The following is a 248,110-nucleotide window of genomic DNA, read 5'->3' on the forward strand; positions in this document are numbered from 1 at the left end:
TTATTCCTAACATGTGAAATAACTTTTATTTCTGTGTTCATATATTGCAGGTGATTGCCAATTCTTCCTTGTATGGAAAGTTCACAAAATGTTCTGTGCAATGACATGACTAGGAGGTGGCAGACCTGTGGAAAAAACCGCAGGACGTTTTGAAAGCAACCCGTTCCAGTTCATGTCAGCATTCATGCTGTCCTCTCTCTACAGCAGAAAAGGAAATGAGGTAGGTGTGGAGCAGGGACAGCACCCTGGTCTGAGCTTGGGAGGCAGGAGTGGAATCTCCAATTAAATCACAGACTTTTTGTCACTGCAGTTCTCCTGGACTTAAGGGGTAGTGTCTTGCTAAATAGGGTGTAAGATAGGAGAAAATTCCATGAATGGCTGTGAAGCAGTTTGGTGCTGTGGTAATAATGGCCAGGCACTTGGTGACATAGTGTGCTAAGATGCAGCTGAGCAGACAGCAGGAGATGTGATCTAGCAGTAGATCATTTATTTATTCAAACAGAAGACCTTTTAGGCTGTGATACTATTTCTGCAGTTTATCCAGAGCTGCCTGCATTGCTAGGTTAGGTAGACTGTGTGTGCAGAAGGAAACACCCCGGGGAAGTTCTGTAGTTTCCTTTATGTTCTATCTAGCACTGAGCACACTCTGGCACATCATCAATGGTCTTCCTTCACTACAGGATCCTGGTGATTTAAACCTCTTCAATTACACAAGACCTCTTGAGAAATATTATCTAAAAATTTAGCAATGACCATCAGAAAATGTTACCTAGGCAGCTAAAAGATTTTTGGATTTGTTTTTAATCAATCTGAGTAATCAGTTAGAGACCAGTCACAAAGTGGAAATACTCTTTTGTCATACGTGAAACCTCTGAGATTTCCGATTACTGACTAATTATCACTAATTAAGATGTTAACAGAGCATCTGGATGCCTGTTTCTTTCCTGGACACTCCGAAAGATGCAGCTCATTTATTTTTTCTGTATTATTTTTCATTTTATTTCTGTAATCTGGCAATCAGCAGATCTAAAGTATACTGCTCCTGAGAGTAGGGGAAAGCCCAGAATAACGTTTTTTGCTTTTGGTTAGTCAATATGAAAAATATTGCGGTGTTGTGTTTCATTTTTCATCTCTTATTAGAGTCTTGGTTTTGGAACAACATCTGATTAGTTTCAGTTTAGATCCAGTGGAATTGGGTGCACAATTTCTAAAGATTATATTTGAATAACTATCCCTATACTTAAATGTCTGCAATTTGAGTAATCTAACCACATCTGTCATAAATATGAGCTGTTACTTCCAGTCTGCTGGTTGTCAGATATCTGGTAATTCCAAGGCCAGTCTCAGATGTGAGCCAGAATGGAAAAGGAATCTTCAGATATTTCAAGTCGCAATTTTAATTCATATTGGATCTAAAACTGGATGGATTTATAGTTTTTAATTAAACAAAAAGAATTCCAGTCTTTCACTATGACTGAATTTTAAGCTCTTTTTGGGCGAGAACAATCTTCCTTTCTGTCTTCATGACACTGTTTACTTCAGTGGGATTCTGCTTCACCCTAGAAGGCATAATTGTGATAAAAATATCTGTGGTGGTTTTGGTTAAGATTATTCATAATGCATGTGTTCTAGAACTGCTAAACATTTAAATAACTAAATTAATAATATTAGTCTTTTACCCTCCACAGGACACACCAAAAAATCCCAGGTATGAGTCTTTCCTGATTAAACAACGGTAGATAGTCCTGTGATTAATTCATATTCAAAAAATTTGAAAGCAGAGATGTACAAATACAGCTACTTTCTAAATACAGCTTCCTCATATTTGCTAAGCTACAAGCTTTTCTTTTTTCTTTTTTTTTTTTTTTATCTTTGAGGAGCACTCTGGCCCCATCAGTGACAAAACAGACATCAGGCAACTAGCAGCTATCCATTAGAGTCACATCTGGTAGATTTGACTGACACTCAGTAGAACTGATTAACCACAGAATAACATGCCAGAAATGTAACACGAGAAGTCACTTCTGCCTGATACCAATCAATCACTCACTCTCTGCAAGTACAAATGCACATTCACAGTGGAACGACTTTGACCCACGCTCTTATCACAATAATAGTGAGAAACTATTGCCAGACTTTTAGATGGGAAAAATAAAGTACAAGCCAAATGCCAGAAAGCAAATTCACAGATGGGGATACATGTTGTTAAATGGCACCATGGCATATGACCGCAAGAATCAGACGATTCTCCATATTGTAGAAGATGTGTTCAATATGATGATTGCCAGTACTTGAAATACAGAGCTGAAATATGTAAAATAATATAGCAAAATCCTGATGCAGTATTTTGACAGCTCAGTGCTTTAAAGATCACTTTTTCCATCAGTGCGACAGATAAAATAATCTAATGCTCAGAGCAAAAAGCAAGGGTCTTAGAAAGTGTGAACTGCTTTTTGGCTTAGATTAAGTGAGGCAGTTAAGTATATGCTAGAGTCTTCTAATGATGTTTTCGTTGACTCAATATATTTAGGTTCCATCACATGGAACATGTTTATGTGCTCTGCGTCAGTGTTTTAGCCTTCTAATTTCAGTATTTCAGTTCTCATACTATCTGAATATAATGCTGGTCAGATTCCATCTTGCTGGCCTGGCATACTCAAGGGAATAGAAAAATGACTTCCACTCCTGCAGCTTGAGGCGTCGCTGAATTTGGTTGCAGTTTCTTGGCATTCAGCATATTGATGGGTGCTAGACACCATGGTGTGATGTTGGGATAATGTGAGTATGTTATACACAGTTGGGAGTACAAAGACAATTTTACAAGCCTCTTACAAGATGCAACAGTGAATAGAAAACCATCCTCTGTCTCCAGTTCATGTAGTTTCTTCCATACCCCCTCCAGTGCAGGACCTGGCAGGACAGACTGCAAAATCTAACAAACGTCTGACTAAGATTTATCAGAGAAAATGTACAGAGAAAAACATTCCCTTGACCACATTCTAGATTCCACAGGTGACCTTCATACTTAGATCCTTTGAATCTTTACTGCCCTTGACTGTAATTTTTTTTTTTTATTTTTGTGTACCAGGAAGGAAAATTTTCTGTCTAGTAGTTTTTGAGACAGCCATATACCCTAGCTGTATTTTAACAGATACATTTTACAGTAACACAAACTTTTCTATAGCAACTTGCTAAAACTACTGCAGAAAAAATATACTACACTGCGGCCACCAGGTCTGCCTGTATATTTGGTAGATGGTTGTATATCAGGACTGACTCAAAGCAGGGGTGGTTTGAATGGGAATAGCTGAGAACAGAACAGGCTTTTACATTGGAAAGAATCAGTCTATCTACAAAAGAAAATACCCATTGCATATAATTATTTCCTGAAACAAAAAAATTGATTTGGTATCTTAAGTGTAGAGCTTGCATAGTATTTCATAAGAAATGACTGTGCAATAATCTTTTTTAAAGAAGATAGCTTTCTGAAAGCAAGCCATATGCATAATGCCCCCTAATAAGAGATGAATCTGATTGAAAATAACTGTGCAGATAATCTCATTCCATTTTTAAAAGCACTAAGCTCTGTGTGATTGGCACAATTGCATTAATAATTTATAGCCATTGGGAATTGTTGGTTTCTGCCTTTTTTGGGAGTGTGAATCACGAATGATTGCTCATTTTAACAATATTGAAAAAGATTGGAGAAGTAAAGCTGAAGGGAGGAAATGTGCTGACAGAATGTGCAATAATTGTGTTGGCCAGCCTGGCTGCTGGAGCTGGCTACCAAGTATGTTTTTTCTAGTCAACTAGCGAGAATCCTTACATGATGAAAACATCATTTCTGGAAAGAGTTCACAGTGGCTGCTACTGTCTGAGAACACTGAAAACTCCCTATTTTGTTTGTATTTTAGATGTGGTATAAAATAAATTCCAAACTAGGCTTTGTTTGGTTTGTTGCAATGTCAAAAAGCTTTAACGCTTAAGCTGTCACTGCAGCTCCTGACAGAGTAAAGTAGGACAATCAAAAGTGATGCATGAAAGGAGCTCTCTGTGCTTGACTCCACTGTTTCCAGTATGCAATGTTATATATTTATTGAACTTGTTTCTTTGGGTATCAATTGCAGCATGTTTTGCACAAGGATCAGACCTTTAATATAGTATCAACTATTTTTCTTACCATTTGAGAGATAGGTTCAATGCAATTCTGCAGTTTTGACAGTGTATCTGTTTTGTGTACTGTATTTGATACCATTAGATGTTTTCTTTAATGCTAAAATGAAATTATGTATTGAAAAATTCATCTTTCCATCCATACAAAGACAGAACAAAGATAGTCAGACTTTGAGAACAGTCAGTGGCTTCTGAACTATAAAACCAAGTTCAATTAATGTTTGTAAACCTTTACAAATGTATAGCATTGTCAGCACAAGAATCAATTTGAATTAGAGATTTCACACATCTCCATTTGTTTAACAAAATTGTGTTAGTAGCATTTACTGTGTCTCTTCCAAACTACAGTTTTTGAAAGGCTGACTCTGTATCCATTCACTAATGATACTGTTGTGTGTAAGCGAGAAATTCTGTTTAATGTACTTGTTTCAAATTTCTAAGGCAGAACCCAGAACATTTGCTTCTGAATTCTGGTGCAGTAGGAATGCTCTGGGGAAAGAACCACAGTCAGCTTATCGCTAGGAATAAGACTTGGACAGAAGACTCCCTCACAAACCATGGTTTATGATTTTTGTCATGTTTTTTCCCCTTGCAGGTGTCTGGGCTGCTGCCTTTTCTGTTTCCTGTCTTTCAGTGAATGTGAAACAACCAATTCTTGGGACAGGTTTTCCCCAGCAGTTCAAAACAACTGTGAAAGTCCCAACTTAAGCTCTTTTTTCTATTCATACAGCATTAACATTGAAAGGTACAGATTAAGGCTGTCTTATCTCCAGCTTCCTCAGCCCTGTTGCAATTCCTCCTAGCCCATCAAGTTTCAGCAGCTGCCACTCCCACAGTTCCCAGAGGCTCTGAGTGCCCTTCCCAGAAGGGATGCCCAGGCTGGCATGGGTTGAGAGGCAAGCCTGTACTTGGTGGTACCTGCCTTCAGGTCGCAGATGTACATGAGTAAGCTTCATAGTGAATCTTCTTGGCTTGGCCGAAATTTTCATTGTTTCTTTGTTTCCCTGAAGAGGAGACTGGTGAAGGAGTCCTCTGCTCCTCTATCCTGCCTTGGCTCGCCAGCTTGATTTCTGTGCACCTCTCAGATAACCTGCCTCCCCTGGGGAATATTCATCTCTTTATTTTCTCCTCTTTTTCAAGCTCAGAATGTGCTTTCCTCACTCTCAGCCTTTTAGGGCATTCTGGAGCACTCTCATGACTTTTGCAATAGAAGTCTTGCCTTCCTTACTTATAAGCTCCAGCAAATCAAGAGGGTGGTACAATTTACATGACTTCAGGGTTGCGAAATCCTGATGGGATCCTTTCAGCCAGCCTGTCTCCACTTGGCTGTAGGCACTTCTGAAGATAAATGCTACAATTTTCAAAGGAGCTTAAGGGGGTAGGTGCCTGATCTCCTTGGATTCCTTAGAAAATCCCATTTTTAAGCTTTTGTAGCATTAAAATATAACTTGTCCTTCCTTTCTTTTTTTCAGAAAAAGGGAAGTCTTTGTTTACTGAAAATAAACTTCAAAAGCACATAGTGTTTTAAGTTTTTTTTATTGTTCTTAATTGCTACACATTTTACAGTTCTTTGCTAAGCATAGCTATTGATTAGAAGAAGCATGCGTGGAGGCACTCAGTGAATAGATTGAACAGATAATCCTATTACATCCAATCTGGTTGCAGGAGTTAAGTGTAGTTTTATTTTTTGTAAGGGAAGGTGTAAGGCTTTTGTATGCCTGCTTGAATATCTGAGTATAGAGCAACATGCAGTAATTAGATAAAGCCAGGGATAATAAAAATTCCTATTAATCCTTTCTTGAGCTACTTCTGGTGTGATTATTTGTAAGCAAATAAGGAAGATCTGAAACATTAAAGCTTAGCAAAATACAGACCTATGCCCTATAAAAATTAAATAACAAAATAAAATATAAATACCAAGTATATGCTTCTGAACAAACTACTATGCAGAACTGTCATTCTTACCACAAGGTAACAGTTTATGATCTGCTAAAGCTTAATTCCTACTAGATCTTTTAGACTTACTCTATACTTCCTGGGATCAGGGAACACTTCCTTGCAGCAGTGGCTGTTTCTGGCCTTTACGTTTTTTTCCCCAAGAATGTCTCATCTACATTGTGCTGTCTGGAGTCACTTCACTGTCATATGTTTGTTAGTACATTTTACTAGCCATTTTTAAAACAAAAGCCAAAACTCACTGCAACAAACCCCAGATTTATCATGGAAAATAAACGAGCAGGTTTATAATTACTGATGTCGAATGCTACCTCATTTTCAGATTAGTTATGTTGCATAAAATCTCAGTGTGAAGGGATAAGACACTACCTAGTGTTCTGAAGTCAGAATCTGATTTGTACTGATGAGTTATAGACTATTAATGCTTTGTAAATTTATTTTTGTCCTGTGTAACGTGTCAGACAGAAAGAACCCTACAGTGTAAAGAGTGAGAAGTACCATATACTTATGAAAATCTGCCACAATTTTAGAAATCTTCAGCTATTCTTCTTTATTACCTTCCAGCATCTAGTGATTTCATCCAGGAGAGAACAATGGCTTTTGCTACCAAATTTGATGCAACGTAAATTATTTAAAGACAAATGTCAAATTTTCCTGTAGAACAAGATATTAAACAGCCTAGGTAAATGACAAGAATTTGTCCACACTGTAATCTGAATACAACATCTATAAACTCTAATATATTTTGTAATGCATTTTAATTTGTTTCGCTGTAATTTTCATTTCTTTGCCCAAGGTACGTATTTCAGAAATCACTAAATTACTTAGTGTAGTTAGTGATGTGCATTTTATTATTCAGAAGTGAAAACCTGAAAGACAAGAACAATCGAAGAACAGCAAAACATGTTTGTTTTAAGTGATAGACAAGGAGAACGATGATTCATAATAGGAACTTTAAGTGTTGATTTTCAAATGAAATGGGAACAATTGATTATACTACTGTGCTTTCGAAACAAAAAGATGTAATGAGCACAAGCAAGTGTCTAATTCTTCTTGATGCTGGCTTAGAATAATTTCTCTGCTTTAGACTGAAAAAGGGATCATATATCCCACACTGAGTTAACAAGCCTTTGCTGTATGTGTTTTCAATTTTACCATTACAGTATAGGCAGGCAATTATATTGAGTATAAAACGTTTTTACACTTCAATGATTTCATTTTTAGTAACAGGTCATGAACAAATTAGTCACCTCTTTAGAGAATATTCGTTAAGAATTTTCTTTTTTAGTCTTTCCCTAAGTCTTTCTAAGTTTGTGTAAACAATGATTACGGTTTACAACCCGATACTCTGCTCACATTGAGTAACACCTTCCCACAGAGATGCAGTGGGATTGTTTGTGCAGTACAGTGGGAGTTAGCATACACACTACGGGCTCCATACCAGCCTAAGCTGCTTCAATGATGTGACAAATCAGTAGAAAGTACTTAGGGTCTTTAAAGCAATTATCGCATCAACCCATCCTCTTCATTGCAAAAACATATTAACTTAATATCACCCTTGACTATAAGGTTGTATCCAGATGATGTTAAAGGTCTGCTAGCTCCGTTCCCTTCACTCATCTTTTTGGAACCTACTTATTCTTCTTGCTTCCACAATTTCTTGCAGTCATGAGAGCTGCAATTGAATCATCTATTGTTTGAAGAATGAATTAATTTTTCGTTGAATATTGTGCTTTGTAATTTCAATGGATGTATCTGAGTTCTCATAGTGCATGAAATGGAGAATTCTTGCTTTTCGCAGTGTTAAAAGGAACATTAGATCTGACAGATGAAGAGATACTTCAAGGGCTGTAATCTCTCTTCTATGCAAATGGGCTTCATGACTTCAAGGAAAACACTGATGTCTGGAGCTCCAAGTGTCTGAAATGTTCTGCCGCATCTTTGCAAGGTATTAGCTGAAGCTCATCAAAACTTTTTTAAAAAAAAAGTATATTACAAAATGATAACCAGATGAGATTATTTAGCATTACAAGTCCTTACGCAGCTTTTAGGAGAAGCACTTACTTGTTAAATAGAGTGCAACACCTCCTTGGGAGCCATTCCAGTCTATCAGGTAAATCTGTAATTAGTATCCAGTTGATCTGAAGCATGGTGCTGTCATTATACTGATATAGACATACACATTAGAAAATATTACTGCCTGCGCACAGCAGGCAATTCACAGACTTTAATAACTCAGCCATTTTATTTCTTTAAAGCCTAGTAATTTTTGCTTCGGAGTTAAAATATGAAATCATAATTGCAACAACATTTTTAATTTTCAGTTAAGTACAAAACAGATGAGACATCTATTTGTTTCTGTGATTTCTAAGTTTTGAAAATAATCTCAGTGAACAAAAGGAAGAGACAAAAAACTGGACATAGAATATTCAAAACATTCACAGCAAGTACAAATTGCATTTCATTTTGTAAACGTGCTGCTTAGTAATGTTGGGTTTAAGGCCTCAGCCAATAGTTTAGAAGCGTGTTTAAGGTGGGAACTTAATATTGTTTGAAATCCTCAACCTCTACTGATGGGCTGCCTGTAGAGCATCTCTTGTTTTAATTTTAGAATAGTGCAAATGATAACAAGTAACATTCCAAATCTAATAAGAACTTAAAAGCTGTATCAGTGATATTAACAATTTAGTAAACAATAATGGGCTGCAATAACATCCTTTAACAACTGCAGTCAGACTGATGATCTAAATCACAAAATCGTTTTGTTGCTATAAAAAGTAAAGTCCCACAACAACCAAAAAGTGCAATAAAAGGTGAGAACAGTTTAGTGAAAGGCAGATGTGTAATTACTGTGCCATCTCCACGGCGATTTCCAAACATTCTGTTGTTTTTATTAACCTCTGTCCTTCTGCCTGCCTCCAAATAGTGCCCCTCAACCTCTTGCACCAGAAGGCAAACTGGAGATGAATCTTATGAACCATCATAAGATTTTTTTCAGCAGCATAATAATAGAAGCAAGTTTTATCATATTATAAACTGTTACATACAACAGTGTATTTTGTAGCTCACCTCAGGCGTTCTAGTTTTCCAGCGAAGTAAAAGCCAAGAAAGCAGCAAAGTTGCAGAACAGCCAGGGAGATTAAATATCAAAACACCCAGTCAGGAAAGTTGGATCTTGTCTCAAGAAAACTCCAGCTGTCAGAAAAGGTTTTAAATATCACTCTTCATATATGTTTTATTTTCTCAAAGATTTCTCTAATCTTCTCATCTGAAAATCTTGTGCATTTGCCACCCTTCTTTTGTACATGATTTTATTGTTCAGAGGGTGAAAAATAAGTTTTGTACTTTTATCTCTTCCCATGAAGTAGGGATTTTTAAGACAACTGTCACTTTAGTGCATCAGCAATAAATAAAGCTTTAAGTCAGAATTGAAAGGAAGTATTGCTAACCATTTTCAGTAAATCTAGCTATCTAATATATTAAAAGGTTTTATGTATTCTTGAGTTTCACTTTTTTCCACTTCAGTATTTATGAGGACCAGGCAAGAGATCAAGGTGTAATACAAGGAATCTGTTTATTAGAAAGCAAATTTCCCCATCTTAAAATGTCTTCAAGATAGAAAGCATTTTTGAGAAAATACTATTTCATCCTAGGTAAATTTTTGCATCTCTGTTTTTGCTTTTTTTTTTTTTGTCTGCCTAGCTATTGGGTATTTTAGGGATTTTGGTCTATTTTCTGTTACAGAAGAAACAGATGACACGAACTCAGTGCATTTTCTTGGTTTAAACTCTTTCAGTTTTAGTGTGCACAAGCAGAAGTACTTACAAATAGCCTGCAGTCAATCTTGTTTTTAAATATACCAGCCTAGACATCAGCAATACTTTTCTAGAAGGTGCTGTGCTGTAAGAGCTTTCTGTAGTTACCGAGGGAGTCATTCTTTCCTATTGCAAGGGCATCACAAAACTATCAATACATCTTGCTCCAGAGTTAAGCTGCGGCTTCATCAAGTGGTCATTAATACTTTCTCTCAGTGCTATAGGTTCACCTAGATCAAGAATCATGGTTCAGATCAGATGTACAAATCAGCCGCAGTACATACTATGAACTATACACTTGCTTTATTTCACCTTCAGGACACATAGTTCTCTTCTGTTAGTTCTCCACAAGATAACACATTATTTGTGTTGAAGTGTTGGGCTTTGATTATACAAAAGGCTGATGCTGTGACTGTACCTACAAAAGCCCCAGCAACAGGGTAAAATATGCCCTGGATTATGTGGGTCACCTTGTCGTTATACACCTGTGTCTTGTGGAACAGGATCTGTATGTTCTGTCAGGAGAACTTTGGCAGCCTGCAATTCTGTCCCAGGAAACTGCTTTTCTTTTTCTCCTTCCTTGGAAAAAACAGCGGGCATATAGCATGTTTCCAGGAATCGATATTGAACGGTTGGACTCGATGATCCGGTGGGTCTCTTCCAACCTGGTTGTTCTATGATTCTATGATTCTATGATTCTATGATTCAGACTTAATTGTTTTCTGGAATGAAGATTATAGTGATTTGGACTCAGTCTCTTGGAAAAGGAGAGGGGAGGGGCTTGATTACATCAAGAGGATGGCAGTCTTCAGCAAAGACTGGCCATGTAGGAGTAATTGAGGTGAATCATAGAGCTAGATAGGAGAGAAGAAATGGATATCATTGGGGTAATTAGCAAGGACTTTCAGGCTCATGGGAATTGTTTGTGAATATATTCTGGAGAAAGAACATTGAACAATTGGTGCTTGAAGCTGAAGACATTGCAAAACACTGGATTAACTGATCTGGGCTATGCTCTTGTAACTGCTTTGCACATTAGCTTCTAAAGGTACAGATAATTCCATGTTACAAAGACTCCTGAGAATTTACAAGTGTGAAAAGCTACTTAGTAGGCTAATGAGAGAGGTTAGATTTTCAGTTCCCAAAGCTAGATATGGGAGTAGGCTTCTGAACAGGGACTTAGTTTTATTTATTTCAGAGAAGATCCTTTGAGGCCATTTGAACCTTGTTGTTATCACTTGCACTTGATCTTTATTGAATAATGATTCTTTCATGAAATCTTCTACTGAATTATTACTGAAATATCTGTTCAAGTTTGTATTCCGTGGATCTAATTCAAGATTACGTGTTCCACTAGAATTAAAACGGGGATATATTTGTCCCCGTGTGACCAGCATTTCTGTCTCTGTTTCTAGTTCTTATGCATTTCTGTACAGGGATCCTGAATCTATGATTAAATGTTATTTATTAGACCCTTTCCTTTGAGCACTGTTTCAGAGAACAAATATGTGAAGAGACTGGTAAAGGAATTTTCAACCTTTACTTTCAATTGATCAGACTTGAAATCATTACTACTTTTCATTTGGTCGTTTTCTCATTTCTTTAAAATCAATCTGTACTCAGAAAACAGTTTATAAACTGAATACAAACTAGAGATGTCCTCTCAGCTCTGAACCAGAGTTATATGTGGTGAGCCTCACAAGCACCTTTGTATGTGTAACACAGAAGTATTACAGAATGCCTGCTGTGGAAATACATAAGCTATCGTGCTGATAGGCCCCTTCAAAATATGGTAGAAACAGAAACAAAGGGAGAAGATAGATTGCCTGTATACCCCACCTCTAGAAAGAGAGTTATTTTCCTTCATTAAATTACTGTTATATACTGCTTTAAATATATTACTTTTGTTAGATTTGGACTAGGATTATATTTATGTACATCCCAGGATGCATGTATGTATCCCTAAGAGGAAGAGGGGATTGGTTTTTGAGATGGTTGTGCAACACTTCTTCTACTGTTACTCTGTACACATATGAAACTCATCTCATTTGAGGCCTTTCCCTAAAATACTGTCTAGCAAGAGAAGGCCAGGGCAGGGGGATCTAATTGCCAACTTCACTTACCTGAGGGGAGGTTCAAGAGAAGGCAGAGCCAGATTCTTCTGAGGTGCACAGCAAACAGACCAAAGCCAACAGACACAAGACGATTCTAACTAGATATAATGAAAAAGACTCTTCCTGGTGAGGGCAGCCCAATGCTGGCACAGTTACCCAGAGATAGTATGGAATATCTGTCTGGGGAGACTATCAAAATGGTCCTCAACAATTTGATCTAACTTTGAACTTGACCTTACTGGGAGCGGGGCTGGATTGGAAAACTTCCAGAGATTCCTTCCAATCTCAATTATTTTATTGCTTTCAGCTGAATGTTTCTTTGTGTGTACATAGTCAGAGCTTTGGAGGCTACCCAAGTGAGAAGGCTAAAGTATACTGAGAGAAAAAGTGAATGACAAAAGAAAAGAAAGAAATCTGTTTACCCTTTGGAAAAAAAGTGATACATAGTAATTTTGTCTTGAATTGTCAGTTATTGTTTGCAGAAAATAAAGGTTCTTTAAAAGCTTCATACAAAGCAAGACAGATGAAAGTATGTAATTTCTGCCTTGATATGGGACACCAACTGTTACAAAAGTTTTAATGTCCTTCATATATTGTAGCATGCCAGGAAAAAAAATTCAGTACAAGCTAACAAAAAGAATTTAAAATGTGTTTCTCAAAACAAATTAACATTTTCAAATGCCTTAGCTTAGTTATTCCTGTGGAGGCATGGACGATCACAAGATGTTGGACCTAATTTTGTCACTAGCTGTTTCTGTGACTGCCTAAGCTGTTCAGTGACGAGATCCTGGAGATCTGTAAAAATATTTAGAAAAAAGGACGGTATTATACAACTACACATGCTGCTAGGGCTGTGTTTGAGGAGGAAGAAAGAGCTCCCCACAGAGACAGGAGATCTAAGGCTCCATGAGGAGAGGGGAGTGTAAAGAGTAAGTACCAGGTATCAGAGATTGGCACATAGGCTGGAGGAAAAAGTACTTCTAGACAATGGAGTTCTTACGGAGTTGGATCCTAGTTTCCTCACAAAGCAGCATATAGGTACAAGACCACAAATAATATAGTAACAGTGTTTTTAATGTTATTTTTTAATTAGCCATTTTTAAAGAGCCATAGAAATTTAAAGATTTATAACCATATGTTATGTAGCTAGATTTAATGCACTAACACGTGAAGTTGAATCTTCTTTGCCCACCTTATTTCTGCTCTCTCATTTTCCATATCTGAAAGTTAGTATGTGACACACATAACCGAAGACCGATCACTCACCGCATCCCAACTTCTTTAACATAGTCTGTATTACTAACACGGTAAGTGCATTAGCTGAACAGTTATGTTTTAGCAATTCTGCCAGTAAAATAGTTGCTGCTTTTTTTAGCTCATTCCATGGCAGAGATTCTGTTGCAGGGTGCTGAATATTGCCATAGAAAGCTCCAATAATTTCCCAGGAAAAAAAGTGTTTTCATCTGCCTTGCATTCACCTGCTGGAAGCTTATGTAAATACTGGAAAGGAAGTTACAGATACGCCTTTGGAAGAGGTTTTGTGAGAATTTTTATTGAAATTCTGTAGCATATGGAACTGTAAGGTTACACTGCTTCATATGCTCAATGCCATTTAAATACAATGAGGAAAATATTATGTTGCTTTTGTTTTATATCTGGTGAATATACATTCTAAATATTGATTTGGAAAGGAGGGCTTCAAACTAGACTTGTATTAAAGGTAGTAAATAAAGAAGTCAGTTAGGCCAATAGGAAGATGTAGTAATTCTAAGAGAGCTGGAAAATAAAATAGTATGTATTAAAGACTTCTGTTAGAAATTGGGATGAAATATTGAAGTTTGTGGGTTTTTTATACCGACTAATAAAATCCAAGATATAACAGATGATCTCCCAGATTTGCTGGTTTTCTTCCTCAGTGCAGAGAAGGAAGGTAAAATAGTTTTTTCTTATGGTGCAAATGCAACATAAGAGGAAAAAAAATCAGATAAAAATATATCAAATTTTCTTCTCTAGGGTAAAAGTCTTTGAAGTATCCTTCAAATACTTGTCCAATTTCATTGCTCCTCTGGTTGCTGCCTATGGCTCTTTCAGTATATTCATACTTCTATGCAGATTGTGTTTCACTCTAAATCTATGACAGCTGGGTGACAGAGGTGGTAGGAATAATGGTGTAAGTTGCACATCACATGCTGTAGCTCTTTCATCTTGCACCTTCTTTCATCTTTCCTGAGTTTCAGGTCTCTTGTCACATAGGTTACATCATCCTGCACTAATAAGCTACACTTACCCAAGCTATAGAAATGTGTAAATTATTTAACTTATACCTACCTGACAAAATACGTTCTAGGAGAAGGTTCCCTAAAAAAGTGACCAGACTGTGCCCCTCTTTCTCTCCGTTTGCTAGAAAAGCTCATTTCTTATATCCTGTGAGAAAACTCTGCTGACAGAATGTACAGAACAATCCTGTTACCTGCTTCTTGGTTCTCTGATAATTTTCTGGAGTATTGAGATTCCCCCCCTTCCCCTTATTTTTAGCCCCACATATGTACTGATACAGTCTGTCTACCATTTACTAGCTTCTGATCTCAGTCTGTTGTGTAACAACTGTAGTAGCAAAAGGCAAAAAAAAATTGAACTACAGCTTTCTTGAATGACTTCATGCCTTGATGTCTATGTTTACCTTTGTTTCGTACTTGGTCCATGGGAACTAGAAGACATTTTGGGAGAGTATTTCTGTTATCTCTGTTACGTTCTTCAGAGGATGGAAACGGAAGATGAAGTGACAACAGTTTCACACACTTAAATATATGTGAGTAATGTCACAAGCACTTGTTCAATCAGATGTTTCTTTGAAACATTAAAAAATACTTAATTTTCATGGGAAGAGCTTAAAACACTGTGTATTAAAGCACAGTCACTGTGCTTCACATTTTTATCAGCAGCCTTTGACTTCCTTTTCTGGGACCATCATGGCAACATCACATGCTAATGAAGAATAATGCTTTGTTAAAAAGAGTCTACAAAAATGGAATTGTGGTTTAACCCTCTGACATTAGACATTGCATGGATGTCAAAACAGTGGGTAATTTTATACAAACTATTCTATGAGGCATAACTATTTGAATGACAGCCTTAACTTTTCACTGCCCTTAATGAAACTAAGGGCTTGGAAGTGCATTTTGAATAAATGGTCAGAACAGCATTCCTTCTGAACTGTGACTTTGGCTCCAGTAATCTGCCAAAATATGCTGAGCTTTCTCTGAGCTCCTTGTAGAAATCCTTGCTTGGGCTGTGTTCATTAACAAAGGCCAGAGCCAGCAGGTCTTACTAGTATAATCCATACAAATCAGTAACATGGATGCCAGGCCAAACATCACATTTTTTTCTAGATCAGACTGTGTTACTGTTTAATAACATCTCGTAGCATAATAATGTCACATGAGCACACATCAGTTCCGAAAACTAACCAGAAAACAGCAGCCATCAAACATTCTAAGTTTCTTGGATATAAATGTGTATCATCTCATAGCACTACGTTCAAATTGTATATGTTGGGCAGTAGAATTTATTTTTATTGTCTTGGTTATGCTTCATACCACCGTAGTTAGGTTTTTGTATGCATTTAAAAATACAGTTTTGAAAGTCTTAATTATTTAAGTTTGAAATATTATTAAATAAGTATCATTATTTCTAAAGATTTGATAATGTTGATTTATTGATGCATTTCCATTTATATAAAATAGCAGCTAGGACATGAAACAACAACAAAGAAAATTGAAGGGGTTAATTTCTGGCACCCTTGGGACCAATATTTCATAGTTCCCTTGTACAATTGTAATTGTGGATACACTCTCACAAAATCATGAAGTTCAGGTGCAAACAAAGATGATAAATGAACATTCATTTAGCCTCAGCCTTTCCGAATTTGGCAGCTAAAACCAAGCAGCTGGGCTCAAACCAGGACAATGTTATATTCCCCAAAACATTTTCATCATTACAAGAGCAGGAAGCAGCTCTGATCTCATGACTTCTGTTCAATGGACAGTGTGTAGACTGTTCCACTGGAGTCTAGTTATCAGAGAAGCTGCCATACACAGTCATAGCTTGACGCTGGAAACTGTTGTTAATACTCATAATAATACATTTGCACATGAAAAAACCCCACACAATTACAGCTCCCATAGTTCTTAAAAGCTTAATCAGTACTTACTGACTTACTGGCTTTTTTTTTAAGAAGCTGGGCGGAATACTTATTTGAACTATAAAATTCTAGGTTACTGCATAGGAGAAATAGGTTCTCTCTGTGCAGTTTCGTCCTCTCCTCAAGCTCTGCTAGAGAAGTTCAAGATATGTTGCAGTGGGAAGAAAAGGACTGCATCTCCTATGGCAGCTTCTCTGATTTCAGCACAGGTTCCTGTACTCTGGATATTAAGCAGAAGACAAGTTGGCTCCTAAAACATCTGTGTGAGATTGTAGCAAAGGCATCATTCATCTGTGAGAGATTAATGAGAGGCCTTCATTTGCCAGCCCTCCTACAAGCACCTTATGCTTGCTGACATCTGATATTTCCTGTGGTGGCTGAAGTTAACATATTGCCAAGGTGCTGCCACATTGGAACCTTTATCACCTCAGCAGCAGCTCCACTTGCATTGGCTCCATGCAAGGGACAGGTCCTGGAATACCCCTTATTTATCAGTGCCAGCCCAGTCCCCACACAGTGCAAATGAGGCTGCTGAGCTGCCAGCTTGCCCTTATTTTTTTATTTTTTATATGCTGTGCAAATTGTCATAGTGCCTGAAGGTAATTCTTGTTTGGTCAGTCTGTTAGACAGGTGCATTATTTTCCATTTTGTGACTTTAGAGGTCTGCAAAGCACACTGGACATATATAATGTCACGTAAGAATTCTTTTACTTCGTATAAAAATAAAACTTGAGAATATTGTTTAGAGAAGAAATGTCCTACTAAGGAAAAGAGAAGACATTTTATTTTGTAAAACTTATCAAAATCTTATTTATAGTGACGAGAGAAACAAATACTTTTTGCATGCATACAAGTCTCTTGCCTTTTCTTTATATTACTTAATACTGAAGTTAAAGAAAAAGTCATCAGAATAATCCATTAGCAAAATCATTGTTGTAGTCCAGGTTGGAGGTGGGACATTGTGGTTTAAGATATCCGCGGTGGATTTTGAGTGGTAGTTTGAATATGAAGCACCCTTACCAATTAAAGTTTTATGAAAGAAAAACCTATTTGTTGTTAAAATTACAAATTATAGCTCCTTTGATATTTGTTAGTCTGTGCTAGGGCAAAGAAATATGCCATGTATTCATGAGTGGCTTTATTAAAGTCTTTTCAGATCGAGTATATCTGAGAGATACATCTTCTCAGACAGACTGTATTTTCATCTGGGCTGATATTCTAACATTCTGATCAGGATTTGACGATTTCATTTTGTAGATGCTTGCAACCACTTGTTGCCTTAGATGCCGATATTTATAACTCTGTATTAACACCCTCAAATCTGTAGTGTAACAGCATGCTGAGTAGGGTATATGTCTGTTAATTGCTTTAATTTGTGTTGGTACATTAGAATGCATTATTTGCCTGTGATTAAAATATTGTACACTGACAGCACACACAAACAACCCCCACCATGCATGCAATGCCATTTGTTCTGAAGTACCTTTTTCCTAACCCCTCTTGATGGATGGTCAGATTAGTACCTTACATCCTGTTCTCCTAAATGTATCTGCATATATTTAGAAAGTTAGCATTGTATTAAAAAGACCTAAATTCACATTGCTGTAGGGAAGATCTACATTTTAAACACCAAACTTTCTAGTTCATATATTTAAGTTGCTGCAGTACTAGCAGTTCTGGTAGAGGAGAACCTTGGACCAGTGCTCATTGTGTTCACATGTACTTTTTGACTCACTCGTAAAGGAAATGTATAATATAGAAACTTCCTTTTTTTGTTTCATGTTTGGTATGGTATTATCATGGGGAACAAACAAATGGCCTGGGGCTAATTTTAAGGAAGCATAAGCATATGCTGTTGTTAATTTTCAAATATATCTTCTTTTCTTTGGAATTTTAATGATTCATATTATGCTTCATATTTTCAGCAGATAAACAGCTTGATTGTGCCAGTCCCTTAACTCCATCAATACCAATACTTTTATCTGCAGACAGGCAAAGTTCTGGTTTTGTTTTTTCTTCTAACAAGGGGATTTCCTCCTTTCTTCCTCTGAGTTTCATGTTAAGACAGAGGACAGCATCAGGAAGTTAGGAGAGGTGATCTCTTTTCACACTCCATGTGAAATTTCTTAGTCCTAATGGTCCTAGAGCTGAATACAAAAGAAACCTTTCTAAGCAAACTAAGCCCGGTGAAAAACAGCGAAGAACTAACCTGATTCGTGTTCTAATGCACTGACACCTCCAGGTACTATGTAAATGGGATGCAAGCATCCTACAAGTTAGTTCACAGTATGTATGAGTTGGCAAAAAATATTAGATGTTTTACTAAAATGCTTGCATATTTTGGAGGCAATTTTTTTAAAGCATGATCCACCATACAGTCATCTGCTTTTAAAATGCAGCCAAGTGGAGTGAAAACCAAAACGTTTATGCTGTGTTTGAAGCAGTTTCTGTCCTCCCCTCTCATCTCGGAGCACACTCTGCATTGGCAGGGCAGAGCTTCCCCCCCTTCTCAGGCCTCATAAATCTGTTACTTTCTGTAGAGCCACATGGCTTTGATAGGAGGACTAAAGAAAGGCCTAGATGACACGTGATAATAGTTTGCTCTCCAGAAAGGTGAAGAAAGGGAGTTTTTATTTTAATTTCTTCAGATAAACAGGAGTCTTGATGTTGGCTCCCTTATTGCGGATTCATGCTCTCCTGAGCACAGCAGGGCAGATATGGCAACTGCAGATCTTTTAAAGCAAAAATTCTTTCAAGTTCAGCCCTGCAAACTTCAAGTAAAAGCTGCCTTTCAGTAGCACATAAACTGTTGACTCTTACAAAGGTAAATTTTTCAGGAGTTTTTCCCGATTGTTTCTGTTCACGCTGCCTTTAGACTGATCCTTGATTATCACACCTCTCATGAGGCCTGTGACTCTCCACACTTTTCTGTGCCTCTCACTAAGGTTTCTAGACCCACTTCAGAGCTACTTATTTAAAAGCTCAGTGCTCAACTCCTAAATCCATTACTCTACCACCACCTTTTTTTTTTTTTTTTTTTTCCAAGAAGAAAATTCCAGAAGCCACAGCTGAGGGGGATGATGAGTAGCTGCTGCAGGTGAGGAAGGGAGGAGCTGGTTCCCGGGAGGGGCTGTGGTGGCAGCAGCTGTGGGCAATTGGACAGAAAGCTGCGTCTGGTAGCAGGTCTCTTAGTCCAGAGGAGTTGGAACCTGCTTCAGGAGGTGTGGAAAAGTTTTAAAACAAAGTGTCTAACTTGCTGTGGGCTCTGGAGGGGTTTGTCTGCTGCTGGGCTGTACCGTGCGTGGTGCTGAGGGGAGGGGGTGCTGCTGCTTTATCTGTGAGTGATTTTTGAAGCACATAAAGGGGCTGGGGTGAGCTACCGTTTAGACTAAATTAAACAGGGAGCTGAAACAGAAGGACTGCTTGATGGGTTTTTAGGGGGTGAGGGAAAAGCCCTTGCTTGGGAAAGCGGCTGGAGTGTGCCTGTGATGAGATGGCTGTGGAGGTGGTGTGAGGAGAGGGAACTAGGGCAGATGTGGGTTAATTTTGCGTATAAAAGAAAATAACTTCAACTGTAGGCCTTGTCTTACATTCATTTTGCTGAGACGTACTGCTTTTGTTTGTGGGGTGGATATTAGATTGTGTTTAAATTTGATTTTTAGATTATGCTTCGGAAGGCTTTTCTCACTCACTTCTAGCATTTTCTCTAGTAATGTGTGGTCCCTTTAGTTTAGCTGAAGGGCTAAATCATTCGTGTGTTGTAATTTTACTTCTTGAAAGCAGGGATGGAAAACTCCGTGGTGAGATTGAGGAAAATTTGAAGCTAATAGGGACTGAAATGGCGTAAGATGGTTTTCAGGTTGTGGTCTGTGAGGGGATGTACACACTTCATTTGAGAGTGTGACTGCAACAGTCAAAAGGCTTTTATGCATGGTTAAACTTCCAGATTTCAGGGCATGGATAAAGTAGAGCCTACTAAGTTGTTCAAAACAACAGTATTGGAAACAGGGCTCCAGTGATGAGGACAGAGCTGGCTCTTATAGGTAAATGGTGTAACATTTTAATGGGAGGAAAAAATGCTGTGTTAAGCTAGGCCCTTGATGGGGTAAGGATTTTGTCCAGGATAAAGGATTCCTTAACTAATGCTCAAACTGAGAATTATGTTACTCAATAGACAGTTATAGTATGAGATCATTGCTGCCTATATTAAAAGTTGAGTAAGTAAAGGAACTGATTTCTCGCAGTTATCTCTTTATGCTTTTTTGCCCCTGAGCCATGAGGGGAAGGTATTGGGAGGGACTGGAACATTGGCTCTTTGTCCCTAGCTGTTAAAATCACCTTCCTGATCCTGTATCCAGCCTGCTTCTGAGAGAACTGGGAACTCTGCAATGTGAAATTGCTGTCTTTTAAGTAGTAAACTAAAGGGATCAGGTGCAACTAACCTTTCCATCTGCCTTTTCCTGCTCAGTCTCAGTGATGTGTAGGTGTCAGAGGTGATTGTTGAGTGATCTTCAGGAAGCAGATACTCAGAGGTCTTTCTAGGGCAGGTATAGGGACTAATTCTGTATATAACAGTGATAAATGCTTGGTTTAATGATGGACGGAATGTGAGACTGTACCAGGACAGGAGAAGAAAAGCTTGAAAAAATCTCTGGTATGTTGACTTCTGTGGTAACCAGAACTCATACTGGCCTCATATGGGTAAACTACAGCTAAAGATGCAGTGACATGTTTTAAACCCCTCTGGAAGGGAGTGAAGAGCACAGCTCTTGGTCAAAACTCAATTGTGTTTTTTAACTCTTCACCACACCCCTACCCACTCCTAGTACATTTGGAAGAGAGAGGTGACGTGCAATGTAATTGCCCTGCCTAACTTACGGTGAGCTCAACAGAGGGGAGGAAAAAGAGGCTTTATCATAGGTCATGAGCATAGTAGAAGTGACCTCAGCAGTCTTCTGGAAAGCCAGCTTCTCCTTGTTGATTAGGAATGCAGTTTTCATCACATCAGCTACCTTTATGTGCTGAAGTTAATTTCTATGTATAAATGCTATAAAATGCTAAGCAGGCATGAAAAGACTGTATGACCCCTGCACTTGGCACAGACGCAGTTGCAATTGGAGTATCAACTACTGTTTGCAGTTCTAGAAAGAGGGCAAAAGCTGCAGGGTGTAGAGAAGTTCTTTTTTTCTGACTTAAAGCATAGAAAACATTTTCCAAGGTCAAGAAGGCAACTCTATTAGTGTAGCAAAGCAGCAGCTGAAGAACAATGTGATTGGTCTATAAATAGATGCAACCAATTTGGTAATTTGATAGAGAATTAATCAGTCAATTCTGCAGACAAAATACAACAACAAAAATCTTATAGTGGAAGAGGAACCAGCTTGCATGACATTAGGAATACAGACTTAATTTATGTAAATTAATTGCTCTTGGAAGAACTTACCTTGGGTGGTAATTATGTTATTAAAACACCTTTTAATACACTTGGGATGCTTTTCAGGATTATATGCTCTAGTGCAAGTAGTGATGTCATTTGTGAAGCAGTAGTATTAATGTAAGGCAGGCTCATGGCCTCTGATGTGTGGGCCATTTGGCTAAAAGGTTATAGAGGTTCCTCAGATCTGAGAAAAAGAAGGAATTATTGTAATAAAGTCCCTTTAATTGAGCTACAAATGTCACTGGATATTACATAAAGTAGGAAAAAACTGCCTTCTTAAAGGTAGAGTAAATCTATGTGGTCCAATGCTCTACTTAATTGATTAGCCAGCACCAAAACACTGCGTGAATGAGGGAGGAGAGGAAGTATACTTTTGAACTGACAGATCCCTACTTTTAAATCCCTTAGCTCAAAAATATATCTATAATTAGCAAAAAGACATCCATATGGTGACTTTTCTAATCCCAGATGGGTAGCTGTCATTTTGCACATGATCTTTGCTTCTCTTTAGAAGTAGAAATGAGTAATCTTGGAAATATTAAACTGACTTCAACTATATTTATCATTCTATCAACAGTGATGACACGCTTTGATTTCTTTCTTGGCGTACACAGTATGTGCTGCGGTGCAGAGATTCCAGTTGCCATAATTTTCAGTGGAAAGAATAATTATCACAGTGAACTGTAAGTAAGCTATTATGCAATATTTGTGTATTTAATTAGCAAAGCCAAAATCTTCAAGAGTAGTGATGCAAAGATATGTCAAACTTGAAACTCTGAGGGTGTGATGGAAGGTGTTTTGCAAGTGCTTAATATTGGCTCCCCTTCTCAGTGGTGTGTTACCTGGCACAGTAGCAGCTGTATGCATCCTCCTGCCTGGCAGCCTACTGCTGGGAATAAGCAAACATTAGAGCAAACAAAACCAGTAAAAATCATTTACCATGCCAGAAAAGATGTTTAGGTATCTGACTTATCTTTTTCTCTTAACTACTGGAGTACTAATCCTTAGTACAGACTGTTTTACCCATGTCAATTTAATTTTTTGGTGACGCAGCTGCAGGCATCTTGTGTGTTTATACTTCCATTTTCTTTTATGGGGGGCAGGGAAAGTATTTTATAGCAAGTGTTATATCTGCGCATGACTTTCTTCTTCTCATTTTACAAAAAGTAATTTTGCTTGCTTGTGCTTAAGTATGTGTGTAGAGAGGCTAGCAGTCTCTGTAAGTGGTGCAAAAACTTGGCATTCCTCTTAATAAACATTATCCTTAAAATGCAATCTTATTTTGGAGGGGAAAAAAATTTTACAGTACAGGTTTTTTTTAACCACAGGCAGTGTCAGAGGCAAGAGGCCAGACCCAATCAAATGAAGTAAATGGAATTACCCTGAATTTACTCCTGTATAAGTGAGAGCTTGTTTCAAGCCCCAAGCTACGTGAAAATGATTGCTGTTCTCTTTGCTAGCATTGCCCATATGAAAGCTGACATAAATATGACCTAGAGCAATCTTATTTAGCAAGTGATAGGGTACCTTTTTTGACCATGACTGAAAGGCCTTAACAATGCAAGTCTTGGGTGCATTTTTTTATTTTTTTAACAAACACCTTTGAATAACAGGTCAGGAGAAGGAATGACAGAAGTTTATTTTTGTATGTTAATATTTTACATAAACAATTCATATTTAAGTGTTGCTGGCCTAATGCCGGGAGAAATTTTAGTGTAGCTGTAAACTTTGCAAGTAACTGAAGGGTTAAAAGATCTGAAAATTAACTTTGGCACTACAAGAGTGGGGTAAACCTGCACTCCGTAGTGAGGAGAATTCCCACACAGACACTCATGGGAAATAAGAAGAATACAGTCTTGTGTGCGGTTGTGTTATGACTTCAGAAAGACTTTGCTTCATATCCTGTTTTTGAATCTGCCCCCCAGCTATAGCAGATGGCAGGAAAAAAAGAGATTCTGCCCCTTTATCAACCTTATTCTGAAAATTTTCTCTGAGATTTCAACCCACTGCTTGAAGTACCTTTACTGTTTTGCTTTGGTTACTCTCTTAATAACATTGCTGTACAGAAAGATGCGAATGCAGGTAAGAGACTGTCTTTGGGAATAAGCCCATGTGGATTAGATCAGTAAGAAAGCAGTAGGAAAACAATATTGCTGTGATCTACCTGCAGATTTTAAAAGAGAATGGGGAAAAATGTATGATTCTAATGATGAAGTACGTTGCTAATCAAACAAGTGGCATGTGGCTTACTTTGCTCATGCCTTTTTAAGGCCACGAGTAGATATCAAAAAGAAATGGCAGATAGGAGCTTAAATAATAATCTAGCGCTTAGTATTTGGTAAATCTTAGCTTAAGTTGTGCCTCCAAATACTTGACTAGGTATGTGAATTTAATAGAGCTTGTTTATATGCTTGAAATATGTGCTAGAGATTTAAATACTGTGGAAGAATCCAGCTCCAATGGGTGTAAGGAATATTTGTTGTGTACCTCTTATCCTAATGGCACTTCACAGATAAAGCAAACCACAACTGAACTGTAACTAAGGCCAACTTATGTGTGGTGACAGCAGTATCTAAATTGTCTCTTCTCAAGAGTGTGTGGAAAATGTAAATTCAACTGAACCAGTATGTTGTGGTTAGTTAGGGCTAGAGAAAATTGTTACTCGGATGGAATGGTTGGTACTTAATGAAAATGTTTGAATTGGAGTATTTCCAAAAAGGTGTACAAGTCGGGCAGGTTTCTGCCCGTGTGCATGGGGATGTTTGTACCTTAAAACAAGTGGAGCGTTCCTCAGCTGGTTAAGACCTGACCCTTGCCAAGTTTTCAGTTTTGGCTTTGGCATTTACGAGTAGCTGTGGGCTCTCTCAACTAACTTTTCTTCAGTCAGAGCCTAACGAGTAGCAGTGGGGAAAGGCTTCCTAGGTTACAGCTCTTTTTTCTATTTGCAATTTCTGCAGGAGGCTTTCTACCACGCTAAGTTGGCAGGAATCTTGCAGAAAAACACACAAGGTGACAAGGAACGCTTAATCACACACAACACACTGTGGAAACAATATTTTCTTCCTTAAAGAATAACGTGTCCAAATGTTTCTGTTGGTCAAAATGATTAAAGACGAGGAAATTCTGGTGCTGTGTTTTGGAACTTCTCCTAATAAGTGACTGATGCTTCATGAGGCTTAAAATTTGCATACACACTCCTATGGGTGGTTGTTTATTCCCCAGTTTTCTATGCACAGTCAGAAACCAAAATTTCATGTTTGATCATGTGGAATGACAGGTTAATGAGTCCCTAAAATTTACTTTGTGTCACCCAATTGTGTTCTTAGCTGAATTAATTACAGCTAAGAAAACAAAAGGCTGAATTCATAAGGGTGAGAATGCTTGGGGTGACCAAAATTGAATTTTACCAAGCTACCTGCAATAAAATATAACACACCTCTCTAGCTGCTAAAACTTCATCTTCTGCCATCTTTAATATTTGAAGCACTTTTGTCAGATGTACACCAAAAAATATTACTGTAATGTTAACTTTCAAAGAAACCCCAAAACACCAAACCAAAAGCCCAACAATAAAAAAAGAAACCAAACAGGTCAGATGAAACAGTTAGCAACCCTTTTTAGGAAAGGGAAAGTGTGTGCATAAAGAACTTGTAGGCTCTCACTGGGTGAAGCTCTATTCAAGTGTGGTTTTTATTAGTCTAGGGAAGAGTTATAAACAGTTTGCAGTATAATCACCAAAGTAAAGGGAATAGTCCTATCAACGTGTGTGCAGATATGGCACCCTCCAGAGAGGTTTAAAAATCTGATTCCTGTTCTGATCTTGTTCGTTTAATTGCATGCTGTTTGTCAGGATCTGGGGCAATTTTAAAGCTGTATGCTCAGAAAGGAGACTCATACTTCTATTTTTTGTTATTGTTAATGTGAGTATGCAGGGATATTTTTATGTGTAGCAAGAATTAGAATGTCTTCTCAAAGCTATGAATCCTAATTCTCTCCTGATGCTAGCTTTGATCTGTTGTATACAGAACGTAGACGACAAAAGCCTTTAGCAAGTGTGAATGCTCTACTTCTAATACAGATGTATAGAAAAGAAGGATGAGTCTGTGCAAAGAGGAGTCATTTAGAATGTAACAGCAGGGAGCTGTGGGAAACATGGCTCTGTGTTATTGCACATGCTGCTTCCTCACAAGGCTTCAGGCAAATTAGAAACTATGTGATTGAGAATAGCTTCACAGAAATCCAAGAGAAAAGGTACAATTAATGTCAGTTAGTAACAAATTAATTATATAAAGACTAATGTTCAATTATTTTATTGTCTAATTTTTTTCCAACACATTTATGTCATTAATCTCCATTCTGAGGCTGCATTTTTGTTGAAGTTATTATTGGCCCAAGGTCCATCCACCTATTTCTCTGTACTTCAGGATAGCGTAGACACGATGAAGATAAATGCTTAGAGACAGTTTTTAATAGCATTGAAGTGACATTTCACTCTGGGCTTTGGCCATACTCTTAGTAGCTAGATTTATGTGCCCTTAGGGGTGTTCTGAGGGACTTGTTTAGCAAAGCATGAGGGTGGGAGCCTGGTTATATTGAAAAATCTATTTGAGTCTTGTCTGATTTTGAGGGAGGAAGCAAGTTAAAATGGTCAAATAATTCTTGCAATCCTCTGCCAGGGCTTATATGCACCAGTAGATGACCATGGGAGACTTTTATAAAACCTGTATATCCTTTCTTTTAACCTGTGCATGATTGTTCTTTTGGTATTTTATATCCCCTCTTCCTATATAGATGAGGTGGAATGATCAGAAATTACCAGTGCAGAGTGAAACAGCAGAAGAGGAGTCTAGTAAGGACATCCTGCTCTGCAGGAATCTCTCCATATGGGAATTGTCCTATCCAAGCTGCATTGTAATTCCATTTCGAATGTCCATTTCTCAATTACTTGGAAACTGTCTGCTTTCCTAAGGGATGCATCTTATTTCAACACTTCAAAATTATGCATGAAATTTACTGCTCTATCAAAACAATGAGTTATTTGCTCCTGGAGTTCTGGGACTGTAGGTGATTAGAATGTTGCAAGGCTGCTTTATCAGCCGTGTTATTGCCTGAGTTATTGCCTTCAGCTGTTCTTTATCTGGTGTTTACAAATACTTGTTTGCATCGGTGTTTTCTGCTGCTTTTTTATCTCCTTTTTATCACTATGTCACAAAAAGCTGGTTCTGTCACTCTTCTCCAGTTACCCATTTTCTGCCTCTGTTGTCTGGCTAGTTGTAACATTATTATTTCTGTGTTATTGGAAAGCAAGTTTTTATTCTTTTTCAGCTCTCTGTATCTGAATGTTGTGATTGCAGAATCACACCAAGCAATTCTATTGGGTTTTTATTTATCTCCCTCTGCTGCTATTTCCATTTTACTGAACGTAATTTCGGATTTTTTTCTTTTTTTTTTTAAGTAAACTTAATTAGCTCCCATGAATGGGAAACTGATTTTCTGTATTGTTTTTTATTGAAATACTTTTTTTTTTCCCCCTCACCCTTCTCACTTGAGACAAAATTGTAAACAGGACTGTTTTGTAAGATACTCTTCCTTGCTGTTGGATTTGGAAACAAAGGAGACTAACATCTGTTGTTAAATAATGTTTTATTGAAGAGTTGAAACAGTTGTCCAGATCTGAAATCTGTAAATATGTACTTAATCTACACTAATTAAAAATCTTACCTACTATTTTTCAGAAGTATTGAAAGCTATGTGCCAGTTTTAATCATTAACTTATATTGACAGGAGTTCCTAAATGTCTTTCTTACTTAGTTAATTAGTTCATTCTGTAATATGAATTATTTGGAAAGTATCTCTTGGGCATAGTGTGATGAAACAGTATTGAAAGGTGCAGGAGCATGCAGTGATCTGATCATATCTAGATGTTAATCTGATGCTGATTGTCCATGTGTTCCTTATGTTCCTGATCATGAAAACACCAAAGATATTCTGTCATCTAAATTACATTTCCCAGTCTTGATTAACCTGTGAGTCTTTAATTCACTGTTCCTTCTAACTTAGGTCTCTTGTGGCAGCTTTTTTCCTTTGTAGGAATGTACACTTTTAGCTTGGAATCATTCTGCATTTAGAAAGCAGAAGGGTTGTTTTTGCATTTAGGCTTAATTTGATGTGACATATTTTGAGTATCCTCCAGGATACTTTTGTCTTGGTTTTTGTAAATTACACTCTCAGAGTATAACATTAACTCATTACCTTAAATAATAAATTTTGAATTTATTTACTTTTGGTATCGCCTTGTACTTCGTATGACTGGAAGGTTCTTACAAAAAGAAGGCTGTAGGAGGCAGTGGCGTTGGGAGCAGTTAGAGCAATAGAAAATGAATTCTCAGGTAAAAAAAAAATTAATTTCTGTTGAAGTGAGATAAGAGTCAAGGGATGAGATATAGATATATATATAAAATATATCTAATCATGTAACTAGAAGGATCTACCTGTTAAACTTTTTATTTTGCCAGAACTTTTGTTGTTGGTTAAATTTGAGAACCATTTGTGAATTTTTGTTTTTGTATACTGATCCAAAGACACCTTATGATGATTCATCTCCTAATAATTTTTATAAGTTAAAGATAGCATCATTTTTTGCATTGACTATTGAATATCTTCTGCAGAAAAAGGCCAAAGTTCATGTTAAATGAGCAGTCATGTTTCAGTTAGATGGTTGATATTCTTACTTGGAGTTGGTGTCTGCTGAAAGCTAAAGCAAGATCTTTCCTCACATGTTAGGAGACTAGGTGTATTAAGTGTTTCTTTAAAACGTGTAATTATATTCAGACATGCTAAGTTCCTTACCACCAGCTTGAGCCTTCTTAAATCATTGTACGTTAATAAACCTGACATGCTTATATGGCAAAGGTGTGACAACTTAAGTATCCCCAATGGAGTGCAGGTGTTGCATGTGTTTAACATGTTAAACTTAACCTGTACTGTGAAACCTCAGTGTGGTTACAAAATGTCTGTCAAGAACTCTTGAAGTATGACACTTATAAATAGCTTGTGTCCCGGTGGTATTGAATTATATTTTAATGAAGTGATATGTATTGGAGACCTCTCTCTGATAACTGCTGGTCCCAAATTACCTTTGCCATTACTGTTGCTACCTGCTGATAAGCGTTTACTTGCCCCCTGGTCTAGAAGTTAACAGTCTGTTGGGGTGCAGTCCTTCACATAATTTGCCAAGTGAGAGAGCTCCTTGGGGAATTTAATTTGCAATAAAAATGTAAAATATGTTGAGAAATGACACTGAAAAATACATTGGAAAGAATTTTTTTGTAGTTAAAGCTTGGCATTGTTGTAGCCTGGCTTAACCTCGGTAATGGCAATAGCTGGATACTAATGGGAGAGAGGAGGAATCAGCCACTTGCATATGTTTTGGCTCTGTAATGCGTTCCAATACTTTATAGTCATGGGTGCCATCAGAAAGGCTTTTTTTGTTTCAGTAAATACCTTTGGGGGCAAAGCAGGTTCAGATACTGGTGACTGGGAAATTTTAGCATGAAGTAAAATAAATGTAAAAATCAAGGCTACAGATTCTGTTTTCCTTTCTTGGCAGTGCTACGCTGGAAATATGGCAGCACTTGCAATTTAAATATCAGAGGGGAAAAGGTGGGGATAGAAGGCAATCAGAAATAAAGAATCGTGTTTTGATCTGAGATGTACCAAGAGGAAATTGTGTTTTAAGAGTTAATTTGAAAATAGAGGCTGTGTTCTAGGGAAACCTTTGGAAACAGACACCCATTTCCAAAACATTTTCTCTAAGAGATTATTACAGAGCATGACATTTTCTGATTTCCTTCATCTCTTGATATACAGCATTGATGGTCAATGCTGATGTTCTGCTTTTACCTTTAAGTCTATCTGCTTTTCTCAGCAGTCTCCTGGTCTTTGAATAAACTGCAGGCTCCCAGATCTTGTTTTCTACCTCTTTCTCTGCCCGCTCTTATGCTAGTCTGAAGCTTTCCTCCCTGAAAATGAGGCAGCTTGACGAGGAAGAACAGTTTTCCTCTTCTCATCTGAGGGTTCCACCTGAGCCACTCATGGTCTTAATGGTAACATAGAACAATTGTGATCTGTTGTACCTCTTCAGGTGCTGAATTGCTTACTGGTGATTGGGTCTCTGTGATCTGCATAGTCCAAAGTGTCTGTAGTATTTCATAGATGTTATCTGTTGCTTGTGCCAAGACTTGCCATATTTTTGTCCGTGCATTTGATATGTCAACTTTTACATGCATAATTTTGAATCTCAATTTTCCTAGTTTTGATATGAAATCCAGTAATGTCATTGGGTTTTGTTCTTTTTGAACATCATGACCATAAAACATGCGAATCCTCTGCAAGTTACTACCTTGCACATACCCTCCATTCAGATATAAATCCCAAGCTTTATGGACCATTCTGTGGAAAAATGCAGCTTTCAGAAGTGCTCTGGTTTGGCACAGGAAAGGTTAAAATCTAGTCAAATAAGTTTTATTGAATTGACCTTTCAAAACCTTTAAAAGAATTAGCTGTGATAATTTGCTGTATCTATTTCAGCTGCACTTTTAGAAACTTTGACTTCTGTTTCTTAAACAAAAAGCCCTTAGGAGTACAACTGTTCAGCTCAAAGGATGTCTCTGTCACCTTCAAGCCCCGTTTTCAACGAGTGGCATTTAATGTATTTTCTAAGCTAAGTGTCTTAATTGAAGCTAGAAACATTTCGGCCAGTATTTTTTTTAAGATAGTCTTATGCAACTGTAGTTATAGTTCCTAGGATGTGTTAGGGGCCAATGTGCTTAAAATGCATGGTTATTTAAAAAATTTCATTTTTTTTTCCTTATAGGAATTAGTGGAAGTGAATTATTCTGAATATGTTTATCTACTTTAATCATAGTGACTAGGCATATCTGCAGTGTTAAATAAATGGTTAAAAATATTGCAAGAGCCTTTTCCAGGAAATATATGAAAAGCAAGTTTGGTCTTAAAAACTTTGCTTAAATTTTACTCCTTGTCACTTCAAGTCTAAGCAATGGTAGTAGCAATATAGGTCTTGATTGTAAACTGTAAGTGTAATTTGTATAGGTACGATTTTCTTCATCTGATTTGTGCTGAAACTCTTTGAGGTGGGGTGGCTTAGAAAACATGATTGAACACAGTTATGTAAGTGTCCATGGCATGCTACTTTATAATACCTGTAACTGTTTGGAGCAAAGGATAGTGCAGTATTCAAGTCTCCTTGTTGTTTACAGGCCGTGATGTTTCATTGCTGTGATTGGTAAGAAGCTTAAATTTGTCACTACAGAAATTTATATCAACTGTTAAAAAAATTAGTGAATTACTGGGTATTTACTAAGTTCAGGTAAATTGAGATACAGTTCATTGATGTCTAGAATGTGTCACTGAATCCTTCTTTTGCTTTCTGCTAGTGGGGCAGAACAAATGCCTGCAGAGGTGGGCTTAATTTAGCACGTACTAGGGCATCAATATTTTTGTAGCAAAGCAAGAGATTTTCCAGTCTGTCAGTCTTGATTCTTTTTGTCACAGAGCACATGGAAGGGATACAGTTCTCCAATGAACATATTTCAAAGCAATTTTGATTCTGTCCCTCTGGAGTGTCTGCAGACTCTTTTAGATTAGTGAGATCCACAGCTTTATAAGCGCATCATGACTTGAAATATCCACACTGTTAAGATTAGATTAACTCTCTGTTAAGGACAGAGTTGTGCAAAACCTTGTTTGATGTGACCTCATACTCTGACAGCAAAATATTGATACGTTCTGAATGCTTTATAACCTTGGCACCTTAGTTTAAGTATGGTAGCTCTGCAGGTCTCTGATCTTATAGTCTGGTAGGTAAATCCAAGGCCAGTGTCTCATAGATGAGTATGTGATGTTCCACTCTTGTTTCATGACTTAACTAGTGTACAAATCTACCTGAAGAGCTGCTCTTTAGATTTCTGTCTTTGACAGTCAAAATGGTGCAATATATAGCACTATAGTTAGAAAGTACACGTGCAGTCTTGCTTGTACTTCATCTCTTCTGCGTGATTGTCAGATAGTGCATGACAGCTGACAAACCAGTTAAAGGTAACGTCTGTGAGTCAGCGAGTCTGGATAATTATGCCCAGCCTCCAGCACGTGTGCTTTGAGATAAACTCTTTTGAAATGGCACCTCAGATCTTAATAGGAAAAAAAGATAAGCTATGCCTTTTGTTCTTTCTGTTGCCCTCATCGTCCACTTACCTTCAGCAGTTTTTTATATTTACTAGTGGTGTCTAGGAAGACTCTCACAAAGTTTTATTTTTGTAACATTTTCCTGCTCCTCTTCCAAAATGAACTGTTGGTAAATAACTGTGGTGATGCAGGTAATTCTGCCGCACAATTAGGCCCTGTGATTGTTGTGGAACCGGAGCAGATTCCCCTCTGTGCTGGTGTGCTGTCAGTTCACTGTGGTCTTCACCATGGTCTGCAGGGGAATCTCTGGCACCTGGCACACCTCCTCATCCAGCTCCTTCTTCACTGTCCTTGGTGTCTAGGGAGTTGTTTCTCCCTAGATATTCTCTTTACTGCTGCAATTGCTGCTGTGCAGAGCTTTTTCATTTTTTTTTTTTTCCCCATGATTTTGTCCCAGAGGTTCTACCACCACTGCTGATTGACTCAACCTTGGCCAGCAATGGATCTGTCTTGGGGCTGGCTGGCAGTGGGCATCAGGGAAACTTCTAGCAGCTTCTCACGGAAGCCATCCTCTGCCAAAACTGACATGAAAACCCAATACACCCTGCTTTATTCAACCAGGTGCTACAAAGAGCTGAAGAGTTTAAGTCCCTTTGGTGCCCTTCATGAGCAGGTTTTGCTGTGTTTGTTTTGCAGAAGCATTCATGTTCCACTTGAATAACAAAGAAGCTCAAACAGACAAACTTGCTGGTTTAAGTATTGAAAAAATAACATGGTTTTGTATAAACTATGACACAGTCATATGAATCAGCTGGCACTTGTTTTACTCAGATGGAAAGGATCATTGGTGATGAGTTTTGGCCTGAAACCTTCTAAATGCTGCCCTGGAGAGTCAAGAAGTGTGTACTATTAGTGTTGGTGTAGGTTCTTTGGTCAGTGACAGGTTACATGTACCTCACCTTCTCCTCCTCGCTTTAACTCCATGTTGTCATGTGAATTTCTTATCTCTATTACAATGGTGACATGAATTTATCGATCACTATGATAAATTTATTGGCAGGCTATAAGTGGTTACTTATGACACTTATGTTTGGGTTATGGAAGAAAATAAATTTGTAGCATGGTTGAAATCAGTGGGCTTTCCCAGCTCTTTTTACACCGAGGCTTAAAGCAGTTTGCTCCAATGTTTTAAGTACCTTGGTATAAGGAAGTGCTAAGATTTCTGGAAAAATAACTCCTCCTAAGTCTATCTGCTTATTGTTTTATAAAGGTATTACACAGCTTTAGAAGAAAACCTGTTCAGTGTGCATCAACAGCCTTCCTTAGATAGAACTGCCAGGTGTAAAAGTAACTTTGAAAATCAGGAGTGTGTGTATTGTATTTGTATTCTTATCTCATCTTTTCTATTTTGACAAACATAAGAAAATGCAACTACTGGTCACTGAATTGGAGCCATAGAATGGTTTGGATTGGACGAGACCTTAAACATCACCCAGTTCCAATGCCCCCGCCATGGGCAGGGACATCCTCAGCTCAGTGAGGTTGTTCAAAGTCTCATCCAACCTGGCCTTGAGCACTTCCAGGGAGCTTCTTTGGGAAACCTGTTCCACTGCCTCACTACCTTCATGATCAAGAATTTCTTCCTTATATCTAACTGAAACCTACCCTCTTTCAGTTTGAAGCCATTAACCTTTGTCCTGTCACAACAGGCCCTTGTAAAAAGTCCCTCGCCAGCTTTCTTGTAGGCTCCTTTTATAGCTGTGTCTGTTGAGTGGTGAAATCATTAGTTTTCTTCTAGCTGGAAGGACTGCTCAAGAAGTTCTTTGTACAGTCCCAGGTGGGATATGAGGAATGGGAAAGTGGATGGAAATTGCTTCTTTTACACAGCTGTGCTTTCTTGGAGTTCTCTTTATACAGGGCTTTGTGCATTTCATTTATGTCTATTCTCTCTACATAAGGTGATCTGAAAGTGTACTGCATTGTCATTGGGAATCCACCTTTGTGGACTGTGAATTGGAATTCTTAACCTCAGCTTTTCCCCCAAAATTAAATGGGTCTATAATAAATCAATTCTCTGGGGTATAAAAATGTCAAATGTTGACATTTCTAATTAACAAGGTATGTCAGTTTCTTAAAATTTAATGTGTTCCATGTCTCTACCGAATACTGCTTTACGGCTGTAATACTGTTCACTTGACACCTCATAAATAATAATTTTCATGTGAAGACTTTTGTATGGAAGACACTTTAGATTATCTGGATGTATTAATACGTATGAATTTTATACATTGCAGAGAAATAGGTTAAATTAATACTGAGTACTGAAAGTCATCAACAGGAGCTATGTAACTTTCGATATAACTCTTAATGGTTTTGATGTTGTTACGTAATAACCTCCCTTCTATTGATATTTTATGTAATCGGGTCAGGAAAGAAAAACTATCCTGCATTATGGGAACTCCCTAGGTGAAAACCATTCACCAGTTCCTTTTATGGTAGAGAAAAGAAAGCAAAAGAGAGACTTTCTTGGGATTTTGTATGTGTATGCAAGTTTAAAACAAACAAACAAAAATAACCTCCAAAAAACTTGCAACCAGTGAATTCAAATTCTTGTTTCCAAGATGTGCTAACACATGTTATTTTGCCAGAAGTTGTATGCTATGAAGTTTTAGTGTGTTTCTGAACTTGGGAAGTGAAGTTCCTGTAGGGATGGATGAACCTGACGCAATTGCCAGAAAAAGAAAGATCCCCAAAACCAAAATGAACAAAACAAAAAGCCCCACCCTACTTCATCTGTGGTTGGGAAGACAAGGAGGAAGATGGAGCAGCGGTACTGGTTGTAGTTGTGCACTGGTTTTCTCCCTCATGTCTCGATACTACATTTTCTCGCTTTTTAGGTGATAGAGCTTAACTTCAATCCCTGAGTCAGGGCTGCTCCAAGTTTCCTTAGGGACATTTCACTTGCTCACACTCTGCATGTGATCAGAGGTGACGAGACATAGAATAGTACCAAATACCTTGCACTTTTTCTTCAGCAAGTGCGTCCCTTGTATGCATGCTTATCTAGCTCTGTTTCACATCGGTTTTGTTCTGTTTTAAATTAGGTTTAGCAGTCAGTAACCTTTGTTTGTCCCAGGAAATTGGCTGCTAGTTTAAGGCTGTCTATTGCAGTGCATACACCACCTAATTTTTCTTACTCTCAGAGCCCAAGCTTGACGTACCAGGACTTCTACTGTTTACTTGGCATATGTGATGTGGGTACATTTTTTGTGCTCACATTCCACCTCTTCATTACTCTCATCTCTGTTTTCATCTCTTTTAAAATGTCAGGATCTGCCACTTCTCTGCCAATTTCATGATGGCTGACACTGGCAAACACTCTGAATTGTGCTATAGTCATTTCTGCAGGTGGAAAGGGGAGTGTCTCTTGATGTTTCTTTAGGATGGTATCAGTTCAGGTGTTTGGACGCTGTATGTTGAAGCTGCATTTTCTAGCTGTTTTAATCCCCAAATCTGATTACTTGGGATGGAAGCAGAAACCTGTCACTGGAAAGGGTCTATTATTATTGTTAAGTTCACCCAGTAACATGCTGGTTTATTAGATAATCTTTCCTATAATACACAATTGTTTTGTATGTTCTTATTTCCTGATCAGGTAAAAAGTAAGGAGTTTTTTTTTGAGGTATAGCCTTGAGTGCCCAAACAAACTATATTCTGCATGGATCCATAAATTTCCCAGAAACTTCTAGTGAGCGAGGAAAGAGACGTCAGCATATCTAAGTGAGGATCTTGCTCAGCATGGTGTTAATGCTTGCCGTTTCTGCTTTCCAACAAGTAGACTTGTACAATACAATCTATATTGTGATTGGAAAGTATTTTTATTTAATTGAATATAAATACTTTAGCCTTTATGTTGAACAGTGGGAGATGAACTACCAGACCTTACTTTTCACTGCCTCTTATGTAACCATAAACTGTACCAAAGATCACACCTTCCTGATATTTGGTAACCCATTTGTACTGCAGTGCAATTATGTGAGATGTACAGTAGTGGTAACTGAAGCCTATTGCAACCACACAGAAATTCTCACACTTGTGGAGTGTCTCCTGACAAAAACCCGTTGCCCTTCAGGGGTTACAGTACAGGGAGGGCAGAAAGTCTTCTGTTATTTGCTGAATCTTGATGCAAATGAATTGTGTGCTCTTATAGAAGAGGAGGATGTTCAGGTTTGCAGTTAGCCAGCTCTCAGCCAAAATAAAAATTCATCCTGGTCTCCTGCGGCAGGCTTAGCAGCAGCGATCAGCTGTGGAACCTTGCTATCAACACTGCATGCTGAGATTCTTCTTTCATGCAAATTATGACTTTTTCTGTGTGCAAGTGATAAGCTTTTTCAAATGGTGTGGTAACCTAACAAATAAAGCGCTTCCATATTTGCAGGAAGGAGTGGCTTCTTTTGTATGCCTCTTAGTGACCTTAATTTCCATGTGATTAAATTTTGATCTTTTAATGATTTCACCGTGATGGGTGACAGAGAAACGAGGGACAAGCAGGAGAAACTGGCACATCATTGCTTGCAAATGAGCTCACTTGAAAAATACACAAAATATATTTCAAAATTCAACTGAACTGACTTCCTTGTCAAATTAAATTATGTTGTATTCTCCTTGGTTTTTTTATCATAAAGGTGGCTAGATCTCTGATTAGGAAACATCATCAAATGCACCTTGACTGCAGCATATAACAAAGATAATCAGAGAAACCCTAGAAAACTCAAGCCACTTAATGTTTCCAATGCTGCTTATTTCAAATTAAGTATTTAGAAAGCACTATTAGTGAATTTAGATGGATAATAATTAAATGTTCAGTTAGTAAGGTAGTGTTTATTGCAAAACATTTTTGATGCTTTCACTATTGGAATGCAGAAATCTCAAAGATTGTTCCAGGAGGAGCAATAGGGAAAGCAGACCACAAACTCAACCTGGTGTTCCCAACTCTGGATGTCCTTGCTTGAGTTGATGTAGAATTATTTCAACAGCTTCAAGTATTATCATTCTCTTCGGCTAAGTTACTTCTTAGTTAATAACATCAGGGTCTGATCCAGATATGACAAAAAAGGTATATGAGGGTACTTGTTGTGGAAGGGTAGTTAACAATACAAGGATAATATTAACCAGAATATTGATTCTTGTAAAAATGTCACAGTGATGATCTATTAAATGCATTGAATTTTGATTATTGCACCCTATCTTGAATAGTGCAAGCTCTTTGAATTTGACCCAATGTTTACAATAGTAAGCTTACCTTCAAGTTTTATATGAAATATATCTTTTCATTTTGGATGTGAAAGCAGCTCTAGGAATATATAAAATACAAGAAGACCTGAAGTTTATCCCACGTGGATGAGAAGTATGAGCCTGTTGAGTTACCTGTGTAATCTCACTGCAGTGGATCAGATTTCAAATATGAAAACACAATGAAGCAGACTGTAGAATCTTCCTGCATAACAGGATGTATTGTGAGATGATTCTGAAGAGGTTATTCTTCAGGTTCAGCAAGTTCCTGTACCTATTCCAACAGAAATCAAAGCTTAGCTTTTGTATTTCCCATCTGTATTTGAGCCAGTTGTTTTACTTCTAGTCAGATACCCTTAATCTGGCAAGCATGATGTCTCTTATGTATTTTGTTCTTTGAGAGAAGCTGTGAGTTAAATAGAACTTCAATGAAATTTGCATGTACTTTAGCAGGCACTGCAGTTCAAAGAAATGTGGGCTTGAACAGACCTTTGAAGCATCTTTTGGCAGTTATGTATTGTAATGTGGTGACTACTTTGTATATAAAATGGTCCTCGGCTATGTGCATTTGGAAGCACCAAAGAACTGTGATGCTAACAGCAACTACCAGTGATTTTGTTGAGACACTTTGATGTGTTTTTAAGATCATCATAATCTGGACTTTTTTTCGCAGTGTTCACATGCACTAAAAATCACTTAAATGGTTATCACAGAGGCTTGTGATATGGTTGTGGTTAACTAAGGATGAGCCCAACAGGACAGCGTTTACTGTGCGATCAAATGCATTGCATATGTGTATTGTGTGAGATGAGAAAGCTGTGTCAGTAGAGATATTATGATCAAATCCAAATCTGAGAAATCTCTTTAAAACTTGCGTTATTTTTACTGTTTTAAGTAATGTTAGTTGTAGAAGAATTAAGGAAAGTGCTGTGCAGCAATTAAAGCAAAGAAAATGCCAGCATACACAAAATGAGGAGGAGAGGGTTAAAATAAAACAACAAAAATCAGTCAGTACAGGGAAGGAAATGCAGTGAATGGTCAGCTTAGCTTTTTCTGGCTGCGTACTGTGCAACTGCCAAATCTGAGGTGGTGTCATATGTTGCTCTTGGCAGCAATTTTTCTTTGGAAAGTTATTTTCTGTTTGTATCATTTCAAAACTGTGTGTGTGACAAACTGCAGTGCAGGGGAGAAGTACAGCTGGCTTGGGCAAAAGATATCAGAGGGATGTGGACTTTTTTTACAGTGGTTTTGCTGCTGAGGAGGCTATAATATGTAAGCACATGCTGTGAGAATGTCTGTGTGGGGATTGAATTATTTTTAGCAGCTTAAACAATGCTAAATCTCCATATAGGCAACCTTATTCATAACTAAATCAATCTTAATTTGGTTTGGTTTAAATTACAGCGAAGGTGAATTAAGACATGAAACAAGCTATTTAAATTCTGAATTAAACCATCTACATATCTTTACGTAATATAATCAATGTCCTTCAAGTTCACAGACTTAGTTAAAGTAATTAGCTTTTCAGAGATCCTGCAATGTTACTTTGAGTCTGAAAACTCTTGTGGCATGCAATATTTTGGGGTGTACAAAGGCAATATTTTTGTAAAATCCCATTGGCTAAATGTACATTGCATACAAATGCTGTTCAATGTCATTAAGTCAAGGCAGTGTGAATGCTAATTGAATACTGCACCTTCTATGAAAAAACCTTGGGATGTTTTACAGACCTGTAGTGTCCTCTTAGTGTTCCCGTGAGTAATGAAACGTACATGGACATTGGCTTTCAGCAATGATTTGCTCAAACCAATGATCAATAACAGATAGAGATACTTCAAAAACTCAGTTATATCACAATGTTCCTACTCGGTTTTATTTTACAAAAATGTTTGTCCTTTTCCTAAGTGAGAAAGTCCTTTTGAGAACATGTTTTCTAAAACTCCTCATATAAATTTCTTGTTTTGAGCTCTAAGTATCACATGGAAATATGCTGCAGGTTTTTACACCTGCAGAAGAGTTACATTTCTACTGTACAGGTGTATAAATTAGATTTCAGTAGATACAGTTATTATAAAACCAAGAACAGAACAGGAGTGCTATGTTCTGTGTCATCTCTTCCTCTTGTTGGCTTATTTCACCTCTCTCATATTGGAAATAAATTCAAAGCTACCTTGAGTGCTCTATATTGTAGCTCATGTAACCATCGTTATACAGTCTTATCGGGGCACACAGTGTGTCTGTTTTATAAAAGCCGTTAGATCTCTTTTAAGGACACTTCCTATCATAAGATATTGCCCGTTAACTGTGGAGGCAGCATTTGCTTCTGGTTTCGTTACCTTAGCAAACTCTTTACAATGAGGGTGTTAGCCACTGTTTTGTGTAACTTTTCTAGATGCGTAAGTGGAAGGAAACGAGAGAAATTAAACTAGACAGAATGAAGATATGAGGCTGTTGGATTTGTTTGTTTGTTTTTTCCCTGGACAATAGAAATCATAGAAAAGAGTGATTTATTCCTCATTTTTTTACACAGTTCTGATTCCTACTAGTTCAGATAAGATTTCCCACTGTGTATCTTATCTCAAATTAATGACATTCATATGCTGGCCATGGTATTTGCTTTTGACATATGCAGTGTTCACAAATACACAGTGACTAAGATGTCCTGAGCACATGACAGATGTGTTTGAGTGAAATAAATATCAAACTCAAATGGGAAGGTTGTAGTTATGGTTCTTATACACCAGACAAATCTCCTAACCTGGCAATGCGTTATTGAGAGATAGGAGTTGAATTTCAGTCCTTTCTTTGATACTTCTGTTAAATAGTCTCCTTGCTAATACTGAGTATTTCATGTCTATATCAGCAAGCTTGTTTTTTAATCTGTCAAATATGAATATAGTTGGCTTGAACAATCTTAAAACATTTTAAAATGTTAATGACTTTTTGATAATTATATTAAAATACTTCAACTTGCTGATCAGTTTTCTCCTGGTAACTATTCTCTTCCTAAAGTAATGAAGCCCAGGACTTGTCTTACTCATTTCTTGTTACAACATCCTAACAATGAGAGAAAGGAATCTGTCACTAGGTGAGAGACTTCTGACAGACTTGACTGCCAGTTGAGTCCACAATGTGCTTTGATGCCTATTTTTTTCCTGTGTTTTTACCTAACATTTCATAAGCATCGTGTTGATGGAGTAAACTTTACTGTCTGTTGCTCTGTAGTTACAATGCAACGTTACATTTGGGTTCTTTGGGGCAGTACCTATTAAAGAAGTTACTTCGTCATCACACTCCAATCTGTATTGGATTATTTGCAAGTATCCAGAGAACTGTTCTTCGAGGATCATTCATTCCAGTATCAACCTGACTGAGCTCTACCCCTTTATCACCTCCAGATTTTCTGAAATAAGGCACTACAGAAGAATTTGGACTCTCACCATAGAGATTTGGTACTTCTGTCCTTTCGAATGTTCAGGGAAGAGACTCTAAAAATTATTTTAACTTGGCAGACCTAACATAGAACAGCAAATTTCTGTTAATGCCGTATAGCAATCAAAACGTGTGTTTGGCTAACCAGCTGCAGATCACCCAAGTTTATTGGATATTGATGAAAACATTTACCTAAAACATGGCTTAGTCTTATTCAGAGATCTTTAAGTGAAAATGCAATGGAGTAGTGAGGAAGGCATCCTCATTAAGTATTCAGTAGCTGTGAAATGACGTTCTGAATATTAGAGCATTTTCCTGAATCAGAGATTAGACTGCCTGTTTGAATGGTTTTATAACAACCATGAGCGTCTCTGCTGACATCTATAGCTAGATAAGTGTTTTAAAGTCATAGTCTATCCCTCCTGCAATTTTCCCATTGATATATGCTGCTTTTCAGATGTGGGGGGAGACTTAATGGAAAATTTCTAGATCTGTAACATATAACTATTAACCCACTGTTTCTTCTATCATTTTTATTGTATTCAATTATCATTTCGTTCATTATGATCTAGCATCTTCAAAATACGGTTTATACTTGATCCAGGGCAGCACAATTTCATTTTAACTTTTAAATATCTCATTTTAAACAGTTTCGTTTAAACTTCCATGTAACTTGCTGATAGCTTTCATCAGTGTTCATGCAGTGTCTGCAAGTAGGATGCATGAAACACGTTTTATGTTTATAATTTGAAATGAATTTGTGAACCAAATTCTGTCTGTATGTGATCTGTAATGCTGAAAAAGATTTTAGAAATTAATTTCCATTTTGTTGTGCAGAAGTAGAAAGAGACGTGTGGGCAGCCATCCCACCCACATCTCAGAAGATTTATCAAATTACTCTAATACTTCTGAAATTTGGCATCATCCCCTTAACTCATGTACACTGGTCTTAGAAGATGGTGATCACAGTGCCAGGCAGTTCTCATTTACTTCAGCAACAAAGACTCGAGCATTTTGGAGTCTCTTTGACTTTGGCAGCACTGGATGGAGAGTGATGACTATAGTTGTGGTTCTGTTGCCTTTTCCTTCCCCTTAGCCTGGATTGTTTTGATATGGAAAGCATAAATCCAGTGCTATTTGTATTTAAATCTGGGTTTCATCCAAGGAAAGTACTGCTTATAACTCCTTACATTGTAGCAAACTCTGGACTAGTTTATTTGGGTATAATCTGATGTTAAATTACTATGGGCAGTAGCATAAATAATAAGATTCCTGGAGAATATAATGAATTATTACTATCACAGCTTTTCTGTTATAGTCAGCATACTATTTGTTTTGTTTAATTAATTCTGTTTAAATTTTCATTGGATGTTTGGAGATCAGAGTAATGGTGCTATTTGCAGAACGGCTTGGCGTATAGAAGAGATTTGGATATTAATAACCAAGACTAGGTGAATTACGAATAGAATATAGAAGCCTATACAAAATATATCAGTGGGAGATTTACTGTCTATCAGTAGGGGCAGGACTTTGTACATGACAGGTAAGAGAAAAATATTTTAACTAGAAAAATATATTTTGCATTTGCATCCGTAAATGGAGTTACCATGAAGGGAAGGGGGCAATAGTTATAACTGAAAAATATGTGAAAGCATTCAGAAACCATACTCTGTTGCCTAATAAAAGCATATTTAGATTCAAACTTTAGTCAGCGATGGTTCCTGGTGATCCTATGGGAAGTTTCAGTGAGCACGAATGAACAACAGTAGAAATCACCATACCCCCCAAGTTCAGATACTTAAAATGAAAGATTTGCTCATATCTCAAAATATTCAGAAACAGCAAATGGTGAAAACCTCTTAAAATAGGAATGTACTTGTACATAAACAACTCTTAAGGTACTTCATGTCAAATTAGCAGGACAGGTGGGAGGAACATGGTGTTCTGTTCCATGCTATTGCACTCTCACATGTCTTGAAGTAGAAAGGAAGAAAAGTTGGTGGACTTAATTACCAAAAGAAAGATGCAGTATAAGGGAAAAAAAGTCTAATGCAATTTTAACCACTTCAGTATATGCTAGTAATCAAGAAAATAAAATAATGCAAATTAGCAGCACACAAGATGAGGAGGTTTTCTCTGGAATTTATGGATTCCGTGTCTCTCTGGGGTGTCACTGGCTGGTTTGTTTTATCATTTCCCATCAAACACTTGTAACAGAACTGGTATTTCCTCATTCTTTTACAAGTTATTGAAACATGCAGCTCAAATGACTTTGAGTGGATGCTTTTAAAGAAGTATCTTTCTCGTGCCTTTTGGACTTCATTAATCTGATGCACTTAAGGTAGCTGGAAGGTCTCGTCAAACATCTGTTTCTTGAACAGACCTTCGCACTGTTCAGTGTGATCTGTACCATGTTATATCCAGTCACTCTAAAGGGAAGACTGAATCTATAGACAGAGATAACAGACCTTCTCTCTTCACTGACTTCTTTTCTGCCGATAAATTAAGCTAAACCTCTCTCCATCCCCTGCATTCCGAAAGATACCAATTCTTGTCCCAAAATGCATGTCTAGTCTTTTCCAATTACAGATTAGGCTCCAATGTATCTTTAATGAGGGGCCATTCAAGAAATTGTAGGTTTGGGCTCATGGTATGTAAAATGAATATAATTTCTTCCTTGAAATTATTAATTCTTTCTGATCTCATAATAGAGCCTGAAAAAAACGCCAAATATTTAGTTAAACATTAATCAAGAAAGCTTATTTTCAAATTAAAGTAATTTTCATACCTGAAGGTGTATATGCAGGTTGAATGTAGAGGAGAGTATGTATTTTACTGATGTCAGAGTATCTGCAATAATTTGGGTATTATTTTCATAGGTGTACTTTATAAAAATAATAAAAAATCTGTACATGTTCTGAAAATGCCATTGATTAAAATACTCCCTGAAGAAACTGAGCTGAAGTGTAGCATAATAGCAGTGACTGGGACCTTGTAGACATTTTGAAATATTAATTTGAAAAGACTGTCAGCAAAGCAGTGTAGGGTCAAGCTACCAAGAAGTGAGAATATGATTGATGAGTGACAATCACCTATTCCAGATAATATTCAGAGCCAGTGTTAGAGGCTTCTTAAATAGCAGTTTTTAATGCCTGTGACCTCCTCATCCTCCTGTCACCAAAGAGCTGTTTGTTACTCACGTGGTCATAGCTCAGAACTCTCTAACAGTGCAGGTAAAAACTGGTTTGCATTGATGCTAAGAGATCTCCGTGTGAAAGTGGAGCTCTGTCCATGGGGTATTCAGTGCAGTGTAAAGAGTTTGGAACTTTCTCAATGCGCTTTGCGTTCAGTGCTCTGGTCAGGCAGTAAGCACAAAGTGCTATTGCACTGTAGGAGGACTGTCAGGATGGCTTTTGAAAAATGAGAATGCCAGTGTACCTGAGCTGGGTAACACTAGGAGCAACCGCTCCTTTTGCTGGGAATTGTCATCGCCTTCCAATGCTCCTAGAATGAAAAAATGTTCCTGTTGTATCACAGAATGAATGTGCAACAGATCGTTACCTGTTGTCAAGACCTTCCTACACCAATATGATATTCAGCAGGTAAACCTGAAGATTGTGTTCTCACTCAGATTTCAGGCCATATATAAAATCAAAGAAAGAGCTTCAAGAAGTGCTAGGAATTGCCTATGAGATACTATAAAGAAGGTTTTTATTTTTCACAACTCCATTTTTCACACCCATCCATCTGTCCTTATTATGTTGAGCACTTTAGAGCCCAAACAACTTTGACAGTTCTGCTATTCCAATTCTCAAGTAGAATCCTATGTTATAAAGTTCTCTTTTCCTGCACGATCAAAGCGTTCATTTGAATACAATTTTCACTGTTTTTTTGTTTACCAAAGTTATTTATCATGGGTTAATTGCCATATATTACCACACATTGATCTTGGATATTCTTCTAGACGCAGTAACAGGCACAGCAATTTTAAACCTCATAGAGAAGTGCTTCACTAATAAGTAAATATAGTATGATGATAGATCATTCCCGTGAGTTGTTTTCCTGTCTATCCAAAGCGAGGTGCAAATGTTAAAGAAAACAACAAAAAAGTTCTAATAGAGTAAAATGGCTGAAATATTTAGTGTGAAAACAGCTTAAAAAAACCAAACAAAAATCACTCCACATTAGCAATCTTGTGAGACATGATTTATCTTAAGAGAATCCAAACAAGTGGGATGGAAATCTTTTTTATTGGCTCATAGGGTTTTGTGTTTCTATTATTTAGCAACTTTCTGTTTTGCAGACTGAAGAAAAATTAAAAGTAGATTTTGGTTAATATGAACTGTTGAACTATAGAAACAAAATGGAGGAATCAGTCAAGTTTCTTGTTAAATGTTTAATCTAGATGTAATAAGCTTTCAGGATTTGTTATCCATTACAGCAAACATATGTCTGTGAACAGTTTACGCAGTTACAGAAGAAACTTGGCTTTAGATCAATGTGCAACTCCTTTTGAGGGTACCTTTCAGGTGATAGGCTTTACCTTTTCACTTATTGCTGTAAAAAAACCCAAGATTTTATGTAGAAACCTCTTGCTTCCTTCTAAGACACAGGCTAATAAATCCACTGAAATGAATTACTCTCAAGACTTTCTATAAAGGAATAGTCGATATTTGTAAAGAAATAAGGGATATGCCCCGTGATCTCTATGAGAGCAGATCTGCACTGTCATGGGAAATGCTGGGATTTCCCTGTTAGGATTTTCTGGCAAGGGAAGAGAAACACAAGTGAAGCAGCAGAGTCACGTTCCCTCCCAGGCTTTATCCCACCCTAGTGCAGTTTACTAATCACTCCTTACATAGAATTTTGTTTACAGGTAGAAAGTAGTTCAGAACTTTTTAAAAAATATGTTCTTTCCTTGTTCCAAATCACTTTTGTTGGGACTGCTTTTCTGTAGTAACCAGCTAATGACAGTTAATAGAAGGGATCTTTCTTTAAGAAGAAAATTCTACCTAGCATTCTCAGGTCTGGTGTTACTCTGCTGTGACAAAAAATCTTCCATTTTCTGCTGGGCAAATAAAGCAAATTCTCCAGCTTCCATCCAAACATGTGCTCGAATGCTGGCATATCTAATGTTTGACATATTTGTTATAAACAAAGTAGCAGATGTTACGTTACCCACGTACATTAGTTCATTAGAGAGCATATTTACTTAATTTCAATTTTTAATGTTAACTCTTATGTGCACTTTTTTCTGATAACAGCAAAGACAATATGGCCTTAAAGCTAATGTTTCATGCTCCATATTACTTTGCATTGTGTATTTTGTGTTTTCTGATGATTCTTAAGAGAGATTCTGAAGTGGAGAGTCCAGACATGGATGTGACTAGGCCTTTCTACATGGGTGATAGGCTCTTTTAGCTGGAATTAACTGGAGTTTGCTAGATAATGATCAGGATCTGTTCTCGCTGCTCAGCAGCAAGAAAACTAGCATGATACAAAGAAGGAATTTTACTGTACTTCAGAGAGGTCAATTATTGTGGGAGTCAATTGAATATATGTGTTTTAGTTAAAAGTGGAATCTTGATTAAAAGCAGTCAGCAGAGAAATAAAACAAGTAAGCGGAGGACTGCAAGGTGGAGAAAGGATAGAAGTCTTCTGATTATCTCTTGCACCTGTGAATACATGAATTACAACTGATACTCTAGTAACTCATTGCATAGACAGTGACTGCAGAGGCAAGGTAGCATCATATATTGGGAGCAACAAAGAAAAACCGGGGTTAGAACTTTGTGAAATGTGAAACAGAGTTACCATGGAGATGAGTATATACATCACTTCTCAAAATAAAGATATTTAATTATTTCAGGACTACAACTGATGATTCTTCTCCAGAAGGTGCATTTTCTCCTACCTCAGCATCAGGGACAAAAGTAACCCTTTATAACTTCTATATTTTAATTCACCTTTGATTTATTTATAGAGCTCTTGACCAGGTTATTCTTTAACATGAAAATATTTTAACATCCTGTAAATTGAAATTGAAATTCAGCCAAAAAATACAGTATGAAGAAACAGGGGAATCTCTCTACTTCTAATTCAAAACTGAAAGCTGTTTAATAGTTAAAAATGGAAATTCTCTGAAATGCTTTAAGTAAAAAGGGAAGAGTGGGTTATATAAACCTGCAGTCAGACCTGTGTGGCCGTAGTTGCCATAAAGTACAAGAAATCTATTGTGAGCCACTGGGTTGTCAGCTCTCAGGATGACAATGCTTTCTGTCCTGTGACTGATTATTTTATATCTGGAAATATCAGGGCTTGTATCTGTTTATTTTCTGCTTAGTGGGTATGCCTCATTAGAAACAGAAACCATGTGTCAACTACATGATTGTTTCCCTTAATGTGGTCTCCCAGGAGTTTGTTCTGGTGTGTTCTAGCTTTTTTTTCCCAGTAGTTGCTTTATAAATACCAACATGTAAGGTACTAAAGCCTAGTGCAGCAAGGTACTTAAGCAAGTACCATGTTAGGTATATGCATATAGTCACACCAATTTCGGCCAGAATACTCAAAGGTTTAATATGTTGCTGTAGTAAAGTGAAAACACTTTGGAACCCCTCTTGTGATAAGGCTTATCTTTAGGATTCAACACATCTTCTGATGAATGTTGCTGCAGGGGTTCCTGGCATTATACCACTACCTTTTGTGCCACAGGTCAACATGCCTGTAGGAGAGTTGACAGAGCTCATCCTTCCTTTCTCATCTGACAGGTTAGCATCTGCTACTCTTGTGAGTGACCTCTGTAGGAGGGTTGAGGTTGACAGCTTAGGGCAGTAACATCTTAACCTGCAATATTCCTCTGATGACATGTCAGTACTTTGAGAATTACCAGGGAAAAGTGTGAGTGAACAAAGAGCTGCAGGTTAGAGGGCTCTTGTACAAGGAACACCTTTTCATATTTTCCAGACTTTTCTTTTTGACATCTAGCGCAGCAACAGGTGATTTGAACACACTTGTATCCATTGCTTAGGCTCACAGAAGTGTGTTATGCTAAATCTGGTCTCCAGATTCAGAAAAGCAATGTGTTGCACTTGGAAAAGGGAATTGAGCTTAGGTGGATCACTTCAGCTGAAACTTCCTCCTTCTTGTTGTATTATTCAGTCTGTAGTTTAAGATCCGCAAAGATATGCTAATACCCATTTCTGCACGTTTTGGATAAGTAATGTGAATATGATTTGTTTTTCTAAGAGTGCTTGTCTTCTCTGAGAAAAAGTGACAACTGCTCTGAATAATTGAAACAGAGTCAATCAATCCTTATTTTGAAACAGGCTGTGCTGTAACTTGTAATATCATGTTGATAATACATAACTGATAAACAAACTATAAGCAATACCCATTTGTATGGGAATTGTGCATTTTTCTAGCAGTTTCAGGAGTTATGAAAGGCGTGAGGTTTCAATTACAATGTTTGGTCATACACACATCACCTCACACACTGTTACAGCTGTCTTCCTGGCAGAAGCGTGCTTTGTTTTCCAAGGGACTGCATGAATATCTCCGGCTACCTCATTTTGCCTTTAAAATCATTACCTAAATCTAGTTTCCTGATCCTTCTTTATATTGTTCTGTCTTTGGTTGCATCTATATCTGGGGAAAAAGTGGAATAGGAATGATAGCGATTTAATTAGTGGTGATGGCCGGAGGGTATAACTGTCATCACCAGAATGAATGACTGCTTTCCAGTTGGAGCAGCAGAACTAGCAAAATTGTATCACCCAATTTATCTACCTGTTATTTCACTTTGGAAATTCCCATGTGTGTTGATCACATACTTACCAGGTGATTGATTAGTCTGCAGTAAGACTACTGAACCTTTCCACAAATGTTTTCAGTTTTTCCATTTGCAGCTCTTCCATTCTGTCACACCTTGTTTCCTCTAACTCACACTCTAGAGAGATCAGTACAACATGGCTATGCAGATTAGTTTTGCTATTAATGCACAAGTCCCCTGTAACTGATGTGTCCTTCTTCTATTCTGACTAAAGCGCAGAATTGTTTTCAGTGAATTAAAAAATGAGCTTTACTGTTATTTTCTCTTCGATAGGGTTATACATTTCTAACTTCCTGTTAGAGACATTGTTTGTTAAAAAATCTGTCCATTGATTATTTTTGCTTATGAAGGTGGAGAAACTTCATATGCAGAACATAATTTGCGTTTGGAATTGTTTTGACCCAGTTTTCTCTAGGTAGACTGTTCACTAATAGAAGTTTTCTACTGGTGAGAAAACTTCTGGTTTAGACTCTCAGCATCAAAGCCTAAATAAGCGAATTTCATGATTCAGCTAGGTTTTCAGTGCAGTGCAAATAATTTGAAATACCTTTCTCAAATACCACTTTTTACGCTAATTTTGCTTGGGGTTATTTGGGGGAGAAGGTAGCTGAAATGCAAAATTTTCATGAATAAATTAAGTAACTGAAGCACAGAAGTTCTTCCTCAGTTTGAGGGATTTATAGAAAATTAAGACGGTGAAAAAATCCTCCTCTGGCTGCACATTAAGATATGGAGAAAAGAATGGAAAATATCTGTCATTTGAGAAAAGCTTTCTTGGGGAAATCTGCCATCTGTCTCTGGTGTTTCGAAGTGGTTGCATTAGTCACTTGAAGGTAGTTCTTTCCATTGCTGGTCTGCCCTTTACACCTTATTGCACCTCTTCAGAGACCTAGGAAACTGAACCCCTTTCCACATTAAGGTTCTAGAATAGCTTCAGTTTCACTAAGGATCCAGACTAGGATGTGGTCCACAGACTAGTAGTGACAAATCTACTCTTTTATATATTTTACCTATTACTAATAGTAAAACAAATCTGAAGCAGTAATGCTTTTAAAGTCCAATTGCCTTTTCAGCTGCTGTGTTACAATCCTCCATTTACTTTATCCGATGTTGCCTTTCTATTTGTTTATGTGCACGTGTAAATGAAGAATGGAAGAGATAATGAGTATAATGCAATGATTTTTAAGAAATTGTAACGATCAATCAGGTTCTGAACATGTGGAATCTCAAAAACGTTCTCTTTTTAGGACAAATGTTTCTCTGAGTACTGGAGTGCTCCATTCCCTACTCTTTGTGCTACCTCATTTCAGAAGAGTGGAACAACCTTCTTTGTGTTGCTCTTGCTCTGCTGAAAGTTGATATGATGCTAGATCCTTTAAAAAGTATTACATTCATATAATAAAAAAAAGTATTATGTTCATATAATAAAAATACGCAGATACAAACACAAACTCCTGCTCTAGGCTAGTATTTTTTTGGTTCTGTAGAACACATTTGAACATGAACAGCATGTCTTCCATTTAACCATCATCTTAATTTAATTTCACTTGACCTAAGGACCTGACAGCATTAATCTTCTATATTGATTAACCAGATGGAAAAAATTTCTTCATATGGTAGTGAGGTGACAGATTTATATTCCCGAGAACAAGTAGTAATGTGTTTAATTTGTTTGCAAATTGAACTGATAAGGTGCAGATTATTTAGACCAAAGTTGGAAATTAATTCTCATTTACTAGTCATTCTTGCTCAGACCATTAACAAAGACTTTAGGCAGTTTTGTGTATTTTTAATTGCATTTCCATAGGTAAAACAAGTAGTTTCCGCACAAAGTGTATACATACTTTATATGCAATGTACACAAGTTATGTACACACTCTGATTGAATAAATGAGATGACTATCTGATTTCTTCTGAGTCTAGATTTTTCTTCTCTCATTCTGTATTGTATCTTCTTCAAAGAGGAACAGAAATCTCCAGTGATAAATGCGCACCTTTGTCTGCCTATGTAACTTTCAAAATCCTGGATTCAGAATTAAAAAGAGCATCATCTGATCTTGCTTCAGTTAACAGATTGTAGAATGGCCTTCCTTCTCCCCATAATACAGAAAGTCTCCTGTAACATGGAAATTAGCAAATGCAATTGAAACAAAAAAAGTCTTGGAAATTAAATGAGAGTAAGAATTACAATACGTAACTTATCCATTATCACTCCCCCCCTTCTGTTTAAGCCTCTTTGCTGCAATAATCAAAACTGCAGTTTCTTAGTCACTGATAATCCTACATCATATATTCATTCCATTATTTTCCTGCAGGCCCTAGAAGTACCTATTGACCATGATACAGCTTGTCCAGTGATTGACAAGTGTTCTGATAGCTTGTTTCACAGCTTTCTTGCATCTTAGGGGCTGAATTGCTGGAGGCACAAGCTGTGCAGAGAGAAAATCAAGTCTTATCAGCGCTTCCCAAATTCATTTTTTCCTCTTGAGCTTCTGCCTGCCTTTGCTGATTTAATTAATGCTTCCATGTCCCTAGGTTACATACCTGCTAACTTTAAAATCTGTTGCCATCTATCCATTACTAAGTAAGATTCTGTTCCTTATGAATTGGCTGACAGCTATACAACTACTTGTAAACTCCCATTCCCATCAGAAATCATTGGAAACAAGGACATTAAAGATTTATTTTGCTTAATGAAAAGGGATAATATTTATCTAAATAGTTTCAAATCTGCCATCCTGAAGCATTTTGGAAGCTGTAACGCAGCAAGTTTAGTGACTATTTCCTCCCACAGTTGTCTGCTCTGCTTTGAGTAGAATGGGTCTTTCAGTCTTTTCCAAGTCATAGGTTAGATTTTCTAAGAGAAATGGACCTCTGCATAATAGATTTAAAACTGTTGATGAGATGAGAGAGACTTGCTTCTCTTAATTAACTCCTCCTGAGGTTGCTGAAGCAGCCCATTGGCCCTTTGATGTCTCCAGATCACAAGTGGAAAGGCTCTAGACTAAGATCTTACCAGGTCTGTTAGGATTGGTTTAGGAGTATGACCCTGGCTGTTTCCATTTCTATATAACTTTCTTCAGTATTTCTATACTAAGATTTCTGCACTCCTCTCTTTCTTGTCTTTTTGTTACCATAAGCTTTAATTAAATTACCTTTTCAAATCCACAGTTTTTTTTTTATTGAGCATCAAATGTAACAATAACACATGAAACAAATGGATGTAAAATTCCATAAAGAGTAGTTAATCTTATGTTCACAACTTCATCTCAGCCTAAATCCAATTGATCTTTTGAAATACTTAGAGGGCATCAAATAAAATTAGCTGGAGGTAGATGCAAAGCAAGCAAAAAGGACTTATTCTTCACACTACACAAGATGTTACAGAATGTCTTTCTGCATGTTGTTGAGGTCCTATAAATTTGCATGTAACTGAGAAAAGTAATGAAAGAAAAAGAATTATTAAATAGAAAGTCATCCTATATGGCTCAGGTGATCCTGAAGTGCAAACTGCTGGAAGCCATGGGAGTTAAGAATAGCTGTGTTTTACCTGTTCTTTTGCTATTCTCAAAACTGCTCTTACTTCTGAGCTTCTCTGCCTGTTGGGAGAGAGAAGATTCAAGATGTCCCTGTGGTATTCTTGTTTTACTATTCGAGTGCTTTTCCCCCTTGAACCAGTCTTTCTGTTGGACTATTTCAGGGTAATCTCCTTGGTTAAACATTTGTTATCTACAATGCTTTAATAATAGATATTATTCTAGATGTATTCATTCAAATGTTACTACTCTGTGGATGGCACAGGTGTTTCTGTAGAAATTTTCATGCTTGATTTGATTTAATCTTTTTAACAATGTTTGTCCAAGATTTAACATTTGAGTGAATAAAATTAAAACGAACCACAGCATTTGAAAACTAAGTTTGGGAATCCCATCTGCCATAAAATTTCTTGTTTTAAATACAGCAAGTTTGGAAAGCATTGAAATCCCAAAATTACGACTTCGCTCAGTAAGATTGACGTCAATTCCTTTTTTTTTCTTTTAACAATCTTAGACGTTTTTAAGCTCCGATTGTAGTTGCATTTGTAAGGAGCTTTTATATTTTTGGAAGATGACACTATGCAAATAATCTGCTGTGATCAAAATTGCCACATGTAGAGTCTGAAGTGCACTGAATAATTCCTGTAAGTATTGATATAAAAATGTCTTTAACTTCCCTTTTCCCCACTATATTTGAAGAAGTTTTGAAACTGGATCTCAGAAACTTCTAGATAAATATTTATTGTCATTACAGATGGAAGCTGTGTCTAGCTTTGAATAATGCTAAATGTCATTTCGATTGACAGCTAATGGTATATGGTGAATGAATCCATACAGAGATGCTCATTTTGGAAGAAAACAAACGAACAGGTAAAGGTACTGCTTTCATTGATAGTAGATGGTTGGACTCGATGATCCAGTGGGTCTTTTCCAACCTGGTGATTCTATGATTGCTACAACTATTCTGGGATGCTCCTTCGTTTTTTCCCTGTCAAGACTCTCATCACCTCTGTACTGGCTACCAGGAAGGAATCTTGTCGTTTCAAGTTGCCTTGGGCCAGATTTGCTGTTTGCAGAGTGTCCTGACAGTTTCTGTGCTGGTTTCTGCCTCTCTTGAGAGTTTAGTGGATTAGGTCCCAGTAGGATATGGGAATGCACTTCAGGTAGATCACCTCATCTATTGGTCTTTTTTCATTTTCGGTGGCTACTTTTTGAAAAGATTTAGGCATAATCATATTACTCTCATTTCTGAACCAGGGAATTACACGCTGAACATTCTTACTCACTTGGTTTTGCTCCAAATCATGGCAATACAGGGACAACGGCAGATTAAATTCCCTTCTGTACCTTGTTACAATTTTGAGTTAATCTTCAACATGCGGCAGGCCTAGTTCATGCCTTTTGGCATGTGTGACCTAGGTATTAGATTTCCTGCTGCACAAAGGGATACAGAGTTGTCAGGGTTCTGTAACCATTTAACTTTCCAAAAATCACCAGTTCTGATACAGTTTGAAGCAATTTCAAGACTGTACTTAAGAGGCTTATGGTTCCACAGGCAATAAAGGTGGATGTCGAGGCTGTGTTGGCGGAATGTAGTTGGGAAACACTTCTCTTTTTGCACTGTACTTCAGCCTGGTTAATGTTATAAATCTATTGGTTTAATAATCATTCCAGTTGAAACACAGAATAAAAGGAGGTGTATCTGACTTGGTAATTTTCGTTGTAAGTTTTCTGGTTTCCAGTTTCAGCTGCTGCCTTTACCTTCACTTTGTCTCTTCATTTATATTCAGGGGAACCTCATTCAAATCCAGCAAGCAATTACCCTGTGGTGTAACCATGAATAATATTGCTGTTTACACACACTTAAGAGAGCCCATTTCTTGGCAAGGGATGATATTATATAGATTGATACTGTCTATTTTTTTTAGTATTCTGACTTGCTATCCATCTTTCTAGACGTTTATGAAATACCTGTCTGTGTTGCAACCTTCTATTAAAACTGGAGATGATGTTTTTTCCAATGATGTATATTCTGCTAGTGCTTACGAAGCTAGAGAGTGCAGGGAAGCTGCATAAGGTCATTTAAGGAAAGATGAAGTGCGGTGAGAGGAAATCATGAAGAGCTCATCTATGGATAATGTGTGGAAGTGAAAACATTTTATTTAAGGCAACCTTTCATCCTTTAAAAAGACAGAACTGATATTGAACTCAAGAGGAATCTCATGTATAAAAACTTGCAGGCTAGTTAGATGGCTGTAAGTCGTTCATAGGGTACTCTTATAGCAGATTGCGTACTTTCATTATAAGTTACAGAAGACAAACAAAAAGAGAAAAAACTATCTGTTTTATGACCTGAGTGAACACAATTTCATGAATGTCAGTTGAGGAAGATACCTTCAGGATCAGATCACAACTTTTCTTTCAGTGTCATAAAAAAAAGTTTAGGAAAAATAGCACGTTAAAATGGAAGCGTCTTCCTTGCACTTTTTTTTTAGCCATACACCCCTTGCCATCCATCAGTTTTATAGGGAATGAAGAGACTGATCATTTTGAATGTATTTATATATGATGCATTTTTTTATTCTGATTAACACTATAGTAATAGTTTTCCCCAGTAAAGATGTAAGGATGTGTACTTCCAATAATAAAAATAGGTTTGTTCAGGTTAAAAAACTACCACTGAATAGAAAAAGTCATACAAATTAAAATTTTTACAGAAACAATATGTAAAAGTTTCACTAAGTTTCTCAGGCCGACTGGAACCAGTACTTGTTACTGATGACCACTTTTGTTCAGAAAACTAGGATTTGATATTGATATAGCATGAAGAAAAGCTCTTCACTTTACTCTCCTATTTTGCAGAGAGAAAAATAATATTTACTGAAGTTGGTAAGTTTGTAGTTGTCTTACGCCTTTGTACTTTCATTTGCTTAGAAGTTAGTACCCACTGGAAAAGGGAAATGACAGATGTAGAAATGGAATTAACATGAAAGTTAGGATTCGTACTATAAGTTATTATTATTATTATGTAAATAATGAATAAAATTAATGCATCATCAGATAGTACGGTAGGCCATCGAATAAAAGATTTTAGGTAATTCTTCCTTTTATTGAGGTTAGAGCAGTTATTGCAACACAAACATTTTGTTACAGAAGTCAGTACTGGGCAAAACAACTCTACCAGAAGCTGGGCTCTGCGTGCAGACAGCAGTTTGTTGTATTCAGTTGTGTAATCCAGCAAATTCAGATACTATCATTTTGAATCAAATAACTCTTCATCATTCAAAAAGGTATTTTCTCAGCTAGGGCTCAGTGCCTTAAGACGCTTAAGAACACGTTTAGCTTAAAGTCCAGAGCCTCTGCCCTTAACTATCACATAACTGTCAGATATAAGGCATGTGCTTAAATACCTTGCTGAGTAAGAGTCATCAGGTGTGAGCTAATCCTTATGGAGGTCAGTAGGAAAGTATCTATAAGGATTACATTTGGGCATGATGATATTGCTTCTTGAAATAAATACTCTGAAATGATCCTGCTGGTACCGGTGGTGAAACATTTTACTAGTTTTGTCTAGAACTTGCACCGATTTTTAAAATAATTAATCTAATTTATACTACTTCTAGCAATTTCTGTTTCTCTTGAAGAGTTAAGGTCATGTAAATAAACCCTTTAAATTCTGATTGACAGCATTAATAAGCAAATATTACCACTTCCCTGTGAAAAAGCTGAATAATTGTTTTGCATTTATAAACATTAAGTGAACGATCTGTAGTGAAAGAGAGCCACAAGCTATTTCTAACTTGTAGAGTAACTTGTAGGGTTGCTTTTCATGCTTTATATATAATTGTATACAACTAGGTCAAGATTATTCATAGACTATGTTTTCTATGGATGGTAATAATAATACAAAATAAAGAAAAATATGGCATTTCTTTGCAACATGTAAGATTTTGTCCCACAGTCTGTTAAGGGAAATGGATTCTCACCAGTACAAATGAGAATTAAGGTCCTTTTTAATGATCCTCTTTCAATGCACCTCACAATACTACTAGCAGACAACTTGACATTGGTTTACAGAACTGAAGACAATGATTCTCATACAATCTGCAACAGCAAGGGAAAAACAGCATCAGAAAGTATTGCCAGCAGATAGAAAACTAGTGGCCAAAACTTACGTCAAGTTCTAGACTAGGTAAGGATTGCTTTTTTTTAGTTGCATGCTTGCAGTCACATTTATGGTATGCATTATTTAAGAAAAAGTATTTTGCATTTAAAAGATAAACTGCATGAGAGGAAAGAATTCATCCTAGAAAAGAGTCAGTATGTTTTTAAAGGCTTTAACGGTTGAAATTAAAATAATCACAACTACCTCTAATACGAGTTCCCTAATGTGGTCCTCATTTCCTAATGCTGAACTTACTCTGAAAAGAATTAACATGCTTGGGTTTTTTCTGTTGCAAATGTGAGATACTTGCAATCAGATTTTTAAACAGTTTTTCTACTTCATCAATAAAAATGCTTACAGGCATGCCTCATCGCTATGGCTTTGGGCTGCCCTTTTTGCATTCACATCTGTACTGTTGATAAAAATTCAACTTAGATTTATTTTATAGCGCTTTTCTCTGCAGTGGGTTAATAGCAATAGCCCAGACTGCTGGAGTTGCCTGAAAGTAAAGGAGTCTCTTCTGCCAGTCTCGCTAGATTTGACAAATGTCTCTGCTACAGCCAAGAGTCTGATGTAGGCAGCAGCCCAGAACTCAAAACCGGCCACCAAAAGGTAAATACTTGCAGAACTTACCCTCAAAATGTTGCCCTCAGAGCAGAGAGCACATGTGGACAACTGACAAAGCCCAAACTAGATATTTTTAACATGTTACTGACATGGAGTGCTGTTACAGTGGTAATTATTAAGAGTTTTCACGTAGTTATCAGAAACTTGGCTTAGGAAAATAGGAAGAGAAGGACTCTAGGCTACCTTTTTTCATGCTGTCTTTTGTGGGTGGGGTGATGGCAACATTTCCTCAAATACCATTTAGAACTGTTTTTATATTACAGACGTAGCAGTGCGTAAGGTTTCCTCGTGTTTCTGTTGCATCCCTGTAGTCTTTCTCTGAGGAGTTTCTGCTTGAGTAGCTGAGTTTACCCTCTGTGCTGTCAAAAGAATGGGAGGTTACACTTTTAAGTTATTCAGTTATGCTTGGAATGTATCTTTTGTTTGTGGGATTTGTTTTTATGTAATTTCTACATGCCAGAGCTGTAGGGTTTCATGTTTGTGATATTGTTACTGTCTGGCTAATTTATTCTCAAATCCTCCTCTTTCTGTGATTTTCTTTTTGTCTGGGAAAGCCCGCTGATTTAACTAATGAATTTGGTACTGATTTCTGAACAGCTGCTAATAATAAGAAAACTGTTTTGATGGTTATTCTCGAGTTGTTGGATGTTTTTTTTTACTTTTCAGGATGTTTGGCTTGTTTGGAGAGCTCTCATGTCAAATCCCTTTTATCTGTAATTACAAAGCATTATGATTTCATCTTGGTGCCAAGGGACAGCAAATGACTGCAGGGAATACTGAAAGCCCATTATTTATTCCAAGGCCAACTTTTGGTCACAGTGACATCATTGCCTAAATTCTTAGTGAATTTATCTGTTTGGAGCTTTAACCCTATGCAGGCTTCCATAACTGACTAGAGTTTGTATGTGAACTCTGCTGGGAGCAATTTGGAATATATTTCTTTCCTTGCTCTCTCAAATAGTATGGGCTAGACTATTTGTCCCAGGGAACTGACAGTCAAATTTCATATAGAATATTTTGTCTCCACTTCTTAAATGAATTCACGGAAAAGGTACTGATTAATCCTAAATGACATAGGAAGTCCATTTCAGACCATGAAATGAAAGCTATGTGTTTTGGAAGCCCAGTCTTACTTCTTGGTTCAAAACCATACTACCTCCCTTCTGTAATCTTCTACCCTTTCAAATGCTTTCTTGGAATTCAGAAGTGTGATTTATTCAGGTGGTAGCTGTAAGCTGAATTGTAGAGGAAGGTTCTTTCCTTACTTCTCATATCACGTCATCTGTGTGGGATGTTATATTGGAGATCAGGATTTGGGGCTTTTAAAGACTGCAGGGTAAGGGCATGAAATGAAAGTGCTGACGTCAAATGTGTGAGTGAAGTTGATATTGGTAATTAATCATAATGAGTTAAAACAGTTTGTGCCTCAGGATTCTTTGTTTTCAGTGTGTCCAAATACATGCATTTTTAGCTACTGTGTAAGTCTGGGGAACATCCTACACTGATTTGCAGTTGCAGTGTAACAACACCGAATTTTGTGGAAACCTCAGATACCTTTATGCTACTAATTACAGCTTTCATCTACTACCAACTGCTAAAAGAAATCTGAGAAAAAGCTCCTTCCTAAGGGAATAGACTTTCTGTCCCATCTTTGCTGTGGTCTTGAAAAAAAATTGATAAAAGAGTTGTAATGGACTTTCAAAGATCATGTTGTCCATCTTTCTTCTTCAAGAAGTTTTCAACAATATCTAAATCATTCTTGACAGAATCAGTTCAGTGTTTCTTTAAAATAATTTAGCAATGGAAACTCCACAGCCTTGGTATATAACCCTTTTTCACTGCTTGTCAATTTAGCCATTCAAAACGTTTTTCTTCTAATACTGGACTAAATTGTCCTTATGCCAACTAGATTTTTTTTCCTGTCTTCAGGGGGGTATATTATTTTCCTGTTTTCAGCAACTCGTTATGTAGATATAATCATGTCTCTCCGTAGCTGTCTTTACTCTAGAATAAAAGGGAAAAAATACTCTTTAAAATAACTAAATTTTGTTTTATCTTGGCTTTTGCTCTCTTCTTTACCTTTGTAATTTCCAATAATCTGACTGTTGCTGGTTTTCATTTCAGGAGTTCATTTATAAATTTCTGGACACCATTTCAGTTGAAACCTTACCCACATGAGTAGAAGGTGTATATTGTTTACTTTCTCTATGACATTAGAACTCAAAAATACTTTTTGCAAAAAAAATTCCTAGTCCATCATTTCCTACCTTGTATGTTTTACATTTTATCATGTTAGTAGCACTTTGCAAATGTTGTTGCTGATTTGCAGTAGTCTGATAATAGCTTGGATTGTCAAGACCATTTAAATTTCAGTCACATGGTGAGCACTGGCAGTCCAAAATTGTTCCTTTCTGCAACTGTACTCTGTAGTCTGCACTCTAAGTCATGACTGAAAATACTCATTGGTACTGAACCCCTGGAAAAATCTTGCTTAATGTGACATTTGCATGTCCCTGTTTGCTATCATTTGAATACCAGAGTTTGCACCCATTTTACATTAGTTCCATTTAGCCAAGTTGTGAGGGAAAAAGTAGTTTGGGGAGGGCTGCAGAGATGCTGGAGAGTTACATGCAGAATCCTGTTATGGGATGACGCTTGGTCTTTTCTTCTGTTTTCCCCTCATGTCTCTGAAATGAGTTTGTGGGCTTTTTTCTTTCCTGGCATCACTTTTATTTGCCCTGTGAAACAAGCTAAAGACAATATGGAAATCAGATCCCTTTCTTTACAACTGAGGCCCCTTTCCTTACCAATGCTTTGATCCCCCTTGGCTTCACTTTTGCAGTATTCTCACAAATTCTGTGATCTAAATAGCAAAACTCAGAAATTGCTGTTGGAGGCTCTGCAATCTTCTATGCTAAAGTCCATTGAAATAAATGATGAAAAAGCCAGATTTTCTATGGAGTGGCAGAAGGTCGTGGCCTTCTAGGGCACAGTGATGTCCTAGCGAGTAGAATCCTGGGTGCAATTACTGACTTTGTTGTAGTGTAAAGTAAGCAAATCCTTGAAACTCATTCAGTGTTCTTTTCTGTCTGGTAGGTAATTCTACTTCAAATATAAGATCTTTGGAGAAGGGATTGTGTTTCTAAAGTATGTATGGTGCAAGCAGCTGTATAATGCCATCTGAAACATGATTTATTGTCAGTTGCTGACTATATTGTGACTTCTTAAAAGTTCTCTGTGTCTGTTAAATATCAAGGGACTAGTGTCAACACTGATATTTATATATTTTGCTCTTTACCCACGTTGCCAGTGGCATAAGCAGAGAGGCTGAAGACCCCGAAAATAGCCTAGATTTGAAGGAACCTTGAAAGGAAAAAGGAGCCCAGGCGAGATTATCTAGCACCTTGTCTGTTTGTCACTTGAAAACATCTAGTGGTGGGGACTCTACCACATCCCTGGGGAGGTTATTCCAGTAACTGATTGTTCTTGCTGTAAAAAATTTGTTTCTGACATTGAGATGAAACCTCTCCTGGTGCAACTTGTACACTTCTGCCCCTTATCTTCTCCATGTGGCTCCTTGAGAAGAGAGAACCTCCATCCTCTTTGTAGTCACCCTTTAAGTATTGTAATGCTATAGTAAGGTCCCTCATCAGCCTTCCTTTCTCTGGGGGTAGAGATATAACTCTTTCATTATTCAGTCTCCACTAGGCTTGAACTGTTTTATTCTCTTTTCAGTGGCTCTTTGTTACAGATTTTTCAATCTGTACATAATAGTTCTCTTTAGTTGTCTGTTCTGTAGCATAAATAACTGCAGTTTTTTTGATGTTTTCCTCACAGTTTGTTTTCTCTATATCTCTGCTTATTCATGCTGACTGTTTAAGCAACAACTGATTGCAATAACCTTACTGATTTTTCTCTTTCCTAATACTCTCCAGCTGACCCTTACATCTCTGGAAGGACCATGGCTAAGGCTTGACACAGTATTCTAGTGGTGGCATTATTGCATCTGAACAGACTGTGAAGATCACTTTATGTGATTTTCCAATTTGGCCTGTCTGATTTTTTTGACTCATTTTTGGTTTTTATAGTGCTATAATTCTTAGCCTTGTGTTTTTCAGATCTGTGGCCTGAGCTGTTAATTCCAAAACTTTTTATGTCTGTGCTATTCTTCCTGCCCATGGTATATAACTCTGTATCTGATCCTGTGCGTTAGTCCTCATTGCTCCGTACTTTTTATTTCACACTACTATGCTCTATGCTGAACGCTTTCTAATTCTTATTTTGCTTTCCTTTTTTAAGCTGACTGGAGTTACCTGTAAATATAATACTGATGATTTAGACGATGAAATACAAAAATGTTCTAGATATTTTAAAATAAACTTTTGAAGAACATTGCTTAATTCCTCTTTGTGGTTTACTGGAGGCTTACTAATAGCCATGTTGTTCCATTATGGTCAGATTTTACAGTAAGGTAATTTAACCCACATTTCCCAAATTTCTTACGAAAATATGACACAAGCCTGAATCAGAAGTCTTGATAAAGTTTATGGTATCTACTGCTACTTGCCATATTTTTGATTGGAGACCTAACCATTACAAACAAGCAGATGACTTTTACGATGTCATTGGGTGAATTCAGGACAGAAATCTGCTCCTCTGATCAGGCTGTTGCAGGAGATACTTTCTATGCTCACCAAGTGAGTGCCAGAAGTGCCTTCCCTACTAGCGCCTCAGTCTGAAGTCTTGGACGAGAAACCTATAAAACAGCTTTCTGGCAATTCTTCTTCCTGTTGCTGAAAGAATGAGATGAAAACAGATGAGAACAGAGGGCTCCCTTCTCTATCAGAGCTTCAAGCCTTGCATACAGGAATATGCACGAGGGGTATTAGGATTCTGTGTGTATGTGAGATAGTCTCCCAAGGGAAGCAGGCGTGTCATACAGCTTGAGAGATTGTACAGATTCAAAACAGCAGAAAACAAGATACGGAATAGTATGCTAGGAGATAAGATACTTTTTATTCCCATCTGTGCTTTGGGGTGTGAATTGGCAGCAAATTCAAAAACGTTTACTAGGCAACAGAAAAGATCAAGAAATGTAGTGTATACGTAGCAGGGCTTTGGCAGGAATAGTGTCCTAAGTGGAAATAGAAGCAGGTCTGGGGATTAATGTAGAGCATATACTTTCCAAAGGTTTTTGTCCTAAGGTTTCAGGCTATGTCATTTTTTTCAGGGTCTTGATGGACAAAGGTTTTTTGACCTCCAGTTAAACAGCCTTTGAATAGAGTTCTCCAAGAGAAGCCCCAACACTGTGTTATTTTTCTGGCATTCATTATTGTGTAACATATGGATACGTCCCTCTGCGGAGGTTGTGTTGTCTGTCTCAGCTGCTATTCCACATTGATAAAAATACTGGTTCTCTTCTCACTTGTATGTATTAACAGCTTGAGTGTAAGTGAACATATATGCCATAGGTTCTGGAGACTTATGATCTCCAAGAGAGAAAAAAATACCTCTGTTTATTATGGTACCCTCATGTGGTTCCCTGACACAGGGGAAATTAGCAGATTGTGTAAAACTTCTGTAGTTATTAATAGGGAGCACTACCAATTCTGTGTTTTTTCTTACTGGAGCCTTAGTCACCTCTCTTAAGTTTTGTTGCCTTTCTCTTGAGGTAGTGGACGTTTTTTATAATCTGTCTTTTCTTCAGCTTTCTTTGTGTTGACAGGAACGTGGCCATTCTGATGTTAACAAGCCAAACAAAAACAACTAACCAAACCCCAAAGCCAGTGCAGAGGAGAGAGGTGAAAACACCATTACTTCTTTATAAAGCAGTGTTCTCTGTCTGCGTAAACTTAGTGCAAACTTGCTTCTGTTAATGTTGATAATATTCTCTTTGCTAGTGTTCTGTAATGCTGACAGCATTAATGGGAGATGTTGCATGCTGTGCTGTCTTGTCAGTGTTTGTCTCTTTTTTTTCTTCTTTTCTCGTATATATAAGTCTGTGAGGTGCAATACGTATTCCTCCCATTTTCAGATAAGGCTATAGAAAGGAGTTTTCAAGGCTACTGATTAATGTAATATTTTACAGAGAATAGCTATGTAGTTTTGTATCTCAACTCAGCTTTTTCTGAAACTGTGACTCATCCAAAAAGGTTGAAGTGTGAACAAATATAATAGAACATACTGGAAAGTCATTACTGGAAAGTCAACCTCATCTTTCCCTGAAGTCGATTAAAGACGTTGTCAACAATTGAACTTGTGTAGCAGTTTTGTGTGAGAAAGTATTATACAATGGTTGTGGCTGTAATGTTATAGTTACGGGGAATGGTATCTGAGCTGGTAAAAGGCTCGATATCACCTCTTTACTTAAGTGTAGCGTCCCCTGTCTTCCACCTGTTCACTCGCACTCCACACAGGCAGAATCTTTTTGCAAATATACATGTATTCTCATTCTGTTATGAAAATAAATGTGCTTAAAATGTCACAATAGATTTTGTAGTGCATATAGGAGCTTTTCAAAAAGTAAATTTTCCTTTTACTAACCTATCAAGGGAATGCAGCTCCAAGGATAACTGAACTATGATTATCAGTAAATTCGGGGGTGATAAAAGAGATGTTTCCTGCTGAATGCTTATCTAATACTGCTGTCTTTGGAGAATGATCTCTCACCTAACAAAATCATCAATTAATAATAAAATAAATTGTTCACAGTAAAGTAACAGCATGAGGAATACCAGTATTTAGCGTAGCACTCATTTTGTGTAGAACATGAAAAATATCTTAAACAGTCAAGTATTAACTGAAAGTCAAAGGAGATAAAGAGTGTGTGAGGTGGGAGTTTCATAGAAGCTCGGCAGCGTATCACAATGGAATAGAGTCTGGGCCTCAAAATTCAGTATATTTTGATGCTGTTTGTAGAAACTTATGCTTTGTCCCTGCGCTTTGAGTGTCAGCAGACTTCTAGTATCCTAATGGCTGTAGTAGCTGTCTTTTACAAGAACTTTGAATGTGCACATTGAAGCCAAGCGACAGCCTGAGGATGGAGACTTCCTCACTCATGAGCTGTGTCAAAGTTAGAAGACAACCAGGCAGATGAGCTTCTGGGAGGAGAATTGTGTTTTGCTAAAAGGCCATACTTCAGCCATTATTTTGTTCAACTGAGTCTTAGCAGCGAACGAGTCCAGGAGATCCGTGCAATCCTGTTGTGTATATGCAGCTTTTCCTTTCCCATACTATTTAGTTGGTGTCAGATTGAAAAAAAACCAAACCACTTCTAGGGGAGCTTAAAAAATTTTGCATATTGAAGAGTGAATGTGTGTTGTCTGCAGGTTTTGGTCTCCCGAACACTGACAAGCCTGCCACCAACTCAGCAGTTTAGCATCAGGGCCTTTGCTAAAGAATCACGCTGTTCGATGTTGTGTCTCTTGCTGTGTTCAATGGAGACCTTCCTTATGAGCACTCTTGGCCTTGTACTTTTTAGATTCATCTCCTAGAATAGAAAAAACCAAACTCATAAATCACTGTTAGTAAAAACCAGAACAGTCTGCTCTGCTTGGGCAGGCTTGCGCAGAGGCTTGTGCATAATAGCATACACAAGCTGTCTCTGCCTTAATGGATCCTGTCAAGTTGCTCTCTATCATTCTTAGTATTATCATTTTCCAAGCAGTAATGGTAAAGTACATTACAACTTTAAAGGATGCATTTCATCCCTAAAGTTTAGACTGTCTCTTCTTTAGAATGTCACATTCTTTAGTATTTAATTTTCAAAAGCACTGAAGTAAATTGGGGTTATATATTCCATTGTCAAAAGTGATATAAGACCCCTAAAATGTAGCGAGGTGGTTGGGTGGATTTTCCAAATCAGTGTTACCGCTTGATTGTGTTGCAAACGCAAGTGTTTTAGGGAGTCTGTCTCCAAAGGTCAAGCAGCTGAAGTGGAAAACCTTGTAAAATGTGTGTATGCATATACATTTGTACATAGAGAGAGAGAAGGTATTTTTCTGAGACTGCTACATCAATATGGAAGCTGAGAGTCAAAGTGAGGTGCTGGATACGAGGGAATGTTCAGGCAGACAGCAGGAATGAAGAACATCAGTTTTGAAAATACCATAAAGTTCTGGCCTCTTCGTATAGGTGATGGAAAGTCACCACTGAACCATGGTATATGGGAAAGTATAACACTGCCTTCAAAAGAGACAGAAAAATAGGCATCCTTAGGCTGTCTCCCTACCCCTCTAAGGACAAGCAAAGCCTAGTTTCTCTTCACCTGTGGCAAGGAAAAAAAGCACAATTATGGTATTTTTGCAATGTTTCTGTTGCTTAAAGAAATAATAAGTAGCAGGTAAAGTGCTCTTCCCCTTGGGGACTAATTACTTCAGAGAATTATATGCAGTAATATTGGTGGAAGTCTCTCAAACAATAACTACTGTGATCAAAATGTTAGTGTAAGCCTGAATACCAGAAAGTGAAAATGAGGGCAAGAGCTGCATGCAGCAAAAAGAAGAACGCGCTTCTGCTCAGGCACTATTAGTGGGTCCATTGACATACCTGCTGCTTGGTAGGAGAAAAAAACAAAAAACAAACCAAAACCTTTAGTTTAAAAAAAAAGACAGTTTGCGAAATTACTTTGTTTTGGAATGTAAAATTGCCCTCACATTACCTGTAGGGAAAGATGGACACAAAGAACCTCTTCACGCATCTGTGAAGGACCAGACTTACTATGTACAAGAAGCACGTCATTCTTTGCCTTACTCAAAACCAGAGCAGAAATGATAGGTTTGGGTTCTAGACCTGTCTCAGCCTCAAATAAGCTTGAATCCATAGCTTGTGCTTCCCAGAGAGGAACCCTAAGCTCTGAAGGTGAAAAAGGAAATGAAAACTGAAGCAACATGATTATCTTGCCAGAAAAGCAGCCCAGCCCATCCAGGCAGCCCTGGCCTGTTCAGGCTTTGCTTGTTTGGCAGATTCTGACATAGGAACAATCCCCAGAACCAGGGTCAGGACTGATTTTCTTCCAGTGTCAAAAAGTGTCATTTGTTGTCATTGGTGGCAAATAAATCTGTCTTATGTTTTACTACCTTGGTGGGGCCAGCGCAGCTGAATGAGGTGTGTCAAGTTTTTCATGGTGTATGTTCTGCAGCAGTGTTTACTAGATCCAGTCAGCTGCATGTGTCTAACTGCAGCCTTTGCACAGATGTAGGATATAACTGGTATTCTAATTTGGTCCTGACTTTCATTTATGCAGCGGAACCGGGAGGAAAGGCCTGGTTTAGTGCTCATGTTCCAGATCGAGTTGGCAGGTATGAGGATACATCTTATGTGCAGGCTGAGCAAACGTGAATCTTGATATCTCTAAAGCATGAATTCCAAGAATTGGTTTTTACAGTTAATTTTCAAATTAGAGCCGTATGTTGGTGTTTACATTGAAAGTTTTCCCCTGGGGTTTTAGCTATAGTGGCATTTGCTGGCTTTTTATTCCCATCTGTAGGCTGATATCAATGCACAATTATGTCACATTTTTCAAATGAATTGATTTAGTAGTTTAGCATAAAACGTTGAAGTTTATCTTCTGTCATTAGTCATACTGATCTGTCTTTGCCCTCCTAGAGATGGCCCTACGCAACATACACCAGGCGAGCCACCTGGGCTGGTTGTACAGTTTGCTGGAGCAGAGCATGTGTGCCACAAGAGGTGTGCTCTCTGAGTAATAACCCAAGCTGCCAATGACAAATTCATATTCCATAGTCTTCTAATCATCTCTTCTAATGTTGTCCCTTGACATTAAGCCTGTTTTTTGAAAACACTACTTGAATCTTGGACAAACACCAGAGAGAAGCTTGAGTTTGAATCCTAACATGTCAGGTTAGACTTCTGCATTCTTCCATATGCAACCTAGTGGGAACTGCAGTATATGGCGTAAAAGATCACCTTGTACTTCTCTTCAGGTGGCTGGCAGCTGGACAGAGTAGTCGCAACTTGATAGGAATGTGATGTAAACGTAAGGCACATCTTATAAACCGGGCCAGTGCTGTGAATCCCGGAAGGTGACTTTTGGAATAATGCCATTATATGCTGTTTTCTGGCAAACTACTGGTAAATCAGTAATTTTATCTACAATTAGAAAACCTGAGATTTTGTTCTCCCAAATCATTCTTATTTCTATAGGATAGTTACCAGGAATTTTCTAAGTAGTTCCTGATACTTAATACAGCCAACAGCAGTAATAATAGTTTTACCCTTCAGGGACTTTGTAAAAGGCATTTTTTAAATTTCTTTTTTTTTAGTTGGAATATCAATGTATCCTGGAAGCTATTCCTTAGTGACCATCTCATGATATTTTAGAAACAATAGATATAGCTAGTTGCTGTACAGCTTGAAATGAACAGCACTTCCATTCAGTCCTTTTTGGCTAAAAAGAACTTTCATACCCAAGCTAGCCTGGCATCTGTACTATTATATATGTATTACTGCTGAAATAAATGAAAAAGGTTATCTGAAGTCACATTTATCAATAGACACAATAATTTGACTTTCCCATTCGTAAAAATAACAATGCTCACTTTTAGTAATGTAGCACTCACCTTATTTTCACAAGATGATATAATCTAATACAATAATGCTTCCCATCGTAACTGTTTTTAGCAAAACAAAATTACCCTTGCCAAATAGAAAGATAATATAATTACAGTAAAGACTATATGTATCACTGGAGTCCTTCATGTATTGAAGTATACAGACCAAGATTAAATAAGGTGTGGAAGATTGTGTGCAAAAGGGATTTGTGGACTAGAGTTATTTATTTAGTACCCATAGTTCAATAACCATTCTATAAGAATAGAGAAAAGCATGAATGTTTTCCCAGATGTATTAAAATCTAAAGTCTGAATCCCAAAAACACTTTGGTGGTTTTGTGGAATGTCATGAGACTTGATCCTCTATTTATATGTCACCACATCTTCAGTTTGCATAAGCTGAGGATCATGCTCAAAAGATTGAGTCATGAGAACAGATATTTCCAGGGTAAAAGGATTTAAAGCAGATAACCTTTAGATTCCGTAGCTCTGTATGTGGAACACCTTCATTTCTTAGCAATACACTTCTTCGTTTGTATTGCAACATATCTGTGTTAATATCAAAGAGCCTTATGGAGGAAATGTTTATGGGAACCCAGTGTAGTTCTTGCTTGGGATGCCAAAATGTAAGAGAAAAAGAACATTCCAAGACACAAAATCAGACACAGGGCGGGGTGGGGGGCGGAGTGTTCATGTAACTGGTGAAGTAGTCCCTTTTGCCATGTCTGATTCCAGTTAGGAATTTGCTGATAGAAACAATATGTGAATTAAATGTGTTGTTGTTGGAGCTGTAACAGTAGGTTGTGCCTAGCGTAGGTTAGGCTTGTATTCCACCGGGTTCTCCAGGCTTCCCTGTGGTTCACAGAGCTGCCCAGAACATTTCTGGTGCTGTAGCCACATTCCATATGTTTCTCCTGAGTCCCCTGGCAGAATGGAGTTGTTTCTGTAGTTGTGCCTGAGGCAGGTGAATGCTCCTGTAAGCAGAAGTGGGGCTTTTACAGATTATTTTATGGCATCCATAAAGTCATATAATGAAAATGAGACTTTTCTACTGTTTAAAATGGCTAACTTCTGAATTGATGCTTTCCCTCTGATAACGTGTGATGGCTTCCTAGGAATCATAAATTGCCTTAAGAATTTGCAGCGAGTCATGCACAAAGTTGATTCTGAAGCTATGTAGCCTGGTTCTTTTCTTCTGCAATTAATGCAATATCATTGCAGCAAAGCAAAGAGAAGCAGCTACCCCAAAACTCTCCTTTTCTGAGGTTCTGTTCATTGTCAGGTTTGTGAGCCATTGGCAGTACTAAAAGCCTGTAAAGGACTTTCTGTTCCAGCAGACTTGGTACACGTATGTTGTGTACAGGTTTTTCTGTAATGAACATACAAATATTTTTAAGCTACACACACCAGTGTTTCATCTGTTCTTACTGGCTGGTAGTTCCAGTCCTGGTATGTGGCAGAAGCTTATTGCAAAACTCTCGTGCATTCATGGGGACCAGGATCTTGTGCATATATACCTTTTTTTCTTTCCTCAAAACTGTAATTAATTGATGAAGTGACGCAAGCTGTGTGTGGTGCTTTGAAGCTTACAGGCTTGCATGCCTTGTGTGTAACAGGCACTGTGCATATCTAACGCACAGAACATGCAGCTCCTTTCCAAAGAACATCTTGTTTACAGTGCTACCGATTACAGAGTCAGACTATCAATTGTGCTGAGAAGAACCCCACTGGCTGCAGTGAGAGGCTCCAGAAGCTCAATTAATACTCAGAAATTGGCCCAATGATACAACTTTAGGAATGAGCCAGCACATTGGATTCACATAGAATCAGTTTTATTGCCAGGTAAGAAATTCATATTAATATAGTGAATACATATGTTTACAAATAAACATTCTTTAAAAAACAAACAAACATTTTATTGTAGGAAGTATTATTGGTATCATAAACTCTGTAGTTAACAAGTATTAACACGGGTTTACTTACAGAACATACAGTTACTAAAATATTTCCACATAAAATATGCTCAAGTTACACGAAACCTGTGTGAATTAGAGTGCAGCTGTAATGTGTATCTAAAGCATATGGAGTAACAGCAACATTCCATAAAGGGTCAAATTAAGTCAGCCAGTTGTGAAGGCAATAAAGATTAAAGGAATAAAAGTAAGATAGTGGAGAATCTGGGTTGTGTGCAAAGTATTTGTCCCGTGGGCTTCATCCACTTCTGATAGTCTTGAAACGTATGATCATACAAATTAGCAGCACATTTATGGAGAGATGCCGGTGCTCTCAGGATGCAAATCAATCTCGGTATAGCTAAAAAATGGTCCCTCCAATTAGCCACGTTTCAAATTCTTAGCCCTTGCGTCCTTGACTAAGAAGCAGCACTGCCAGTCAGCTGAGTACAGTAAGAAACGCCACTTCCAGTTCTTCTTACAACATAACAGTTCTCACTCCTCCCTGCATACTCTTCCAAAACTAATCTCCAGAAGGATTGACAGCTGGTGAAAACACAACTGTAGTAAGATAGCTAGTTAGCGTTTAGCCAAATGACTTGTTCTGGGGGAAGGGCAGGAATTTAAGTGCATTGACTGCCATCAGGCTGTAGCAGTACCGCCGTCCCATCCCAGCTCTGTTTATCAATCTGTGGATGTACCTTTACAGGCTCAGGACTGCAAGTCTACTACCAGTGCCCAATTCAAGAGCGGTTTTACACATCTGAACAAGGCATCCTGCTCATCAGAACCACAGTCAAGACCACGAGTCCAATTGTTTGTTTAATTTAAACCCAGATCTCTTTGACGTTTGAGGCTAGTCCATCAGCCTCTTCCACCAAATAGTCCACCAAGACGGAACGCCACTATAGAAAGCCAAACGATAGAGACAATATACCATATAACATTTAGTTGAACTACAAAGAACTACTATGGCTAAAAGCAAATACAAAATGAGAGACTAGAGGGAAAAGTTTAAATTGGGAAAATGGAGGGGCTAACTAAATAGTCTTGACTGTGCAACTGCTGCATGGAGATGTCCGGTTTCCCTTCAGGACAAACAGAGGAGGCTGAGCAGGGCCAAACCCTTGTCATCCTTAGCAAAACATGAGGAAATAGCTTAAAGGAACAGAGGGGTCACTTTGAGAAACAAGACTGTCATTGAACAATAATAGTACAGTAAAGGCACCACCCACGCTTAATTTCAGTCTGAAGCAGTTGAAGATTGGCAAAACATTTAGGTGAAGAAAAAGTCCTGACAGTCTGCAAAGTGAGAATTGTTACCATCTGCCTGAAAACAGGAGGACTGAGAGGGAATATTCTGATGCCCTTATTCCCCCAGCAGCTTTCTGTGTCATATGATATGTCTCTTCTGATTTTAGAGGTTCCCAAAAATTTCAAATCAAACACAGTAAACTGAAATAAATTCTTCTGTTGTTTGTTATCTTCCGGCAGAATTCTCTACAAGCCAGAAAGGTCCCATATGCTCTTAATCATAACAGTCTTCATAAATTCCTTGTGAAAAAGTCTTTGTCCCTTATTGTGTATATATATTTTTGCACTTTCTATAGAATGGTGTGAAAGTACCATAATAGATGTTAGGGGTTGTACCAAGATGTTTGCTCTTGGCTTTTCACAGGTCTACTGATTATTGATAGGTTTTATACAAAATTCCTCTCTGAAATAATATATTACAGTATACTGATCTCTCTTTCTTCCTCTGTCTCAAGGCAGGAACATAGTGTAAATGTTTAAGCAGACATAAAGTTTCTCTAGATTGTGCTACTTCTCATCATGGATTTTAGTTTCAAGTAAAAAAATTTAATCACAAGGGTTTGTGTTCCATTGTGAAATACAAATGGAGTTTATAATTCAACCTTCAGTGTGTATTGCTGAGCATTATTACCCCGCTCTTCGGCCTGCAGTTGGCTGGATACCAAGAGTGTCCAGGCAGAAGTTCTTTCCTTCCATTTACTTTTTTTTTCAATTTTATAGTTTTAAATTTTATTTTTTGCCTTTCAGTTGAGCGTTTGTGTTGTGTGTGTGTATTTGTGTGTGGTTTTTAAAGGATTTTATTTAAAAAAAAAAAAAGAGAGGAAAACAAACTTAAACAGTTACTTCCGTCTTGCTGTTAGTTATGAAGTATGGCTGTGGGCCCAAATAATGCTGGCTCCGAGTTGTCAATGGGTCGCTTAACGTTGGGTCTCCCATACCGTGCTTCCCCTTGTTTGTGTATGCTTGCCGTCTAAGAGACTGGTCGTTGGGGTCCCAGGTCTTGTAGTGGGAATTGTAACCTAGTGGGTGTGTGTGGATCTTGGCGATTTTGGACTTGTGCCCGTTCTGTCTGGTGAGGCCACTGTCGATCGTGTAAGCTCTCTCTTCGTCTAGACGCACTGGATGGAGCGGCAGGCTCCCCTTGGCAGCCAGTTCTGCAAGGTGTCGGCGTTTAGTGTAGAAGTCGTCATTGACTTTGTCAGCTATTTGGGTTTAAGAGGAGGAAGGGAAAAAAATCAGTTGGATACATGAAATAGTAACGCAGTTTACAGTAGATCGTGCACAGTTACATCTGTGAACCATGTACAATTACATCAGTAGGAGAAATCTATGCCAACTCCTCCTGGCCCTTATTTTCTGTGTGTGGTATATTTTTGGATGCCACTAAGCTAGGCTTTTCGTATATGCAGACAAAATCCTGTTGCCTATAACAAAAGACTATTTTTGCCACAAATCATTTAAGTTCTGCTGATATTTACATTACGGGCACAGGTCCTATGAGTCTTACTGCTGCTGATCTCACACAGCATAGGAAGTTTAGAAAGTGGTCAGAGATATACAGACTTTCTGGGAAATACCAGGGCATCTTAGGGTGCCCTGTTGTATGGGAGCACATCCTTTTAAATGCGAAGCGTCACGTGGGTGATTAACCAAGCCAGTTTTGGGTCCAGTGGTGTAGGAGGTGGACTCCTTTAGGCTGAACAATGCCTTGGGGCAAAATAAAGAATGGGATCTGTTCTTCTAAATGGGTCGAAGTTCGCTGAAGCTTTATGGGGTTGAAAATACTTAGGGTTGCTGAAGGTTGATTGTTTACCCGGTGATTTTAGAGACAACTAAAATCCTGAATTCCAGCTTCTGACGTAGTTTTCTGGAGCTAGTGTCACTAAGAGATACAGCAATAGCCCTGCCAGTAAGTACTGCACTGCAGTTCTCAAATTAGGATTTTGCCCTCTGTGATTGCCTGGACAAGTGTCTTGCAATGCATCCTTTTGCTCAGTTTGATGGGTGTTATTGCTGGTGTTTATTTGGCCTTGCTTAAACTTATGAACCATGCTCAGGAAGCTAAGGCATTCTGCAGCAGTCCAGCAACTCATTTAAATTTTCAGACTGAGTATCAGGTGCTTCAGGGGAGTTTAACTGAATTCCATTTTTTTTAAGATCTTGCCTTTTACATAAAGTGGCTTCTTTTTACCCCCTTCAAAAATCTACATTTTGGTTTAAGATAGTACCAAATGTGTAGATCAGCTAACACAGTGGTGTGTTAATTAGCAGTGGGGTGCTTTGAATATATGATTGTGTCAGCCTGGATTTTACTTTTGCTGTGCCCTGGCTAGATCCATCTGTTTTCCTTTTGCTGTGCCATGTAAGGCGTCTCTGCAGGAGTCTTGTGCATGCAGCCATCGTAGACCTCAGCTCCTCTGGCCCTCATGATGAGTAGGTTTTTAGTTCTCTCTACTGTTTTTGTTTATTTTCTCTCTTTTTCTCTCTCCCCAGTATTACTTGGAGGCTATTGTTTCAATCAGAATTTTCTCCTTATCTCTAGTTCTAAGCTGGGTCCTTACGTAAGGCAGTGAAATTCCCATGAGAACCACATTAATCTTCAAGATCAGGCTTCAGTTCTACATCCCCCTTTGTCCTGGCCTCTTAACGTGGAGGAATATTACTAAAAGCAGTTGCTGTTTATCATCTTATGACATTTTTTGTATAATGACTGTGTGACTGGACTTTGCTCTTAAATCTTTAATTTTGTCATTAAAGAGGTGTTTCCTCTTCAATGAACTGAAATTACTCTTGCCTATGCTGTAAAATTAGGCCTTGCGTGTGGTACCCATCTCCATCTGTCTCTTTTTTAAGTTATAGCATGCAGGTGTCTTCAGTTTTAAACAAATCACAGAATGTATATAATTGCCTATTCTAATTTTAGTGTAAGATGTGCAGTTGTTATTGCTGATAGACCTGTAATGTGTTGTTGAGAGAATCTGCTAAGTTCTGCTTTGATTTTGGGGTCAGTTGTTTCATTTAGAAAAGCATATTTATGGTATCCTGATCGTAGAATCATAGAATGGTTTAGGTTGGAAGGGCCCTTAAAGATCATCCGCTTCCAACCCGCCATGGGCAGGGACACCTCCCACCAGACCAGGCTGCGCAGGGACCCAGCGTGTTATGCCAGCTACTTTAAAAATCAACTGTGAATCTCAGAAAGTTCATTTTTCTTCTTAACTAGTCCCTATAAATATTTTGTGGACTTTAAACATGCAAAGAGACATTTTGGACTTACAGGATGTATTTAATATGCGACCTGGGGTACATGACTCAACTTTCCTCTGCTTTGGTTTCACCAGCTGTAAAGTGAGCTGTTAACACATTGGAGGAGGTAGTTAAGTGTTATGAAGATTATTTTCTGTTTGTAGACTTTACTGAGTTTTTAGATGAAAGATGTTACAGAAGTGCATTTTGCATTGACTTCTGTATATATATATCAGTAAAATAGGATTTTAAGGTATCACTGTCACATTTGCAAAAGGAGTAAAGAATTAGAATTGCAAAATTGTGAAATGAACAACAGTAAAAGCAGGGCTTTAATTCTGAGTGTTACTCCTTGTGTTCCCTCCCTCCAATCTTGGCAGCTAATCATACAAATGTTCTCAGTTTCAATATTTTTGTAAGATTTTTCTCCTTTAAGATGATGCACCCACAGATTTAGTTACTGTTGAATATGTTCATCTGGAAAAAAATGTTGAAATACAATTTTTTTTTTTCCAGCCTAAGGGACATGTTTGGGAGGGGACAAAACTTGGGCTTTTGTTTTTGCTGTGCATGAAAGGAATAACTGAAAAAATATAGAAACAGTCTAATGATTAAAAGCAAGACCCCTCTCTTCTAGACCAGTGCCTTAAGCTACAAAGAGGCTTTTCCTTCCTTTGTCTTTCTGGACTATCAAATCTTGAATTTTCTTCTGTACCACAGCACAGTTTCATCAGGACGTTAATGTGTGTGGGGACCATCCCAGCAGAAACTGAGATGCAGCTTGCTGGGTAGGGAATGTAGATTTAAATCCCACTCAGTCGGAGCAGGTGTACAACTATGAGCCTCTTGTCTAAAAGGCGGATCACTCCACTTCTCACTCTTACCTAAATCCAGCGATGCCTTAAAGAAAGTGACCACAACTGTCAGTTTTATTTTGAGCCCAACTTGGCCAGTATCGATGTCAAATGTATCAGGTTGGAACCCTTGCCTTATTCCTTGAATTTTGATTTTGAAAGGAGATGGCTTGGGATAGCAAGGTCATGAGAATGCCTGAGAAAATCCTAGGAAAATCCCAGTGCGTTTAGGCTCAATTAGATGAGATGGCCAGAAAGGAATATTCCAGAAAGGAACATACTTCTTCATAAGCCACAGTTGTATAACAAAAACAAGTACACCAGTGAGTTGCTTAGAAACTAAATATTATATCATGGATGAAAAATTATTTTCTTGAAAACCAGTGGCAAAAATCCTTCTGGCTCTGATAGGGCCAGGATTTCTCAGCGTGCTTATTTGAATTTGTATTATCTGTGCTGAAAGGTAGCCCTATCACTATGAAATATTGTTCTGCTCCCTAAAGTAAGACGTCTTCTAGATGGCTGGGTAACTGCTTTTGGCATAAAGGGCCAAGTGAACATGCATTAGCATTGTGTAATGCTTTCTTTTTCTTGTAAAATATTGCACTTACAAGCATTTCTGTGTAGAAAGTAGAGGTAAATAAGGAGGTCTTGGGTAATTCTGAAGCAGTCCGTAAAATAGCTCTGAATTCTTGGACCACTTCTTACACCTCTTTGAGAAGTGTAGAACCCTGAATGACAGCTATGTCCTACAGCTTTTGTGAAAGTATGCACCTAGGAGTGGAGGGAAAAGCCTCTGAAGTGAGAGGGGAAAATCCAAAAAGGAGTGAGCCTTATAAAAGCATTAAAGACATTTGAAAAAAAAAAAGCTTCAGAGCTTCAGTTGTAGCTTGCAGTCAGAGTCAGGAGATACAGAAGCATGTGGGGAATATATACCTGTTTCTCAGTAGATGTTTCACAGAAGTCTTTGTTATCTGAACATATTTTAAGAACTAGTTTGTGAAACGCAGAGTTTTATTCTAGCCACAAAGAGACTGTATTTCAAATTTAGGGCTAGATATACAGAAAGCAAGCCAATGGAAATTGCTACGGGACAGGATAGCTGTGAAATTACTACAATGACACACCAGATAACAGCGAAAATACCCTTACTGCCTATTTGTAGGTGTTTTCTGTGTAACAGTAAAGCTATTCCTATGTAATATTTAACAGTTTATAACAAGACTCTGCTTCTACAGCCATGATTTTGCTGAGGCGTTAGTGTAGTTACCTGGAGCTATGGGAACCTTGTGCTTCTCTCTCTAAGTAATGAAAGTGAAAATGCAATGAAAGACAAAAGGGTAATGAATCAACAACACAAGAATTTTGCCCAGGGAAATACTAGGATGCCGCCTTTGGTGGTGCTGTTGTTTATCCTGTCTGAATGTTTAATTACTTATTCATTTGCTTTTCTAAGCTGGCATCTAAGACAATATGTTCAAATGGTTCCAAGATAGAAGCCAACTCTATGTGAGAGTTTTTGCTGAAAATCAAAGGAATATCATTTCTACACTAGCACAAATGCTTTCTTGGGTGAGGGGGGAAAAAATCCAACATGGATTGAGTTCGGAATAGCTATCCCCACACATGTATTGTTTTTAATATACTCACTGAAAAGTAGGATTCATCCAGCAAAGCAAATAAGTAAACACCTGCCTTTTGAGTGAAGGTGTTTGTCAGCCATCACAGAGCGTGGGAGAATTTGCTTTGCATACCATGAAGTCTATTGAAAAACAGAATTCCGCTCGATGTTGCAGGGAGACGTGGTTCTGTTCATGTAATGCCAGCAGTGGGTACGATAGATCTGTATGTGGCCAAGCTACTTCATGGCTGGTCAGTAGCTGTTCTTGCCTCATGGGCACTGCTGTGGCCGTGTGTAAGGTGGGGCCATTTTAAACCATATTAAATTTTAAGAAATGTTGAAGGCCATTTAAAATTATTTTTTCACCCCTCCTTCTCTATTCTTTTATTGAGCTCTGAGGATGCAGAACTCAGCACATGGGCTGCATTGCATTGATTTCTGTCCTAAGTATTTGTCTTTTGTCCTGCAGAAGTTCTAATGCCAGTTTGCTTTCAGTTTAGACGTACTGAAAAGGATAGTATATTATATCTGTGGATTCTTTCTCCTGAATTTTATTCCCTGTTACTGATAGAGGTGAAGAAAAATACATGATGCATAGAACCACCATAAATTGCTTGCATTATTTTAGTAGAACCTACTTGTTGAGGCCCTGTGTTATTGCTCTCCTGGTCCCCTTTGCCACTTTATCTATTTACTCATTTCTCAGAGTGATCTAGAGTGAGACTAAGCATGAAAATACATGTCATATCAACCTTTTCTTTTATACACATTGTTTGAAGGGAGCTTGTCCACCTCCAGACACAAGACTGCATTTTGTTTTCCCAGTGAAATAAAAGTCTACTTGCATGATGAAACATAAATATGTAGGCCCAAACATTTCTTCTCTTCTATCGATTACTTCCATGACAGTTTCTGAAAGGCTGGAGAGGCCAGAATATTTCTGGGTTTTGAAATGCATTAGGAATGGTTTAGAATAGGAACATAATTAGACTTGGTAAGCAGAGCCTCCAGTCTCGTCAATGTTCTCTTCATCCACTACAGGCAGCAAAGGCTGCTGCTTGGCTGGGAATACTTGAATATATTTAACTCCTCAGGCACCAGGCATCACGTGTAGTATCACATCTACCAGGTTACAGTTTCCTGGAACACAGGAGTAGCCACATGTCTGTGAGCAGACACCACCCCTTTTTCTTTTTACGAACATTCATTTACTATATAAGTTTAGGCAGGTTCCTCTTTGGACATATAAAACAGCTTTTCCAGTTGGGCTTTGTATACTTGACTGCATTGATTTACATAGTATAAAATTGCAGTATTTATGATTCAAGTTTGCAGTGATACCATGATTTGATTTTGGTCAAAATACTTCAGGCACAACACGCTGTATCTAATGTAGAGTCCAGTGATATGCACAATACTTGTATCTAACCAGTGTAAGAAAAACAGAGCTCTTCTGATATACAAGAATCAATAGATTTTGTCAACTTGAAAACAAATGGTGGCTACATCACGGTAAATTAAAATTACAATTGTAAATGTTTTCAGAAGCCTTGAAATCTGTTGCATGGAGATAGGCAAAGATCACACTACTTTATTTTATCCTCAAATGGTTTAACATTCTAAATTCAAGCATCAAGATGTTAAATTGCTGGTTTGGTATCGTGCAATGAATGATAAACTTGAGAATAAATAAGGTTGCCAGTTCTATTCTTGAACCAATGGATGGAATTGTAAAAAAGTCTGAGAGAATTATGTATTCAAATCTCTGACATTTCTTTGAAAGTACAGCCAGTAGCTGTCCTGTAACTCTAAATCTGTTTTTTCATTATTTTTTTTTCCTAAAGGCCTCTAAGCTCATGTCCTTTCATAGCTTCTACAATGGCAAATAAATACAAAAAGTTCCACTGTGAAATATTTATTTCGGTTTATCTCATTTAGGAATATTTATCAGTTTGAGTTTTAACTAGAAACCTTATATATGGTAAGAAAACTCGCCTTTTGAAATAGAAACTATCTAAGGAGTCAGGCTGTCATGCTTAACTTCTGAATAAAGCATGACTGCAGCATAAAGTGATTATAGAAATGAGGGTTTGGGTTGCTTTCTAAAAATGCTGTCCAAAGCCAAAGAGGTTAACACTTAGGAGATTTGCTTAAAAGGCTTCTTCCACTTCTTCCTTCAGTAATCTTGCTTGCTTTTTCACTGGGTAGTTTTTAATGCTTCTCAGGCAAATCAGTTAGGACAAATCTGATTGTGTCAAAAGTTTGCAGCAATGCTTTCATATATCAACAATAATATGAAATTGTTTGTAACCTCTCTGGTCGGCGAAGACCTTCAGTTTGTTTAAAGGCAGGGTTCCTAGCTATTCCAGGAGGATAGCGTCATTGTACATTTGCAGAAAGAGTGAGCAGTCATGTGCAATAACAAGCGCTGCTCCTGCAGTCAGAGCAGTTCAGGCAGCCCGCGCGCGGCAGTGTCCCTGGCTCCTGGGAGGGGACTAAAAACCAATTGGACTGTCCTGCCAGGCTGCACAGTGACTTGTATGTGGGTCACAGTGGAAAAAAAAAAAAAAAAATCAGTGTTCTGCAATGTGATTCAGCATCTGAAAATGCTTGTTTGTTTTTCCTTAAGGTGTCAATTTATCTTATTTAACGTTGACTGAAAAAGCTGTTATATTCCTGACCACATTTATTTGTAATAACTGCTCTTAGCATGAAACTAATTTCATTTTTGAGCACATTGCTGTTGGCATTCTTCTGTGTGCTGAATTTCATTTACTTTTTATTAGCTTTTTTTATTTCTTTTAGTATACTGCTGGTTATAACTCTTTAACATGTCTGAATTGGCTACCAATATTCCTGGTTGTGATGACCTAGAAAGCTGCATGAGGATAAAGAAGACCCAGTTCAGGTCTCTGAACACTTAATTAAGATGTATTTTACTGCTGAAATAAACCCACGTTTTTCTATCTTTCAGCTGGTGTTGTACTAGATTTACACCATTATTTCTGAATACAGGGTAAGCCCTGAAAGCTTTTTGAGTCATACTGGTTAAATGAAAAAGAGTCTCAGTGATGTAATAACTATTTTTTGCAGGAGTTATTTTTGTTTGATCTGTTTCTTAACTAATATAATTTAAAGAGTTTTTAGCAATCATTCCAGATTGAAGTAATTTTTTTCCCCAAATTGTGACATAAGTTGTTTCTATTAGCAAGTTATCTTTTTCTATTCATTTTGCCAGAAGGAATCCTTTTTGAGAGAAAGTTATTAAGCAAGAGAAAAAAAATTAGGAAGTGATTCCATGGCTGTATGTTCACACTTTCAGTTCTGGATTTTTTCCCCTTTCCTTCTCTCCTGTCTCTCCTATTAGACTGCATGGCTTTTGTATTATTAAAGGCTTCTGCATAATTGTCAGAGGTTTCCAAACCAGAGATGTGAGTCACACTGAAATGGAATATTGTTCCCTGGCAATTGCCAAACTTGCCCTGTCAGAAGAAAATCAGTATTGTAAGGTTTTTCATACAGACTGGGCAACCCCAAAGGTAAAGCAGAACTAAGGCCTGCTCTGAACCCTCCGAGTGGCCTTTCATATAAAGCAAAAGCATTTGTGACTGACAGACAGTCAAGCAAGAATCAATAATGAAGCTCACTTCAATGAATATTTAATAGCACACACAAGACTTCAGCTGTGTTGGAGTGTTCAGGTCCTACCTCTACCTTTTTTCCTAGGAATTGCAATCATAACCATCGATTGTGAAAATGAGAACCAACAGTGCTGAGCTACGAATATTCCTCTCCCACTGTGGCAGGTTCCTCACAAGTGAAGGTGAACTTTTCACAGGAACACCTTATGTAGACTAGAAAACTTTGCAAAGTTTCCCACTATAAAAATTACCTCTTGTCCTTAACATTATCATTAGGATGTGACAAGCTGATATTTTTGCAGTGATTTTTTTCTTTTGAGTTGATGATGTAGTATCTTAGCTGCTATGTATCAGGATATTTTTTTTCAGCTTCTCTTTTCCTCATATTCTTTTTCAAACGAGCTGTCAGAGGAAGGACTTCAAGAAAAATTAACTATATGCATTACAAATTATGTTATTGCTCTTCCTCCCTCCATGCCTCAAGCCCTTTGTGATTACAGTATGAACGTGTAGGAGTAAAGCAGTGAACTGTATGGCTTTCATCTGTGTAATTTCTCTCTCAAACACATTTCCTGTCTTTACAGCACCCTTTGCAGAACCAAAATAGCAGATAACTGCTGCTATTTATATTGCATTATTAACATGGGACTCATTCCTATCAGTTGTCTTACTAGTCTTCATTGGTATTCGTGGGTCGTTCTGAAGAACATCACACTACTGCAGATGTCATATCCATGTACAGACCTAAAGAATGTTAAAGCTTTAGAGTTTCTGAATTTGATTACAACATCAAAAAGAAAGATACTATTTACTTAAGTAAACTTGACTTGCAAAAAAGTAATCCTTATAACTGCTGAAAATTACCAAACCGAGCCTGAGTGTTCATGTTGCAAGCACTGTGAATGCAACAGACTTGAATGAAATAACTCTGTTGTCCACACAGAAGCAGATTCTGATGTGATTGAAGAAATAATACTTTCATACAAAAATAACTTGTCTATCAATAGAACTATTAGAAATAAAGTGTAAGTATAGGAATTGTAGTCTGTTTCTCACCGAGTTTGCTTCTCAAACCTGAAATTCCTGAGTTTACTTCTGAATTAAGCATATTGATTGTAGTAGGATTTCAAAATTGTACTCAGGCTTCATTCCAGTATTTTTGTTTTCTTTGGTCATTTCTTGGGAAAATTTGAATGAAAATCCTTCCTTAAAAAGCTCCTTTTCATTTTCACCTTTTGAGTTTTAAAAAGAAAAAATCCTAGTTCAGTCGTTATAACCTGATTTATACTTGCATATTGTTTGCATGATAGACTACTCAATAAATAAAAGTGGTCCCGAAAATCCTCTAGGCAGAGAAACTTTTAGTTTAATTCAAGAAAATTCTCATGAAGATTTCTTCCCCAGAATTCATCCAAAGCTGACACTCTGAAATTACTTAGAGCTCTAAACTCAGAACACTTTCTGAGCACTGCAGGTGTTTAAAAATGGTGATAAACTAAAGACTGATTCTCAAAATCTCTGTTAATTTTTTTAAAAACCATTGGGGGAGGGGGTTTGGGTCACCAATAATTTTATGATCATTTGGTGCCTCTGAGAACCACTTGCAGGATGTTCCATGGTGAGCACTTGTATGGAACTCCTCTTGCAAAAGTTTTGGTGTAAATGATGTGCACAGCTAATAGTCCATGAGGAAAAAATGATTGGAATATGTTCAGAAAAAAGAGTGCAATTGATGTGTAGGCTTCACAGTGTGAACTGTGAAACTTACACATCAGATTAAATCTAGAGTTTAGCTTGGATCCCACAGTGTTGCTATTTATCTACAAGTATTCACAGTTGTTTACATTTCTTTATGATCAACTTCCACTCTTAAATAATGTATTAAAAAGTTTGTATTGCAGAATATGTAGAGGTAGATACATGTTTATAGTGTAAAAAAACCCAGGTTACTAAGAATGATGTTTAAGAAGGGTTGCCAAGTGAAAATGCTTAACACTGTTAGACTTTGTCTTTGTATGAGCTGAGCTTTGTTGTTAATGGTTCACTTTTATTTAGTGGTATAGCCTAAGCGTAAAGTTTCGCCCACTCATGTCTTCATATCACTTAATGTGTAAAATATCTCTTGCATAATTCATTAACATTTCATAGAAATAGGTTTGAATAACCCATGCTTCATTTAAATTTACTAGCTCCCTTCCTGTGGCCATTGCTTATCTCAGTAGATGGAAATAAAGCTGGTTACGTAAGCTTGTTGCCTCTGAACGCTGTACTTTTCGGAGCCAAAAGACAAGCAAAAGACAGGAGATAAACTGAAAGCATTAGCATTCTCTAGCAGTCAAATGGACTCACATTACTGTTATTTTAGATCTGCTCATTTTGTGTTACAAAAAGACAGGAAATTGTTTTATGTTTAATTTATAATTGTTATCGCTTAATAAGGATTATAAAAATCAACTGGTTACCAGAAAGCCAACCTAATTTTTAGTGGAAGGATTTGAGTTCTCTGTGATGTATAACTGCAACTGGATTCTGGAATGGCATTTATAACCTAAACTTCTATGACTTTATTGGTGATGGTTTTATTCTCACTGTTTTAAAATACATGCTGATAACAAGAAAAAAAGGCTGGTTTTCCATTGTAGGGAACATGGGTGGAAAGAATATCAATTTCAAGAACAAGAATTAAGGATGCACAGATTTTAATTTCCTACTTTGGCATGCAAAATAGATAAAGTATTGAATAGATCCCTGTAAACATTATTCATCCACCATAAAACCAAATTCACTAGGTCTGAATCCAACCCAGAAAACTAAAAATCCCAAGATAGACCTAAACTAAATGGACCTGGAGATCAGATTTCCTTTCTGTCACAAGTTCAGTGTGTTTCTAAAGTCTTAAAAGTGAAACAAATTAGATAGAAATGTTAAGGAACATGATATTTCTGGTGTTGTTACTGCTTCTTGTAAAAAAGGACTATTTACATTTTCCTCCCACCAGCCAAGGAATTGCTTCTGCGAAGACCAGTGTCTCCCCGAAGAGTTACCTTTTCACAGCTCTGTATTTGTTAGAGGACAGCATGGGCAATGGCTGCTGGGATGCCTGATTACTTACAGCAGAATCCTCCAGCCTCAGAGACGTTTTTTCTTTAAAAGGCTGTAAAATAATGTCAGCAATACAGCTGATCTTGCTCAGGGTACTGAAGTTTTGCACAAAAAACATATACTATAATTAAAATATCCCTCTGGACACAGAAATTAGTTTGCTGGATGATAAAATAGGGAAATATTTTGATCAAGGCTCTGTGAGTGCTTTTTATTTACCTATGACAGAGTGTCTGTGGGTATCAGAAGCCAAATTCATAAATAACAGAAAAATTATTTAGTGAAAGCAAGAGAACGTCTTGAAAGTCTGTGCACACTGGGCAGGATGTGAAGTTTGGGGCGTGTCAGCAGGTGGTCTCGGTGGAACAAGTAACATGGGCCCTTGATCTGCTTGAGAAATGGGAGGGCTGAGGAAACTGCTAGTTCAGGGGTTGGTAAAGCGAGGTTTGCTATTGAGTGCTTCTTGGCTTTTCTCCTGTGCCTGAAGGAGAAGCAAGGATTAAAGTAGGAAGACTTTCTTAACAAATGAACACTCAAAAGCTTCAACTTCTCCAGCCACACTGCGCTAGGTAAATAGTATCAATAAAAAGATAACAAGCTTTTATGTCATACTTCCTTGAGACGTATCTGTAGTTCCACTGTCAAATTGGGCAGACTACTTAGTCTGGTGTTATCAATGACACAACTTACCTCTAGATACAGAAATTGTTAACTGAATCACCCTCTGGATACGACCAATGAGGTATTTATCTGTACTTCCCTGTCTGTTTTCATGGTGTTAAATCCAGACAGCTACTCCAATGTCCCAGATTTTTTTAATCCATTTTTGTGCAACTGCTTACGGAAGTAGTAGCTGAAAATTTCTTTACTCTTTGAAATGAAAGCACAATTCCTTTTTAAGCCTTCCCGAGAAACATTAGTATTTACATGTTAGTGTAACAGTGTGGTTGGTATAGGAAAGGGAAGTACAAACTTTCCTTTGTACAGGAGGAAAGTACAAAAAAAAGATACAAACATATTGTATCCAATAATTCTGTGGTACTGGGTTTTCTAAAAGCTGACTGTATCAACTCCCATGAATGGACATGCAGACCTTTTTCCGTGTTATGTGTTTCCATTTCTCCAGTCATAGTATTTCTTCCCTGTCTTTATGCAGAAGCACCTGGGGCAGAGCACAGTGAACAATAGGGAATGGTACATAATCTCATCTTTTAGTGAAATAGGTATCAGATTTTTGGGGGGCAGTTGTGAAGTCACATCTGTGCTCATGAAAACAATCTTGTATCAGCATAACGTTACAATCAGTTTTGTGAAAACTGAAGAGCTGAAGCTTAAGAGAAGGCACCACCGCATTTCATATCATACAGGAGGATGGTTCAAAGGTACCACCTGAGAGTTAGCCTTATGGCGATCTTCCCCTTTGGATCCTTCTGTGTGTGAAGATGTAAAGGAGAAACAAACTGGACATGCTTTCACCTCACATGCTTCACCTTTTTGCAGATGTTGCCCTTTGCGCTGGTGCACTTGTGACCACAATATTTTCTATGCAATAACAGTGACCTAAACAGAAGATATTTATTCTTTGAATGTCATATTTGCAGCATCTCACTTCAGAGTTTTGCAACTGCAAGCAGAGCTAGAGCACTTTCTGGTGTTTCCTTTGAGATCAAAGAACTTGTGAAGCTTCAGGAAATGCTGGGAGCTGTAGACTCAGGCATGTGATGGTGAGTCTGCTGCCAATTATATCCTCCTTCCAGCTTCACTTTATCCAATCAATTAGATCTGATTTCATACCACAGGAGCCTACAACACCCGGTATTGCTGAAGGCTTTCTGGGCCTCAGTTTCAGGGGAGAATTCTGTCCATTTGGTTTAGTGTGTTTTGGCAAAAATTTAAACTGGTTGAGTTATCTCTTCTTAAGTCACGACCAGTCAGTTCCTCTGAGGTTTGTATGTGTGTGTGAGAGAGAGAAGTAGTAGGTCATGGGAGAAATACAAAGTCTTGTTAAAATGTAGAAGAACTTTTATTCTCAGTTTTTACAGATATGTCTGTACCTGTCCAGCAACTGAGTGGTCTTTCAGTCCTGCAGGACTTTAAAAACTTACTTTTTATTTTTTTAGTTTTTGCAAGAAGTTTAAAGAAAGTTATTCACTTTGTACTCCCTGAAACTCAGGAAACAAAAATAACTGTTACTGAGGCAGGCTCACAGAACAATGAGTGACTGAATAAATGTAACTAATATGTCAGAAGAGTGAGGCCAATTTGAGCTCTAGGAAACTCATAACTAAATAACAGCATGGACTCCAACTCTTGCAGCTTAGCAGAGTGGAATTTGAAATCGGATTGTTCATGCATTCTGAATGAGTGTTGGAAAAACGTGTATAAAAATTTGTGATGAGCTACCTTTATATGTCCTGGGACTTGAATTTCATGAAGGTGTTCACGTACAAGGTCTCCATCCACTTGTAGCTTTAGGCGTGTCAGGTTTGCATAAGTGAGCAATAACCATTTAAGCATGGAGTGAAAACATGGTTGTTGAACTGGAAATAAGAATAATTTATGCAGAAAAAGCTCTTCTTACACTTTCCACATTAATAATCAAATACCACGAAAGCACTGAAGGAATCCAGGATCACGTAATCTCAGATGACAAAAGAATTGAAGCATCTAAAGACTGGATGTTTTATTGCCACAAACATTCAGAGGCCACTTCTGGTGGGACTGCTCTTAGAGCTCGTTACCCTTTTCCCCCAGGTACAGGCTGACTTTCCTTGGTGCGGCACATTTAGCACCGGTGAAAGAAGATTCTCTGACTCAAAAATGGACAAATGATAGATGGACTGAATGCCCCTGTCGGTCAGATAGGTTAGAGGTGCTAGGAGATGGATTGTTTATCTGTTCTTTCACGAAGTCCTTGTTCTGTCTTGTTGTGAAGGGGTTCTTTACCTTCTGCTGATTATTCCCTGGTAGTGTATGCATTAATGTAAGAGAATAAAATTTTGATGCAGACCAAAAAGTAAACAGTAACTAACCTCAACTCACTGTTACCTTGTTGTACTCCAGGCACTTATATGAGAATATACAATAGACACAGAATGTCCTTGTGTTATTCAGAGACATAAATGCCAGGAGACAGTAAGAAGAAAAGGAGAATTTGGTCAGTAACCACTGGCCAGTACTTAAGGAATTCTGGAGGCTGCAACGAACAAAGAAATTCCTCACAAGAAATGAGGAAAATGTCCTCTTCCATTGAGTGTGCAAGGGCTTGGCTGTGCAGTTTGAACTGGTTCATGTAAAAGTATTTTGTTTTTTTTAATAAAACAGAGCTGGCCTTTTCAACTCTCTCCTCCCCTTTTGCACTGAATCAGACACTCTGCAATACACATGTTGCATTGCAGACTTGCATGAGCAGTCTAACTTCAAATCACACTCTGCTAAGCTATATGATTTGTATTTTAAGATGGCTTTAAAATAGCTTCCTAGAGATCAGCTTGGCCTCGCAAACAATGTATCAGTCCTTCAATAATACAGTGTGAATTGATAGCGATGGTGCTGTTGTCTCTTGTTTTCACAAGTGCTTGAGTCTTAGGTACTGAATTTAGTGCAGGTCCTGAACATGGTCAAGAGCAGAGATTACTGTGACTCACTAATTTTTGATGAACTGAATTTTCACAGCAGCTAGCCACTGAGCTCTGAGTAGCTCACAGCCAAAATTCTAGGACTTCTGTAGTTTAGAAGAAAGCAGCTGTGTGGAGATGAATTTAATACTGCCTCTGGTAAAGCAACACTTTTTCAGTTATCTAAACTTCTTCCACTTATGGCCACATTATGAGGAGTGATATTAATATACTATTGCTACAGTTGCTACAAAGCAATAGGAATGCTTCCTCCTCCACCTCCATCCCCCATTAAAGAAGCTAATTAAGCACAGTGGACTATACACAAACAATGGGATCATGCACAGCAAGAGGCACTTAAATGAATACAGTTTGCCTCAAGTGCATGGAGAAACATAGAACACATTCCTTATTAAATTTCCATTGTGGCAAATGAATCCACCCTCAAGCCACTATCAGTGAACGTAAAGGAAAATGGACTATACACGCTTATTAATCTACTATGTGGATCAGTAAACCTGACTCTGAATGCTAGCGTACCAAAAATGCCATTGCCCCATGATACAAACACCAGGTCATGGTGAATTCAGTCTATGTCTGTTTGTTCAAAAGATGTCGTCAGGTTAAATTTATATTGGTGGACCTGATGTTGGCTGGTTATTATCTCCTCTCAGAGGTCTCATAAAGCCAATATGAATTCTGCAATGTGCAGTCTGGCTAGTTTGATGTTAGCCTGGTCGCAAACCCAGGTCTGGCTGGCATCATGGCAAAACTGCTTTGTGAACTTGGGATGCACTGATGAAGTGCCTCTTGGGAGGAATTAAGGCCTTGAGTGTCTGAAAGTAGTTAAAAATATAGCGTATTTAATTGTTGCTACATACATCTAGACAGTAGGTATGAATGTATACCAGCTTCAAAATCTCTACTGTTTTCTGCTGCAAAGTTTGGATAATATTGCAGCACATTTTTGCTTTTCTTGTGAAAATTCACCTCCATCTGAAACTTCACTGATGTGATCTGAGACCAGTGGATCTACAGGGGAAAAATAGTGAGAAGGGACAGGAAGAACAGGGAGAAAAATACAGGAAGATGACGCAATACATCTGGAAATCCCTGAAAGTTCATTTTAATTTAGTTTTAGTTTCTGAGAGGCATTATACAGCTTCTTGAGCTGAAGTGCACAATCTTTCAAGGTTGATTTAACTGTATGGTTACAATCTAGCTGCTTTAAATACTTAGACACCCAAGAAATGTCTTAAGTTCTAATTTAATAATTCTAAAAAAGCCAAATACATTCAGTGGCTCTTGGGCAGATGAGAGAAGTTTCTTCTGAGTGTTTCATGTCTTGTTTTATTATGCTTAAGTACCTTTAGTCTTAATGATGGGCTTGACCTAAACTAACATCTGCAAAAGAAGCCTGATATCAGTGCATAAATCGGTGATAATCACCACATCATTACACAGTATCACCTTTTGAAGAAGGAATTGTAAAGCTACTCTGTCTCATTCAAATCCAGCCTAAAGCCATCAACACTTGTCTTTTACAAACAGATGAAAATATGCCACTTAGAAGACACAAAACTGGCAAACTAAAGCAAAGCTAAACTATTTGAGATGGTACTTTGATGTATATTTTGTTAGAGGTCTGCTATCCTGAGCTTCAGATAAAGGAATGCCAGTTTGTAATGAAGAATTTTTCCAGTGTGATGAATGCTAGGCTCTTAAGTCATAATGTTCTCAGCTGTTCTGCTGTTTTTCTGAGCCAAATAGCTCTGCCTGGAAGGCAGCAATGTGACACTGCTCTAAATTCATGGGGAAATGGTGTTAACATCCATTTGTGTAAGCTGAGCAGAGGTTAGTGAAAAGCTGTTTAGTAATAGACATTTCCCCCCCTCCCCGAGTTCTTAAGTTATTATTGTCTAGAAGGGGCCTAAAGTGTAAGGTGATAAAGGTTTTCCGTCGTCATGTGGTGTGCAGCAGGTATTTATAGCCCCTGAAAAGTTTTACCAACTTATGCTTTCAGTGTGAAAATTATGTTGAAATCTTTACCCACTATGGTCCTTTTCCCTCCCCACAAGTGTTTCTTTGAGGATGTTCACCCATTTGGTTAAGATAACAGTGTCTGACATTAATCAGTCACAGAAAATAGGCACCACTGGGCCCTTTATTAGGAGCTTTGCAATGCGCTAGTTGTCTTGAAATCATAAGACCTCAGAATATTCCTCCAGTGACCTACTAATGCATATCCTGCAGAAAATATGAAAACTGTTACTTTAGAAGTGAACAAACGTCTTCTCTTTTTGGACGTGTTAAGCAGGTGTCTAAATTCCATGCTGCAAATTTACAACTTATCTGATGGTTTTCTCTCTCTCGTTTGGGCAGACAGGTGTGAAAACCCCATACCAAAATGCAAAGGTGTATTCAGGGCATAAAGAACTGAACACTATGCATACAGCGTAGGTGAAACTCACTGAAGTATGGTGTACGTAGGTATCGTATGGTTTTGTGTGCATATATAGACACACATGTATACAATCACCCATCCTTAAATGTAATTTTCTTATTACTAATTATAGCCCCCCTGTGAATTTTTAATACATTTCCAACTAACGTGAATATGTAATATATATAATAAAATATATATGTAATATATATATAATAAAACAGTCCAGACGAGCAAGACTTTGTTTTTAACTTTGAAGCAGAATGTCAGCTGACAACAGCAAGTGCAACATACTGATCTAGAGAAATCATGCGTCACGTTGCTTACTTACCAACTGCCTTTAGAGAGGCGTACTTGTTAAGCTCTTTGCCTGGGGGCTGTTGCTCATATGGGTTTGTGATCTGTCCCAGGCTGGGATATGAATGTTGATGTGCCATCTGAGGAAGGAGGGGAGATGTTGGCATGACATTATTCATCTGTGGTGGATCTGTATTAATGAAATCGACAAGCATTAAGAGAAAAAAAAAAAAATCAGTTTTAAGGTTTTAACATCATTACCGCATACAGATTAGACAGGGTGTGTCCTGAGGTATAATGTAACAAAACACTATTTACCATGAAGTAGGAGTAGTACAGCAAACCTGTACTTCAAACAGTTAATGGCATGATTAAAGGCTTACAAATAATTGTGGTAATACATGCTAACTTTTGTATAAAAAATATCTTTGAACTAAGAAGTAGGTTTTCAAAACAATTGAACGCCAACAAAAAGACTGAATTTGGTGCAACATTAGGATACGAACCAAAACTTGAAGGTTATTCCAAGGTAGCTTGGATACAGGGTGGTAGTATCACTCTGTCTGTGCAGTTAAATAGCAGTTTTATACCAGCACTCACATCATATCCAATCCGTAGTTGATTTGTTCCTTTATAGTAGAGAATATAGCCTGGATACTTTTCTTTCTAAGTTTTGCCATAATTTAGTAGTTGTTTTTAATGTTTGACCCCAACCTTTAAGAGGTTTGGTCATAATTGTATGCTGCAGTCAATTTGCAGACCTGAATTTCAACAGATGGTTTTCAACATGGTCACCAGATCGTTTTTGCCAAGTCTTTCTCCAGACTATGTATTTTTTGAAATATTTGGAGCTGATTGTCAGTCCTAGAACCTTATCATGGTTTGTGGAATCATGGATGAGTGTATTTTTCTCCTGCAATGAAGTGATGACCCTCAATTGGTGACAATACAGAACTCCCACAGCATCAAGCACAGGCTTATGATCGAGTAGAAAGCTGGTCAGTTAGGGGAAAAAGGCTTATTGTGATGGAGCGAGTGGACCACCTCCTAAGTGCCAAGAGGATCTGTCAGGAACCAAATATTCCTCTAGTTTGCCAGAATTTTAAGAGATTTGAGCCACTTGGCTTTCCACATCTCATTAATGAAGCTGAGTGCATGAGCAGGAGCTCTGAAGCCAATTAACAGATTTAATACCGAGAGAGGAAAGGAAAGCTAAGGTGTTCTTTAACTTTTTTCTTTCTTCACCCTTGCTGCTGCCTGGTGCAGCCCCTGCTGTTCAGACTGAGGCTTCCCCTGCCTCTGCAGGGCGGTGTAGTCGCATCGTTCTGCCACATACACGTAAAAAATAGTTGTGAGGGCACCACGAGGCAACTCAAGAAAAGTGGTAGATGTGCTACCATCTAACAGCAATACTAGTATCTCTACAGTCACTGGCAAAACGACTCGCAGCTGTGGAGACATGCGAAAACAATGTCAATAAGTTGTAGTTTACCAGAACTGTTTTTCTAGCCGTCTTTTAATTACACCTATCATTTTTATTCAGTCACCTCTTTAAACGTAGTATAGACAGTTACTCCAGAAATGTACTGGGGAAATTGAATTAGTTGTGCTTGGTTTTTGTTCAGGTGCTCAGGGCCAGACTATGTTGTTCTTAGGTTGCTGGCTTCCTGATGTTGCTGGGGTTTGATTCTTTGAGTGTTTATGAAGATGTAAGGGGATACTTTTTCTATTTCCAGATAATCTTTGACTTCTCTTTTGTCTTGTTAAAAAGCCCAGAACTCTCCTGAGTTACGAATTTCAAGCAAAGTAATAACAGTCAATTCTTTCAGTGCTGTACTGATGACACAGTGCCCCGCACTCATACCCAATGCTTACACAGGCTAAGTCATCACATAGAAGACAATTCAAATTACTCATTGAATTGGCCATTTGCACAAAGTAAATTAAGCAAAAGGCCAAGTTCTGGCAAAGTGCATTGAACTACATTGAAGAAAGATTCCTGTTTATAAAGAGACTCCCACTGGAATACACTCCTAGGCCCTAAAAGGAAAATCTTAGCTTGGTGTGTATATACATCTGTCGAAATCTAAATCATATTAACTTCTAGACTAAATGGCCGTAACTAATGAGTGTTTCTTTTGTTTGCAAGCTCACTAAACTCAGTGTGATCCGATTCCTTATCTTTGGGTTTCTAGAAATAAGTGAATAAATGAGACACTTAAGTTGTTTTCTTTACACATAGTTAATGTAATAATAATGGCTAAATGCACCTGTGTTTGGATGCTGTTTAGAAAATGTTTGTAATTGAAGTTATAGTGATGTAATGCAAATTCTGCAGCAGACACAGGCATGGGGAGTGTAAGTCTAACCACTGTGGGGAACCCAGGCTTAGCCAGGAGCCACTAAGATGTTTTAAACAGGACTGGGCAACCCACATTTGTAACTAAAAAAGATACTGGCCTCAGCAGTGCTTTCACAAAATCATAAAATGGTTTCAGTCAGAAGGGACCTTAAAGATCATCGGGTTCCAACCCCCTGGCCATAGGCAGAGACACCTCCCACTGGACAAGGTTGTTCAGAGCTTCATCCAACCTGATCTTGTGTTGTCTTATACTTGGAAATATTGCATCAGTCTCAGCAACACTGAATAGGAATTCTGTCAGGAAATATGGAAATTTCTCTACAGCTCCTTCACAAGATCTCGATGTAAAATTTCAGATTTTGACTTTTTTTTTCCTGAAATTGGAAAAAAATATAAGCATTAAATTTTGGGGAGGGAATAATAAGTCAATTGGATTATTCAAAGTATCTTGGGATACAAGGGGTTGGCTCAATTGAAAAAAAGTTTAACCAGAAAAATCTCTACCAGCTTTATCATTGACCTCTAGCTCCAAGTTAAATCCTTCATACTAATAAACCAGATATTCTGTGAATAGTATTTGCAAATAGCTGACTTCACTGAACGGGGATCTTTAACCTGAAGGCTGTGGCTGTGCTGATAGGCTGCTTTTGGCAACCTGACATTGGCACCTTGTCCAGTGTGTTATTCTGTATAACCAGCTGCAGTGTGCCACTGCCAATTTATGTTTATTTTTAAAAGACAGAGAATATGAACATCACCAAGAGTTAAAAAACTGTTTGTGCCATGACTTCTAGCGTGAATAGTCAGACCTGATTAGCAATGGCGTTATTGTAAAAGACCTGCAATATTCACAACCTATCTTACTTTCTGCTGAAGCAAGGAAATGCAATGCCAGGCTGCTTTGTAACTTCCCAAGACTCGGGGGAGTCATTGTGGACAGTGTTAGTGGTTTGGGGTCTGCCTGCCTACTCTCAGCCCAAAAGGAGGAGTTTGAAGTGTGCTGGAGCTTGCCACACAGCAGCTAGATGTCTGCTGGGCAGAAAATGAGACATAGAGTAAAAAACAAAAAAAGATCTTCTATGCCAAAAAGTGCTTTTGGTTGTAAACCCCTTAAGAAGTCTGGGTATAGAAAAGCTTGTGGGAGGCAAAGGGAGCAGAAAATAAGAACTGGGATGAAAGTGCACTAAAACCACTTTATAGTAAGAGAAAGTGTGTTTTACATCACAGCCACCAGCTGTGAGCCTTTGGTAATGGCTAAGGCATCGGCTTCTGGTCACAGCCCCTGTAGTTGATTAATCAGTATGTTATCTGTTTATTATCTTGACCTATGTCTTTGCCTGTGCAGTTGAAGCTTATATCTAGATGTCACAGCTAACAGCTTACTGTATTTTTCAAGTGAAAATGCTTTTCTTTGGAGTGTTTCCACCCCTCCTTGATTATAAATTTTAGTTGCTTTAGCATCTTGGTGACAATAATTTAATTGGTTGCTGTGGTTATGACACTCTCTATCCAATTATAATAAGATGGCATCATATCTAATTTGTACACTTTGTTCAGAAATCAAGGAATGGGCCTCTCAGCAATTATTAAATACGAATAAGAACCCAATGTGCAAACACCTGATGTACTACGATCACAGAATGTAGGAAGGGAAATGCCCCAAAACTTTTTGTTTGTTTTGTTTTCTGCTTGGTTCGTAGACTATATTGTGCTGTTCACCTAGTGTAATTATTCTTGTTAAGAAGCTGCCAGGCTTATGGGAAATACTTAGGGGTAGAGGAAGGCATGCTAGTAGGGTGCTAGCAATAATAAGCTTGTTCAGTGTTCGAGAGCCAACAACCTGCCATGATCATCCCTCAACCTCAGCTGCTCTCCTCCCCCTTTTCAGCCACGGGAGAGTGAATCCTGTTTTATGGCGTGGCCTCGGAACTCATGCTTTTCTGTAGCAACCAAGTCAGTGGTTCGATGTGTGAAGACAGGGAAAATGAAAAAAACTCTACAGGCACAGAATGGAATCTATTAGTAAATAGGCAGTTACAGGCATAAGGAAAAGAACAAATGAGATGGGCAAAACAAAGCAGGAGAAGACGGGGGAAGGGCAGAATAGCAGAACGAGCTTTTGCTATAAAAGCCACCTGCAGACACACATACAGAGGAAATGAGAACAAAACAGACAAAAGAAGGCTGGGAAGTCAAGGGTAAAAATGGGAGAATTCAGAGCAAAAGTATGATAGCTGAGCATCAAGAGAAAAAGATATAACAGGAGTTAACTAAAATTGAAAATAACAGCCAGAAAACAGGATAAATCTGAGTTACTAGAGAATACCAGTATAAGATTGCTCCCCTCCCATCCATAGCTGCACTGCCACCAACATGCGTATTTGCCTCTTTGTTCTTGAGTGCATTATACTTAGTTATAAGATTGGCTCATCCAGTGTTGCAGATCCATACTCACATTCCTACAAGCCTCACCAACAGGAACTGCAGGTGCTATTTCTGAAAAATCCCAGATATGATGAAAGCTGTGGGATTTTAACAACTTGACTATGGCTGTAAACCAATTCCTTTCAGACCAGTTCCTTTCTGAGTAATAATACTGTTCTCTATTCTTGGGACTGAGTCTCCTCTTGGGTTGAAAGTCTAATCCTTGGCCTATATACTTGCTCTTGCTTCTCTGTAGGGTATCCCAATGCAGTTGAACTGACCCTTTCTGAGGTTTCCTCTGTGTGTGCATTTTCCTACAGCTATATAACTTGGGCTTTTTCTTTCTTTGTAGATGCTGTGCTGTCATTGTCTTTTTATTTAGATTCTTTGCCCCTTCATTCAGATTTGTATTAAATACTGTGTTGTTAAAGGATATTCTTATTCACATCCAGAGCATCGTTGCCAGTCCTAAATTAAAAAGTACTCCTGTTAGTAAATTTTAATTTCTCTGACTTGCAAGTTAACTGTTTTTGTATTTTAGCAAGAACAGATGCTTGTAATCCAGCTTCTGTGCCATTCATTATTTTATATGCTTTCCCAATATTCGTCTCTTTTCTGAAGTAAATAATCTCACGCCTTTCAGTCTTTCTTCATCTAACAGTCCTTCTGAGCTTTAATCACTACTGCTAGCATTTCTTAACACCTGTAGCCTTGCAGTGCAGCTTTTGAGATGAGATTCTACGCTCATAACACATGGAGTTGTGTTAATCTGCATATAGCGTATTGTAAGTCATCCCTATAAGTCTGTCCCTTATGATAGGCAGACTTTTTTGTTTTCTCATCGGTGATGCACAAGTTATGTGAGTAGTTGTATTTTCCCTCAATGTGATAGCTTTGAGACAATACATATTCTTCATGGCAGTTTATGCTAGCCAGTTATCTGTTCTGTCTCTGCACTGTATCACAAAAACATTCTTCTAACACAGACAACCTACCCATCTAATCACCATCACAAAAAGGATCTGAGATGAGTGGGATGGCATTTCATCCAGGAAAGAAATGTTTCTGTTTAATGGAAGTGACAGTCTACAGTGTAAATGCCTGTCATCAAACAAACTGTCTGATGCCTTCCCCTGTCCTATCAAGCAGTTGTAGGAGTTAGTCCCATGCTACGTGCTGTCCTCTGATTCTCAGTGATGCCTCCGAATGCAAGCGTCTCCAAGCATACTGACTGTGCTCTGTTTTCTATTCATTCCCTACATGATTAGCCTCTCGGCCTCTTGCTGTCTTCCATGGTAGAGGTCGTGTGGTCTTTTGCACACGGATATCCTCAGTGGATCTCTGAGGAGAAGCCTTTTTCCTCAAAATAGAATAGTGCTGGACCCAGGAGCTTCGTCAGTTACACTGCCAGATTCAAAGGGGTATTAAACTCTTTATGACGCAGCGGTGTTGTGGGCCGATAGCGTGGAGCATAGGCAAGCGTTTGTAAATCAGCAGGGCTGGTAGTGCTGGCTGGTACCAAAGAGTCCTGTTGGTTCAATTTGAAAGTCGGGAAGAGAGGATGGCATAATAACTCCTAGCACCTTGTTGATCTGATTTTAGACACTGATGAACAAAGTTATTATGGATGCACTCTTTATGAGAAAGCATTATGGTAGAGAGATTCACAAGCTGACGTTCAGAGACAAGGTCATTCATCTGGGCACGGGAAAAAAGGTCAAGGAGCCTGGTCAGAAAATCCATGGTGCTCTGCCCTTGGTGTATATCTCGGGAGGAACTGACCTTTTCCTAGCAGGAGAGGCAAATCAGTGTAGTCAAAATGCTGTTCTTGTTTGAACAATGCCTCTGTCTGTTTTTAAATGGCAGAATTCTCAAGCTTCCTTGCAGTGCAGTAGAATTCTGTGCTGCCATTAGATGAAAAGCAATGCTATCTACACACACTCAAAAACAGATGGACTCTTCATTCTTAATACTTTAATCTGCAGTGCAGATGAGGATAGCGCTAATTTTACAATACAGATCCTCCCCCTTTCACCCATGTCCATCTATATCCTTCTGGCACCTACCTATGTGAAAGTCAGAGATTATTTTATTTTTGAATTATGGTTTTAATGGGTATGGAAACATAAAAGAAGGAAAATTAGTAGCAATGTGGCCAAAGAGGTGTGGGGCTCCACTGCCATCTGAATCCAGCTAGGGAAGCACACACTATTCTCCTGTAAAAGGGCCTTTTTCCTACTGAATAGGCTGCTGCAACTTTATGTTTAAATTTATGTGTAAATCTATGGGAGTTATTTATATATATGAAAGAATGTTATACCTTTGAGCTCTTCTGAATTCTGTGACAGTTTACAAATGGAGAAAGAGACAACTGCATCTTTGTGTATCAGTTGAATTCAGGAGCTGGTAACTGGAGCTTCCCACTGTCTTCTGGGTGAAGTCTGATGCTGGGAGATGCTGAATTCTCTGTGGTCGCAGTGATTTAGGAGATGGCGCCCTCATTTTGCTCCAGATTTGGGCTCCTTGTTTCTGGTTAGACTCCAAGTGTGTAGGAGCAGAGTTTTGTGAAGTCAGTTGGCTGTTTTGCTGCCATCTTAGGAGGCTGGGAGTGGGGCAGCACTGGCCTTGTGACTGAACAGTCTGGACTCTCTCTCTCCTGCTTTTCGTTTCCCTTGGGCTCCGTGCTGTACCATTGCTTTCACGTTCTTGTAGTATTTTTGGGGGCTCTTGCTTTGCAGCAAAGGTTGGTTTTCAATGTAGACTTTTATTATATGGCACCGTATCTCCTTTTATGAAGGTTATTTTTGTGTCCTCTGAAGGTTTGCTTTTCCTTCATAATGGCTCACAACCTGACAGACTTATAATCCTCTGATAGGATTTGTGGCATTATAATCTTCTCTAGAGCAACCCATAGTGGCTTCACAAACAGAGGATTATAACCTTTAAGAAGGCAATAAGCAGATGAACTCTTGAGATATCAAGACCCTGCTTTCATATCAATTTCCAGTGCTTGAGTTGTGGGAGGGCAGGGAACGGTGCTGTGTTCTCACTCCCACCCACATTTCTGGTTTTCTTCATCTTCTTTTGCCTCAAGTAGCAGAGTTGAGAAATTAATTAAACCCACCAGTTATACACACTTTGAGCGCTGGAAATATCCTTAGCTATGCAAATTAAGAAAAGATAAATTCAGCAAATTTGACGTACACGACAGAATTTTTTTTGCCCAGAGAATGTTCTTTGCACTCACCCGTAAGGTATCAGTTGTTTTACAAATCAAATACTTCTGTGCCTTTTCACAGAAATGAAAAGTCTGCTTAGAATATACCAGCCAGCTCAGATTCTTTGTTTTGCCTCATTCATCTTTCAGTGAAATTACTTTTCCAGCAAAAATGAATATACTTTTACTTAATGGGAATGTGCCTGTCATTATAATATTTAGTATTCATTCTAAATTTTTATATGCCTTATTTTATTATTGTGTCTTACTGTAATGGTTATTGATGACCAATAAGTGTAAATTTGTATGCAGCATTGAAGGTATTAAAATTTCATTTGCTTCCAGCATTCCGCTAGCTTGCCTACTCACTGTCCCAATATACCAAAAGTTAAGAAGGAAAAGACTAGCCATCATAAAAATTATAAAAGCAAACATGTTACTGACTTAATGTCTGTTATTTGCTGTTACGTCTAAGCAGTAATTTAGTGGTCTCCTGCCTATAGCTTGTGTTATAAATTGCCTGCAGGATTTTCACGTTGTTCCTGGGCAAAGACAATTGAATAGTTAAGATTTAGGGCCAAAAAAGAGTTAAAATTGGAAGGAAGTTGCTCAGCATTGTTCCCCCTCAGACAGAAAAGGTCAGAGATAATTTCCCTAGCTCATCACCCAGCTAATGTGGGGAAATATTTTTCTTAAATATGTATCTCACCTGAGCAAATCCATGTGGCACATTCTGTCCTGATATGCCTGACCCAGCAATGGCAAAAAGTGTGCTTTTTACTTTCTGGCATGGTTCACTTTATGTTTTTAGAGCCTCTCTAGAGATGAAAGTATATTAGCGTGCTACAGTGAAGCTGTAATATCCCATTATGGATCTCTTCTTTCCCAATCTGCATATGCAACTCCTGTTTAATGTCGGGGCTATTTTTGTTTTGTTAGTCTGTGTTAAGCAAGCAAAAACTCAAGAGAAAGAACTCAGAAGGTCAGTGAAGAATTAGAATTCTGTTCTCAATGAAATAACCATAATTTGTTTTCTTTTAGGATAGTGGAGGACGAAATTTACTGATTACAGAGTGGGATGCGTGTTATCTTGTTGCGTAGAATCACAGACGATACAAACGACTGGCAGTTCAAAAGATTATCTCATTTATCTCCTGCTCCTCTCAGGAAGGATTACCTTTAATCTTGACAGACATTAGTCATATTTTTGAAAAGCCTTTTTAAAAAGTGAGAGGCTCCGCAGCCTACCTGCACACTCTACTCCAGTTCTAATGCTCTCCTAGAGGTATCCGCACCATTAGAGATCTTGTCTTATTATCTGTTTTAAATTTCCTTTAAGGCAGTTTAAGTCCATTATTTTTCTCCTCCTCCAAGGGTATGGAAAGCAGATGTTCCCTTGTGCTGCAGCATTTTGTGTATTTTGATGCCTCTGCACTACAGTATAGGAATGCTTTTAGTCTTCTTATATAAAATAATTGGAGGTACCAGACATCCAGCCTTTCAGAATACCTGTTTCTTGAGGTCTGGTATCTCATATCTTCTCATGTAAGTTCTATCTTGCCGGATCTCTACTTCCTTATGCATCCTACCATAACATCTCTGGCATGGTTTTGCTGATCCATTTCTGCCTTCTGTCCCCTAAGGCCCCCAAATCCTTTTATGTTATACTGCTTTTTACTGTCTCATTCCTATCCTGGTTTTCCTTTAGATGATTATTCTTATGCATAGAACCTTGCATCTCATTTAATAGGGGTGCATCTTATTTTTTCACACTGTTTTCCGCACTTTCTAAGATACTTTGAATTCCAATTCTGTCCTTCAAAGCATATGAAACTCCTTCCAGCATTGTGTTGGCCACAAATCTGACAAGTGTATGTATTGCTCTGTTCCATCATCCTCCTCATTAATGGAAATCTTGCACAATATAAGAGACAGAATGAATGCTTTCTTCAGTATTTCCTTTCATTTAAAAAAATACGAATCATTGGGGACTTCTCCGAGTGCGGTTTTTAGACCATTTTGCACCTACCTTGTAGAAACAGCTCCTGAAATCTTATTAAAAGTCAAGACACGTTATATTTGCAGCATTCCCCCGCCAAAGGACCTGTTACATTGTCAGAGAAGGAAATTGCTTAGGTTTAGCTCCCTTAGTTCTTGACAAATCTTTATTAGTTGTTATTCATGACCATATTTTGCTTAGATGTTGTAAGAAATTTGATTAATTAACTGTTTATTTCTATTCCTTCCTCCCTTCCTTTGCCTTATGCCTTGATTCATTAATTAAGTGATTACACCTTTGGTTTTGACAGTTTCATGGAACTTCATCTGTTGGGTGAGACAATGGCACTTAGAGGACTCAAGTCCTTTCTTGAAGGGCGCAGGACGAATCCTTCTGTGCTATGAAGTAGAAACATGTTACAGTTTTTCTAAGTGCTCTTGAAACCTGCCCTTCCTTTCCTCAGGTGTGACTGCTCCCTTTTCTGATGCCATTTTTGGTTAGTTTCTTGGGACTGTTGCCTTTTCTAGTGAATACTGAGGCACTGTCTTCTAAATGGGACATTTGATTCTTCTACTCTTCAGATGTTAGCTTTAAATAACCAAAAATTAAAGAAAAATGAAATATGGTTCTCTTTTAATCAACACCAAACCTTATAGAAGGAAGCATTTGTATGAGCCACAGTAATTTGGATTGGCACTTCATATACAATAACAGCTTAACATTTAGCTGCTTAGTTATGGTGTGTTCCACATTGTTATTTCAAAAATTGCTGGGTTCAAATTATTTTCTGTTTAGATAATGTTATTTTATCCAAATACTTGCACGAGAGTTTCAGGGGTAAAAAAATTATGTGAGACAGAAGATCAGATAAATAGCTTCTTTTGAGAAGAAAATGCTATCTTGGAGTGGGGGGGAATGGAATATTCTTCTCTCTTTTTTTTATCCTGTCTCATTTTCTTTAGGCCTCTGAAGTGAAACTTGGAATACAGTAATGCAAAAAAAGTAAACTAAGTATATCTTATAAGCGTAAATATAAAGCTGATATCCGAATTATTTTCTTTAAAGTAAATAACTTCTAACTGTGCAGCCTAGGAAAGATGTTATCGTCATATGCTGCAGATAGGTGGTGTGACTAAAAGTTATACATCCTATTAACAGAGCTTGACATTCTCGCTGGAAAGAAACATACTGACCTCTATGATTTGAGGGGAGGCAGGCACGTCAGCCTACAAGGGTCACTGGTCTTTTTAGTCACGGCATGTGTGGAAGATGTTTAGGTTGTAATTCTTGCTGTGTACATGACGCTGACCACAAACGACTTTGTAACTTTCTCATTGCTCACAGACGTTTCATGATGTGGCTTCCAACAACATTTCAGCAAGAGGTGTAATAACCGTGTTTCATGCTTTGGCAACAGAGCCCAGGAGCAAAAGAAAATGGAAGCACAGCTTTTTAATAATACTTTCTTTTTCACTCTTAGAATTGTGAATTTCAGAACCTATCTTGAGAAACAGGGGAAGAATACCTTTCCATTTTTTTTCCTGGAGTAATCACCCACGTATTTAGGTGTATTAGGGGAAGAGACTTATTCCTAGGGGTTTTATCTGATTTTAAATTGCACTTTTGTAAGGAAATGAACATCATATTACCAGATGTCATTTAATTTTAGTATTCTAAATAATCTTAAGGATCATTCAGAAGTGTACTAAGTGACTTCATCCTTCCTCCTATTACTTGATCCTTTCTACTGATGATGTATATGCTGTCCTGTTGAAGGAAGTGTTAAGTAGATACAAGAGTGGAGGAAAGTGAAAATCTTTCCATAATGAGAACACAGGCAATCCTGTACCAACAGGAACATTATTTTCCTTTTTAACATTTCAGTAATGTTCCCATTTTATTTTGAACCTTCAGACTTAAAAGGCAACTGTGATAGCTGCTGTCTCAGCCCCCGTGTTATTTTAAGAACCTCTTATGTGTAATTTCTGTGATCAATAACATCCATGCACATAGACTGACGTGCAGCATAAAGATGACCTAGTTTTATTTTTGCATTTTAATGGCCTTTGGTAGAGTGATAACTCTACCATTAAAGGGACAATGATCAACATGTATTTCAATAAATGAGAAATCCTATTGCTTTGAAGAAAGAAATTTCAATGGCTTCTTTTAGAGTCTTCAGCCATCTGAACAGAGCTTGAGATTATTGATCCTATTAAAACCTTTTCTCGAAAAGGCAAATGTTTTCTTCTAAATAGGTTTTGCTGAAAGCAGTTACCAAAATAATGGGAGTAGGCTAGGCACAGGTCACACTGTTCCTCTGAGAAGAAGGCATAATGGGCTACATTATCATAGAAAAGCTGCTTAGGCAAGAATACTGTTCAAGATATGCAGCTGACATGGGGAAAGCTGGAAAAAACCTCCACCTGTCTGGTGATGGAAATCGGAATGGAATAGTCTTGTAAGGCTGAGCACGTGAGCTTTTGTGAACTGTTGTGCTGTGAGCTGCAGATGCATTAGACATCAGCTTTTATTGTGTTATGTACATTAACACTGTTGGTTTTGGTGCTGCAAGTACTACACCTGGGACCGTTTTGTAGCATCAGTGCCCCGAGGGCGTATGCTTGTGCACTGTCCTCTCATCCTGTAAATCTGAGACATGCGGCTCTTTCTGCCAAAGAATTGTACTGTGTTGCCAGGTTTCTCTCAGACTTTTTAAATTGTTTATTTATGTTATAAATTATTCTAAGTTAGACCTTCTGTGTCTTCCTCCTTCCTGTAGTCTGTGCAGGGAATGACTTCTTGGCTGGATGGTGTTTTCAGCCGTATTTTGTTTTCAAATTTATAGATGTCTGTGCTATATTTCCCTGAAAAACCCACACTGCAGGTGTCTGTACTATTTCAGAGAGGTGGGATTAGGATACGGATCCATGGAAACACCTCCAGCCTAAATCACTGGTCTCCACCTTGTGTCTGGAGAGCCAAGATAACTGGCTCTGGAGCCGTCCGCAGCCCCTGCTCTGTCTCACCGTCCAGACGCATCGTTGATGCATCCTGGCCCGAGCAGAGGCACACTGACTCCAGAGCAGCCTTTGGCACCACCGCTGGGACTGACTCCCAGGCTTGTGAGGGGCCAGCATGGCTGGAGGTAACTCTGCAGACTTGTCAGAAACAGCTGTAGCCAAAACGGCAAGACAGGGAGGGAACAGTGCCAGCAGTCCTGTCCTCTTCCTACTGCTTATTAGGGGGGCTGTTGCTCACCCTATCTCAGTACGACTGCAAGTACCATCTCACCCCAACCCATCACTCTCCATCACTGAAGGCAGATGTAGAAGGGCTTTTATGTCCTAGCTGCCAGTACCACCTGCCTATGCTGGAAAGGTGGACAGAGAAGTCCTTCTCTGGTTTCATCCCAAACATCTCGTTTCTTTTCATGGCTGCATTTAAGGAGACTATTATAGCAGGAGGAAGGTTGCTCCCCCTCCTCTGAGAAGGTAAAAAATGTATATACCAGCACTTTTTGGTTCTGAAAAAGAATGACAATGTCAGGCTAGCCTGAAGCTGCAGGAATGGGAGTATGTCCACTGACATAATTGTGTCCAGAATGGTCACACTAGACGTATTTCCCATCCACTTTCATTTCTCCTCTATTCTTACTTTCACGTTTCTCGTTTGAGAAGACAAAGTTACAGGCACATGCCACCCTTCTGTGGCATAACAACAAGAAAAAGAGAGGAAGCTGATTATTCCCTTCTAATTGCTGCTAAATCAATTTAAAATAAAAGATGTCCAGCTCCTATGATTATATACAAATTCCCACAATGTGAGTCTACAACGAAGTAACTGGCCTCCATAAACTACTTGTTGGACAATGTCTTTTATCTTCTTTGAAAGTAAAAAAAACCTCTAAAAATTAATGAAGTCTCTTGGCTCCTAGGTTACTGCAGTTATGGCCTCTTTGTGCTTACTATTATGTTCATTCTTCTGTTTTACTCATTGCAAATTGGTGCATTGTATAAATTGTAAGTTAAGGCAAACATATGAAAACAGAGACCTGATGTGGTGAAAACTATCTTAATTAGGGTGAGGGTTTGATTGGTACTCAGACTCGCTTTTACTTTGTTTCCAGTGAAACTGAGACTTTTCAAAGACAGCAGAATCAGGCAAATTTAGAACATTTCTGAAGCTCTATCTGAGCGTATTTTATGAACACCTACTTTAATGGAGTTAGGCCAATATTTAGAAACTGAATTGCAGTAATTCAGTGTATCTTCTGTAGTGATACCACATCACTGTTTAGTTTACAAATGTGGTTCTGATGAATTAGGCTCACAGTACCTTTTATAACCTCAACACAGTGCACGTGTCAGTGTGTTTATTTGTGCTCCTTATTGCCCGTGTGCCCTAACCTCACGCAGAAGCCCCATACCTCACTGAGAATGTCTCCCCCCATTCATGTCTTCTGACCTTCCTGATGAGACCAACTTCTTAATTTATCTCTCAGAGCTGTTTTTTATAATGTTGTCACTGAAAAGTTCCTGAGATCAACGTCCCTTTTGACAAAAGCCAGTGAACAAAAATGAGTTGTTAAATTAATTCTCAGTCCCTTGTGAAAAAACATGGGTTATGTTTGTACTGATGACTTGGGGGTAGGGTGGTTGTTATCCCATGACAGTTCCCTGAGCTCTGGTTCTGTCTTTCATGAACAATGGGAAGATTATTTTTGAGCGTGGTATATAACTCCTCTCACCAGTATCTGTATTCATGCAGCATTATCTTTCCTAAATGAGGCAAAGTACTAACCACTGACATTTCTGACTTAATTTCTGACTTCATTTATTTAGTTACAATCCAAATTGTAACTGCTGTTGTCTCGCAGTCCTTTACCTTTCAGCAGAGTAAGTTGTATGGGTTTAATGTACGTGAGAAACCTTTCAAAACTGAACTTTTCCCTCTTGATAAATTGAGTCTCAGACAGGAAATACAGGGTGTTGGGTTTCAATAATTTATTACAGTGCCACTACATTAAATATAAGTTCCTATAAGAACCATGATTAGCTGATACGAAATAATGTATGGGGAACTGGGGCAGTTTATTTAGCAAGATACTAATTAACCGTGCAGTTGAATTCAAATGCCTCTTGGCACGAGAACAACAGTAGGACGGATTTTGAGTGCCTGCCTAATGCTACCTGCCTAGTGTAAAGTGTGTCAGAAGGCAGGCTCTGCAGGGGAGACAATTTATGTCCCTTTATACTATGACCTTTTTGGTCATTTCTGTCCTTTATTAGCTGGACTGTTGTCAACCCCTGGTCTTTCACCATGCAATTCTTCATCTCAAAATTAAAGTACAGGCCCAAAAGGAAAAGTAAAATTGATGCTTGTATTCTCAGACATTTCTGGTTATAACCTATTACTCTGCATACATTATTTTTAATGAATTGTGGAATGTCTCTTTCGCTTTCTCAGAATGTCTTCCAAGAACAAGGTTTTGTGGACTCCTGCCAGGCACACACACATATGATTTCTATGCTGTCCTTTTCTTTTCTTGTTGGTAGCAAAACTGTTTTGGCAACAGCCTTCAAACACTTCCTTTAATTGCATCTTCTTGTAGAAGCCAAAGCCTCAACCTTCTCTGCCTTAGTGCCAAATCCAGTCAGGTGCTGAGGGTCACGGTTTTCTGTGTGTTTCATTTATAACATCTTAAATGAACAGCCCCTGAAAGAACTGGGTGAAACTGTAGGCACAGCAACGTGAGGAGGAGCCAGGTGCAGGGTCAGGATCTCATCCCTGGCTCTGTGGCTTTCCTGGGAGGCTTTGCTTGGAAGCAGGAAGCTTCCTGCACAGCTGACTGAGGCAGTGAACTCTTTCAATGTTACATAGATTATTACGAAGACTTTCCTGTGCAATCTTATTATTATTTATTTATTCCTGATGTGCTAAGAATTTGTGAGGCAGAAAAAGGCACAGTCCCTGCCCCAAGGGGAGCCTGCTGGAAGCTCTGATGTCTGGATGCCTGTGAACTTCCTCCGTGACCAAAGGCTATGTCCTTGAATTAACTGTCAGAACCATTGCTTCTCACAGTGTGTAACTGTAAATATTCTGTTTACAATAATGGATCATTACTCAAACTTCCCACAGAAACTCAATATGCTGTAAATGTGTTTCCCTTTGTCTTTATTATATTTTACCTCCAACTTTAATCCGCACTACTTCAGCAAAATTCTCTCTGTATTATGTATTCACAGCCAACAATACTGTGCTTAATGCTTCCTTTCCAGTGTAATTAAAGATAAATCACATAGCAATCATTTAATCTTCCCCTCTGTGTCTTTGGATACAGCATTTTTAGAACATGTTCTAATCTTTTATGTAATATGTCTATGACCTATTAAACAACTGTCATGTTTCACCCAAGGGTGGTTCTTTCTGATAGATTTAGTGATCCCTTTGCTTGATTGGTAAGTAATCTCCTCCTCTTTCTCTCTTTCCAGGGAGAAAACAAGTAGACATTTAGTTTGAAAGTAGTGGTGGATTGGATTACACCACAATGTTGTGTACTCATGGTGAAATCTCAAAAAGACTCACAATGTAAACAGTGCATCTAGTATATTTTTTAGAAATACTTCATATACTTCTGCCAATGTTTGTGGCATTTGCAGATAGAGAATTGTTTTAATACAACGATGCTTTTTTGCTTGGATTAACTGGTCTATACAGACTTTATGGCAGCTGGTGTTTGGTCGTTGCACTGATCTGGCAGAATGGATTAATGTGTGGTTAGAAAACCAGGTATCATTATGAGGAAGCTTAGTATAGGAATGTTTTGGTTTTCAATGGGATGGTTGAAATATATGATGATATCCTACAGTTCTGTTTTATCAAATATTTAGAAACAAAAAACAAGTTTGACAAAACTTTAGTAGCAAGGAAACAGCAAAGATGACTGCGAGGCAGAGGAGTCTGCCATCCTAATACAGCACATTTTGTACTGAGCCATTTCACATCCAGTACAATCCACACACAATGTAATTTTGTAGCCAGCAACTCAGATGCCTCTGTTAGAACTTGTGTTCTTAATGCATAGGAAGCATATGGACAAGAAACCCCACTGTTTGATTTCAGCCCCAAGATCTTTTGATTAGGTTCTATATGTGGGAGAAGCACTAATATCCACAGAGAACCACTAATAATTTGATATATCCTCTAGTGCTTAGCTGAATTCCTGTCAGAAAAGCCCAAATAAATAAAGAAACTCTTTGAAACAGAGTTTGTCTTCTAAAAAATACCAGTTGTCTTTGCAATTTAGAGTGAGTAAATATAAAAAGTAATGAACACTATATACACAGGAAAGGATAGGGTATCAGAACAGCTTTTCTTCTTAATACTCTATCTGACTTAAGTTGGGATTGCTAAATGCTCATTAATCCTAAGTCTTGCAGACAATTGCAGGAAAAAAAGATTATATACTTATATGCTGTACATATTTCATTGAATGTTATGGATGTTAATGTTGCATGCAGAACCTGGAAACAAGTGTGTGCAGCTTCTCTCTGTATTTTTGATAGGATTTTATTTAAATTTTTCCAATGGTAGAACCCTGGGTGTGTTTCCAAGCCATGGTAAAATTCTGTGGTTTGTCTATGATCAGGCTAAGGAGGATAAAGCTGTACAATTCCAAGAGTTTTGCCTTCCCGCCCTGTTTGTCAACAGTTATTGCATTTATTGAAATAAATTGCAAGGTATATCACTGTTGAGATTGAAGGCAGACCCAGAAGGCAGATATAAATATGTACTTAACTGCCAGTTATTACTCTGTTTGGCCTTGGCAGGACTAAAATATGTAACAGGACTTTTCTGTCTCTTCTCTTTGAAATTCAATAAGGAGAGAATAAAAATTTTTCTGTTATGTTTTATATTGTTTTCCTCTTGGGTGGATGAGAGCCCTTTGCTTAGCTGTTCCTTTTCACAAAATAATAGAGACACAAAGGACATTTCTGTAATTTATTATACACGCATCAGTCCACTTGACTAGAGATTGGTGAAAGAACCTGACCTTTATCATGATAAAGAGGATATAAGTGGGGGACGACTTTGATGTTGTAGGCACTCTGTCTTGTAGATGTATAAGAGTATGTATTTGTTTTAGTGTTAACTATTTTCACTTCCTAGCAAGGTTTCCTTGCAGAATATTGCTTGCTTATATTGATGGCTTGGACTTCCTACTGTACATTTAAAACAGAGGCTTGCAAGATTTTCCTTAGATAAAGATAGTACCAGGTAATCCTGAAGCTGAGAAAGAAACAATGCAATAAACACCTATTTTCCAGAAGTATGTTTTTTTGCAAGTAAACTGTACGTTCAGTGCTTCAGGATATTAAAATATGAGGCTTTTCTGTGGAGCAAAGGTGAAAACAGGTGCTGCGGTTTGTAACAAATGGTTTATTCTGCTAGCAGCAGGGTTGCTGACTTTTTGTTCATTTGATCTCAGTCTGCTCAGGGAGCGGCATTGCTCTGCCACTGATGTCATCCAGTATATAACGGAGTAACACAAATTGTATAAAGAACGGGGGGGAAAGCAGTATTTTTGCATTTTAAATCTGAACCCTTAAAACCTCAGCTCTGGGAAGGAGTACATTTGAGTTATAAGAGCCTCTGCATACAGGTGTCTCAGCAGGGACAGCTGTGTGGAAGCAACCTGTGCCAGTGCTTCACCACCCTCACAGGAAAAAAATTCTTCCTAATATCTCATCTAAATCTCCCCTCCTTCAGCTTAAAGCCATTACCCTTCATCTTACCTCTGCACTCCCTTATAAAAATTCCTTCTTCAGCTTTCCTGTAGGCCTTCTTTAAGTACTTGGAAGGTCTCTCTGGAGCCTTCTCTTTCTTAGGCTGAACAAGCCCAACTCTCCTAGTCTGTCCTCGTATGGGAGGACAGCCCTCTGTTCATCTTCATGGCCTCCTCTGGCCTTGCTCTAACATATATACATGTCCTTGTGTGGAGGGCTCCAGAACTGAGCGCAGCACTCCAGATGGAGTCTTATGGGAGTGGAGTAGAGGGGCAGAATAACTTCCCTCAACCTGCTGCTCACACTTATTTTGGTGCAGCCCAGGACGTAGTTGGCTTTCTGGGCTGCAAGTGCACATTGCTGGCTCACATTGAGCTTCTCATCCACCAGCACCTCCATGACCTTCTCTTCAGGGCAGCTCTCAATCTATTCTCTGCCCAGCCTGTATTTGTGCTTGGGATTGTCCCAACACAGGTGTGAGACCTTGCGCTTGGCCTTGTTGAACTTCATGATGTTCACACAGAATTTGTTGAATTCTGGAAAATACCAGAAGCTAAAGGAGTCTTTGCAAAGACCTGAAGCCGTGTAGTAGTTGAGCCCATGACTCGACATTGATGAGTCTCAAATGAATTGTTCTGATTCAAAACAAAGTGCAATTAGAACAGCCTATTGAGTGTCAACTAAATTCAAGTATCATGACCCTCATGTAAATAAAATAGTAAGTCTTAATTCTAGCTATGTAAAATGATACCAAATTCAGTTGTGAGTTTATGTTTTCCTGTAGTAGAATCAGTGAAGGGAAAAATAAGCAGAAATAAATGTCTGTGGGCAATTCATTTATAATTGCTGCTAGCATTAATGACATTTATTATTCATGGGTTTTTCCCCACTCCTAAATAGCATAAATCATTAGTAATTTTTTTCTTCTTCAAGAAGGATTAAATAAGGCCTAAAAATGTAAATATTGTGAATTCATGTAAATATGATGTTTTTCTCTTGTCCCAAGTCTTCAGAAACAGACTGTTTCACAAGAGTCTTAAAGAACGCTGTTGTTTATCTCTTGGTTGTTCTTAGTGTGAAATCCATTGGGCTCTAATCCTGAACACATTAAAGCCCATGGCATCAGGCCTGCTTCCCAAGAATGTTATGCTCTCAGAAGAGTGGATTTGCAAAGGAATCTGATGGAGACAGGCATCCAGCTCTCGTGGAATTTGTGTTTTGGAGCTTCAGCTAAAGCTGGTCAGAAATGCTATGACTGCAGAATGCTGATTTGTGAAGATCAAAGCATTACCCAAAGGCAATTTGGTTTTAACCAAAGGCTAATGAAAAATGGACAGGTTTTGAAATTTATATCACTCTCTGTCAGCTTATCTGCCAAGCACCTCTGCTGCCTGCCCAGCGAGCTGACGGGGAGGCAGAAGCTCAGAGCTGCTGCCCAACTCCCTCATCTTCTGTGGCACATCTGATGAGCTGCTGGGGAGACAGCTCCAGCTCTTGGCTGTTGTGCAGCTTTCCTAGTGCATCGATGTGGTGCTGAGATTTTGGCTTTCTAGCTTTTGTGCTCCTCGGGAGTCAGCTGCCCAGCTCTGCAGCTGCGTCCTGCCCAGGACAGCCAGAGCTTCGATGCTGGACTGGCCAAATTCTGGAATTTCAAATCCCTTCCAAATGCAAAGCATAATCTACTCTTATTAGTCTGTTACTCTTACTTGTAACTGTTGCGGGGTTTTTTTCTGGTAGCAAACAACAACAAAAGGATACGTATTCAGTCATTACTGAGCAATAATATGTATCCAGAATTTCTCTGTCTTGCAGCTACTATCTCCAAAACAGCCCCAAATTGCAGAACATATTCTCCTGGCAAATCCATAAGCAGAAAAATATTGATATAGCCAAAATTGCATAATGTTTTGAAAATCTAGTTGCACTGGAAAAGCATCCTTCAGCAGCTGAAGTTTTAATAGGAAACAATTCAGCATTCTGCTGACCTTTCCAAGTTTAGCCTTTATGTAGAAATAAACTGTTTGAAAAATGTTTGTAATTCAGTTGTCACAAACAGACACCAGATCTGTGGCTCATCTATTTCATAAGCAGAGGCTTCATTTCGATTTCTTGCAAGCACCGAGCTTGATTTTATACCATCTCTCATAGTTCTCAGCTGCCTGATCCCTTCTATTTCTTCACAAACAAAAGGCAGCTTGAAAAAAACTATGCATGCGACTAAGATAATGAGGATAATAAAAAGGTAATCTTAGCAATTATTGTTGATTACACATTCAAAACCAGACACTCTCTGTTCCAGGAATCCCTCTTTGCCAAGCTAGTTGATGGAAGGAGCGTGCAGACCTGTTGCTTACGTGCACACCTATATACATGACTGAGAAGACTGTCTTTATTTCTACACGCTTATAAGCAGCAACCACGTACAGAAAAGGGTATGAGACATAATAAGAAAACATTTATGACCTATAGAACTCAATAACAATAGCAACCCAGACTCCAGCTGTAGCTGGTCATTAGGTGATGCCACTTGCTCAGTGATTTGGACTTTCCAATCAAATTGAGCTCCTGATTCATAGGAGCTAGCAGGATGTAATATATTAAATTGTGACAGAGGAAAGAAACACAAGGAGTGACAGGCACTGTCTGATACCATAAGCCCTCAGACCAGCCAGACTTCCTTCAAACAGTGAATGGAAAAGACAAATATGAAAGAAACGATATATTTCAAATCCAATTTTACTACTTTAAAATGTGTGAGAGGGCATGTCAGGACTCCATTGCTATTAGAAACAAATAATGACAAAAATAGGTAAGAAAAATATCATGGAGAATATTCTAAACTAGAAATTGACTTTCTGAACCTATTTTTACCTGTTATCTGTTCTTTTCCAAACAATGCTTTGTTAGGTGAGAAGGCATACTGCCAACATTATAAACTGATTCTGTGTTTCATTCAAGGCAAAGGGATAATTGGATCACGAAACTTCATTAGTTTTCTGGAGCTGAGGTAGCTCTCCTGTTGTTGTGGACGCATTGTAGTGGTAGCACAGGTTGTTTACAGCTAGACCTGTGTGTCACACAGGTAGTTGTTATGAAACATGCTCTTATGCCTGTAGATTAGTTACTGTAAGACAGGGAGGAATTCCAGTGAATCACTGAGTGCTGCACTTCATAGTCAAAGGTCATCTCTTTCTCCTGTTCCTTAGTGTGAAATGCACCAAAGATTATCCACCAAGGCTGAGATTCTGTCTTGTGAATGGAGGGAACACACAGCCCATATCGCAAGTGGGTTTTGTTTATACACTGTGTAAATGTTTTCAGTGTGTTTTCATTGGCAGCCCCTAACCTGGCACGGCTTCTCTTTCAGAGACCTACAGGAGTAATTTTCAGACACATGCAGTTAGTAGTGTAGTTGTGTTTAGATGGATGGTTGGATGTGAACTTAGTTCTTGCCACACAGAGCCACCCATGGGATTGCCCAGGAGGGCTGGGAGGGACCAGCACATCCATCTGTCGCATTTTGGCAGAATTCTGCTCCCCAGAGCCAGAGGAAATGTAGAGGATTACGAGGTTCCACCTGGCCCTGGGCTGCATGAGTCCAGAGCTGCTCTCATCCTTGGGTCTCGCTGCAGCTGCACAGTGGCAGAAGGGCCCGTTCGAGGCTACGACTGGGCGGAAGCGCTTGTGGCTCAGCCAGCACGTTGGGAGGGTGAGTCAGTCTGCTAGAGCAAAGACTGGGTGGCTGAGTGGGAAGGGACCCAGCTGGGCTTTTTCTTCAGCTGGTGTACGCAAGAACATGAGTGTGAGAAGTTTTTTTATGGGGTCAGAGTCGCAGTTACAAGTATTATGTCTGTTGCAGAGGTGTGAACCTACATGTTGTCCGATTTCCTTCCTCCGTTTCATTTTAAAAGGAATAACGAGAAGACTAGCAGAAAAGCAAGCCATGCAGTGTGACACTCTGTAATAAGTCATTGCTGCAAAGGAACCACAGGAGGTCTTTTGCGAGGCCCCAGAGGCTGCCCAGTCCTTTCTGGGTTCATGGCGCGTATGCAGAGTCCCCTGTCCCTTCCTGGCTGCCCAGTTCCAGTGGCTGCTGAGGGGAAGGAAGGAAACGCAGCTTCTCTCCGCGCCTGCTGGGGACATTGGGAATGCCTGTAACGAGCAAAAGGCTCCTGTGTTTGTCAGAGATCGTATTTTTTGTCCTTACAAATAGCTGATAGGAGGCAAGGGAGAATCGCATTTATTTCTCCCACATGCTTTATGTTTGAAGAGCTGATGAAAAATACCATTTTATTTCATTTTGTTAAATTTAGTTTCTTTCACTCATTATCTGCACCTCGAATTGCAAACATTCAGCTTTTTATGAAATAACCTTTCAAAAAAAGAATGTAAAAATGTTTATGAGCATAAACCAAAGCCTCTAATTAATACCTCAGAGAAATATTTTTATTTAATGGTTTCTTAATGCAAGTGTTGTAATATTATAGTGAAGTACATTAAATTCCCTGCTACTTAGACTTGACTGATGAAAAGAAAGAAAATATACTCTGTCACCTACAGTAACCATATCACCTCAAATGGAATTATTTTTACATATTTACAGAATGTGCTGGTAGTTTGCATACTCCCCAGTTGTGCTGATGCTTATAACCAATTAATCTTTAATTATCAGCATCTTGCTTTCATCCCAGGGATTCATCTTTATGTCCAGACCCTTCAAAAAATCTAATGGCAAATTTAAGTATTATGATGCCAGAGAGACTCTGCTACTTCTATTAAGCGTGCCTCTGATTTACAGGCAGTTGTAGACTTAAATAAGTAGCTCTTTCCATTCTTACAAAATGAGGGAATGTTTCTGTCTCTTTTTTACATGTCCCCTTTTAATACAAGTTGAAATAGTGTAGCCTGCTGTCCGAGGTCTCTACTAAATCCAAATGTAGGAGTTTGATTGATTTGTTAGTAACTGTGCATAGAAAGCAAGAAGATGAATTACCCTAGAAAAACAACTGAAGCTGCCAGCTCCAAGCTGCAGAAGAGACACCGGGGAAGCAGAGAATAGTCTTCCAAATGTTTTAATAAAGGAAGCAGGAGAAAAAGATCGGGAGCTGATTAATCTTTTTGCTAGTGTTTTCAAGGACACAGGCTAATAGAGAAACAAATGTTAGGAAAATACGTTTCAAGGAAAGGCTAACAGAAGAATCAGAGGAATGCACCCACTGACAGTGTTGGCTAGTGATTTAGAAGGAAATAGAAAGAAAAGAAAGCAGAGGAGAGGGCTGCTCGTGATGGATCAAATGGAAACCACACAAATAATTATTTTTAAAGGTTGCATCAATAAAAGAAAAAGAAAATGAACCAATACATAAAAAATATAGCATCCTGAGATAGTGTTTTCTTGTCAACAGCTATGGTAGGTGTTGGGGGGTTGCTTGTGAATGATGAAACAGCAGTCATCTGTGTTCTCAAGTCATCACGTGTAAATTGAATAAATACTGAAAATCTACTCTGACAGTGAACTTGGGAAATATTTTTTCATGTTTGACATTGGAATTTCCTAAGTCATTACTTGTCAGCTAACTTCTAGAGGCTCTTCCTTCTGCAATCCTTCAGGCTGGTCTTCCCTGTTATAGAAACATAGGCTGGAAATGTTGAAGGCAGCAGGATATCTCCAAACGCAGGCAGAAGTGTCAGCCAGCCAGAGGGAAGAGATTCTTCAGCACATTATATATACTGAAAATCACCACAATGACACTATCCAGCACCCCTGTGCAGTTGATACAGTTCTGTTAACAGTGCAGTAGCTGAAAAATACTAATTTGGTGTCTTACAGAACAGTCATAGTTTCATTTGAAAGATTTAATGAGCTTCATGGTCTTACTGAAGAACAGGAAGGATTTTTTTGTTGTCAGGATGATTTATTAATAATTGTATCTATTAACATTTTTTAAACATTTAATAACTCCTTCAATACACCTTGTAAATTAATGTTAATAAATATGCAGTAGGAGTCAGCTTACCCCAGTAATTGACATTTAATAGCATACAGTAGCTATAATTTACAAAGTTAACATCTCAGAGTAGTTTAACTCTTAATTAGCCCTAGGGAAAGTGCTAATCTTACAGACAGTTATTTGTTTTTAAAAAGTGTAATGTGAGAAAACGTGCATGGATTTGCTTTTGCAGATTTCTGTGCGGTAAGTCAGGTGTATGAGAACATCTACCAAATGGAAAACAGAAGCAGATAAATATATTTTCACTTTAATGCATTTATGACTTCAAAATTCAGAAGTGTGACTTCGATTTTTTTTTCTTTCATGCATTTTAAAAACATATCATTACTTCATTTTACTGTGTGGGCAGACTTGGACTAATGTGAATTAGAGGAGACAGGATTCCCAGCAATGCTGCTTCTCTTACAGAGTTACAGTTCTCTAGACCAATTTTTAGTGGGGAATCACATGAGACTGACATAAAATAATGGTTGTACCAGAGTCTGAAAGGAAGATATGATTTTAGAGAGAGAGAGATTCCCTCAGATATCTTGGCCTCATCCCCAAAATACCTTTAAAACTGCTGATACTTGATCTTTAGTTCCCAAAATCTCTCTTGATGGTTCTGCAAAACTGAACCAGGGCAACCTCCAAAGAAAACTGGAAATCTCCAGGAGAGAGGCTTATCTTCAAAAGCCTCTAAGCACTCATTTCAACTTATTTAACTCACTTAAACAGTCTGTTGCAAAGCCTTTGTTCCTGGTGACATTTTAATTCATACTAAAGAAACAGACTTATCATGTAATTACATCACTGCTATTAATTACTAGACCTCTCACTTTCCTGTGGTTGCTACCTTTTTGAGGCATGCTGTTTTAACAACAGTGACACATTAGAAGAGAAGTCACTTTGAATTAAGTGTATAGCAGCCAAATTCAGTTTTCAGTTGTTGCTGTCTTTTTCTAATATTACCAAGCCAAAACGTTTCGATTTATTATATATATAAAACTATATTTACTGTGCAAACCCACTTAACCAATAAGCAAAGTAATAACAAGTGGGACAGCCATCTCGAAGTATAAATAAATGCAAAACAATTCTGTGTGAAAGATGCATTTCAGAAACACTGAAATTTGCCTTTTATCTGCTCTTTTATGTCAGTGGTTGATACTTTTGGCAAGAGTAAGTATTAAAAGTTGTATTACCTCTTTATTAGCAATTTCTTAGAATTTCTTGAAGTGAGCATCCTAACAGAGGCAGGTGGCTACCCTATCTGGATAACTGAGCATCTCTCTTCATTAGTATCCCCTTAAATATAGGAAGGCCTATGAGAGGACAGAGAATTGTAAGAGGGTCTTGAAAAGGAAAACATATTTTCAGCTCCAAACAGTTAATTTTTTTCTAATAAAGTATTTATTAAAATTCAGCATTAGACAATATGCAATATGCTGCCTTTTTAAAAATAAAACCCAAAACCTCTTAACTGTCCGAAAGAGAGGAGAGAAAGGGTAGGTTTTCCTGTGAGTGCTTGTTCACAGGCTGCGTAGGATGGGATGGTGGCAACGTCCTTGGACCGAACTGGATTGAGAGTGCGGCAGTTCGGCTCCATTTTGAAACCCGCCGTTTATCAGTTCATCAGGGTGCGCTCACATTGGTTTCGTAGTGACCCATTGATCTAATTCTCCTCGCTACATGTCAAAATGAAGGTGCTGTATTAAAAATCCATGGATCGTAACAGTTCCTCTGTGTACGACCGCCTGTGTGCACGTTCCTGCGGAGTCGGGCGGGGCCGGGCCCTGAGGCGGCTCCGGGGAGGCGGGGCGGCCACCTGCTGCTTCCCGAGCCCGCCAAAAAGTCACGTGGACACGGGGGGCGGGGTCGGTCTGGCCTCACAAAGGGCTCTCGGGGAGCCGGGGGAGGCTCGCGCTCTCTCAGAGGCTTCGACCGACCGGCCTGGGACACGTGTTCCCGAGACCATCTGCTGCCTTCGATGTGGTAATTTCTTTCCTTCTCTTTCTCTCTCTATTTCTCCCATGACTGTATGGTGTGCGTGTTGGATCGGATCCGAGGGATCTGAGTTGTTTTCGGGGGTTCATTTATGTAACTTTGGGTGGTTGCACCCCCGTGTCTTCGTTGTGCGCCCTGGTGTAGTGCTGTGTTCATGTTTGCCGGACCCAGAAATAAATCCTGATTTGATATTCACCCTGGGGGCGACCTTACTGACCTCCGGATCGCGGACGAGCGAATCCAATCCCCCCGTCAGGGCCGGGCACGAGCGTGTGGCTCGTGGGTCTGGGCTGTGGCAGTTCCTGAGGCAGATGCACACGCGCTTCTTTCCTTCTGAACCACCCAACCATTTCTGAAATGAAGCTTAATTGCTTAAGTCTGGCTACTGGTTTCTGTACTTCGGAGGAAGTGTGTGAAAATACTTACTGCTTAAAAGCGAGAAGTGCCCAGCCTGACTGACGTTTGCTCCTGGTGAATCTTTTCTACTCCTACTAGAAGAGTAGAAAAACATAATAATTTTGCAAACCTAGTAGCCTTCCCAGTCATTTATTGATGACTTCTATATAGGGGTAGGTGAAGCTGAGAAGATGAAAACACACGAGACACGAAGTGCTGCCTAAGAAGCATTAATGGGCTAACAAGTGGGTTATGGCCTTAGTCCTCCCCGCAGTGAATTTGCCCAGCTTGGCAGCCACTGCATTAAAAGTTGTGATCTCCTCCAGAATGCATCTATTTCATCTCTGTTTCAGCTCCTGCCAGTAAATGGCACAATAAAATCAGGTACCTGCTATTCTAAAAAACCAGAGATGTTTTAATTGTTAAACTACTGCTAAATAATTTTTAAATGCTTGCTGAAGAAGTACTTGACCAGAACAGGAAACAATAAGCCATCCCCATCTATTATTGTGACTACATAAAAGTTACGATAGTAGTGCAGGTTGAAAAGAAAGGTAACTGCTGCTCTTTTGAAATCTGTTATTGAGAAATATATTGGAGAGATGTGTCCTACTATCCAAGTACCTATAGTCATAACTTGAGTATTAACTCCAAGCGGTGCATGAGTGGAGTAAGGAAAAGAGTGTGGTAGATTTAACATTGTTTTTAGAAAAATGACCTTGTTTCACAGGTAGGGGAAATGTTATCAGTTTTCCTGAGATGAGTATGAGGGCACTGGAATAAATAGATAGTTGAGCTGTGCCACTAGTCAGGAGTTGATTCACAGTTTTGATAAGGCAGTGACTCTTTAGGAGAAGGATTTATCTGCAGTGTGTTTGCACTCCTGATCTCTCTTTCAACTTCAGTGCTGCCCTGTCACCTCTCCTTCTGAGTGCCCTGGAAGCCCTCAAGCTCCGTCTTCCTGTGAGTAAATAACCCTCCCTTAATTGAGTAGTAGTGTTTTGTTGTCTAAGTGGATATTGTTTTTTCCAGTTTCTAGCAGAACTTATTTCTCAAGTTTTGTTTAGGTTACCTTTTGGTATATAACAGGTCTACAAGTGCTCTCAAGTAGTTGGATTTCTACAAAGTAATAGCAATTAATATAGCAGCCTACAATATGACAGTTGTTTTTCTAGTTATAAAGCAGTTTCCCTTCTTTACTGGACAAATGGACAGGCAGGAGGAACACTATTGTGAGAACTAAAGATTTTTTTTCAGTGTGTTTTATGCTTGAATTAACATCTGTATGATTTTTTTATGACTCCCTTTTTATCAGTTGAATTAGGAAAATATAAAAATATCACACATTAAGGGTATTTCTCATAGTTTGTTGACAAACAAAGCATCAGATGTGAAGTTCAATGCAATTGGTGAATTGTGCTGGTCCTTCTCCCAGTGATCTACTTTAACCTCCTTGTGTAAAAGAAAAGTGGACAGCAATGATAATCTATGTAAGAAATATAAGGAGCCCATCCACTGTTAGAGATGCTGGTATGTGGAAATTTGTCTCATGTATGTGTTGCATTCACTCTCTGTGTTATCTTTATTTTTTTTCCAGCTAACACATAATCAACAGTACTGCTCCAACAAATCCCAAGTCTGAAAAATCTAGTTACCTTGTTAACCTTGTGCACTCCCTAAGGGTTTGTTAATAGAGAAGTCCTTTAGAATTGTGGTATTGTTAATGCATAAAATATGCTTCATGTAAGACATTATTATTTTCTTTTTCGTCTCGTTTTTAAAGAAAAGTACAAAACAGCAGGGTGCCACAACATGTTACAGAATATATTGATGTTTTAGTGTGTTTTGATACCACCACAGGTGAGCAGTAAAAGAAGCTCAGATATAATGCTTGTTTCATTACCATAATCATAAAATCATAGAATGGTTTGTGTTGGAAGGGACCTTAAAGCCCATCCAGTTCCAGCCCACCTGCCATGGGCAGGAACAGATTCCACTGGATTAGGTTGTTCAAAGCCCCATCCAATCTGGCCTTAAACACCTCCAGGGATGGGGCAGCCATGACTTCTCTGGCCAACCTGTGACAGCACCTCACTGCCCTCACAGGAAAAAAACAATAATTTCCTTATGTATAATCTAAATTTCGCCTCTTCTAGGCAAATGTACCAAAGAGTGTAATCATAGCGCTGCTCTTTTCTGTACTGTTATAATGCAAGCAAGATGAAGAAACAAACTCTTTTCTCAAGATTAGCAAGGAGCAGAATTTACCTCCCTGGCCAGTCTGTCTTGTTGCATCCTAGAAGTGATATGTAAACCAGAGCAGCTTGCTTGGTGTTCCTCCACAAAAGGACAAATACAAAACATCTACTTGGGATCTCTAGGGGATAGAGTTAGGGAGACAGAACAGGTTTTTTTTTTGCAAAGAAGGAAAAAACAACTATTGCTCTAAACCTGTATTTACAATAGTGAGAAATATTAATCAGAATTTTTAAAAATCCACCAAAAGCTACTATCCAATTAAAAATAACCCTCCCCTGCCACTAGTCTAGGAGACAATTATATAACTAGATATGTTGGAAATGTTGTTACTAGAATTAGATTAGGGAAATTTCACTCAATAGAACAAGAGCCTCCCTGGTGATGGTGGCTGCGGGTGTCTGGACAGGGAGTGACATTGCCTTATCCCTGCGTGTGCATCCCTCGATACGTTGCTGGCTGCCAGGGAAAAACCCCAAGGGCAGTTCTGGGGTTACGTCCCCAGACACATTATGAGACATTATTCCAGGGCATAAATTGTATTTGCTAGTATGGATGTCTTGTGAGAAATAGTGTACTGGCACTCTACCATCTGAGTCAAGTATTCTCTATATTTAGTCGGTTAAATATAGCAGTAAAGTCAACTGGGAAATCTTAAGCTCTGCTGTGGAAAGCAGAGCTATTAAGAAGCCACAGAGCTGTGGCATGTAAAATGGCAATACACTCACCCGTTGGACCATTGTCTCGTTTACTCAGCTACCCAAATTTACAATAAAACCACAGTGTTTCATCTGTTTGTTCATATGGTCTTACGATTGAAAATGTTCCTTGATAAATCTATCAAGCAAGCGTGTTCATCTGTAGGATGTGGATAGCCTGGCCAGTGACTCTGTGAGCATCTTCTATTCATATGCCTCAGTCACAGAATCGTGATACGCTATGAAAGACTGAGAAGGGCTCTTGCTGAGGACTCCGGGTGTTATTGATTTCCTTGATGACAGAGGCAATCAGGATGTTTGTGCAATGTGTGTATTTGACAAATAAGAGCCACAGGGTTGTTTAAGTTGCAGTAGCAGAGAGTCTCCATCTGCTTTATAAATTTCGTAACATTGATACAGAACATGCACAAACTGCTCCCCAAATGCTATTAGTTGCCAAGCGTAGTTATCATAAGTGGTAGTAGAAGACTTCCAATCAATGTGAATTATAAAGCTCTTCTATTTTTATAGGAGACAGAAATAAATAGCAAATTTCCTCAGATATGGGTTTGATCCCCATCTGAGAATGACATTTACCTAGTGGGCTTTTGGCCACTTAAATCTGAAGCTCCTCCACTGATAGAACTCTATCTTAATTTCTAAATGGCTGTGTTTAGTATTCTGGCTTTTCTGAAAGATACCTGAGATAATCAATGTGCTCTCTGAGAAAGATCGGTGCATCTTAGCAGCCAGAAACTTCAGCACTTGTAATAATTCTAAAACTAGTCCTCAGGGTTGCTTAGAAGAGTTTGTTTAGCCTACACAGAAGTTCTGAAACAAAATGTTCCATTTTCACCTCAATTTCTGAGAGAGCAAGTTCTCTCCTGTTACCGATTCTGAGACCCAAACTGGGTTTTTGGAGAGCTTGGTGGGAAATAAATCAGTTCTGAGCAAATAGTTACTTGATGTGTGTCAATTTTCTTAGCATTTCTTTCTTTAGCAGTATTCACGTCTATGTTCTTTGCACATGTTTATTCACCCTGAGCTGTGTGTTAAGATTAAAATGTTGTCGCAGATGATGCACAAGGAGTGTAATTGCCTGTTTCTCCTGGTTCTTTTTTTAAATGCTTGTACTTTGGCACGGTTGGTGGTTTTCACTTGTTCATCTTTTCACTTATAATTTACTTCAGGAGGAAGAAGAAAGACAAAGTAAAATTCTGTTCACATCTTCGTTGTTTTTCTTGCAGCTTTTATTGTTAACAAAGCCTATTTCAAATGCTCACACTCTTCCCCAGTCTCTTACTTGTCCTGCTATGATGCAGTTTACCATTGTTCAGTTGCACAGATGCAACTGTTTGTGGGTCTACACAGTAAAATGGATCGTGAAATTGTCAGGTTTAAAAATGTTTGGTTTGGTTTTAAAGAACAACATGGCAGAAGGGGAAAGTGATGAGGATGAGGGCAGTTCAGCCCTGCTTCTGAAGTGAAAATGATTTATGGAATTGCATCCATATCAGTTATAACTCATCTATTATTCTCCATATTACAGAAAGTAGCATAATAGCTAATGCATTGTGGTACAATAATGGCAAGACAAAATAATGTATGTTGATGGTAAAGTCATTCCTTTCTTGATGGGTCCCAACCAAGCACTCACTATTTCTTGTGTATTTACATTCTAAAGATTTATGGGTTAGGGGGGCAGCAGCCTTCTGTTGGGTTTCATCTCCATGCTAATCAGTTATCTGTTAGTGGCAGAAACTGAACCCCACCTTTTATCAGTGATGTACCTCTACAGCGTACAGCACGGGGGAAATGAGACTGTAGATGACAGACTAACTTTGTACCTGGTTTTGGTGTCAGGAAAAGGCCAGCTAGAAACTGTCCACAATAACTGCACCTCCAAGCAGTGCTTTCTGTCTTTCACTTACGTTATTTTGTAGTTTTCCAATACATGCAAATTCTGCATGTGTTCCCGTGGGTGCTTTAGGTACTGCATAGCATCGGAAGCTGTTATACAAAATACTTGCAGGACTAAGCTTGTCATGCTATCACTGCTTTGTTTTGCCTTTTTCCTTTTTAAAAAATGAATAGAATTTTGCTTCTTTTTTTTTTTCTTTTACAGAGCTCTGTCTAATAAGGTTATTTTTTGTGATGAGAGTCCTTTTATGATAAGGAAGATAGCAGGAAATCAGTCTAACCCCTGTGAGCTCTGTTCATCCTTGTGTGATTGTGAACAAAATCTGATTCTGTTTTAGCTTCTCAGCTTTGTAGTGCTCTGGCAATCCTATCAAGCCTTGATTCAACAGCAAATAACTTTTAATTAGTTTCTTGGGAGAATTTTGGGGGCTCCTGGTTGCAGGTTATTGATGAGACTGAGTTTTATTGCTTAGGAAACACTGACCTTGACCGTTGGTAACTATTCTTTTGTCTTCTGTCTAGTGAATCATATGACACAGGTACTCTTGGCAGACAAAATGCTGTCACAGGTGGACTTGCACTTAAGCTCAGAAAATGCTGATAAAATGTCTGGGTGAGTGACTAAACTGTTTGAAGCTGTTATACACACACAAATAAGAGGTGTTCTAAAAGATTTCCAAACCCAGAGGGACACATCAATACCCCTATTACATCACGCTTTCTAGTGTCCAGTGCCAAATTTACTGCTGTTCCTTCTCTCCATCAGCAGGGATGGAGAATCAGTCCCTACCATTAGGCAGACAAATGAAAAGGCTATTGAACTCCAAGGAAGTGATATTTATATTTCCTTATGTTTTGTGCATCTAGAGTGCACTGCGTCAAAGTGAGTAATGAGTGTAAGCAGAATTGTGTTATCACAATAATAAAGACAGTTGCTAAGTTGAATGGTTGGTAAATGTGTTGAAATCATGACACTAACAAAGAGAAATCTTCCTATCTACACTTATTTTTTATCTTTCTCTTTAAATCAATAAACCGACCCCAGTTGCTTTATTCTGCTTCAGACCGTACAATTGAATTGTGCCCTGTGCTTCCCTCTGTCTCCCAATTCGTAGTGCAAGAGGTTCTCCATGTTGTTACAGGAGATTCAGCCTCATTTAATTCACGGATGACTTGCATTGCCAGCACCCATTTCCGGTGCCTTGCAACTCCATTCTTTTCATTCCTCTTTTTTTTTCAGAAGTGATGGGGTTATTTTCTTCCTGAGCCTTGTGTGGTTAACCATACACCATCTACCCTTACAGAGAAAAAGAGATTGAAGCTCTCTACAGTGTATTTGTCATACTGCTTCGATTTTTTTACTGTCTTATGCTCCTTTTTCAGGCCCTATAATCACTCATTTGTGATGTTAGTTTCTCTGCTAAAGGTAGCTGTCCACCTTCAGCATATTGCCCAAATAGTTTCTGATGTCTGCTTCATGCTGATTAATTTCTCTGCAAGAGATCTGGCAACTTTGCTTTAAAGCAGAGATCAGAAGCTTATGGTTATCTTTAATGATGCTGCCAATACAGTTGACTTCTAAGTACAAACAAAGGGGAAAAAAGGGTGAGGAGGAAGGGAGAACCTACTCAGTTGGGCACTGAGTAGGTGAAGCAGGTAGTTTTAAGAAAGGTCTTTAAAGTAACAGTAGCAATATCACTAAGAGATACAGACCTGTTATAAACATCCATGTCTGTTGTTCTGAATTCCTTACTGAATTGCTAAAAATATTTTGTAGTTGGTTGTATTTGAAAAGGTGATGCGTGAGGGGAGGCACAGGAGATAGCTGCGACTGTGCAGCACACTTCAGGTGTTTCACCCACTAGAACTGAGAGCAATAGTTACAGCCGAGTTCTCACTAGCGTTTGTCAGTGGGATTCTTTCTCCTTTCATGCTGGCAGTGCCATTACTGTGCTGCTGCTTGTGCCTTGCCTTTCCCAAGCCACCCTCTGGGAACAACTAAGCAAAGACTGCTTCATTCTGAGCTTGGGCTCGGCTTCCCTCCTGAGGAAGCCATGGGAAGGCTTTCCCAAGGGTATTTGTGGGGGCTTATCAGCCCTTTTTTTACTACTGCCACCAGAAAAGACATCCTTAGACTTCACCATTCAGTGCTGCATTTGCTGTGGTAAATACTGTGGTATATTCTGTTGAGCAGTGTGTGTTAAGTGCACGTGCTGGCTATCATTTTTTATTGTCCTATATCTTGTAAAGTCTTCATGCCAGTTAGATATAGATGTCAGATACTGATCTAGCAGCATTTTGCACCCAGGGCTTATTGTTTTATTGTGTGGTGGGATAATTTATCAACCTATATCTAAAGTACCTTCTTCCCTGCAGACAGATATTTAAAATCAGCTGCTTAGAACATTAACTTCTTTCACTAACGTGAATGATCAGAATGTGTAACTACTTCAGATATTTTATTTTGTGAAATGGGTAGCGTGTGTGCACTGTGACTAATTGCCTAGCAAATTTCATATGCATGTTTAATGGTCACAAACAGGATTTGTTTACCTTAGGAATTTGGAATCTGCACTAAAATACTATCTTTTCCCCCTTTGTTTAACTTTTCCAGTACTGCGCTTAGAATAATATTTCCTGCTTTCTTTCAGCCAGAGCTGGACTGCTCACGTTTACACAGTGGAAAAGAGGGAACTTATCTGAGGGCAGATTCTGGTGCAGAAAATTACATAAATGCTGATGACATGAGTATTATCTCATGTGAAATTATACTTCTGTGTAACTTATTGGGAATTAGTAGATGAGCAAACAATTAATTTTTCTTTATTTGGTTGTGAAGCATTTTTTTGGCTCACACAACAGTGGCCTCAGGAAAAATGTCAAGGTAGAAAAGATATTACAAAATATCAAAGCTGTTAGTGCAATGCAGAATATTTCTAGAAAAGGTTAAAATGTCCCATGTGGAATCATCTCTTTCTAATAAAATTTTGGGGCACACAGCTTGGTTTTCCTGCATCTATCATGCCATACTGTGGGAGTTTCGTGTGCCTGACCAGAAAACACTGACATACATTCATATTTAAATGTATTTTTCTGTCTTCATCTTCCTATTGTTCTAAGGAATATATGCAATACAAGATGAATTAAGCAACATACTTCTCAACTCTGACATTTTTCTTCTCACAGTTCAAAAATAAGTATAGACTGGTATTCCATAAAGGTACACACTGAATCATTCCCATTAATTCAGGGTCGCTTTTACATCCACTTCAAATTATTTTAATAATAGACTTGAGATTATCTGTTTTGTTAAGCTGAAATATATGAGCAGCTGTGTTACTCCTACAGCTCTTGGCAAGTTGCAGGAATACAGCACCTATGCACAGCCTCGGGGTCCTGTGAAGAGCAGACATAATTGCCCATCCATGCATTTCTTTTGTATACCTGGGGCCTGTTTGTGCAATTAATAGTCATATTAGTATTTGCTTTATTGTTGTGATTCCCAGCAAGCAAATACTGCTGGCAGATTGGTAAGAGTAGTATAGCTAGGTCTCTTGTGGCTTGCTTTCGTTGAAGAGCCTGAAGTTGGTGGTATTAGTCATCCACTTAGTCAAGCATGTGCCTAAACACCTTCTTAAACTGAGGCTGTAACGTGGAGACCACCATAAAAGTCTCTTGCCTCCTGGCTGTAGATAAGAGTCTGAATAACAGCACAGCCGACCTGACTTCTGAATAGCTTCAGTGTTGGCAACAATGAGATCCTGGTAACTAAGGTAAGGTAACTAAGAGGAGACAGTACTCTACTGTAGTGGCTCAGATCCCTTTTCATACTGAGAGCAATGGTGACAGCACTAACAATGGCAATAATGCTTGGGCGGCTGCTTTTCCTGGTGTCCGCAAAGAAAATATCTTTTTATAGGGTTGTCGGCATGCTGATGGCAGTCACAGCCCTACTCATTTTGACAAGGGCAGCTCCCATCATGTGGATGCTACAGTACCTTCAAGAGCAGGTAAGGGCCTGATGTCTTCTTAGGGTAGATTTCCATTTGCATCCCACTTTGTGTTCTGATCCAGCCTCTGCCTCCTAGCTGCTTCTCTTGTCTCTGATCTGAGTGACCAGCAGGTTAAGCTGCTGCAGCAGATTTCGCTTTATCATGCGAACCAGGCTTAAGTAAATCCTGGTAGCTGGCAAATCTGAGGTGACGGTACACAGAGGACTAGGCACTGCAGAACAGACTTTCAGATGCTGATCATCTTTGAGGCCCACCTACAAATCTTTCGTAAAGCTTTCTTACTATATCTGAAGTTTTATATAATGCACCAAATGTAATCACTGAAACGTGCTCAGTTTCTATGGTGACGGATGCTGGTAGTGAACTCTGAGACAGATGAATTGGAGAACAAAAGAGCGCAGGAAGCCAAGAGCCTAAAGTTCACTGTGCAGATCTAATTTGTCTCTGTAACAGTTAAAGAATTGAATGAGGAATGCTACAGGAATAAGTAAATAAGATGGTACTAACCAAGGGGGTCATTTGGTACTAGCATACCTAAAGTTGCAATGTTCCTTCTCAGGTTCATTTATTTCTATAACAAAAATAGTAGCACAGCCTTAAGGAAGCTGTAGAGAAGTTTGCAGCTGAACTGGAGTTGAACAGTTACTAGAAAGGGGATTGTGTTTACGGTCAATACTGGCAAGTGCTAGTGGAAATATCCACAGGATCGCTGGAAATTCTTGGAAGACACAAGGTGATACAAGAGAGGCATGGGATAGCATCAAGCAAAAAGACAGAGCCAGAAGGGGGAGGAGTCTAGCTGCCTCATACTAAGTCTATTTAACATCTGATCTTCTGCTCTTGCCTTATTGCTCTTTTTACCAGTATTTGACTGAATAAAGATCATAAATATAAAATGGGGGTTGTTTAGTAGCAGGGAAGTCACATTCACTAGGAAAATTAAAAGTTCTTTAAGCAGGAAACAAAAAATTCTGTGTCCGTTTTCCATCTGAATGCAGTTACTGTCAGCAGTCGTTCTAACTTTCTGTGGTTTGAGCACCGCTTGAAAATATTTGTTTCACTTTTGTTGACTGAAAGCACTTTGTGTTTCCTATAGCACTAGTGCTGTGATAGTCACCATGCTGTTTGGGAAGCATTATGTGCTTGACTAATTTACCACTATTTAGGTTCAACAAGGTGCATTTCTTCAAGCTCCATGCAGGAAGATTTACAGCTACTGTAACAAAGCAGGGATAGGACAGGCTTGAGCTCATTGACCATGGCCCTGCAGCTTGGCATTCTGCTGCAGTTACTGACAAAACTCTACAAGGCAAATTGCAGTTTTATTGTGTCGATAATCACAAGCAGCATATCAAATGGTGGCTTAGCAAAATCAATTTCCCTGTCAAAGGTCAGAGTTTGTAAGTGCATCTGCTTAGAGAATAGCAGCCTCATCTGTCCGTTTGATGATGTTTGTAACTCATTCACAGGTAAAAGTTGACTATGTCCATTTCATGTGGAGGAAAGAGAGGAAAAATGTTAAGTTCTGGAATAAGGTATTGGGCTAGAAATAAAAAAGCTCATGTATTTTCTTGCTAACTCTGCTGAACTTTTACACAGTGCATTTGCAAACAGAAGGCTGTATCTTGTCTGAATCTCAGATTTGAATTGGAAGGGAAAGAAAAAAGAAAATGCATTCTTGCCCAGAAGTTCAGAAAATGTACAGTAGACAACGATTTACTGGATTTATTGCTGGTGTTAGTTCCCTGTAGTGGGCAGGGAGAGGGGAGAAGGAATTCTTGACACATTTTGTATCCCTGTGGTTCTCTATAAAACACTACTTAAATGTGTTGGAGGTATTTCATTGATAACAGGAACAAATAGTTGAGTCAGGAAGAAAAAAATGCAAGATAATTCCCTCTCTTTCTTCACTGCTCTGATAGCAGCTTGGTCCCAGATCCAAGTTTGAGCTCAAGAATTTATTTTTTCACCTCATAGGTGTTCATGTGTCCTAGAAGGCAGCTCTGTCACTTTACCACACTGAACTTCCTTAAGGATGAGAATGGACTGCATGCTTATTAGAGTAAATGCAATTTATGTAACTGCTTTTTCATTATTGTGTTCCAGCGTGTTATAAAATGTAAAGGACAAGATTTAGCAAGTGTAACTTGCTGCAGTTTCAGAGTTCAGTATTTTATTGGAGAATGCCAGCCCCCAAACATTTCTATAATGTGGAAAAGATGGGACCTGGAGATTAAAGTAGTTTTAAAATCCCTTCCTAAGCATTTTGTAAATGCTAACATGATGTGACTCAGTAATTACTGGAAACCTCAGAGAGACAACTGTTCAGATGGAAGAGTTTTTAATAAACCCATTAACTTTGTAAGTGAAGTGAGTGAGACTCTCAGGAGTTTCATGGATCCTTGTGTTTTTTTAATGGTCTCATGGCCCTCAAGAATGTTTTGTTTTAAAAAAGTGCAAAGTCTGAATATGATCCTGACAGGGAAACCAAAACATCTGCAGCCTCACCTTAAGTATAGTCATATTTAGCAAGTGTTTCTAGGTTACTGAGAGCCACTATTTACTAACTAGTCCCTTCTGGGCAGAGGTATTACTGATGAGAGACTATTGCTGCAGGAATGCCTGCTGGATTAAGAAGTAAACATCAAATCTACAAGACTTCCAACATTTATATTGAACTATCTAAAATTCAGGGCCTTTAGAATTCAACTTGTCTGCCTCTCCAAGAGTGACAGAGCAGCATAGTCTCACAGTACCCATTATAGGCTGCGTTGTTAATTGTGGAAAGTTATTACCATCACATTCCTGTTTTCTGCATTGTGAGACATCTTCCTGTTAGTTTCCAGTATCCTAAAAATATATCCAGGAAGTGATTTGTGCTGATTGAAAATATGTTTCAAAGTGACTGAAGCTCTGACATTAAAATGCTCACAAACTATTAATTTTTTGTAAGACTAAAAAAAAAAAATCAATGTAGGTATTGTACAAGAGGGACAAAGACTTTAAAAATACAAATGCTTCCCCTAAGATATACTTGTGAAAATGTTATTCATGCGGTAATTGGATAAGTATGCAATAGGCTTTTTCTTCACTCATCTCTGTATACCATCTTTGTGACTTTTGCATTCGATTCACGGGTAATTGATTAGTTGCTCAGATCCAGCTACTTAGTTGGAGGTGGAGGAAAGGGGGTGGCTTTTTATTTTTTGTCTGTGAGTTTATACTTGTTGCTTAGCTTTTAACAGGTGGAGTTTTGTTCAGGAATGTGTGCTTTGTGAGACATCGTATTTTCTGAACTATTTGGTATCAGTCATTCTCTGTAAACTGTTCATTGAACTGAGCATAAACAATAAGTTACACTGAATAAGTATATAAAATAACTATTTTTAGATTGCCATAAGCTCTTCAGAAATCTTCATTTTACTGAAGTAACATTCTCTTTGTAAATTGATGTTTTCAGAGCACAGTTCTGATGCTACTGTTCTTTAAAGCAGCATAAAAAATAGCAACTCAAATAGTCCAAGTACTTATATTATTGTGAAACGCAAACATCAAAGACACTTACGAGCTGCTGTCTTCATGATGCAATTCTGAAGCAATGGCTAAATGTGCAGTATGCACAGGTCTGGCCTGGTGTGGTGAAGTCAGCTGAGATAATGGAATTCCCGAGTCTCCCTATTACACCATCCCTTTCAGTGCAAGAGGAAAAAGCCAACAGCTACAACTAGACTGAGCCATTCCCCTCCTCCTTCTTTCTTCCATAGGACTGAGTAGCTGTGACATTTGCTGTGAGCAGGGAATTGTGGGATTGTGCTTTCTAAACCGTTTATAGAACTGACAACTATCTCACACGTCTGTGTTTGGAGTTAACATAATATGCTCTCCATGTTCAACACCAAGTCCATGCCGTGTGCTGAGGGTAAACCTGCCCAGAGCAGCTGTCGTTGCTGAATATGGTACAAGTCAGGGTGGTCCTCAGTGGGTGGGTCTGTGCGGCCACCCTGACTCCATAGCTGATTGGCAGTAACCACAGGTGGCCATTGCAGACACCACTTGTGACACTGAACATTTCCTGCCTCACCTCCAGCTGCCTCTCTAGTTAGGCAAAGGTCTTGCAAGCCTTGTGTCAGTCTACCAGGCCCAGGAAGGTGTGTCAGCCACTGTAAGGTGTCAAAGACAATAGGAGATGCCTATGTTTAGGAAAATCATTTCCACCCTGGATGTCAGAGCTGAGGAGTAGTTGTAGCTCTGATTTTCCAGTTTTCCTGTAAGGGAATATGTTTCGGAAGGCAGACCTTGCACCTTTTGTTTTTCTCTGTTACAGTGTCTCCTCATTCTGTTGCTCTCTGACAAAAGGCAAAAACTACTGCAGCCATTTCACCAACTCATTTATTCTGTAGGCACCATAGAACTGAATGAACTGAATGCAAAAGCTTTCCTTGCAGATCTGTGACAGGAGCAGTGACTAAAACAGCTTTTAAAAGCGGTTATTCCTCTCTGTTTCACACTTGGCAAAGTACACTGGACTACCATGAAGAGTTTGAGCCTCCCCACAACACAAAAGGAGATGACATACAAGAGCGAGTCTGGTGGAGGGCCATCGAAGTGGTCAAGGTCGTAGAGTACAGGTACCGTGAGGAGAGCATGAGAGAATGGGTTTGTTTAGCCTTAAGAGAAAAGACTAAGAGGAGGTCTTCAGCTCCCTGATGGGAGGATGGAGAGGAAGTGGAGCCAGGCTCTTCAGGGGAGAAAAATGATAGAGGAAGAGATAATGAGTACAACTTAGGGCATGAGATATTCTGGCTAGGAAAAAAACCATTCACTGTTAGGGTTGTACTGTAAGAGGAAGCCCAGAGAATTTGTGGAACTCCCATCCTTGGAGGCAACTTAAAATTTGACTGAACAATGTCCTGAGCAATGGGGTTTAAGTCCACCCTGCTTTGAGCACGGGGTTGCACCTCCAAAGGTCATCCCACTCTGAACTATCCTGTAATTCTAAATAGTCACCTCAATGAGAATAGGCCCGCGTGCGTGCTTCCTTTTTTTTACCAAATCTGAGCCCAAAGCAGAAGGCAGTACACTTTCGGGATTTATCCAGACTGGGTGCTATGCTGTTTAGGCTATAAATTCCAGTCACTCTTTTTAACTAAGTTTCCTGGGTAAATCACTGCATGGCTATTAAGCTTTTAGAGCTCCAAGTTGTCAGTGTTATTCAAATAAGAAAGCTCTGCTAGAGCTCACTTGGGAAATTAAGTAACTGTAACTATGACGTGTGTATTGGTCCAGTAAATCTATTGTAATACTTTCAGAGACTCTCAGAGGGCAATTATATCATATAGTATCCTCATGTGTGCTGCTTGTACTCAATGTTTTTGGGTGAATTAGTAATACAAGCCTCAGGACTTGCATTTAGTGGACTTCACCTTTTTACTACTGCTCTTACACTTCCATGGATGCTTGCTATGCTTTTTGCAGTGTTTCCTTGAATGTTTTCACTTCACACAATTTAGTGCTGTCTTGTTCATGATGCCAATCAACAAAATCCATTTCTGTTACAGTTAAAAATTCCTAAAGAACTAATAGCAAAAATGTGCTTTGTAATTGTTGAACTGCAACATCTGCCCATTACAGTCTTGTACTGTTCCTATCCAAGTGTTATACGTTAACTATAGCATCAAATAATTTTATGAAGGTGGGATCCATTTCCTCAGTGAATGTTGTCAGGGGACACTCCTAAGCTGTTGCCTCATACCTTTGCTTTAACCCTGTTTGAGCACCATCTTAACTTTGCCCTTTAATTCTTACTTAGAAAATTTTTGATCAAGTACCTTTGCTAGAATTTAATTTTATAGAGAACTGACACAACTTCTTAGGACCTGTAATGTTGAGCTCAGAATTCTGAAGGTAATTATCCAAGTCACGTGAGCTAGTATGAGTGCATGGTACTTCAGTGTATGGGATGAGTTAGCAATGTTATGAAGTAGTGTCCATTCAGTGACTTTCTCCATGCTACCTAATTTGATATAAACTCAAGAAATTTCATAATGAAAATCTTTTTCTATAAAATGAGATTTAAAAATAAAACGCAGCTTGAGAAATGCAAAGGGAAATCGATACAAATACGACTATTATTCAAGTAAATGAGTCCTGACAACACCTCTTTGTCTTTTTTCTTCAAAAGAAACAGCAGTAAGTAAGTGAGATCCATCAAATTCTTTTGCATGGTTCATTAGCTGTATTGCCTCCACATTTTCACATTTTTAAAACATTTTAAGTGCAGTCAGACATTCAGGTTTTGACAAATAGAGCCTTGCTTCTCATTTTAAAATGTGTCATTTACCAAGGAAAAAAAGAATCCTGAGATTTCTGATAAGATTGAGGGCTTTGCAAAGATTTTGTGAATAATTTATTTGTCCTTTGGTGGGACAAATCCTCGAATAATCTCACTTTCTGGGAAAAATTCCATCATTTCAACTGTTCGTCATTGCATGGCAACACGTTGATCTTCTCCCAGAAAAGCTTCCTTTTTGACTAGAAGACGTTCAAGACAGCAACACGAAAGGTATGTATGTCCTTTTGGTTGGCCACCTTAAAAGTACCCAGTTCTGGCTAAATGGTAGCTGTCACCATACAAGCTTTGATTATACTTTTCGCTTATGGGTTTCAGTTGCATGGCCAAATTGGGTCACATTGCAGAAGTTGCTGCACTACTGAAATTATTTTAATGGTACGAGAGTGTTTTGAAATAAAATCCCATAGAAGTCCTATACAGTAAATATGGTAAGAAATGAAAATGAAATGTTATCATCAGATAGCAATTATAAAATCTATTACAACACAGATTCCTTGAGTACACTATGCTTGCACTAGTGTTTCAGGCATTTTCTATTTAAAATTACCTGAGCATTTTAAGCAACACTTTTATAGACCTTATTTCCAACCTTGTTTTTCAGTCTTGTAAGACTGGAATTTTGGGTCTGGTTTTGGAGTTATGGCTGAACCAGTCTTGGAGGGAAGTGCAGCTCAGCAGCTGGGGAAAGTCTCTGACTGAGTTTTAAAGCAAGGAGGAGGTTGCCTGTTTGAATGGGGGACAGAGGACAGGGAAGCAGGTTAGACCACATGGTTATCGTTAAGCTAAGAATGGTGATGTGGTCACCATGCTTGAAAGACAGGCATTGAAGTTCGCTGAAGTATTTTTCTCCTATGCCCACTCCTAAAATAAATGACTTTCACTTTCCCACTCTCTAGATTTCAGTTAGGATGCTCCAGTGTAGTGAATGGAAGTGATACACTTGTTCCTTTTCGCAACTCCTTCAGCTCTAGGGAGGGAGAATTATCTGTTCAGCTCCTGTGTTTTGGAATACGCTGTCTTAAACATTTCAGTTATTTGTTGCATGGGAACCACTGTGCTACTGTTATTGTAAATGTTTTGAGTTCTTGCTTCCAAACCCTTTCAGTATGTCTGAGTCTTCTCAAGCCTCTGCTACGTCCTGAAATGTCTGTCAAACAGACCAGTACAGAGTGCTAAGAAATCTTCTAGAAAACAATTCTGAAATCTTGATGAAATCCACATTCACAGGAACTGAACGTTCCTAGCTGTTTTCCTCTTACTACCAATACAGAACAGCAGAATATATAACTAGAGGCAAAGACCGTTTATTTTATCTGCTTCTTTGATAGGAAATCCAGAGATATCCTATATATGTAAGGAAAAGATGAGGAAGAACGCATTGCTGTATGCAGTTGTGGGTCATAGATATTACATGTAACTTGTGAGTTTTGTGATGAGATTATACATGCTGTGTGCACATGACCTAAACCCCCTTATGCTCAATATAATGTTCAGTTGGAAAATCTGTGGGTGTGATTGGAATATTAACCTACCTTTCCCAAACATAGGTGTGCTTGCTGTTCTTGGCAGAACTGCTGCCTCGATTTTAACCCTTGTCTGTGCTTTCTTTCATCTGTTATGCTGTTCTGCATTCAAAGCTAGCTAAAATAAGAAATTATGGAAAAATCTTGTTCGTGACAAATTATAAGTTCTTGCTAACCTTCACTTTTTTTTTCTTGGTGGTTGTGGGAAAAGTAGAAGTCATAGCCTAGTCTTCATCCCAGAGTATGTAGTAGCTGCACCGTCCAGTTCACCTGGCATATCAAAAACTGTGTTTGAATCCAGTCTGCATCTGAGAAACAATGAGTTTCAAAATGTCAATACCAGGGGAGGTTTCAATGTAAATACAAATATTTTTTCATAAAAGTCTGACCATCTCTACTTCTGTACATGTTTCCTAAGTTTTTGCTAATGCAAACCAAGAGGTCTTTTGGGGCTAGGCATCTTGCCTTATTTTACTCTCAGCCTACATTTTCCTCAATGAGTGCTTAGTATCTGGTGAGTTTATTTGAAAATCTTGATAATAGCTGAGCTGTTTAGAAAATCTGGATCTCACTTTACAGAAAAACATCTCAGGAGTTCCTGTTTTTCAGCCAAAATAAATTAATTTCAAGCTTTATCCAGATAAGCCCTCTCCCAGTGTTAATATTTCACTGCTTGGAATGTCTTTGGACAGCTGTAATATTTGCAGCAGTTCTTTTAAATCATCACTTCTGTCAATTTGAAAATGCTGCAGTATAAAGTTTACAACCTTCTTCTTTTACGGTACCATCCATTGTAAATGCTGCTGTACTAAGGAGTCAGTCAGTACATCATTATGTTACGTGGAATCTTTTGTGACAATGGAAGCAGAGTAATATCATAGCTGGTATATATCATGTTGGCTTGAAATTTCTACACAGGTTGTCGTTGCAATGCAGTTTGCATTCAGCATTTACCAGAAGGGTTTAAGGGTCTCCAGTAATTTTTGATATATTGCTTGATTTCAAAACAAAATTCTCAGAAATACAGTACTTCATATCTTCTAGATAAACGAAAATAACACAATGAAGTCGTCAAATGACTACCAGCTAAGGTGAATTTGTACCTGTCTGGATTTTAAAACAAATACCAATACCAGTAACATGTACTGCAGAACTTTGCAAAATCAGCTGTGATGCTTCAGGTGAGCATGTGCTTTCACAATCGCATTTTTTGATGCTGCAGACTAACTCACAGGCTATCTTTTAATCTTTCTAACACGAAAAAGACTCTGTATATTTGATGAAATTGGTTTAATGTGTAACATCATATAATGGCCGGCCTCTGTGACTGTACAAGACTCTGCTTTCTGTGCAGTCGACCATGGTGTACTGACTTTCAAAATGGTTGGTAGTAAATGGAAAGCTGTAATTGAAATTAATGGGAAGTTTGCTGCATTTCAGTAGAATTTTGCATAATAGTAATAATAATAATATGGCACATTGTTTGCATTTGAAACTTGCTGCCTAAAAACGTTCTCTGCATGGGTGATACAAGATCTGGAAATAGTAAAAATGCTTTTGAACTGCATGGAAACACAAGCTACAAAGTGCTTGTTCCATTTCTTTTTATCTCTCAACCTACCTAAATGCACAGGCCTTGTTCCACAGACCCCATCATTCATGTGAAACTAAAAAGCTCTGTCAACATGGAAAGTCGCTGGACTGTCAATTCCCTTAACTAATCCAGTTTCTACAGACAAAGAAGCTGCTGTGCTTTTAGTAAGTGCTGCATTTGCTGATAGGCAGGGAGAAGGATATTGGTGGGGGCATCAGGTCTGGGAGTTTCTGTAAGAATCAGAGCTCCCTTTGCAAATAACTATTAAAAGTAAATATAAAATACCAGCTAGCTGTGTTGAAGAAGAGCCTTTGGATCTACTCAGTGTTACAGTTATAACAGGAAACTGTATAAGAAGAACTTGGCCTGAAAACATGAGAGTTACTGATTCATCTCATGGGATAATCTTCCTTCAGTGGTTTAAGCAGATACTGCTCTACAGACTTTTCTCAATCTTTTACTCATTCTCATTGAAATGAATAGAACTTCTGCACCATTGACTTCAAAACCATTTTGTGTAGCAGGAGGAATATATAACAACAGTAAAAAGACACTCGATAGTAAGAAAAACATGTTGTTGAGTGTTACAAGTGACTCAGCAGAGCCCAGATTTTTTAACTGTTCAGGCAAGTGCTCATCTGGCAGTTACTCCTGGTCCCAGTAAAATCTTGGCCTTAGGTGTCTTGCCATATGTTTAAGGTGGGAATGGCACAATGGGGAACCCTCAGCTTTCTTCAAGGGTGAATACAGCAGGAGTTGCAGCACTGTGATACAGATTAATTACTACCTTAAAATCACTAATTAACTTTATTATTGTTTAAAATTAATTTTATATTATGTAATTCAAAATAATCCCAGGATCCTAGCTGTGATGCATTAACCAATGTCAAGAAAGAATAATAAGAGGTTCACTCAAGAGTAAAATGTAGGTATTAAAATCTTTTCAGCCCTCTACTTTGTGGGGTGGACAGAGGCAGCAAGTTGAGCAGGAGACACATCTGCCCATCTGTCTCGTCTTAACTAAAATATCTGAATTTCTTCCTCCCATTGAAGTGCTGCCTCTCCCAGTCCTTCCCAGTCTTCACATGGCGACTTGGTCCTTCCCCCCAGCGTGCCATAGGTACTGTTCTCCCTCTGCAATCCTTTAGCAGGTTAGACCCTTTGATGCTGTCAACAGAGGCTGACAGCCTCTTCACAGCAGGCTTTCTAAAAGGATGAGTGGGCTGGAATGAAGAAGAAAACAGATTAACTGTGCTAGTATTTTCACCTTCTGCTGAGTACAGGTATCATCTGGTTCTGTTCACACTTTTGTATCTGGAATTATTGTTTGGTCTCATGTTCTCTTGTCTTTTATACCGTAGCCGTAGCATCCCTGATACGAGTAAACAGACATTGGGGACAGATTTTTTAAATTATCTAAGTGCCTAAAGAGCAGAAGGTCACACTAGAATTTTGGCTTCATATTTAGGTGCCTAAATGTCTTTAAAAGTCTGAAGTGTAAAGCGTAAATTTCTGAAATTTTTCTTGCCTGGAAGAAACTCATCTAAAGAAGAGCAAGGGAGAGGAGGGATCAGCAGCACGGATGCTCTGGTCTTATCGATACAGAAAAGACTGAAAGATCTTAAAGTTTGGAAATCTAAAAAAAAGGGGAGAAAAACCTCTGAAAATTATGCTTTTGAAAAATTTCATATTTTAAATTTATCTAGTAAGGTTCTGTGGGGGTTTTGAGTCCTAACTACTTTTTGAAACCTTGGCTTTGGCCACGTTATGCTCTTAAGTACCCAGCCTGAGTCACCTAACCTCCTGCTGGAGTATATACAGACAATGGGGAGATTTTAGAACAAAGTAGCAGCTTCCTGTCTAAATATCTCCATTTTTGGCAGCTTGTATCTCATTCTGTTATTCAAGCTTGGGGAAAGGATTTGAATGTAGAGTGTTGGGGTTTTTTTTAGTTTGTTTAATTATTAGCTTAGAACCAAAAATAGCACAAGTCCTGATTTACTTTAACACTAAGGGTCCTATTCATAGAATACAAGCCACAACCATGAGAGACTTGCATAACTTAGGAACATAATAACTGTAATTACTGGAACAACAAAGGTCACTGGGTCCATCATCATTGTTTCTTAATTTCTCTTCTACGTTTTCCCTTTATGCATCTAGTCCTATTTTATCCAGTCCTTCTATAAATGTCTTCTCTCGCTATAAGCATCAGTTAATTCACTGTCCCTGAATTAAGCAGCACAACAACTCTTCCTGAATATCTCCATTTTCTTTCCAAGTGCTATAACTTTACAGTGCTTCCTCCTTCTGCTTCACCTTATTGTTTGAGTTTTTATTCAAGAGAGATCCACTGAGAGTGGTGGTGTTCTTATCAGCTGTCTTTAAGCCATGCTTCACTCTACGGAATTCTTCCACTGTGGAAAAACATTTACTTACCTCGCTCTTCACAATATTAATTTGGCTAATATTGTATTTTCACTCAACCCTTGCCTGTTTAAGGCTACATAGCTGTTACCTCTCTCTTTTAAATCTAGTTTATTGTGGGGTATAGGTCTTTCACTGCTTCCTGGAGGTTGCAGCTTTCTCTTAAGAAAATGCCCTCATCTCTAATACAGTTCCCTACAAGAATATGGAGCACTCTCTGCAGTGACTAGAGTGCACCAAGTCCAGTTATCCATGAGACAGCTTAGACATGATCTCGCAGAAGACCATTACCAAGGCAGCTTAGAGCTTTCTCTCCTGTAGAAGATCAGATTTTGAAATATTTGTCTTCTCTGGTCAAAAGGAATGGTGCCACATCAATGCAAAGCGGTCTAGGGAGCTATTTGATTTGCATCTTTGCTTATCTTAGGGCTGCACTATATTCAGTGGAGTTTCTAAACTTGCTTGTGTGATTGTTCCCTTTCATCAGATAGGGCACCGAGACCGAGGATGTTAAATAACTTCTACTGAACTGTATCAGGGATCTGCATCTATGCCATGAAACAAACATAAGTCTTCTAAATCCCACATCAGCATCCTCAGCATAAATCATACCTCTTGGAAAAAGTCAAGTTGCTTGGCATTCAGAATTTGAAGGGGATTAGTTTTGAGAGATGTTTGTCTGCTTCTGTTTTAAAAATTCAAGTCTTCACAACACATTTTGTCGTAGCATGTCATAGAGACAATACAACCAACTAGCAAGGTAGCATTAGTCTAGGATAAAGTGTTAAAACGGGGATGTCTTTCAAACCAGGAACCTCTTAGTGGTAGGTGGGCTTACAAGAGGAAGACTAAAAGAAAGCAGGTCAGATTATTTTTACTTATGCTCTGACTTGAATTATAACTTCGATAATAATGTCATCTTTCTTTATGGTTCTGTTTATCTGGTAAACTCACCACGTGATTTCCTTTTCTTTTACTAGTACCTTGAATGTAAATTTTGCATTTGACTTGCAGGATTTTTTGAAACATCATCATACTTCTCTTTCCAAAGAGTTTAGTGACTAGTGTAAGTTTTCTTTGCTCCCATGGGATTTTGTAGGAAGGATTCGCTTATTTTCAACATGCTCTACTATGTCAACCCTGCCCAGTACATTATCATGTCAGGATCCAAGTCTTAATGAAATAGTTCAGATGCTGATCATGATAGACCTGCCTTACATTTGCATTTTGCCTCCTGCTGAGAAAGCTGGGTTAGCCCAGCTGGAAAAATTGTGCCTATGGGGCTACCCTTGCCCTCTGTAGTGACAATTTAGCTCCTCCTTGTCCAGCACTAAGGAGAAAACTCGCTGTCTCTGACAGTATTCAGTTAAAATTAGGGTGAACTCCTGTGTCCCACTCAGGAAAGCTCAGGGTACTGTTAGTGGATTTGAAGAAGCAGCAACATGGAAATGTCAGTATTTTACTGGGCTAATAGCTTAGCAGCGATCGCGGATCTTGAAACCTTGGTCTCCACCGAGTTTAAAAGGGCTTGCTATAAACCCCCTGAGGCTTAATAAATTAGAACTAACATTTTTTTCTTGACTGTCATTCGTTACCCAAGAACAGATGCTCATAGGAAAGCCACCTTCTGAAAAAAGCACATTAATATTTTATATCTACATGAATAATAAAAAATAAATCTAGTATTTGTGGACATGAGAAGTTAGTCCAAAATAATTTAAAATACATATGCATATTTTAATGTAAATTACTACTAGCTACTGTGACCGGTTTGTCACAGTCTAGATGGACTGCTTTCTTGATGGTCTCCAAAGTGAAATCAGCAGTATAGAATGAATTAGAAAGAACATGGAAGGCAAAACCTCTTACACACTGGTCAATGAAACTCTGTAAAACGTGTACCTAAGATACTGTTTGCAGTGGAAGTAAAACTTGGTGTTTTGAGAGAAAGGGAATAAAGTTTTTGAATGATGCATGTTACAGATTAAACTTGTTAGTAATTAAATTATCAGCAGCTGGTGCCTGCATGTTCTGTGACTCCCTTTACCTGATATGCTTCACTTTCCAAGTGATGATATACTGGGTGGTGAATACTCAATACTCAATAATAAAAAAACTGGTTTGTAACTCATAAGAAAGTCATCTTTGTTGCAAATTATGGGGGCAAGGGAATTCCCAAATTTCATTGAGCCAGTATTTCCTTCAAACTATAACCTAAGATCTGTGTGTATGTGTAGCCATATTTTTGCATAATGACCATGATCTAAGGGCTTAGTTTAGTCTGTTCCTTGAATATACAATTTAGGCTTCCTGGTTTTAACTAATATGGGGTGCTTTGGTAGAGATATGTAGCATCTGTGTAAACAGGAGCTTGGGTCAGTGCAGTGTAATAAATTACCAAGCTTCTCTGCAGATGACTTTCCTGCCCCAGTGGTGTGTGTTAAGTAGGAAAAGTCATATTTGAGTAGCTGCAAGAGTTGTCTGATTTCTGTAACAAAGGAATTAATTCCCTTGGCAAGGTACTCAATTGCTAATTAATTCACATGCACCTAATGCATGATTTCAATTTAAAAGGTTAATCCCCGTGCATGGTTCAAATAGGGTTTTTAAAAACAAAACATTTCAAATGCCTATGAAATTGCAAAGAAAACTGAAAGGAGTTAAAATTTAATCAAGTGTATTATTTCCCCAAGAGTATATCTAGGAAGGATTTATGTGAATGGATGTCTGCAAACACATATGTGTGAATACACTTTTACATATGTGACAGTGGCTAAATGATGTGACCTACAATAAGCAAGCTGTTAATGAAGATTTCTTAGTATTTAGCCTCACAAAGGCTTCAAGCATATATTAAAAAGAAATCTTAAATTAAGAAAAAGGCATACCAAAATGTGGACTTTAAAGCACTTATGCATAGAATTCCTGTGATGCTCCAGTGTGGCCAGAGAATTCCCTATAGGGATATTTGAATGGACCTTCCCCAGAGCACTGCTTCTGAGAAAGAGGTTTGAAGAAACATGGAACAACAACAGAGACATAGCGCCTAGCTAGGAGAACTAAATACAGTGAAATGGTTTTATCTGTATAAAAAGTAATTTCATTTCAAACGTTGATCTTTTGACAATAAATATCTTTGTTTTCACTTCTTTTTTACTTTGAAGGTTCCAACAAACAGAATGAACTAGAAAAGTCAATTTCAATAAACATATAGGCATTTTTAAATTGAGCTTCTAATTTTTTATATCAGGTGACACGAAACTTGTATTTGTTAATTTGGAAATGCATAGAAAAATCAGATGACAGTGGCCACCCAGCTATTTTCAGAAAACTGCTTTTTTTTTTTTTTGAGAAAATGCAATAAACTCTCCCAGACCTATTGCATATTGCAGTGCTTAAATATATTTATTTTCTGCTCTATTATTTATTACTGTTCTCCTTCTTTACACTCTCATGCCAACTTCGTTTATCTTTATTCAAGATAACCGGAGATGGTGGCAAAGAATATTTGTTTGAGGACAAACTCTTCTGCAAGATAATGAAACTGGCTCCTGACCTTCAGTTAGGAAGAAACACTGTGGAAATAGTGGTGTGAGCAGAAACCCCAAAAGTATTAACCACAAGTTTCGCCTCTGAGAGCTAGCAAAAGCCTTGGCATGAGCATGGAGATAGCTGGAGATTCACTAGTTGTAGCTATATTCCCTGATCCTCAGCAGTTTCAGATCTTAGAAGTGGTACAGCTAGTACTGTTTAGGGAAAGGCTGCATTAAAGAAAAACAAATTATTTACATCCAAACATAGACTACATTGTTGAAGTGTACGAATGCTGAAACATGTATCTCGACAGCAGGACCCACACCTAGTTCTCAGCTCTGCTATTGCCTGTTTATTGCCCCTTAAACAAGTTCGTGACTCACTCCAGGATATCTGTGTGTGCTGAACTGGGGGGCCAGAGCTGGACACAGCGCTGCAAATGTGGCCTCACCAGTGCCAAGCAGAGGAGAATAACCTCGATCTGCTGGCCACACTCTTCCTATTGCACCGAAATACAATTTACAATTAAACTTTAAATTGAAATTGGAAGATAAATTGAAACAGTTGTGCTGATTTGCCAAGTTCCAATTTAAAGAGCTGAGAGTTTCTGACCAGCTCTGTTCTACCCCTCCCCATCATATATCTGTCTATGAAGCTTGAAGCCTTGAAGGTTCACGTTAAGGTTTGTTAGGTGTTATTTATCTTTGTATGAACTCCTTATATAACAAAAAGAAACCAACTCAAAAAAACCCCATGTCTCAATGTGAGCAGCATCCTGAATTTTGCTGGTTAGCAGCTGCCTCCGTGTTCCCTGTATGCAGGGAACCTTTGAATATTACCTATTACATTGCTGTTCTTACAAGGTGTTGAAAGAGGGTACAGTAATAGGTCAGGACAGAAAGAGTATCAGAAAGTCCCAAATAGATTTTTCATGTAGCTTATTGGAATCAAATATATCCTGGGGCAATGAGAAAGAAAGGAGTTTTCAGTCTGAAATAGAACTTTTAAGATTTTCTTCATCCTTTTCATATAGCACCTGAAAGTCTCAGGAAAAGTAGGGGAAAGGAGGATGAAGTAGAAAAATACTTTGAGGGATTAATAGTTATGTCTCAAATAAAACTTTCATATTTTGCAGCTTTCAAGCTTTACTGTTTGCTTTAATTTTTGTTCTGGAAATAACAGATTTGTTTCCCATAATGCAGAGTGCTTGGCACATTAGGTGGATGCTGTTCTAGCTGTGGTCTTATGAATGCTGACTGAAGGAGAAAAATCATTGCTCCCAATCCATTGATGACACTCCTGTTTATGGTGGCTGAGGGTGCTGTATGAAGGACATGCGCTGGCTCTCACTCAGCCTCCCGAATCCTTTACAGCTCAGCTTTGTAGGAGGCTTCTCTGAAGATGCAAGACTTTACATGTGTCCTTGCTGCATTTTGTGAGGTTCTTTTTTTGACAGCTTGGACCTGTCTGAGTGGCAGCCCTGCCCTTGAGCATCCAGGATTTACCCTATGTCAGTCAGTACTCCTCAAAGAGCTTCCCTTAACTACAGGAGTATCTTAGAAGAAATGCCTGATAGGGGCCTCATTACTATTATTTGATTTTCTGTTCAGCTGCAGCTGTACCATTTTAAATGGTCTTTAACTTTGTTTTACTTGAAGAAGGGTTCTACTTTCTTTGTGATTCTGTACTTAAATGCCACATGGATTGCTTGTTTCTTTATCCTGTCTCTTTTCCAGTCTAGTAGAGTATTGTTTCATGGATACTTTGGTGTTTAGTTCTGTGCTGTTTATCATGTCTTATGTTCCACTTCAGTCATATATGAATCTTAATAGTATCTAAAAATCACTGCCTATACCCAGAAGTGTTCACATGCCATTTTCTGTTTTCTGCGTATAAACCTTAACTGACAGGAGCATATCAAGGCTCTAGACACAAATGCCTATTTTCACTAAGAAAATTGATGCATGTTTGGTTCTATGAGTGATTAAAAACAAGGCAAGGACCAAAGATGCGTAACTTTGGATAAATAATTTCAAAAAATATCACGTGGTTTATTTTTTAACAGCTTCTGATTATTTTTTTACCTAATTGCTCTTGCTCTGATTCATATCTCTGCAGAGCTGCATGTATGTTTGTAGTTCAGCTCAGCCTGCACAAACTGAGCAGTCAGCAGTCAGCAATTAGTCAAAGTCTGAGAAGCTTGCTCATATTAGTATTTCTGTTACAACCGTCACTTTGGGCTGCACACAAGGCTATGACTAAATGTCTTTCTTGGAAATGCTTCTTAGAAATGTAAGGCTGAAAACATTCTGGTCCTTAATAATCTTGGTTGTGTATTGGTGAAAAGGCAAGAAAAAATTAGTAACAGCATAAATATCGAGCTGGTTTAGGGATACTTATGTATGCACTTACTGTGACCAACAAGTATGAGATGGCTTACCTTATAAATGTTTATAATATCATCTTCGCTTTGGTAATTATCACTCAATAAGACATTTTTTGCTTCACAAAAGGCTACAGGCAAAGATGTTAAAAGATTATTAAGGTTGCGAAACTAAGCATGCAGAAATTAAGAAGTGCCTTTTATCCAGTTAGTATGAATACATTATAAGATAATCTTTAATCACACAACCGCGTGTTGTATTTTCTGTGTTTTCCTAGTGCTGCCAGTTTATTCAGCTTTTCAGGTGAAGGCAGGGAATCTGGGAACGGAAGAAGGAAACTTTTAACCCATTCAGTGCTGTGTTGTCCCAATAAGCCTGAATTTGGCCTCTCTGACTGCTGGGAGGAAAGCGAATTCCATTTCTTTCTTGTTGCTGAAGGATTTCATTAAGTAGTGTCCTTAACATCACTCTTGTGTTATACATAATACTTGAGAAATATAGCAGACTGTTAAATACTAGAAAGTGAAATCATGGCAGTAAAGTCCGAATGTGCCTTTAGGGAGGGTAAGTCCCATGGAATGACTCATGCTTTATTTGCCAGGAAGGGAGAGCTTGGCCACCACCCCTGCGTGGGTGGCACGGTAGGGTGGTGGCGAAGGAGTTTTGCAGAGAGGGTACAGATTAATAGTGCTGATGTCTGGAAAAGTTTTGCTGAGTAATGCAAGTGGGGCTGGTATATTTGACATAAGTCAGTGTTCCTCCTAAAATGTAAAAAAGAAATCTGTTTAAAAAGTGGACCTACTTAAGCAGACAAGCAAGCTGTTTTTCCTTTGCCTCTTTCTTACAAATGGATGAATACATTTCTTCAGTGGAATTTTTATATTGAATAAGAACCATTATATCTCTAACATGAATTAGAGAACTGGCTCGCTTTATATCAGATTTGTATATGTTTGAATAGTAAAAATTGCAAAAAGGAGCAAGCAATTGAAACTGAAGTCAAACAGGAAAGAGTTAGAGGGATGGGACCATCCAGTGCATAATAAGTTTTTTCAGTTTGCCTTTTCTCCCTTAAGGGCTGTTTTCTCTGTCCTGTCTCAAGGAGGTGGCATAATTTAGGTATGACAATTCTGTGGAATACTCTCATGAATTTTCTGGGCTTGTACACAACTAGCACTTGCTTCCCTTACCCCATTCAGGAAGTTGCCTTTGGGATGAAATTTGACCTTGAACGCATATAGCACTATAAGAGGTGGAAAAGATGTGCCCTAGGATAGCAAGTCACAAACTCACTTCCTCATGAAGTATATAGGATCTCAAATGCTCCCATCTAAGATGTGATAAGGATAACTGGTGGATTAATGCTTACAAATGTATCAATGATTTCGTTAGAGTTTAAACATTTTTATTATAATCAGTAAAATCTTTTTGTGACAGTTTCTGATATAAAGTGCTATCGCTAAGAATACATAATCATTGCTTGTGTATGATAAATTTTAAAATATTTGTTTATTATAAATGTGTTATTTTTCTTTTCTCGCATCTGATAATATAATACAATAATGCCAAGCATGACTCATCCATTGCAATGATTCAGCAAGCTTAGAAAGTCAAAAAGTAGATATAGCTGACTTGAAAATTTGAGAGACTGAGCAGTCAGAGCTATATAATTTGTCTGTATAAAAAGGAAAGCAATTGCAGTGAAACTGTTACGTATTGTGTACATTTACATAAAAGTACATATAGGTTGACCAAAAATAATATACCAGGGCCTGATATTGCCTTTAATAAAGTCAATGACATAACTGCTAGTAACTTAAATGCCAGCAGGACTTGACTTTAACTTGGTATAGTGTTCCAAATGTTGAATAATATTAACAGCTGTATCTAATGTTTCCTAAGAATCAAGACATCTGCAAACAAAAACTTAGAAAAATCAACAGGATTAAAAGAGTGAATAGGCTAATTTTTCCATAGAAAATCATCTGACATCAGAAACGGCTACTTTCCAGGCAGTCAGCTGGTCACCAGTCCAGCTGTGCACCTTCACCATCTTCATAACAAATCTTATCAAAATATTTCCATATTTCAGCTTCAGAACATGCAGCTAGATTTGGAGAGTAGATGCTCCCTAGGATCAGAGACCACTTAAAGAGTAATAAAATAACAAGGCATGGCCTTATTAAAGGGAGCCAGCCAAGGAGAGAAATGCAAAGGTCCCTGACGCTGAGGGTGGGAATGACAGGAAGAAGAGAAAGCAATAAAAAAGAACTAAATGGAGAGAGACAGATTGAAATTAGATGGCAATTACTGAAAACATCATCCACGTCCTTCAAATGGTGTTCTCTGTGATCCAAGTGCCTGGAAAGGTCTAAATACCCATTCACTGCCACTGGGCAAATTCAGATACTGAGCATTTCCACTTCTGACTCCTCCAAAAAGTTTGGAACAGTGTGGGTGGGATCTTCAGCGACTAAATCATCTTTTCTCCGTTAGCATATAACATGTGAACTTACTGGAGTTGAAACATTCTGCACTAACTGAAATTCTTGCCCTCTGACTCTTAATTGATGTAATTTATGTGTCAGCCAAATTCCTTGTTCATTTGGTAGGTTAGTTTACTACTTTCTACAAAAATATCCATGAAACTATACTTTCCAAAGTTACATTTGTATATTTGTATATACGTAAAAATGTTGAAACATGAAAAAATCCTTTGGTGTTACCAAAATTATTTGTTTACTTTCCGATACAATCCTTTCCTTTAGGTAGCTTTGTAAGGCTCAGTGTCTAAGTGTGGGTGATGGGTTATGTGGCAGGCAGTTGCCTAAAAGCACGTTGTGTGGTGCACAACCAAATAATTCAGTGCTTTAATAGGTTTTGGTTTTCATCTCTTAACTAGCAGAGATGAAGATTTGTCTATGATGAGGAGATCTGAAGATACCTTAGTTTCCAGCTTCTGATTTTTAGACCTTTGTATCTGAACCTTCCAAGATTTGGTTCTGTCATGAACTCAGATCCACATAGACTAATCTAAGCTATAAGTGACTTTGAAGATCTTAAAAGATGTTCCTATATGGTCAAGAAATTAATCTGAAGGATCAGCATTCATTTCATTGTGGGCATTTTCCCAATTTCAGTACTAGAACAAGGGGTTCTTCATGTCTGTGTTGTTCTTTTCCTTGTTTTAGAACTGATGTTTGATGCTTCTTTCTTTATTTATCAAGGGATCCCATCTGGGAAAAGCTTAAAATGTTCCAAGGTGTATCACATAATTTTTATGCCATGCTCTTGTCTCACCTGTCAGCCCTGATGTTCTTAATACATCATCTCCCAAACTCTTCTGTAACAGCAACGTCAGCTTGATAACCCACCTGTTACATTTTCAAACGCAGATCTTCAAGCTTAGTGTGAGCTTCCTATAAGCATTCAAAGGGCTAATTGTTGTCTGCCTTTGTATCCCTTCCTAAAGCCTTTTTTCCTGTATGATGACAGAAGATTTTGAGTGATTATGTAGCTGGTATGTTTTGACCTCTTCATCAAATATTGTGTTACTGTTTGATTGGACTTCCCATTTGTTTCCTGAATCCATCTGTTGCCTCTTTCTTATGCCTAGATGGTATTCTCTGCAACAGCTCCTGCTCATGATTGTGTAGGTGCTACAGCAATGCAATGTACAGATCAACAATAACAGCATTCTTATCTCTTTCTTTTTGATAGAAGTAGTTTCATCAGAAAACACGTCTCATTTGCTTGCCCTCTTATTCAAGAGAGAAAGAATTAGAAGTTGTAAAATCAACAGATCAAAGCAGCCCAAACACATAACTGCAGTGCTTTGATCAAGCAAACAGAAACACCAGGTTGGGAAGGTTTCCAGTCCAGAATAATGATATACATCAGCTACTCCTGTATTCACAGCTATCAATGAATTATAGACAGAAACTGTCAGTGTAAATTCTATTCTGTTCTAAGGTTTCTTACTGGAAGATTGTTCTTCCTCTTGCTCCATAGTAGATTATTATAATGGAGTAAGCATGAAAAGAAAGGACTTTCATGGTATCTGCCATTTGCAAGAGATGTACTGTTTACTGCAGCTGATTTATTAGGGCTTGAGCTTGAAACTTCAGCACTTCGCTTATCTTGTGTCAGGCGTGGTGATGTCCCGTAGGAGCCGAGAGCTTGCAGTGAGTTTGTTAACCGTGTGCATGCAGATGGTACATCTTTGTGCACAGACTCCATCCCAATAGCTGTCCCCATGTTTACTCATTGAGAAGTTTACTACTATTATCTTTGTATCTGCACCCTGGCAGTAGATTGTTTCCATCCTAGATGCTATCAGCACTCCTTCATGAAGTCCATTAGTTGAAACCTAAACTATAAGGAGCCTCTAAGATTACTGGTGTTTATTTTAAAAAGAGAGAAAAGATGTGGTTAATGAAATTAAAAAAATAATGTGTCTCCAAGTACATCTCTGGTCTAAAGAGGGAATTAACAGAAATGAAATCAGTTCAGGCTTTCAGATTTATCAGAGCGTGACCATAAATATAATTCAGAGCTCAAAACTGTTTGCGTCAGATGCAGATGCTGCCGTGATCTAAACAAATGCAGGTAAGGGAGCTACTCAGGTCATTACAAAGCCACATCTCCGTTCCATGCAAAGAGTACATGCCAGTACTGATTTGGCTGTTAAGAACACAAATTATTGGCTTTATCTGATGGCTATGTGCATCTCCAAATGGAATTGTTGTGTCAAGTCTGTGTATTCCTAATATCCAAAAGGAGGTATCCAAAGTCATTGTTAACAGGATACTTTAATTTTCTTCTTTTGCTGTGCAAAAGCTGCTGTATTTTCTAATTGACAAAAGCACTTAATGAAGCTCAGTACTTTGTGTTAAACACTTTAATTTCTTTTTTGCATATTCAGCCACTTCAAAGGTCTTTTCTAAACTTCAAAGACTACCTTTTGAAGTCTCGTAAATTGTGAGCCAGCTAAAAGGATTTACATCCTCCATTCAAGGAGCATTTAAGTAAATACTTCCACTGAAACACAATTTTGTATTTCACGAGTGTCACCCCACCAAGAATGAAAGATATCCCTGCCCGCAGCAGGGAGCTGGAACTCGATGACACTTAGAAGTCCCTTCCAACACAAACCATTCTATGATTTTGTGATTGTATGCTAAAAAACTTGTACTGAAAATTCCACGCTTGCTCTTTGGGAGAGAGACATGTTTCAGTAAAATAGCTATTAACACATGGCTATTAAATCTTTATTAAAATAGTGCATAAAATAAAATTCTGTCAGGAAAAGGAAGAGGGATTCAGCCTCCTTCAGGTACTGAGAATATTATTTTCTTAATTCCAGGTAAATTTATGGTAGTGCAAACAGATGTTTTGGATGAAGTGCTGTTGATAGCAAAGCCCATCAATGTTTCGCCAGCCTGAGTGCAATTGTAACTTGAAGTTTGCATCAAAAACATTTTGGAGGTAGTCTGTAATCTGAAGGCCACAGGCAACTGTGGCTATGCCTCCCCTCCTTCCACTATGCTTCTCCAGCAGCCGCAGAAAGGAAGAAGTGATAGTTTCTCAGCAGAAATATTCTTCCTCCTTTTGGCCATATGGTCTGGCTATTCTGGATTGGCAGAATAGGACAAAAGATACTCAGTACTCCTGTATCTGGGACTGTATGTCCAAGTTAACTAATCTCAGAACCACAGTTAAGCTCAGGAAGAGTTTTGAGGCAGGTGTTCTTAAGCATTTCAAGATTGTTTTCACCAGTTTATTTCTAGTCTTTGTCACTGCATGAAATCACGAAAATGGTAGTCTGGCATCTGCTAGTTTACATTTTCTGAAAATATACTGCTCTGTATGTAAATCGCAATATTCTCTGAATTTCATCTTTCTGGTATCTTGATAAGACAGTCATTTGAAATTTTTTTTGTTTAAAAGATTTTTGGGCCAAAAAGAATTTTTAAATAAAAATGTCTCCAAAACTGAGTTAGCTTTAACAAGAAAATAAAGCAGTAAATGGAAGTAGTCCAGCAGATTATTAAACTTATAATTTGAAAAGCAAGAGTGCATGATTTTGCTTCATAAATTTATGTTCTATATGAATTGTTTAGTGTTCCATCTTCTCTATTTAAAGATATGTCAATAGAAGCAGTGTATTAATGGGCCTGGCTATTGGCGTGCAATCATATAATGTGTCAGTTAAATATCAAATTATTGTTTTTAAACCATTAAGCTCAGCAAATACTTATTATTAACTGATAAACTATATTAAGCTTTTCTCTAACTTGTCTTCACCATCGTTTCACCATCTAAAGTGAAAAGAGGAAGAGTCTCGGTCTTGTTTAGAATTCATTGGATTTGCCTTGGTGTTTTGTCTTGCTATTCGCGTTGTACTTTGACTAGACTCTGGAAGATAGAATCAATTTGACCCTTCTGATTATCATTTAAGTTAATAAATATCTGAGACTTCATCTCTTTATGCTTTCATTTCTGCTAGGAATAGATTTAGCAATAAAGTAGAAGACATCTTTGACTTCCAAACCACAACTTTGCAGTCCTAAGAGGCTTGCATTTCTGGGAGGCCAAAAATAGTGTCTTTCTGCAGTACTGCCCCTGCTCGGTTGCTCTTTGATTGAACTTGCCCTGCTCCCTCAAAACACAGATTCTGAAGCTGCCTTCATAGTTTAGAAATATCATTCTAGGCACAACTTTGAAAGATGCTGAGAGCAGCTCCCATTTTATTTCCCTGGGATTCATAAAATGTAATTAGGCCACTTACATAGTAGAATCCTTGAACATGAATGCATTTTATTTATCTAGGTTAGATTATATTAGCCTATTGTATATTTCGTACCCAAGGCTGATCTGCTTTTTATATTTCATAGGTTTCTCCCAATCCCCTTTGAACTTGTTTCATAAATATTATCAGTGTTTGATCTCAGCTGTAAATAATGTCTCTCATTTTGAGGTAGACCGTAGCTTAATTGGTAAAATTGCTTAATTGTCTTACTTACACACTGTGTTCTCTGCTGAGTTATTTAGAGTGCTTTCTATACTAAATGCATTATTCAAAGCGCAGTCTGTGCTCTTGACTTGCAGACTTCACATACATTACAGAAGCTCATCTGTTCATTGTTTTACTTTTCCCCCCTTCCATATTCCAGCACCTTCAGCTTTTAATATTTATATTGTTCAAAACAATGTTCTGTTCAGAATTTCTTCACCCTTACAGAAAGCTAATCCAAAGCACATATTGGGGAGAAGAACAGACACATCAGGAATACACTTTAAGATGATAAGACTCCCTCTGCTGTTCTTTCCAAGTTATTGAACAATGATGGCAACAAAAGTTTTGCTCATCTTTCTGTGTTTCTGGTGGGTTTAAGCAGTGGAAAACACCCTTTACGAGTGAAAGAGCAGAAGAAAAGGCTCATATGCTGTGTGGATCTTTACCTGGCATATTTCTAGGTAACAACAATATTACAATAAAACCAAGTTATAAAAATCCCATTGGAAGGAATGAAAAGGCAGGTAGTTATCGTTCCCTAGGTATAAGCCAATATATTGCATCAAGGTGTCTTTGTCATTTGTGGTTGCTGTGTGCTGTTTAGGAGAATGGGCGTTACTGTTGTAAGCTGCAGATGGGAAGAATGAAGCTTCCTGGGCTTTCTACCATACCTGTTCTCACTCAAAAGCATAGTTGAAATACTATTACAAGCTAATAATAATTAGAAGAGAAGTTCATTAAATATTTAAGACCTTAATTAATCAGGAAGCAACATGAAGTTCTATCAGCACATGCAAAGAAACACGTGAAATCCTTTTGACTATTTTACTTCCTAGATTAATTCCTTGCTCAGGCAGTGTCTGCATTGCACCACTCTTCTCCTGTTGCATAACAGTCCACAGACATCCTGCTGTGATCTGCTCCAGCTGTTGAGATTTCTCTTTGTCACTTCACCTCACTGACAACCCTTTTCCTCGCTCCCTAGTGATACAATTACCACTCTTGGGAAGTGCTAGTGATTGGGGTGGTTCTTAGCTACATGTTGCCTTTTACACAATGCTCTGTAGCCGCATTATAGTTTTATGAGTTTCTCTTCTTTTCAATCTTTCATTAACAAGAGATGGTAATAGAATTGTCTTTAATCCTCAATGTGTACAGTAGGTAGCCTCAGGAATAATCTTCACAGCTCTGAATTTTAGCACTCCTGAAATGCTGGCTTGCTCCAGTGAGCAGGGATCCAGGATTCTTTGAAATATTTTGTCTAGAAAATATCTTTCCTAAAGGCCTGGAGGTCTTGGAAGAGAAGTTTTCCATGTTATGATGGAAGGAGATGAGAAAGATCGTTCATTGCATTGGTTTGACACTAAGGAAAAGTTTAGCTTTAGTCTGAACTTTAGGAGAGATTTGCATTACTGATATGTTCCCAGCTGACTGGCGATCTCCACTGTGTTTCTTTCTATCAGAACCTAAAGCTGTCATTTATATTTTTACAGGTACTTAAGATGTTATGCAGTTAAACTGCACAATAATTCACCTCCAGTTGCAGTCATTTTCTCTCCCATAACAAGTCTTTCATAAATCATTCTTAACAGTGTAAATAAATCTCCTGGTTCCCACCATGCACCATTATTTAATTTCAATCCTTCCTTAAAAATAAAGATGAATACAGTTAGTAATGCCAAATAACTAGAGCTGCCATGCTTGAAAATATTATCTTCTGGTATAGAATTTGAACTAGAAAAATGCGTTTACTTTTAAGAACTTGAACATTAATCATCTGCCAGAAGTGGCATGCTATATACATGAAAGTTGGCAGTGGAGTGGAGCTGTATTTGACACCTCTAGGGAATATCAACAATAGCCTACAAAAGTAAGAGAAATGCGATGAAGCTTCATACTGAAATATGAAAGTGCTCATAATATGTGCCACAGTGCTGACAGCCATTCTGTGCCCCTGAGGATCTTCAGCAACCAAAGTGTTCAATCATTTGCGTGAGTTTGGCAGTCAATTCTTGTACTGTAAACACTTGTACAATTACATTTTCATGTGCTTAATGCCAATAGGATTGATTAGCCCTGCATGGGATCGGGGCCTTTTGGTGTCTTGTTTGTATGACAGATACTACTTTTTCATTTTTGTTCACATTCTTGTCTATGTGCAATAAAATCCTAAGCAGATGTTGAATTTATTTTTTTTTAGGAGAAAGGATTTGGGATTTTTATGTTCTCTTTTTTTTTGTTTGTTGTTATCCGTTACATTAAGGTCTATTAAAGTTTTAAGATTAAGTTTTAAGAATACCTGCTTCTACATCAAAATTTTCATTTTATGAAGCATGAATCATTGTGTGGTGGACAATCATAGTTAAAACAAAAAACACATTACTTCAAAATGTAAATGATCCTCTTGATTCAAAGATTAATCTTACTAAACCTGGTTTTAGGCTAAAATACCTTAATTTTTTATGGCTTCTTCGGATTAGTAGTTTTTCATAAATTTTAAAATGTATGCTATGGTAGAAAAGAAAATTTCAACTGAAATGAGCTAGGAAACCCCAACAGTACTGCTCTCTGATCCAATCCTTAGTATGTAAGAAAGTGGATATAGAAGATTACTATCTCAAAGTGATAGTATTATTGCACATACTTTTAGAGGTAAATGACTGCCAAAAGTGGTGGCACCAGTGAATCAGCCACACTGCATTTAACAGCTGCTTTAGTAGACTGAGTGGTGTTTACAATTGTCTCTCCATTGACATGATCTGAAAATACAGCCTATCAAGGCATACGAGAGATGTGCTTCCTTTAAGCAGATGCAATATTTACACACTTGCATTTAAAATATGGTCCAGAAATCAGTGACATGTGCCAGTAGCTGTCACGATATCTACTAAACCCTGCATTCAGGACACCTTCAGCAAGCAGCATCTGAAATATCAGCAACAAGTTTTATGTGCAGGTCTTTTTGATATGCCGTGAAAGCCTAACCTTTATTGCTATCTAAGTCCTCAATAGTGCAAACACTTGCAGAAAAAGTAACTGTATCCACGTGAATAACATTCCTCATCTCAGGGGAACTGTTTGTGTACGTACGTGTACACAGTGGCAGAATTGGGCAAAACGTTTTTGTTCCTTTGTATGATTTTTTTTTCCCCATGTAGTTGCCTAAACCATCATTTTATTTTACCATAAAGCACATAACATATGATGTTCTTTTGATGTGGTAGGTAATCAAACATGAAACTAACCACCGTAGTTAAAAATATGACTGTCTTTATTTTAATCAAAATTGATCTTTCTTTATTTTTCTTTTCCCAGTTTAATCAGAAGGATTGTATGCTGTGTGTCTGAATTGCATCTGCAAAGGAAGTTTTTAATAAGTTGACTTATGCTTCTTTAAGCATTAATACAACTAAGCTAAACTCAAGTCTGTGTGGGGACTGGCACAGATATTTTTTTCTATCACCAAAAAGACCCCTAAAACTTTGATGACTCTGTTTCATTTTGTTTAATATTTACAATGCATCAAATAGAGTTAAAGGGCTCACTGCAACAAGAATCAGTGGTGCCTGAGGTACATTGCATGTAGTGATTCACACTATAAATTAAGTTCCAGATCTCTCCATATATTGTAGTTATACCTTTGTGAAGCTGAAAAAGCAAACAGCTTCTTTGTCACAGCCTAATGGGATAGAAAAAGCTTTCCACTGAAAATTTTCAGCGTACAATTGCTATTGTATGTATTTTTGTTTGTATGATGTGGCTGTATATGGCACATGCTGTTATCATCTACTATACAGATAACGCTATGGAAAGACCTGGAAATGTGACAAGAAAAGCTTTTCTTGTGCTTGCTTAAGCTTGCCAAAAATTGCGGTGTTATGAGTTTTCTTTCTTTTTCTGATGAAAACAAAATTCGTATCACTGCAGCTGTGGTAAGTGACAGAACTAGCCCAAGGTAAATAAATACACAGACCAATTTTACTCTTTCTCCTGAATTTTCACAAAATAGCAGTAGAATGGCTCCCTTGCAGTTAACATAAAACCACTCTGACAACTCCATTACTCAATAATTTAAAACTTTCTGTAGCAGATGATGTAGTCTTGTGCTTTTCCTTGATCTGAAAATTTACAGGTTTAAGAATTTCCAGTTGATAACCATAAGAGACCATATACATAAATACTGTCCACCACTACCTGGCAACGTTAGTGAAGCAAATTTTTGCCTGTTTGCCATGTCAAATGCTTGAGAACAGCATGTGCACTCCTTATATCCACTTAAGCTCTTAACAGAATGCTCGTGTATCGATTTTCAAGTGTCTTTTAAATCACTCGAATTACATATGAGCATCGGAGCGTTTGTGAGTTGTCCAAATGGGCATTGATCCTACGTAATGACCTTGCTCCTACAAGGATCATTCTCTTTAGTCCTTTCCTTCTATTTTTCTCTTTGTTTTGTCTAGCCAACATGTAGCATATTATATTAAGATTCAGTCTCCTATCACTAGATGAGAATAAACATTTTTGTCATACTGAAAGGAAAATGATATACCACACGCTTGTCCTCAGTTCAACATTAACTTCTTTACAGCATCTTTTCTTGTTCATATCTATGTAAATGAGAACACAGAGATTGTCTTTAGAAAGGATCTTTAACTATGAATGTATAAACTGCCCAGAGAAACTCCCTAAGCACAGGATCGAACTGTGCTTTCCTACACAGCCAATACAAAAAACTCACAGGATGCTTCATCTTTTGAGGTTTAGCAAAGCCTAACACTTACTTCATCATTGCCTCTTAAAGTAACCTGCACACATTCCACATTGTGAAACAGTTTCTTGAAGAGCATGGAATATCTCCAAAAAGTTTGTGTATTGTGCCAGCTTCACAAAAGTATGTCTGGGTGAGATTGGTCTCAAATGCTCCATTAGTATGGTAGAAGTCATTGTCTCCTGTGGGAGCCGCTGGGCAGGGGCGGGCGCTGGTGGCTTTTCTGCCCCTGCAAGTGTCTGTGTCTGCATTCTGTCTTCTTACTGCTTCGGCTTTGTGTGTCACTGACTGACTTTATATAAAGATAAATACTTACTGGGAAGAAAGCAGCACAGATTTGCCTTACAAAAAGGGTTTGAAAGCCATTAAGTGACCAAGCCAATATAATTTCAGCAGTAGTCCTGAGTACAGTGTGAAATCTTTAGCACAGCCCTATCTCATGAAGGCGTGTTGGTGGCTGGTGATTTCTATCCATTCTCACAAAAGAGCATGTTGTTTAGCAGAAGTGCTGCAGTTATTCTGATATATAGAGGAGCCTCACAAGCTGCGTTTTTCAGTGACTCTCATTTTTTACTGTCTGAGCACTGTGCTTTTGTCTCGTTACTTAAATCCATATTTAGTTGCAGAGGCAAAATGTTGATTTAGTTTAATACAGCTGGCAGCACAGAGTTTCACCTACAAAATCACAGACCTCTCTTAAAATCAGTCCTCCCCCAACCACAATTCATATCAGTAGTCATTGAACATGACTGTATTTCCATCTTTCCCTGCTGTCATGCAAAGGCTAAGAAATGCTTAGAAAGATTTAAAAAGATCTTTTATTCTACAGATTTACTACAGGGGAATAAGTTAAAAACATCTAGACAAGGAGACGTAAGCAAAATTAAACCAAATTAAATTACTGCAGTATTCATTTATTTAGTATAGTATCCCGTCCTGTAATATTCGCACCAGAAACAAATTCTCTTTAAGTAAATTTATTTTACTTGGGTCAACTAAATTTTTATTTCTGAATTACAGTATCCAGACAAACTCAAGGCTGTATGGAAGATAACTTTATATTTACATCTCTATTTAAATAATTGTGCTTTGCTTTCCTGCTTATCTTTCCCCATGTAGACATGGCATCACAGCTTATAGAACAGAACCCAAAGGGGCTGACCTTGGCAGTGTGATGTAAAGTCTGTCTGTGTAGTCTATTGCTTGGCACTCTCTGTTCCTTTCACCTCTGCTGAATCACAATGATGTACTTTGTAACAGGAGCTGATAAAGATCATTTATAACTGGGACTGTTTTTATACACATTAAGACCACAAGGAAGGTACATTTATTAAAAGTTAGAAAACAGGTTGATTTTTTTTCTAGGTTTTGTTCTTGTTGGTTTTATTTATTATTCAGGCTTTCATGAAGCTGATTTTCTTTTGATGGATGGCTGGCTAGATAGATAGACATCCTGGCCTTAGTGGCCCAGGAGTTGTCTGTCTTCCTACGTTCCTGTTATATAGTTTGTTTCTTAAAATGAAATAATCTTCAGCTTTTGAGAGTGTGTGGAAAATGTCTTCAAGTTGTTACATTTATGAGACAAGAGGTCATAAAAATAGTTAGTAATTCATATCATCTAAACAGTACCAATGAAACCAAAGTGCAGGGAAGCAAACGTACCTAGATGTTAAAGGGAGCTTTTTGCTGACCTTGCTAAAGGTTGGGGGAGGCACTTGCCCTCCAAGAGGATTCCAGTGAGGACAGGACATGTCTCCTTCTCTCGGTGCAGTCGGAGTGCCAAGGCAGGTGTCGACCCAGGGAATGGGCGGTTTTTTTTCTGTAGACTGTATGTACGAGTATGCAGAGAATATGCAGAGCAGTAAAGCAAAACCCTCCGTGTTCTACAGTGTTGTGCCCATGGCTTTCCAAATACTTGTTTCAACATCCAGCACTTGCAGGCTTGAGTGCACCTGTGCTGTGCTTTCCTCTAAGGTGATAATGTCAGCCACCTAAGTCTGAGTTAAGTAATGAAGAAGGCAAGATGATATGAAAATTAGTAAGTAAGGCATTCTTATCAAGTTGGTATTCTTGTTCTTTATTTTGGTTTATGAAACATTATGCTTCACAAAACACATTTTGTACTTTGTTCTTCTATGCTGTCTTTCATTCAAGGGGTCTCAGAGCATTTTACACATGTTATTAATTAGGCCCTGAAACAGTGAAGGTAATTAAGTATTTATTATTGTACAGATGCATGAGCTGAAACAGTGTCTGAGACACAGGGCCTCTTTTACATTAAAGGCCCCTTGGACTGATCTATTAGCATAAAATATCCTTAGAATTGTTGTAAATTATATTCTTAGTGGTGTTAGTGCATTCTAGCCCTCAGAACGATGTAAAGAGCTAGTTTGTTCGCAGGCCAGTTTATCAGCCTGATCTTACACTGTGAGCTGGCAGTGTGGAACCGGTGTTCGGGTGTAACCGCACTCATGGGCATCTGCAAAGAGCCTGTTGTGTAGGAAACCCAGTGTTGCTCCCAGCACCATTTACATCAAAAGCTCTCTACTGCAAAATTTATAACTTACGTATTTAATCACTGTCATGATATCCCTCTGAATCTGTATTTCCTATTTACACTTCACAGTTTTAAAAGGGGGCAGGAGAAATGTCCCTGTCCTGATCTGTGTCCAGTCTGAACTGCCGAGGGCAGCTTAGGTACAGCTCATTAAATCTGCATTGCAGTGAAGTAGAAACAAACTGTTAAGTTGTCTCAGAATATGGGTGATAATTTCCATTTGAATAATGCATTTTTCTTCTGTTTTTAGTATCTGTTCTTGCCTTTGGTTTTAATTGCTGAAATTCTGCCTAAGTTCCCCTCTAGGTAGCTCTGTTCTTTTAGTTTGTCCTTAAATTGATCTGTCAGGCGTGGATTTCTCTTGTTAAAACTTTTTAATGTGGGTTTTTTCCTCTCTTTCTTGCTGTTTCCTCAGCAAATCTGGAGCAAGGAAGAAAATTAAATTTTTTTTTTATACTCAATAGAACAAGTACTGTGCTAGGAAATTCCTTTGCTGTCTGCCTCTTCCCTGACCTAAGACTCCTTGGTCTTAGAAGACTCTGCTTCTCCCTAACACAGCTTCCCACATCTTCATTATTCCACAGCTCCCAAAGAAGATACTTTTCAGCATAGAGGAGGTGAACAAAATGGAAGTCTGACAATAACAACTTTCCTAAGAAATCTTCATAGTATAAAAAGGAGACTGGTTTGCCTGACTACTGTGATTGGTGGCTCCACTTATTCTCCTGTGGACAGTGGTTTAGCAATTTCTCAGAAAACCATGTTTTTCCTAACCAGACAAGTAGATCCTGTGCATGAAAAACCATGAATAATAACTTGGGCTGCACATTCCAAATGAAGAACTGAAGGTGAATCCAAGTGCGAAGTTTCCTTTGTTTGTACTGCCCAGGCATGGTTCCCTCACGGATCGCAGCTCAGTTTCAAAATCCCCGCCCATTTGGAGGTGCCTCCCAGTCTTAGCTCGCACTTCAAAGCACTGTGACTATGTGTTACTGTGGTGCTGCATAAAGGTATATGAATTGTTTCACACTGTGTCTAATTGGTTCACAATGTCAGTCTGCGACAGCTCCTTCTAGTCCCAGGGTTTGTGTCGTCAGTACAGATTCAGGATCTTTGCTCTGTGGCACAGACGTCCCTAGAGGTTTCTTCCTGCACAGAGAATTGTTGGTGTCAGATGCTGTTTAGAAATGCATGTAATTTCTCTTTTGCTATTCTGGTTACATTGATGATGTCAGGATAGGTTTTTTTAGTTAATCGAGGCACCTTCTACACTTACTGCAGTAGCAGAAGAAAAACTACAAAGCAGTGTTTATTGCCAGTTTATTTTCTCCTCCAGCAAGAAGGCTATGCATTTTAAATATATATAGTTTAAACATGGAGGTCATTCTGTACAAACTTCAAGGTTGATTTGAATTTTGGGCTTAAACCACCTGACAGCTTCCGTTTCATATTGTGCTATTTTAGCTTTTAGTAAGTGTAGCATCACTAAGAAACACATGCACAGCTGATGCACAAACTAGATTTTTGCTTCTGCTTAATTTGTCCTGACAAGAAGTTGCTGCTGTTCAGTTTAGTTTAGGATTGAAATAACCTTCTATCGATCCAAGTGTATGCATAAGAGAGTTTCTGCTTCTAAACAGGAGGTGTTTCGTGTTTTCTTCCCTCTGACCAAGATTTTAGGCATGAACTTAGACGTTTATATATCACAAATACTGCATGACATTTCAATGAAACCATCTCTCTCATGGCTGCACTACCATGCACGAACACAAAAATATGATTGGGTAGGACTTACTGCATTATCAAATCCAGTTGTTTTCAGGCAGCTATTGTATAAATGGCTCACAGTTGCTTTGAGACCAATTGCTTTCCTTACTCCAAGAGAGATACTGGTTTAGGAATTCACTCCTTTCACAATCAGAAATCTATTTTTTGCAGCCTTTGTAACTGTATAGCCAGCCCCCACTAGTTTTTACTTGGACCAGCTTTGTTCACTATTCCAAACAGCTCTTCTACTTGGTGTTTGCCTCTTGGTGTTTCTTTGCCTTACCAAGAGAAAATGAGACAAACTTTTTTATATTGCAGAAGAAGCAGCTGTGCTCCTCTATAACATAAATGATGACTTTGGTTTAAAATGCATCATGCCACTAATTAGTTTTTAGTATATGCTGCTCTTAGAAGAGTGGGTAAATACTTTCTTGGACAAAATAGGAGCTCATGACTTACATGCCCTAAACTAGTATGAGTAGTAGTTCTAGTGGATGTGTCACATCTCTGATTCTTCACATGCTGTTTCAAAATTGTCCTTTTGGTGCGTTGCTGCTGAATTATGTCCCCATGCTCAGCACCAATAACCGCTGGGTTAGATTAACTCAGTCTGTCGTGGATAGCACTTGGAAATAGAGTCACGGCACTAGCTCATGATTGCTTTATTTCCTAGCAATCAGACTGCTCCCTAATTCAGAGACCATTCTAGCTAGTTTTCTCTGACTCCTCTGCTCTCAAGCCAACTAGCTCTACGCAGCATCACTGTGAGCTGCTGAATGCCATTTGGCATTGGCACTGGGGGTCAGTCCTCAGACCTCCTGTATTTCGCAGAAGCAGATTAAGTGGTTCCTATACAATACCCTGGTGACCTGGAGACATAATTCCTATTTAATACATCTTTTGCATTCAAGTCTAGTGCCTGAAATGCTCTTAAAACTGTGGGTTTATCTTACAATGCCAAGTGCATGTTATATGTCCCTCACTATTCTGTGAGGGCATATGAGAGCACAAGAACTATTACTGAGAAACAGTCCTTGGAGGAGCGAACAGAATGTGGCAGGATCAGTATCCATACTGCCCATACAGTGAATTTTAGAGCAAAATACCATAGCAGCAGTGCCAGCCTGTGCTCTAGAGAAAACTGGCTGGTCACTTCAGAAAGGAACCTGGGGGTGAATTGGCATGGTGAGGGTAGTCAGAGAATTAGAGTCCTGACTAAAAGAGTAAGTAAGGCAAACTGGCAATGCAGAATTGACTGTGTAGTCACATGCAGTTCCAGGTCAGATGATGCCTGGAACCCTTGAACACTCCGTAATCTGTGATTCAATGAAACCTGAACGAGTTGCTGATTTGGAAGTTTATCTGATGGCATTACAGCTTTCAGATCCTGAAAAATTTATCTAAATTATAATTCCTTGAGAGCTACTTATTCTTTTTGCCCATTGGTAGCCAAGTTTTGCATTAGATACTTCCTTTAAAGAATAAAAGGAGACATTTACTTCTGAAAAGCCAACAGAACTGTGATAATTTATTCTAAATTTTAGGCAAAAGCTTTTTTTTACCTTTGTAAATGAATATTTTAGATCTATGCACACCAATATTCTGTTACTTTCATATTCAATTAGAAGTAATAAGGTTAAAGAAGCAACCTCAATTAAACTATCCAGGTAAGGCAAGATATTATTTTCAACTGAGCAAGAACAAAAAGTCTAAATGTTGCATTAGATATTTAATGTACACAGTAAGAATCCTCAATATACATTTTAATTTGCATTTAATATCTGAGTTCCTCAGAGTGAAATCCCAGTTGCTTATGAAAAGCTGAGGTTTAAAAACTGTCTAGTGGCCATAGTTCTTAAGGCAGAAGGTCAAAGAAGTCTATTACTCAGGGAATAATTAAGGGTATGGTCCTCATCTTGACTAATTTGATGCAGTTCCTCTGAGGTTAATGGAGCTTGACTGATTTGCACGAGCTGATAACTTGCCTTCAGCTCTGTGTTTTTAGTGAGTAAAATAATTCTCTCCCCCTTTAAAAGTAGAACTGTAATTATTTGCAAGAATTATCTCCATCTATTTAGGTAATATTCCACAATGAGGGGAAAAAACCACAAAAGAACTTATTGATATGTCACCTACAGGGCACCAAGCAAGAGGTGATGATGCAGAGACTAAGGTGAAGGTTTGCTCAAGTTTTAGGGGATCCGTAGGGTGCACTTTTTGTGCACTTCTTTGTGACTTGAGTAACATAGTGACATACTGCAAAATATACAGGACTGCTGCTAATCCCATGTGTGTACCTTGTGTAGGTAGATTGGTTGTCGCTGTGCTATTGTAATGTAAAGTATTCATATAAACTAAGTGCAGATAATGTCTGTGTACAGTTTCTTCAGTATCAGTGGAAGAAACTGTTTCATGGAAAGATCAATAGCTCCTAAATTATGGATTTTCAAACATACTGCACTATATTATTCCAAATATCATCATGCTTAGCATCTCATTTGCTGAAAAATATTTGAGTCGTTAATAACGTATGGGATTACTGTAAATCCACCAACAGGTAGTATCTGTGAGAGCTGCTGAATGAAATGAAAAGTAGGGTAATTCAGATATAAGCATGCATTAGGAAAGGATTTAATGGAACAAACTGTCTGGTGTTTTCCACTGCTCTTTGATGGTGGGTTAGGTTTGAGCTCAGTAAGAAGCATTCAAAGTTCAGGAGTGAGTTACGCTTTCTTAACAATGATAGCCAAATCTAGATAAATAAATAATGGGTTCATAGGAGAACAGATGGACAGTTTTGTGATCAAATCATCAGACAATTTTCTCTGCTGTCTTTGCTATACACTTAATAAATGTGAACAGACTATTCACCTAACTTGCCTGCATCCAAACTTCCCAGTAGTGATTTGCAAAGAACATTTGCTTGAATACACTTGTTTCTTCTGAAAGTGGAAACAATTACAGGCTTGCTTAATTTTAATATATTCAGTGTGCTCAAATATGACAAGTGTGTGCTATAGATGGGCATGACGATGTCAGTCTGGCTGTCAGCGTTCTTAGCTGGTGTCCAGGTTAGAGAACAACCTAAGCCATTTGAAGTGTAACACAGCACAACTAGAACTGCTGCTTGAATTCTGACAGGGGAATATCAACCCTTAGCACGAGGATTATTACATCTACCACCTCTAGTGCACACAGAGAACTCCAAGAAAAGCACTGTCATGGTCATTGTTCTTCCTGATGGGTGCTGACCAGGATGGGACCGAGACCTGTTCCAGCATGCTCTGGAGAACGTGTGAACTCTGATGTCTCAGCTTTCTCAAGTTTGAATCCAAATTTTCTGCAGATCAGTTTGAATATAGAATAAAGCTATGAGAATTTAAAGTAAATACAGGATGACTGAATAACCAAGCAAAGCTGGGAATTTTCTAAACAGATTTGTTTCTACGTTTTATTCATTTTAGTTCTAGCAGAATAACATGTCTACATAAGACAGAAATGAATGCTATTTTGGCTAATGCATTTTCAGTAGAAATGATATGTTACGTTTAAAGCATCTTTTTGCTTTTAAAGTTTCGATCAAGAAAAAAACCCAACAGCCACATCATAGTCTGAACTTAAAGCACAGGATAGAAAAGCAGCTTGTAACTGAAACTGACAGAAGACTCCTAGAGACAATTCATGCAGGGCTCCACAATACTCTTTTTCCAGGAAGCACTGAAAATTGGGATTAACTTGGATGGAGTAATTCTTTGGATTGTGCAAGAGGTGCAAATGATACTTTTCTCCATCTGCAAATGTCTGATTTGTCAGAACTGCAATATTTGCATGCAGAGTCTCAAAGTGGAAAAAAGCACAAATGTGCAGTATTGGTTTGGAAAATTACATACTGGGAATAGGATAAACTGATCTAACTGGAACACAGGAGAGCTGCAGTTGTTATTCCAGGTGAGATTGCTCAAGGACTGAGAAGTTTCACAATTGTCAAAGAATGTGTTTAATAGGTTTCTTCACACCTTGTTCTTAGAAGTAGTATTTGCCATTTATTAGCTCTATTTATCTACCAGATAGAGCAAGATAAAGGCAGCATTATTGTCTGTGGGCTCCAGCACTACTCACTTCAGTCAGTGAGGCACAGACTTGCCCACATGTACATGAAACAGTACAGCTGTGCAAATCACGATTGCCAAGATCCCTGCACTCCCACACGTGCTGGCAAACTCTACTGCTTTTTTTTTAGTTTGTTTTTTGGTGATTTTTTTGTAGGTTTTCCAAAGCTTTACAGCAACTGGGTTGTACTCTGTGGGTTTCCAACTGCCAATATATGTAAATCAGGCAGGTCTGAAGGATTTTACTTTGGGGAGAAAATACCGAATTCTCATCTACTACATGGACGAAATAACCTTAAAGGCCACTGGCCCAATGCACACACTGAAAAACCATTAAGAAATTCAGTCAGTGTTATGTGTATTGCACACTCTGAAATTAGAGATGATGACTATTAATAACATCTAAAGCTTTTCAACTCTGTCTCTGTATGAAGGTCAAAAAAGCCAATATAATCCACGAAGAGAAGAAAAATATTATTGCAAAAATCTTATAGCCTATCATTAAAATTAATCAAGACATTTTAGTTACGCAGGTCCATTTTACAAGAAATCAGAGATTAAATGTCAGGATCCTGTATGTCTGGTGATGGCATGGAGAAGGAAAATAACTAAGTAATAATTTAAAAAAGTGCTCCTTTAAAAGATAAGGCTCTGATTTTCTACCATGACAGCTTAATAGCCTCTGACTGATGTGACAAAAAGCACTCACACAGAATCCCACCAGAAACACATCCCTCCCCGACACCATACTGCCCGCTGCAGAAAGCAGTGTCTTCCTAGGCAATAAAAAAGGAATAAAAATATTATGAAATATCAGCACTTAAATATCAATATGCTTGTAACTCTCTCAGATTTCTCTTAGTTCCTTGAATGTCACAGTCTTTGCTTGGAGCAATGTTCTTCGTAGCACCAAGTAACATGTTGATGTATCAGGGTATATGTGATTGCAGACCAATAGTGACTCTTCCTCCTCTGAGATGCAAAGCAGACTTACAGTTTCTCAGGACAAATTTCATTTTCAAAATAATGGTCTCCACTCCTTAGCTTGTGTGAGTGGCGAGAGTCCTGGTGGAATAAACTGTCTGGGTCCATTAAATATCTTTTATTATATACCACATTCAAGAAATATAGTTTTCTGGACAACTTTGATCGCTCAGACTTGTGGTAGTGATTCCTCCCACCTCTAGAGTCTTCATGGAGTTTTATTCTCAGGTGTAATATTTTTTTCAAGAGAATGACCGTTGGCAGTAAGTTTCAGACCTTTTGGAACACTATTCTTTATTTCTGAAAAGTTCCGATTTCTCTTCCCCTAAACAGGTATCTGTCATTGCCAGATGTTTTAACTACTAGGATATTGTTTAGTTTGCAGAGCTTAGTTTTTCAGCTTAGTAATGGCGCTAGGTGCAGCTCTAACAGAGACTGCTGTCAGGTATTTTTAGTATCATGTTAACTAAATGCAGCTCTTGGCCTCGCCTACACCACATGATTTAGCCTGGTTAGATATAGTGGTTCCAGCTGGGTCACTTAAAGTAAGTATTCTGTCCAGTGCGTAACTGGGAAGGCTCTAGCATGCTTGAACCCTCTGGTTTGCTATGTCTTCCTTGAAACTATCATCAGCTTTTAGAGTTTTTATCAACGAATCCCTGTAGGCACTGTCTTAATTATAGACCATTTATCTTCTTTTTTTTTGTTGTTCATTTGAATGCAAATCCTGTTCCTTGCTGGTGAACAATGGAAATGTCCACAGCACTCCCTTCCTCAGATCAGGGTTCAGTTTTCAGGAATCAAAAGAAAAGAGCTGTGCCAAGCCGGAAGAAAATTAGACTGCTTAAAACTCTTTTGAATTGTAATACAGTGCTTGCAATGTGATGTTAATAGTGCTGTGCAGTAATTAGGAAACATATTGTGTGTGTATGCGGTGCCCTACTACATACAATTATATGTCAGCTATTAATTGGATACTGATTTCATTTATGAAAAAACCCTTCTGTATGCTGAAATAACCTCCAAATACATTGAAAGAAACCAACTATATTTGTAACTATTCTTATTAAGCCCTCAAAAGTAGCACTTCTGATAAAGACAGTGCTGGCGATGCATATGTTTCAAGTGGAACTAGGTCAGTAAAAAATGGTGAGTCAATAGTTGAAACAATTGAATAGTTTGAACTAGAAGACAATAACTGATTCAGTCTTCTGAATCTGTACTGTAAGAGTGTCCACATGACTGTGAAATGACAAAGGCTATTACAGTGGAGTTCCTCCTCCTGAAAGATATGATGCCAGAAATATACTTTCCAAAAGAGAGAGAAAGAGATTTGGAAGGTCAGTATAAACAGATGACTAAGTTTCCTATCCTTAGGCGTACATCACACCGTGAGAATTTACACTGGTATTTACTGGAGAGGTAGTATTTGATAATTTTGACTGGACAAGCCTGTTTTCTACCCATTTGAGTGGAGGCTTGTGCATCCTTTGGTTTCCTAGGTAGGTTTTTAGTTCACGTATCAGGAAGGAAGTCAAAAAGAATGCTAATGGAATTTGTTTTTTCTCAGTTCTATGCTCACATTTTATGAATGTACATACAGTCAAACATTTTCCTTACTGTCTCTGTATTATGTCCTGTGCCTCATGCTTCAGTTTAACTGTGTTCAGAAGGAAGAACAGTAATGAGCCCAAGTGAAAAATAGTCCTTGTATTTTATAAGCAACATTTAACTTAGTTCTGAATTCTTCTAAGGATTAAAGGGTAGTCTTTTTTCCAGTAATGTCAATGAGAGTCATTCTCTAGAACATGATAAGCTGTAGATCAGATACTAATAGAAAAGAAGGTCTCACCCAGAGGTTCAGAATCGGTTGCAAAGACCATGGCGAAGAATTGTCCTATCTCACACACTTATTTACCAAAAGCATAGAAATTGTTTGTTTTCTTAGTAGCATGTTGATAATTAAGAATATGGAGAATATCAAAATGGTGAATTAGGGAACTTGTTGATTTCTGAGTGTCATTAATAACTCATGATTATATGTTGTCTTTCTTTTGCATTCAGCTGCCAATGTTTTGTAATCATAGTGGGCCAAATCCTCCTGTATTTTGATCACTAACCATTAACAAATGATTGCAACAGATGAACTCACGTAGTAAATGTCTTGGACATTGATACTGTAAGACAGATAACAGTGTTTAAAACACAAATCTTTTAAGCTAGTGTAAAATATGTTACCAAGTTTATATTCAACATTTGTTTTTCATAGTGAATGGAAGAAAAGTCCTTTCTCATAAGAGGAAATACTTCCTCAATCTTAAAAATATCAAGTTAAATAGTGGGAAAATAACATGTGCTGCTAGCATATTGTGATTATAGTCAATTAAAGCTTCTTTCTCCACTTTCCAGACCATAGTAAAAAGAAATTGGTTCTACTTCTGTCAGCACTGCAGACAGAACAATCAAAGTGAATTAGTTTTCACTGATTTTCACAGTCATCTGTAAATAAGATTTATCAAAGTAATTAAATGAGAATTTTGTAATTTGTGCAGCATTTGACTTAGATTTTGGAAGTGTTAAAAGTACCAATATATTTAGAATTGATTTGTCTTTAGATTATGTAAGACTTGCAGGTTTTGCTCTTTCCTAATGGGATCATAATCAATTATGAACTATTGGGTTCATGCTCATTTTTCTAAAGTATACATTTGAGAGAAGATCTGTGACATTGCCTTTGGGAAAAAAAAAGTCTTTAAAAGTCAGCATGTGTGGGAATGCCACACGTAAAGCTTGTTGAAGGACTAGCCTACTTCTTGTGCAGGCAAATCCTGTAGTGCTGTTTTGACTGAGACTTGAATCTGAGGAATCTGACCATTGACACATCGTACTTTACATTCTTTTTCCTTCCATTCCACCACATAAATTTTCCTTCCACAAAAACCATACTGCACTGTGTTAAATGCCCCAGAGGTCTAGGTCCCATCTTCTTATCTGCATAGCCACTCGTTTGCCCGGTGTTCCCCACAGAGCCCACCACGGAGCAGAAACCCGAAAGGCAGCAGCTGCTGCTCCCCAGCCTCCACCAGATCCCCCTGCCAGCTGCTGCTCTCCTGCGGCTGCCGGGGCTGCGCCAACTCTTGCATCTGCTGCAGTGGCTGCTCAGACTGTCACTGCCTTACAGCCTGCTGCTGATGTGGTCGTACCTCAAGAGATGGGGCTCAGGAAGCCACCTTCTTTCTTTTTGTCGACCCTTTGTCTGTTTATTTATTGTATAGGAACTCCAGCCAACTCCTTTTAAAAGTCTTTTCAAACCTGGTGTGTCTATGCCAAAAGTGTGGCTAATTCTAAGAGGCTTTGGATGCTTTCAGAGAAAATGAGTGTTTGTCTTGTAAAAACACACGTTTTTCTTCATTTTCCATGCCTAGATGTGATTTTTGTTTGTGAAATACAATGTAGTTCTTTACAAGAGAGGCAAGATTTTGCTGATCTTAGTTACTTATCTGCTCTGTCTTCTGCATGAAAGAATGACATAGAAGGGTTATGGGGGTCATGTGGTTTTTAAGACACGGAAAACAAATAACCTTTTTCATTTTTCTATCCTGTCTGATGATTTTAGTTTTCAAGCGCAAAAGGTGCTGCCCAGAAATACTGGCTGACTTGCTGATGGCACTGGGAAGTCTGAGGAACTGCCCAGTTAAATGTCTGATAACATCAGAACCTCCACACACTTTCTGTGAACCAATCTCTCATTCTTATGTTTCTTAATATTGTTTCAAAACCTTCTGTATGAACTGGAAAAATTAATCCTACTATTTCACTAGAAGAACAATGTTTGCTTTATATCTTCTCATTTAAACATTGAGAAAAGTAGAACGTATCTATCGCTCAGCTGCTGCAGCAGGAGTCTCTGTAGGGGTTACTCCTCTCCAGTAGGCACTCACTCCCTCTTTTAGCCCAGGAGGCTGCTGAGCAAGATGAAAAATCATATGCTCTTTTGCAACCTGATCTGGATCTGTTGGAGATGACTGCCAGTCGTGCAGCTGATACAAATTAGTGCTGGACTTACTCCCCAGGCTGTGACAGCCTCCTGCATCTGTGCTGCAGGCTGCAAACCTCACCTGCATTTTCAAGTCCTGCCTCTGATGTGCTCTTGCGGTAGGACTGCTTTGCTGCATCTGTTTGTGCCAGCCTTGTGCAAGAGTCTTTCCATTGCTAGAACCGTTTTTTTGCACAATGGGAAGTTGATTTAGTTCAGAATTCTTGGGGGTTGTGTTTTTATTTTTCCGTTTGATCTATTATGTTATTCACTGTAAGCAGATCAGCCTAACGTCAGCTGGAATAAATATTGACTGGAGACTGTGGGTCCTCTGAACAAATACTATCTAAAATATCTTTAAAATTTGGAAGCATCTTGCTTAGTAATTTTGTTTGATCTATTTTTTCCCCATTCAGTAATAGTAGTGTAACTTATCCTTCTTTCTGCCTTTCTATGACCATCTCCCTCTTCTATATCTTTCCTTGACTCCTCGTCTCATGCTGTTTCAGATTCAAGACTGTCAGTAATTAAAACATCTGCCACATTTATACTGAATTTAGGCAAATTGGAATTAATTTTTAGAAAAAGAAAGGCAGAAGACTTTCTTCTTTGCATCCATGTAATGGGCATGCAAGTAGAGAGTAATATTAGTAAATTTCTGTAGTAATAGCTAAATTTAGTAGCAGAGGTTGTTCCATCAGCAACGGTTTTGTTCATCTTGCAGTCTCCATTGCTGAACAACAGTGGAAGCTGCACAGTTGTTTTTTTTTTTAATAAAATATATGGAGTAGAAGTGCTGAAAGGCACTCGGAGCCACATGGAACAATTACTTCCCTGCTGAAAAAAATATTGGCTACTTTAGTACTTATTATTTCACAGATTGCTTTATAACCATGGTTAATAGAATGGGACCTGTGAATAATATATATTTTTTTAATGCTGTAATTCTTTCATGTTGATTTTCATTTTGCTGTCTATGCAGCCTCTTTAGAAATGGAATATTTGCATAGAATTAATAGCTTAGCCTAAAGATCTGGGTGGGATAGTCCCGACTAATGTAGCTTAGCTGCTTTTTCTGTAGCGAGCAGACTTCCAAGTTGTACATTGTAGTGCTCTTGGTGTATGCTTGTATCAGAATTGTTAAGCATTTCTTAGATCTATGTATTTTCCATTATTGATCACAGCAACATAAAATTTAGCGTAGCATTTTACACTGTATGTAAACACAAGATTTTCATTCCATTCTTATGATCAGTGGGTATGAGTTGTTCTACGTATTATTTGATATAATGGTGCTTATTTTATTTGCCTGATAAGATATTAAGCATTCAAACTTTTATTTTTAAAAAGTGTGTTTGATGTATTTGAATGTCAGCAGGAGTGACATTTAAATTTAGCGTCGTGAATATTTTCTGTTATCCCTTTTGGTTTCCTTGGGCTTTGATCTTATGCCTAGTTTAGAAAAGAGGGATCTGTAGGCTGATGAACTGAGGCAATGGATAGAGAGGGCAATGGGCAGCCTTTCCTGGAGGTGTGTAAGGAAGGCAAGACTTATTTCAGCCTAGTTCACTGTGTAAGCGTGAAGTAGTAAATAAGTACTTTACCAGTGCAATAGCAATACAGTGCTGTGTGGATTTCATGCAAAGATTGTATTCTTGATTATTCAGGAAAGCCAATTTCTATCAAAATTCGGGTCGTTATCAAACAATATATTGTGATGCATATAGAAAAGCTTCTTTTCCCCTCTTATACTCACATCTTCCTGTTTATTAGCCCTGACCTCAGAAATGGAATTTTCTTTCCATAGACTATACTTGTATGTATTATTAAATAAAAATTAGCCCACTTGTACTCAAAAAAATTGATCAAAACATAGTTATCACTGTGGTTTCTTAAGTCATCATGTTGCTGCCATTTCATTGTAACAAAATGGGCTGAACTTCATGAGGAGGCTCAGGAAATAACAAGAGAAGCACGCAACACTGGTTAAAATTTGGGGCAGTTTCGAAGCAATAATTTTAGACATCTAGCATGTATGTTCCAGAAAAAAGCTCCAGTTCCAAATCAAAGTTTTAAGGACTCCAACTCTCTCTGTTGTTTAGGGAAAGAGTCGAAACCTACAGCCAAGCTGGGTATTTAAAGTTGCTCAGTGCTTTTAAATAGTAAATAAAATGACTGGCTTTCCTTCAGTATGACTTAGAATGGATGTCTTTATTTTTATAATCATCATACTGTGGATGTAGCTGTGGCATTAATTACCATATTTGGTATATAACATGCCAATTTATTTGCACAAAATTTCCTCCTTAATGATTGCTAGACGAGCAAATTAGGACAGCACTTATGCATGAACTGGGAGAGGTGTGCCTTTCCTACAGACCGATGGAACATTGAACCTATCATGAGAATAACCAAGGCTCCTGTCATTGTTACTATGAATCATAGAATCATAGAATCACCAAGTTGGAAGAGACCCACTGGATCATCGAGTCCAACCATTCCTATCAAACACTAAACCATGCCCCTTAGCCCCTCGTCCACCCGTGCCTTAAACCCCTCCAGGGAAGGTGACTCAACCCCCTCCCTGGGCAGCCTGTTCCAGTGCCCAATGACCCTTTCTGTGAAGAATTTTTTCCTAAAAAATAGGAGAAGCTGTGTCAACCTCCCCTGCTACAAGTGTCCCTCCTCCAATAATATTATAACACATAAAATCTTTAATAATATGTTTAACCCTGCAATTAAAAAAAATCTTTTTATGAGTGAAGACAAGGTCTGTGAAGCCAGTTCATTTTCCTCTATAACTGGGTTTAGAGCATACTAAAAGTATAAGAGCATAAGCTTCTGCCCATTTTCCATTCATGTTTCCATTATGATCAAAATATGAACATATCTGAACTTAGGGGAATACGCTATGTAAAATACCAATTGTTTTTATTGCCCAACATAGTATTTGTTTTATTTTCCTATGATTGCTATTCTCAAAGATAAAATAAGTTAGGGTTTGAATATATTCCCAAATTTAAATTTGCTAAGAAATACCGATGTGCGGATCTAAAAAATATCCCGAGAAGTACCCAGTTACATGGAACGTTATACAAAGTTAGTGGGTATGGGTTGCAGCCCACCAATCCCCAGATTTCCTGTATTTCTTGATTTCAGACCTAGCAGAAACACATATTTTATGGTATTTTAGGTCCTCTCCATGATTCTAAAATGGAAAATTTATTTGTGGGGGTGGGAGGAAAAATGAAAAATTTGGATCACCTACTAGAATTCAAAGACTGCAATCAAGTTTTGGTTTAAGCCCACTTCAAGTGTGGGACTACGATGCTGGTCAATTATTTTATTTAGAGAGATTCATTCTTCTCTAATTACAACTCGCATTCAAGTACCAGAAATCACATTGCTTCTTCAGAAACTGAGCATGTGTGGGTTCGGCTCCTGTCAAGGACAATTTTTAGCATTCAGATAGTGTGGTGCCCTAGAAATAACTACGATAGACAGACAGAAAGAATGAGTGAGGTTAGCATACTAGTCACAGTTAAAATACTGAGTCATATGTATATATTTATGTCGCTGTTGATTGCCAAAGGCAGTGCAATAGTTTGAGACTGGGTCATGTTGCATAAAGGATATCTGCAGTATTGCTCTAACAACAACACTGGCTTGAGATGTAAAAAGAACAAAGCTCCAGCTTTAGAAACAGATACAATATTAGTGCTGAACTTTCTAATGGTAAAGGATTAATTTGACACTATTTCCTATTGGATTTAGTTAAACTCTATAGATAACTGTCCGGTGTTGATTCCTCTAAAATAGATTAAATAATCTGTCTTTCGGTTGCAAGCTTCTCAGACAGAGAGGGTCTTGTGTGTTTTGGAAACCAACTAGTGAACAGTTTGCATTCAAAGTGGAAATGACAAAATTAGTGAGAAGATCCCAGAAATTCCACTGGGGAGGTGCTTGCAAGGATTAGAAACTAAATAAATACTTTAATGCTTCTCCAACACCGTGCAGCTATGCCAGTACTCAGGATGAGTTTAGCAGAGGTTGCTGGAAAGCTGACGAAGTCCTGGTGTGATAATGACTTGCAGTGATTTAATGGAATTTCTTTGTAGCTCTTAGAAAGAGTTAAATTATCTGTCCACTTTACTCTGGGGCATCTGTAAAGAAGCCTGGAGACATAAATATTGATTATTGTCAGCTGATGTAAATTCTTATTTGAACCAGTCTGTTTGGGTAAGAAGTAGAAATTTTACGGTAGCAATTTTTTTCACAAGAACAGGCAGCTGAGACACCCTCTATTGTTGCACCATTCATTACCCATTTCCTTTGCAGCAGTTCTTTTTCCTTGCTCAAAAGCATTTCCAATTTGTTGTTATTACTTATCCTAACAGCAGAAGAAGTATTGTCAGACCATTTAGGAGTCCCAAGCCATTTTGAAGGCTCATTGCATTTGATATTGTAATGTGTTCCCAAAGAGTTTGCCATCCAGCTGCAGTTTACTATCCACTAAAACTTAGTGGAAGAAATAGAACTGCTCACAGAGGAAGGAAAACATACGGCAGAGAAGGAATCATTTGGTTCTCTATGCAGCCATTAGATAAGCTGAAGTTTCTTAAGATACCAAATATTTGTCTCATGCAGACTTGCCCGGTGTACTTCTTGGAGGTGGTCTCAAAGAGAGCGTTGCTGCCTTACAGATTCATTTTGAGACGAGTTCCTGCCTAAGAAGTGGCAGACAATGTGCCACAGCTTTTTTGTTTCAAGGACTGTTGCAGTGCAGCCTACGCTTCAGTGCTGTTGCTTTTCAACATGCTTTTCAATACGTTTTTGCTCACTTGCCCGATTCTGGTAGCAAAATCCCACTGTAATCAACCTCTGCTACACCCATCCCGAGTACTGGCTTCGCTGAGGAGCATCCCATTGTAATCCTTATTTCAATCAGTACTACAGAAACAGGCAAGGATTTCAATGCAGAAATCTGCACCAAAACTGAATCGTAACAATTTTGTTCAATTCATCGCCTTATACCTCCTGTCTGCCCACAATCAGAACTCTTTTGCTCCTGCAAAATTAACCTGCTAGCACATAACTCATTTCAAAAGCAGAACCCGCTTAATTTTCAATTAAACTTCTCGCATATTACAAATACAGCACTTCTGCGTTCAGGCGTTAGATCACAGTGTGCATCACCTGCGCATCGCTCACTCCAGCCTCTACCCTCAGTCGCAGTGATCGGGCCGAGCGGGAGCCAATGCCAGCGCTGGCTGCTCGTCCCCACGGCAACCACACATACCGTAGCCATGGAAACGCACTGCAACACGCTGGATGGAACACAGGGAAAAAAACGTGCAGTTTTTCTACTTGCAAAAATACTTTAAAATTGCTAAAACACAGTGTTAAAAAAAAAGCAGTATTAAAAAACATTGCCACTTCTGCCAAGTAATACACAAGATGGATGGCCACAGAGATAATGTTTCTGTCAGGGAAATGGCTTCCTGATTATCTTTTCCTTTGCTTGTACGACAGGATAAAAATAGGGCACACATCTAATGCATATGTGTAGAAATTACGAGTACAAAGAAATGTGTGTACGTCACTGTGAGAATAGATAGTGTATCCCTAAATACTCACGTATAATACTCTAAGTCTCATGTTTTCAATTTAGTGTATGCAATTGGAAAAAAGTGAATGCATTAGACAGAGTGGTTTATTTCTTTATATATATGTTTTTTCTGTCTGTATCTTTGAATGCATGTATATATGTGGTTGTTTCAATAGTTTATTTGAAAGGGGTTATTGGTTTAAAACAAAAGGAGTTATCTTAAAATATTATTTGCATTTTTCAGTGTGGCTCATATTTATGTTCTGTTTTGCTATTATAATTTCCCCAAGGCTATTTCGTGTCTTCGTGTTCTTGTTATAGGTTCTGCTCTTCCCCAAGAGAGGAAGAAGCGACATGAGAGTCTGCCATACAGAGCAGTGGGGAATCCTGAACAAACTAAGGATTGTCACACTTGTCTCTCCTCCACAGGGACAGGGGGCATGAGAGATAAATAGGGCCTATTGAGCATATCTGAGGGAGATGTCCTTTCACCTTTGCCAGCTGTGCGATGCTTTCTCTTCCTGGGGAGCTGGACCTGCAGCCCGTTTGACGAGGGTACATTGTCAAGTATGTCTTAGGGGGATTATGTAGGAGTTTGGAAGTGTAAAACTGAAATTACAGACTATGTAAATCCTAACCCATAATTGAATTTCAGTGTACCTCAGTGGTTTTGGCAGTCAGAACACCAAGGGCATAATCTGCAGGTAGTTTATAAATGAGAGTAAGAGGCTGTTGTACACTCATGCACCGTGCAAAAGTCACTCCAGGCTGACAGGGAGACCTGGCAGGTGGTACCTGCAGCAGCCCCAGCTGTTGCTGTGATGGTTTGAAGCACTAAAGTGCAGCTTGGGGTGTAAGAGCAATTCAGACCAAATATAGGTGGCATATAATCAGTAAAGTCTAAAGGGTGTTTGAACGGGAAAATATTGCTCAACAATGCACAGCTATAAGCCATGTTTCCTTAACTTTTTTTTTTGTTTTTTGGTGGATCAAGATTAGAGTGGATGTGGGTGAATTAGGACAATTTAGGGAAGGGCTACTGCTATTCTTATTGTGGTCTCTCTGCATGTTACCAGATAGTACTCTTGACCTTGGTTTGACATGAACCTCCTTTGTTTCTTGAACTTCAGAATACTACATTTTTTAATGATGTTCAAAACAGTTTATCAGGATATGCACAAGTTTTTTAACAAATAATTATCGTACATATTGCTATAGACAAAGTATTTCCCATAATACGCAAAAATTATTGCCACTCTGTTATTGTCAGTAAAAAGACAGAAGATAAAAGTTGTCTCACACTGTGGATATCCTGACGTTATTTCAAAGTATATGTGGGGTTTCTTAATGTTACATGCATATAGTCTGAAAAGTAAAAGGATTTGTGACTCTCCTTTTTCTAAGCACATATGACACTCTCATTTATGTTAGATGAAGATTGTTATTAAAAGCAGCATTTCGTATTTTTGTGGTAATAGAATATGACCTGATCTCTAAGGACTTCATCCTATGCCTTGACCTCTTAGAACTGGTCCACACAAGTTTTCTCAAAGATTCTGACAGAAGAAGGGTCTAAGGCAATAGGACATTATTATAGAAATATTTTGAAATTATCCAGCTTCTACGTGCTAAATATTAAGTAGAAACCAAAGCTTTACCAAAACAAAGAACCACTCTTCTTGTATGGGAGTACCAGTGAACTGTAACAGCAAAACCACATCCCTCTGTGGATGTAGCTATAGTAGCAGCTGTCTTTGTATGGATGGCTATACTCATGTATGATGAAGCTGTACAGTGTCACCGTATACAAGGTAAAACAATCCCTACCCCTAAAACTAGAGCTTCATTCTTTTTCGCTATTAACTCTTGAGCATATTTTTGTCTCGTGTCACTGGACTGCAATAACAGTACAATCCCTGTTGCTTTCAGACTTGAACCACGTTTGATCACAGGCATTCAGGAATATTTACAACTGCTTGTAATCCTTTGGAGGTTATTTAGCCTTACTGTGCAACACCACTTATTAACAATAATTAATGTTTAGGTTTTACATTCACAGGAGGTATATCCCATACAGTCATTAACTGAGTACCTGCTTTTCAACTAAATGTTTCGTAAGTATTGAAAGAGATTGTAACCAGTGATTTGATTTTTAAGTGAACTTCAAAATACAACTACAAACCAGGCAGCCTTAGAAATGTTACCAGAAAAATGCTACAGTTTTAGGTTGGTACTGAAAGTTTGACCTGTTTTGTAGTTTCAAAGCAGTAGTGCAGTGTTTACATTTTAAATGCTTGTTTCAAAAATCTGCATAACCTTTTGAAATCTGAGCAGATTCCAGAAATATATATGTAGCACAATATATCAAAAAGTAGGTAACAATATCTTACCTGTGTGTATAGATACATATGTCTGTGTGTGTGTATATACTCATGATTTTAGTTTGGTACTGGGGCAACCATACATCATCTACGTAAATTCTGCATAAATTACCATAATTCTGCTGGAACTTGTGAAGTCCCTGATTCTGGCAGTGAAAGGCTGTGGGTTATGGCAGGGTTTTTCCTTCAGGACTTTGGCGTTTTGAGCTGGCTGCCACATTGTGACGATGTGGAGCCAAGAGTTAGTGCTGGTGAAAGGGAGAAAATCAACATGACTTTTTACTCTCTAGGCTGTGCAAAATGTTATCCAAGGTGAAGGTAGGCTATGCAAGAGGTGCTGCCTTCTGCTGTTGCCCCAGCTCACGTAGATCTACAAGTGAATCCATAATCTCAGAAGAGGCACTTACTTGGAAATTCAGGGAGTTAATTCTTTACAGTAGCTCTGCTTGGCACACATTAGCACTCACATAACAAGAAAGCAATTGCACAGCCCTCTTCAGACAATAACTGTATCCAGCTCTGAAAATACTATTTTGAGCTTCGTTTCCCCTTTCCCAACTGGACTCAGAGTGGTGTCACATTTTATTTTAGCTAGCGACAAGCTCAGGATGGGTTGTATTTCCTTCTGGAGCTAGTGAGATAGCCTTACTGTGTCTGCTTAAAACATTTGTTTAAAAAAGATGTTAATTAAAGTTTATCCTCTCTAGTGGGAGCTGTTCAGCTCTATCCCAAACAGACCCTCCATACGGACATGCTACAGGTGTGCCGGAGATTTAAGTTCTCTGAAGTTCTTGGAGAAATTCCATGTCACAAACCTGTGTTATCTGTTTAAGATGAGCCCCGGGATTTTCTCAGACTTAAAAGCTATGCAGACAGTAAGCCTTCAAGTTCATAGTCAAGGAAAATTAGAACTTGCTGGCTATTAACATACTTGAGCTTGCCAAAGGCAACAGGGAAGCCACCAGCAGTGCCTGGGCACGCTGCCGACAGGTTTGCTTCCAGATGTCAGTAAGAAAGTCAAATGGACAGGAGGCAGAGCATGGCAACGCTGTAACTGCTCCAGCGCTTACTATTTTCAGAGCAGCACAGACTTAGCTGAAGTGCAGCACTGGCCCCCAGGCTATTGCTTTCCTGAGAGAAGGATCAATGATGCTATACCTCAGTAATTCGTGAAAACTCTGCCTTTTTCAGTGGCAAAATACTGCTAAAGCAAAACCATTCCATTTCACACTGATCTACACAAAAATGTCCTCAAACACCTGGTGTTGATGACTCGGATTTTAAGAGCTCTGTATTATTTTTCATTTGTAATCTCTCAGCTTACTACAAATCTGGACTTCAGATAATGATGACACTTCGGATGTATGGTGTATTGATTTTATTCAACTATTTTCCCCCTTTCTGGCTGTAAATGTGTAGATTTCGAAGTAATATAGTGGCTGCTAAAATATTTGTGACATCTGTACAGTATTGCAAAGATCTGAGACAGCGGACTAACTCCTCCTTTGTGGTGATTTTTCACGTGTCTTTGGAATTCACACATAAGTGAAAGTGGCTTTGTGGTACATAACTGTAACAAGTGCTTTTAAGTACATTATAAAATCTCACCATGGCAACATCTTTCTGCTCATCGTATTTATAGTGAGAAAAAGAAAACAAGCAAAAATAATATTAACCCTGAAACCTTTCTGAAATGTAGAGGTTGAAAGAGTGTCCTAAGCCAGGGTTCTTTTTTCCTAGGTGTTGGTAAAGAACCTTGAACACGTTACTGCAGAAATAGTAACTGGAGGTAGATATAGAAAGTTTTCTTCTTTTGAGTTCAGCTTTATATGAAACTATCAAAACCCCTGGTTTTGTTTGTGTCGTTGTGACCCAGTAAAGCCTGATTTTAATAGAAGAAAGTCAGAAAAAAGGTGGCATGTTCACTTAGCTCTTCTGAGACCTAAGCACACTGAACATGGTGCAGAAGCCCAGGTATTGTCATAGAAAGAGATAATTTGGAAATAGCCCCTCAAACATCTTCCTATCGCCTTATACACTGGCATCATGTTAAACATAGCTCAAAATGGATTGGTAGTCTTCTTGTAGGTGTTTTACATGCCTTTGAGGAGTGGCAGTGTTTTCTCTATTCTCCTGCTACCTCATTTCTGCAGTCTTTCGAAGGCTTGGAAATGCCTGCGTAAATTGGGAGGAGTAATTGTGAAAGAGTGTGTTAGGGTGCCTGCACTAGAGAACTGCACTTCAAGAGCTCCTTTTGGTATCATCTAGTGGGCAACAGCTGAACAGATCTTCTAGATGATGTGATTCCAAATAACATCTGTTACTTCTGTTCTTGCATTTTCTGTATCCCTCTCCTTACAGTCTCCACAGCCCTGTATTGTTGGAACACAGTTCAAGCAGCATGAAAGAAAAGGAGTGGAGGCTCATGGAGCAGTTCAGCTAAACAAACTACAATGTCTCAGGCTATCATTTCTCAAGTAAAAAATGAAAAAGGACAGATTCTCAGGGAGTTAGTCACCTACAGATTCCTTGCAACTATGGCTAAATCTGTGGATGGTCTGAATATCTAAATAAACCAAACCACTTTGACGTTTAGGTATGGATGCAAGGTCTAGAGTTTAACCACCTACTTTAGAAATTATTGGATTTATTTCTTATTTCACTCTAGTTCATTCCCATTCATCTAACTTTTTTAGAAGAAGTTCTTTGTTTATATTAAATATAAATAGGGAAGGAAACTAAGGGAAATATAAAGAGATTCTGAATTAAACCCAAAAAAATCCAACTATTTTTAATCCTTCATGAATTTTTCATTACTACTTCCCACAAAACACCTCCTGCCTTCTCCAAATGTTCTAAAAAGTGCTGCCATTCTTGGTAGATAAAAGCACTATAAAATAATTGTATTAAACAAAATTTCTTCTTTGTTTTTCTCAAACAACAGCTATATAGTGACTTTCCATCCAGTGTCTTCTGCAGTGGGAATAGGTTCTTTGACTGTCAGGAGAGTAAAAGCAATTAGCTGTGCTTACAAATCTGTATGGGAACCTGAGCACAGAGACAAATTCAAAGCACCCTTTTGCTCATTTACACAAAGAGTTACAACATAGAAAGTTGTCTCTCAAACACTTCTTTCTGTTAAGAAGAGAGTAAGGAAGAGTGTGGAGGAGAAGCCATAAGACCTAGCTGGAATAGTAGTGTTCTAGAAATCTCAGGCTGAAAGAAAAAGACAGTGTAAAATCCAGCAGAGATAGAATTTACTAAATATGTAGAACCAGTTGAAAAACATGTCAGAGTTTGGCTTCCTTTCTTTCAAGGCTGTTTTCTGACGTGAAATCGAGTGTTCTCATAGAGCCTGTCTTTCAGTCCTTTTGGTTTTACTGAGGCAAAGGTTTCACTAGTTCCCCAGAAGACTTTTCAGAACAGAACAAACAGTAAATTTTGCAGACTATCTTTTAATCCTGTGTTATTATTTTGAACCTAGCACAAGAGATTCCTGATCTATGAACTATTTCAGTCTGGTAAGTTTTGATAATACAAACCGTGGCATACACTTTGGAGTGAAATTGTTCCTGCTTGTACAGACATCCCAAATCTTATTCGATGCGACTGCCTCAGGTAGGAAAGGGATGGCACAGGCACATGCTTGTAGCTTGAGTCACATGTTGGCGGTGCCCGATCTGAAAGCTGACATAACATGCAGACAGCCCACCACACAGGTCACCTGGATTGCAGGGACCACTGTATCAGATGAATGTTCTCTGCTTGTCGTGCTGCATTTAAACCCTTCTTCTGCTTCAGGATTAAATACACCAGATGCATCCAGCGGTGAGCTAGTCATTTGTGACCATCATTTAGGTCCTGGCAAAAGAAAGAGGTGGCCAGTGCAGCAAGCATGAGGCAGGGACCACGTTAGTTTATTTTGGAAATAATGAGTTATGCTTACCAAATGAGTGGGTATGAGGGTAACTTGTAACAAACTTGATCACTAATCGAAACTGACTATGTTAGGGTCTTACTCAAGGGACACTAAGTATAAAACGACACCTGCCTTTTATACTGGCTTTAGTCTTAGTCCAGGGCTCTGACACATCGGAAATGAAGTCCTTGCTAAGCATAGGTTGCCCTTGACTACTAAAACCAGAAACCTCGAGCTGGCTAATACTATGGCACAAGTAACAGTGACTGAGAAAATATTCTTGTTTTGGCTGTCTTCTAGGCTGTAGAGAAAGTGTATATTTTGCCTGTCTGGTGCTCAGAGTGATCAGCGAAGCTTAATTGTTTGCTTAAGCAGCCTTGGAGTGGGGAGAGCTAACAGAGCTATAAATTGGCAGGGCTGGCCAATGCAGTTGAACAGCAAAAAGACTTTCAAAGAGGCAGTTTTGCTCCCAAGTGCTTATTGTCAGCTCTTCGAGTTAAACAGATTTTAACAACCCAAACAAAAACTCCACTGGGGAGCCTTTTACAAATAGGAAACAAAGGAGCCCTGCTCCAGCTACATCAAAGCTTCCAGTACTTTATAACCTCTGGTGGCAGTTTGTTTCATCCAAGCACCCTAACTCAAAGCTAATGTCAGTTTTCCTGCCTAGCAGAGAACCATTTTTCGGGAGTTTCCTGATCTAGCTTTTAGCTGACTTCAGAGAAGAATGAGGATTTGCTTAGCAAAGATACAACCATCCCCTTACCAAACCGTGGTTGCCCCCATGAAAGGTTTCTGAAAACACCATGTTATCATGAAGTTCCAAAGTCTTAGGTGCCTCAGGGTTTGTTCATGGAGAAGCCATCCTACAGTGGAGACTTCTCTTACTATCCCAGCTGCCTTCTCTCCTGCAGGCTGAGAGAACTAAGAAGCAGATTTGGGCTGGTGAATCTGAAGAGAAGATGATAAAATTTATTTTGTTCTTTTTTCAATCCCATTTTTATCCCTCAGACCAATGTAGGTAAGGGATAGTAAGAGATCAAATTTATAAAAGGTTCATGGTAGTTAAATCTGAGGTACATTTAAGAGAGAACAACATTACTTTGCATTTAGTCTGGGGATTTTAATGCAGTTTTGTTCAGAATATGATGAAATTTAGCACTGCAGTTAAAAAGGGGATGTTCTTGTAGCTCTAGATAATTAATGACCGAATAGGATGCAGCCATATCTGAATAAGAAGCAGAACCATCTCATGGCTGCTCCACTTTGACATGACACAAGGGAGTAGAGGCTGTACTGGCAAATCCATCCCTAAAGGAAAATAGAAGAAAAATGCACTGGTTGCTAAAAACCAAGAAGATTCAGGTAGGGTGGAGAAACGAAATATATGATTGTTCATGAAGAGTTGTAGGTACAGTTGAGATTTCAGTTGTATGAAACCAGCTTAAGGTTCTGAATCTTAAAACCCTACAACATTGCTGACCATTCAAAAGTTACCATTATTTTCTTCCAAATTATGCACTTATAGCCAAGAGACATTAATGAAATTTCTGAAATCTTGGTTATACTGTATAAATTTGAGGGGGAGCATTGAGAAGGGGAAAATGACAAGCCTTATCCCAGCACAGTATAACAATCTCAAATTCACTGGAGTCATCCTGATGCCTACATTATCACTTCAGTTTCTTCTGCTCGCTTTAATTACCCAAGTAGTCCCATCAGTATGACATCTACTTTGAAACACATTGTGTTGCCTCCTCCTACTCTGCAGATCCTCTCCTTGCTGCTGGAGTGCTATGTTCAACTAGCACAGCAGAGGCTTAGAGCTCTGGTTGGATCTAGCTTTGAGTAGACAGTAAACATGAAGTGACAAAACGCTGTAATGCAAAGTGCTCTGTCTTAGTTCTGCACTGCAATGGGAATACATAAGAATAGGTGTGTAACATTTCACTGTTATTAACAAAAGTCTTTACAGTTTCTAGTTATTTTGGATATGTCAGTTTTTGGGTTCCTAACTTGAAGTTCTTCAGAGCACCATGAATTTTAGAAATTTATGGGGGGGGGTGGGGTGGTGAGGGAAGGATGGATTTCAAAGTGCTTCAGGTTAAGAACCTCCTATTTTTTTAATCTTACGCCATTACTTCCCTATACTATGCATATAAAAGTATACAGTTTTCCTGCTGCGTTGGTCTGTACTTCTGTACTCAAGAATAAACACTGGGAACTGGTTAAGCATGGGTACGAGGAAGAACTAGTGCTACACCACTGTTTGTAGGATAAGTACTTCCATTTGCTTCTACCTGACAGTAAGACTCCTCCCTTTGCTGAAGTCTTTCTGCAGTTAACTAAATTTCTTTCAGGCCAGCAACTGTCTTCAGATTTTAAGAAGCTGATAGGAGGAGGTGAAGAGAGAGAAGAATGCATCCTGTAGCATCCCTTATCCAGGGAACAAGTGGATGCAGTGGGATTTGAAAACTAAGGAAATTGAGGAGGATACATCTGAATTGAGTGAAGGGTGGGGAAAAGACATATGGAAACCCTATTTTAGGGAATCAACATTAGAGCAAATAACTAGGCCACTGACGTAAGCCCTGGCCTGACATTAAGTAAGGGAACAGGATGTGGAAAATTACTGGACATTACATGAGAAATTGCTGAACATGATTGATAAGAGTGTGAGCAAATGACTGAAGTTACAGATAGCACTGTACATGATGGCTGAGTTACACAGGTGGTTAAGGGGGAGTTCTGTGAGAAATGGAACAGAAGGCCCCACTTCACAGCTGACAGGGGAGGTGTTCTGGAGACCTCTGGGGGAGTAACATCTTGCAAGACACCAAGGTAACTGCATTACTAGGACCACAAAAGGCCAACATAACTAGGTAGTGGTATCAGAATTGGCAAGTATGGGTCTGATGTAGCGAAACTGGGAGGAATGGGGAAAAACTAATAAGATGTTGTGGAGCAGATCAGGGTAGTGGAATTGGATGGTGAAAAGTTGGGAAATGAAAAATGGATATTAAGGTACACAAACCACATGTTCAGTACAGCCTGGAGTATCTGCTGGGCAGCTCTGCACTTGACTGCCATATTTGGAGTGAGGCAACAAACCAAACGTCCCTCTGACCATATCACACATACAAAACCTGCTTTTGCACCAGTGGGAGCAAGGCAAGCTGTGTGTTTTAACTGGGATGCCGTGGGACCACCCCCAGATCAAATGGCCATCCTGGTATCAGCGTGCCAGTGCCCAGTCCAGGCCTGCCAGCACCCACAGCTGCCCATCACTCCTGAACAACAACAACCAAACTAAAAAGTGCTTCTGCATTTAACCTGCAAAATCATCACAGACTTAAAAAACTATCAGTAAAACCCGTTGACAGCTGCAAAATGTGATTTTTTTGGGGGCGTAAAAGAAATGTCTGAATATTACAATTCTTTCCCTATGGCAGAATTGTGCTCTTACTACCCACAGGACACACAGTTTTTATCAAGAATAAAAAATAATTGTAACCATTCATTAAAAAATTTTAAAAGCCTCCATAAAAGAAAATTGTTTCACATGACTGTTAAAAGATACCTAGGAGGCCTGAAGGAAACAGTCACAATTTTCATGGTTCACTAAATTTTCTGTTCCAAGTTCTCTTACTTATATGGCCTTTTCAGACAGCAGTTTGGTACCTTAAATAAACTGAGCAGCTGTGAAGACCTCATCCCTTTCTTTGGTCTTCTCATCTCTTGTTTTCTTAAGTCAAATGAATGATTGTGTAATCCTGAATAGCGGTTGAGACTCAAAAATATCACCTAGGATCATCCTGCTTCTCATTGTGTCTGTGTAGGCTGAAGAATTCTGCCTTTGACATTGTATGTAAAGGATTTATTTCTGTCATCAAGAGGAGCATGCCATATATACAGCTTCCTCTTGAAAACTCCATGCCTTATTACACTTTAAACAATGTCTTAGACTATGAAGTACCTGATGCATCAACCAGATACTTACTGTTTTTAATGAAAAATTATTTTTGTACTGTCACGTTAAAGCTTGAAGGTTCAGGTTCCAGCTGCCTCCAAGTACCACTTTCTTCTTCATAAAGAATCTGGTCAAATTAAATATTTGTTTCTCATAAGGGGGCAGAAGGGAGTGAACACAAGTGCAACTATGTTCATTATTTCTGCTACATCAAGTCATCCATAATTATGTGAAAAAGACAGTTGTTACAATTCAGAGCAATAGTTTTCAGTGTGTAAACGACATAAAGAAAAGTATAAACTTCCTGTGGTGGTGGTTGCAAGGTCACACGGAAAGGATGCAGTTAGTCATGCTGCCTCTTCCAAGCAGAAGTAGTAATTCACACAAGTTTCTACACAGGGTTGCTGGCAGAGGGGCAGGTGGCAGCGGCTGTTGGGGAGTGACTGATGTAGCAGGGAGCCGGAGTACTGCCGGGCCACCGGAGGAGCTATGCTGTGTGTCTTCTTGATATCCCAAAATTAAATAGAAGCAATGGAACTTGAATCCTGCTCCCATCCCCCACTGTTCCTTACCCCTCCAATGCACTTGACAGAACTGTGACTGGCTTTCTGTGAGCTCATTTCTACAAATTTTCCTCTCAGCATTACTAAGCAGTAATCATAAATTTTCAGAGGAATCTTAAATATTGCAGAATATTCCTGTAGGTTATGTGTTTATGTGCTCTTTTCTGCTCTTTTTGCAATAAAGAATTTATTTTGACTCTGGTGAGAAGAATTTAGGTCTAGTTCAGTTTCCCTGCATATAATTTCTGTTCTCAGTGGTTTTGCTTCAAGATGCTGTCCCAGTGTTCTCTTCTGTGCTGGAATAGTAGATGAGGAAAAAGGTGTGAGCATGTTAGGTTTAGGATACCTGTGAACCATCATGTGCCACAGCTGTGGAAAACATGCCTTTTGCTAGGCTGTAGTGTTTGTATGTAGAGAAGAAGTGTTTTGCAGCTGGAATAGGGGAGATACCGGTGTTGTTATGCAAAGTATTTGAAAGACTCTCTGCACCATTGTTCTGGACAGCCATATAGAAATGTTGGATTCAAAACATGGGAAATGCAGACAGGGCTTTCCCAAAAGAACAGGCACAAGAAGTCTATTATGTGTGAGATAGTTTTAACAGTTCAGCTCTTCTAGCTCAGCAGAAGAAGACTGAAAGGAGATAGTGTTGCTCCTGGAAAATATATCTGCAAAGTCTGTGCCACAGTGGAAGACGGAACAAGTTGTTTGTAAACTGACAACAGATAAATTAGAGGCTGACTAGCAAAGAAGTTAGGCTGTGGAACAACCTCACAGTACAGTCAGAGAAAGACATGTGTACAGATGGACTTAAGAAGCACTGAAGGTCCAGCATGTGGCTGCTCACTCATCCCACTTGGTTCTGTCTCAGCTTGCTGTAAAACCATGCTGACTCCACGGTTTCAACTGGGTTTTAACCACAGCAAAATTTTTATCAAATGGCTTCTGTTCTGGGGTTTGAAGTTCATTAATTCTAAATCTCTTTGAAGTGAATAGGAGACAACTTTCTCACTTTGCTGTCTGAATGGCAAGTGCATGTCCCATCTTTTAAAAAGGTATGTAGTGCAGTTGGAACCTGAAAATTTGGCACTAGAGAATCTGGGTTTTTTTTGAAGGATAGGCTTTAATTTTCCATCTTAGGCTTATAGCCAAGCTTTAAACCTGTGAAAATAAATATCAAAATATGTGACAAAGCTGAAGTGGATACAGTACGCTAATTCTATAGAAAATGTGTTCCATTATGTTAATGAAAATGAAAAATGTATTTTTCCTTGCAACATAGATGTTTTCTATTACCTTATTTTCTCAATAATCAAGTGTAAGCTCTGAGTGAAAGGTGAAATTAGAGACCATTTAAGATACATATTTCACTTCAGAGAAAAACACTGATAATTAACTATCTGCCAGGTTCAGAATTGGGTCTAAGAAACATGTTATTTCTAATGAAACTGTTGCGCTACCAGAGACACTCTTGTGAGACAATCAGTTTTATTAGTGAAAAAACTTCTGACTGTTAATAGTGAAAGCACATGAATAAAAATATGAGTCACAAAGTAAAGAAAAACTCAAGGGCTGTGACAAGCAACAAAGCCTTGTGATGTCACCACCTATTCCACTGAGGTATCAACCACACTGTCTTAACTGCACGTAGAAGCACTTTAAAGTTTGCAAAATCATCATTTAAAAACTGGAAAATGTCAAAATTTAGGATTGTCTGTGTACCTGTACTTGTATTCTTCACGCATAAACATTTCATAATCTCTCAGCACCTTTTCCATAGGACCCTTGCCTTTTGAAGTGCCGAGGGGTTCTGTCAAAGAGCTGTTCAGCATCTCCTGATACACTTTTTATGCTGTGTGGCATGAGTTTTATTTGTTTCTCACTGTTCAATCCGTCTCCTAAGAGAAATAGTTCCTGCATAGACTTTTCTGTCTCATTTATCACCGCTGTCTCTGAGGGCTTCACAACGACTAATTAATTTAACTTCACAAACTCTTGTGAGATAAGGGCTGGCATTTAATTGAGGCACAGAGAGATGAAGGTCAAAAGTATCCCCTGACTTGGAGATGCACTGCCGAGGTGTTCTGAATCTGGTGTTTAGAACAATTAATTTCTTTTATGTTCAAATTACAAATTATTATTCATCTTAGTTGCAATAAATACTGCTCAGCATTTCTGTCAATCAGAACCTAAGTTCAGGACAGACACCTAGGAAATAAGAAATGGATGGCTATGAAAAGTTTGGTTTAAGTGCCTCACTTAATGAGAGGAGGATAGGAAACCTTTGACAGATGCAGAGCTATAATGTGATCTTCTGAGGCAGCATTTAACATTCATTTGTGAAAAGACAATAAATCTATAGTTGGATTTTATTTCTGTGGTACTGTTCACATGTATACACATGTATAAACTGTGTTAAATAGCTAAAGAAGATTTTTAGGATGTTGTTCAATGGCTGACAAGGATAAAGTCCACTGAAACATATTTTTAACCAGAGGATAAATCTTGTTTCAAAGCTTTATAAAGGAACCTTATAAATTTAGACCAAAAGCCTGGATTTATTTTACATATTCTAGACCTCACTTTGGCCTCTGAACACAGGAAAACTGGTGTAAATCTGCAATACCGCCTTTGAAACCAACTAAGTCTTTCAGAATTTACGCTCCTAAATACCAGAGAAGAATTTAACCCCAAGGCCCAAAGCCAGCTTTATTGAGCAAGAGACATTTGGTCTGGCTGTAGGGGGGAGAGGCTGTGGCAGCTTTTCTCCCCAAGAAGTGATGTCAAGCTAGTCAGCAGATCCCTTTGGGCGTCAGACATCATGGGAAATAGCCAGACTCTCTTCTGAATGGGAACTGTTAGAAAGAGCCAGCTAGCACCTCTTTCAGAAGGGTCAGGGGTGGTGGTCACCACCTAAAAGTGCCTTACTGGTTCTTGCCTTGCTGTTTCAGGGCTGCAGCGACTTGCTTTCAATCCTCATTCTTTTTGTAACATAATATAATTTAATTTATGACACAAAAAGTGCAACAAGAAAGGGAAAAGATGAAAAAATATTATGCTAAATACAACCAGTCATATACTTGAAAATGTAAACATCAAACTATTCCCTAGGTATGTAATTACAAGCAGCTTCAAAGAGGGAAAGGCATATTTTTATCAAATACATAGTATTTTGTATGTGCTGCTTTTGCCTGAAGGACAGTCTGGTTTTCTACAGGAGACCAGTGAACTGCTTCTAAAAGGATCATCAACCAGAGTTTGTGGCTGATCAGCTGGAGCTCCCGTGAGACATACAGAGACGTGACGTGGAAAAGAAAATAAAAATACAAAAGTAAGTGTTGCACTTCTCCAGCATGCTCCTCTTCCCTCCCCAAGACCCTGAAGGATAGCGTACTAAGCCATGCACTGAGGTAGTGGGTAACAGGAGGAGCCGTCCTCTGACACGTTCCCCCTTCCCAGCTGGATGAAATCAGTGCTGAGAAGAACATTAGGAGGAAATACTTCTGCTCCTACTCTGCGCTCTCAGTATCATATAGGGAGCTAGAAAGGCTGTGCTGGAAGGCTGATTTAATAGCACCAACTGTTAACAAATGCCTTTAACAGGCTCCCATCACACTCACTGCTGCAGTCCCGTCTTCTAGGAACTGCACTGGGCTGCTGTGTCTCCTCCTTTGGCCTCTGCTCTGAATCAGATCCCTGTCTCTGGAGAGCGACACCTGTGTAAGCCCTGCCCCCTGTGAATCCCTGTGTCTCCCTCCATCCATGTGGACTCCACTGCCAGAACCAGCTCGTAGCCTTTCACTAGCACATTGGCCTTCACCCGCAGCAGAGGTAGCTGATGTGTCCACTGCTCCTGCTGAGCCCTGCGAGCACGGCAAACTGGCCGCTCCCCATGGAAGCTCCAGTATATGCAGCATGATATTCCCCTCAAAACTCTGACTCATTGCCTCCTTTTGATGGCCTTAATCCTCTCCTGTTGGAAGGGAAAGGCATCCTGTAAGGTGGGCTGTTACGGCTTCCTTCACCAGTTTGTAAAATCTTCAGCATTTTGTTACTAGAGACCTGATCTGGTTTTCAGAACTCTGAAAAATAAACAGGAAGGCAATGGCTGTTCTACTGTCCCAGTTTGCTGCCTTGGACAGCTGCCTGCTTTGACTTTGCCATGTAAGAACCACCAAGCATTGATGAACGTTTCCAGAATAAATATCCAGGCAATTTTTTATCATTGTTTTATTTTTTAAAATATTTTTTGCCTTGACTAGAAAAAGACCAAGAAGATCAATATTGACTAAAATCTGAAATGTTTGACTTGTGTGCTCCTTCTCAGTGGCTTTCACTTTCTGAAACTTGTTAGCCTGTTTGTAGGGAAGAGCAGATCTTTTTTCTGTTGATATTCTTCGTTCTGGCTAAAATATACTGTGGCCAAGATACTGAGGCCAAAAGATGCTGACGGGTAGATCTAGTAGATACTTTGTGGGTGGAAAGAATATTTTATAGTTTCAATTTACAAATTAAATTATGTCTTACTTTCTTAAACATTGCTTAGATAAATAGGAAAAAAAAAAACCTAGAAAGCTAGTAAGGATGCAATAAAATAGTAGCATAAGGATGAGCTGAGTAAAACTCTCATTTCCACTCCAGTGTTCATCTTTGGACAACATGAGGGAGAATCAGAAATGGAGCCTGAGGTTGCCTCTGTGAGTAATTTAAACTCGTGTTTAAATCCCCCTTGTCTATGGAGAACATTTTACCCCTGGCAAGTTGTTTCTGGTGTCCTAATTCCTAAATATTAATGTTTTGCATTTATTATCTCCAGCCCTCTGTAATGATGTCTGTTTCAGAATGAGCATGGGGGTTTATGTGGTTGCATTTGATTTATCCAATGCTTAAAAGCAAAGACACAAACATAAAATTAGTGAAACTATTTTCTTGGATTGTGAAAGGGAAACAATACAGTTTGATATAACGTAGCACTTCTCTCTGTTGCATATTTGTTTCTACTAAATGACTGACTTTCATTTTTTTCCATTTTTTGTGGGCAGCAGTAGAGCAACATTAACATTTTACATTTCTGATAAGGGAATCAGATTACTTTTTATAATTATCCCAAGAGAATTGTAGTGCAGAGGACCTAAGTGTAAGTTTGACCAGCAGATAAAATTAGTAACAACAAGTGAACTGCGAGGCTCAATGGCAGGAAACTATAGACATGATGAATAAAAAAATCTAATGTTATATGAGAGAATGCAGTACTAGCCATACTACAAATTCATCTTGCTGAGATATAAATAAAAAAAAAAAATCAGCGTGAATTAATGTGACTCTATATGAAATGGTTGGCTAAAATCTCTGCATTTTTACAACTGCTTTTTCACATAAACAGAAAAGAAATATAACAATACAGGATAACAATAGACTCTTACAGTAACACATGAACTTAGATTTCCTCCTTCAACTTGCTTAAATGTAAGGTGATTTTTATGTAATATTTGCTATTTAGCAACTTTTTGAATTGACTAGGGAATCAATTGATTATTTCCCAGCAGCTGAAAGGCTAACACTCATCAAATGATTCTTGAGTTGGAAAATACAGTCTTGTTCTTTCCTTTTGCCACACAGTGTTTGATAGCCAGAGTCTCTTCAATCAACATGTAATGAAGAAATATTTCAAAGGAATTGGTTTTGCTCATTGAGTTTCTCAGCCTTTCTTTATGCTGATGAGTGAAGCCTTAACTTCTCTCCAGGGCTGGATTCAAAGCTCACAGCAGTCACTGCAGTGACTCCCATTGACTAGAACAGGTTACAGATGAGGGCCCAGGCACAAAGTGTTGAGCTGCAGAAGCAGAAACCCAGTTGCTCCAATTGCAGCTTAGGGGACACAGCTCATACAGGGACGCTTTCTTGCATTCACTTAGAAAGGGTACAGCATGTACTTTCTTCATGCCTAGACAACTCTCCTATCTGCTTTGTCTTACAGAGCAGTGGAGAAAGAATAATGTTCTGAGCACAGGGTGAGAAGCAGCAGATCTGTACCAGGGCTGTAAGTGCTCCTGGTTCTTTCTCAAAGACCCATGTTAGGCAAGGGTCTAAATGTGACTAAAACATGAGTTGATTTTGTCTACATTCCTCTTGCTCCTCCTTTACATTGTTTTACTGGATTTGCTTAATAGCACTCCCTAGTACTTAAAAAAAAATCTACAATGCATAAGATATATACACCTATTATTATTATGCTAAAAAGGCAAACCAGCATATTGGCAAAAAAAGCGTAAGAGGTTCTGTTACTTGTCTTTTTGAAAACAAGTCCAATGTAATGTTACGTGTGATCTGCCTTTTAGAACAGCCAGAGCCTCCTGCTCAACTACTTCTCATTTTGTGAGGAACTGGATTTAAGACACAGTTTTTAAGAAACAGCTGCTGTCAGAGAGACCGCTTCAGTTAGGTTAACGTGGAAACATGTCTACTTACTCCTACATAAAACTGTGCTATTAACATACAGAAAATCACAGTTTGAGGAATGCCCATTATCAGGACTTGCTCAAGACCAGTAGTTAGGTCTCCTAGGAAAGATGCTTTCTTCAGCAAAGTGAATGTATGTTCCAAATGGGGAGGAGAGGAGACAAGAAAGGGCGAGTTTTTAAACCAAATCAGTACAGTAAATCAGACACAGTCTGGAGCATGCTGTTGCACCAATTAAAAATGTGTGTATCATTTCTTTAAAGTCTACTTCTAAGTTATTGTTATTACAATGTTACTTAATACCTCTTAATATCTAAAATGTATTTGTTTTTAGCAAGAGTTTCAAAGTTTCATATGTTGCTGCTTCATAGACATGCTCTAAATTTGCTATATGGACTTCTGTTTGCAGCTATAACAGTACAGGAGAAATGCATTTATCAGAGGGGTGCAGAGAAGTGTTATGAATTAACACTGCATTAAAACTTCAAAACCTCAAAGGTCAATATCTATTGCTTGATAAAACATAGAACAGGAAAATGTTGATTAAACTAATGATTCCAGAAGAAAGAAAAAGCAATGAACAAACAGTTAATGGCACTTCTTTTTATGGCAGCTGTGATACTGATTTCTAGCCATCAGTCAGAGTGGTGAAAGCCAAGCCAAAGAAGTTGTTATCATTATTCTTCCCATACTCCTGTGTTGTAGTTAGTCTGCCAGCTCCAGGGTATGCTCCAAAGTTGTGTATTTTGATATACATTCTTCAACTGTCAAACTGTTTAAGCAGCTCTATTTTCTAATACTCGTTTTCATTTTTCCTTAATTGTGAGACATTTAATCAGCAGATGTCTCCACCTCGTCTTCTTTTTCTCCATCTCCTTGAAGTTATAAATTAACTCCTGAGTGAAATTTAAAGAGGTGAAACAGAGAATTTTTCCACACTTCCCCCTCCCCCCCCGCCTTCAACAATGAGATTACTTTGAAAAAATCGAAGGAATTCTTGGCCAAAGATCCTTTGCATTTTTATTTAAGCAAATGCTGTGGATGCCAGTGTTTGGAATTAAATCCTTAAGGAAACTCTGCTGGATAAACATGCTTCTCAAAAGAAATGCAATGAGACATCTTGTGTATTTTACAGTCAGCTTTGGACAGCATTCCTTTCACTAGTTTTGATTAACATGCCATTGCATCCTTGTAAGATTAATGAGCTGTGAAGGATATGTGGACACTGTCTCTCCATTTCAAAGACAGAGTGTGAAGAATTTAAATAAACATAACATTTAAACAGTCTTTTTTGTCAGGATCTGATTGGCTCTTTCTGCCTTTATTAAGCTTGTGGGGGTTTTGTTTGTTTGTTTTATAGGTGGTTTTGAAGCTTGCAATTTTTTTAGGCAGTAGTTATGTTGGCTAAGAGCACCTACGAGCTATTATTTCAACAAGAAATGAAAGCCTGTGCTATGAGCTGATTAGATTTGTGTTACCTACTAGGTAATGGTATGAGGTTTTAGAGGTGCTTTGATCAGACAAATTTATTGTATTATAATTTCTTGGCGAGTTGCTATAAAACATGAGTTAAACAGGAGTGTAAAAGGGAAAAAAAACCTCTGAAGTTGAAAAGAAGATAAAAGACCTGAGCGTAGCTGTAGCTTTTCTATTGCATCATAATCATAAGGAAAATGTCAATAGCCATCAACCAATTGTAGTTCTGATAATATTTCTAAGTTTGTTTTCCATCTGTAAATTTTGGCTTAAGTATTTTTTTACCCTTGAAATCATTCACAGTGCCACCTCCAGAGTTAAATTCACTCATTGGCTCGAGAATACCTCAAACAATTGTTTCTAATGCTTGTAAGTGACAAAATGTTATATCCCTACTGATTTTAAAGCAGTGAAAATACTGAAGTGCTATTGTTTAGAAACAACTAATAAGAATTAATTTTTAACTCATAACAATTTATTTTTTAAAAACATTTTCTTTCTGTTGCCTTATTTGTTACACTGCCTTAATCTCTCTGTGCAGACCTACTTTATGTTCTGAAGGATGTAAGATGCATGACACTGAAGTTCAACTAGGAGCCTTGAGACTGGAATGATTCTTCTCTCTACAATCATTTGTATAAAATTGACCAATAAGCAAAAATTGCTCATTTCTGTAATAATTTTTCATTGTTCTACATTAGCTGACCAGACCAGGCACTCAAAGTTCAGTTGTCACTAGAAGAACTTTGGTATTTGAAAAAGCACCACATCTGTGTTTGCTACTAGATATTACTTTTTATTGCACCTTTGGTAGATTAACAACTTGGTGATTTGGGATTCTAAGTTACTCGTCTGCTCTGAGCTGGGGATTGTAGATCTCGCACGGGCTTATGTTTCCTATTATAGTATGGGATGACCAGTCTAAATTCCAGGTGGAACTTGTCCAGGGAACCCCTGGACAAGTTTTTGCTGTCATCTACAATGTACTTAGGAAAATAGCATATAAGTCATTTAGTCATATGTATGAGCGATGCCTGATGGTTCAGAGGGAGATAGAACTTGAGGATTCATCACACTCAACACAAACCTGCCACACATAAGTTTTCACTTGGTTGATCTATGCTAATATATATTAACTACTACATAAAGCCATTGGTGAAAGTTTGGCTCTTAGAAAAACAAGGGTGAAATTCTTGCCAGCTTCAGCGGGGCTGGGCTTTCAGGCAAAGTGAGTCAAAGAGCAATCCACAGGCAATGCTGATGCTCTTGGGGACCACTCAGGAATTGTGTGAAGAACTCCAAATGGCTCTGTCTAAAAAAACATGCTGCTTTCTTTCCTCTGTCTGTCCCACAGTATGTTCTTTGTTATCGTCTGTGAATCACCAAATTTCCTTTGTGACGTTTATATGGTATGATTATAAATAATTCTAACACTTGCATGTTAAACAGAAGGTGATTTACAAAGTGCTGCTCAATCGGAGAGCTGTTACTACAGCATAGCCAGAATACATTCCCTGCAAGTTTGTTTTCATTATAGATGGGCCTACACTGAAATACTATAGTCACTCGTTTTGTACTAGGACTGCAAAATAGCAGTAAATAATAGCACAAGCTGTTTGCCTTTGTAAAAGGAAGAGTGCTGACCTTCCCATAGGTAACTTCTTCTTTAGTATCAAATTGTCACGTGGATCTTTTTAGTAGATTTGAGATCAAATGAATCTGCTTACAGAATAGGTTAGATTTCTATTCAGAATGCATGGAGTATTAAGAAAGAACCATTTAAAATATGATGAACCAAAGCCTAACCTTCACATAGAGAAATTTGCCCATCAGTCTAGGACTAGTAACTATACTCATGTACGAGTCCCAGCAATTTTTTCTTTGAGGAAAAACTGCCATCACTAACAAGAAAACTTCTCTTTGTCCTTCAAATGCTTCTTTTGTGATACAGTGAGTCACATCTATGGAAACAATTAAATGCATCAGAACTATGTAATTCAATACTGTAGAAATTGCCTTGTGGAAATAAGGAACTGTCTACACATCTTGTTTCGCAGATTAAGCAGGTGAATTGGAAGAACTTAGCTCTCTGGTGGGCTTCCCAACATCAGGAAGACAACTCCCAGATCTTAGGGAGTCCCTTGCATCACCCAAATTATTCAGAATAAAAATTTTACATGGTGTGGGTCGTAACTCTGACCATTTATAATCGTAGTTATGAGACTAAGTTTTGAACAGTCTTTGAATTTTGATCCGTAGAAAATCCATACTTAGAGTAAATATTGGAACCTCTGTAGCAGTCAGAAATTGTTATGTTGTTCTTGCATGAATATCTAACTGTAATAACCTCGGAATAATAGGTACTCCAAAAATAATGCAGAAAGACAACTTCAGTATATGCACTGTAATATTTTGCACTCTGCATTTCCTAAAATAGGTCCCTGACAGAGAATCTCTGGTTCAATTTTAAATGGTAAACCTTAATGGAAAGTATCAGTTATCTGAAATGATGTGACCTTCTAACTGGAAACTGCACAGTACTATAAGTTTCAGATACCGTTTTCAGTGTTGCTCTATTTGGATGATTTTTGTTATGAAGTAATCCTTACAGTGAATAGCATAGCAAAATTACATATATGTTCTGTTGCAGCTTGTCATTTCCTTGGAAACTTCTCCGACACCAAGCTCTTTACAAGCAGAAAGAGGAATTTTGGCTCTCTCAGAAGAGAACGGGCTGAGGTAAGATCTGTTTTATTTTATAAGTGGAAGATTGGATGAGTCTTTCTTAGCCAAAGAATTCTTGTTTAGGTCTACATTTAACGAAGTACTTCAAACACGAGGCTAAGATGAAGTGTTTGAGTCAGGCTGTTGGAATCAAAGGAACTATGGAAATCTTGAAATGTTGCAAATGTGCATCTGCCTCGCAAAAACTGTGTCAGAAGGATTATTTTATTCTAATTTTTCACTGGCTTTGATAAAAGCATTCAAATGTAATCTTCCAATAATCAGAATATTTCATGGATATATATTTCAGTGTTTCAAATATGTAGTCCTGAAGAAGGTGGAAGGTTTCTCGATAGATGACTTCTAAGAGTTGCAAACTGAGAGAGGTGTGGCAAAAGCAAGTGAACATTTATAAACCCATTTAGCTAGTTTACCCCTTTTCCCTGGGAGCAGATGCGTTCAGCTTTACAAGGTATAGTTCTAGCTGCTTGGTATCCAGATTAAGACTTTTGATAAGCAAGGTTATAGTTGGTTTATAGTATGTCAATAAATATACAAAAAAGAGCAAGATGCGTTCATAAAGTGAGGGGAAGCAACAGGAGGTCGTACAAGAGGGAGTAGAACTCCCACCTCGTGCTTTATTTTAATTTGTTTCATTTTAAGGGTGTTATCTTAAAAAATATTGAAAGGGCTCAACATTTTATTTATATGTATTGTAAAGGGAAGAAGTGTGCGTGTGTGTGTACGGCGGAGAGAGCTCGCTCTAGTAGGCAATGGCTCATGGAGTACATGGTTTCTTGACAGCAGTTGATTCATGTCTTGCCAGTTCACATTGCCACTAGGGAAGGGATCGAGAGCCATCAAAACCTGCCTTAAGAAATTACTGATGCACAGACTGTGTGCTGGCCATCAGCACGAGCCAGTGGTGAAATACATCGCAATGCCTACTTTTCTTTTTCACACCGAATTTGAGATTAATAGGAGTTCTGTTCAAGTGAGGTATGGCTACTCTAACGGATCAAGAGCAGGCACTGACTGCCACCTCTGTTTATGTTGCCTTTAAATTGATCTCTTCTATGTTTAGGAGTTCAAAGAAAATTTTGCAGATATTAGCAGGTAGGAGAGAGAGAAAGTATTTCATGTCAGGATGTGACTGCATTTTAGGCTACATTTTGTACTCACTCTACACGATGTAATTCTCTTCAGGCATCCCTTCATGCTCAAGCATGACAACTAGAGTGAAATAATGCAAGCGTTTAAATGCAAGTGATTAACTCTGGTCAAACCCTGTGAAATGCTGAGCACTAAAACCAATAGGAAGAAAGTACGATTGGCACTTCCAGCTCTAGTCCTTGTATCTTTTACTGAGCAACTCCTTCCCACTTTACACGTTAACTCGTTGATGTGTTCCGCTCTTAATTGAGAGAAATTGTTTATTATGGAGAAAAAAATAAGAAAAATTGTATCTGTTGGTCGATAGGTATTGGCAGATAGGTCTTTTTATTTCTTTTCTCTTTTTTTTTTAGTGTTATCATAGGATCTATCATGGCTCAAGGCTGGTAGACTGAAAATTTATTGGCATCCTTTCTTTCAGCAAATTGAACTCAGAATTTTGAACTAACCTTGGTATTAGGTGTTTCCAAGTAATTGATAAATGAGTATCAAATCCCTTTTCAGGGCAATCAAGAAATGTAGAGACAATTATTGTTTTTTTAAAGACATAACAATAATGGACTATTTGCTCATACTGACAGTGTCAAGGTCGTCAGAATCTGGAAGGAAATCTTGCACTGCCTCTGCTCTGCTGTGTCCTCTATTATATCTATTACTTCAAGTTTATAATGTTCTATATATTTCCTTGAAAAAAACTCTACATCTCTTTGAAAAAAGATCTGTAAGCCTGATAAGACCTTGAACTGCTTGCAAACCTAGTGCAGTATTGGATTATCTCTTTTGTTTCCTTTTTGCTGATTGGAAAGAATTATTTGTCCCTGAATGCCAAGGACAGTTCTGCAAAATTGGCTGAACAGATGAACCAATAACACCAACCTGTATGCTTATTCTCACTATAGGAAAAGAATACAGAGGAAAAATAGCTTTGTGTGTGTGTGTATACAGAGACAAAGAGAGAGGAAAAGATGATTTTTTGTTAACTTAGAAATTGGTTTTGACATTTTTTAATAACTAATACTCCAGAAGAAAAAGGAAGAATGTTGCCTTGAAAATAAAATAAAAGCAAGTTAAATGCCAAATACTAATCACAAAATTGTAGTGCTTTGGAGGCTGGATGGCGACCTTCAGAGAAGCCATGATGCAGTAAATAGTTGTGAGGAGACGGGAGACTGGAGGAGGCATGCTCAACACTTCGGTCACGTCTCTGTGATTCGTCGTGATTGCCAGCCCCAGTGGGCAGTGGAAGCCACACAATACTCTAGCTTTGGTCGAGTAATCTAGCAGCACCAGCTGCTCCAAAATGGGAGATGTGCCGTCCCCGACTGATTAATTTGACCCAACGTGCATGCACGCCTTGTGAATCTGTGTACCAGAAAGCTACAAAACTTGCACACAGAATTCTTATGAGATTAAAATTAAATTGGGATAGTTTTAGGCTGTTATACTTTGTTTGAAATCTGCTTGGACTTCCTTTCTGCTTAAGTATGAATCCTTCAGGTAATCAAACTGAAACAGTAAATTAAAGAGGGCCTCTGTCTCAGCCACGGCATTAGCACTGGTTTGCACAGTCTCTGTAGATTTGGGGGAGCAGCAGCACCAGCCTGTGTATCTGAGCACGGCTTGGGCAACAGTGCAGGCCAGAAACTATTCCCAGCAAGCACTTTGGATGGTGCCATTCTGAGATGTGACAGTAGTTAGCGGTGTGGACGTGTGGTCTGCCATATCATTTGATGACCTTAAGCTTGCCTGAATTATCCTGCCCCACTTTTTCTGCTATTTCAAACCACAGTGAAATCCTCTGTATCCGTTACTGGCTCATTCGATATTCTTTAGAAACTTGAACCTGAACATTTGAGTACTCTGTGCAAAATTCTGGTGTACATTGAGACGAATCAATCGTTCTGTACTGCAGGTAGAGTGGTGCTCACTGTTCCAGTGGAGTGCCAGGGGACAAGAGCGTGGAGAGCACCACAATATATTGGGGGCATAACTTCAAGTCGTAAAATCCTGGACACCAAGGGCTGAAACTTGTATTCAGTGCTCAGGAGCAACACGAGTTAAAAGAGCTCCAGTCCTGAACTCAGAGAAAATTAGCAAGTATAAGTGCTAAAGCATGGAGAATATCTTCCCTGTACATCAAGAAGTTCCATGTTTGAATTAGAATCTTCTGCAGGGCACAACACGGAGCCAAGCTTTGCCGATACGATCTTAGGGTGTCAATAAGAAGAAGGGATTCCAGAAAACAAAATACATAATATTTGTAGAATCATTCAGTATGATAATGTAGGAAGTCTGTTTTTTAAGTAAGAAGTAGAGCTGTTCAATATTGAGTAAGAGTCATTATATGCTTTCATATATTTGTCATAAATTGATTGTCCTTAATGTAATTTGTCAATGAAATTATTTATGCTTTTATTTATCATTCTGAGAAACAAGTGAAAAATAGGTTATATTTAAAAATTAAAAATTGACAGGCTGAGAGAGTTGGGGTTGTTCAGCATGGAGGAGAGAAGGCTCTGAGGAGACCTTATAGCGACCTTCCAGTACCTAAAGGGGCTACAAGAGAGCTGGGGAGGGGCTGTTCACAAAGGCTTGTGGTGATAAGACCAGGGGCAATGGGTATAAACTGGAGAGGGGCAGATTTAGACTAGACATAAGGAGGAATTTCTTCACAATGACAGCAGTGAGGCCCTGGCCCAGGTTGCCCAGGGAAGCTGTGGCTGCCCCGTCCCTGGAGATGCCTAAGGCTGCTGGGGCAGCCTGATCTAGTGGGATGTCTCTTCCCAAGGCAGGGGGGTTGGAACTGGGTGATCTTTAAAAGTCCCTTCCAACCCAAATCATTCTATGATTCTATGAAAAATTCAATTAAAATAAGGCGTCAAGTGCTTCGTTCTGAAGATTCATGGTTTTATTTTGGAGGAATGGGATTTTGTTTAATTTAGTTGTCAAATTCCAGAACTATTCTAGAACTACATAAAGCTGTCTTCATTTCTTGACTTAAGTGCACAGAAAAAAAATAATTTCCATTCTGTGTATTGATTCTTTGGTCTGAAAACAGTGGATTAATATTTCATATTATTTATTTTATATTTACTTTAATTAAGACCAATGCATTGTAATCAGCCTGCTTTAAATCATCTTCTATAGTGCCTCATAAATTAGATTGAATCCTGTTTGCTTTTCTTTCTTAATACTGATACAAAAAAAATAATTACATTTACAAAACAATATATCTGAATCCACCAGTCATAAAAGACAGGAAATCTGCACACAGGAGCATTATTTTCTTTATATAATCTATTATGTTCTTTTACCAGTAGTTCTAGCTTATGATCTAAACTGAATTATCCTCATCTTAGCTTTGTTTGCAAAGCCATGGTTTTCCCTCCCTGTCACTGCAGGTTGTAGTGTGGTACCTATTAGATTGAGGATGAGATTCTAACAGCCTTTTAATGCTACGTAGTGATACATATGTGGGAGGAGTTATAGTTCCTGAAGACCGATGATACAAGGTGTTGCAAACACTAGAGCAGATGAGTTCAAACCCTGAACAGATGATGCTAATCAATGTCTAATTTCAACTGCTAGGCAAGAGCTGGGGCTCCTGCAAGTTGTGTAGCCATCAGCCTTAACAAACAAGTAAGAAGTCACAGGAGGATAACTACAGTGTGAGCAAAGCCTTGAGGGATAAATATCCCGCGGGTGTATAGTGCTGTATCCAGTGAAGTTACTGATAATCAGATAGGTTTGGCTGATTAGAGATAATCATTTGGCAAAGGCTGCCTGCAAATTTTGAAATGTTTAGTTCAAAATAGTGTAACCAGACAGGACAGTGGGTGAAAACTGCACAGAGCTCACTGCATATTTTTTTACGAATAACAATAATGAAATATTTGTGAATTTTACAGTATGTCAAATATATGTACTCTGCACTGGAAACGGGCTTCCTTCAGTTTTTCCTTGCTTGTGACATTGAATTCCCAGATAAAATGCTTTGTTACGGGTAGCCATTCTAAACACACCACTGTGCGTGTCCTCAGCTACCCCTTCGGCTTAACATGGCATAAAGCCGGTTTGGGGAATCGGTGTATTGTGGTTTGGGAAGGGTTTTTTTCCAAGGCAAGACAAATAAACCTTGGCAATGGGACCTGACATCGCTAAGGAATAAGAGTTCCCTAGCTTGCCCAACAGGAGGGGTCTGTGTTAGCACTGACCTCAGTGTCGCAGAAAGAAATGCGTTACATTGCTCAGTTGTGATACGCTCAGTACCACTTTGCATCTCTTGACTCCTGGTTTTGGATTAGTTTTGGTTGGTGGACTGTTCCGTTAAGGTGGAAAATGGCTGTATGGTTTTTCTGTCTTTCACCCTCTCAAAAAGCATTGGGTCCCACTCTAGTGTTGGAATAAAAAGTATAGTTGAGCGAGCAGTTCAGTGCGGCTGCGTCATAGATTCTGCAGGGCTGGTGGCAGCTGACCCAAATTAGAGGAACCCTCCACCATACCCTGACTTACGCTGCAGAGACCAACACACAGCTCTGCTTGTCTACGATGCAGGAAGTCCAATAATCCAAGTCACCTTTCCCCTGCTCTTAATCATAACCAGTAAAGCTCTGGACCGTATTCTTTTACAGAATCTTTTCCTCTAGTGCCATGCCAGGTTTGTATTCAGAGGGCATTTCACTTCAGATTAAGTGGTATAGACTTCAATATTTTGCTTCAAAAGAGTTTACAGAGTATAAACATTAATGCATTCATTATTAGAAATCATATTACAATGCAAATACAATTAGTTTAAAGCCATTTTATGTTTAATGACATAGCGGTTATCAAAGCTCAATTACTGTAATTAGAATTTTATTCAATAAGGCTCACTTTATTCAGTAAGTGTTTACTCAGCACTTTACAGGATGAGTCCCAGGGACTACAGTGATTTAGGTTGTTTTTCTTAACCAAGTTTCTTATTCACACATCTGCAGAAAAGAAATGGGATGTTATTTATCTGCTTTAATAAAATAATTCAATAATTTTTGCACAATAGTGGCAAAATACACCCATTATAGCAGTCTGTGAAATCAACTGACTCATGGTTATTGCATATATTTGGTAATATGCTGCTTCCATCCCTCTTCAGTCAGTGAGATGTTTCTTGCTACAAATGGGTTTGTAGCTTTATTCCCATATTTGAAGACACTGACTTGTAGTAGTAAAGTACATAAAACTAAGTAATTTATGTGTTAGACTTTATTTTTTTTTTCACTGAATGCAAGTAAAACAGTAGCAACTAAATTTATTGTAATAAAAGTCATTATCAGCCTCACCTTAGTCCTTGGGAAAGTTATGACTTTAAGGGGCTTATCTCCATTTCTAAACACATGAAAGATGAGAAGGTGATTGAGAGCAGCCAACAGGGATTTAGAAAGGGCAAATCATGCCTCATTGACCTCATTGTTCTCTTTCATATGAGGTTACCAGCCCTGTAGAGAAGGGGAGGACAGTAGCTACTCTGTACCTTAATTTCTAGCAAGGCTTTGTCCCGGCCCACCAGAGTCTCTTTATTTCATGACACAGGGATGGAATGAATAATCAGGGTGCGTGAAAAACTGGCTGAAGTGCTAGGATCAAAGTATTTTAACTGTTGATGTGAAGTCCAGCTGGCAGCCAGTAGCTAGTGGAGTCCCTTGGGGATCAGCAGTGGGACCAGTGTTTAGTGTCTTCAATAAGACAATGACTTGGAGAATGGGATGAAGTACACGGCCAGCAAATGTGTGCAGGACACCAAATTGAGGAACTGGTGAATACACTGAAGGGCAGGGCTGCTCTTCAGAGGGACCTGGATAGGCTGGAGAAATGGGTTGAGCAGAACTACATGAAAATCAACAAGAGAAAGTATGAGGTATTCATCTGTGAGGGGATCTCGTGCAACGGTGCTAGCTGCAAGGATGCCCCTCTGCCGAGAAGTGGTTAAATATTGCAACAGGTTTCCCAGCAAGGTCACGGAATCTCCATCCTCTGATGTGTCCAAGAGGCAGTTGGACATGGCCTTGAGCAACCTGATCTGTTTAGACCTGTTTTGAGCATGAACTACATAGGCTCTGAAGGTCCCTTCCACCCTAAATTTTTATTCTATGACTGTGTGTTGCTTATTGTATAGTTCACAAATGTAGAGTGTATGTATGAAGACTTTGAAGAATGCAGCATTTTTTAAATTTATATTATTTTCAGTAATTATTATGTGCTCATCTATAGGATGGCTACTGCAATGTCATTTTATTTAGTTTTTTACCATTAGAAAACTCTTCCGACTCTGAAAAAAAGACTGTTTCATGGACTTCAGCTCCAGAGTAGTGACACAAACATATTTTAAAACTTAAACTGTATGAAGAGTATGTGGAAGAGGAGCAAAGACTCTAAAAGTTACAGTCCTTAAAAATAGGCTCATAATTTTAAAGAATGTGAACTATAACAGTGTAGACATCTTCATTTAAAACAGTAGGTAATGAAATCCTGAAATAACTGACGTGGCAAGGTTGATACCCTTGCCATGAAGGGTTGATGACCCTCCATGTGTTACATACATAGAAATAAAGGTTGTCTTGAAACAAGTGACCTGTAGTGAATATTCACTTCTTTTCTCTCCTCTCCGGTAACATTGAATCCCCATTTATAGTGGTTTTTAAAACTCACTTATGAATATTCGAAATTGATACTGAGCAACCTTTGTAATACAACCAGCATGTACTTCCCTTCCGTGTGATATATAAAACTGATCTGTTTATATAGGTGTATCTTCAGTCCAGCCTGGGAAGCCTGAGGGTTTTTTCCTCACAAAAGAATAATGGATTTAAAGTTAATTACTACTGGCATCCAAAAGTCCTATAGGATACTTCTGGCAGCCAGGGATCTCTGAGTCATGGAGATGTTCTGGCTGCACACCTGCTTTCTCAGAAATGCCATCTCCAGCTGCAGGAGCACAGTGACACAGAATGATGGGAGAGGTCGTGAAACTGTGTCTGCAGAACCTTAATATTCCAGGAAAAAGTAATAAAAGCATTCAAATTAGTGTACCGTGAAAAGGGGAGCTGACTAATGGGATTACAAGATCAGCATTACTAGAAAGCATAAAGTCAGTTATAAAAATTTTAGGAACTGAAGTCAAGGCTTCTAACATTTTCCTATAAGCTATTAAATCATTTATTTTATGTAGCACCCGTACGAAGCTGTTAAATAAGATTCAGTGGTCTCAATCTGCGCAGCTAGCTGATGTGCCTAGATTGCATACTTTACTGGCATTATAGGCCTTTTCAGTAACAAGAAGAGTCTGTGGAAAAGGAAGAATTGGAAAATATTTTAAAATAGATTGTTTTTACTAACAAGAACCTTAGGAACACTGCAAAAGATAGTCTTGCGTTCACAGGACAGGCACATTGTGTTAAGAAGGCTTCCAGCTTGTCAGAAAGTGAGTGCAGGAGTGTGGTGGCAGCGCCTAGCTGGCGACGTCTGTTTTTCTTCCACAGTCTGTGGTGCTTAGCATGGCGAGGCTGTCTCAGCATAACCTGTAAAGTGTGCTTTCTGCAGTCCTACACTGGCAAAATGTTCTCGTGGATAAGTCTGAGTCTTTAAGAGCTTTTCTGTGTCAGGCTGGTTCTTTTTGTTCTACCTGCAAAGGCTGGAGCAAAAGAATCTTGTGCCAGCTGAAGCAAAAAATAGCATTTTTACAATCAGGGTTGAAAAATGTGGGAGACAATTTTGTATAGCACCACTGAAAGATAACAGAGAGCCTATTAGCGGCAAGAAGAGAATTTTAAAATATATAAGCAGTTTCAAAACGCCCTTCCCTTGCTTTGCTGTACTGTTTGAAAAATCTTTTCTAAGGTGGTATGCTTTGACCATGGACTGGTAGCTTCTCTGAAACCTAGTTAAGTTCATCTTTTGACATCTAAGTAGGATTATTGCTATATAGATTTTATATAAATATATATACGTGTGTGTACACACATCATTGTGGTACAATATTTAGTGATTTTATATATTTTATACAGTTCATGCAAATAATATAAAGTAGCTGTATATATAGAGAGAACAGCGGCATAATATTCAAGAACTTTTCTTTTTGAGACAAGTAGGTTTAATTATTTCATAGCAAAAATAAAATGTGAGAGAGAAAAGATACCTGACTGCATTTCAAGGTCATTTAATATATTCCTATTTCCACTCTTATTGTCACTGTTGGTAGCAAAAGGTCTTAATTGCAGGCGGCTTTTCTGACAGCAAACGCAGCAGGTTTGCGAGTTTGTTTTTGTTGAGAGGCTGCATCTTTTAGCCTGACCATGTGCATAAAAAGGAGGCTTTCAGCTCTCCAGGTCTTAAATCACTCTGAATCCTGGCATAAGTTATGAATGGCTTATTGGGCTTTCTCTAATCCATCAGACACTGGCATTTAATGTTTTGCTATTAATATTCTCAATTAATTAAAATCAATATCTTTATGAAATTTACTAACAGCAAATACTTATGGAAATAAGATCCTCTCTCACCAGTATGTTCCATGGTAATAATGGCAATGTTATGACTGGTGGTATACGTGTAGGTTCAAAAGATACCAGCATATATAAAAATGCCATTAGAAAGGCTTATCTGACAGGGGAAGAAAAGAGGGGAAAGGAACCTATTGTTTTTATTTAGAAAATATCACTGTGTAAAACATAATAATGGAAAGGCTTAATATCTGCTTTCCACATGCAGTCATTGAGATGCTGAGTTCCTTCCAGGGTTGCCTGATTGCCTCACAGGCTGAAAGAAAAGGCAAAAATAATCAAAAAGACCATATTTGCATCTTCCAAGATAAAAGACATGAAGGCAAATGGTTCTTTTTATCCGTGGGCTCCACAGCAAGGGGGCAATTTACTTATTTTCAGTGTGTTCTGTGAAAGCTTCTGGCAGGCAAAGCACTTCAGTCACTTCTCAGGCTTGCGTTACCGCTGCCGGTGCAGTGTTGGCTGTAGAAAAGGCCATCGGCCATGAAAGAAAAACCACTTTGCTTCCCATTCATTCTTTAATGCCTTTAGGATTTCTCATTTCTATTGACCACAATTTTGATGACTGTTAATGGTTTTCAGTTAGAAAAACCAGGTTATTTGGGAGTTTTTTAGAACTACCTTTCCCATCCCTGCTTCACAGAGCTCCTAGGAGACTCAATAAAACAGTGGCATGGTAGACAATTTATGCATATACTGGGAATTGTTTATACTGAAAGATTTCTAAGCCAAGATCAGAAAATTGAGGGGGAGGGGGGAATCAGCATAAACCTAACATTTCTCTTGTTTGTCCCTCCTGTTTTTGAGGAAATAAACTTTTTTTTTCAAGACATTGAATTTAAAACTGTTATTTAAAATCCCTGTGAGGGCAAACAAACATGTGGCTATGACCGTCAGTCAAGTACTTATTGTAAAATAGTGGTTCACATTACTAAAACAATGAAAAGATTAAATTTTTATTACATGTATTAGGCTGACAAAACAGAAGAGATGAACATAAATGAACTGATTAAATTAAAACTTTGATTAGCTCTTTTAGAAAGAATTACTTGCTTAGTCTATTACGTCTGTATACATGCATGAAGAACATGGGATTAATGTACAGTTACTTTATCACTATGCAATTTCTGTTGGTATATTGAAATATGTGAATGGGTTTGCTTTGTTTAATTCTGAGCTATTGAGAAATCAGCAAGAAGGGAAATAAGAGGTCCTTAAAGGAATTAAGAGTCCTTAAGAAAATCACCATTAATTTAGGGGTGCCCACTTCCTGGCTCAAATCCGATTAGCAGGCTTATTTCTCTCATATTTCAAACTTAGAAGGACACTAAATTGTTGAAAACAAGCCTTATATCTGCAGAAGAAGTGTGAGCTGCCTGCAGCCAGAAGTGGAGGGATGCCAACAAAAGAGCTTGTTTATACCCCCAAGCTGCAGCCAGCTGCCTCGATGTACTCCCAGCCCCATTTGGGGACCCATTTTTCACCCGTTGAAAACTAGGGGAACTGATCTAACTTTAATCACATATACGGAGGGTTTTTTGCTAAGGAATTTTGAAGTCGTAACAGCCCTTCAGTCTTACTCAGAAGACAACCACGAAGCAGCGATGCTATTGTAATTGGTGGGAAGGAGGAGGGTGATACTCCTCCACAAAGAAGCAGGAAAAGGAAAACGGCTAGGGGTTGAAATGAGAGCACACTGCGCAGTGTTAGCCTTGAAAATACTGTCTTGTAACACTACAGCCACAAAGAATAGGAGGATACAACTTGCCTGTACGGCAGGCTTCCTGGGATATAACTGAGGCATGTGGGTCACCAAGGTCTTTAAGAAAAATAAGTCAGGCACAGAAACCATGCATGATTTTAATATTTTTGCCGCGTCTTTCTGGGTTTTTTTTCCGTGTTAATGGATTGTGTGTTGTTTCAAAGGAGCTAGTGTGGATTCGTGTAATCGTAGGGTTGCAGAGGAGAGTATGGTGTACGTGTACGGCAAATATGACGGGCATCAGACAGCTGGAGCTAGGTGGAAAAACCTTGAGTTTTGCCTCTTCAAAAAGCAGTAGGACTAAAGGATGAATAAGAGAACAGTTTTGAGGGACCCGCTAGTGACCCATGGCACCACTCACTGCATTCTTACGTCAGGATGATGGGAACAGGTTTGTTGAAAAGCCGTGTGGTCCACAGTAAAGGTGGAATGACCCAGGAGCAGAAGCAGGGCCTGGCAGCTGAGGGAGCACACACACAGAAGCAGGGGAGTACCAGGGCTACTAGTCACCCCTGAACCATCACAACATTACACTGTCTTCTTCTTATGTAAGAAAACAATTTGCACAGCTAATGATTCTGTCTATCAAGCCTCTAATAAAAGAGCAATAACAAAACCTGTAGATGTACTATAAATGGAAGGCATACTACCCCCTCATAGTCTTCAACCAAATCCACACAAAAAGCGGAGTTCTGCCTAGCTTTGCAGGAGGAGATGGAGGAGAAGCACTAGTGTTTCACAGTGCAAGCAGGATGGCCTTCTTAAACTCAATGTAAATGTGTTCTTTTAACTCAAAAAATCTTGTTTGCTCCTTCCAGTTCAACTTCTCACCTAATGTGACCTACTTCATGCTGAACAGTCTTTTGATATGGGCATCACTGGCACCTACTGAAGGAGGTACCTGTGTACCCCTACGTCAACTGCCAACAGTTCCCTTACAAACTGTTGCTCAGACCAAGTGCTTATTTATCAAAAAGGACAGAAACATAAGAGGTTTGGGTAGAGACAGTCAGCTTGTGAATTATGTTCACTGTTGCCATGCATGATATGAAATTAGACTTGCTGAAATATTTCCGTTTACATTGCCTCATGAAGTTAACTTACAAGGATGTTCTGCTGAAATGCTGGTAATCCATTGAAGCATTCTTTATCCTTAAGCTGTGAAGTTACTGTGAAGTAGAGGATCTGTTAGCTAATCTTAGAGTTGTATGTCTGAGGTTCATTTGACTATTGATTTTGTAGATACGGACTTATTATAGACTTTGCATGAAGCCTCTTAATCACTTGAGAAATATCTGTGCTTTTTCACTTTTATAATTCTTCTGTTATTTCACATGAAAAACACTGTCACGACCACTGCTGATAAAAACAGTGAATTGATAGTAATGTCACTGATGTAGTAAACTATAGCCATGAATTTGGTCAGAATTACATGGTATATGACCTTAAACTAATTATTTGATGTTCCCATTTACATAATAATCCTGCTATATAAAATTGATATAAAAATAATTGGTTTGAAAATATTTTTACGTCCACTGATTATTCATTAAATGCATTTATCCACTTATTTTAACTCAAAGAGTTCATTATACGATATATTGTATTTTAAGTTTATGTCAAAATAATAGGTTATTTGTTGTATTTATTTGTGTTTACAAACTCAGGATTGGTATAGTGCAGGCGTTAAGATTTTAAGACTTGAGACACACACTTTCTAATTGTGTCTTAAACAGTCAGCATAGCTGTTGCTGCCTGTGTTGTTTAGTTCCCAAATGATATTGTGTTTAAAGATGTCACAGTTGTGGCCAGTAGGCTCTAGTATCTCCCCAAAACTAGGACAGAAATTCCTAAAACATTAAGAAATAGAAGATAATGTTCTTAAAGTTCACGTTCAAAGCAAAGAGCTGGAGGGATCGTGTACCGTATGCTACCTTGAACAACGGTTGTGCTTTACGTTTCCAAGCAGTGCATGATGTACAATGAAACAACTGTTCAGGCACTTAACAGGCATAGGATTAAACACAATTCATGTTAGGAAGCAAAGTAATAACAATTAGTCCATTTCCTAGATGGGAGCAACCCAGACAAGGAGGTCTTTCCTCAAGGGAATGGGGAGAAGAAAAACAAAATTGTGCCTACGTGGTACAAAGGTAATGAAAGCTACTTTGCACTATGTAGCTCATGTGTAATTGTGGTTAGTTGGCCAAAATTGGCATTGGCTGTAATCCATTTTTTTAAAGCTGGAAGCTGTGTTTTGGAATTGCAAAATTATTTTATATTGGATTCAGACAGAAAGAAAGAAAAGAAAGCAAAATATCAGAGAAATTGTAAAGAAAAAATGAATTACACTTATTAATATCGCCTCAGAAAATCCACATACAATTTTTTTGTGGATTCACTGGACATTCATCCTATGCCCTGAAAAAGTCAAAAAGCCATTTCTCCAGATATTTAGAAAGCACGTGGGCTTAGAAATAATTTAGAAAGCACAGTTTTTGCACAATATATTACACCGACCAGAGCATGTGCTTTGGAGAAAAGAAAAATGCAAGAGTCTGAGGTCAGAAAATTTATTTTTAGTTTTGTCTAATATTGAGGACTTGGGTAGTTTTGTATTTTAGCTCATCATTGTAGCTGGCTGGAATGGAAAGGGAAAGATTCCTTCCTTTGAGGAAGGTCTTTGATTATTTTTTCTTAGAAAGGACTGCTGCTTGTGCTACTTACTTTCTCAGAGTGTTAGCAAAAAATGGAAAACAGAAAATGGAAACAGTAATCTTCTATGTCTTTTTCTTACTTTGAGAGCAGGCTTTCAGGAAACTGTATAACAGACATATAGTCGAATTTCAGAAACACCTGACCATGCCAGGGCCTGCAAACTAAGGCGCTTCAAAACCAGTTTCAACTTAAAAAAAAAATCTGCTATTTAAATGTTCACTGAACCTCTCAAGCAGTTCACCAAGTCTCTGAACCAAACAACAAAAATCTCGTTGATTGGTAATGTAATAGGCTGCTTTTCTGATACTTGCGTAAGACCTAGTCTATATGGTAACATTTAGACACGTTAGATAATAATCTTTCCCAGAAATTACATCAGCACTATGATAACAAAGACCTTTTAAATTTTATTTCATTAACAGGGAGTAGTTTATTTGGCAGAGGTAGCAGATATTTATTTTAACTTATATCTAGTTGTTAGTCTGCTTTATTTTGTTCATCTTCCATTAATATCTATTTGTCTTGGTAAATAAATTAATAGTATAGTTCCCCATACTTAAATGTCGGAGACAGGGTAGGTTTTAAATAATTGCCTATACCAAAAAGGGTCACATGGGTTTTAAAGTTCTACATAATTTAGAGTATCTGACTGAACTATTGAATAGAACTTTTTTTTACACGTGTACAAATAGCTTCAAGCAACAGTGAACCCTTTCCTTTATGGGTTTAGTGACGTTGTGATTGGCCATCTGATAGAAGACTGTCCTAAGGGGCTTTGGTGTTTAAGACAGATTTTTCAGTGACAAGAATAGCTGATACATTACCACTAGGTATTTTCAATATTTTATCTGTATTTCCTGCAGATTCTCATCTGGAAAATGTTAAATTTGTCATCTATATTTTTAAGTTAACTTGTTGCAGAAAATTGTTCCACAAAGCAAGCGTGAACAGTTTCTCTCTAGAAGTAGTGCCAGCTCTGGTTACTAGCACTTCAAAGGCCGTATCTTAATGTCATTACTTACCATAACAAAAATACTGCACACCCCTGAAATGAAAAGACTTTGTAAACAAAGGTCACCTTTCTATCTGTAAATATATTAAAATGCCCAGGAAAGATGTAAGACTACAGTTCTCCGTTCCTGGTGGTACCAGCAGAGACACCAAATAGCAATGCAACCTCCTCTACTGTTCACAGTCTGCGCTATAGCCCTGCAGGTATGAAATGATACATTAAAGAGCTATAGCAGTTGCTTTGTGAAGAAGCCCAAGAAGGCTGGTGAAAATATCTCTACAAGCAGGAGAGGGAGCTTAATGCAGAAGCCAAGGACTGAACCAGGGACGGGCTGGGCTGTTAGAAATCACTGCTGCTTATATTCCACTGCTCTCCTTTCTGAAAACTTTCCACAGTACCACCTGAGTAAGTACAGTGATGTGGGCATAAAGTAGATTTTATATGAGTTCCCTTTATTTAGGAAGCTGGAAATTATCTGACTTAAGACAGCTGCCTTGACTACGTAGACTTTAATAGATGCCCTGATCAGGCGCAAAGCTGCAAGGAAAATGAGATTCATTAAGTTGCAGTGGTGCAAGGAGAAGTCACTTGCATTTAAGGGATGTGCACAGATAATGTTTTTATAGCACTGACTGTCTTGGGCTTGATCAAAAGCTCCTAGTCTTAACACACCTCTCTTCCTTGACTTCAGTGAGCTTTGGATTGGGCCCTTTGAGAGCAGACACAAGATAAAAATATTGCAGTGCCAAGGCTGTGTAAAGTCAGTAGAAATATATGATCAAATTTATCATTATAATACTCAGCAGTTTGTAAACTCATTAACATTTGCAGAGAACATGTTGTTTTACCTGTGACCTATAAATTCTGGAAAGCTCATGAGAACTGCCACTCTGAGAAATGTTGATGGCAAAGGTATTTTGGGGGAAATATGATGAAGCTAAGTGGCATAGTTTAATTGAAGTTGCTGTTGTTATAAAAGCTTCATGGGATGCAGATGACAAGTCACTAAACAATTACAGAGATTGCAGAGAATGAGGTTAAGGTTTATGAAACGATACAGGAAAGTGGGAGTCGTTTAGGTTAGCAAGATATTGCCCACAAATTAAAACAGATTTCATAGAGTAGGAACCATTTATAGTGATAACACGATGGATGACACTGATGTCCCCCATTCCAACTATGGTAAATGTGGTTTCAAGCCTGCAAGTATTGAGGGGAAAAAGTATAAATTCTGGGATAGATCGGTAATATATCACTACACATAGGGATCATTATCATAGGCACTTAGAATCAAAATCAGAGGACCAAAAAAAAAAGATATAACAGGCATGAAAAGATTTACAGGCTGAACAAAGAATTGTGAATCTTCAGCAGTGGCAGAACACATTGGAGAGTCAGCAGACATTGTCTCATGAGAAAGAAGAACACATATAGTGCTTGAAATCTTTTTATATTAAAAGAGCCTTTCCATTAAGATTTTTTCTTTAAATTGTATGTTTTTTCCAATATGTCAAGATTAAAAAAAAAAAAAAGATTTTTGAGTCATAAATCCTTAGCACTATAGAGGTTGGGCACAGAAAGCCTGAGACTAACCCTTTAGCTCAGAAACCAAGGGAGGGGAGAGAAAAAGAGATGGTCCTAGAACATGTTTTAACCTGCTGCAGTGAGACAAGGCTCAACTCGATCATTTCGCTCAGTACAAGTAGACGCACGTTCAGATACAGATATTTTCTTACCCTTGGTCAGAAAACGTCAGTGTGCAAAAGTGAATGGTGAGTTTGCAACAAGACAACACACCAGCCCACAACACTTTGTCTGTGAAGCAGTTTATAGCTCATAACGTGAGCACCAGACCTGGCTCCCTGCTATTTCTGCCTCTTCCCAAAGATCCAGTCAGTGCTCAAAGAACCCATTTTGTGTCAGTAGAAAATGTGAAAGCAAAAATTATGGAGATCCTCAACAGCCCTTCTGAAAATGATCTGTGGAATTGCTTTGAACATTGGCAGCATTGTGTGCAGCTGTGTGTCGGCTCAGAAGGGAACCATTTTGAAGGTGATTGTAGTTGATTTTCTTAATTTTTTTTAGTAAAAAGAGGTACAGGGGCAGTCTCTTATTTTCATGTTGGACCTTGTACATAGTATTTAGAACTCATTGTTTTTAAGGACTGTCCACAACTAAAGGAAAAGCTGAAAACAGTCTTTTTTCCCCATGATTTACATCCTAATTCTGTATTTGCAGCAGCACAGTGTGCTTTAGAATAGCCTCAAAGCTGTGCCAGCCGTCCTGGCTCCTGGGGAGTTAAAGCACTACCTGTGGTTGCTGTTACAAGGACAACTTCAGTGATGTCTTATTCTTCTGCAATCCCCAGTGCTTCCTACAGTTCCTAAAAAAGGGTGGTGTGGCTCTTGCTACTTAAGGGAATTTCTCACCAGCTGCTCCAAGTTCCTGGCCCTTCATGCCCCAAGCCTTGCAACTGGGCAGGAATGGGCCTGACAGTCTTTTCCATGGTCTGTATGTGCAACATTAGGAAAAAAAGTAGTCCCTGTCCTGGCCAAGGTCAAGCTATCAAGGTAAGACTGACAGTTTCCTGCTGGTTGTATACAGAGCTGCGGGAGCTACGTGAACCTGTGGTTTGCTGCAGAAGTTATGTCAACATAGTTTTTGAAGTCTATTACTTGTGCAGGCAAATCCAAAAGTAAGACGCCCCAAAGGAAAGCCAACGCCGATTGTGTTATGCCGACCTACGGGATATTCACTGCTTGTTTGTGTTATGCTATCTATATGCTACATTTTCTACAGGAAAACTACTAATATTAAGGAATCATTTCAAGATCTTTAAAAAAAAATAGAGCTATGATTCTTCCCATATGTCATTTATTACAAGACTGTCATTCAGGAATCAGAGTAACTACTGAAAACGCTAAAACATTATTTTACTCCCAAGAGACAAAGTATTCATTGGGTTGGCAAAGGCTGTTAGGAGAAGATCAAAGTTTAGAAATATCAGGATAGATCACAGAATAATTTGGCAAAAGGCATGTGAGTTGATCAGTCATGCACAGATATTCAGGAAATTAACTGATGTCCTGGATTGCACTGCCATATATGCAACAGGGATTTATTTGTGTGTGTATCTTTGAAAATGTAGCCCCATCTCTTTTAATTCAGCCTTCAGCTTTCCTCTTGAAACTTCCCAATGTGCAGCTGGGAGAGGGGAGAAACAGGAATTTCTGATGTATACATTTGCCCAGTAAAAGTAGATGGAACTGCCAGCTTATTACACATGGACCATTGAACACTAAGCAAACACTACTGTCTCTCTCCTGCACATTTGCAGTCTGTGGATTTCCTCATATAGTTACTTATCCTATTAGCTTAAGGGAAAAGCTCTAATTGCATTCACATGGAAGAAAAATCTTCAGTAATCAGTTAGGGTTTAAGAGAACTCTCAGCATTATAAGCATATTTTACAGTTTCAGTTTGTGTTAATAGATGATACCAAAGCAAGCAAAGAAAAAATTAAGCAAGCATTTACCATTGAAAAAAAAAATTGTCACTAAAATACAGCCCCCAGTACAGAAGGAAACTGCAGTTTGGCTTCACAGCCCACGCACCGATTATAGGAGCTGGGTAAAATTATAGGACTTGTATTATACAGGGGGTGTCTGTATAGTTCATGGATCTAATGAAGTAATTTTTTCTTTAGAAGCTATGAATACACATGGTCCAGCTAAGAGCTGGTCAGAGATGGAGGTTGGCCAATGTGAGCCTATTCCTGTGGATCAGGTCTTTGCCCGTTTGCTTTTTGTTTCTTTTTTCTCCTACACTGAGGGAAGCTGGTTACCACTGAGATTGCTTTAACCCGAAGCGCGTTGTAGCGATAGTGAGAGAGAAGAGAAAGCAGAGGCACTCCGCCTTCCCAGGCAGCCCAGTTACTCTGTCAGTCAGAATTAGTTCCCCCGAGCAATGATTACACCCAAAATTCAGTCAATCAATAAAGCTAACATACTTCTGTTTAAAAGACCTTCATTTTTCTTCCATAAGGCAAAATGTGTTCATAAATTAAACATTTGCTAATAAACACTCTCATCTCTGTTTTTAGCAAGTCTGTCTGCTTAAGAGAACAGGTTACTGACACTATTAAGAAACTGGCAAACTAATTTCTCCCCAGATTATTTAATGCTCAAAGGATTAGAAATCTAGTGACAGATAGTTCAGGCTGCAAACTTACAAACTGGCCAGTGTTATACTTGCTGTGACTATATTTAAATTGGGAATCCAGATGCGACAAGCTCCACATTCTATTTAATAACTATCCAGTCCCTTTAGGCTTTTTTTTTTGTCATGGCAGTATATTTTTGCCAGTGCCTACGTCCCTGCAACAGAAGGAGGGGTTTTGTACACTTAGGTTTTATATCTGATTTTTGAATGACCATTTCTAAGTGAATGTCTTTAGTGAATTGCATAAAAATTAATAAATTAGCCTGTGTAGTCATTCCACATTTTTAAATATTTTAATGATCTTATGTGAAGTGTTAGAGATACTAGAAAACTTAGAGTTCTTTCATTCTCCCCCCAGAATCAGCTCCTGATTAACACCAATGCTTAATTTTTTCAAAGCATGTATTTTAATAACTGTATTAACTTGGAATTGCAGGGAAACTGGGAACTGTTCTCTAGTCAGCAGCTATGATCCTGGCAGATTGCCAGGATGTTTGTGACCTCTAGAAATCCTTAAGATTTTCATCAGCACTTCCTTATCCCCAATACTCTGTTGTTTCTGTTTTAAATTACATCTCAGTGTACCCAGGGTAGGTAATAATGTTAATGTAAGTGATACAACAGATTGTTACAAGCATCCTTGGATTATGAGATGGGAATATCTTGATTATGTAAACAATGATAGTGTTTATTGTATTATATTTCTGAAATTATTATCGTATTATGCTGACACCAATAATACTGTTGCTTCTCAAGCATGTTTATTTAAAACACAGTGGATGGAATTCAAAGACTGTCAAAGACAGTGAAGGACAATACCTGACTTTCCTTGGTTTTGTATCAGGATCAATATGCTGTGATAGCTTTCACATTATTTGTTTGCTTCAGAATGTGCAATGAGTTAGTTAGTTGAGGGAATCTTGTAATAGTAACTATGGATAATACTAGAAAATGCATCTCTCAGAAGGCACTTTTTGTTTATGTATTCATAGAAAGGTGTATACAAACAGGTTCTTCTCCCACTACTGCTTAAAGTTGAGGCGATAGCAAAATAAGAATTGCTTATACAGCTGAGGAAAAAAAAATGCGTTGTTACTCTCCATTTGCCCTTTTCATCTGACGTCAGTGGTGCACTGAGAATAGAGCGTGCTATCCATGTTACATACTACGTAGCGCATGTGGGGGCTGCGCACACACATCTGTCGCAGCTTACACGTACTCGGGGCCAGAAGAGGAATATCATATTCCACCATAAAGCACATACAGAGTTGCAGCAACGTCCAGTACCTGAAGGGGCTACAAGAAGGCTGGGGAGGGGCTGTTCACAAAGGCTCGTGGTGATAGGACTGGGGGCAGTGGGGATAAACTGGAGAGGGGCAGATTGAGACTGGCCATAAGGAGGAATTTCCTCCCCGTGAGGGCGGTGAGGCCCTGGCCCAGGTTAGCCGCGGCTGCCCCGGTCCTGGAGGGGCCCGAGGCCGGGCTGGGGGCCCTGGGGCGGCCTGGGCTGTGGGGGGTGTCCCTGCCCGGGGCAGGGGGGGACTGGATGGGCTTTAAGATCCCTTCCAGCCCAAACTATTCTGATTCTATATTTCTATGATTCTATCCTTAAGTGATAAGAATGTTAAAGTATGTAAGAAAACACAAGTCTTTGTTTAAAAAAAAACCCCACATCTGTTATTGTAAGATGAGTAGCAAAACTTCAAGCTTTTAAAAATTTGTAAAACTTTTTCAGGTAGAGTGGTCTTGAAACTGAGACAAAGGTCTGTTGTCTTTCCCCCTATCACCTTTACAGATCCTTATGCTGCAGTGACACTTGAACAGTGAGTTATTTTCTTCCATGCTTTCATAAGTGTCTTCATTGATTTTTAATGAACAATGACCTTTAAACGAACACATTTTTTTCTTTGAGTTACAGACCGTGATATAAATTTACATATTGGTGATCACTTCCAGAAACATGTAAAATATTAGGTATTTCATTTCATCTCTTTTGGTAGTGTTTTTCTAGAATACTTGCCTTGTCACTAACTGTGGCATATCTTCATTACAACTGTCAGGCACAGAAAAGCAGAATCACAAACATGAAGGCAAAAAAAAGCTTTGATGGGCAAGAAAGATATCAAGTGAGGAGAGAGAGAATGATATTGAGCTGAAAAAATGGCATATCATCCACTAGATACTTTCTGGGTTGTGGAGATGAGACTTTGCCTGGCCTGCTTTTCAGTCACAGCTGGGTAAATCACGTTATTATTACTATTGTTGTAAAATAAGTTTGGGTTTCAGGCCTATTTTTGCTTACTCTCATCTATTACTTATCTGTGGCTTAAAAAGAAAAATATAATGTGTTGATCATCCAAACACCTTCCAAATGAGTTAAGCTGATAGAGTGACAAGTGGTTAGTCCAGGTAAATTTATCCATGGGGTAGTGACTGTTCTGCAGATACAGCTCCTGTTCTGAAAGTTCAGCGAGCTATGTAGGCAGCTCCAGATGTTACACACTACCTAGTTCTGAAATTTCTGATCATTTTTTAAAAAAGAATCTCTGGAGCATTCGAACCCACTCTCTCTCTGTGCTTTCTGACATCTTCCTTGCGAAGTGAGGCTCTTCATTGTCATCTTCTGTTGACAGCTTCTCTAATCCCATACGTTCAGTACATCCGCTCTGAGCAAGATACCTTTTCATCTGGATTTTTTTTATGTTAAGGCTATGCTGATCCTCATTCATGAATTGGATCTGCCAGGCTTGCTGATGTTGTATATTGTAGTTTGCTCTTACTGGGGGGATAGCAGTGGATACAACCAGAGGCAGCTGCAGCAGCAGTAATCTACACTATCCAGTTGTAGGTATCTAACCATAAATATGATAATGTTGTATTGCTGGACCACAGCCAGCTCTGCACTGGCTTCTGCAAACCTTTCTTCAATATGAAGCACAAAGATAATCTGATGCTCAGAGGCACTCAGCTCGCATGCAGTCAGACTGAAAAAAAGCTCAGGTTTGCTTTGTGTGGACACAGCCCCAGCCAGAAGGCCTCACCGGTTTTTACGTGGAGGGGGTGCCAGGAACTGTTTCAGTGCAAGAGAAGCATGTGCCTGTTTTAGTCCCGTGTATGCTGGAAGAAAACACACCATGTCTTAATCAGAGGGAATGACAGATTTAGGAGCTGTCACTAATGTCAATCCACAAGACAGAGCAAGCAGTCTGCAAACCGCTTACAATTATCTCCCACAGGTCACAGCCTCTGAAATCTGTGGCTGTAAGTTACTATGAGAATATTTCAAAAGGACTCTTCAAATGACAAAGTATTGATCGTGACACGCTGACTGCCAGCCAGGATTCATTTGTGCCTGTGATGTTGGACTATGACATTCATATGTTCTAGTCTTAATTTACCGGGATGATAATTAAGATAAAATTATTCCTCTTCTGCTAATTCCTTCAAAGCTGAAAAGACTTGTCACTAATGATATGAAAAAAGTACTCTTAAAATTGCTAGCTCATGCTCACCAACCTCCAGCATGCACTGATTTTAAACTCTAAATAGGCTACAGATATGTACGTGGAGAAAGTAAATCCTCTTCTACAAACATAGATTTCACACAGGGAAATATGCACTTCGGACTTCTCCCTTTGTAATCTGCTAGTTAGCCTCAGATTGCTTAACACCAGTGGATTTCCATCCTCGAAGCTGCGCATTATCTTCTTTCCCAAGAGTGTTGCAAGTCATAGTGGAGGATTAATGCTGCTTTTGAACTGCATTAATGATTGTGTGGATTTTTCAGTTGGAAGCTTCTAGCATACACTTAATATCATGTAAAGTAGAAATAAGACTAATTAGCAATTAATAATTCATCTGCCAAGTTTTGAGCTCATATTTTCATCTATGATCTGATCTTCTGACATGTCCTGACTTCCTTGAGACCTTCTTATAAAATTATTTTAAAACTATAAACCAGGCATCATCTTGATAGATAACTTCTTTGATCCCTGGGGAAGAGGATGCGCCATAGATTATTCTAGCCTTGTTTTCTTGTTTTTCTGGCATTTCCAACCTTTGACTAGATCTCCCTATTTGATCATTACAAACTCTCCGTGCAGCATCTCAATACATATTTGATTTATGGATCCAAATTTTGTGCTAACAATGCCCTGTAGTGTTTTATTGTTCTCAGTAAATAACTCTAGATTTATTGTTCTTAAAAGAGAACAAGGCTAAATGTAATTTTTTTGTCTAGCTATCTGTAAGTCCCTCTAGTAACTTTTAACCCATTTGCCCCTTCTGGTCTTATTGAGATCCCAAGGATGAGATGTTTCTACAGCTGTTAGGAAAACAAATGGCTGAATAGAGACGAAAGACTGAAGTACAAACTCTATATTTGTTTGCTTGGTTTGTTCTGTTTGCTGACCTGTCAGTACACTTTTACCAGAATGGATAACTCTGAATGGATAACTCTGAAAAAGCCAGAGCATATTATTCTTTGTCTATCCAAAATCAAGAAGCACAAGAGGAACTTGAGGTACTGCGTATGGTTATTGAGATGCAGAGGGGTCGGAGTGGAGGGGCACAATCCTTCCTGTTCCTGATGAACAGACATAAGAGGTGGTAAAGAGGAAAAGGGAACACTAGTGTTATTCCAGTGGACAATTTCTTCATCCATGTCTCCATATTTGTAGAAGGAGTGGAAAAGGTGTCATCTGGGAAATAAGGTGTAGCTTGCAAATACATATTTCAAAGCAGATTTTCTCAAGTAAATGTTAATGGCTCCAAAATATTAGATTATGACAGTGCGAGATCATCATATTATAAAGCATGTCATTTGTATGCACTTGAGAAGAACCCTGCAGCACTGGTTGTTTTTTTCTCGATTGTAATTTGCTTACTCTGAGAGGAAATAAGCCTAATCTATTTGCATGCAGTTCTTTAGACCGCTCTACAAGAGGTGTAGGATCACAGTCAGAAAAAGAATTAGTGAGTTAGGTAATTTTTAGATGGGCACATTAACACTTAGCCCAGCCCCCAGCAGGAACTGCTGAGAGGGTGTTGCACAGCAACTCCTTCAGGCCCTCAGATCTATGAAAGAAAGAGCAAAAATATATAAATCACCATCAGCTTCCTTAGTTTAACTCCTGAATGAGAATTATGCTGAAAGGACTACTTTTCCTTTTTGGAAGCTGTTTATAAAATACTGTTGGTAGACCTCATTGTTTTTAACACAGGAATGCTCAAGAATTCATCTATTCATTTGCTCCCAAATGACACAAGTGTATTGTTTTACACAGGCCAAACTCACCTGGCCAGGCTAGCAGACCAGTCAGCCTGTTCTTGGCCAAATAACCCCTTGCAAACATGCTGACTTAGATGCCTCCATACTCGGAAGGGTTTCAGTGAAACAAATCTCCCCTGTGCTCAGTGCTTTACTCGTGTAAGGTTCCAGAGAAATTTTAGACCATTTCTATAAAGTGAAAGCTGCCACCTGCAATTCTATTTTGTGCCAGCGTTCAGCGGTTGAGAATCCAGTATCCGCACGAGCCCTCCATACTAGGGCTGTTCTCCATACTAGGGGTGACAGCGGTTGTTCAGCCACAACCACTGTGCTGCCAAAGGGAAGGAATGTGGAAGAAAAGCACAAAAGATTCCTGTGTGCCAAAGCAACAGACACTTTCCTCATTTGCAGGCCCCCTGACTTTCCTGAAATCAGAACAAAAATGGAAAGTACATGTAGCTGGAAAAACTTCTAGCCCCCGTGGCTTCTCAAAACATTTTTCAGGTGGATTTAATTTGGTGAATTATTTGGTAGTTTTCACTGCACTTCCCCTAACTAAATTTTATTACTCTTGGCAGTGAACATGGCTTTTTCCTTCTCCAACACTGAATTCTCTAAGCTGTGTGATATTTTTTTGTGAAGCCATAAGATAAACTTCCTGCATATCCCTTTAACTCTCTCCTTATTTAAGATAATTAACAAAAACATAATTCCCCTTAATAAGATATGTGTGTGAGGTGTAGTGCCCCTGCATAAAATCCTTGAGCCGTTAAAGACAGTGAATGCTTTACTGTGACTTTTGACCAGTCGAAATTTCATCTAATTGGCTTACTCTGGCCATTACTGTAAGCATTGTCAAAATCCCCTTTTGTTGCAGGGCTCACAGACTGTGCCTCCCCGCACTTCTGAATCACAGCTGCTGCCATTTGGTAATTTACGGCTGAAGGGATTATAGTTAATCTTCAGTGCCCCATTGATAAGATGAAATGCCAGCAGACATTTCCCATACCCTTCCACGTATGGTATTCTTTCAAATGTTGTCCAGGATGGCTGACCACAGACCTTCTAAACCAACAACAACTACCGTCATCAAACAGTATTTGTGGTTACAGAGGACCAGCTTGTTACAGGCAGCAGAGGAGACAGCAGTGGGAAGCACAGTGTGTAGTGTGCTTGGAGAATATGTCAAGAGAAAACAATAAACCAGTTCAAAAATGATAAGGAATGAACAGGTTAGACCTGGAGGAGCAACTCTGTCTGCATGGCTGGACGTTTTTTCCTGGCTGGTGCTGTGGCGTGTAAAAGGCAAACTAACACAGTGGGAACAAACTTGCCAGGGTAAACACCAGATCTGTGTGTGAGACACTTAGCTGATGGTGGACACTTCCAGCAATTGCTAACTGCAATAATGTCCAAGTTTTCTCATGCACACGCTCTTTGGTGTACGTGTGTGCGTGTATAAGCATCTATTTGTCAAGTGGGCATTTCCTTTAATTAGTAAGAAGTGACAACTAGTAAGAAAAGACAATTGGATTATTTTGGATTACGTTACAAATTCACTGTGGATTCAGAAGTATATGTGCAGCCTTAAGCTTGCATGCATAGGCATGTTTCTTAAACATATCAGTTAAAAACAAAAATATGTTACTGAAGGTTTTTTAATAGGTCTTTAAATGTGGTAACTAAAATGTAAAGACTAAGTTTATTAGTGTACATACCTAAGAAAACATTAAAATCAACGTTGTAATCATGCAGGAATGATTATTGATGTAATTTTGTATCATGATTTCAAAGATTTTTTCCAACTATGTTTTCTATTATGAAAATCAACAACAAAGCTATTTCATAAATACTAAACACACTCAGTTCCCTTCTTGACTTTCCCTTATGATAATAAAACTGGAATCAGAGCCTATGTGTACATTTCAGGGAAAGTTAGGGTATAAAGCAGAGAACATACAACAAAAGTACTGAAAATCATTTATGATTGAAACTGTAGATTGAAATTTGTGAAGATATCTCTCACTGAGTAGCATATCACAATTGCCTTGTAATGCTGGGATGTGTATTCATAAGCTTTTTAATGTGTGCAGCCAACCTCTTCAACTAAATTTTGTAACCACTGTACTGATTCTGCTTGGCAAAGTTGGTATGACTGATTAAAAAGTGAAGAGGGAAGTAATTTTACAGAATGTTAGATTTCTGATAAGTGTATTTTAACATCTAAAAGGTAATATCAAAGTTTCACACAGCCAGAGTAATGAAAATGCATATTTTTAGCTTGGATATGTCGGTTTGCGATAGTTAATGCTTGCACCTGAACACGAGCACAGAAACTGATATATTAAAGAATTTATGTTTTTATAATGTTTTACAAATTTATGATTTTTGAGACAAAATATGAGAGTGGGAAATTAATGGATGATTAAACTGTAAGTCGACAGTTAAAAAGATATTGTTTTGCCCTGGAAAAGGCAAGTGTAGTTGGTCTGTGTGACAGTGTTGGCAAACCAGCAGTGAAAGCAAAAGGTGCTTTTTGTTTGCCTTTAAGTGAGGTAACTCATTGCATATTGAAAACAAACAAACAAAAGGTATCTCAGTATCTACCCTGTTCATTTTAAGGTGCTAAAATCTGGCAGAATAGAATCCGAAACAGGTGGTGTTGCTGGGTTTTTTTCAAAATATGATTCCTGCTGGTTTGGCACTGTTTCCTATACTAGTTTTTGACATCAAGAATCCCAGTGACATGACTGATTGCAACAGGCATGAAACACTGATGATTGATCTTGCTGACAGTCGTGGTTAATAGTGGGAATATTTTGCACCAGAAGTTATTTAACATTGAGAATACTATTACGCAATGTGCCTGCCAAGAGACCAAATACAATTTTAGATATTAAATTGAGTAGTATGTTGTTGGAATAGCACCTCATTAATGAAATTCAATAAGTAAAACTTAGATTGGAAAGTGCCAAAACAGTAGAGGATGCTTGTGCTTTTAAGCCTCGCTTTTGTTTTCAAGTGAGTATTTGAGGACAGGGCATGTTAATGTCTAACAACAAACACCTGTGGAACTAAACTCTTAAATAATTATATTGATAGTATGAAAGTAAAAGTGGAATCATAAGGGAAACACATAATGGTTTTCCAAAGCCAAACCACATTTAGATGTTGACATTTTCATCTTGTAGAGGGTAAATACATCCCTGGGTTATTGAGCAACATTTCAAAGTACTTTAGTCTGCACCCCAATGACAGCAAAGTGAGTCTCATCTTTTACGTGCTTTTCAAGTCTGCTGTTGCGTGACTCAAAGCTGCCTATGTAATAGTCTAGAACAGCAGTGCTGTCTTCTGTCATGACAATAACTTTTATTTAATTAAATAATCATTCAGCTTTTTAAACTACATTATAAAGTGTAAAAATATATTTTAAGTAATCTATATTACGATAATGTTAATTATTGCTGCTAAAGGATAATGTCAGTGATTAACTGTATTTCTCCCAAATACATTTTGCATTGATGAATATTTTTATTAACATATGTCAAATTTATCTGAGTTAAAAGCTGACTAGAAGTAAATCACAGGATGCAAGACGGTAATCTAATCTAATTGTTCTTATTGTAAAAAAATGAAAAAGAATGAGCAAAAACGTCAATTGTTCAGTCCCAGTGGAAATGGTTATATGGAGCAGAGCTTATGAAGACTTGCCCGATATAGTTCAAAACATATCCCACTGACTAAAATTGCAGGTGGGATGCAGAACATTCTCATGATTTCCAATAAAATTTTATCCAGCCAGAAATATTTTAGAATAAAGAAGAGACCCACTGAACACACATAATGATGTTAGGATCAGAGTTTTATTTGATAAAACTTTGATATTAGATATAAAATTGATATTTTATTTGAACCTGACCCCCAGGATGCAGTCTTTCAGTTCCTGTTCATGTAAAATTTTGTGTTTACAATTTGGTTTATCTTTTTTCTTTTTTTTTTTCATTTGCCAGACTATGTCAATCCAAAAGGCATAGAATTAATTGTATGGTAGGAACATTGCTAGGGTTCTGATATATTACACTCGGTGAAGACAGGTGTAGTTATTAATTATAGCTATTGTGTATTATAGCTATTAATGTTTTCAAAGTCATCCTCTTTTCTAAAAAAAATAATTGACGAAATATACAACAGTCAATGGCAATTGAGATATTTAATTTCCTTTACTTTTTGTCTTTTCTAAACTAAATCAGAAGCTCTCATTCTCAGGTTGTAATTACCTTCCTTGAAAATATTTATTGGTGTTTCAAGAAGTTTCATAGTATCTTCTCCTACGTGAGCATCGTGCATCTGAATTAAAATCTGAATGTAAATGAGAAGCATTTTTTATATTAATGATTGTGAGGCTAAACACACATTCAGAATTGATTAAGCATCACTGTCTTACAGTGCCTGACTGAGTTGCAAGATAAATGCATCTTCAGACTCTTAGTTTATATGGGAAATTTTGTTTCCAGCATGGAAACTTTAGAGGTCTGGTATGTATTGCTATAGCAGTGATTATATTAACAAAAATTCTGTCATCAATTTGCTAATGCTTTGAGGTTGTACTGGTAGCGTAATTTCAGATGAAGTCAGTATCTAGAAATTAATTTAAAGTGGTTTAAAAAGTAATGTCAAGATAGCTATAACAAAGCACCTTGCAGCTTTTAACCTCGAACAGAAATGATATTTTAAAAATACAGTCTTAATTTTGACATGGCTGGTGATGGTAGTGTGGGCTTTTTCTTGGATGATCAGCTTCGTAAAGCATATAATTTACATGTGGAATTTGTCCTCATTGTTGTGTATTACGATGAAAATATAGTAAGCAGCCCTCTCACAGGGTTACCTGAAGTCTACTAGCTTTTAGCTCAGGGTTTTAATCTAAATTATCAGATTTTTGAAATAGTGTTAAGATGCTTCCTGGATGGATCCTAGGAAACCCAGTAAAATGGGGCTTTGAATTCTGCCAGTGAAACAAATTCCCAACACTTTCCAACTACAGTCCCTTGCCTCTGTCATAGTGCTGTAGTTCCTTGTGAAATAAAGACCTCCTCCGATTAAACTAGCCATTTTATTCTCCCCCATTCTTCACTGTACCAGAGCACTCCATCAGCAGTACTTCTTCACTTCTCTTTCTACCACTGTGCTAAAACTTCTTAGCTGAAAACTTATTAGTGTTGTCCATCTTTTCACTCACAAAATGTGGCTGGAGCCCTGTCTGACTGTGCTTTGTCCCTCTAAGTGTGGAGGTGAACAGCCGAGTAAAGTTTATGGAGAATCTAGTCCAGTTCCTCGGGGCTAGACCTGTCCCTATAGCCAGGCCAGAAAAAAGCATTTTACGCTAATCAAGCAATCTAGATACCAGTGAGGCCAAACATAGAGTTATTTTCTCAGTCCTTTGGATTTTGCAGCCCTCTGGCTGAACAAGGTTTTCGGTAGAGCTTAAAGGCCCCTGTAACCAGGAGAGTATAGTTAGAGTAATAACTGCACATTCTCAATGACTACTTCAGTATTATGCAATTCATTGTTACCGTGTAAGTAAATTAGTTACCATGTTTTATATATTTCAAGAGCTTTGCACTTGAAAGAATAGTACTTCTCTTGAATAAAAGTGTCTCACTATGCCCTTATGCTTATTTCCAATGAGCAACAGTAGGAAATACATTTAGGCAACGTGGTACAATTAATCATCTGATATAAACATGTTTATGTATGTCAAACAAAAATAAGTTTGTCAAAGGCCACTGTATTCAATGACAACAACAAAACCCATGTTTACTAGGGATGAAAGGGAGTGCAAAAAAATCTTGCGAATTCTAACTGTATTTTCAGTGTCGGTGACAGTTTCTCTCACTGGAAAACAGAGGCTGAGCTTCTATTTACAGAAGTGGGTGAAAGCACAGGAATATGCAATACAGAGCGCTTATTCAAATATGCAAGGACTTCAAAAGATGCCCTCCTATTTGAATGCTTACTGTCTGAACACAGAAACAAAGAAATAACAAAAGTTAACTTATCATAAGGCACCAGTCACGGAAATGTTTAAGCTTTGTTTTCAGCATTAGCTTTTGTAGTCAGTAAATATCCAGGACAACTGACAATCAAATGCAGAAGCAAACACATTATTCCCTTGCATATATTTAAGAAGAGAAAGACTCATTTTAATCACATTTCCTGCAAATCCTTGGCCAGTATTAAAATTGGCCATTTGATACAGCGCAACATTTCCTTCTTGAGTGCTGTGTTTACAATTCACTTCTTTTTTTTTAATGTTAGATTCAAAAGGAAGAAATAATCCATGTGTGTCATGCTAACTAAAAGCTAGCATTTTTCATCTTAAAACCTCCATAAACTAGAGTTTGATTTCCCTGTAGTTACCTTTATCTTGGGAGTCTGCCTAAATGCTTTAAATATACTAGTGCAAGGCTCAGTGTTATTGAGGAGAGAGTAACGGAGCTTTTACTGATCATTAGGAAAAGTGACTATGGGTAGCATTGACTTAATGTTTCATTCTGCTGTCGTAGATTATGAATTAGAAATAACAGCAGTAATCACATTTCAGAAATGAGGGTGTAGCTACAAAGCCTCCTAATTCCCACAGCACTGGTGTTATAACTCAGCAAGTTCAAAAAGTTGCTTACTTCTAACACGATAAGTGGAAAGAAAAAAGAAAAAGAAAAACAAAAAAAAAACAAAAAGAAAATAAGAAAACATTGAGTGGTGCTGTTTCCTTAAGATTCATGAAGAATAAAAGAACTCAAATTCTGCAGGACATTTTGCCTTTATGTTTTTAACATTACTTTTAGATGTTCCTCTTTCTTTACTTTTATTCTATTTAACATTCCATGTTTTAAAACTTGAATGCTGTGACTCTTGGTAGATACCTGCTGCTCGTTTAACAACCATTAGGGACAAAATAGCTTTCACTGAAAAGCATCTAGGTAGTCTGGATTCGCATGGGAAAAAAAAAAAAAAACAGCAAACTGTGTTTTTCCAGAACCTCCAGTTTGGCTGTTCTTGTCTGAATGTCAGAAAGGGAGGGACAAGAAACTGAATAAACAGCAAGACACCCTTGGCCTTCTTTTGGACTGCTGGTTTTGGCAAATAGCTGTGCTAGCTGTAGGAAACTTAGAAAAATCTTTGTCCTCTGATAACAAATGGTCCAGAAACAAAACCACACTCATTTTCAGTGTCGGAAATCATGCCAAGTTTGTCATTTTGACAGAGCTTCCCTTCATAAAACACTTCCAGAATGGCTGGGCAGCGTAAGCAAAATGTTTTCAAGGGGGCAGAAGGAGCAAATGTAGATTCAAATTGGAACATTTTTAATAATGTTTGGCCTTTAATACTTTGCCTGGAGTATTCTGAAAGCCACACTATGGAAAGGGTACATAATGCCTAAGAAATTCCTTCTGCCCTCTTCATATCTATGGACCGAAGTGCGTCAGTCTCAAATTTTTAAGTCTCATTTCGAGATGGCTTCTAGACAGAAAGTGGTAACTTAGAAATGAAAAATTAAAAATACACATCCAAGCAGTCTGATGCTAGAATTTTCATTTTCTTATATAAGTAAAGATCTGAAACAGAATTTCTGTGAAAGCTGTAATTCACTCTGGCTTATTTGCTTGTAAAACTATTTAAAAAAAATTCTGACACTTTTCCAGCTCTAGTAGTAGATAATGCTGCACTGCCAAAGATTCTCTAAGTAATGTCAACTCTTGCAGTGTTTCAGAACTCCACTGTAGAAGTTCAAATTGCTAAGATACTAGACTTCAAAAATTTTTCTGAATAATTTTGCTTTATAAAGATTTTTCCTGCACCATAAATGCCTGTGCTCTCAACAGACTTTAATAATTGATAATGTTCTGGCTAATTCTGTGAGGTCCTCTAGTCATGTTTAGGTGAGTCTGTGAGGGAATATAATGGAAGCAAATATCAAGTAATAATCTACTTGCTATGAAGTATCTGTATATAATATGGGTTACAGAATGGCTTGAGTAATTTCACTATTTGAAGGTCTGCATTGAACAGTCTGAAATTATTGACTTAATCCATAAAGTTGATTAAAGACTGAAAGAGTTACCATTGCAGCTGCTTGCTTCTGAGGTTTCCATTGTGCCTGACCTGCCAGTGAAGCAGTCTTGTGGCTGCCTCTGTTCATCACCCAGCAGAATAAGATAGCTCCAAAGTAGCAGTAGAGCTTCTATATTCTAAATTGCAGTGGCGCACGAGCTGTTTCACGTATAATTCTTCCATCTGTGACAAGGGCCAAATTCTGAGGCAGAGGTGGTAAGGGTGCCTGGGGTCGTCATAAGCCAAGATCATCAAGTACTATTAAATGGTTGGGGCTTTTTTCTTACTTGATTCAGTAACTGTGTGGCTTTAAGTTGCATTTGTATGCAAGAGTTTATACAAGCAAAGCTCAATTCTGAATTCAAATACAAGAAACAATGAGTTTAAAGAGCTGCTGTGTTATGTTATACATTGTGGCATATGAGGAGTTTTAAGCAAAATATCTCAGTGTGGTGGTGATGAAAACCTAGATACAATCAATGCAGTAAGAATCTCTCTACTTTCTGGCTCCTTCATTAACTGGGATTCTGAATAAACGTACTACATATGAGAGAAAACAAGGATTGTACTGTAACTCCATTAACATTTGGCAGGTCTCTTCGTGAAAACACGGCCAAAGGAAGGATCAGAGAAGAACAAAGAGCTAATAAACCGAGCAGAGATAGATACAGCACTTATCCTCCTTAAAGCTTCAAAAGTTCACCATCTCAGCCCCAGGGGCCTAGAGCACCTTTGATTGAGAGAGTATAAGTTCCCCTCCAGAACTAGTGTGTTTTTATACACTTGGGAACGTAATGCTGCAGGATGAACAAACCTCCCCCTCTGCAGTGTAGAACTGCACAGGACCAGGTGGAAGTACTTTGCTGGAGAGCAGTGCAGATAGATTAGGTGTCACACTTCTCTATATGTGGTATCTTTATTAAAGGTCACAGCTTTAATTCTCTCCTATTACTCTGTAACTATGCACGTAACAAATCACAGTCAGCCTCTACAACAAAACCAAGTATCAGGATTTCCTGCAGTATATGAATCTGCCCTTTCCCCTAAAGAAGGCAGTAAAATCTCACAATAACTGCACAATGCATTCTAAATAACTCATTCTTTGTCCAAATATAAGCCATTTTTCTGCTTTCTCTAGTTACAAAAAGATAAGGAAAAGACTAGTGCATATACCTTAAATGTTTCAAAATCCAAATACCAATGTAGTAGAAGTAAAATGCATATTTACATTGATCTACAGCACAGAATAAAGCCATCCACTGCATAACAATCTACAACTTCCTGAATGATACCCTTTTCTTTTATAAATACATGGAACTTGCATTTGTAAATACATTATGTATGATTTGTACGTATGTATACTTAGATATTTAATATCTCAATGAATATAAAATACATAAATATATATGCAATCTAAAATAGCAATGGGACTGTTCATCGCAAAAGGAAAATGTATCTGAGAGATCTGTACTAATATAAGATTGAAAAATAAGTTGCCTATGACATCAGAACCATACTTCCTCTGAAGCTCCAAGGTGCACTTTTTCCTTGCCTTCAATGATATAAGTATTTAATAGCAGATAGAGAATAAAAACACTATTTAAAACTTAAAATAATAATCTTCCTCTCACCTTTCCCTTATAGAGGAAAAACCAAAAACCTAGAAAATGAAAACCACATACAACTTCATGCTCTCCAGGAAGGTATCTAACTATTTTACTAGTGGAGATGATATGACAGCCTAATGAGACCGCTTTCTCATTGGATGTTCGAGCCCTATGAAACATCTTGTTAAGTCTCACTGTAAGCTTAACTACTTGTATTTTGATATAATTTAACATAGAATAAGGCGTAGCTTGGTGAGCTGAACAGAACCACCAGGTAGGAGGCAAAGATACAAATCCAATATTAGTCAACTAAGACAGCTAATTAAAAATAAATACAGCTAATTTTTCTCTTCAAAATGGCTTTCCTTCCGTGTTTTACAATTTGAACTAGGAAATCTTAAATATTTCTAATTCTGAAATAAAGACTATTTCTAATTTGCAAGAACCCATGTACTGTTGATCCTCATTTGACATCCAGCAATATTTGTTTCATAATGCTTATTTCAGTGCCAGTGTTCCAGATATTGATAGGTATAATGCAACTTACGTAAATTATTTGCAGGAGGTCTTGTCTCCATGTTTTCATAGTGTTGCACATGTACTACAATGTTGAGATCTCTTTCCATATGATCTGTTGTACAAGGACCTTGAGGTCGCATAACATCAGCAAGAGCCCTGAAAACCAAGCAAAATCAAAATGAACCTGTTGCAAAATCTGTAAGGCATTACCAATACATTCCAAATTTCTTTTGCTCTGAGGTGCAGTCAGTCAAAATTTCTGCTGGAGGAACCAGCCCCGTTCACTGCAAAATCAGGGAATCAGATTCATTGTGAGGCTTTGCACCTGAGGCTCTTTTTAGGTTGTCTTACTGTGCTAGCAGTAATACACAGAAACACATTCACTTCTTTATCTGTCTTGGCTTTGCAGGAACATAATTTAAGCTTGTTGAGACTTGCAGAGTTCTGCCGTTGCATGTGCTCAGTGACACTGCTGTCTTGGTTAAGCTGAGCATCTCAGCACCTCGCCCCTGTCTGTAGCTTTCACAAAGTAGTTATCGTCACACTACATTACCAGCAGGGCCTGTCAAAGTAAATTCTCACATGTGCATTTTCACAAAGTGAAAACACAACACAGTGGTCATGGCCATTTTCCTTCAAAAATGTCACCTAAGTGGAAAGGTCACCTGATTATCATGTAGAAATCCAGTAGGCTTAATACTCTTCATCATGAGGGATTTAAGCTTTTCTCATCCAGAAAGGGAGATGAAAAATGTCTTTTCTAACTTCTGTGAGTGCCTTAGTCATTAAGATGGAGCAAAGCTTGCACAGAAACACTCCTTGCTCCTTTGAAACCAATTCAGAAACAGGATGAAAGCTTTACGGTAGCGAAGAGGGAGAAGGCAAAAGAATTCCTAACAGTTAGGCCAGGCTGAACCTGATGCTTGTTGCGGACTTTTCCTGCAGAGCTGCAGGCAGTAACTGTATCTGAAGGAGAGAAATTCATCTCGCTCTGGTGTGGTTCCCCAGGGCTGCTTTCACTGCCTGGCGTGCAGTGTCCATCCTTAGGCGTACAGGAGAGTGCACACTCCTGTACCAGCCTTGTGGATTCAGAGTTAGTGACTGACTTAAGTTTCAAGCTCTGAAACTCTCGGCATGGCAACATCTAACTCTGATTGTGAGTCTGGGCTATGGAGTTTTAGCCCTTAGGCATATGCCATATAGCTGCCTGCTCAACTGCTCTGCCATGCAAAATAACTGACCCACCTGCCGAAGCTGCTGCTCTGGTCCAAGGAAAGCTATGGGCTGTGTTACTGGTGTCTTCAGGATTCAATGCAAGTCTTTTCTATTCAGGTCAATGCATCACTTGACCATTATTTGCATCCTTTTTGTTTTACTAGTTTCAATTTTTAGGCCCCTTGAGCTATTTTTTTTAAGGGAATGCATGTGTTTTCTGGGCACCGTGCCCAGTTTAGTTTAATTTTCTGCAAAATTATATACTGTGTCCCAGATACTGCATCAAGACTAGTTTATAAACTAATAAATAAATAAAAATAAGCACATTCACTGGTGAAAGCCCTGGCAAGTGCCATCTAGCTCCTCTGCTGTACTTCTGTGACATGATGATTTCTTGATCAGTAAGCACTGTACTTTTAAATATTAAAAAGTAACTTAATTTGAGTTACAGACAGAGAGGAATCCTGAGCTAGATCTTGCTTTGGTAAACAGCTGAAGGATACTGATGTTTCATGGTGTGTAGGGCTAGCATTATGTTATTAAAACATTAATTACAGTTACAGTCAACACCTTACCAAATACTCTGTTGAAACTGTAAAGGTCAGAAGACAGTAACCAAATGATTAATGGTATCAGAGCAATGCTCCCGTTTGAGACAATGCTTATACAGCAGAAGTATCAGAGCTGGCCTATATAGCAGAATAATAAAAACTGAGTAGAACAGAACTCACAAAGGTATGTAGAAAATTATGCAAAAGAAAATCATTATATTGCAAAACATAGTTTCAAATACCAAAACAACTAATGTCTAGTCAACTTATGCAAATATATCTCTATACAAAGGAAATTATTAACATCAAAATTAATTCTAATTGCAGCTGAAGGTGGACAGATGTCTGGGAAGGGAAGAAAAGCAAATGAAAGTTTCTAACTTTAATGTGGGAGTTAAATCTGTAAGATCTCATGATACATGAATTAGTATTTTCCAACTTTGTGAGGGGGAATTTTCAGAAATGCTTTCCTCGTTGCTCTTAATCTGATGGTAAATACTGTTCACTGCACACGCTGAATAACACCCCGTATGATGGTAGATTACCTGCCACCTGTCTGTGAAAATACCAACTAAATTTTCTTCCATTTTAGGGTGGCTTTTTTTCAAAGGGGTTTTAAGGAATTAGCTGTCTAACTCTCACTATATTAAGAAAAAAGGAACTACTCACCATCAAGTTCTATTTTTAACCACACAGCACCTATTGTTTACTGTGTTAGCCAAAGTTGTGCAATTTTCTCACGACAGAATAGCTCGTGTAACAAAGACCTTGTCCTTATCTGCCATTGATGTCAGGGAGAGTTAAAAATGTGTGGTAGCTGGTTTCACTGAAGTACAAAGGAAATGCTGTACCCACATTTTGTTCTTTTAGGGATTTGCCCAGTGAAATGGGTAAAGGCAAGTTCATGTGCCAGTATGTAACAGAATCCTTGAACAGATGTTCTACTTAGAAAAATTCCACACAGGCGAACAGACGGTTAGACCTTCGTGCATTTGTCTCACCTGAATGTTGTCATACAGATGTTATTCATTGTCTGAAGGTTAGAGTGGGTCCCATTGAAAAATTGTATATATGTAGTTGGTCTTTATCTACACCGTCACCATATTCAATGTTTTTTTAAGGAAATGCAAAGTACAAGATACCCTCCTCATCAGGTACCGATATCAAATAAGGTCCTGTGTATTGATATTGATTGCAGTAGTACAGAAGTGGAGAAATGTTACCTGTGTAGGAGTTTATGGCCCAGAACTACTCAGGTATCACGAAACTTCAGCATTTCTCTCGCTAGAAGATTTTTCTCTTTGGGTATGTAATACTATTTTGGGGTGTTATAAAGCATGTGGAGCTAGGCATTTCCCTTCTAGATACAAGCTTGGAGAAGGTGAAACACAGGTTATTTCTTGAAAGATCACTTGTCAGATTTTGCCGTTGAAACCCATAAGGGAAATATTTTCACGCCTAGGATTCATGATTTTGGCAAGTCAGACTGGTTTTGGCCCCAAGAAAAGGCCTTTTGAATGATCAACAAAAGCCTTAGCTTGTGAACTCAGCACATATTGTGAAGGGAGAGAAGAGCTCAGATGGCTCACAGTATTTGGAAGGCTACTGACGTACTGTCAGGGGCAGTGCTTCAAAAACCACAAGCTATAGCACTGAGCATGATGGTAAATATTGTCCTTTCAGTTTTGGTTTGTTTGTACATTCTCTGCAAGGATTAGGCAGGAATGCAAAGGTGTGCTTCTATTTACAGAAGAATGTCCTCCAAAAAAACAGAAGTAAAGCTTTTCCCTTTTCTACCCATTTTCAAGAGAGGATTCTCCACTTTAACTGCTGGAGCCTGGAAGTCCCGTTGGTGTGTCTTAAGCAGCAAGAACATGCTGTCCTCATGTGCCTAACAGAGGCTCTTGGTCTGCGTCAGGAGGCAGATCGATTCTGATTCCTTTTAGGCATAATACTGCCACATTCTTTGCCTTCCTCCTATCTGGTAGCTTACCCCATCCTGTTCCCTCATTCTCTTAGAAGGCAGGAAGGTAAAGGAAGAGATACTCTGTTTGGCTATGACTGTTACTGCTTGGACACTGTAGCTGAAAGGAATATTTATCTCCTTTTAATGTCGGGTAACAAATTTAAACACTAGAAGAATTATATAAACCAAACATTATCATATGATGTCTAAAGCGAAATATGCCGTGTAGAATTAATACTGTACTCCCCTCTCCATTTTCATCTTCCCGGTTTACAGTCCCATACCAACAGTGAAAGTGTTTTACTGAAAAGCAGTGTTCTAACAAGAAAGAAAATGTCAACAGTGCCACATTTGGCCGTTTTTCTCAAAACAAAAGGAAATAACAAGCTCTCTAGAAAAGGACAAATTTTGATTCTTTTTTCCTAAAAGGACTCGCTGATAAAGATTTTTTCCCATGGATTGTTTTCACTAAATAAATACATTTCCCCAGTGCTTTTTCATTGTCAAATATTTCAGGAAAATTTAGTGAAATTAATGGAGTGTTCCTGGTTTGTTTTGGAATAGCAGTAAACAAAATGTAATGAAAGGTGAGCATGTAGAAACTAAGGTTGCCAAACCTGTGAAGTTCCCTTTATTACCATGGTACCACTTCTACGCACACCCCTGTCTTACTTCAACAGTAGATCTACTGACTGCAAGATGAAAGAATGCAAGGAATGCATGTGTGGCACAGTTTTACTTCCCATTTATAAGTCACTGTTCTTATTTCATGTGGCAGCCCTCTCTTCACATCTTTAAATATTTTTAGTAAATAAGAAATGGAAATGTATCATTTACACCAGTTGTATTCTGCTCACTTTTTAAAAAAATCAGCCCTCGTGCCAAAGATCAGTTTACATTATGCATCGTTGTTTTTGATAAGCAGCACCTTCCCTTCCATAGGTGAATTTGTTCATAGCAGTGAAGCAGATTCCAGTGTTTCATGTAGCCATTGGCTGGGGAAGGGAAAGGAGACAAGCTTAACTAAGGAAACAGATGACAAATCAGCCTCCATGTGTTTCTTGCTGCCAGCCAAAATGGAGTAACACTTAGTACTTCTGGTCTGGCCTACCAAACACACACCGTGCACTACAGTTCTGCTTATTAATAAGATTCAGTGTAGAAAAAAATGTAAGTGTTCTTTCTGGGTTTGTTTTTTTTGATATTATAGTGCTGAGTGTTATAAAAGAAGGGGAATATTAATATGTTACAAATTATTTTAATTGTTGGTATTATTAACTCTTTAAGTAGATAAATTATTTATTTCTTAAGCATTGCAGCCTGTGGTTTTGGGGACATTAGAAGTGTAAAATTACTTAGGATGGGATATTTTAGTTAAACAGACATCTGAGGACAAAGAGGTTACTTCAATTCTTCACTTACTGAACAGATTTTTAGATTGCCGAAGGGATTTACAAATCTAATTCCTTTTCAAATTAGTGGTGAGCCCACCCCACAGCTGTAAGAGAAGAGAACTTTTTTTTTTAAAAAAAAAAAAAGCTATAGCGATGCTTTTTCAGAACATGACTAGCTATTATGTGTACTGAGTGGGTGACTGGTTTTCCATGTGATCATGACTTTCTAAGTTTCTGTATAATCCTGACTTGAACATTTTTGTGGCAAGAAAAGCACAAGGTCTCAGACACAGTTAAGTAATCAGGGTAACAGATGACCTCTTCAGAGAACCTCTTCAGAGAACCTAATCTTTATGCATACATGACTGAAGGATTTCAGAATGATTTTCCAATCCTCTATAATTCTATTTCCATAAACAAAGACAGAATATCCTTTCAGAATACTTCACACCTGTACTTTAGATAGCAAATATTGCTACTAGTAGAAGTAGGTCCTATTTAAACCATGTATAAATAGGGGTGGCTACAACTTCACTCTGTCCTGGTTTCTGCAAGTGTTACGAGCCCTGCTTTTTGCCTGCATGGAGACACTACAGAAAAAGGCTGGAGCAAGAGAAAGCTTTTTTCAGACAAGCTCTGTAGTTCAAGAGTAAGATTTATAAAAGAAATTGAGACCCATATATTCTTTTTGTCAATTTAGTAACTGAGAATATTCAAAATGTCTAAAGGATTATTATACAATGCTCAACAAAAAGACATCTTTGCAGAAGTATCACTGACACACAATGTTAAATTGACTAAAATTTCTGCAGTGTCCTCAGTAGTAAAAGCATACCCATATCAGCCAGTTTATAAATAGCAAATAATTGCTAGTGAACCAGGGGTGCATTTACAGGAGCATTTTTTGGCTTTGTTCATTTCAGGGTAAGCTGTTAATCAAAAAGTCATGCAGAAACTTCAGTAAAAAATAAAGACTCCAGCTGCCGAGTTGATCTCTTGGACTGCCTTTCAAAGGATGACACTTCATCTAAGCTTTTAAGATTGTGAACTACACCTTTACCAGTCAAGGCAGAAGGAAGCTTTCTCCACACTGCGTGTCCAGTAGAAGGTATCCTTTTATTAATAATTGCATTTCATCACTGAAGTTGCCCAGTCTGCTGGAATCTATATAGACTCTTTAATGGAGTTGTTTGAGTTTTTTAATGCCTTTCCCCCATCTGCTTTACTTTCATATGCCTGGGATTAGCATAAAGAATCAGACAGACTGCAAACTTGACAAATGTGTTATGCCTTGATTTTGAACTGCTGTGACAATCTAGGTTTGGAATATGTTGTTAAAGCCATTGGGCTCTGTCCCGAGTTGCCCACCTGCCTCTCCACCACTAGGCAGCCAGTGTCTGGAGCAGACGCAGCATGCCTGACTCTGGGTGGGAGAAGTTCTCTTTGATATAACTCAGCCATCACACCGTGGATACAGAGAATAACACGCATATGTTGATGAGACAGGAGTCTTTCATATTGCGTTTTTTACCTCTCAACAGTAACCGAAAAAAAGGTAAAGAAATTCTCCAGTAGCTTTTCGGTTTTGCGTCTCACTCTTCCCTTCCACCCCGGCTCATTTTCACAGCTTAGAAATGTTACAAATAGCTCACACACTTGCAAGGGTTGGGGGAGTAGGGAAGGTCCTGCCAAAACCATTTTGCAGCTGGAGAGGGAGGGTGAGATGACATTTGTTTACATCCTTCTGTTGAGAAGTAAAAACATTTTCCAAGCTTTGAAACAGTTGGAAGAGAGAACCCACCAGGCTTTCTATAATTCAGTGTTGCTGGTTTCAGTAATTTTTTGTTCTCTTATTCATGCACAGTATATCCGGGAACACTTGCTGGATCTTGTTGGGGAGAAGGTCAGGCACTGCAGATAAAAATGGACTATTGTCTGTGCAGGCTGCACGATTATTTCTAGTCTTCCTCAACATTTATGCATTTTGATAACCTGGGCTTGGGGAACCACAGGAGCTCTGCTTTCCAAAGTTGGTCTCTCTTGGTTGCCTTGCAGGGGAACGCAGCCTGCCTGGCAGGAGCCGTTTGTTTAGCAGGAACACATGGACTCCTCTCTCCCCCTTACAGGCGAGGGGGAAGGTCTGGAGGAAGGAGACCCTGCTGCCTGCCGCTGAGCCTTACCTGGACATGTGCTCCCGCTGGGGTCTGTGCGCCTTCTCCAGCCCCAGTTTGGTGAAGATCCCCACCAGCACCATGACTGCCACAACCCCGCAGATGATGTAGACAATGAGGTTAGTTTTATCCCTGGTAGGATCGTGCAGAGGGTCGTCTATGCGGGAAGGAGGCTTCCCGGTGTTCATCCACAGCGGCGTCTCGTAGTTGGTGCAGGTGCTTTGATCCAGCCTCGTCTTCTTGAACTTGCAGCAAAACCTGAAGCCACAAGTGCCGCAGCAGAAGATGAACTCCCCCGAGCTGCAGTTGAAGGGGGGGTCCCACTGCCCCATCACGTCGAAGTAGCCCCTGCAGAAGTCCGGGGTGGGAGGCGGCTCGGAGGGGTCCAGCTGCTCCCCGAGCCCGGAGCGGTTTCCTCCCGCGAGCACCACGAAGCTCCCCAGCTGCTGCCCGGCTTTCTCCTGAGCCCGACACACCAGCGTGAGGAGGTCCGCCACCAGGTACCCGAGGAGCAGCCGGACGAAGCCCTCCATGGTGCCTCCGAGCGCGGGCTCCGAGCCGCCGGGAGCCGCGCGGCGCCGGGGGCCGCACATACAGCGCTCGGAGCGGGGCCGCGCAGCCCGCGCCGTCAGCACCGCGGACAGCGCCGCGCGCAGCCCCTGGGGGGGCCGGGCAGCGCCCGCTCCGGCAGCGCAGCGAGCGGCGCGCGCGGCACTTGTGGAGCGGAGCGCGCGGGGGGGCGCGCGGGGGGCGCGCGGGGGCGGGGAGGAGGGAGGGGGGGAGGGAGGGAGGGAGCCGCCCCGCTCCCGCCGCCGGCGCGGCCCGCGCCGCCCCGACAGCCCCGCACGGGGACCCAGGGGAGCGGGGGCGCCGCCTCGGGCCCTCCCCGCGCCCCAGCCCCGCGGGGCTCGCCCGCCGGGGCCCGCGGGCGCCGTGGTGGCTCTGGCCGCCCCCTGCCCGCGCGGCGTCCGGGGGAGAACCTCGCTGTGGGGTCAGTCCGGCCGGCGCCGGAGCGCGCGGAGGGGCTGCGGGTGGCTTGCGAGGCACGGAATTAGAATAACTTCCCGCAGACAGCCAACTGACCTGAGAAAGAGTTTTTAATGATTCGCTCCCCATCCCTGTTATTTAAGTTCCCGTCTCGTGTCTCTGGGCTCGGCAGTAACCTGCGGAGTCGCGGCCGCGTTACCCTGAGGGCTGTGCTGCCGCCAAACGTGGGGAACCAGCCCGCGGCGCTGCGGTTTGGCCGCGGGCTCGTGCCCGGAGCCGCCTCCCTGCGCGGCCTTGGGGCGCCGCGAGGGCCCCCGACCCGCCTCTTCCCGCGCTTCGGGAACTTCAGCCAACTCCGTTTGGAGTCCAGCACTGAATAAACTGGACGGTGACAAAGAGGACGAAGCAGACGTTTGGAATCGGAGAGGGCCGTAGTTAGCTGGCTGTGAGCCTTCGCCTTCTCTCAAAAATAGACTCCTAAGTACAGTGATGCTCCCGCATCATCGCTGAAGAGATGATACGGTTAAGCCTTGTGTCTTTGTCCAGGAGGTAGGTTAGAAAAGCCCTTTATTTCTCAGCAGAGAAAAACAATTGGTCCCAGCCAAAACCAGCCTTTTGGGTTTTAATATTTAATTCTTAAAACCTCCACCTCATCAACATCTCCTTTCAAGTCTCCTCTGAAATCATATCATTCCTCCCTTGAGTATATTCTTCTCTGCTATTATTTATTATTTAACACTTTGTGATGCAGTTTGTGCTGAAAACGCTGCACAAAGTGAATCTGTTCCATACTTATAATTGCATCTAGAGACACGGAAGATCCAGTCCTGTCAGGCGCTTAAGATTATGCAAGTTTCCCTGTTGATCTGACTGCTAAAAAGCTTCTTAAATATTTTGCATGATTAGTGCTATACATGTGCAGAAATAATAATATAAAAAATGTGTATTTTATGGGCTGTTAATCCTGCCTAACTACGGTACAAGTTTCTTGTTTTGCTGAGTTCCTGGTGTTTTCCTTAATAATTCCCCTGTAGCAAAAACATCCAAAGGATTTATGCTAGAATTTAACATTTTCAGGACTCAGGGCCATGCAGTCAGAATCTGGCCCTAAGTGGCATGTGCTTGGAAGGAAAGCCCAGAACTAGGGAATACAGGAGCATGGTTATAGCTTCTTGAAAAAAAAAATGTTTTCTGTGGCACCATAAAACTGTGGATCAGACCCACAGAACCCATAAATCACATTACCCTAATTGATCATATACTACTCTTTTTGTTACGCTGTCTGTGCCTGTTAGTTGTATTAGCATTGAGTCTATTTGATTTTATTATTTTAACTGTACCGTTAGTTAAACTCTAAAAATGAGCTAGAGTTGTTGTAGACTAGGGCACGAATGCTTTTTATTAGGTCTGCAGCAGTTTCAATGGCTTCATGGTATGTAGTTGTAAGTCAACACCTGCACAGTCAGAATTTAAAACCATTAAGTATAATAATGGAAACAAGAAGACTAGTTGAGAGAAATGAGTATTACACACAGTACTGAGGCATACCTTGGCCCTCTATGTGATTTTATAAAGATTTCTCAATGAAGTTAGTCATTAAACTTCTAATTTATTTCAGATGTCTTTATCAAGTGGAGGAGCACAAAGGATTTCCCAGTTTAGCACCATCATCTTCCACTTTCCAGACCTGTCTCTTTGACATTGCTTTAAGGTAAGTAATGCTTACTTACTTTTCTACAGTTTTATCCCATAAGGAGTGCATTTGGCCTCTGAAATAATTGAGAAGATGAATGTTTCAACTATAGCCTAGAGAATTGTCTTTACTCAAGGGTATATCAATTTAGTTAAGTGAAATACTTACTTTTAGGCACAGAAATAAAATTAAGTTTTCCTATTATATTTTCATTTGATTTCTTTCATGTGTTTTCATTGAGACTTTCACGTGTGGATCAATCAATGGAAATGCTTGTTCAACTTTAAGCTAGAAAGTAGGCTCTTTTTTTTTTTTTTCTGGTCAATCCTGTAGCAGTGTGTAGATAGTCATGTCTCAGTGGAAGTCATATAAATATATACACACTCGTATTCTATACACATATGTGTGCATTATAAACGTTCAGATCTGTGTTTAATTGTATATACTTTTAGAACCAATTCTTGCAATGTTTTTAATGTAAATAAGAGAGTTTGAAAAGGTGTAAAATCAGGAATGTTAATGAGTTAACTTGACTGTTGAGGTGGCAATAAATCTGAAGACTATAGAACAATTATCATATTCCAATTCTATATTTCTTTTTTTGTTAAGAATAACAAAGTAGATGCAACCTCTGAGTATTTCCCAGAGGCTGATTACCTGCTAGAGAGAATAGTCCTTTGCTGAGCACTCAGTCAGTAGGGTTTCCTAGCCAATTATTAATACCCGAGAAATGCCATTTAGCTCAACCCTTATTATTAACAGACATTCCAGAGCTGTGAAAATCTGTCAAAAAAGCAGGCCTGATCTCATGCAGTATTGATATGAAAGGTATTTTGTGATAAGAAATGTCACGTGGAATCTGGAATGAAGCAGTCAATGACTGTTTCCATGATAGTTATTTCATACTGTAATGGGGTGTTTGGATGCATATATATAAAAGGCATTGCAACTGAAAAACAAAAGAGGTGATGATTCTACGATAGGAGGCAAAGAGGCAACATGTCTGCAACCAGTAGCCTTTAAAAGTACAGTTAAATGTTAGAAGACATCTGCTGTGGAGCCATAAGGTACTTTGAGACATGAAAGAAATACCATGGCAGATATGAGTTGAAGCAGCAAGATGTGTTTAACAAGGAGGCTACAAGTGACATGAGATTTATAGATACTGGAAACGGTCCCTTGGTTTGTAAATATTGTAAACAGCCCTAAATGAGACAACACAGAATTTTGATTTGAACACCTCTATGTTCTTGAATCAGCATCCGTCAGACACCCCCATTTGCTTCTACTGAGTTTTGTCATTCTTCTGTGAGGAGTATTCTTTCCCATAGGCATTAAGCTTGCTGGGTGGTTAAAATGCACTTGATTCTAGACCTTTCTTTTAGTTACACAGCTAACACTTCATAAACCTTTGTTCTTTTACCCAATAACTGCAATCATCAGCATCGTATCAGTACAGCAATGTGTGAAATCCCAGCCTGCAGTGTGTTGACACTAAATATACTTCTCCTTTTACAATTATTGAGTACACAAGCTTTAACTTTCCTCTTTTCATTAAAAAAGATGCACATACAGACTGGGCAGAGAGAGCTTGTTCTTATTATTTCATTAATTCTTAGCAATTTTAACTATAACATCTTAAAAACATTGAGCATATTTAGTTATTGTCATATTTGCGCATCGCAAAATGATTACCATCAAGAGATCTTAATGAGCCAGGAGGGGCTTCATGAATGAAAAACCATGAGAGACTTGTTTTCACAGCTCACTGAGGAGGAAGATAATTTATTGCAATTCTACAATGTAGAAACTACCTTTAGCACCTAATATTTTTCTCATCAGTCTTCTTGTAAAGCCAGAACGGTAGGTGTTTTATGGGTTGGGATCAAGGCAGGCATTCACATTTGGAGTGGACTTAATGAAATCCTGAGAGTTCTTGTAGCTTCAGTTTCATTCAAAAGAAATTAAGAAAAATTCAGATATATTTAGAAGGTAAAAGGAGTACTTGCAAATCTACGAGAGGAAGCACGTGTGTACTGCAAACATATTCAGTATACAGCAGTGGGAAAAAAGTACCAAAATGTCTAAAGCAGCTTTTAGCAGCATAGCTGAAAAAATGAATTGTGCCCTCAGGTTTGCCTGTTGCACAGCTGTTTCTCTGATTCTGAACAAGGAAAACTGCCAGTCAGTTTCTCTCTGGCAAAAATGATGTTACTTTTGAATTGTAGCAGTATTGCAAGTAGCTGTGAACGCAGTATGTTTCTGCTTGTTATAAATTAGGCTGACATGGAATATAGTTCTGGAGTGATTGGCCAGGTGTCTGAGAATTACTGCTACTGACAAAGAAGGCTCTGCAGATCATTCCAAACTTGTGCCAACAAAATCTTTGTGTCTTGTTAACAACAGAAAAAATAGAAGGCTACAGAGGATCAAAAAAAAAATGGAACTGCTTTTGTATCTTTCCAACTGAAAACCCAACCACCTTTGTTCCCATGAGTTCAGCTTTTCAAGGCAGAGAGGAAGCCTTTCTGAGCAGACCTAAAATAGCATTAAAAATTTCAAGGTTAAAGTCAGTATAATAGGCGGTGTGCTGTGTGTGAGCAGAGAGAAGCTGTGCTTAGACGTAGAGGTGTATGACTGGTGTATGTTAGAACAGCTGAGGAGCTGATCTAACCAATATCTCTTCCAAAAACTCCTCAGCAACTGAGATTAAGAGGTAGACAAGTTTTAGTCTAGAAGGTGCACTCTCCACGTCTGCAACATCCACGGATGTAAGCCAGAATAGGAAGAAGTCACATTAGTGAGTCAGTTATAGCCTGTCAGTTTTAGCACTATTAACCCTCAAGGGCTATAGAAGTGGGCTGTGAACCTCAAAAATTAGGAACTTGCTCTTCACAGAAATGTAAAGTTATCCTGTTAATTAACTAACAACAGATTTTAGCCACCATGTCTTTTGCACGTCTTCCAAAAAATACTGTCAGGCAACCAAAATCAAAAGTTCGTACTGAAATTAGACCTTCTTAGTGTTCTTCCCTGAGAATTAGCTTTTATGATGTCTCTGCATATCATTGTCACAACATGCCCGTCCAAGGCTTGATTGTAACTTACATATACTAATACGTAGAAGTAGGAACTTTTGGATTTACAAAGAAGAAATTTCTCTGACAGTTCCATTTTTAAAGGATGCTAACCATTAAAAGATGCTCAGGATTTTAAAAGGGTCTAACATCCCAAGATGGATTAAATAAGAGGTACTGAGAAAGTAATAATGGTCTGAGTTCTCTGATACTTTTTTGACTATTTTACGCTGCAGTTTTCTGGCTATCAGATTCACTTATGTGATTACCATGTCTGGCCAAGAGTGTCAGGTGTGGTTGCCAGAGGTTAAATACCCACAGGCCAACTCAGTATCTACTAAATTCAGCATCTGCCTTTCCACTGATCTAAAATGGAACCTGCATTGGGTGATTTTGTTCAAGAGATGCTGAATAATCACAGCTTGCACTGCAATCACCAGATGTCTGAGTGGTCAGTACTTCTGAAAACCAAGTCACAGATTTGAAAGCCCAATAATGAATTCAGAAACTAAATTTAGGCGCATATGTTGGAAAACCACTGACGTGCACAAATGCATATACAGGTTCCAGACCGTGCTTTTAGGCAGATGGTGACAACTGTCCCTCCTTGACTCCACTTGACAGCCAGCGTACAGAGCAGTGCTAAAGCTGGCTCCAAAGGGATTTGCTTCTCTGTCCTCTAGCATGATAGCAAGTCAGAAGAGATAATTTATCAACCAGGTATACTGATGGATGGGTAAAGGAACGTTAAGATATTAAATGGAAGAAGAAATGCCATTTCTTTTGTTTTCTTTCTAGAGAGCATTCTGATGATGTTAACAGGATGCATCATTGATATTTCTCAGCACAGTGCGACTTTGTTATACCAACATATAGGGAACATCTATCTAGAACATCTGCCTGGGTATTCTGTTGTACCTCTTTTGAATGGAAAGGCATCAATCCGGTCTCTGTGCTTTTTGAATCATGTCAATAGTAAACTAAAAAGTAAATGCTTAAAGTAAATAATGCGTAGCGGAACACTTTTTATAACCATTCTTTTTTTTTTTTCCTGTAGTTTTGTAACATATATTTACCTAGGTTTTTTTTTATTATTATTGTGAAAGTGCCTGATCCCACAGCTGGATAGGTAATAGGAGAAATAAAAGGATTTTAACTGTAATGTGAAATGCACATTAGGGAGTCTTGTGAAGTGGTACAAAAAGATGCTGACAGCAAATTCTCATGGTGTCTTATTGTAATAGTGTTTACTTAAATCAGCAGATTATCTCTAACCTGCTAAATATAATCTAATGTTAATAACATATTCAGGATATCTGCTCCCTAACACCTATTCGAGATTATTGCAGAGTACAATAAGGTTAAACACATTTTTAATACAAAATGCTGGCACCTTAGAGTACAGTTTCCAGAATGAATTATTTGATCTGTAGATGTATATAGGCAAGTAACATTAGAGTAAAATGTAAAGAAGCTGCAAAAGGAATACTTCTGAACAATATGGAAAAAAAATATATATAGGCCAGTTGTAACAGAATACTTGGTAGAAGGACGACTCACAATTTTCTTGGGTGTGTGTGGGAATTAGTCTGTCATTCACTCCCACACACCTGACAGACAGCTGGCCTCTTTAAAGTCAATTTTGTAATTTATATACACCTTGAAGTCTTAAATATGATTTTTCAGTTTTAACAAATTCTCCCTGTGAATATAGTGAGTGATCTTCTTTAAGAAAAAAAAATTAAAAAGGAAAATGCATGAAATTTCTATGCAAACTAGAGCAGTTGAAATGAGCCTTGATAATACGATGAAGAAACAGATAATTTAGATGGCTGAACAACATAACCACTTTCCTACGGAAACAATGCAAGTACACATAAAATGACCATAAGTGAAAAAGAACAGATATCTCATAATACCCAATTATCTCACTTGTTTCTGTCATAATGTTTAGCTCAAGTTAAAAAAAAAACCCTTGCACAGCAAGATCAGAAATAGATCCTCCATGCAAAGCCTGAACCTGAGTGTAGTTTTTGGTCTTTTCGTCTCATTGCCAAGGGTTTTTTTTAGCATTAGGTCTGTTGGTTATCATTAATTACTTATTGACAGTTTTATGCAAAGGACAAAGTCTTGACTTATTCGTGTTAACAGAAATATTACCATTAAATTCAATGGAGTGAAGAATCCAATCTAAGGATCAAATTTAGTACGTTTATTCTCATTGAGATGTTAATTATAGGACATAAAATTCCATTTGTTTTAGTACGGTCATTTTATAACGTTAGTGTTATTCATAATGAAAGCAAAACCAAAACCTAACATTAAAGCAAACAAAAACAAATACACAGAAAAGTATAAAGACAAAAATAACCAATATGAGGGCCACATTCTCAGGCCTGTTATATGACAAAAAGTAGAAATATTTAAGAAAATAATCTTTTTGCATACAGTGCACTTCAAGCTCCAGCGCAGGCAGCTATATATTGTTCAAAATGTATTTAAAGAGAGCTCTGGTCTCCATGTCTATCAGTACGTTGCAGCCCTAGGGAGGCTGCAGAGCGGTACGGACAGCTCTCTAGCACATGTGCTGAGGGAACCTGCCAATAAAGATCAGCAGTGTATTCAACAATCTTTGTTTCTACCTTTCTGCTTACATGCATCCTAAGCAACTTCACTGTGCCCTGACAGTGTAAGAGGATGAAGGCTGTTTCTTGCTGACTTCGTGACCTTTCCATACAGCTGCATTCCTCTGGGACAAAAGTCATCTCTATACTGTGAACAGATAAAATTTTCTTGGCAGCTGGCATACAGCTGTGGAGTTCATTCCCTGATGATACTGGAACAGTTAGAAATCTCAGCGCCTTCAGAATAAAATATAAAATCCCTTAGGTTCACCTACCTGTTCCACAATAATAATAATAACAAAGGCATCCCTCCGAGGACATGAGGAGAAACTAGAGATCCTTTACTGTGATTACTCTTAGAGCTTGTAAAGGTGTTCCGATACCATGGTGATGAACACAGTAAAATTGCCAAGACAGATGATGGATCCAGCTGGCACTTCTCCCTCCTCCCCCACACAGCATTGTGCTCACCACAACAAGTTTATGATTTTGTCCTCAAAATCTGTTGAGTCTTGTTGGTCTTTAGGAATTTACTTGCAGAATCCACAAAATGCTCTCTTCACTTTGATTTAGTCTAGACTGTATGAGAGGTACACCTTTTTTTTCCAGAAATGACACCCATATGGTATATTATTCTCTTGACAAAAAGGTCCTCTAAAACCTGAGCTGATAAATAAATAAATAAATGTGAGTTTTCCTTCTTAGCAAAAAAAAAGAAAATGTTTTGTATACCTATCTGATCAGTCATCTTAGGCAAGTTTTACCGAGAATGGTATTATTATAATATTTGTTCAGATAAGATTTACTGTTCAGAAGATCAACCAGAAAGTCCTCAAAGTTAACTTCTTTCCTGTACTTTTTCTGTTTACATAGGATTTATACAAGGATGAGGGGTTTGGTTTGTTTTTTTTCAATCTAGAAGATTAAATATAGTACTTGCTAGACTAGGCTATGTAAGTAACCAGAAATATTGCAGTTCTCTTAAAGAAAGGAAAAGCGTGAAAAACAACAGCAATCTCATTGGTTCTCAAAACCTTTCTCTAGATATTTACTCAACTCTAAGTTTCAAATAGTAAGCACTGCTATTTTAAATTTCCAAATTCTTAAAAGCTGCATTGTACAGGAATGCCACCACACTTTAAACTAGTTTGTGTCTTTGGTGGCAGCATCATTGTAAGTCAAAGTCTGAGAGGGTATAGACAAGGGGCTAATCTTTCACCTGCAGAAATAGAACAAGATATTCTCAGTAGCAAGTGGAAGAACTGCTGTTGTGGGGAAACCAGATGCCAGTCTCTAAGGTTTATAAATCTGTTATTCAGTACATTAGGACTTAGATGTAAAATATTTTTCACTGAGAAATTAATTTTGAATGTGTTTTAGCTACTGAAATATTTTATCTGTGTATGTACCTGGATGCTTCCAAAACAGTTGTACTTCAAAAGCTGGATGAAGTAGTAAGTACTGTGAGAATATTAGTAGATTAAATTATAATGGATCTAAATGGGACCAGGGCTCCTTTCAGAAAGGTTGAATCTCGCTTTTTATTTGCTTGAGTTGCAGAAATCTGATTAACCAAAGTTTATCCAGAAGCAAATTAGTGCTAAAGTGGGAAAATCAGAGCTTTGAGACTCTTAGCATAGCCTTTTGCTAGCTTTTATCATCCAAAGAGTCCAATTAAGCAATCTGGCAGAAGCCTTAAAAGCAAGTATTCTCTGCTGGTTGTTAGTAAAAAATGGATCGCTCTTTTTATTAAGAGGAAGTGTGCCTGTTTGCCCAATGATGAGCTGAAGGGGGAAAAGGGAGAGCAACAGCAGAACTACACAGATTTCTTCTGGCTT

General features: G+C 38.5%; 1 protein-coding gene across 1 annotated transcript; it reads right to left on the reverse strand.

Annotated features, from left to right (window-relative positions):
- Positions 1 to 71,431: 71,431 nt before the first annotated feature.
- Positions 71,432 to 238,448, reverse strand: SHISA9 (shisa family member 9). Its single transcript, XM_069870367.1, has 4 exons — positions 237,901 to 238,448; positions 230,623 to 230,750; positions 89,475 to 89,630; positions 71,432 to 71,821 (listed from the first exon to the last, which is right to left on the reverse strand). Exons 1-4 carry the CDS (start codon positions 238,422 to 238,424, stop codon positions 71,451 to 71,453), a joined length of 1,179 nt encoding a protein of 392 aa, XP_069726468.1. The 5' UTR covers positions 238,425 to 238,448; the 3' UTR covers positions 71,432 to 71,450.
- Positions 238,449 to 248,110: the final 9,662 nt, after the last annotated feature.

The sequence above is a fragment of the Phaenicophaeus curvirostris genome, chromosome 16, assembly GCF_032191515.1.
Source record: "Phaenicophaeus curvirostris isolate KB17595 chromosome 16, BPBGC_Pcur_1.0, whole genome shotgun sequence".
Classification (NCBI taxonomy): Eukaryota; Metazoa; Chordata; class Aves; order Cuculiformes; family Cuculidae; genus Phaenicophaeus; species Phaenicophaeus curvirostris.

Excerpts from the sequence above, each read along its gene's own strand:
- SHISA9 (XM_069870367.1), bottom strand. The coding sequence starts at position 238,424 with ATGGAGGGCTTCGTCCGGCTGCTCCTCGGGTACCTGGTGGCGGACCTC. Across the intron at positions 230,751-237,900 it reads CAGCGGGAGCACATGTCCAG|GGCTCTTGCTGATGTTATGC; the intron begins GTAAGGCTCAGC and ends CTTGGTTTTCAG. Across the intron at positions 71,822-89,474 it reads CGCCTCTCTAAAGGCAGTTG|CTGACAAAGTCAATGACGAC; the intron begins GTAAGTAAGCAA and ends AAACCCAAATAG.